Source organism: Sorex fumeus, unplaced genomic scaffold, assembly GCF_029834395.1.
Source record: "Sorex fumeus unplaced genomic scaffold, SorFum_2.1 ptg000063l, whole genome shotgun sequence".
Classification (NCBI taxonomy): domain Eukaryota; kingdom Metazoa; phylum Chordata; class Mammalia; order Eulipotyphla; family Soricidae; genus Sorex; species Sorex fumeus.
Window position 1 is genome coordinate 72,635,812 of NW_026606120.1, and position 234,824 is coordinate 72,870,635.

Genomic DNA, 234,824 nt, shown 5'->3' on the forward strand with positions numbered 1-234,824 from the left:
CTGTACTTAACAGAAGAGAGCCCAAGGGCTGGAGAGAGCCCAGCAAGTTGACGCATGTGCTTTGCACAAAGGAGGTCTTGGTTTGAGGCAGGGGGCAGGGAGGTACATATGGCACTCAGTCAGGAGTAGTCCTTGAAAATCACTGGGTGTGGCCTACAAAAGAACACATATGATGCCAATGTAGCAGCTTCATTGTATGAAGTCCTGGATTAGAATTCCAGCACCACACAAAAATAGTAAAGCAGAGTTCAGCTCAGCCCCCTTCTGTGCCTCTTGGGGTGGCAGGGCTCCTACCCTATCCCCCGAGAAACTTTAACCTATAGATAATGGTCCTGGGTTCATGGGGTTCGCCTGATATATGTTGGGAAAGAAAGATAAGGGGTGCAGAAGTAATGACTGAGTCTGCTTGGGAGGTTTAGAATGGGATAGGAGAATCCGGTAGCTGTGATCCTGTTGAAACTAAGGAAGCTGTTTCAGGGCCCCCAGTCCTAGATAGAAGCACCTGCCTTGCATGCACAAGGCCATGAGATCTATCCCCACCCACACAGGAGGCAAGTGCAGTCCCTGTAGCTCTGCTGTCTGGAGGGAGTGTGATCTCCAGCACACAGGTATACGAGCACCACGGAAGTGGGAAAGATCCAGCAAGTACCACAGCTACAGAGTGTGAGAGCCACAGTGACCCCAGGGGAACACCTGAACCAGAGTATGCATGAGCTAAAGTCTGTGGCAAGCAGGTAGCTAGAGGTGCAACCCTCGTGAAGCTAATGAAGATGACAATAAAGGGAAGCAGGGGTGAGGGAAATAAAGGTGAAGAGGGTGAAACAAAAATGAAAATATATATATGTATATATAGTACAGAGGTTAAGGCATTTTCCTTACATGTAGCCACGGCCTGTTTGATCCCCAGATGGTCCCCAGCAGATGTGTGGCTATTTCTTCCATTTGTAGAAGTGACTGTCGACCCACCTTTAGACATGCTACTAACTCATGGAGTGGCCTCTCAGCTGTCCCCCAGGTACAGTGATGTGCCAGCACCCCAAAATAGGCCCCAAGTGCATTGAAAAGGGTGGGTAGGTAAAAAACCGGCAGGCTAGGAGGAGAGTGACAATATTGGGTGCCGGGACCACACTGGGCCTGACCGAAGGGCAACTACGCTGAAGGAAAGTTCTATGAGCAATCTAAGTAAGGAAAGAACCTGGAGAGGCCAGAGCCGTAGTACAGCGGGCAGGGCAAGTGGCCAACAGGCTTTGATCCCTAGCGCCCACCTCAGAAGTGATCTCTGAGTACAAAGCCCTGAGCCCAGTGTGCCCTCTCCACCCCTCAAACCTCCCCCCCCCCAAAAAAAAGGGGAGAGAACCTAGAATGTCAGTTTGGAAGATTCTGGAGGAGACTCAGGTTTGTCAATCTGGGGGAGGGGCGGGGTTTGTTAGTATGGGGGCGTGGTTAGGGAGTGGGCGGGGTTGTGAGTTGGAGGAGGGGCGGGTATGTAAATCGTGGAGGAGGCGGGGTTTGTGGGCCTGGGGGAGGTCTGCCCAATTCTAGGTGGGGGTTCTCAGCCCCGCAGGGCTAGAGCGAGCCTCAAATCACTTGGGTAAACAGCCAGTTTCACACCGTGACACTAAGCCCCTGGTACTGAAAGGGCGGTAAGGACAGTGGACCAAACTTCTCAGCAGCACCTGTAGGTCCTTCCCCGCTCCGCGAGGATCCCCATCCAGCTTTGAGTCTGAGCACTCCTGAGTCTGAGCACTACTCCCCCGGGCTGTGTTCCTGAGCCAGCTCTTTCGGCTTGCTCGGTCTGTCTCCTCCAGAAAAGAAGGAGAATGTCTTTATCTACCTGGTGTGGGGGAGGTAAATAAGATCAGGCGTGCAGAGACCCGGCCTCGGCATTCAGCAGAGAGCCCGGCGAGAGCGCGTTATTATTAGCGGCATTTGGACGAAAACTGAGAGCCTTTTGTCTCCTCGAAGGCAGAAGGCAGAATGGAGAGGCTGGGAGAGCGCGATCAGCAGACTGCAGAGGAGTGAGCAGGGGCGGGGGAAGAGGGGCGCGGGCGGGAGGCTCCGGCTCTGCGCAGAAGCGGGCGAGGCGGGAGTTGCAGCCTTATCCTGCCACCTAGCGGCTCCCCAGAGCTCCGCCACCAGCTGGCCTCTCTGCGAGCCTGTCCAGAGCTTCTCTTGTCGGGAAGAGGCTGGGCTGAAATCCTTCGGAACCCCACCACCATTCCCCAACCCCCCAGTCTCTACCCCCCAGCCTCCCTCTATGGGTGGGAAATGTACACTGGTGGAGCGATGGGTGCTGGATCGTTGTATGACTGGAAACCCAATTATGAACAGCTTTGTAATGGTCTGTCTCATGGATATCCAACTAAAAAAAAGATTTTTTAAGTTACAAAAAAAAATCCTTCGGAACACAATCTTCCTCTATTCCCTTCTGCGGCTGCATGTGATGCCCTGGCCCCTGGGGTCCAGGTCCATAACTCACCATCTATGCGAGACCCCTTTTTCCTGCAGAAGGAGAAGGACCACACCTTGTTTCTCTTGGCTTCCAGGGTGGGGAATAGAGGCAGACACCCAGGAGCTGCCAAGGCACCCTCACACCCCACCCCTGCCCCCACAGGCTTATTTGTTTGTTTAATTTTACAGGGGGGGACCCTCCCCAGAGATGCTGGGGACCAGTAGGGCTACTCCCTCCAGTACCAGGAATGGAACCCAGTGCTTTGTCGACAGGCCCTGTACAGGGTCCTGTATATAACAGGCCTGTGCTTCAGCCCTGGAGCCATCACCCAAGCCCCCCACATTTTGGGGGGGTCCACACTCAGCGATGCTCAGGGGTTAGTCCTGGATTTGCCCTCAGGAATTACTCCCAGTGGTGCCCAGGGGACCACATGGGGTGCTGGGGATTGAACCCGGTCAGCACGTTCGAAGCAAGTGCCCTCCCCTGCTGCACTATCACTCCAGTCCCAAGCCTCCCACTTTCAATTTTTTAAAATTTTTTTAATTGAATTACAGTGAGATGGCTGGAGCAATAGCACAGCGGTAGGGCGTTCGCCTTACAAGCGGCCAAGATGGCCGACCTGAGTTCGATTCCTCCGCCCCTCTCGGAGAGCCCGGCAAGCTACCGAGAGTATCCGATATGCCAGACACAGTAACAACAAAGTCTCCAATGGAGACGTTACTGGGCCCGCTCGAGCAAATCGACGATCAACGGGAAGGCCTTTACCTTACCTTTTACCTTACAGTGAGATGCACAGTTACAAGGCTGTTCATGATTGGGTTTCAGTTATATAATATTCCAACACCCATCCCTTCACCAGTGTACAGTGTACATTTTCCACCATCAATGTCCCCCATTTCCCTCCCCACCCCCACCTGCCTGCCTCTGTGGCAGGCAGGCACTTTTTCTTCCTTCCTTTCCCTCTCTCTCTCTCTCTCTCTCTCTCTCTCTCTCTGTCTCTCTGGCATTTATATCTACCCATTTTCCTTTTAGGCTTGACAAGTTCCTATGTGAGCCCCTGAGCCTTCCCAACCTACCTTCTCTGGAACATTTTGCCTTTTGTCTTTGGGTTGAGAGGAAGCAGGACCAGAGCCCATGGGGAGGATGCCGGCGAGGGGCCTCTGAGTCCCTGCCTGGGTCTCTCATCATCTGCCCCCCTCCCCAGGAGGTGGTGCGTCCCCTAGAGGCTGCCGTTGGGAATGATGTCCTAGTTGCATCATGTCTGACTGGGGAAGGGTCCGTCCCTAAGGGAAGAGCTGCGTGAAGGTGTGGGAGGGGGGAGCACACAGAGCCACGTGTTGGGCTGGGAATCTGGGGTCAGATCTGCAGGTCCCTCAAGTCTGCTGCCCTTGGCCCCTGGCACCCCGCACCACTATCCTGCACTAGGCACTGCAACCTCAGCAAGGTTGCATCATACGTGGCTTCACAGGTGGGGGAGCGCCAGCTGCCACCCACTTCCTTCCTCTCCTCTCTCACCCACAGCTCCCTGGGCGCTGTCTGCCTTACCCCAGGCTGACTCCCCCAGGGAGCCCCAGAGGCTGCAGAGGCAGAGGGGCTGGAGCAGGTGCCAAGCTGCACTGCCCTTGATCACCTCTGCTCCCCACCCAGATAAACACACTTGCCCTCCAAAGGAAAATCTTATGGTGTCCTCCAAGGGAACAGCCCCCCGCCCCCCAAACTTGGGACAAAGTCAGAATTTGTCATCTGTTGAGCTAAAGCTAATTGTAGTCAACGTGAGATGAATAAATATAGCTCTTTGTAGAAACTTTAAAAGGGGGTGGAGGGGCTGGAGCGATAGCACAGCGGGTTGGGCATTTGCCTTGCACGTGGCCGACCCGGGTTCGATTCCCAGCATCCCATATGATTCCCCGAGCACCACCAGGAGTAATTCCGGAGTGCAGAGCCAGGAGTAACCCCTGAACATCGCCAGGTATGACCCAAAAAGCGAAAACATAAAATGAAATAAAAAATAAAGGGGGGTGGACCAAATCTGTAGGGGAGTTTGCTACCAACAGTGCTCAGGGGACCACACAGAGCCAGGGGTCAAAGCTGGGCGTCAAACTATAAAGCATGCTGTGTAGGGCATGCACTATGTCCTCTTGAGCTATCTTTCTGGCCCTGAACGGACTTGACTTTAGTCATGTGCCATTAGTGGGCCAAGCACTTTACACTCACATCTCTCAGCCTCTTCACACCAGCTGGTGAGGTAGCCCCTGTGTGCTCAGGGTTTGTGGGTCAGGAAGTGGGAGATTCAGAGGCACCAGGACACATGGCCAGGACAGCAGCCACTAAACGGCAGCACTGCCCTGGAATCTTGGTCTGCATTTCTCCAGTGCGAAGTGCACACAATCGTCTTGAAGAGATGGTTGGAAAATGTTGTGTTGATTTTCATTTGGTTTCTGTTTTTTTTTTTTTTTTCCTATGCCAGAGATCAAACCCAGGACCTCACATGTGCCAGTGCTCTTCTGCTGAGCTTCCTCTTGGCCATGGCTGGAAATGTGATACTGACCAGACTTGGACTTTTTGGTTTGGTTTGGTTTGAAACCATGCCCAGTGATGCTCAGGCTCTGCATTCAGGGATTACTTCCGGCAGGGCTAGGGGAACCATATGGGATGCAGGGGATGGAATTCGGACTAGCAGCATGCAAGGTAAGTGCCCTGCTTGCTGTACTAGTCTGAGATCTTTTATTTTTTAAACCCCTAAAAGGATGATTTTTTTTTTTGGTCCAACACATGCAACAATATATGAGAGTCTTGGAGCCAGAGCACTAGTACAGCAAGTAGAGCATTTGCCTTGCACGTGGCCAACCCAGGTTCAATCCCCGTCATCCCATATGGTCCCCCAGGCACCACCAGGAGTGATTCCAGAGTGCAGAGCCATAGTAACCCCTGAGTATCACTAGGTATGGCCCCCACAAAAGAGAGAGGGAGGAAGGGGCCGGAGAGATAGTATAGCAGGGAGGGCGTTTGCACGCGGCTGACCCAGGTTCGATCCCCGGCATCCCATATGGTCCCCTGAGCACCTCCAGGAGTAATTACTGAATGCAAAGCCAGGAGTAACCCCTGCGCTCTCTGGGTGTGATTCAAAAAGCAAAAATAAAATAAAATAAAATAGACAAAAAAGCCCACTCCATAAAGAGAGAAAGAGGAAAGAAGGGAGAGACAGAGAAAAGCGAGAGAGATATCTTCTTTTAGCCTTATGGAGGAGATCAAATATGGTAAACGTAGAAAAGCCCAAGTGGGGATCTGCCTCCCCACCCCCCAGCTGCTGTTGCTGACCATTCTGGCCCAAATAGGGAGTAGAAAGAGGAAACAGTGAGAACTTGTCAGGAATTTAAACCACCAGGAAAGAAGGATGACTCCAGGGAAGACGGAGCTTGAGGAAACCACACCCTAGTCTCCCCAAGCTGGGGCAGACAGCAGAAGCTTCCTGAAGTGCTCAGGGTTGCGGCTGAATGAAATTTGGGGTGACTAGAAATCCAGCCACTGTTCCAGGTCCACTGCTTCGGAGGAGTCAACTCAGCATCTGGGAACAGTTTTTGACCTTGCAAAAGCCATCCCCAAACAGGCCCAGCCATCCAGCAGCTGTTTGAGAAGCATGAGGCTTCCATCACTACGTGGGGTGGAGAGAACCCCCAGGGACGAATGGAGCATGGCCTCTGTCCCCCGGGGACCGAGATGATGGGTCAACATCGGGAACAGGCTTGCTTGCCAGCACTCCGGCTCCTGTCTCTTCAGCCCAGGAAAGATTCAGTCTGGACGGACAAAAGGCCCCATTGACCCCATAAGCCTTGTGACCCCACCCAAATCTGCCCCTCCCCTCCCTGGGGAAGCCAGCAGGGGCAGCAGCCTGGCCAGGAGGCCACTGAGAGGTCATGGCGGGGCAGCCAAGGGAGGCTGCAGCACAACACGGAAGACTGGGAGTGTGTGGGCAGTGCCTGTCGGGGCTCTGGGAGGTGGGACGCTGGGGACCAGGGCTCCTGGGACTGGTTTCTGCCTCTAGCGTCAGGCAAAGCAACAAGTACCCACAGGGCCAATGCTGGGAGGACTGGGGGAGTCCAGCCTCAGGCCCGAGCTAAGCCGTAGGGTTGCTGAGGGCCTTCCCAGCCCTCATTCCTGTCTGCTCCTCCCCTCCACCCCCAGGGCCCCCCACACAAGTCCATAAAGCCCCTTTTGTCTAGGTCCACTGAGGATCTTAACTTCCCATCTCAGCTTCCCACCCCCTGCGCCCTCACCCTCTGCTGCCTAACAGAGTTCAGGGCCCAGAGAGAAGTTTGCACCCGGCCTGGGCACAGCTTTAGGTTTGGGGTGTTGGGCAGCTAGTCAGTTTACACACCAGCTGCCTATGGGCTCCAGGATTCCACATCCCGCCCTGGGCAGGCTACCCTGCTCTCCCACATCTGCCCTTTGATGCCCCTCAGTTGGGCCCTGTCCAGGCGAAGGGGCTGGTCAGCCGTGGCCACTCAAGGTGTCCCGGAAGCTGTAGGTCTTCTCTAGGACAAGGACGGCACACGTGCCCCCCGCCAAGAGGTTCAGCCTGGTATTTGCGACTTCAGATGTGCCTTTCCTGACAGGGGACAAATGATTCGAATCCTCGCGCTTGGCACATGTGGGGGTGGGAGGCTTGGCACACAGTGGTCGGCAGGAAACTTCATCCCTGCTCCCCACACCTCCAAGCACTCCGCAGTGGAGGTCGAACCACAGCAAGAGGGGACCCCTCCTCACTAGCTCCTTTGCTCACCGTGGTCACTCACTGGGGTAGCGGGAACACAGCATCCAGGGAGGCCCGGCACATAGTGATCTGGACCTTGGGGGTCTCCCCTCGGCCACTCTGTGCTCGCCGCCGTCTGGTCCCTGTAAGACGAGGGTGGGATCCTCCCGACGGCCAAATCTCAGGTACCAGAGAGAGGGTCTAGGACTCACAGCGCCCACACGCCAAACAGGCCGAGGCGTGAGGAGTGAGGAGTGGGATGCGGAGCAGAGGGTGGGGCCGCCCACACAGGCGGGACGGATCTGGGGCGGGGCCTCTGGTGGGTGGGGCCGGTGCGTGGGTGGGGCCTCGGGCGGGAGGGGCGGGGCCGGGCGGGTGGGGCGGGGCTTTGGGCGGGAGGGGCGGGGTCTCGGGCGGGGCGGGGTCCGGGCGCGGACACCCGGCGCTGCTGCTGGCGCTCAGCTGCGGGTGGCCTGGGGTGCAGCTGCCGGGGACCCGGCAGGATGGGGCCGCCGCCCCTTGCGCCCCCCGGGGCGGCCGCGGCGAGGACGGCGTAGTGGGCAGCATGGAGCAGGTCAGTGGGCGCGGGGCGCGGCTCTGACGGCGGAGGGCGGGGGGCGCAGAGGGACCCGCGACCCCAGCAGGTAGGAGCTCCGAAAGAGAGGGGGCCCCGAATGCCCCCCGGGAGGGGTTGGGGTGCAGGGGCTCCGGGAGCGGCGGCGCGGGGGATGGGGCCGGGGTGACACGGAGCTGCGGTGTACTCACACACGCGCGTACGAGAGTACTCCCCTCCACTGCCCCGCGGGGAGGGGCGCACGGAGAGCACCCACAGGGCCGCGCGCCGCGGGAGGGCAGCGCCCACCTTTAGCAGCCCCCTCCCCACTGGGTGAGCGCCCAGCCCTGCTGGGATCCTGGGCCTGGGGAGGGGGCGCTGTGGGCTCTGCAGAATGAAGCAGTGACAGGAGGGGGGCTCTCTGGGGTGGGAAGGCTGATCCCAGATCCCCGTGGTGGGACCTCAAGATAGAGCCATCCCCCCTCCCCGCTTGCCATCAAGGGGCTTCTCCTATCACCGGGTCCCCTCCTCTCCCAGTTACAGCAGCTGCAGCAGCTGCCGCCACCATTTCACAGCAGTGAAAAGATGGGGTAGTCTGGGCAAGCTTGCCATATGCCCCCCAAACACAGCCCTCCCCCACATCGACCAGCAGGCCCCAGTAGCTTCCGCCTTTTACACTCCTTCGTGGGGGTGGGGAGCCCCTTCAGAACAGAATTCCTCACCCCCTCACAGATGTCAGCCAAAGCTGCAGGAGTGACCAGCCCCCCAATAAATAGAAGAGCGGGTCTGGACTGGGACCCCACCCCTGCTCTGGCCTGCTGAGGGGCAGCTTCCCTTGCTCCCTTCTTGACCCGCTCTGACCTGGGAGTGGGTTTGGAGCCCTGAGAGGGCTCTTCCGTGGTGGGGCTGCCTGTGGGGTCCAGGCTCTGAGACCCCTCTGCAGACTGGGCTCAGATCCCTGCTCTGGGTGAGGATTTGGGGTTGACTGTGAAGGTGACGAGCGGGGCCACAGGAAAGATGGAGTGTGACTTATTGCCATGGGTGAAGTCAAGGCAAGGGATGGGGTGACCCCAATTTCAGGGGTTTCTAGGGGGGCTCTGAGAAGGCCTGAAGTGCTCTGGGAGCCTTCCTTGGGCTGGGCCTGATGTTTGGGGTGTGGCTGTGGGCTGGGCCTGACTCTGAGCGCTGTGTGGCATCTTGGCTGTTAATCTAAATGGTCAGTGGCAGTTCTCTGGCACTGGGTGGGGAGGGGGGCAAGGCAAGGGGACTCCATCATCACCATCGACTGTCACCACCGACCCAGTGCAGAGAAATGTGTACTGTGGGGAATGGCCCTCCACACCACCAAATGAGACGGCTCAAAAGGCTGAGTGCCTGCTTTGCATGCGGGAGGCCTGGGTGCAGTCTCCTACATAGCATGGTCCCCCCCGGCATACTTGGGTGAGTCTCAAACATCTAACAGAGGAGCTGGAGCAATAGCACAGCGGGTAGGGCATTTGCCTTGCATGCAGCCAACCCGGGTTCAATTCCCAGCATTCCATATGGTCCCCTGACCACCGCCAGGGGTAATTCCTGAGCGCAGAGTCAGGAGTAACCCTTGTGCATTGCCAGGTGTGACCCCCCAAAAAGAAAAAAAACAAACAGAAAGTTGCAGCACCCCCATACCACTGGGTGTCCCCCAGTGCAAAAAAAAAATCAAATGGGCAGGGCAGAGACCACTTCTCCTCCTGGCCTGTCTCAGAGCCTGCAGCTCTGCCTGAGTCACACTCCTGAGTCCCCTGTGCTCTCTGCCACCAACCCAGGTCATGGGCAACACAACATGCCAGGCCCCCAACATCATCAGTGTGAGGGTGAGACCTCTGAAAACCATTTTTTTTTGAGGTTTTGAAGATGTTCAGGGTTTACCCCTGGTATTGTATTCAGGAATCACTCCAGACTTGGTGGATCATATGGGATGCCGGAGATTGACCCCGAGTCAGCAGCCTGCAAGGCAAACTCCTTCCCTGATGGACTATGGCTCCAGCCCCAGACCTCTGAAAACTCCTGAGTATTGTGTGTGTGTGTGTTGGTTTTTAGTTTCTGGATCACCCCTGGTGGTGCTCTGGGCTTACTTCTGGCTCTCTGCTCAGGGATCACTTCTGGAGGGGCTCAGGGAACCGTATGGGATGCTGGGGATCTAACCTGGATGGGCTGGAGCGATAGCACAGCGGTAGGGCGTTTGCCTTGCACGCAGCCAACATGGCCGACCCGAGTTCGATTCCTCCACCCCTCTCGGAGAGCCCGGCAAGCTACCGAGAGTATCTCGCCCGCACGGCAGAGCCTGGCAAGCTCCCCATGATGTATATTCAATATGCCAAACACAGTAACAACAGAATCTCCAATGGAGACGTTACTGGGCCTGCTCGAGCAAAACCTAGATTGGCCTCCTACAAGGCAAGTGCTCTACCTGCTGTACTATGACCCTGACCCCACCCTCTGGTTAGATTTTTATTTTTATTTACTTTTTGGCAGTGCCCTGCTGCTTCGCCATGTGCCCAGACCGGTCTTCTATACTTCTCTGGGGCTCACTGCTGCTCCTTTCCAGGCCATGGGCTGCTCTCTGTGGAACCTGCACCATGTGACAGGGGAGTGGTGGGGAAATCTGAACCTGTCCTCTGGGTTACTCTGACATCCCACCAGCTGTGCTCAGGAGGTTCTCTAGGTGTCTTGAGATACTGCTAAGGAGTGCGGTCACCAGCGTATCCCTCGGACTGTGAGAAAACCCGTCCCAGATACAGACTCTGGTGAACTTGTTCTTCAGACTGGGACCTTCCCCTCCAACCAGCTGGGAACCCACCATGTAGATTAGCACAGTCATGGAGATGCTCCCAAACTCATGACAAGACCTTTGACCAGGGCATAAGGCACTTCCCTTGTATGTGCCGGACCAGAGTTTAATCCCTGGCACCCATATGATCCCCCAAGCACCGCCAGGAATGATTCCTGAGTACAGAGCTAGGAGTAATCCCTGAGCACCCGCTAGGTGAAGCCCCCAAACAAAAAATAAAACAAGGCCTCAGGCCATGCCAGTCTTGCCAATTCCATGGGGGTCACCTGCTTTGGGGGTGTACCCCAAGGTCTGCCCCAGATGGAAACCGGAGCTCTCCCAGGGCACCGAGGGGAAGCACCTATTTTAAGATCCCATGTGCTGAGCCCTCTTGTAAAGCAAAGAATCCTTTTATAGTGCAGGGACCGCCCTGCTGCGTCTGGTTGGTATGTGTGGAGTTTGGCATGAGGGGTTTCCTTCAAGGGGAGCATGCCTGGAATCTCTCCCTGTGCGCTGGGGTGGGGGTGGGGGTGGGGGACAGAAGGGCTTACGCCCCTGCTGCTCTTTCCACCCCACCCTTCTCCCCGTGCTCCCGCCCAGGCTGGCTCAGGGCCAGACAGAGGAGAGGGAGGAGTTGTCCGGCATCTCCAGAGCCTCCAGGGGAGGTGGGGGCCCCTCCCTCCCCTCTCTCCCCCCCCCATCTTCTCCTTCTCCTCCTCTTTCTCTCCCAGAAGGGCCCAAGGGGGCCTGGGGGACATTGGTGTACGTCCCTCTTGGGTGCACCCGAACAGGCGGGGCGAGGAGAAATACAGAGGCCTCAAGCAGAAACCCAGAATTTGGCCTCCTGAAGCTGGAGGAAGCTACCTGGCCTCATGCCTCCTAGAGGGATTGTGCTTGGTAGAAAGTGCCAGGGCTTAGCATGGTTTGCACTAAACCACACAACCTCACTGAGCCTTCTGTGCTGTCTGAGGCGGGGCTAAGAGTACCTGCTTTATGCCCCGGGAGAGTGCATGAAACATTGCTGGCAAAGAGCTTGGCACATGTCAGATGTCCAATACGTTGTGTTTTGGGAGGGATTTGGGGGCACATCCAGCGAAGCTTACTCCTGGCTCTGTGCTCAGGGATCTCTCCTGGTGGAACTCAGGGACCCATGCGGTGCCGGGGGATTGGTGGCTGCATGCAAACCTTAGCCCCTGTCCTTTCTGCCTCTGTGTTAAGTTTTGTGGCGACCCCTTGCAGTGCTGAGGGCTATTCCCTGCTGTGTGCTCAGGGTCACTCCCATCAGTGCTCAGAGACCGCTCTCTGCTGGGGATCAATCCCAGGCTTCCTCCATGCGGACCCTTCACTCAGCGCTTCGGGCTGTCTCCCTGCTTCCCAGCACATTTCAATTCCTTTCTCTCCATCTTGGGTGTTCTCAGACCCTGCAGGGTGACAGGGTCCTTTAAGTCATCCTAGGCTCGCTCATGTGCATGCACGTGTGTGTGTGTGTGTGTGTGTGTGTGTGTGTGTGTGTGTGTGTATGCACATGTATGGGTACCTCACTGGGCCTTCAGTTGTTCAGGGTCCGCCAACTGAAGGGTCTTGAGGGCTGAGCCCCCTTTCCTCTCCTCCCTCCTCGAGCCTTCTCCCCAGGGGCTGCCGATGGTTGGGCAGGGCAGAGGCGTGGCCTCTGTCTTGGCTTCTGCTGGACCTCAGGGCTGCCTCCTGTCACAGCCCTGCCCGGTCCCCACCCTCAAGCTGACTGAACTGCGGGCCCCATCCTGGCCAGGCTTGGGGACCTTCTTCCAGCTGTGCGCAGGTGGGTTTCCTCCTACCCAGGATGACTCAGAGATCTGGCAAAGTCGCTCATCAGGAGTGGACCTTTGCCTACCCCATCCTGGAGGTCCACTCAATGGGATGCCTGGGACGTTGCCCAGAGCCTGGGCTCCACCCACTACCCAGGTCTCAGCCTTCAGGCCCTATTGTGCTGTAGGGCAGTGAAGAACCTTCAAGATTTGTCTCAGAAGAGGGCCAGAATGATAGTACAGCAGGTAAGGCCCTTGCACACAGCTGACCTAGGTTGGATCCCCAGCACCCCATATAGTTCCCAAGTCTGCCAGGAGTGATCAGAGCCAGGAGAAAGCCCTGAACACTGCAGGGTGAGGCAGAAAAATAACAACGAAAAGATTTGGAGAAGCAGATAAGGTGCTTGCCCAGCACATGGCTGATGGGGGTTCAATCTTCAGCATCCCATATGGTCCCTGAGCACTGCCAGTAGTAACTCCTGACTCAGGGTGTGACCCCATAACAAAACAAACAGAAAGATTTGGCTTGAGGGCAGAGAGGCAGTACCAGAGAGCTTTCCTTGCATGCAGCCCACCCCAGTTAGATCCCTGTCTGGTCCCTGAACACTGCCAGATGTGGCCCAAATATTTAAAAACAAGGGGACTATGAACAAGGGTAGTGTTCTCATCAGGAACTGAATAAACTTCCACTTTAATATTTGGACTTTACTGTCTAAGAACTAGAGTGAATACGTTTCTGTTGTTTAGCCCAGAAAGGCTGGAGTGATAGCACAGCGGGTAGGGCGTTTGCCTTGCACGCGGCAGACCCGGGTTCGAGTCCTCTATCCCTCTCGAAGAGCCCGCAAGCTACCGAGAGTATCCTGTCTGCACGGCAGAGCCTGGCAAGCTCCCAGTGGCATATTCTATATGCCAAAAACAGTAACAAGCCTCATGATGGAGATGTTACTGGTGCCTGCTCGAGCAAATCGATCAACAATGGGGAGGACAGTGCTATAGTGCTACCCCAAAAAGAGCTGGTCCGGCCTCCTTCAAGTTCTCCTGCCTTTCTGCCCCTGACCACCAGGGGGCGCTTCTTCCTCTCCAGAGGGAGGGCGAAGCTGGGGCCAGATTTCAGGCCCTGTAATCCACCTTCCACCCATTGTTTTTCTTTTTCAGCTCACACAGTGCTTTGAATCCATTATTAAATCCCAGCCCCACAGCCAAGGCAGACTCAGCAGGCCTTATTGTTTTCCTCTTACAGAGCATGAAACGGACCTAGAGATGGACCATCTTCAAAGACTGCTCTTAGCTGAGCAGGGTGGATAGCTGACCCCAGGCTTCGAGGCCACCTCCTCCAGGGCAGGCTCCTGGCCAGGCCAGATGCCCACCTTGGTAGTTTTGATCTTGTGGGGGGGTGTCCCTGTCTCAGTGTCATGCTTCCCTCCTCACCCAGTGTGACCCCAGGGAAGTGGCTTCTTTATCCTCCAGCACCTCAGATTATGGATTCTTCTCTTTTCTTTCTTTTTTTTTTCTTTTTGGGTAACCTGAGCGATGCACAGGAGTTATTCCTGGCTCTGCACTCAGGAATGACTCCTGGCGGTGCTGGGGGGACCATATGGGATGCCGGGGATTGAACCCCGGGTCGACTGCGTGCATGGCAAGTGCCCTACCCGCTGTACTATCGTTCCGGCCCTGGATTCTTTTCTCTCTGCTCACTCACCCCTCTCTGTGTGCCCACAGTCTCTCCCCTGGAGCTCAGTCCTCAAGCAAAACCTGATCTGCAGAGACAATACAGTGGGTAAGGCACTTGCCTTGCACGTGGTTGATCTGGACGCCATCCCTGGCACCACATTTCATTTCCCAACCCCTCCAGGAGTGATTCCTAAGCACAGAGCTAGGAGTAAGCCCTGATCTTGTTGTCACCCCAAACCCCAAAACCCAAAAGAGTAAAACACCCAAAAAGCCTAATTAAGGGGCTGGAGCGATAGCACAGCGGGTAGGGCGTTTGCCTTGCACACAGCCAACATGGCAGACCCAGGTTCGATTCCCAGCATCCCATATGGTCCCCCGAGCACCGCCAGGATTAATTCCTGAGTGCATGAGCCAGGAGTTACCCCTGAGCAACGCCGAGTGTGACCCAAAAAGCCAAAAAAAAAAAAAAGCCTAATTAAGCACCCCCCACGTCCCCACAGCCAATAGAAGTGCCTTGCTCTCAGCTCTGCCGAGCCATTCAGCCATCCCTCCTGCCCACCCTTTCAGGGGCCTCAATCCCACTTTCTCCCCCTGATGCTCTTCCTTGCTGCACAGGGCGTAGGCTGATCTCTGGCCGTCCCTGAGCACGCCCGCCAGTGCCATCTCTGCCCACCACTGTGCCTCTTCCACCAGCCTCCTGCTCCTTCTCAACCCTGTCTCCCTCACTGTCTCTGCCTCCTCCACCTGCCTTGAGAAGTGTATACTCACCGGATCCTGGTCTCTTCTGCCTTGGCACTGTCCCTGGAGAATCTGAACCACATTTCTGGTGCACCCAGGGCCTCCAAAGGCTCATTTCTGATGCCTCTGGGAAAGGGACCCAGGGCTTCAGTGCTATCATTGGTGTCACAGCCTGGAACTCAAATCTGCGGCTCTGGAACCCAAATACCTGGGTTCAAATCCTGTGTGACCTTGGGTGAGACACTCCAGAATGTTCCATCAGCTGTGAGCTAAGGATTATCACCTCCATCTCCTGGCTCCTTTGTCAAGAAGAACTGGAATAATATTTTCCTTTCTTGTTTTTTTTTGTTTGTTTGTTTTTTGAAGGGGTCATATCTGGTAGAGTTCAGGGGTCTCTTCTGATGGTGCTTGGGGGATCATACAGTGCCAAGGATAGAATCCAGGCTTCTGGCACACAAAGATGTACTTCAGTCCCTTGAGCCATCTCTCTGGCCCTAAAATTATAATTTTATTTTGTTGTGGGGGGAGTGCTCTGCAAACAGTGCTCAGGAGGCCCCAGGTTCCCACTGACAGTTCTTGACCCATCAGGCTGACGTTTCAAGCAGGGCCTGAGGATGCAGTGCTGCTTCGGTCCTGAAGTGCCAGGGGGTACCCAGACCACACCAAAGGTGCTTGGGGACCTCCAGGGCTAACCCCATTGGTACTCCGGGGAACAGGTAATGCCAGTGATCCAGCCCAGAGGGGGTATTTGCGCCCTAACCGCTGGACTATGTGGCCCCTGGAATAATGCTCCAAAGAGTTTACCACAGGGCTGAGGGCACTCGGGGCCACAAGTCCTTCCTGATTCTGAGCTGCAAATCTGGGCGTCCTTCTAAACTTGTCCCCTGACACCCTGTAGGCCACCACGCCACAGGGGCTGCTGTGGTTTGTGGCCCTGGCCATGGCCCAGGGCCCACTGTCTCCTTGTGGTCCGGGGCAGCCCACCTGCTTCGCTCTGGCCCCAGGCCAGCCTCAGGGCCAGTCACTCAGGGGCCAGCGCATCCCCCCAGTTTCCTTCCTTATCCCTCCTGCTTCCTGCCCTCCTGACTCAGCCCTGTTGCTGGTCAGCTCTCTCGTGCCTCTCTGCCTCAGGCCAGGACTCCTCCCCTCCCCGGGGTACCTTTCCCTCTCCTCAGTTCCCTCTTCCAGCCCCAAACAGCTCCTTCTGGAGCCACCCCTCCTCTCCTTTTGCTCTGTAGGGCTGCTTCCAGCCTGGTCTTACTTGGTTCGGCTCGGGGAGCACTGACCCTTGAGTGCTCCAGGGCCCTTGCGGTGCCATGGATAGAACTCAGTGCTCCCACTGCAAGGCATGTGCTCCAGTCCCCTGAGCTCGCTCTGGTCAGTCAAGACTCCATGGTGGGGCTCCCACACCAGAATCCTCAGGCCAGGACCCCTCATGGGAAGGAGCTGGTCTTACCTGTGTATCCCTCCGGGCCCCCAGCGAGTACTCCTGCTCCCTTTCACATCCCCATCCTCTCCTGCTTCCAGCAAGCATCCGAGAGTGCGGGGCGGTCAGGAGGCTTCTCGGGGAGGGGTGCATTCTCGCACTTTGGGGTGGTACTGCCTAAAGTGTCAGAGGAGAGAGAGAGGTGGGGGGAGAACTTTTGAGGGGCCGGAGGAGATGCGGAGAATGTGATGTGGAATCTAAAGGGGGAGGTGGAGGAAGAGGGGCAGCATGGGGGTGAGGGTCAAGGTGCAGGAAGAGGTGGGGAGGGCCGCAAGGTGGGGGGGCGCCTTTCTGGGAAGTAGGAGGGGCAGGCGGGTGCGGAGCATTGTGGAGGGAGGAATTCGCTGCTGGCCAGCGTGAGCTCATTTCCTCTCACGGCCTCCTGCGTCCGAGGGCATCAGGCTCTGGAAAAAGTGAGCCAGGGGCCAACACCCTGCTCCATCCGGGTCTCAGGACCTCCTGCTCCCTCTGCGGACCCCTGAGTCAGGGCAGCAGTTGGACTCAGCTCCCTGGAGTTCCTGGGCAGAGCCAGGGGCTGGGTATGGTGAGGTAGGGGAGAGCACGCGGGGTGGGGGCAGGGAGAAGCACCCCAGTTTAGGGGAGCCCTTCGCAGCACCTCACCTTTGAAGGACCATCCCTGACTATTGGCTTGGGGGTGGTGTTGAGGAAGGTAAACTCAAACAGTTTCTTTTATTACTATTATTTAATAATCATAGTAAGACAGCTACACCTGGCCTTACTCAGGACTGACTCCTGGCTCTGTGCTCAGGGCACTGTATGGGATGCCAGGGATCAAACTTGGATCAGGCATGTTCAAGCATCCAACCCCTTGTACTATCACTCTGGCCCCTCTCCGGCCCTTTTTAATTATTTTGCTTGTTGTTTTGTTTTGGGGGGCCACACTCATCAATGTTCAGGGTTACTCCTGGTTCTACATTCAGGAATTACTCCTGACAGTGCTGGGTGGGGAGCGGGGGGTGCATATGGATTGGCCACATGCAAGGCAAGCACCTTGCCTGCTGTTCTCTCGAGCCAGCCCCTGTTTAATTGTTCTAGTACAATGAAGTCCACAGCCCCTGGTCAGACACACAGGAGGAGAAGGACCCGGTTGACTATAACAACGCCCGCCCCCTAGAACCAATCCTCATCAGAGGTGCTGGGGCGGGGGACTTGAGGTGATGGATAAATTCTCGGGAGCCAGGAGTGGGATGGGGTTCAGAATTCCCCTGGCCTGAGTCATGGGGACCCTTTGAGGGACAGATCCCACCCAAATACCTTGCTCCTGCCTCTTTCCTTGTGTTCTGCACAGTTAAGGCAGTGGGCGGGATGGGGCGCAAGCCCAGCATGAGGGGTATGTTTGAGTTCCGTCAGAATATCCCTGTGGAAATGGAGGACAAGGAACAGTCCCTGACTGCCCAGAGGGACTGTGAGCTCAGGGCAGGGACTCTGTCTGGCTCCCAGCTGAGTGATACCCAAAGGGGAGTCTGGGACAGGCAGCCAGTGGGGGTTTCACGTAAACGTGTCTGTGGGCTGGTCCCGAGGCTGGCTGGGGTGAGTGGAGGCAGATGCCCTGCCCTCTGCACTGTGCTCTTTTCAGGAATACCTTGCTTTCTGGAGGGGGTCCCTGGCCCTTCTCTGGAGTTTCCACTTCCATCCCGGGTCCCTGGGGCTGTCTCTGTCATCTCTGCCCAGCTCCTCTCTCCATCTCTGTATCTCACCATCTCTAGGGCCCCGAGTTTCTCCGCTTCCCTTTCCCTCCTTCCCTCTCTCCCGGCCCATTTCGGCTTCGGTGCCTTTGGCCTGGTTCCTCGGGCACCTTTCTGGGCCGGCGGGGGACCCGGCTCTCTGCTGAGACCGCCCGCCCCCGCTCTCCCTGGGGCTCAGCTGGGGCCCACCCTGGCCTCGGCCCCCGCGCGGTGCGCCCCGTCGGGCGGAGGAGGAGCGCGGGGCTGGCCCCGGGGAGGGGCCCCACCCCCGGCCCGCCCCTCCCGGGTCGCTGCCCGCGCCCCCAGCCGTGGCCGGGCCACAGAGCCACCGCGGCCGCCCGATGAATGGAGTCGCCTTCTGCCTGGTCGGGATCCCGCCCCGCCCGGAGCCCCCGCAGGTGAGGGGCACCCCGGGCCAGGGGGCGGGCCGGGCCCGCGGCGCCCCCGCTCCGTGGGCATCGCGCCGGGGTCCCGCGCCGGTGGGGCAGGGGGCACCGGGACGCGCGCCGGGCAGGGCGGGGGCCGGGGAGGCGGGTCAGGACCCGAGCGGCGCGCAGGACGGGGGCCCCCCGGGCGGCGGTGCCAGGCCCCACGGGCCACAGCGGGGGCGCCAGGCCCGCGCCTTTTGTCCGCGATTTTCAGGCGGGGCGCCCGCCGCTGTTTCCTCTGCCCGAGTTTTCGTTTTCCGTTGGCGAGGCCCCGGCACAGCTGGAGGGAGAGGGCGTGGGGGAGGGGTTCCCGGAGCGGGAAGTCTTTGGCCACTGCGGCCGGACACCCCCCCTCCCGCCCCCCAACTTCCAGAGCCACACTCGCCCCCTGCCAGGCCCGACCACGAGCGACAGGCTGCCAGGCTGTGAGCTGGGGTCAGCAGCTCTCCCACCCCACAAATCCTGGGGAAGAGAAACGGGCCCCAGAACCCCCCACCCGGGACCCTAGCAGCTGTCCTGCCCTCCCCGAGGCCCCCAAGGGCTGGCTGTGGGTGGGTCTGGGCGCGGGGTGCCAGGGGCATTACTCAGCGCTGGGCTGCAGTGCTTGGGTTCTTTCATGTGCCAGCTGCTGCGGCTGGGGAGGGGCCAGCTGGGGGCCTCTGGCCTCCCCAGGGGCTAGAACCTCAGCTCAGACTCCCTCCGTCCCAACTGTGTGTAAGGCCAGTGTTTTTGGAACTTGGAAATGTGCCTGGGGGACCAGGCCAGGGTCAAGGCAGGAGCTGGTAAGGCCCCTTCCTCTCTGGATGGAGGGAGATGATTCAAAACACATACACACACACACACACACACACACACACACACACACACACTCAGACACACAGACACACATGCACACACACACACAACACACCCCTTCCAGACTATTCTCCACCACTCAGCTCTTCCTCAGTCTGCCTTTCTCGTCCCCCCCCCCACACACCCCCTCCACTTCTCAGTCAAAGCCTTTCCTAATTACAAACTTGAAATTCAGGATGGACAGGGGGTGGGAGCGGAGGTCATTAAAGCGTGAGTCCCCTGGGGTTCTCCCCCACCACTCATACACACCCCAACACTTATTTCATCTTCATCCCTGACTATCTCCTCTCCTCCTCCTCCTCCTCCTCCTCCTCCCCCTACTCCTCCTCCTCTTCCTCCTCCTCCTCCTACTCCTTGCCCTTGACCCCTCTGGGGCTGGACAGTGTTTGATCTCTCTGGGTTCTGCCTCTGCCAGCCAGGCTCCTCAAACTGGCCCATCTCCCCACAGATGTGCTCCTTTGCATGTGATTTCAATCTCAATTCCATAACCCCAGACACAGCCCCGAGGCCCCCAGCCCCAGCCTCCTTTCTGTCGCCTCCAGAGGGGTTGAGTCCAAACTTAAGTGGCTGAGAAAGCCTGAATCCCAGCCCCACCCTCCCCTTGGGACTGGGGAGAAGCTCCCTAAGTTTCAGGGCTGGTCCTGAGGCTGGAGGGTCTCAGGCTGGGTGCTGGGTCTGGTTGTGGGCAGGGGGGATTCAGCCCAGCCCTCCCAATGGACTTTGGCTGCTGGGGGACCCTTGGGGGAAGAGCGTGTTCAGCAGGTGGCTTTGTAGTACCAAGGACAATGGGGTGGGATTCTCCGGTTGCGACCAAGTAGCACTGGACACCGAGAACAGGCTTCATATCTGGGAATCTCGGATAGAGTCTCTGTGCCCTCAGCAGGCCTGCTCAGTGCTCCCAAGGGCAGAGGGGCACAGCAGCTGGGGCAGGGGAGAGGGGAAAGGAGCTCCCAAGCAGGATGGACTGGGGCCTGCCTGGCCTCCCCCGCCCCATCAGGACCCAAGGAAGGGCTTCATGATGAGGAGAACGGGACGAGTAAGGGGACGGGGCGGGGATACCATGATCTCCTCGGGAGAGCTCGGTGAAGTGCAAGCGTGGGCAGTGAAGTCTTCCGGGCTCTTGGTGAGGCAGATTCCAGGGCTGAAATCAGAGAGACTCAGAGGGATGCGAAAGCAAGTGCCCTACCCGCTGTACTGTCACTCCGGCTCTGCCGGTACATTAGTGCTTGGGAAAAACACATCAAGTTGCATTAAGGGTGTAGCTGATGAGAGAGACATAAACAGCAGTTGGCCATAGCCAGGAGTGTTATAAGTGACCTCATTTCCTCCTCAGTCCGTCATGACTTGGAAAGCATTCCTATCCCCATTTTCCAGTGGGGAACACTGAGGCACAGAGAGCTAAGAGCTCGAGCAGAGTCACAGTGAGAACAGGTGGTGAAACTGGTGTCAGAATCTGGCTGTATGGCTGCTGGCACCAACACTCGCCCTGGCTCCCGCCTCCCACGGCCACCCTGAGTCGGTCCATTCTGGACACAGCCATGGCCAAGGTCAAACTCGGGCCATTGGAACCTCACCTGCCCACCCACGGTGCCTATGGAGGTGGCATCAACTCACTGCCACTGCCTCCTGCCACCCCCTCCCAGGCCAGCCCCCAGAATGCAAAACAGTGGCCCGGTTCTTTGGGGTTCCCCTCCCAAACGGACAGCAGCCTGGCTCTGCAAGGCTTCCTGGGGGGGTCCGGAGGTCGGGGATTTGGACAAAGCCAGGTTTGAATTCGCCTGCTCACTCTGACCCCCTCCCCAGAGGACTGTGAATGGTGCCTGGGGGTGCCGGCCCTGCCTCTCCCCAGCACCCCGCCCCCTTCAAACAACCCGCCTGTAGATCCAGGCCCCCCTGTTGCATGTGAGATTGTGCCAGCTCATCAGCAGGGCAGTGTCAGGCAGTACCAGCCAGGCACCTCCTCCTGCCCGCTGCCTCAGTGGAACAGTAGGTCAGTGCGGCCATGGGGCTGGACTTTGGGATGGTGAGCCTGGAAGCACCTTCAGCATCCGTCCGAGGGCTTTAGGGCCAGAGAGCTTGTCTTGCCAGGTTCCCTTCTGTGACAGCAGGGAAAATGAGTCCAGAGTGCCAAGGTGTGAAGGCCACGAAGACCCCCGGGTTCTGCCTTCCCTCACTTGGCCCCGGCCCTTAGTGGCTGGTCCCGGGGACCGAGAGGGGCAGGACGAGGCATGGACAATGTGTCCCGTTCATCTGTGTCCCCGGCGGCAGCACAGTGCCTGGCACAGAGCAACTCTCCGTAAATGTTTGTGAAGAGCAGGCCAGGGAGCAGCCCCCACCCCCTCCAGGCCTGCCAGGGTGCCCGGGGCCAGCTCCAGCCCTGGCCTGCTGACAGGCAGTGTCTCGCGACTGGAGTTATCTGAGAGCAAAAAAAAAAAAAATAATAGCAGCCGCGCCTCTGGAATGTTCATGAGAGGTGGGCACGGGGCCGACACCCTGTCCGAGCCAGGAGGGCGCAGGCAGATACCATGGCTGCTGGAGGCCACAGCTAGGCTGGAAAGGCCCACTTGGGACTGGAGCCTGCACAGAACCTTGCACCACACGGCTCCAAAGGCTTGTCTCGGAATCCCCAGGCCCAGCTCCGGCCCGTAGGCAGAGTGTCTTGGTTGACTGATTCTGGACATTCAAGGCCCAGGCCGACATCTGGAAAGCCATGCCCTGGATCTCTCCTTGGCCAGCCTCCGGGTCAGGAGAGACAAGAGGAGCCATGGGTCGTCTGCCCCCAGAGTGCCCGCATCAAGCCTCGGACGGGCCAGCTCACTCACCTCTGTCTCGATGCCATGGCAGGCAGGCTGGGGGTGCCAAGGGCCCCGGGCTCTGGCTTCTTCCTTGCTCCGCTCTCCTTCTGCCCCTGTGTGCAGGGGTTCTGAGCACAGGCCCCAGGGCTGCATCTTGCAGTGGTCGGTGCAGGCTGTGTGGGACTGTGGCGGGAGCTTCTGTCCCCCTGGAGTTGGACAGCGGATATGGCGTCTGGCAGCTCTCAGCTCCCCATCTCCTGGGATGGGGGGATTCCCAGCCTCCTCGGGTGCTGTGCGGGGTCCTCCAGTCTCCTCAGGACCCTGGGACAGGTGACCCTCCCGAAGCACCGGCTGAATGGGCCGCATCAAACACTGTCTCACCACTGACTTCATCTCCCACGGAAGCTTCTGGGGTTCCCCCCCACCCCACTGTGACTCCGCAGGGGTCAGACCCTGAGTCCCATCCCCTGCAGAAGAACCAAAATAACTAAACTGAAGCAAAAAGCAACACAAACTAGGGGGGCTCCAGCTGGGATAAAAAGAGGTGCTCTTCCTTCTAAAATAGAGAGGCAGCCCCTGAGGGCCCGGAGGCTGGGGCCTGGGGCCCCCTCCATGCTTTTGGAGGCTGGGTGGGGGAGAGGGGGAGGGATCCCACTTTGCTTCCAGTTCATCTTTGTCCCTTATTCTCTGTGTGAACTTGCACAAAGTTCATTGTTTTTCAGCCTCCGTCTTCTGATCCCTAAACTAATCCCTCAAATGTGTTGAGCGGATCCAGTGAGGTAACACAGGTATAATGGCTGTCATTTGGCAGTGACCACTACTAGCACCACGATTGCTAAGCAAATGATAACCTCGGGATGGAAGTGAGAAAACTCTTTGTCTCTGTCTCTCTGTCTCTGTCTCTTTCTCTCTCTTTCTCTTTCTGGGCCACTCCCAGTCATGCTGAGGGTTCAGAGATCACTCCTGATGTGACTTTGGGACCATATGGGATGCCAGGGATCAAGCCCAGTTTGGTCACATGTAGGGCAAGTGCCCTTTGTGCTGTACTATTTCTCCAGCCCAAATTCTCTCTCTCTCTTCTCTCTCTCTCTCTCTCTCTCTCTCTCAGATTTTTGGGCCACATGTGGTTTGCAAGGGACTCCTGGCTTAGCGCTTGGGGTGCTTAGGAGACAAGAAGGGGACAAACCCAAGGTTTCTGCGAGCAAAGCATGTGCTCATCTCCCTGGTCCCAAGTACAACACAGAAAACTCAAGAAAGAAAGAAAACCCTTTGTCACCAGAGTTCTCTGCAAGCCAGAGCTGCCCTGGAGGCAATGAGACCCCCTCCCCGGGGGCAAGACAGCATGGCTGGGATGTAGAGAGTGCCAGCCTGAGGGAGGATGGAAGGCCCTGCACTGGGACAGCACTGGCTGGTAGAGAATGAAAGGAGCCGGTGACCCTGGGTTCCTGTGGGCACATATCTGCTGGGCATACGAGCGACTAGCTCCTGAGGTTCAGGCTGTGGTTTCCAGGGAGGCTGCCTGGAGGAAGTCTGACAGAATGAGGCTGGTTTGAACAGGTGGGAGAGGCAGGAGGTCTCAGAGAGCCTGTGCAGGCCTTGGTGACTGAGGGAGGGGCAGTGAGGCACTTGGACACAGGTCCTGAAGTTGGCCCCAAGACTCCCCTCCATCCTGCCTTCCCAGGGGAGTTGGGTGTATGCTACGTAGTTGTGGTGGTGGAGCTGTAGTGTCCCCTGTCCCTCACTTCTCAGCCTCACCCCCTGGAGAAGAGTCCGGGCCTAGGAGGAGCGGAACTGGGGAAGAAAGGCTTCTTATGTCCAGTGCATTTGGGGGCGTCTGAGGGTCGGCGGAACAGTGGGGCCTTTGTCCCCAGCCACCAGGAATCTGGCCCAGGAGCCGGCCCTGGGTCTGGCTGGGCCTCGGCAGGCCAGTGCTCTTTGAAGTGACCCTTTCAGAGCTCGCCTGAGTCCTCCAAGGAGCGCCCGGGGCGGGGCACCGGGATGACAGGCCTAGAACCGGGATGGAAATGCACAATCCCAGTGGCCCAGCCGGCTGGCGGGAGGTGCGTGGGCTGAGGAATGCGGTCAGGCTGCGGGGGCATGTGGGAGCCGCGTGGGAGGACACCCCTCTAGGGGTCTTGACACCCAAGTGGGCTCGGTGGAGGGAAGGGCAGAGTTCATTTTGGCCCCCTGCCTGGTTTCGACCAGCGCCCGGCTCCACTGTGGCCTGGCTTGGCACTCCTGAGCACTTATTAAGGACCTCAGAGGAACTCTTTGGGGACAGATGCAGACTAAGGCTCTTGGTTGGAGAGAGGGTGGTGTCTGGGCTGGTGGGCTGTCCTGCTCCTGCGATCCCCTTACGGCCCCCCGGAAGCCAGGAACCCGAGGACAGTCCCACCAGCCCTTCCCCTCATCCTCAGTGTGAGGGAACTCAGGACTGATCCCCAGAGAGAAGGCCCTGAGGAGAGAAGCAGCCTGAGAAGCAGCCTTGATGGAGGGTTATGGGGGCCCCTGCCCCTCCCCACCTCCCCATTTGGCTCAAGGGAAAACTGAAACCTGAAGAAAGCCCAGGGTCAGGGCGATGCCCAGAGGGGCTGGAGCACTTGCTCTGCGGATGGGAGCTGGGGCGCAATCCCTACCACCCCCTCTCCCCCCACCCCCGTCAAGGCCAGCCAGGTAGAGGCAGAGGGGGGAGGACAAGCCTTGGGTAAGAGGAGGGAGAGAATGCGCAGTGAGCACGGAATTCCATCTGAGGGTAGGGGATTGGGTTCTCTCCCGCACCCCCCACCAGGCTCCCTGGTGGAGGGTGAGCAAATTGGAGGGGTGTCTGTGGGTGGTTTGGGACAAAGCATTGGGCAGCACCAGTGTGGTCCTTAGCCCCCACCCCTCCGCCATGGTGTTCTCTAGTTCATGCCCCCCTCCCCCCCCCCACTTTCGCTAGGCATCCTGGCACTCTGCTTGGGAAGAGTCTCCTGCTCCCTTTCCTTCCCTGAGGGTGTGGCGCCGGGGCCACCGACCCAGGGACGGGGCTGCGGGCAGTCTGGTTCTCTCCTCTCTCTGCAGTGGCGTCTGCTGAGCTGAGCCCTCATTAGCTCTAATGACGACTGGCACGGTGCCTCCCTCCTCCCTCCGCTCCCTAATGGGGGTGAGGGGCAGCTGGGGCTAGGCCTGGGCACAGGTCAGGGGTGGCATGTCTGCAGGACGGGGGTGGGTGGGAATGGGGCCACCGGGCAAGGCAGGTGGGACAGAGAAACTGCCCCCCGGGTCTCCCCAGTCCCTCTTTCTCCCACAAGTCCCCCACGCTCGCTCGGTCCCCATGCTGCCAGAGAAAGTGTTATCTGAGAGACGGGTGTGGTTCAGGCCACTGAGGACATTCCCAGGCCTGGCTGGCAGAGACCGCCTCTCCTGCCCTGCTTCCTAATTTCAGCCCAGGGGGCAGGAGAAGGCCCTGTTCCAGAAACCAGAGGCTCCTCGGTGCTTGGGAAAGTGTGAGGGTAACAGAGCTTAGTGCCATCAGGCTGCGGGTGATGGGTGACATTCCCCCTGCACCCTCGTAGATCCTGGCTTCCAGGCTCTCTCCGAGATATGGGGACCTGGGGGATAAGATCTAGGCCTGCCCTTAAAGCGTTCCTCATCTGTTTCCTCCAGCCCCCAAATTCCCATTGAGGTTCTGAGATGTGCCTGTGCTATCTGCCTGTCTAGGATGAACCTCGCCATTTCCCCACCAATCCTAGCTCCACACTGCGGAGACAGGCCCATGGAGGCCAGAGCCAGTGTCTTGTCTTTACTGTGACATTTGAGTGTGATCACGGTCACAAAGGCGGTACCAAGGGTTTAGAGAGGGAAACGGGCTGGAGAGATATTCCAGTGGGTAGGGCACTTGCCTTGCACGCAGCCAATGGGGCTTCAATCCCTGGCACCACATACAGTCCCCCGAGAATTCCCAGGGGTGATTGCTGAGCTTAGAGTGAGGAGGAAACTCTGAGCACCTCCAGGGGTGGCCCCCCAAACCAAAATAAATCAGAGGATAACAGTGTCGACTGGGTAGACTTGCCATAAGGAACCAGTAAAAATCACAGGGTTCACCGGGTCCATCTCCCTTATCGCATATCTGGCTTCCAAGCTGAGAATTCTTTTCATTTTTGGTTCTTGCACCATACAGGCGAATGCTCGGGGGCTAATCCCAGAGATGCTCCAGAGATGTGTTGGGGGTCGAACCCTGGGCTCCCCCATACAAAGTATGTGTTCCCACCCTTTGAGCCATCTCTCCAGCCCCAGTTGAGACCCGGAACCCAAGTTGGGGTGGATGGCTTGGAGAAGTGGGGGGCTGGTGCTTCAGGGTTACTTAGAAAGCACGATTGGGTTCTGCTTCTGGATTTGCTTTTGTGGTTGGGGGCAGCCCAGGACTCCTTTGATAAATTAAGTCCAACTTTGGCTTCCTTTAAAGGTGTTCCTCTTAAACCTAATAAGGGTGGGGACTTCGTGGGTTTTTTTTTTTTTAATTTTGGTTTTGAGGCTACAACTGATGGTGCTCAGGGTTTACTCGTGGCTTTGCACTCAGGGATCTTGCTTGGGCCATATGGGCTGCATGGGATCAAACGCAGATCCCCCCATGCAAGGCAGATTCCCTACCCACTGCAATCTATCTCGAACTCCTAGGAACTTCTTTTTTCTTTCTTTTCTTTTTTTTTTTAATTTTCAATAAAATTAATATTCAGTAATCACCGTGAAATACTTACAAACCTTCATGTTTGGGTTACAGTCACACAATGATCAAACACCCATCCCTCCACCGGTGCACATTCCCCACCACCAATATCCCCGGTATACGCCCCCTCCCACCCCCCCTGCCTCCAGGAACTTTTTCTTGTTTACTGTGTGTGCTCAGTTTCTAGATCACCTTCTGTTGATTGAATATTATTGACTGATAGACTGAATATTCCCAAGGTTGGAAAGATAGCTAAGAGGGTTGGAGTGTAAAGACTGGAGTGTATACATTGTATCTGGTGACCTAGCTTTGACACAGTACCACATGTCCCCTGAATGGAGTAGCCCACAAACACTATCAGATGTGGCCCCCAAATTTAAAAAAATTATCTTAAATGAACTGAACAGGGGCCGGAGTGATAGTACAGTGGATAGGGCATTTGCTTGGCACATGGCCAATCCAGGTTTGATCCCCAGCATCCCGTACAGTCCCCTGAGCACCGCCAGGAGCAATTCCTGAGTGCAGAGCCAGGAGTAACTCCTGAGCATTGCCAGGTGTGACCCCCTAAAACTTACTAATTAATTAATTAATTAATTAACTGAACAGACCCATAGGACTAGGCACTGCAAGAGCCATAGGAATACTGATTGCAGTCAACACTTATTGGTCACTTCAGTGCCACTTTACACATACTATACTATCTCTTTATCCATACAACACCATGAGGAAAAATTCCAGATTGAACCTAGAACCTTCTGCATGTCACACCTGTGGTCTGTGCCTGAGCTGCATCCCTGGCCCCAGACCATCTCTACTTTATAAATGCAGAAGCAGGGATTTGGTGAGGCTAGGAATGAGCCCAAAGACAAAGGGCTCATTTGTGACCCAGCAGGGACCCAAAAGCAGGGCTCTCTGAATCCTGTGCCAGAACTTTTAAGTACTTCCCTGCTCCTGGGGCTGGAGCAATAGCACAGCAGGCAGGGCGTTTGCCTTGCACGTGGCTGACCTGGGTTCTATTCCCAGCATTCAATATGGTCCCCTGAGCACCCCAGGAGTAATTCCTGAGTGCATGAGCCAGGAGTAACCCCTGTGCATCGCCAGGAGTGACCCAAAAAGAAATTAAAATAAATTTTAAAAATAAATAAATACTTTGCTGCTCCTTTTTTTCCCCCTGATCCTTCTTTACTTGCTGCATATCTGCCTCTAAAAAAGTAGGGACTATTTTATTTTAACTTATTTTGGGGTGGGGGATTTTGGGTCACATCCAGAAGTGTTCAGGGGTCACTCTTGGCTCTGTGCTCTGGAGTCACTCCTGGAAGTGTTGGGGGGACCCATGTACGGTATTGAGATCAAATGGGTTAGCCATATTCAAAGCAAGTGCATTAACACCTGTGCTATCTCTCCAGCACCCTGTTCTAGTAATTTTTTTTTCTGTTCTAGTAATTTAAAAAACTCTTTTGGACCTGGGGCTATGGCTCCGTGATATACTATTTGCCTGCACGTGTGAGGCCCTGGATTTGATCCCACTACCACTGCTGGGAGGGACCCTTGAGCACTGAATCATGAGTAATCCCCAAGGCCTGTTGGGTGTGGCCTCATAACTAACCAAGCAAATAAATTATTTTCAGACAGCTGAGCTAGGTTTCACTGAGCACCTGCTATGACTCCGGCACAACCCTCTCCAGGACCCTGTGACTCCTCTTTCCTTCAGTGTTGTCAATCACAGACTAGTGACTCACCCTTATGACACCCACTCAACAGACCCCCTCAAAAAAATATATATATATATAAAGAACCTGAACTCTGAAGTTGAGGGTCCTTCTGATCAATTGTCAAGGGCCAACCATGCAATGCTGAGACCTGAGAGGGCAAGAAGTTCTCCCGGGCACAGGGTTGGGTGGAGGGCCTAGTCACCAGCTCCTAGCCCAGCGTGCTTCCCCTCAGAGATGAGAAAGGAGCTTGAGGTGGCAGAGCTGTTGCGATTTCTTGGAACGGGGGAGTTCCGAGGAGACTAAATGGATCTGACGCTTGGAGTGATCAGGGACAGTGTCCGACCGGCTGCATAGCTTCGACAGCAAAAAAAATAAATAAATAAATAAAGAGAGAGGCCTTGAGAGATGCACAGTATCAGTGGCATTTCAGCTGGCACTGGGCAGAACCCAGGACCACCAGACTTGGAAACTTCCCTGATGAAGGCGTGGTGGGAAGGCCCCGCCCACAGTCTCAGACCCACCAATCAGATAGCTCCACTTCATTTGCATGACCACGCCCCTGGCCGCGCCCCTCCCCCCTCCCCACCCTTTCGTGCCTGCCTGACCTCTGCGGGGTTGAGGGAGGGGGTACCCTGTGCTGCGCTAGGACTGTGCCGGGGGGCGCCTTAGGGGGCGACGCCGAGGGCCAGCCGAACCCGGCCGCACTATTCATAGCTCATGGACCAGCGTGGTTCGCATACTTGGCGTTTCTCACGTCTGGCTGGCGCGAGGCAGCCACCCCTCCCGGCTCCTCTCCCACCAAGTCCTTGCAACCGGTTTCTCTGCACCTTGAAGAGGGCCAAGCCCGCGGGAGGAAACTGAGGCCGAGAGCGGAGGCGTGCCCTCCGCGAGGCTGGAAGGGAAGAACTGGTAGTGATGAGGCGTGCAAGGCGGTGGCCAGGAGCCAGGCCGACTGGGCGACCTGGCTCGCCTGGGACCTGGAGGCTGACTTCTGTTTAGGGGCAAACGGTGGAGGGGGCCAGACTCATGCTCGATTCCAGGGAAAGGGAACTTTGGGTGTGGTGGGTTAGCACAGCTCGGGGGAGGAGACTAGGGACCTCTTAGGGAACTGAAACCCCCAACTCCTTTCTTATTTTTCCAGCATCCCCACTTTCTGGATTTGAGAAACAGGTAGGGGTGTAAAACAGTGGGCAAATCGAGAGGGCTGAGAGGCGGGCATTTTGGAAAAAAAAAAAAAGTGGACAAATTACTGAGAGATCCCCTGATCCAGGTGTGTCCCTCCTGGGTACCCCGGCCGGTCCTGGGTCGGGAAGGAGAGGCTTATTCATCCCTAGCCCTGGAGACTGCCGAGTCCCACCCCCAGCTGCCTGGCCTGGAGCTGGGATTTGATGCCCAGGGAGGCTTGGCTCCACTTTTCCAGCATTGCAGGGCTAGCGGGGAGATGGTCACATTAGAAACACAGACATGAACTCGGCAGTGCTGTGAACTGGCACTCAGGGCCTCCACCAGGGCTGGAGGTCAGAGCAGGCTTCTCCAAGGGAAGTGAGTTTTATGCTGAGAAGTGAGGGTTTTTTTTTGTGAGTTTTTTGCTGAGAACTACTGAACAGGTAGGAGTTGCTGGAGTGTGAGTCATGAAGCAGGGAAGGACTGGAGAAAGAGAGAACAGCGATTTAGAAACAGCTTGTGCAAAGGCCCTGTGGCTAGATGGAGACCAGAGAAAGGAGGGTGAGATCTAGAGGCACAGCCCCAGAGTCTGGTACTCAGGAGACTGGAACATGGAGTCTGAGCTAGATAAAGGAAGGCGTAGGGTAGCAAATGGGGACAAGAGGGTGAGCTCAGGAGACATTGGGGGACAAAGCATGTGGAGCATACCCAGCACCTCAGAAGCATTCACCAAATACTAATTACTGCTGGATCTGTTACCTTGTCCCCAGATATGGGGACAAGCAAACTAATGAGGGGCAGAATCTGGAAATGAAGGTGATGCTCTCTGCCTTGGTTTGACCACAGAGCTCACCCCAGAAGCAATGTCAGCTCCCTCATCGACAGCAGGGATGTCATTTGTTCCAGCACAGTCACTGTCCCCTCCACCTTTCCTCCCAGTCCCCCACCCCCACCCTTGGGGCTGGATTAGGGAGAGGTGGAATTTATAGGCCAGGCCAAGGGGAAGGGGAAAGTAGGGGTGACCTGGGATGGTTGTGCAGAACCTGGGATGAGGGGGAGGGTGGTTTCAGGGGTGGAGCAGAGTCTATCTGTACAAAGGTGCCCTGGGGGAGACTCCGACCTGCTGAGACCTGCCCAGCGAGGGGATATGGTCTCCGAGCTTCCGCCTCCCTCCCAAGGAAGCCAGGGAGTTACCCCAGATGGTGAGAGGGCAGAAAGAACTTCCATAGAGAGTGGGGCACAGGCTGTAGGGAAAGCCACAGTTTAACAGCCCCCCCCCCCCCCCAGGTGAGGTGCGTGGTGCAGGGGGGAGGAGGAGGAGGAGGAAGAGGATGGATGGATGGATGGATGGATGGATGGATGGATGGATGGATGGATGGATGGAGGAGAGTCCTTGAAGCCGTTCTCCGGCTTCCCTACCAGAGTCCGTAGGTGGCTCTGATCTCGCTCTCATGGTACCCGCTGGCCAAAAGGCAGCCCCTCCTTGAGGTCCTAGTACTCCGATTTTCTGTAGGAGCCTTGGAGGGGTGGTCCTGAGGCGTGGTCCCGCGGTGGAAGGGTCTGGAGAATGCAATCAAGGGAGTGGGGGAAGGCATCACGGTGGAATGAGGGCCAGCTGCGGCGCCCCCTCCAATGAGGTAAATGTAACGATGCCCCGGCAGGGGGCGCTATTGCGCGCGGGTCCTGCCGCCTGTCCCTGAGGATGCGCGCCCTGTCGGGTCTGGGCATGTCTTCCCGGGAGGGTGCCAGCACTGATCTGCTTCGGGTGCACCCCCTGGCGTGCGCGTGCCGGCAGTTGGGGGCTTGGAACAGATGCGTATGTGTGAGTGGGCACAGGCCAAAGGGACATTTTGAAGGACCTGCTATGGAGAGCATTCCAGGGCAGCCAGCCTGGGGGGCAAAGGAAGGGGGCTCTAGGTCAGTGCACAGGCCCTGCGTGTGACAAGCTCCCACTCCCGGCACCCCAGGGCTGGGACCTCCAGAGTCTTTAGCTGAGCATGCCTCGCAGCTCTGGACAACTTCTGTGGTGAGCTGCTTCTGGGTGTCAGTGAAAGACCCATTCCTTACCTTGTTCAACATATTTTGCGGAGGGTGGAGGGTGGGGAGGTGTCACATCCTATCATGCTCAGGGCCACTCCTGCTGTGTTCAGGGAAGCACCAATGCCTGGGATCAAACCTGGTGCTCCCCTAAGCAAAGCATGTGCTCCAGTTTTTTGAGCCAGCATGCCCCACCTCCCTGCACCCCTAACCCCCCCCCCCCGCATCCCTACAAACTTTTTAAAAATTCTGATTTGGGGGCTGGAGCGATAGCAGAGCGGGTAGGGCATTTGCCTTGCACGTGACTGACCCAAGTTTGATTCCCAGCATCCCATATGGTCCCCCAAGCACCGCCAGGGGTGATTCCTGAGTGTAGAGCCAGGAGTAACCCCTGTGCATCGCCGGGTGTGACCCAAAAAGGAAAAATATAAATAAATAAATTTAAAAAATAAAAAGGGGCTGGAGTGATAGCGCAGCAGATAGGACGTTTGCCTTGCACGCGGTCAACCCGGGTTCGATTCCCAGCATCCCATATGGTCCCCTGAGCACCACCAGGAGTAATTCCTGAGTGCAAAACCAGGAGTAACCCCTGAGCATCGCCGGGTGTGACCCAAAAAGCAAAAAAAAAAAATTCTGATTTTGCCATTTTGAGGGGTAGAATTATGATATAATTTTTGTGTGTAAAAGATAGATGATATAAAAATGTTGCCATTACTCTTGAAGGGGCTTCCCCAGCAGTGCTCAGGGGAGGGCCCGTCAAACGTGGACCTTCAACGCGATTCTGGAGTCAGAGGCAGCCCTCACTCATGCCCCCTCCCATGACCTCCTCTGGCCTTAAATGTTCCCATTTTCACTGTCCCACTCAGTGATGGGGAGGACATTCAGGCTGTCCCCTGGACTGGGCCGGGCTCAGTGGTCCCACACTTGCCTTCCTGAGTGAGGGGATGGGATTCACTCCTAGTACCACATATCATCTGTCTCCAGAACTTTGTACCTTCCCAAGTGAAACTGTCCCTGACACCGAACTAAGCAATAAGGCCCTTTAAATTTATTTTTATTGGAAGGGTCACACACACAGCAGTTCTGGGTGGGTCACTGCTGTCTTGACATTAGGGGTGGCACCCAATGGTGCTTGGCGGAGGGCGGACCGTGTAATGCCAAAGACTGAACCTGAGCCCCCTCATGCAAAGCACAATCCAGTCCCTTTGAGCCATCTTTCCCCCCCAACACACTCCCCCCTATTCCCAGCACACACACTGGCCAGAATCTCTTTTTTTGGTAGGAGGTTTGGGTCATACCCAGCGATTCTCAGGGTTTACTCCTGGCTCTACACTCGGGAATTACTCCTGGTGGTGCTCGGGGGACCGTATAGGATGCCAGGGATTGAACCCAGGTTGGCTGCATACAAGGCAAATACCCTACCTGCTGTACTATTGCTCTGGTCCCTAGAATTATTATTATTATTATTATTATTTTGGTGGAAGGAGCCAACCAAGTGGTGCTCAGGAAGTCCAGGGGTCTTGCCGGCAGTTCTTGGCCAATCAGGTCATAGGCTTTATTTAAGGGCCCAAGGATATGGTGCTGGCCAGCCCGGTGGTATTGGGCGGGGGGCGGCTCTAGGACCACAACTGGAGGTGCTTAGAGTCCTCCAGGACCACACCCAGTGATGCTCAGGGGACAAGCTGGTGGCAAGAATCCAATGCAGGTTACATGCTAAGTGTGTGTACTAACCACTGTACTCTCTCCTGGCCTCTAGTCTGGCTGCCTTATCTATAGTGGACTCCAACAATATCTGTTCCTTTGTGTCTGGCTTATTTTACTCACATAATATCTTCAAGGTTGGTCGGGGGTAGCCTGTGTGGGAATTTCCTCCCTTTTAAGAGGTGGAATAAAATTCCATTGTGTGAATCTACCACCTTTTGTCCGTCTGTTCACCCACTGGTGGACGTCTGGCTTGTTTGCTCCTCTGGTTCTCATGAATAGCGCTGCTCTGAACACGGGCCCTCAGATGTCTGTGAGATTCCCCGCCTTCAGTTCTTTGGAAAACAGCCCCAGAAGTGGCAATTCTGTCTGCCCTTTGGAGGGTCCACCCAGCCGCTGGGCCTCGCTGCGCATGCTCAGCCAGCATATCTGCGGTGGCCGCAGGCTCCGTTTCTCCATGTCCTGGCCACTGACAACCTATGTTTGAGAACCTGAATATTCCCAGACTCTCAGGCAGCGTGCCTTCTTTTTTTGAAAATCCCGTGGCGGTTATTTTGTTTTTGTTTTCATTATTTTTGGGCCACACCCAGAAGTGTTCTGGGCTTACTCCTGGCTCTGTGCCCAAGAATCACTCTGGCAGGCTCATTGGACCATATGGGATGCCGGGGATGGAGCCCGGGTCAGTCACCCACGAGGCAAGCGCCCGACCCGCTGTACTACCTTTCTGGACCAGTCCTGTAGCGGAATTTAGGACTCTAAGGCCCTTACTCTCAGGGAGCTACTAGTCTGATGGAGGCGGCCTCACTTCTTCTTTCTGTGGAGCCTCCCCCAGGCTCAGAGTCAGAAAGCGCAGAGCAGAAGGGAGTGGGGCGGGCAGGCTCAGGGGCCCTGGCTGCCTGGGCAGTGGCCTGGGTGTTTACTTTGTGGCCAGCGCTACACTCGCCGTTTTCTGCAAGTGCTCATTTCCCCCTGGGAGGAGAGAGCTGCTCCTTACTCTTCCCTCCCTCTGATGTCTCTGCTGTGGGCACCGGCTCTTCTGGGTGGATTCTCTGCCAGCCTGGCATCCTAGTCGTCTGGGTGCAGACCCTCCTGGGCGTTTCAGCTGCCAGCCTTACCCCGCAAAGGGCCTCCAGCATGAGGCTCTGGGTTGCCGGAGAGGAACCAGGGCCTGCAGGGGCAGTGCTGATACCCAGGAGAAGGGGTTCCCTGGGGCTGCGGAGACCCCAGAGTGATTCGCTGAGTCTTTGTGGTACCTGTAGCTGGGGGTTCTGCATGACCGAGTGTGAGCGTGTGCCAGGGATTCGAAGATCATCCACGCAGCTGCACCGGGCACCCCTCCTCAGTGTTGGGGACTGAGTCTTGTTGGGTTTTGGTTTTGGTTCTGAGCCTCACTCAGCAGTGCCCAGGGCTTACTCCTGGCCTTGCCTTCAGGGATCACTCCTGGCAATGCTCAAGGGACCCAGTGGGGTGCTGGGGATTGAACCTGAGTTAGTTGCGGGAATGCAAGTGCCTTAACCTGCTGTGCTCCCTCTCTGTGCCCTCCTCCTTCCCCAAGGCTGTCTTGAAAGCATTTCACACTCCCACAACCTTCAAGGGGAGGAGTGTCCTGTTTCTCCTTTCACTTGGCTCCTTTGGGTGCTGGCACTCGCCCCAGCTCTCAGCAGAAGGTGGGGACCCAGACCCAGAAGTCCTGGTCTCCAAGGACTTGGGTCTGTGTTAAGCTGGGGTGGGGTGAGGGTGGGGGGGGGGATCAGAAGATTGGAGACCTGCTCACAATTAGCTCCTCCCTGCAGCGGGAGGATGGGCTGGCAGGAATTCTGCCTCCCTCCCCGCCCTAGCCTGCTTTGGCTGGTGTCCAGTTTGAGGGTGGGAGAGGAGGGTCCCAACACTCAGAGCCCCGATGGGCCCAGGGACAGCAAGGTCTGGGTGCCAGAAAGGCCCTTTGAACCCATGCCCACTTCCCACCCGCCTTCACTCACTGGCCAGGCCGAGTGTAGGGTCCCCGGGCTCTTGGGTGCAGCCTGCCCGGCCGAGCTGGCTTCTCTGCACGGCCCGGGTTTGGAGGCACAGGCTGGCCGGGCCGGCTCATCAGCTTTGCCTGTCAGGGCATGTCGGCATGGCCCGCAGGGCGCTGGGAACCAGGTTGTGCCTGTGCGTGGGGCACTGGGTGGAGGAGCACTGAGGGGGTGGCCGGCCTTGCCGGGGTGGACTGGGCCAGGGGTCAGAGGCCCAGGCTGGGCAGGGTGGCCATGCCCGGGTGTCACATTGCCCATATGCCTGGGATGGATGGGTCTGGCACGGGGATGGGCTCCAATGGTGGTGGCTGAGGTTGGAGGGTGACTGGGGGTCTGAGTCTGGGGGTGTGTGATGGGGCACGGAACCAGTGGGAGCCTGGGGCCAGGCCAGAGGAGTCCCCAGGGGCAGGCATTGTTTGTCACTTCTGGTTTGAAGCTTAGGCTCTGACAGGAGGTGTGAAGTTGGGCAGAGGAAGGAAACGAAGCCCAGCTGACCCAGCTGACCCCGTCCCTCTTGGGCACTTCCTGGACCTCACACCCTGCTGCCTTATCGGTTTCCCTCCTTCTCACACCCCTGACCCCGGGCCCCAGGATGCTTCTCCTCCTCTTCCTCCGTTCCTGCTGGTCAGCCTGGCCCCCATCGCCTTCCGCCTTGCCAGACCACATCACCCCGCTTTTCCAAGGGTCCCTTGAACAGGGGAGACCCTCGACCCCCCCCCTCAGATTCAGCTTCTTGAGAAAAGGGGTGCAGAGTCCCTGACTAGGTGATCCTGGAGCAGGGAAGGCCCTCCCTATTAGGGAGGGCGAAGGCTTGGCCAGAGTCTTGGACTTAGGACCCCCTAACAGTTTTAGGAGTTGGGGACTCTACTAGAACTCTAAGTGCCCCCTCCCCAGGGGTAACACCTGCTCTTGTTCTGTTCTCCCAGCAGAGAAGGGCTTGCCAATGGGAACAGTGAGAGGTTTGCGCAAAGAGATTGGATCTCGGGGTGTCAGCCGGTGGGCTAAGCCCTGAGACCACCGCGGCCCCTCTTTGAACCTCCACTTCTTCCACCTCTGACATATGGTCATGGGACAGTCTCTGAAGGGGCCAGAGAGACAGCGCAGCCAGTAGGGTACTTTCTTGAACCCAGGTTCGATCCCCAGCCCTCCATAGGGCCCCCCAAACCCCACCAGGAACACCAGGAATAGGCCCCAAGCGCTTAGGCAGTGTGGCCCCAAAACAAAACAAAAAGCCAGTTCCTGGAGATTCAGTTTCGTGTGGTAAGGGTTAAACGAGGTCAAGTGAAAGTGTCTTCCAAAGGAAAGGATGTGGCGCTCCTCCGGGGGAAGACCCTCCTGGGGGTGGAGGGGTGGGGGGGTGCGCAGTGCAGGCCCCCAGCCCTGTGCCATGGACCTACCCAGGCAAGATCAGGCTGAATGGATTTTGCAAGCTGGTCAAACAGAGGATGGGAGGGCCTGCTCAGCGGGGTAATTCCTGATTTGGGGGGAGGAAGCGGGAGGGTGCAGGGAGGCTCGCTGGGCAGGAAGGCCTGGAATAGAATCTCAGCTACGCCTGGTATTTCCCAGCTCTTGCCCCCTCCCCCACTGCCCAGGGGCCCACCCCACATTCCTTTCCCAGAGGAAATGGGGGGGGGGGGGAGGCTCCCCAGGCTTGGAAGATCCCGGTCGCTCAGACCGTGACAGCCCTGAGTGCATACTGTGCATGAACGGGAGCTGGTATGGACCCAGGTGGGGAGCTCCGGGCCTACCCTGCCACTTTGAGGCCAAAAGGACAGCCCATGTGACCCGGGACCCAGGAACACCCCCACGCAGCACCTCCCACCCATAGCCCCAGAACCCTGAGCAGAGCCAAGTGGAGCTCATGACCAGGGTAGACAGCAGTGCGCTGGACAGGGAGGAGGAGAGCGGGTCACTCCATTTCCCCGGAACAGGGAAAATGGACAGCGAGCGGGTCAGACTAAACGGCCAGGCGGCTACTGGGAGATGGGGAGCTGCTGGACTGAGCCGGGCTCTCCTCCTCTCCTCCTCCGGCAGGCATTGACATGCCTCTGGGCATCCTGGTAGCACTTCCGGCCTGGCTGTTGGGGAGGGTGAGGGGGGACACAGGGCAGATATGGCTGGAGGGGTCTGGAGGGGTCGGGGCGCCAGGATCCCGTGCGGGTGGGTGCTGATGGAGTTACCGCGCTTCCTGCCCCACTGAGGTTCTTTCCCTTGCTCTGCCCGACCTCCTGACTCAGCGCTGGCGGCTGCCTAGCTCTTCCCGTCCGACTTCCGCCGGGGTGGGGGCCCGGGCAGGGTGGGGGTCCAGCTCCTGCTCAGGGGGCCTGGTTCAGCGGCAAACAGGAAACTGGAGAACAAAAACCACTCCCTGCCCAACTCCCCTCACCCCCCCTCCCTTCCTTCTCCCTCCCTCGCTCCTGCTCAGCCCCTCAGTTCTTGAGTTTTGCTGGGGTGGGGTGCATCCACTCCCTCCCCATCTCTAGCTTGACACCCGTGCTGAGGACAGGAAGGGGCTCTTCTGCCCCCTTTGTCCTTCTATATTGCTCCACAGGGACATCTAGATATGGGTGCAGGGCAGGGCGGGCTGTTCCCCACCACCCCAGCCGCCCTCCCTCCCCATGTCTGGCTGGGACATAAGATAGAAGTCAGGGGCCGGGCGGAGAGATAACTCAACAGGCTGAAGCACGGGCTTCACCTTCTGGAGCCTGGGTTTGATCCCTGACACTGAATGGTCCCTGTGAGCACTGAGGCGGAAGTAGCACCTGAGCACCAGGGGATACCCAGGGCCAGAGAGATGGCATGAAGGCTGGCACTTGCCTTGCATGAAGCGGACCTGGGTTTGATCTTCAGCATCCCATGTCGTCCTCCAGCATCGCCAGAAGCGATTTCTGAGTGTAGTCAAGAGGAAGCCTTGAGCACCACCCAAGCTCCCCTTCCCCTAGAAGTCAGCAAGCAAAGGCAAAACCCCAAAGTTGGAGTCAGGACTAGGGGGCCTCAATTTCCTTCTCTGAAAATTGGGCCAGCACAGTGGCCCCTGCTCCACACTGAGTGGCACTCCCCCAACCCCCCACCCCCATGTGAGTGAGCAGTCAGAAGGCAGGAAGGAGGAGGACATCTCACACCAGACCTCTCCTGGCCCCACCCGGGAAGGGGCTCCGGACAGAGTAAGCCAGGAAGGGGAGGAGGCCAGGAGCTGCCATCAACACAGGCTTCCGGTCCCACTGACTCCCGCCTGCGGAGCCCGTGGTCTGCCTGTGCTGGCAAGCCTGGGCGGTGTTCCTGGGCCCAGTGTGGGTTCCTGGGTTCTGTGTGGTAAGGGTTGGGTGGGGGTCCTGGGGAAGAGGGTAGTACTGGGGAATCCTGCAGCCCCAGGCAGGATCTAGTGTGACACTGGTGTGGAGTGGAAGGAGAGTGAGCGGAATGCAGGCGTGTGGATGCGAGCATGTGTGTGCACGCACATGCGGCTCTTGTGTGTGTGCACATGTGTGCAGTCTAAAGGATCCGGCAGGGAACATATCATGTACCCATCAGCTCTCTGCCTCCAGGGCTTGTGGGCAGCCTGGGGGAATGGGTGGGTAGTTGGGTGACTGGTGGGGGAGGGCTGCTGTACCGTTAGGGCACGCCTTTGCCTGCAGATGTGTCCGTAGGGAGAGACCCTGTATGCACGGGTGGGTGTCCCAAGTGTCTGGGCACAGGGGACTGGCGTCCCCACACGTGTGATGTGTGTGTGGTGCGTGGACAGAGGGGCGCGTGTGAGGGTCCCTCGGGAAAGGGGTGCGTTAGGTGTGTGCAGGGATTAGCGAGCTGCCTTGAAGGAGCATCTGGGACCAGGGCACTGGGGCTGTTTGCTGGGGCGGGGAGGAGAGGTGCGCACGTGTGCCCTGCGCAGGATGTGCGGTGGGGCTGCGGGGGCGCTGTGTGGGTGTGTAGGACCGGCCCCGCAGAGGGGCCGCCCCGGAGGGGGAGGCGTCTGCCCGGCCCGGCTCTCCGGCTAGTCCCGGCTCGGGCGCCTTCAGCCGGGAGGCGCCCGCGGCGCGGAGCCCCACCAGCCGTCCTGCCGCCGTCCGCGCGGGCCAGCCGTCCCCTCGGGGCCTCTGGGCCCCCGGCCCGCGGCTCCGGGGGACGATCGGGGACCCCAGGGGCCCCGCCGTCTCAGGGGGCGTCCAGGACGCCGCCCGTCGGGCGCCGAGGAGTGGCCGCGGTGCCCCTCGCGGCGCGCCCCGCTCCGGAAGCGGAGCCCTGGGCACGCCTGGGCCGGGGCGGTGGCCGCGCCCGGGGACCCCCGGCGGCCGCGGGGCCCGAGGGCTGGCGCTGGGAGCGCGCCGTCGGCGTGGACTGCAGCGCCCCGGAGCCGCGCTGTCTCTGGCTGCCCTGCCGGAGCCACCTCGACCATCGCCGCGACCGACGCGCGCCGGGACCCCGCCGGGCCAGGGTGAGCGCGCGCGCTGCCGGGGTGCGGGGCCCGCCTGGCCTCAGGGTGGGGGCGCCGGGACCACCCGAGCGGTCCGCGGACGCGGTGCCCGCCGCACGGGCACTGTCGGGGTGCTGCTGGACACCGCCGTCTGGGCGCGGGCGCTCGGCGCGCTCTGGGAGCGACGAGGGGTTCGTGACGTTTGGAGGTGCCAGGGGCAGCATCTGGGCTGGAGCGGACCTGCTAAAGGAGGGGTAGGCACCCGCATGCCCCCCTCTCCCCCACCCCAGCGATGTCAGGAGAGCTCAGAGGGGGTGGGGACAGAAGCCCGATGTCCGGGATCGACCCGGCTGGCAGGGCGTGAGTCACAGTGGGCACCGTGCCCAGCCAGAACGTTGTGCTCCCCGCGGTGACCTTCTGCTGGGGGAGGGGGGCGTGGGGAAGCTGACTCCCGGGTTCCAGGATGGGCTTTGCCAACCCCCCATGTGTACGTCCACTTCTAATTCCTCCACGGTCCTCTGTTCCCCTCCCCTCTTCTCTCGTGCTCAGGTCAGGCTCTGTCTCTCCCCCACTGAGGGCGGGAGCTTGGGGAATGGGGGCATCTGTGGCCCCTGTCCCCGTGGAGGGCCAGAGCTGGGCCCCACTGCCCAGGCGCTCCTCCTCCTCCTCCTCCCCCTCCTCCTCCTTCTCCACCTTCCCTGGTCCTAGGTCAGAGAAGGAGAGGCAAAGCAGCACACGCAGGATTGGGTTTGAACCCAAGCAGGAACTTTGCACAGGGGAGACCCAGATCTGGCCCTAGGTGGGGTTGTATGTGTGTGTGTGGGGGGGGGTGGGGGTAGGGCCACCACAGCTGTGACAGGGGCATTCCACAGGGACACTCCCAAGAGCCTGGTGGAAGGGAAGGAAGGAGACAGGGAAGGAGGGAGAGCAGAGATAAGGGAGGGACAGTGGGGCCTCGCGGTGGGCTGGGCCTGAGGAGGCCTGCTGGTGCCTTGAATCACAGACAGCGTCCCCCCCCCACCCGGAGTAGCACCCCCCTCCAGGCAGCTGGCAGCTCCAGGCAGGATGTCTAAGGGGGGAGGGACGGGGGGCGTGCGGGGACCTGTCCCAGTCACTTCTCATCACTGGGGCAGCTGGTGGCTTAAACCTAATCCAGGACACCAGCAAACAATGGTGCCTCAGCTGGGAGCTTGTGGGGTGGGGGGTGGGGGAGGTAATGGAGGGCCTGGAGGGGGGGGACAGGGGGGTCCCTCTGGCCCTCTCTCTCCTCTCCCTGATCAGTTCCTCGCTGGGCCAGCAGTGAAAGGAAATCCAGGGGATTTTAGATCCCAGAATTTCCAGAGAACTTTCTCCTGGGGATATCTTGGAACCCCACCAGGCTGGAGCTCGGAGGGAAAGTCCAGGGCACAGCCCAGGGGGAAGGAGCCCAGGGCCATCACTGGACCTCCCAGACTGGGGGCCGCGCAGGTTTTGCTTGACCCCCTCTTTGGACAGAGAGCTCCCTGCTGCCTCCGGGTACTCTCCAGATGGTTGTGATTACAACAGCCTTCCTTATCTGCAGACTGCCTCAGTGTCCTGATGTCCCACCTGACAGTGTCCTCTGGGACCAGGGGGAGCAAGCCAGCCCACTGCCGCTGTTCCCTTTAAAACATTCTTCTGAGAGTCAGAGAAATAGTACAGCGGTTAAGGCACTTTGCAAGCTCCAGCTTCTGTGTGACGCCCCCCGGCACTGCATATGGTCCCCTGATATATGGTCCCCAGAGGCCTGCCAGTAGCTCCGGAGCACAGAGCCAGGAGAAATCCTGAGCACCCCTGGGTGTGGCTCAACACCCTCTCAAAACACTTCTGTGGCTTGAGTTGGAGGTGTGGCCCCCCACAAGGGGCTCGGCTAGTATGCGCTCTGTCCTGTCCTCCTGACCAGACCCCCTTCTTAGTAGCAGGAGAGGCACACGTGGACACGCTCCAGCGCGGAGCTGGGGAGAAAGAACTAAGTGTGATGTGGCATCACTCCCTCACCTCAGACCTGGCAGGGTTCCCCTGCTTCCTGCGGGCTGAGAAGGTCAGGATGGAGGTGCTTCTTGTCCCCGAATGGTTTGGACTGGGGGCACCAGAGAGGCCAGATGTGATGTTGGGGCTGGAAGGGGCCGCCTGATGACAGCCTGCCCCTGGCCCTCTGCCCAGCCTCCCTGCACGCACCTCTCTGGCCCCCCCGCCCGCCCACTTTCCTCCTCTGTAACTGAACAGGAACCCCCAAAGGAGCCCCTCTTGGGCACTGCCCATCCTCTTCTCTCCCCAGAAGCAGCTCTTTGTCACCTCCTGCCCGATCATCTCCGGGAATCTGGAATAGTCCAGAAGGCGGTGGAGTCCCTCACCCTGCCTGGCTTCCCTCGTCTTCCCGTGAACCAGCCCTCTGCCTCAGAGAGTCCCTTCAGTTGTCTGTTGGCCTGCATGCTCCCCCGTGGTCCTGGGTGGCCCGGCTGTGCCTGCGTGTCAGTCTGTCTGTCTGTGTGTGCTGTGCATACGACCCTGGGCAGGGACGGCAGCCCATGGGAGTGCCACCACCACCAAAAATAAATAAATAACAGGGGCTGGAGCGATAGCACAGCAGGTAGGGCGTTTGCCTTGCACGTGGCCAACCTGGGTTTGACTCCCGGCATCCCATTTGGTCCCCCGAGCACCGCCAGGAATAATTTCTGAGTACAGAGCCAGGAGTAACCCCTGTGCAATGCTGGGTGTGACCCAAAAATAAAAAGAAATTACAATTTAAAAAAAATAACAAAAAAGAGACTGATGCTGGGCAATCCATGGACTCATGCATGCGTGCTGGATGGAGTGTGGGCGGTCGGGCGGGCCGCGTGACCATGTCCGTGAGCCTGTGGCACCTGACAGAGTTGGTCCTGGCAAGCCTGCTGTGGCCCAGTGCCCGGCCCATAGTAGGGCCTGTGTGAACGTGGAGACGCTCCAGCGCCTTCCTTCCCTGCAGGTGAGGACAGTCGGGAAGCTGGCGGCTGCGTGGCCACTCACCCACCCCCACCCCGGCCCTCTGTGCTTTCTCCTGCAGCTGCCACTGGGCCCACGAGATGGGTGCTCCCCCGGGCGCTCCCTCCCGTGGCAGGGGCCACGGACGCTGCTGCTGCACAAGAGCCCCGAGGACGGCTTCGGCTTTACCCTGCGCCACTTCATCGTGTACCCACCCGAGTCGGCCGTGCACTGCCGCCTGAAGGTAGGGCAGCCCTGGCTGCAACCCCACTCTCCGGTCTTCCTCCTGGGACCTTGGACAAGGGGCCCAGCCCTCGAGGAACGTTTGCACTGTGGGGTGGTGGAGCAGCCCCGCCAGGTTCTCCAGGCTCCGTCTCCTCAGGAGAAGGCTCGGGCCGTTCCAAGGCAAGAGACCGAGAGTTAGGGGGCGGCCACCCCCACCCCCAGATTTGGCCTCGGGAAAGTGAGTGACGTATTTTTGGAGACAGGGTGCCTGGGACACCTTGCCCACGGGCTACCCCAAACTGGGTCTGTCGTCCCTTCAGTCAGTTTTTTTTTTCTTTTTGGGTTACACCTGGCGATGCTCAGGGATTACTCCTGGCTCTGCACTCAGGAATTACTCCTGGTGGTGCTCGGGGGACCAAATGGGATGCTGGAAATCGAACTCAGGTCGGCCGTGTGCAAGGCAAATGTTCTGCCCGCTGTGCTATTGCTCCAGCCCACAGCCAAAGTTCTTGAGAGTCTGTGCTGCCTTGCTCTGGGTGCCCTCTGGGGTGCCTGGGCCACGACAGTGCTCTGTGCTCTGGGAGTGGGGAGAGCCCCAGGCTGGGCTGCAGGGACCTGTGTTCTGGCCCTGATGCCACGCTGGGGCTGCAGTACTAGGGTTGGGTTCTCTGAGCCCAGGAACCAGGGTGTGGGCTGGGGGCACAGGGGCTCCCCAAAGAGAAACAGACATGCAGGGACACGCGTAGGGGTCTGAGCAGCTAACAGCTGTTCTTGCTCATGGGGCTGGTGTGGACCGGAGCAGCTGCCCAGGGGGCTCCTGGGAGAGTTGGAGCCTTCAGCTTCTCTGTCCCTCTCTGTGTTGGGCACGGAGAGGCTCAGGTCCCTGTGCCCGTGCCATAAGGCAGCTCGAGCACCCTCTGCATTCGGGCACCCGAAGAAGCTGCCCTTGTGGCTGCAGCTGTGTTTCCGGGCATGGTCCAGAGGGGGACGGGAGGCGCTGCCGGGGGCCAGGGGCATGGCCCCATCACTCACTGACCTCGGGTTCCCTTGACATCCCCCTTCCTGGCCTCTGCCATCTTCTCTCAGGGGCTGCTGTGGCGGGGCAGGAGCGTGGGTGGGAGAGTGACCCCCGCCCACCAGAACCGTGGTCGGTGATGGCCCCTGCCCCCATCCCAGAGCCCACTGGGTGCTCCTCCCTGCAGCAGCCACAAGGGCAGCCCGTTCTCTCTGCTGGGTCCTGCTCCTGGCCCTGGACAGGCCCCTCGCTTAGCTACCAAATGGTTGATCCAGAAAAAAGGGCAAGAGACTCCCAAGGGCCTGAGCTGGCCCACAGGGCGGGATGTTCCTGTCTCCTACCCTCTCCTGGCCCTCCTTCCCGGGTTGCCTGTGGCCACTGTCCTTCCTGCTGTGTTCCAGGGTGATCCTAGAGGCCTCCCAGGGCATCTCCAAGTTCAGTTTCTTTTTTCTTGTTTTTGTTTGGTGGCTGGAGTGATAGCACAGCGGTAGGGCGTTCGCCTTACAAGCGGCCAACATGGCCGACCCGAGTTCGATTCCTCCGCCCCTCTCGGAGAGCCCGGCAAGCTACCGAGAGTATCTCGCCCGCACAGCAGAGCCTGGCAAGCTACCCGTGATGTATTCGATATGCCAAACACAGTAACAACAAAGTCTCCAATGGAGACGTTACTGGGCCCGCTCGAGCAAATCGACGATCAATGGGAGGGCCTTTACCTTTTTTACCTTTGTTTTTGGGCCATACCTGGTGGTGCTCACGGATACTCCTGGCTCCATGCTCAGGGATCATTCCTGGTGGGGTTGGATCAAAGGACCCTGGGGTGATGCCACGGATGGACCCAGGGTCTCCTAACTGAAAGCCTGCACTCAGCCCTTAGATCTATGACCTGGCCAGGGATTCAGTTTCTTTTTTCTTTACCTTTTCTTTTTTTTTCAATAGAACCCAATTTTATTTATTTTTTTCTTTAGCTTTTTGGGTCACACCCAGCAATGCTCAGGTATTACTCCTGGATCTACACTCAGGAATTACTCCTGGTGGTGCTCGGGGGTCCATATGGAATGCTGGGGATCGAACCCAGTTGGCCGCATGCAAGGCAAACCCGTTGTACTATCGCCCCGTTGTACTTTCTCCCCGGTCCTAGGGAGGTTCAATTTCTTAGCCCTGCGCCTCGAAGCCGGAATCTTCTCTCCTGGCTCGGTTTGCACATTCCCTCTCACTCACGCACTGTCCCGGGCTCTGCTCTACCTGACCGCCCAGGCCTCCCCAGGACCGGCATCCCTGACGCTCCTGACTTCTACAGCTGAGCAGGATCACTCTTACTTTCCTTTTTGTTTCTGGACTATTGTAATGTTTGGCCACACCCAGCTATGCTCAGGACTGACTCCTGGCTCTGCGCTTAGGCATCACTTGCAGTTCTGCTGCAGGGACCATGTGGGGTCCCAGGGATCAAAACCAGGCTGACCAAGTGGAAGGCAAGCATCCTACTTGCTTCACTCTTATTCCAGTCACATTATTATTACTATTATTATTATTATTATGTAGATGCATTGATTAGGCTGATTGAATTGGGCATGAACTCCACCTTACTTTTTTTCTTTTTTATAAATTTATTTATTTATTTTTTATTTTTTAATTTGGGGGTCACACCCAGCAATGCTCAGGGGTTACTCCTGGCTTTGCACTCAGGAATTACTCCTGGCAGTGCTTGGAGGACCATATGGGATGCCGGGGATTGAGTCCAGGTTGGCCACGTCCAAGGCAAACGCCCTACCTGCTGTGCTATTGCTCCGGCCCCATCTTTTTTATAAATTTATTTATTGAATCACCGTGAGAACAGTTACAAAGCTTTTGGGTTTAAGTCTTGGTCATACAATGATGAAACACCCGCCCCTTCACCAGTGCAGTCCCATTCTTACTTTTTTTTTTTTTTTGCCTTTTTGGGACACTCCTGGCAATGCTCAGGGGTTACTCCTGGCTCTGCACTCAGGAGTTACTCCTGGCAGTGCTCAGGGAGCATATGGGATGCTGGGAATCGAACCCGGGTCGGCAGCGTGCAAGGCAAATGCCCTACCCGCTGTGCTATCTCTCCAGCCCTCCATTATTACTTTTTAAAGTTTTTTAATCACCATGAATTACAGTTACAAAGAGATTCATTTATTTAGTTTCAGGCATATCATGTTCCAATACCAGACCCTTCCCCACCCTGTTTCCGTCAATGTCCCCAGTTTCCCTCCAGCCTTCCAGACCCTCATTCTTACATCTTGCCCCTACTCCTGCCTCCAAGCCCCTGTGAACTCCATTTCCTCCCCATACTGCCTCCTCCCAGCCCCCCTCGACTTGCCCCTCCACCCTCCAGGGATGCTAATCAGGCCTCCCCTGCCCTTCTCCAGCCAGATAGCTCCTGTCTGTCTCTCTGCTGCTTATCTGCGTCCCCAGGCTCCAGGCCCCTGGGCCTCCCGGGCTGCTGGGGGCCTCCTCCCTCCCTCCAGTTGCCAGGGAAGGGGTCACGGGTTCCCCCCAGAACCAGGGGCTTTCGGGTGTTGATGTGGGGGGGAACAGCCACCCTGGGGGAGGGCTCAGGGCACAGGCAGCTGAGGTTCCCATGACACCCCCCATCTAGGCCCCTCCTGCTGCTGTGCTCCTTGAAAGGAGATAAGAGGGGAGGCAGCGGGGTGGGGCGCCTTGGAGGGGCCACCCAGGAGGTGCGCTGGGGGCCACACCCAACTGTCTGTCTCCTGCAGGAGGAAGAGAATGGAGGCCGAGGAGGAGGTAAGGAGGGGGCCATGGTTGGGGATGGGGCCAACTTGTCTCCCCCTCTCCCTGCCCCCACCCCTGCACTACCCATCTTTGCTATTGTACATCCACCCTGGGCGTCTCTGTCGCCCCCCTCTTTTTTTTTTATCATTTCTCTCCCCTGCACTTGTCCCTTACATTCTGAGTGTGCAGCCGCCTGCAGGGGGCTGAGACCTGGCTGCTGCCTGGATCTGTACCTCAGCCTGGGCTGGGGGTTGGGGCTTGCTGCAGTACTGGGCTGTCACCCAAACAGCCCCTTGTGTGCACCCAGGCTCCCCAGGGATTCCAGGCCAATCCTTCCTGGTGGCCCTGAGTGGACACTGTCCTCTCAAGTGGCTGTCACAGTGGCCTAAGTGGGGAGAAGCACCCTGACCTAGTGCAGGCCCCCTTCCCTGTGGGGGTAACATACCGGGGCACCGATGTGGGGCTGCCCGTTCTGAGGGGCTCACGCTTCTGCTGGGGGTCCAGAGTCCTGGAAAGGTGTGTGTGTGTGTGTGTGTGTGTGTGTGTGTGTGTGTGCATGCGTGTGTGCACATTCATGTGCATCCTTGTTGGCATGTTGGTGTGTGCACATGTCCACCTGCCCTGCTGGACTGTGAGTTCCCCAGGTTCCTTTGGTCTCTCATGCAGCCCAGCACTGGGGGACAGATGTTTAAGGAGCCCCTATGAGTCCCCAGAGAGTTTCCCCTCATTGGGCAGCTGCACCCAGCTATACTTTGGGCTGACTCCTGGTTCTGTGCTCAGGAAATCCCTACTGGCGATGCTCAGGGGACCATATGGGGCGCCAGAGACTGACTCTAGGGTTGCTACGTGCAAGGCAAGCGTCCTGCTGGCTGTCCTGTCTCTCCAGCCTCCTCCCTGCAGGCTTTTATTTTACTCAGCAGCTCTGGGGGAGACTCCCTAGGGCTTCTCATGCTCTGTGCTCACATGCGTACCAGGTTTGCCACTTGTCCCTTCCTGGAGGTTTTTCTTTCTTTCTTTTTGGGTCACACCCAGCGATGCACAGGGGTTACTCCTGGCTCTGCACTCAGGAATTACTCTTGGCCATGCTCAGGGACCACATGGGATGCTGGGAATTGAACCCAGGTCAGCTGCGCGCAAGTCAAAATGCCCTCCCCGTTTTGTGCTATTGCTCCAGCCCCTTCCTGGAGGTTTTGTCCCAGAGTTTTTATTTCCCGCCCATATGGTGCCCTCCTATTGGGTTCTGGGCCTCTGGTATCCTGTGGACATTTGGGTCTGTGTCTGTGTGATTGTGGCCATCCTGAGTGTGAATCCCCATGTGTGGGGGTGCCCTTGCTCACCTGGCTCCTGCCCCCCAGGACCCTCCCCCCGGCACCGCTTGGAGCCCGTGGACACCATCTTTGTCAAGAATGTGAAGGAAGATGGGCCGGCCCATCGGGCTGGGCTGCGCACAGGTAAGCACGTGGTCCCAGGGACCTTCTTTCTCCCTGGGGATGCCGGATCCAGGTGTTGGGACACTCCTGCCCCCTCCATTGTCACCTACGTTTAGTGCAGGGGCTCCGGGGTGAGGCTCCGACCCCTGCCCTGCTCACACATGACCCCGTGTCGGCAGGAGACCGGCTGGTAAAGGTGAATGGGGAGCGTGTCATCGGGAAGACTTACTCCCAGGTCATCGCTCTGATCCAGAACAGGTGAGTGCCCCCCTTCCCTGAGCCCAACACCCCCCCCCAGGCCCTGTGGGGAGGAGACGGGTCATTGGGGGATGGGGGGAAAGGGGATTGGTGACTGGGATCCCCATTCTCCCTGGCCTTGTGGGTCTGTGCCGGAACTGACTGCTGCCCCGTCTCTCTCTGCAGCGATGACACCCTGGAGCTGTCCATCATGCCCAAGGATGAGGACATCCTCCAGCTGGTGAGTGCCCTGCGCTGCGGTGTATGGTGGGGAGGACAAGACCCAGGAGAGAGTGCAGGGGCCGTGCCAGCCTGGTGTTGCCCAATCAGGGAAACCAGGGGTGGGGACTGGCGCTTGCTTCATTCAGGGCTCTGGCCGGTGAGGGGAAGGTGCCACGCTGGGCTGGGCTGGGCTGGGCGGGCGGGATTCCTGCCTTCGAGCCTGTGAGGGTGACCCAGCGGGCCCAGCCAGACTGGCATGTTCGGGTGGGCTCCCCGGAGACACCTATTCCTACATCCCGTGCCTCGCTGGCCCGAGCACACTTCCTGCAGATGTGACCGCGCAGGCGCAGGCTGGCGCAGACGCACTCACTCAGAGGCCACTCTGTGCCCTCCGGTTCTCGAGGGGCGGGCGGGCCACCCTCGGCCCGCTCACATGGGCCCACCCTACACCCTTCACTGCAATCCGCGATCACACACACTCACGAGGGCACACACCAGCAGCACCGGGCACCAACCCAGACTCGGCCCACGCCCACCCCCCCCCGCCCCCGCCCCCGCCCCCGCCTGCCACCCACAGACCCCCAGCACCACAAAGCCCAGCTCATCCTGCACACAGCCCCGCACCTCAGCACCCGGCCCCAGCGTTTCCCAATGTCCTGCCCAACTGAGGCCACACATGCCCTCCCACCGCCCACCACAGATGCCCACAGCCCACAAGGGCAGCATCAGCTCCCACCCTGCTGGGCCATGCCCAGCGCACGTGCCTTTGGGGGCACGGTCCCACCCACGCAGGCACTCAGCACTGCCCCCCAACCCCCGGGGTACACAGCAAGCCCCGCGTGTGCCCGCCACACACCCACTCACATCTGCACACAGACTCTCTGAGCCCGGGCAGCCCCTGTGACCAGCACGCGGTCTCACTGTCCCGGCAGATGGCAGCAGCCCGGCCTGCCTGCAAGGTCACTGCCCCCCAGGGGAGGGCTGGGCGCCCGGCCCTCTGGCCCCGCCCCAGCCGGGCCTGGCTGCTGCCTGGATGCGCTCCCCTAATCACTGTAATCACCGCCGGGGAGCCGGGCCCTGCCCCAGAAACCTGACCTCAATCGTCCCCTCGCCGGGGCTGGGGAGGGGGAGGCGAGGAAAGGAGCGCAGGCGGAACAGTGCTCTGAGCCCTGCCCAGACCCCAGACCCCATCCGCCCCCTCTCCCCCAACCCCGTTGCTGGAGCCAAGCAACTTAAGGGAGGGGGCGGCCGGGCGGGACCTCGGGGATCCCCACCCTCCCCAGCGGAAGAGTTTTCGAGGAGTGGGAGGGGACAGTAGCCCCGAGCTCCGCTCTCCAGGCTGGGGTCCGCAGGTAGCCCCGAGGTCAGCGTGAGGGGGCCTCCTCCGGCTCCCCATCCCGGCGGCCAGAGGGTGGGGCCCAGGCATTCCTGTGGCTGGGAGCCGAGGCCGGAGGCCAATGGGGCCGCGGCAGCTGCTGACGCCACCGCCGACGCGGCGAGGCCCCTCCACACCCATCCTCCCCTCCCGCCTCCTCCCGCCAGCCAGAGCCGGCCTGTGGGGGCCCAGGCCACGGCGCCTCGCCTTGGGGAGGGCAGAGTGTGTGTGTGGGGGGGCAGAGACCCAGCCCGCGGGGGGCTGTGGCGGGCGGCTGGGGGCGGGGAGGGCGGGGCGGGCGGGATGCTGCTGATGCCCGGCCTGGGGAGCTGGCAGGATGACGGCAGGAGGGAGAGGTATGTGGGGGCTCTGGCCTCTGGGCGGGGGTCTGGAGGGGCTGAGCGAGTGGGGTGTGGTCCTACACACCACGGGGGCTCCCTCGAGGGAGGAGCGGTGACTGGTGCGCCCGTGTGCTTGGCTCATTGTGCTGGTCCGTGTGTCTCTGGGTGTGTATTTTCCCGGCTCTTGGAGGGATGGCGCGCGCGTGTGTGTTTGTGTGTGTGTGTGTGTGTGTGTTTGTGTGTGTGTGTTTGCTTTCACCCGCTCACCCTTTGAGACTGAGCTCTCTCTGAGACGGCCCCCCAGCTGGGGCCACCAGGCCACTCTCCCTGGGGCTGCCTCCTTTTTCGGCCAGGCCTGGGCACTGGCCCTGTCACCCCTCAGCAATGCAGCGTCAGCCTCAGCGCCCTGTGCCAAATTCCAGGCCCGGGTGGCAGAAGGCGGCCCGGGTCTCTGTCAGCCTGCCCCTCCCCCAGCGTGCTCACAGAGGCCAGGAGGGGCAAGTGCCTCCTCACCCCCAAGGCCCACGGCCAGGGGACCCCCTACCCCACTCCCTGTCCAGGGGATGGGGGGCAGCAAGGCTCTCCCTGCCTCTGCCCCCAGCCCACCCCTCCCTGGACACACCCCTCATTCTGCCTCCTCCCTGTTGCCTGCCAACCCAACTGTCCCTAGTGGGTGTCCCTGCTTGGCTGACTGGCTCTAGGCATGGAGGGGGACCAGGAGCTTATTGGCCCTTTGAGTAGTGGGGCCCCAGGAAGCAGATGTTGGCATGTTTGCAGCGCAAGGCAGTCCCTGTCACAAGACTCAGCAAAATTCTCACCCACCTCCCTGTGTGCATGTAAGTATACATGTGTGCACGAGTGTGTATGTGAGTGTGTGGGTCTGCGTGTGAGTTTGTGAGCGTCTGTGTGTGTAACTCTGTGTGTGGGTGTACGTGTGTGCCTGTGGGTATGAGTGTCCGTGTGTGTGTGCCTGTGTGAGTGAATGAGCGTGTGTGTTTCTGCGAGTGTACTGGATGTGTGTCTCTAGGTGTGTGTGTGCTGCTGTGTATGAGTCAGTGAATATGCACATCTCTGTGTGTGTGTGAGTGCATCTGTAGTTTGTCAGTGTTCGTGGGAGTGTGTCTGGATGTGTGTCTGTGTGTGTGTGAGTGCCCGAGTGTGCTTGTGTGTGCTCCTTGAGTATATGGGTGTGAGACTATACATGTGTGAGTATGTGCTTGAGCGTGGGCGTGTATCTGAGTGTGTGTTTGTGTTTATAACTCACAGGCCTCTCGTTTTTCCTTTGTCCCTCGCCCCCACCCCACTCCGGCTTCTCTTTGGAGCCTGCTTCCCCCCCACCAGCTTACAACTCCCCACTTTGACCTTCCACCTCCAGCGCCTCCTTCTGGGGTGCGGTCCCTGGCTGTGCCCCGTGGGACCCGCCTGGCCCGGCTCACTGCCTCTGTGTCCCCGCCAGGCCTACTCCCAGGATGCCTATCTGAAGGGGAACCAACCATACTCCGGAGAGGCCCGCAGCATCCCAGAGCCGCCCCCGCTCTGCTACCCCCGCAAGACCTACGCAGCGCCAGCCCGGGTCCCCACCTGGGCCACTATGGTGCCTGAGCCCCTCTCAGCACTGCCCAGCGACCCCCGGAGTCCTGCTGCCTGGAGCGACCCCGGAGCCTGTGCGGTGCCCGCCGCCCGCCCGCACTCGGGCATGAGCCAGCCCCGCCCCAGCCCTGGTGCCTTCCCCCGCCTCCCCGCCGAGCCCCGGACGCCCCGTGCCTTCCCGGAGCCTGGCAGCCGGCCGCCCCCCAGCAGACTGGAGTGCCAGCAGGCCTTGTCGCACTGGCTGTCGAACCAGGTCCCCCGCAGGGCGGGGGAGAGACGGTGCCCCTCCATGCCACCCCGGGCCCGCAGCGCCTCCCAGGACCGCCTGGAGGAGGTGGCAGCCCCCCGCCCGTGGCCCTGCTCCACCTCGCAGGGCGCCCTGAGCCAGCTGGGCCAGGAGGGCTGGCACCGAGCTCGCTCCGATGACTACCTGAGCCGGACCACCCGCTCGGCCGAGGCCCTGGGACCAGGAGCGCTGGTGTCCCCCCGCTTCGAGCGCTGTGGCTGGGCTTCCCAGCATCCGTCTGCCCGCGCCGCAGCCTGTCCACCCAGAGACCTGTCCGGGTCCCAGGCCCCCGCCCCAGCCGGACTGCAGGGCCTGGACGATATGGGGTACGTGGGCTACAGGAGCTACAGCCCCTCGTTCCAGCGCCGGACGGGCCTTCTGCACGCACTCTCCTTCCGGGACTCTCCCTTCGGGGGGCTGCCTACCTTCAACTTGACCCAGTCCTCAGCCGCATTCCCACCCGAGGCTGCCGAACCCCCCCGCGGGGGCCGGCCGGAGCCCAGCGTCACCCGGGCCCTGGAGCCGCCACCTGAAGAGCCCCGGGACGAGGTGGTGCTGAGGCAGAAGCCGCCCACAGGCCGCAAGGCCCCCGTGCCCCCCGCCAGGCGGATGCACCTTGGCCACGCAGATGAGGGCACCGAGCCAGAGGCCAGCGGGCGTGGGGAACGCCTGGGCAGGAAGGTGACGCCTTTGGCCACCACAGAAGATTCTCTGGCTTCCATCCCCTTCATCGGTGAGTGGCTCGCAGGGGACTCGGGTATCCTGTGGGCTCTGCCCTCCTGTCCACCCAGGGCGAAGCTCTGCATTGGGTGTTGACAGGCCCACCTGTTCCTCTGTTCATCTGTCCTTCCCTCCTTCCCTCCGTTCACTGACCCTCCCAGTCCTTCCTTTCCTCCTTCCTCCTCCCCTCCTTCCCTTGCTTCCTTCCTCTTTCTTTCTTTCTTTCTTTCTTTCTTTCTTTCTTTCGGTGGGGGCAGAGGGTGGGCACACCTGAGCTGTGCTCAGGGTTTACTCCTGGCTCTGTGCTCAGGGATCACTCCTGGTAGCACTTGGGGGACCATTTGGGGCACAGGGAATTGAACCCAGGTTGGCTGCATGCAAAGCAAGTGCCTAACCCGCTGTACTACCTCTCCAGCCCGCCCTCTTCCCTCTCTTTGTTTCTTTGGCCGCACCTGGTGGCGCTCAGGGACACAGTCGTGTGAGGGACTGAAGCTGGACCTGTGGCATGCAGCTGTCTCTGGACCCCTTCTATCTTTTTTATCCTTTCCTGAGACTTCCACTACTCCTTCCTTCCTTCCTTTCTTCCTCCCCATACTCCTCCCTCCCCCCTCCCTCCCCCTGCCATCCTGCTTTTCTTTTCATCACCCATCCTTTTGTTCTTCCCTCTCCTCTCCATCCCTTCTCATCCAGCAGATGTTTGCCTCGGGACCCTGCTGGGGCCACTCTCCTGGAGGGTGTGGTCCATGGGTGGGTGGGGCGGTGGGGGTGGCCAGAGCACCGGATGCTCTGGGAGAGGGGCCTGGCGAGCAGGAGAAGAATCTTGTAGCAGGGATGTGTCCACGGAGCCGTGGGAGCTGAGAAGGACTTAGAGGAGGAGCGTGAGAAGATGCAGGGGCAGAAGAGAACGTGCAGAGCCTGACGCCAGACAGGCAGGGGGCGCTTCCTACCCCAAGGGGACTGGTCGCCCCCAGAGCAGAGGGAAGACGAAGGACTGGACCCCTTTCCAGCAGACATAGGCGAGCAGGAGGGTGGAGAGGCTCCATGAGCCCAGGTCTCCTGTGTTGTTGGAGGGGGCGCCTCCCCGGCCCTTGGGCATGAGAGTCAGGCAGGAAAGGGGTCAGGGCCGGCCCAGGAGAATGACTGGGCAGCATCCTAGCACTAGAGAGAAAGTCAGTCCTGGGGGGCCGGAGTGATAGCACAGCGGGTAGGGCATTTGCCTTGCACGCGGCCGACCTGGGTTTGATTCCCAGCATCCCATATGGTTCCCCGAGCACCACCAGGAGTAATTCCTGAGTGCAGAGCCAGGAGTAACCCCTGTGCATCGCTGGGTGTGACCCAAAAAGGAAAAAAAAAGTCAGTTCTGGACCCAGAGTCATGAGCTGCAGTGACAGGAGTGAGTGTGAGCCCCAGGGTGCCTTGGAGAGGGTCCTGGCCACCTCCCCTCTCCATCTCTCCTGAGTGGGCATCCACCGCCCTGCATTGGGGGGGGCAGGGCCAGTCTGTGCCAGGAACTCTCCCCAGGAGCCCCTTGGGGATCCTTCCACTGATAGGGGGGGACAGACCATCCTCAGAGACTGGCCAGAGCGAGGGGTTCGCCCCCAGTGGGCGGATGGGGAGGCGGAGTTGAGTTCTGCTCCCGTGGCTCGGTGGTCAGTTACCCTGGGCTCTGCCACACAGGCAGAGGAATTAGGGGGTTACCAGCTGGGCACAGGGGCTGTTGCAACTGGGGATCCCCCGCTTTGCGCCGCCTTCAGCCCCGTCCCTCCCTCCGCTTGTGCAGACGAGCCCACCAGCCCCAGCATTGACCTGCAGGCCAAGCACGTCCCCGCCTCGGCTGTGGTGTCCAGCGCCATGAACTCGGCCCCCGCCCTGGGCACCAGCCCGTCCTCCCCGACCTTCACCTTTGCCCTCGGCCGCCATTACTCACAGGACTGCAGTGAGTGCCGCTGGACCGGGCGGGACGGGGCCGTTGCTTCTCTGCTTCTGCGCCTTCCTGGCTGCAGGGGAGGGCCTGGGCACCCCGCACCGTGGCCCTTACTGACCCGGGCCCCCCGCCGTGGCTTTGCAGGCAGCATCAAGGCAGGTCGTCGCTCCTCCTACCTGCTGGCCATCACCACGGAGCGCTCCAAGTCCTGTGATGATGGACTCAACACCTTCCGTGACGAGGGCCGCCCTCTGCGGTAAGGCCCAGCCCCCTCCACTCCTCGCCCCCCACCCTCCGTTTGTCATTTTGGGCCACACCCAGTGGTACTCAGGGCTTACTCCTGGCTCTGCACTCAGGAATCACTCCTGGGGGTCTGGGACCCTATGGGGTGCGGGGGATGGAACCTGGGTCGGCTGCCCTACCTCTGTACTATTGCTCTGGTTTCTCTCCTTCTCTTTCTCTCTCCCTTCCTCCCCTCTCTCGGTGGAGTTGGGAGTCTCCCAAGCAGCACTCAGAAAGTCTGGGTGCGTATCATGCCTGGCAATTCTCCACCAACTAGCCTGGACCCCGGCACTTTGATGCTGTCCAGACCAGCCAGGGCCACACTCGCAGTGCTCGGGGTTCAAACCCGGGGCCTCCCAGACCAGACATGCGCTCCTGCCCCTTAAACTGTCTCCCCACCCTCCAACTGCTCTCAGAAAGCCTCAGAGACAGTCCTGGGGTTCCGGCGCTCCCCTTGCATGCGGCCAACCTGGGTCCAACCCAGGCCCTGCACATGGCCCCCCGAGCCCCGTCAGGAGTGACCCTTGAGCACAGAGTAAACCCTGAGCACCACTGGGTGTGGCCCCAACTCCCTCTCACCCTGGAAAAAAGGAGGCTCCTGAGTGCGGGGGCCCAGCGGGGGCTGTTGGGGTAGAGACCACATGCAAGGCTCACCCCATGTCCCCTCTCCCAGGCGCCTCCCTAACCGAGTGCCCAGTCTGCGGATGCTTCGAAGCTTCTTCACAGACGGGGTAAGTGGCGAGTCTGCACAGCGGGCAGGAAGGGTGGGGGGGATCTACGGGTACTGCAGTCTTAGCACAGCAGCAGCGAGAGGCCAGGCTTCTGGCCGTCTACTCCTCCCTCTCACCATCACACGTGATGCTGGCACTGTCCCTCTGAGGCCCGAGCACTCCATGATCTCAGCGGCCGGTTCCCTTGGTCACCTCCCACCGCTTGGTTAGGCTTTCCTGGGTGCAGCCGCCTTCACTCCCGGCTCACGTCTTCGGCCACTTAGCCCTGTCCTCCTTGCCCCCACTGACCTCTCTCCTGCCTACCCGGGAGATGGGGCTGTCTCCCTGGCTTTGCTCAGGGCTTCACCCCCGGGGGTGCCTAGGCGGGGCCTGTGGCCATCAGTACCTTGGGGCTCAGTTGGGAAGGTGGGGTGCGGGGGCTGGTGTGAGAGCCCTGGAGTGCTGGGGTTTAGGGACAAGGGCTCCGATTCCAGCCCCTGCGGCCCTCCTTGTCCCCGACTTACCCCATCCACTGTTTCCTTGGCGGGCCTGTTGACGCTCTGGCTTCCTCTGTTTAACTCCTCGTGCGCCCGACTCCCTGCCACACTTGCTCGGGCTGTTGACGTCCCTTATCCCTGCTTCCCCTGTTTATTGAACTCCGTGTTGACACAAGCGCTTCCTCTGTTTCCTCAATTCCTCTGTGTCTATAAAGCTCAGGAAGGTTCCAGATTGACCTTCCTAGCGTTGGCGGGGCGTGTGGCCGGCAGGTCACAGCCTTTCCTCCGCTTGAGCTTCCCATGACCCAGCTCCGAGGGGTTCAGAGAGGGCCAGCCAGGCCCCTGAGGCCACACAGCAGAGACCCCGGCCAGACCCAAGCTGAGTGGGGGAGCAGCCCATGGGGTTCCCACGATGCTGGTGCTCCAGGCACCCCCTGCAGCTGCCCGGTGCTGTCTCGCTGCAGTCCCTGGACAGCTGGGGCACTTCAGAAGACGCCGAAGCTCCTGCCAAGCGGCACTCCACGTCGGACCTCTCGGATGCGGCCCTCAGCGATGTCAGGAGGGAAGGCTGGCTGTGCTATAAGCAGGTCCTCACCAAGAAGGGGAAGGTAAGCCAGCGGGAGGGGCAGCCGGAGGAGGACAGAGACTGGCCTGCGCCCACCCGCCGCCTCCGGAGGTCCAAGGGGCAGAGACTGGCTGCCAGGGAGAACTTTCCGGGGATCCAGAGGACTCAGGACAAGGAGACCGGCCAGAGCAGTGGTCTCTGCTGGCGACGGAACTGACCAAGTGGTACTTAGAATCGGGATGGAAGCGGCCAAAGGTGATCTGGAAGTCACTCCTCACCCTGTGCCCGCCCCCAATGGCCACTGGGACTCCTGGCCGTGAGGCCGAAGGACAGGCGGCTCCAATGGGGCGCAGTCAGCCCTTAGGGGCTGAATGGGCAGCGGAGCCTTCAGGTTTCATCTGGAGGGGGCCGGGAAGGCCCAGAGCCCTGACCCTCCAAGTGAATTCGAGGGTACCAGGGAAGAGCCTCGGCTAATCCAGGGGAGAGTTGAGGGAGGGAGCGCAGGCCCGGGCCGGAGGTGGGGGGTGGCAGGCCTGGGGGAGCCCAGCACCGATGACTCACTTGCCCGTGACTGGCTGTCCCTGCCTGTAAACGGAATTAATAATGACCCCAGCTGGTACTCCTGATGATGAAGCTAAGAGCTCATTGAGCCTAGCAGCCATGTTTCTGCTTGCTGCTCTTACTAGAACTTTCCATCCGGCCTTCTCAGGATCTTGTACCAGCAAAGAACCTCAACTTTTATTTTATTTTAATATTTGGGGGAGGGAGAGGTTACACCTAGAGATGTTCAGGCATCACTCCTGACTCTGCACTCAGGGATTCAGGGATTACTTGTGGTGGTGCTCAGGGGACCATATGGGATGCCAGGAATTGAACCCAGGTCAGCCACGTGTAAGGCAAACACCCTTCCCACTGTGCTATCTCTTCAATCCTAAGAACCTCAGCTTTGAAAGCACACAGGCTTGACCTTCTTTTTTTTTTGTTTTTTGGGTCACACCTGGCGATGCTCAGGGGTTACTTCTGGCTTTGCACTCAGGAATTACTCCTGGCTCAGGGGACCATATGGGATGCTGGGAACCCAACCAGGGTTGGCTGTGTGCAAGGCAAACGCCCTAACCGCTATACTATCGCTCTAGCCCCGGGCTTGACCTTGCCAGCCAACTTTCAGCGCCAGGCCCTAGGCAGCCCCTTTAACTCCCTAGTCTCACTTTTCAGACCCCTGAGATGGGGGCAACAATGTTCTTTCCCCACCAGTGTCTGCCTACACCCCAGCTCTTGGTGGAGCCTGGGTGGGTGGTGGGGGAGCCAGGCTAGACGGCCTTGTTCTGATGAGGAGAAAAATGACATTGCCTAAGAGTGACAAGTGCCTGACTGTGCCGGTGGGGGCGTCCGGGGGAGAAACTTCGGCAGGTCACCATAAACTCAGGTTGGGGAGGAGGTGCAGGAGCCAAGTTAAGAGGTGGGCACCTCCCAGGGCACATGGGACCTTTGAGAGGTCAGGATGGGGTGGAAGTGTGGCCTCGGTGACACACAGAGGCAAGGCCACCACTGCCATTGTCAAGGTGAGCAGAAGACACCAGGGAGCTGGGAGGGGACAGTTTGCAGTTCAGAGGGAGGTTCTAGGGGAAGGCTGACCTTGCTGCACACAGGGCGGGGAGGGAGGAGGGAGGAGGCAGCCCTGGTTTCTGGGTTCTCAGCGTGGGCTGTGGGTGGCGGTGGGGGCCCTCCCCTGAGCCACAGGCCACTGGAGCAGCAGGTTTGGGGAGAGGAGGCCCAAGGTTCCGCGGAACCTTATGAAACCAGCGGGCTCTGAGATACCCCAGTGGTGGTGTCCTGAAGATAGGGGACCCCCGAGGCCTGGCACTCGGGAAGGAGGTCTCAAGAGAAGGCACCTGGGGTGCATGGATGTGGGCATGCAGAGGGAGAAGACGAGGCATCACGGGGGGTGGGAAGACCACGGAGAAGAGGCTGCAAATGGCAGGAAAGCCTGGCAGTGGGTGCTGGGGTAGTGGGGCTTGGGGTGCAGCTGAGGAAGGGGAACCCCATATAGACAAACTTTGGAGCCCCTGGGACGCTCCAGCGAGCATTGCAGACCCCTGTCAACTACTGGCCTGTCCCCCACTTCCAGGACCCCAGAAGTTCTGGCACAGTGTTTCCTGGGCAGGGCGATGGGCTGGCCCCTCCTGCCCAGTGGCTATTCTGGAACCTTCCATGCCATCAGCCCAGGCCCCTTTCATTTGAGTACTCAGTGTTGGGGCGTGGATTGGGGACAGAGTTTTTCAGGTCAGCTTCATGCCCTGTCTGCCACTGGGACACCAGCCAGGGGACCGTTCCCATAAAGCCAGATGATCCTGCCAGCCAGGCTGGCGAGAAGGGGTATTAAACGTGCCTGCAGCTGTAAGTAAGATCCAGCATTGGGGACCCCCAAGGGGTGCTCAGGGGAACGCAAGGACTACTCCTGGTGGTACTGAGCCATCAATGCCTGGACCTGAGAAAGCAGCGCTGCTGTGCCCGGGGCCACCAGGGCCACATTTGGAGATGCTTGGGAGACCAGGCAGCACCAGGAACCCAACCCGGTCGGGCTCAGCATTGGAGCTGGCTGCCACCATGAAGACCAGTTTGCTCACCTCTCGGTTTACCATCAGGGACTTTGATGCCAGGGGAAGGGCCTTGACACGTCCTAGAATACCTAGTTGGCCAGGCTCAGAGAGGACCCTTGTCCTTGCCCTCCCACCCCACACATCAACATTCTCCCGGAAGGGCCCGGAAGTTGGGGGAGGTGGGCGTGGCCTGCGCTCTGGGCGTGGCCTATCCTCAAGGGCGTGGCCTTGGCCCAGGCTGACTGTGGAGCTGGGCTGTTCCCTCTCTGCCTGCATTAAGGGCAGAGGCTGGTGCTGGGTGCGTCATAGCAGTGGGCCACCAGCCAGAGGAAGGGAGCCTGTCTGGGTGCTCCGAGACAACCATTCATTTCTTCAGTAGCTAGTGGTGCATGCTCCGTCTGTCGGCGACGTGGAAGGACCGACGTCTCCCTGCGCAGGCGCAGGAGGGTACCATTGCATGGCACGTGCGTCGCTTCCAGCCTGCGACTCAGTGAGCTCCGGGGAGGATGCGCAGGGTAGTGACGTCTGATATCAGACCGGAGGGGTGAGGAGGCCAGAGATGGGGACTCCAGTAGAGGGTCCCCACCGCGTACGGGCTTGGCTTGCTCTTGGCCAGAAGCCCCTTTGGGAGGCAGGACGAGAAAGGAGGTGGGAGAAGAGATGGGTTTGGAGAGGCTGGGGACCAGGTGATGTGAAAGCTTAGACTGCTGGGCGGGAGAGATAGTACAGTGGGTAGGGCGCTTTCCTTGCCCGCGGCAGACCCAGGTTCCATCTCCAGCATCCTATGTGGTCCCCCGCGCGCCACGAGGAGTAAGTCCTGGATATCACTGGATATGTCCCCAAACAAAATAAAACAAAAAAAAATTGGATACCAAGGGGCTGTGCGAACCCAGAGAGGCTGCTGAGGGGCCCAGGGTCAGCCACACCCCCGCCTCGCCCCAAAGATGCCATCACACCTACAGGGTGTGACAGCCAAAACGTCTTAACCAGCTGGAACCATCTACAGAGGGTAGGGCACTTACCTTGCATGTGGCTGACGCAAGTTTGATCTCTGGTGGCATCCTGTATGTTCCCCCCAAGCCCTGCCACTAGTGATCTCTGAGTACAGAGATGTGGCCCCCAAACCAGTCCCCTCCCCCAAAGAAAACAATGTCCTCCCCTGTGGATAAGTTCACCCCAGCTGGCAGACGTTTGTGTAGAAGATGGGGTGGAGTGTTAGAGGGGAGAATGAGCAGGAACAGTGCCTTCTTTTTTTTTTTTTTTGCTTTTTGGGTCACACCCAGCGATGCAAAGGGGGTTACTCCTGGCTCTGCACTCAGGAATTACTCCTGCCGGGTGCTCAGGGGCCCATGTGGGATGCTGGGAATCGAACCCGAGTTGGCCGCGTGCAAGGCAAACGTCCTACCCGCTGTGCTGTCGCTCCCGCCCCAGATACAGTGGCTTTTTGAGAACCAAGAAAGGGTTTGGAGAGAGCAGGGGAGCCTGGCTGAGTCACAGAACTCTGAAGGCCTGAGAGAAGGAGCCCCGCTGATGGGTTCTGGAGGGAGAGACATTAAAGCGGCTGTCAGGTGTGTCAGCTGCTGTGTGGGGTGCCCAGGAATGGCCTGATGAAGACTTGGTCATGTTGGAGGGGACCTCGATTGCACTCTGAACCCTCCTGGGGCCTCTTGTGCATTGCCAAGACCAGATGGGGTTGCATGCTAGCATTTATCTTTATTTATTTATTTATTTATTGTACTTATTTATTTTTGCTTTTTAGGTCACACTCAGCAATGCTCATGGGTTACTCTTGGCTCTGCACTCAGAAATTACTCCTGGTGGTGCTCGGGGGACCATATGGGATGCCAGGGATCGAACCCTGGGTCATCCGCAGTCAAGGCAAATGCCCTGTCCTCTGTACTATTGCTCCGTCCCCAGATGCTAGCATTTATGGAGCGGGAGAGGGCTGGACATGGCTCCACAAACTCACGAGTTTTTGCACACAGGAACCCCTGCACCCCCCAGACCCTGGAACTGCATGTTCCCACTGGCCCCCAGCAGAAAGCCACAGCAGTTCCTGAGCACCAGCAGGTTTGGGCCAGAAAACAGAACAAGACATTAAAAACTGGACCTGAGCGATAGTCCAGCCGGGAGAGCGCTTGCCTGACACACATCAGACACAAATGCAATCCCCAGCACCCTATATGGTCCCCCGAGCACAGAGCCAGGAGTAAGTCCTGAGCACTGCTGGGACAAAAGAAAATGGAGTGAAAGGGAGCCGGGAGCTCTCAGGGTCAGCTTCCAGCCGGGAGAGAGGCTGAGCTTCGGGGGTCCTGAGGTCCTGAGCTCAGGGCCCCGCGGGGGCGGGACTGGGAAGCACCGGAAGCTTCTGGCGGGCCGGAGTCGCAGCCTCGCAGCCGAGAGAGCGAGCTGGGACCCAGGCCCGCCTCTCACGCGCGCCCCTTCCGTCTCTCCCTCGTGTCTCCTGCAGAAAGCGGGCGGCGGCCTGCGCCAGTGGAAGCGGGTGTACGCCGCGCTGCGGGCGCGCTCGCTCTCCCTGAGCAAGGAGCGGCGGGAGCCCGGGCCGGCGGCGGCGGGGGCGGCGGCGGCCGTCGCAGGTGAGGACGAGGCGGCGCCCGTCTGCATCGGCTCCTGCCTGGTGGACATCTCCTACAGCGAGACCAAGAGGAGGCACGTGTTCCGGCTGACCACCGCTGACTTCTGTGAATATCTCTTTCAGGCTGAGGACCGGGATGACATGCTGGGCTGGATCAGAGCTATCCGGGAGAACAGCAGGGCCGAGGGCGAGGTGAGGGCTCCGGCCGGCCCGGGGGGCCAGGGAGGGCAGGGGAGCCCCTCTCTCCGGCTGGGCACTCCTGGCGCCCTCCGAGCTTCAGTTTCCCCTTCATGCAAAAGGGACAGGCAGGAGCGCCCCTGGCCACTGTAGGCCCAAGGTTTTGGGGTGACATGGGAAGGTGTACACAGAGTCCAGCAGCCACAGTAGTTGCAGGAAGCACAGTCATGACCTGCCATGGCCTGCAAGATCTGGCTCTGCCGGGACTCCCCCCCCCCCCCCCACCTTTTTGCTGCAGGCTGCAGTTCAGAGGGTCTCCCTTGGTGGCTTTAGAGAATGAGGTGCCCCCCCTCCCGTGCCAGACAGGCCTGAACTTTCTGGCACGCGGTCCTGTCTGCAGGGCATGGACATGTTGACCCTGGGCACAGGCCAGGAGGCCAGACCTTTGGCAGTAGGCAGTGGGGCTTGGGCCAAGGGACTTTGGCAGGAATTTGGGGAGAAGGGTGCCGCTGGCGCCCCCTCCTGGGAAGCAGCAGTAGCTCAGGGAGGGACTGGCTCTGGGCTGCAGTTTCCACTCCAGCCCACCTGCTCTACCCACTGCTCATCTGCACGGATTTGTGCTGCAGGGCCTGGGCTGGGGGTGGCGAGTCTGTGACACAGGACAGCAGGCCTGCCCTGGTCCAGGTGCTGGGCCATGTGCTCTCCTGCTTGAGCCCCACTCCTAGGCCCCCAGAACACGGTTACTGCAGGGAGCAAAGGGGCTGGAACCAGGGTCCCTGGCCTGGAGAGGTCTGGCTGGGCTGTCACCGACACCGCTTGGGCAGGGCTTCTATGCCACCTGCATGATCACACGAGCAGTGCACATCAGCTCCTGCATAATTTTCTCCCCCAGCCCTGCGCGCACCATATTCCCTCCCTATGTAACTGCCGAGGGAACAGAGGCTGAGGGAGGCCAAGTGGGTTACCCTAGGTCCCCCAGCTAGTGAGGAGGGCTCAGGAGTCCTGCCCTGGTCTCACCCCAGGGCCTGGCGGGCATGTGCAGCAGAGGGGAGGCTGAGGCAGGCCAGGGTCAGCATAGTGGGCTGGCGTGGGCACTGAAAGCCTCTGTTCTCTCTTCCCTCCCTCTCCAGGACCCCGGCTGTGCCAACCAAGCTCTGATCAGCAAGAAGCTTAATGATTACCGCAAAGTGAGGTGAGTCTGTGCGCACGGCTGGCACCCCAGGCAGAGGTTCTTCCTGGCCCACCATGGGGGGAGGCCCCTATCTGCTGGGGTGGGGGCAGCAGGGTGACTGGGGCCACTGACCTCCAGTTCCCAGAAGGCAGGTTGGGATTGCAGCTGTCCGCAGTGCTGGCCCCCAGGTGAACAAACTTCCTTCCTTCCTTTTTCTGTGCAGCCATAGCTCTGGGCCTAAGGCCGATTCCTCCCCTAAAGGCTCTCGTGGCCTGGGGGGCCTCAAGTCTGAGTTCCTCAAGCAAAGTGCGGCCCGGGGCCTCAGGCCTCAAGACCAGTCTGCAGGGAATAAAGGTAGGAACAAGACTGCTGTGTGTGTGTGTGTGTGTGTGTGTGTGTGCGCGTGCGCACGCAGTGTGGATGCAATTCTGTACATGCATGTGCCTGTGTGTGTACATATGTATGTGCATAAGTTTGCGTGTGCTCACATATGCATGCTGGGGCATATGTGTTACATGCAGGTGTATGCATTTGTGTGCACATTTGTGCATGCATGCTTGTATGCCCATGTATGTGCTGTATGTGTGTGTATATGCGCATGCTTGGATGTGTGCTTGTGTGCCTGCTTGTGTGTGCACATACACGCCTCCCAGCGGGCGGTGTGTGTCTGTGCACATGTGTATGTGTGCACATGTGTTAGGCTTATCCCTAAGCCTCTTGTCCAGATGTGTGGGTCTGCGAGGGTTCGGGGACCCCCAAGGTCTCTGGTCTGGATGATGAAGGGCTGACCTCCCACCCCGGGGGAGGCAGAGCCTTGGTAGAGGATGCCTTTTCAGGGCCAGGGGGCTGCCTTTTTGTGGCCTGGGTGGCCTCGAATCTGAATACCTTAAGCAAAGTGCAGTCCAGGGCCTCGGTCTCAGGACCAATCTGGTTTGGGTTGCTAGAAAGTTCTACCTTTGCTTTTGCCACCACCTGGAGTCAGCTTTGAGGCCGCATGGACATCCTCAGGGTGCACTGAAGCTTTCCCAGGGATAAACTCCTGTCTGGACTTTCTCCCTCGGGCTGTGATGTGCCTACTCCAGCCTGGGATGCTCGGCGGCATCCCAGGTGTCCTCTCGTGTGTGCGTGTGGGGAGCTTGCTGCCTTTCCTGGCCGCTAGCTCACCCCCGCTCCGTCTTCTCCCCAGATGACGGTGCTGCCCCCCCCAGAACTCCATGGGGCATTAACATTATCAAGAAGAACAAGAAAGCAGCACCCCGGGCGTTTGGGGTCCGGCTGGAGGAGTGCCAGCCGGCCACGGAGAACCAGGTGGGTACCTGGCCCCGGGGCCGGGGTCGGAGGCTGGGGCCTATGGAACCAGTTCTTCACCAGGTCTCTATACAGACATGACTGGGAAGCCAGCCCAGGAGGGGACGTTCCCCCCAGATGCTGGTGAGGGCAGCAGAGCTGAGGTGGCGGCGGCATGCCCGGCCCTGCCTGCATCTGTCACACCCCAGCAAGACACCCACACTCACTCTTTCTAGAATGGTCCCTGCAGGGTTCTGCCTGGCTTGCAGTCCCCCACCCTACCCCTTGTGAGGGGCGCTCACCCACGCTCACGTCCTTCTGTGTCCACAGCGTGTCCCGCTGATCGTGGCTGCCTGCTGTCGCCTGGTTGAGGCTCGGGGGCTGGAGTCCACGGGCATTTACCGGGTGCCCGGGAACAACGCAGTGGTGTCCAGTCTGCAGGAGCAGCTCAACCGTGGGCCTGGGGACATTAACCTGCAGGACGAGGTGTGTGCGGGGTGGAGGGCCTGTGCCGGGCACGTGGGGGTGTTTGCTGACAGGAGACCAAGTTTGCAGACTTCTGGTTTGGGTAGCTGCGCCCTCCCTCTGGTCGGCTGTGTTGGCTCCATCGTCCCCAGGGGTGTACGGGTGCTGGGCGAGGCCTCCCAGTGGGCAGGACAGGGGCCACTGATGGGATGCCCACCACTGCTTATGGTTCAGGTTTAAGGGACCCGGGGACTGAGGGCAGCTCCCTGAGGCCCAGAAAGAGCTGCCCACATTGGCCATGTCCATGACCCAGAGCGAACAGGCTGGAAGCCTTGAACATTCGCCCCCTTTCTTTTTTCTTTATTTTTTTTTGCGGGAGGGAGAGGGCATCCACCCGGCGAGGCACAGGGGTTACTCCCGGCTCTGCACTCAGGAATTACTCCTGGTGGTGTTTGGGGGGCCATGTGGGATGCTGGGAATCGAACCTGGGTCGGCCGCATGCAAGGCAAACACCCTACCCACTATGCTATCGCTCCAGCCCCCTCTCCCCCTTTCTTTCACAGCCTTTTAAACAAGGGAAAACGGGGACCAGGTTCAGGGGTCAGGGACAAAGGCGTTGATCCCAGCATAACACTCTGCCCCTCCTCCCAGGCATCACCGGACATAGCAGCGCTGGCCTGAGGTTCGGTGGCTCCCAGTCCCTCTGGGGCATTGCTTCAGACCCCCTCCCTCCATAACTGAAAACAAGTGTGAAAAGTGTGAAGGCCCTGTGAAGCTGGGGGCTGGCTGGGCTTGACCTATGTACTCCTGGTGCAGAGGAAGGGGGTATCGGTGCTTCCGGTTTGGGGGGCTGTGCCCTCCCCCTGGATGCCGGCCCAGGCCAGGGGGTGTTTCCCAGGATCTTGGGGTCCCAGAGATACTGGGGGAGGCAGGGGGCGGGCACTTACTTTTTTGTTGTTTGTTTTATTTCTTGGACCACACCCAGTGGTGCCCAGAGTTTACTGCTCTTGGCTCTGTGCTCAGGGATCACTCTTGGCAGGCCCTGCCCACTGTACAGCCCTACCCACTGTATTGTTGCTCCAGCTCACCCTCACTTACTTCTCTGAGAGCAACCCCACCTTGATCTGTTACTTGTTGGGCTGTTTTTGGTTCTGGGGCCACACGTGGTGGTGCTCAAGAGTCTCTGTGCTCTGTCCTGGGGGCCCCTGCGGTGCCAGGGGTTGTTCCGGGCCTCCAGCATGCCCGGCCTGTACTCGGCCCCTCAGGCTTTCTCTGGCCCCTGTGTGTCATTCTGGGTTCATGTTCAGTTTTACTTAACACAAGCTGAGAAAGATACTTGGAAAACCGCCAGTGTGGGCAGGAGGTCCCGTGAGTCACGTCCCTTGGGTATAGGGGGTGGCAAGAGGACCATGACACTCAGCCCAGGGCCTGAGTGTGGCCAGGCACCCTGGGACAGAGACAGGATGCTGTGAGGGGGGGGGGGTCAGGGCAGCGCTTCGAAGCAAGCACTGGAGGCGCAGGAAGGGGTGAGGCTGTGATGGCTCTCTGGAACCCCAGAAAAGGCTCTGAGCATTACATGGAGCAGAGCAGGGCCCCTGGGCTCATGGCCACAGGGCCGGGAGCCAGGCTGTGGACAGATCTGCTGGGGAGGCATGAGGGAGGGGTAGGGAAAGAGGCTCCTGGTGGTTCTGGGTCAGGTGTGGGGAGAGTGGCTCGGAGGGCGCACAGGCCTTCATGTGCAGGCCCTGGGGTCCGTCCCCAGCACTGTGGGAACCTTCCAAGCTCCACTGGGTGCGGCTCTGGGGGCTCCCAAGCACCTCCAGGTGTCCAGGGAGGAGGTTAGGGATCTAGACTGAGTGTCTGGGGACTGGAGCTATAGCACAGCGGGTAGGGCGTTTACCTTGCACGCGGCTGACCCAGGTTTGATTCCCAGCATCCCATATGGTCCCCTGAGCACCGCCAGGAGTAATTCCTGAGTACATGAGCCAGAGTAGCCAGAGTAACCCCTGTTCATCGCCAGGTGTGACCCAAAAAGCAAAAAAAAAAAAAAAATAGACTGAGTGTTTGGATTTAGAGCTCGGCCCCTGAAGTGTGGGGAGAGGAGGGGGAGGAAGAGGAGGAAGAGCTGTGTGGGAGGGAGGTGGGAGGGCCAGGGAAAAGCCAGAAGTTTGAGCTGGAGGCGGCAGAGACTCTGGTTCAAGTCCTGACACTGCCCCATCCCCTGAGCATCACTGGGGGCACTGGGTGCAGCCCCCGAAGTCAGAAGGGAGTGGGGGAGGACAGGAGGGGGAGGATATGTCAGGTGATGCCCTCCCCCCGCCCCCCAGGATCTGGGGTGATGGTTAGTCACCCATACAGGCATGACCATGACGCCACAGCCAGAGACCAGACCAAGAGTGGGCTGGAGAGGGCACGGGGTCAGTGCTGGGTGGGAGGCGAGTGCAGTGCCTGCCCCCTGAGGGGCGGAGGAGGTTTGCTCTCTGTGTTGTGTTGGGGCTCTGGAAGTGAGTTGCTGCCTGACCATGCCTGCTGGGAGGGCACTGCCTTGCAGCTGGGTCTGTGCGCCCTGTGTTTGCTGGAGGGGATTGTGTGGCCTCCGGGTCCAGTGCCTTGGTTACTTAGTTACCTTAGTTATTCCCTCTGCTCCCAGCTTGCTGGGGCCTAGGACTTTGTGGGCGGATGGTGCCCCCTGGTGGTCAGACAGGATAATGACCGGCATTCTCCAGGCCAGTGCCCGTTTAGTTAGCTCAGGGTTTCCTCCCTCCGACCCAGGTGGGAGGGCTGCAGCCACCCGCCCCCTAGAAGCCAGTGAGCACCCAGCCTCCCGCTGTAAAAACCTGAGTGTTTCCTCCTTGGGGGGACAGTTTAGCTGCAGTTGACCAAGTGAGGCCCCCACCCCCCCGAGCCTGGTGCCAGGGACATGGGTCCTGCCCCTTCCAGGTCAGGGGCAAAGGGGAGTCTAAGGAAACCAGGGGACACCCCAGTCCTGCAATGTGGCAGGGGCCAGGGGCCAGACCCTCAGGCTGGGGACTGGACCTGGCCACTTTGCCTGTGGCGCGCAGTCCCAGAAGGCCTCCCTGAGGAGGTGATGTTTAGGCAGGTTGAAGAGTGGGGGGCTTATGCAGAGGAAACAGAGACTTCACAGGCAACGGGCCTGAGACAGGAAGATATAGAGCTGGAACAAATGTGACATTGCCGATATTTAGGCATGGGGGGCAATTTGGGTTGGAGCTGGGCGCCAGGCCTGGTGCCCGGGGGTCCAGCGGGCAGGCTGGCTTGGTAGGAGTCCAGCAGGCAGGCAGACACCCCACACAGTGTCTGTCTGCTCCAAGAGGCCATCAGTGCCTGCTGGGTTGTGAATGCTGGTAGCAAGGCCCGCAGTGGTGAGGGGGCTAGGACCACCACACCGGGGCACTCAGCTCTGCGTCCCCTGACTCCACAGGCTCGACTGACCCCCGGTCTCTGGGCCTGACTGTGGGGTTGGGTCTGCAGCAATGTGGGGTGCCTTGGAAAGGGGGCCTGGGCACAATGGGTTGGGACGGCCTGTGTGACGCTGTGCCCCTGTCCCCAGCGCTGGCAGGACCTCAATGTCATCAGCAGCCTGCTCAAGTCCTTCTTCCGGAAGCTGCCAGAGCCACTGTTCACCGACGGTGAGTGGGACAAGACGGGACTGTGAGGCGGGAGATGATGGGATGGTGAGGGGGGCCGTGAGTGGGGGGACACGCTGATGGCCACCTCCAGAGCCTGTGATGGCTCACGGGACACTGTGGGCTCTGTATGGGGTCCCAGGCTCCATCTCCTGCACAGTGCTCCCTTGAGCACTGCCACAAGTGGCCCTCAAACTCCGAGCTGAGGGCAGCCTCCAAGCATTTGCCAAGTGTGGCCCCAACACATTCTCCCACCCAATTTTATTCTGGTTTGTCTGGTTCACTTTAGGGATTTTTGTTTTATTACCAAATAAATCCCTGGGGAGGGGGGGTAGTGGAGAAAGAGCACAACAGGTGGAGCACTTGCCTTGCACACAGCTGACCCAGGTTCAGTCCCCAGCACCGAGTATGGTCCCCTGAGCCCCGCCAGGAGTGATCCCGGAGTACAGAGCCAGGGGTAGCCCACAACATATCTGGGTATGGCCCCGAAACCTAAATAAATGAATGAAAATAATTTTTAAAGCAGTAGATGATTAACCTGGTGACTTCAAGGACATTCATTGAAAAACATCAAAATTGGGACTGGAGAGATAAGTACAGCAAGTAAGGCGCTTGCCTTGCATAAAGCCCAGTCCCTGTACGGCCCCCAGCACCACCAGGAGTGACCCCTGGGGGCCGAGCCAGGAGGAAGTCCTGAGCACTGCCGGGTGTGGTCCCAAACCCAAACCAACAGCAACCAAAAAAATCCCAAAAGTAAAATGAAAATAAATCAAGCATAGTCAAAGCTGTCAAGGTAAAGGGTAAAAGGTAAAGGCCCTCCCGTTGATCGTGATTTGCTTGAGCGGGCCCAGTAACGTCTCATTGGAAAGCTGTCAATCTTCCTTTAATGCATTCTGCAATAAAGACAGGCCCAATGATGATAAAATGTTTTTCCTGATTCTCCCCCCAGTGTTTTAACAGCTTCCCTCCTGACGGTAATGCCCTTCATCCCGCCTGTGCTTTGTGAGCAGGGAGTGATTTCCCTCCTCGGGATGTGGATGCCTCCAGATCCCCAGCACTTGGGCCCCTCTCCCCACCCCACCCCCCACCCCCGGGAAACTGTAGCGTTGGCCCTCCTGCCTTCCTCAGCCTGGCCCAGCCTTTCCCCGGTTCCTGCAGCCCTGTCCGTGCTTGCTCTGCTTTGCCTGGCTTTTCTTTCCTCTCCCTTTCTTTTGGTTTGGGGGCCACAGCCCTTGGTCCTTGGAGGTGGCGCCCAGCAGTGCTCACTGCGCCATGTGGTGACAGGAATGAAACACGGGTCGCCAGCATGCCAAGCCTGTGCCTGGCCCGCTGAGCTCTGTCTCAGCCCTCGCTCTGCTGGTTTTGACCAGGAAAACACTGGTGTTTCCAGGTCGGAGGGAAAACTCAAGGGCAAAGGCTCTTGCCCTGCACACTGCCCACCCTGGCTGTATCCTTGGCACCACATAGGGTCCACCAAGCCTGACCAAGAGTGACCCCTTAGTACAGAGCCAGGAGTGAACCCTGAGCACCACAAGGGATGGTCTCCACCGAACAACCGCCCCCCCCCCCCCCGCCCCAGGAAAATGCTGGTCTGGTCAGGCAAATCTGGTCAGTATCCTCTCGCCAAGGAATATTCTTTACTATCCTGATGCTGAGATTCAACCAGATGGATTTTCAGGGTAAATATCACATTCCAGACCAGGCCTCACATGTGAGAGACCAACTGACCCACCCCCCCACCAACCACCACCAAATACCATCTTCCTGTGTATGCTTGTCTATGTGCGTGTCTGTATATGTATGCATATATGGTGTATGTATGTGTCTATCTATCGCTGTGTATCTGTCTATTTGTGTGTGCATGTATGTGTGTTTGTGTATGTGTCTACGTATCTGTGTCTGTGTGTGTGTGTGTGTTTATGTGTGCTTGTATGGGTGTGTAGTGCCGGGAACTGCACCAGCTCACACACACACAGCCTGAGCACTGTGACTAAACTGCACCCCAGCCCACGTTCCACTGGCTAAAGTCCCCCCCTTGAACTTTATCTGTGGGGGTCTCTGGGGAATGATGATGCAGGCAGGGAAGTATGTCTGGAGACTGGAAGGCCTGTGTCTTTCTTTTTTCTTTAGGCTTTTTGGGTCACACCTGGCGATTCTCAGGGGTTACTTCTAACTCTGCACTCAGGAATTTCCTAGCGTGCTTGGGGAACCATATGGGATGCTGGGGATTGAATCCAGGTCATCATCATACAAGGCAAACTCCCTCCCTGCTGTGCTCTTTCTCTGGCCCCCACATCTATCTTTCTGAGTCTCCTTCTCTCCCAACCTTGGGATGCCGTTGTCCTGGAGACAGGCAGGGCCCCTGTGCCCATCAGCGGGCAGCTCAGGACTCTTCTGAGCAGATGAGCCCAGGCTGCATGGCTGTGGGTGTCCACACACACGCGGCCACAGAGCCCCCATAAGGAGCAGCCGGGGTGCAAAGCACTGACCGGGCGGGCCAGACCCCGCAGCCGAGAGCAGGACGAGGCCTCCGCCCCCCTCTAAACCCTGGCGTTCCTGTCTCTAGACAAGTACAACGACTTCATCGAGGCCAATCGCCTTGAGGACTCCCGGGAGCGGATGAAGACGCTGCGGAAGCTGGTGAGCGAAGAGAGGTGGTAGGGGCCCTCTGGCCTGAGGAAGACCCCCCCAACTCTGGGCTTCCGTTTCTGCACCTGTGCAGGGGGTGGTGATAAGGGGGTTTGGACACCCTGAGGTGTGGAAATAGGGGCCCACCCGTCTCCCTCTCTGCCCAGATCCGGGATCTCCCAGGCCACTACTACGAGACCCTCAAATTCCTTGTGAGCCACCTGAAGACCATCGCCGACCACTCGGAGAAGAACAAGGTGGGTCTTGGTGTGGACAGAGGCCAGGGAAGGGACACGGATGGGAGGACTCAGCTTGTTTCCACTCCTTGGGGTCAGACAGCAGGCCTGGCATTGACAGATAGGGCCCCTGCCCCAGCATTTTTTTTTTGCCATGCCTGGCAATGCTCAGGGCCGAGTCCTGGCTCTGTACTCAGGGATCACTCTTGGCAGGGCTCAGGGGACCTTATGGGGTCCCAGGGATCAAATCCAGGTCGGCCACATGCAACGCAAGCTCCCTACCCACTGTGCTCTGTCTCAAGTTTTCTCTCCCAATTTTTCTTTAAAAAGTCATTCTAGGGCTGGAGCGATAGCACAGCAGGTAGGGTGTTTGCCTTGCATGCGGCCATGCGGCCGACGACCTGAGTTCGATTCCTTTGCCACTCTTGGAAAGCCCGGCAAGCTGCCGAGAGTATTTCACTCTCATGGCAAAGCCTATAAGCTACCCTTGATGTATTCAACATACCAAACACGGTAACAAGTCTCACAATGGAGATGTTACTGGGCCCGCTCGAACAAATCGATGAACAACGGGAGGACAGTGCTACAGTGCTACATGCTAAATGAAATGAGTCAAAAAAACAAAAGTCATTCTAGGGAAAAAAAAAAAGAAGTCATTCTAGGGCTGGAGAGAGATGACAGTGGGTAAGACACTTGCTTTGCATGGGAGCCAACCTGGGTTTGCTCCCAGTACCCCCTAGGGTCCCCCAAGCCCCTTCAGCAGTGATTCCTGAGTGCAGAGCCAGGAGTAAGCTCTGAACACTGCTAGATGTGACCCTCAAATCAGAAAAATAAAAGTCCAGAAGTCACTATCCGGGCTGGAGCAATACCACAGCGGGTAGGGCGTTTGCCTTGCATGCGGCCAACTGGGTTCAATTCCCAGCATCGCATATCATCCCCCGAGGACCGCCAGAGGTAATTCCTGAGTGCAGAGCCAGGAGTAACCCCTGTACATCGCCGGGTGTGACCCAGAAAGAAAAAAAAAAAGTCACTATCCCACAACACCCCCCCATGCCAGCCAGTGAGCTGCCCTGGTGCTGCCCCCACCATCCTGCCCTGGGATGGGGGAAATGGCTCTGCTGGACCAGCCCCCTCCCTCACACTTTTCAGTCAGTCCTCATCCGCACCCCTTTGCTTCGGAAGTGGACGGGGTGGACATTACCTCACCTACTGTGGTTCCCTCTCCAGACCTGTCCAGTCTGGCACAGGGTGGGCGTTGGGGCTGGGCACTGGCCCCTGGCCATTAGGCTTGTGGGTGAAATGGGACCTGTGCTGAAGTTCCCAGGATTCCCCTGGCTTAGGCAAGGGCAGCTGCCCCCTGAGCCAGGAGCCGGAGGGGCACGCAGTGAGGGAGGCCAGGGGCCTGGGTGTGTCCACACTGACCGGGCCCCCTCCCCACCCAGATGGAGCCCCGGAACCTGGCCCTGGTGTTCGGGCCCACACTGGTGAGGACGTCCGAGGATAACATGGCCGACATGGTGACGCACATGCCCGACCGCTACAAGATCGTGGAGACGCTGATCCAGCACGTAAGCAGGTGGCGCCCGCCCGGGCAGGCTCCTGGCCGCAGGGGTGCTGCACTGGGAAAGGGAAAGGCGCCTTGGAAATTGGCTCTTGGACAACCCCTGCCCCTGAGAATCAGGAGGCCCCTGACCTTCCACGAAGCCTGTGGGAGCTCAGGCAGGGAAGGCGAGAGACCGCAGGACTGCAGGCAGAAGGGGTGGGTGCAGGGGTAGGTGCAGGGGTGGGTGCAGGGGTGAGTGCAGGGATGAGTGCAAGGGTGAATACAGCGGTAAGTGCAGGGTTAAATGTGGGGTGAAGGCAGGGATGAGTCCAGGGATGAATGCAGGGGTGAATGAAGGGGTGGTTTCAAGGGTGAGTGCAGGGGGAAGTGCAGGGGTGAATGCAGGGGTAAGTGCAGAGGTGAATGTGGGGTGAGTACAGGAGGTAAATGCGGGGCACCTCTGGAAGCCGGCACAGACAAGTGTGGAGCGGGGCGGGGGGGGGGGACAGTTTTCTGGAAGGAGATGGTGGTGCTCAAGGTCGCGCGAGCGGGGCCTGGGGCCAGGGCTTGCACTAAGCCCCTGTGTCTGCTGCAGACCACATCCCTTTGGTACTTTGGCGTGGCCAAGCTGGGGTGTGAGGAATCTCCGTTTTCCCCCTGACTAAAGAGAATGTAGAACGGCCAGCAGAGGGCGCAGTGCCCCAAACCTGAGGCTGCACCGCCCCCTCCTGGGCATTCAGGGATTTAAGTTTTGTTTTTTTTTATACTCAAGATTTTCTATTCCTGACCTGGTAGAATCACAAAACACCAGAGACAGGCCCAGGGTAGGAAAGATGCTCAACAGTGGCACACGCGTACCTCATAGGGGCAGGTCCCTGAGATCTGTCCTTGGCATGCCCCCCTCTCCCCAGTACCTTCCAGATTGGTGGTCTTGGGACCCCATGCACCCCCTTAATAATTTAAAATAATTTTTAAAAATATTTTGAAAAGACAGAACAAGAGTGCCTCTGTCAGGAGAAGTTGGCTTGGTGGAAGCAAAGGGACTGGTTGAAGAGTCACAGCCCAGAGTTTAGACCACAGCCGTGTAGCCAGCCGGTACCTTCGTCCTCCCCTGGGGGTTTGGGGGAGAGGAAGGACAGCACAGTGAGGCGATGAGAGGACTCGGTCACACTGCCTGTGTCTGGGGCTTGTCAGTCACTGTCAGCCTGACTGTGGGGTCCCAGCCCTGGGCACCTCCAGCAGGTCAGGGGAATGCAGGGGTGAGGGTAGGGGTGAGGGCAGGTTAGGGAGCCCACCCCCGACTGCAGCTCCTTTGGAAATATTTAGTTCCCCAAAACGTTGGGGGACCCCTGGGGCCCCCATGGTATGTGTTTGGGACAGCTGGGAAGAGGCAAGCTGATCCTGCAGCTCCAGCTCTAGCCCTGGAGAAGCCCCCAAGGATGCAGGTGTGTGGTCAGCTGAGGAGTCAGAACAGCAGTGAGCAGGGCGAGGAGCCCTGAGGGCGTCCCCACTTTGGGGGTGGGGGGGCCATCTGTGCCTTCTTCCTGGGCTGAGCCATGTGCCTGGCACTGAGTAAGCCTGTACTGTGGAATGAATGAATGAATGAATGAATGAATGGCTATTGAGGTGATGCCAGGCTGGGCGTTCCCACTCAGGGCTTCATTCCTGGGCAGACTGACTGATGAGTGACAGAAGCTGGCATGAGGTCTTCTGGAAAGTAACAGTCAGGTGACAGGCAGGAAAAAAGCCTTTTATCCTGGGCACCCCTGAAGCCTTCCATAGACTTTTTCTTGGGTGGGGGGGGGTCACACCGGACAGTGCTCAGGGCTTACTCCTGGCTCTGCACTCAGGAATTACTCCTGGCGGTGCTTCGGGGACCATATGAAGGTAAAAATCATATGAAATATTTCATTTTTCATCTCTTTCCATTCCTATTTTTGTTTTTCCAAAAACTTAGAATTTTTACCTTAAGGAATTTCAAATTTCACATCACAGATCTGAACGGGGCTTTCAGAAAGCCCAGCCTGCCTGCCCCTCAGGACCCTCTAAAGACCAGGGGCGGGGCAAGCTCTGAGTTGTCAGTATGGGGCCCTCAGCAGGACTGGGAGAGCAGCATTGGGGGGCGTACTACAGCTTGTGAGCTGAAGTCATGTTTATGTGTATGTACATGTGTGTGCAAACGTGCACATGTGTGTACACATGTGCACATGTGCATACATGTTTGAACATGCATACATGTATGAGTGTTTTATGTGTGGGCATGTGCATGTGTGAGAACAAGTGTATGTGTGAGCATTGTGTACATGTGTGTGCAAGCATGTATACATGTGTGAGCATGCGTGTACGTGTGGGCATGTGTGCATGTGTGTGGAAGCATGCATACATGTATGTGTGCAGGACTGTGGAAACAAGGAGCATTTCTTCTTGGGGGCGCCTGTCTGCACTCTCCAGGCCCCCAGTGGCTGCACTGTCCTTCCACACTGGGGGTCCCACCCTTTCTCTCCCTCAAGGCCTCTTATCACTATGGGGGCTCCTTTCAAGGCTCCACCCCTTCCCTCAGAGCCTTCCCTGCCGGCCAGTCTAGGCCTGGCTTTGCTAAGCAGAAGGGGGACTTTCTTCCCTGCGGGCGCTCGCCCAGCCCCACTCTCTCCCGGGCTAGGTCCACTGGACCGAGACAGTTGTGGACGTGTCCCCGTCTTCTCTCAGTCCTTTCCCCGCTAATGTTGTCTCTCCTGTCTCCTCCGCAGTCAGACTGGTTCTTCAGTGACGACGAGGACAAGGGAGAGCGAGTGAGTGACGTGGGGGGCAGCGGGGTGAGGAAGGTCCTCGTCCTGGGGGGCCCAGGCTGGTGGCGGAAACACCAAGTCCCCTTTCCTCAGGCAAGTCCAGCTTGAGGCGGGGGTGGGGGGGCGTCAGGAGCTGGCGGCCTGGTGCCCAGAAGGGCCCGTCTGAGGGGACGTGCAGCCCCTCCCCGCCAAGGGAGCAGCTTGGCCTCTGGGCTCCAGGCAGCAGGTGGAAGCTGCCCGCCGCAGGCTCCCCAGCCCTCTGCAGACACGCTGGCTGACTGCCCCTCTGTCCGTAGACCCCCGTGGATGACAAGGAGCCTCAGTCGGTGCCCAACATCGAGTACCTTCTACCCAACATTGGCAGGACAGTGCCCCCTGGTGACCCGGGATCAGGTGAGGCCCGGGCCAGGGGGTGGGGGGCTCTGCATTCCTGGGGGTCCAGAGGCTTCCCGCCCTACCCCCTGAGACTGGGCTGTGGCTCGCTCTGAGGAGGGCCTGCTGGGAAGGTCCAGTCAGTGGGGTGCCCATAGGGGCTGGCCCCTCCCCACCCCGGGTGGCGGGACTGGCTCCCCTCCTTCCCATCTCTCCCACAGCTTCTCCCCCCCCTCGGGCTGTGTTTTTCTGGGCATGTTCCTCTTTTTAATTTTTCTTCCTTTTCTCCTTCTGCCTCTCTCTCCTCCCCTGTGCGCTCCTCCCTCCTCACCCCTCCCCGCCTCCAGCGGACCTGGTGGAGATTTAAAGGGTACAGTGCAGTGTCGTGCCTCGGTCACTAACAGTGGCGGGTGATTATAAGAAGGTTGGGCAGCCCCCCGGGAGGGGCTGTAGCTCGTGACCCCTCCCGCCAGCTCCCCCTGTTCCCCTAAGCCAATGCTAGAACTTTTGGCCATCTCCAGTTATCCAGGCTGGACTGGGACAGGCACCAACCTTTCCAGACACCTCTAGAAATACTCTTTCTGCCTCAGTCACCCCTGATGGCAGGACCCCTCAGCCATTTCCAAGGCTCTGCCCCCTCCAGTCACAGCAGTGAGGACACATAAAAGGTCACCTGTCCTGGATCAGAATCATAGTACAGCCGGGAAGGCAGCAGCCTTGCACACAGCAGACCTGGTTTCAACCCCCAGCATCCCATATGGTTCCCTGAGCACTGCCAGGAGTGATCCCGAGAAATAAGACCTGAGTACTGCTAGGTGTGACCCCCCTATAAAGGGGGTGTTGGAGCAATAATGTAGTTGGTGGATTGCAGGACGCTTGCCTTCCTCTATCCCCAGCACCCTACATGACCCCCTGAACCCCACCAGGAGTAATCCCTGAGCACAGAATCAGGAGAAAGCCCAGAGAACCACCAGGTGTAGCCCAAAGGCTTAAAAAAAAAAAAAAGAAAAAAGAAAGAAAACAGAACATGGCCACGGTCCTTCTGGGCTCCAGCATAGCCCCCACCCCTGGCCCAGCTGCCCCGTGGTTCTTGAGTTCCAGCCTCTGCAGAGATGCCCATTGGCTGCTTACATAGGGGTAGGGCTGGCGAGGGGCACCCATCTCTTCTGATCACCCGCCGCAGTCCCCTGCCCTGTGTGTCTTTTGTGTGGTGCCCCCATCTGCTCTCTCACCTGGGGGTGCGGGGAGGTGGGGCGTCTAACTGCTTACCAGAGTGTGTGGGTTAACCGCCCCAGCTCACCCCAGCCTGGGAGATGAGGTCACCGCCACTGTTTGCTGGTTCCTTCTCCCCACCCCCACTCCTGTGATTTCATGATTCCGGTCCCCAAGAAGAAGAGAGGTCCCTGCTAATCAATAGGGTCATTGCCCCAAAGGCAGTAGACCTCTGGAGGTGTTTCCTGTGGCTAACTCCACCTCCTGCACCCGCCCTGCTCTGATCAGCCCCCCGCCCCATCATCCTCATCATGTCCCAGTGTGGATATGGGGGTTCATCTCCATGCCCATGTGGTCTTCATGTGTCCCACGCATCCGTGACGTGCTGTGTGTCACTGCCGTGGTGTGTGGTCTGCATCTGTATTTGACATTTTCTCTCTGGCACTTCAGTTTCAGGGCCAGGAGGGTGCGGGGAGGGGCTGGGCCCTGGACAGAGGCGGTGTGATGTCACTTCCTGCCCCCAGAGGGACAGTAATTGACGTCACTGTCTGTCCCATCCTTCCCCACGTTGGGGCCGGGAGGGGCAGGTCTCTGAACCCCTCTCTGAACCCTTTGAGGGAATTGGGCTCACGGCTCCAGCTTCCTCTGCCCTGATCCAGCCCTCATTTTCCTTTGTTTATCGCCAACAGATTCCACCACCTGCAGCTCAGCCAAGTCCAAGGTGAGTGCCAAGGCCGTAGTGGAGGCTTCCTCCCGACTAGACTGCTTTGCTCTGTGGCCAAAGAAGGCCGTTCGATGGTCATTAGAGGCCCAGTGGGCACAGCCAAGTGTCCACGGTCAGCTGAGAGGTCATTCCTGGGTAGCACATGATGAGATAGAAGATTCTGGATGTGAGTTGGGTGACCAGGAGGCAGCCTTGCCCGGGGAATGGAGCCTGAGGTCTGGGCATCCCTGGCAAGTTCCCTTCCTCCTCTGGCCCTCCTCTCTCATCTTCCTCACTCCCTGGAGGATGCCCCGATCCCCGTAAGGGGCTGACAACCCATGGTCGGATTTAACAGTCCTTGGGAGCCCTGAGCCAGCAGAAGGAAAAAAAAACAAAATCACGAATGCACCAAGGAGAGAGTTCAAAGGGTTGGGCCGTGTGGTTCCTAAAACAGGTCCCATGAGTGCTGCCACAAGTAATCTCTGAGCACTTTACAGGGAGGAGCTTCCCCAGCCTTGCCCCCGCCCCCAGTGATGAGGGGTGAGGCCTTGAGCTATCTTGCAGGCCCCATCTCCACGGTATCTAATGACAAGCTAAGGAAGCGTGTGCTGCCTATAGCCTCAGTGTAGGGGGCTCCTGGGGAGGCCAGGAGTGGGGCACCGGCTGCTAGGCATGGGGCATCTTCTCTTGGTGCCCAGGGCTTGGCCCCTCACAAGGCTGAATCCTGAACACCCCTGCTTTGTTATCCCCTAGTTTGAAATAGGAAGTGATGGCCGGGGGTGGGGGGTACAGTGATTACAGCGCAGCAGGGGCAGCTGGCAGCGTGGGGTTGCCCAAGGCTTCCTGGGTTGAGGGGACTCCCCTCATCCCTTTTTTATTCTCTGAACATGGATGGAACAGCTGGTACATGCCAGGCGCTAACCCACATTCAACTCACCCTCTCAAGGAAGCCAGCTGGGCACAGCTGGTGCAGGGAACAAGTGTACAAGCACATGTACATGTAGAGGTGGGCACAGGGTGGGGTCCCTCTCCCCAGGCTCAGCCCCTGGTGGCTGAGGGGTTGCCCTGGGGAGCAAGATTCATCTCACAGATAGTGAGAGGGCACTGGGGCTGCTGGGAAGGTGCCCGCAGGTCCTAGAGAGGGAAGGGCGGGGGGCTGCCCGACCCCCAGTGCAAACCAGGGAGGGCCAAGTGGCTCTGCAGGAGTCATACAGTCATACAATATTCCGACACCGTCCCTTCACCAGTGGAACCTCATGTCTTAAAATGTGGGCCGTGACCCCATTTTAAGAGGTACTTAAATATCAGGAGGGTCCCTAAAACGTCCACAGGTTTCTGAGTGAGCAGCGACCAAAAATGAATTCAAATCAAACACATAATGAATCGAGGTGTTTCTGGCAGCGCTAGCCCATGTTGCATTTCTCAGGTGAAAAGGGATCCTGAGTGGATAAAGGTGAAGCAACCCCATCCTGGAGAAGGGGATTTCCCAGGGCCGAGGACAGAGGCGAGAGAGAAGCTGAGAACAGAGTCCTGGGAGTGACTGATTCGGTGCTCAGGGATCACTCCTGATAGTGCTCAGGGGACCATATGTAGTCCCAGAGATGGAATCCGGATCAGCCTCGTGCAAGCAAGTGCCTTAAAGCCTGTACTGTTTCTCCAGCCCAGAGCACACTTATACTCCCACTCACAGTGGGATGAGAGGAGGAAGCGCCTCCTGAAAGGCTGAAGAGAGAGAAGACAGGCAGAGAAAGGGGAGTGGAAAACCAGGCTGAGGTGGCAGGTGGCCATGTGGCCTCTGCTGGGGTGTGGGAAAAGGCCAGGTCCCAAATCTCCCAGGGGCCAGCCTGAGAGCAGTAGCAGGGAGACACCAGTTTCAGCTTGGTCATGAGGGATTCTCAGGCAGCAGAGGGTGGCGGGATGGATGGGCTGTGGGGGACTGTCATTGTGGGGTTTTGGCTGAGGGTGGAGTTTGGGGGAAGTCAACTTGGTCCACTGTCTAGAGCAAGCTATGGTGATTCCAAGGTCGGGGGGTGGGCGCAGCGGAAGTTCTGGAGTGGATACTGCAACTGCAGCTGCACAGGGATGGGGAGGCTTCACTGAAGCTAATGGGGTTGCGTGGCTGCTCTTGGGCCTAGGGAGAATGGGTGTGGATGTGCGTGTGTGTACTTACGGACCATGAGTGCACGATGTGTGAGTGTGTGTATGTGAGTGAATGTGTGTGTATATGTATTACAACATGTGAATATGTGAGTACAAGAGTTTGTGTGTATGTGTGAGTACTGGTGAATGTGATTGTTTATGAGTATATGTATGTATATGTGTGAGTGTAAGTATGTGTATGCATGTATGAGCATGTGTGAGTATATGTGTATGAACATGTGTATGTGTACAAGTTGAGTGTATGTGTATATATGTAAGAGTGAATGTGTATATGTAAGAGTGAATGTGTGTTTGAATGTGCATATATGTATGTATAAGAGGGTGTGCTTGTGAGTCTGTCTGTGAGTGTGTGTTTGAGTCCATGTCAGTATGAGTTTGTGAATGTGTCTGTGAGTGGGTGTGTGTGAGTATATGTGTCCGAGTGGGAGTGTATGTGTCTCTGAGTGTGTCTGTGATTATGTGTGTTTGTGTCTGAGTGGGAATGTGTGTATCGGTATCTGTGAGTGGGAGTGTATGTGAATGTCTGAGTGGGAGTATGTGTATGGGTGTCTGTGAGTGGGAGTGTGTGTGTAGGTGTCTGTGAGTGGGAGTGTGTGTGTATGTGTGCGGGTATGTGAGTGGGAGTGTATGGGTGTCTGTGTGAGTGGGAGTGTTTGGGTGTCTTTGTGAGTGGGAGTGTGTGTGTAGGTGTCTGAGTGGGAGTGTGTGTGTGGGTATGTGTGAGTGGAAGTGTGTGGGTGTCTGTGTGTGTCTGGGAGTGTGTGTGTCATTGTGTGAGTGGGAGTGTGTGTGTAGGTGTCTGTGAGTGGGAGTGTGTGTGTGGGAATGTGTGTGTGTGGGTGTCTGAGTGGGAGTGTGTGTGTGGGTATGTGTGAGTGGAAGTGTGTGGGTGTCTGTGTGTGTCTGGGAGTGTGTGTCATTGTGTGAGTGGGAGTGTGTGTGTAGGTGTCTGTGAGTGGGAGTGTGTGTGGGAATGTGTGGGTGTGGGTGTCTGAGTGGGAGTGTGTGTGTGGGTATGTGTGTGTGTGGGTGGCTGAGTGGGAGTGTGTGTGGGTATCTGGGAGTGTGTGGGTGGCTGAGTGGGAGTGTGTGTGGGTGTCTGGGAGTGTGTTTGGGTGTGAGTGGGAGTGTGTGTGGGTGTCTGTGTGAGTGGGAGTGTGTGTGGGTATGTGTGTGAGTGGAAGTGTGTGTGTGGGTGTCTGAGTGGGAGTGTGTGTGGGTGTCTGTGTGAGTGGGAGTGTGTGTGGGTATGTGTGTGAGTGGAAGTGTGTGTGTGGGTGTCTGAGCGGGAGTGTGTGTGGGTGTCTGTGTGAGTGGGAGTGTGTGTGGGTATGTGTGTGAGTGGAAGTGTGTGTGTGGGTGTCTGAGTGGGAGTGTGTGTGGGTGTCTGTGTGAGTGGGAGTGTGTGTGGGTATGTGTGTGAGTGGAATTTGTATGTGTGGGGGTGTCTGAGTGGGAGTGTGTGTATGGGCGTCTGTGTCTGGGAGTGGGAGTGTGTGTGTGTGTGTTAGTGTGTGGGAGTGTGTGTGGGTATGTGTGTGAGTGGAAGTGTGTGTGTGGGTGCCTGAGTGGGAGTGTGTGGGTGTCTGTGTGAGTGGGAGTGTGTGTGGGTATGTGTGTGAGTGGAAGTTGTATGTGTGGGGGTGGCTGAGTGGGAGTGTGTGTATGGGCGTCTGTGTCTGGGAGTGGGAGTGTGTGTGAATGTCTGAGTGGGATTGTGTGTGTGTGTGTGTGTCGGTGTGTGAGTGGGAGTGTGAATGCCTGTGTGTGGGTGTCTGTGTGTCTGGGAGTGGGCGTGTCCCTGTGTCCCGGGGGCCGCGTCTCCCCTTCCCGGGCCCTCCGTCGGGGTGCCCGGGGCTGACGTGCCGTGTCCCCGCAGGGCTCGTGGGCGCCCAAGAAGGAGCCGTACACCCGGGAGATGCTGGCGATCTCCTTCATCTCGGCCGTCAACCGCAAGCGCAAGAAGCGGCGGGAGGCGCGCGGCCTGGGCAGCAGCACGGACGACGACTCGGAGCAGGAGGCGCTCAAGGCGGGCCCGGGCGGCGCGGAACCGGCGCCGGCGCCGCTGGCGGGCGCGGCGGCACCCGAGGCGCGCGGGGCGGCGGCGGCGGCGGCGGACACGCGCTCCATCGTGTCGGGCTACTCCACCCTGTCCACCATGGACCGCAGCGTGTGCTCGGGCGCCGGGGGCCGGCGGGCGGGCGCGGGCGACGAGGCGGACGACGAGCGCAGCGAGCTGAGCCACGTGGAGACGGACACGGAAGGCGGCGGCGCGGGGCCCGCGGGCCGCCTGGGGCGCCGGCCCTCCTTCAGCTCGCACCGCCTCATCCCCTGCGACACGCTGGCGCGCCGCCGCCTGGCGCGCGGCCGCCCGGACACCGAGGGCGCGGGCGCGGGCGCGGGCCGCGGCGGGCCGCGCGCCGTCGAGGGCCCGGGCTCGGCGTCGTCCAGCAGCCAGGAGTCGCTGCGCCCCCTGGCGGCCGCGGCGGCGGCGGCGCTGGGCGCGCGACCCTCGCGCCTGGAGGCGCTGCGCCTGCGCCTGCGCGGCACCGCCGACGACATGCTGGCCGTGCGGCTGCGGCGCCCGCTGTCCCCCGAGACGCGGCGGCGCCGCAGCAGCTGGCGGCGCCACACGGTGGTGGTGCAGAGCCCGCTCACCGACCTCAACTTCAACGAGTGGAAGGAGCTGGGCGGCGGGGGCGCCCCGGAGCCCGCGGGGCCCCGCGCGCACAGCGACAACAAGGACTCGGGCCTCAGCAGCCTGGAGTCCACCAAGGCGCGCGCCGCGCCCGCGCCCGCACCCGCGGACCCCGGGGCCCCGCACGGCCAGCCCCCGCGCCGCTCGGCCGCCGCCCGCCTCCACCAGTGTCTGTGACGGGGCTCCCCGGGCGCGCCCCCTTCCCGTGCCCGGCGCCCCCCCTCTCCCCAAGGTCATCTCTGTTCCCCGCACCGAATTGGGGCCGCTGGGGTCGGTGGCCGAGAAAAGGGGGTGCCTCTCTGTGCCTGCACTTAGGGACCCCCGTCGGCCGGGGCGGGGCGGTGGAGAGCCGAGACCCCCAAGTCTCGGGCTGAGAGACTGGGTGTCGCTGGCTTTTCACTTTTCCTTCTACCCCACCACCAGCTCCTGCTCCTACCGGGGGGGGGGGGGATGTGGGGATGGGGGGGTGGAGAGGGCACCTGCCTTAGGTGCGCACTGGTCTGCCCCACCCCCTTGCTGCTCTTCAGACCGGAGAAGGGGTGGTGACAGCGAGTGTCACCAGGGTTACCCCCCCATACCCACCTTTTCCCAGCCTCTAAGTCCTGGACACCCTCCCCCCGCCAAGAAAAATAAACAACAAAACCCGGCAAGCGCGTTGACTATGGGGAGTTGCTATTCCCCAGTTTGGGGAAGGCTCAGAGTCCCCCTGACTAGACTGCCCTGTTCTGTCTTGCAGGGGTGTCTGCTGCACACTCGGGCACACAGACGCCCCGCCCCCCAGTTTATCCACCTTAGGATGGCCCCAGTCAAATGCCCCTGTCTGTCTGTCTGTCTGTCTGACTCACGCACACAGCACACACCGACTCGCTGCCTGACTTGGGGTCTGAGCTGGTTCCTTTAGGATGGGCGGGACCCAGCCCCCTCCGCACCCCCCCATGTTGTAAATAGATCACGAGCCTCCCCCACACACACATACACACACCCTCACTCATTCCAGGGAAGCCCCATGGGTTGTGAACCCTGCTGCCCCCCCACAGCCCCCTCTCTCAGTACCCCTCGTTTTATGCAAAGACTTGCTGTAGATTTCTCCCTCCCCTCCCTCTTGTAAATATTGTCTCAATGTGTAACATATTATAAAGAATTTATAAGGATTTTTAAAGCTGTTTTGCTCATTTAAAAGAAGTGTTGTAACAGTGTTGGAGCCGCATGTCCCCTTCTACCGTGTGCTTTGACACACCTCTCCAGGCGACAACTAAGATTTCCCGCTTCTGAAAAGTTGTGTCTTAAAGTATAGTCTATATCTTGGAAATAAATGGCCTTCCTGGAGGCTGGAGTCTGCCTTCTTCTTGCTTGTTTTGGAGGGTGGGGTGGAGCGGGAGGGGGGTGACTGAAGGGAAGGTTGAGGCAAACTTAAACCTCCTGGCAGCTTTGTGGGGTTTCCCATCTGAGCAAGGACTTGGGCACAGAGAACCTGCTAGAAGACCCATGATCCCTGGGTTCACTCCCTAGCATTGCAGGAACACTGATGCAGCCACACAGCAATACATAGATGATTCTATTTTAGATGATTTGATTTGATTTGTATTGCTTGGGGGCCGCATCTAGCTTTGTTCAGGTGTTACTCCTGGCTCTGTGCTCAGGGATTACTCCTGGCGGTGCTGGGGGACCATACAGGATGCCGGGGATTGAACCTGGTTCAGCTGCGTACAAGACAAATGCCCCACCTGCTGTACTATTGCTCCACACCCAAATTATTTAATTTTAAAAAGAAAAGAACTACTAAGATGACCAGGCTAGCTAAAATGCAAGGGCACTAGATGGTAGTTTGAGTTCACACAAAGAAACAGTAGGATGATGATAGGGATCAGGAAAGACATTATAAAGACTTTTTTGGGGGGGGGGGGTAAATCGTTTTTGTCTTTAAAGGGCAGCTGTATAAAGAATTACTGCAAAACTGTTGACAGGCTTATGCGTAAAGATGAAGTTTGTATGACAATCATGAAGGAACAGGGAGGGAATGGGGTTACAATGAAACAAAGATTTTGTATACTAACAAGATAAATTAAAGGGGTCAGAGGGATTGTACAGCAGGTAGGATGTTTGCCTTACACATGGTTGACCCAAGTTTGATCCCTGACATCCCGTTTGGCTTCCTGAGCACTGCCAGGAGTAATTCCTGAGTGCAGAGTCAGGAGTAGCACCTGAGCATTTTGCTGGGTGTGACCCAAAAAGACACACACAAAAAAAGATTAAATTAGAGTCAGGGGCTGGAGTGATAGTACAGCTGGAGGGTGTTTGCCTTGCATGTACAGATCCGGGTTTGATCCTCAGTGCTACATATGGTTTCACAAGCCCCACCTAGAGTGATCCCTGAGTGGAGAGCCTGGAGTAGACCCTGACACCACCAGTTGTGGTCCCCCCAAAACAAGAAGATTAAGTTTGAATCCGTCTATTATATTTGGGGGCGTGGGATACCTCCAGAAGTACTCAGGGTCATTGCTCAGGAATTCATCACCTCCTATGCTCAGGGGACCATATGCAGTGTTGGGGATTGAACCCATGTAGGCCGAGTGCAAAGTGCCTCAGCCCCCATACTATCTCTCTGGCCCTATTTATAGTGTGTGTTTTGGTTTTGGGGGCCACACTGGAGGTGCTAGGGGTAACTCATGACTTTGCACTCAGAGATCACTCCTGGCGCGGCTTGGGGAACCTCAGGTGCTGAGGATAGAATCCAGGTCAGCGACATGCAAGTCAAGTGCCTTACCTGTAGTACTGCCACTCTGGCTCCATCCACTTGTCAGTTAAAGACCCCCCCCCCCACACACACACTTAAATGTGCCATGCTTCCAGAGTTGGTCCTGCTTCCTAGTGGCACTTTTCATCATGGCTCTAGATTTCACTCAGTCATTGCCTTTGCTTTCTCAAAGTGAGAATGGGGGCCTCCCTGCTAGACACTGAACCTCATCCCATGAGCAGCGGTGGGGAGGGGACATCCTCTGACTCTGGCAGGATGAACTGACTGCCAGCCCAGCACAGTTCCTGGTACTTGATCTCGACCTGTCCACAAGTGAACGTTTGTGGCTCGGTGGCAGAGCACAGGCTTCGTATGTGAGAGGCTCTGGCTTTCACCTTTGGCACCACCAAATTTTTTTTGGGGGGGGGGGGCTGAAAAAGCACATGAGGTTTGGCCAGAGGGCTGCTTGGCAAGGAGCTCAGAGATATGGCTCAGTGATAGAGTGCCAGCCTGGCCAGCAGGAGGACACTGAGTTCAATCTCCCCTACTCTGCACTTGAGGAATCCCTGGGACCAGACAAAAGTGCTATTTCTTTTGTTTTTGTTTATGGCCCACACCTGGGGTTACTCAGGGCTTACCCCTGGCTCTTAGCCCAGGAACCACTCCTGGTGGGCTTGGAGGACCAGAGGGGGTGCCGGGAATCAAACCCGGGTCAGCTGCCTGTGAAGGAAGCACCCTCCTGGGCACACTTCCACTTCGACCCCTTAAGGGCTATTTCTGGTGTACCAGGATCAGATTATGTGAGCTCTGATCAAATAAATGACGACAAAGAGAAGGGAGTGGTGGGAGCAACTAGTACAGCAGGTAAGGAACTTGCCTTGCACGCAGCTGACCTGGGTTCAAGCTTCTTCATCCCCTGAGCACCACCAGGACTGATTCCAGAGTGCAGTTAGGAGTAACCCCTGAGCACTGCCCAGTCTGTCCCCCAAACTAAAAAATTGAAAAAGAATTTTAAAGAAGTAAACTAAAAGTCTCTTTCTCAGTCACCTAGATGCACACGATGCTGGCAGCTCCTCACCGGCAGAGGGGAGGCGCTGAGCACTGTTAGTCCACCTTGGCGTGGACTTGCACCTTAGAAGAGGCTCTGACTTTCACCTTTGGCACCACCATTTTTTTTTGGGGGGGGGTGAAAAAGCACATCCAGGATTCCCTCCTAGCCCTGGTGGGCAGTAGCGCCCCCCACACTCCTCCTGGGCCCGGGATATACGTAGGGCTAATCGCTGCTTGGGGTTCCCTAACTTTCATCCCACCCAGTCCAGCCCTTTCCAGGGTGAAGGGGGAAATAACGAGACAGCAGGTAGGAGATCCAGGAGAGGAAAAAGAAACCAGTTTTATTGAAGCCCCAAACACTCGGCTAGAAAAACCGAAAAGGAAAGAGAGCAGGGAAGTGGGGAGAAGAAAAAGGACATTAAAAAAGAGACAGAAAACACAGCAACCCTTTCCATTTAGAAATTGTCAAGTTACACCGACAGAGGTCACAGAATATCCACAGAAGCTGCCACTGCTACACCAACACGGGCCCTACAGGGGTGACAGGGTGAGGTGCGGGGTCAGGCCCGCGGGACCCCACTGGGAGCCCCTGTCCGAGCCTCGGGCCTGAGGCTCCCGGGGAAACAGCATATTGTGGCAGGGGTGGGAGAGAAACCCCCCATGCGAGTAACACAGCACAGTGGGTGGGGGCTGGGGGGCCAGGTACAGGGGTCCCCCCAGATGTCTTAGTTTTCTCTTGGTCAAGCACACACTGATGGACGGAGTAGCGAGGCGCATGCAGCTGGGGAGGCACGTGCTGTGGGCTTGGAGAGGACCTGAGGGGTGCTGGGGAGGGCAGCCGGGGCAGGTGGGGCAGGGAGATGGTGCACACGCACACACGTAGGCTCGCGCACACGCACACGCGCACACACACGTGCACGCTCACAGCCTCCACGCACAGCCATTCACACATGATAATACGTTACGTATATTATCATCTGCACACCTGACGCGGTCCCAGGCAGGCTGCACGCACTGAGTGCACACACGAGTGGGTGGGAGTGGTCACGCGCGCGCACACACACACTCACACGCGCGCGCATGCACACGTACCGCGCGAGCACACACGCACGCACACGGAGGCGGCACGCTCCTTGCAAAGCCTCTCAGCCAGAAAATGTGCAGGAACCAGAGTGAAAGATGCGAATCCCACGGGGCTCCACGTGGGGGGCGGGGCGGCAGGGCGGGCCGGGCACGTGGCTCCCTCCCCCCGCCCCTCGTGGGTGGAAACCTCCTCCCCACCTCTCCCCCACAAAGGGACAGTCAACTCAGGACAGTGACAGTGGGGGGCACACATTCAGATCACTGGGCTGGGGGCAAGCGAAAAGTAGCAAGCAAAGAGTAAAGGGGCGGAGGGGGACGGGGACATCACTCCCCCTTCCCCGCCCAAGCCAGGGTGGGTGGGGTCTCTGTACAGCCAATCAGGTCAAAGCGCGTCACCGCCCCACCCAAGCCAGGCCCGTGTGCCCGCCCTCCTGCCCCTCCCCCGCCCTAACAGCGGCCAGGAGGGAGCCGTGCTTCCTTTTTTTTTTCCTTTTTTAAATATTTATATATATTTATATTACGTATATTATATATATAATATGTAAATATATTTTTAAAACAATATAAAATGTTAAGACACTTCACTTAAATGTAAAGAGTTGCCTGCAATTAAAAGTAATTGCATCATTTATGAGGTCCTTTTTTTTTTTCCAGGATTTTTTTTTTTCAGGAGGGGCTTTTTTTCCCCCTCTTTTGTTATTTTTCAAAAAGGCTTGCTTGCCTTTGTACAAAAATGATCCAAAGCTAGGAAACAAGGATGAATCAACCAAAAAAAAAGAAAGAAAAAAAGAAATGAAGAAACCCAACCCAGTTTCCCCCTCCCCAGAGTCGACAGCTCCCCCGGCCCTCCCCAAGCACCACTTCCGGCAGGCCCCGGATGGAGGCGGCTCCCCCATCCATCTCCTTTCTGTGCTTACTAGGGGAAACTGACTCCTACAACTCCACTGTGCTTCCCCACACTTTGTGCTGCAACCAGCAACCCTGCTGCCTGGGGGAACGCCCCATCTCCTCTGGACCCCTCTCCTCCCCCTGCTAGGCTTCACTGTCCTCTCTGGGTGGGTGCTGCAGGGCTGGGTCCAAAATCAGCCTCTCCTCCCCCTCGGGGCCCAGTGGGAAGCCTCACAGCCCAGGGCCTGGGGGGATCACCAGCTCCCCACTTAAAAGCACCCCTTCCCTGAAAGATCTGAGATAGGAGGGTGAGAGGCCAGATCCCCCGACTGTAGGATTGATGCTGTCCTGGCTACCCTCCACCCTAGCCCCTTTCCTTTTGTCCCATTTCCCTCACTGCCAGACCCTTCCCACCGGCCAGGCCTCAAAATCTAATTCTCTAGGCCCCGCCTTCAATAAATAAGGTAAAGTCCGTGTAAGTGCTAAATCAGGGAACTAAACGTACAGAACACCTCTCCCGGGGCTGCCCTCTCCCAAGTCAGGATGGCGGCTCCCCAACAGTCCCAAGGGCCTCTTTTCCTTGCCCTCCATCCCAAGCAGTTCCTCCCCTTGGGGAGCCCCATGAAGCCCACACCCTTCCCCCAGGCCCAAATTCAGGAACCTCCCGCCCAGCCAGGGGCCCCTCAGGCAGGGAGCCCAGAGTTCCATCACTTCCAGGCTCCAGGCGGGAGGGCTGGGGCACCTCCAGGGCCAGTCTCCCAGCAATGCACCCCATTTTGCAGCCAATCCATTGTCCGGGGAGTCCTGTGGGTAGGTTTCCGAGGAAGGGGAGAGGGTGTCTCTGCGCTCCAAGGCTCCGTGGCTCAGTTGTTTGAAGAGCTCTTGGGAAGGTCAGGGAAGGCGGGTGGGAAGGAGGGCGGGGACTTGGGGATGGACATGGAGGAAGAGTGGGGGAGAGAAAGGCAGGGATAAGGACCGGAAGAGGGCCCTTCCGGAACAGGAAGTCAAGGGAAGGTGGTGTGTTTTGGCTTTTAGTTTGACTGTTTTGTCTTTTACTTTTTTATTAAAAAAAAAAAAAAGATAATTGAAAGAGAATGCTTTCAAAAAAACCAAAAACACCCCCAGGGGATGGTATATAGGGGGGGGCCATGCCTGTGGCCCACCCTAAGGAGGGTCCTGGAGAATGGGGTGGGGTGTGGGGAGATGAGGGGACAAAGTGCAGGGGGAGAGATGGCAGGGGTGAGGGGGGACAGGCTGGGGTGGGAGTGTGAGGGGCCTTCTAGAAGGAGATGGAAGAATTCCTCGCCCCAAAGGAAGTCAATACGGGAATGGAGGTTCTGGAAGCCGAGGGCTTTTCTGAGACTGGGCTCGAGGTCTCATTCGACCCGCTCATTTCTTTAGATGGTTTAGTGGCCTGGAACAAAAACAGGGGTCAGGGGTCAGAGAGAGGAGGGAGAGCCTTCGTGCTGGCCCCCCGGAAGTGTTAAAAAGGAGAAGCAACCCGAGGGGTCACCAGAGAGAGTGGCCCCGGAGACAGGGGAGGGGGGCCAGACAAGGGCAGAAAGGGGGGACACGAAGGGGGTGGGGCGAAGGAGCCGGGACCTGGGTGCGAGGCCCGCGGTCACTGGGCGGGGAGTGAGAAGGCGGAAGAGGCCAGAGGCGCACGCACAGGGGGACCAGCCCGGGGCGGGCAGACAGGGTGATGGGGGAGAGGCAGGGGAGGAGAAGGGGGGGGAAAGAAGAAGGGAAAAGTTAGCTGCCATGGGGTGCCGGGGAGCTGGGGAGGGCCCCCCCCACTGCCAGCAGCCCAGCCAGGCCTCCTCTCCACGCTGGCATGTTCTGCTGCGGGCACTTTCCTAAGGAGAAAAGGCCACGCCCTGGCCTCAGTGGCCACCAAGGAGCTATGCTGGGGTGAGCAGGAGCCCCCTGTAAGCAGAAGGCACTTGAAGGACACAGGGTCCCTAACAAGGGAGCCAGGCATTCCTTGGCCTTGCTGAAGGAGGGACACGGCCTGGAGACTCATGGATGGGGTGCTGGAGGGGGGCTCCCGCCACCTCCCTCCAACCTGGGTCCCACAAAGCCCTCTTGGGGTCAATGGGGAGCCCTGACATCTCTGCTTTGCTCCCCACACCGTACCCGCTGCCTGTGTGTCCCCCTTAGGAGAAATCAAGGTGAGCCCCAGGGACCCCTTCATCACTGCGTCCTCTGCCCAGTGCCACCCTGTGCTGGACTGGCCCTGCTTGGGGCCTCCAGCCCCCGGCCCGGAGCTGAATTCCTTTCCTCACCAGCAGAAATGAGTCAGCGGCAGAACCTGGTCCAGGATGCCCAGGGCCGTGGCAACGCACGCAACACATGCAGAAGCTGCCAGTGTGCGCGGCCCCGACTGACTCCCCGAGTCTCCCGGCCAGGAGAGGCGCCCCCTCCCAGAGCCCCAGCAAAGATTCCCGGGGTGCACTGTGAGTGTCTGCGCTGAAAATTTCTTTCGGGCAGCCCTTGCTCTGAAAGCCTCACCACAAAGACAGCCAAGACCCATGTCTCTGAGGCTGGGAAGCCCAGCAGTACCCTGTGTCACCTCTGCCTGGGACACAATCCCAGAGTGCCCTGTGTCCCCTCAGGCTGGACAGCATCCCACAGTGTCCAGTGTCCCCTCAGGCCAGAACAGCGTCCCACAGTGCCCTGTGTCCCGGGGGGGGGGGGGGGGGAGGAGGGGTGTCTGGCTCTGACACCTGCTCCAAGCCCTTCCCCAAGACTCTCCCCCTGAGAATCTGACTCCCAATTTGGGTCTTGGGGGCCATACCCTGCAGTGCTCAGAGCTGATCTACTTTTTGGTTTTTTTGGGCCACACCCAGGAGTGCTTAGGACTTACTCCTGACTCTGCTATGGGGCCATATGTGGTGCCAGGATCAAACCCGGGTCACCTAGTGCAAGGTAAGCACCACGCCCCACCCCCGTACTGAGTCTCTGGCGCTCTTCACTCAGGCTCACTCAGGGCAGGTTAAGGGGACAGGTTGAGTGCAGAGAGAGCGTGGAGTCAGCATGCAACTTCCCTGCTCTTCTCGCGCTGGCTCCAGCCCTGGGCCTCCTCTCACCTCGCATGACAGCTCTGCGGCAGCCAGCATGGAGCACCCCTGGCTCAGAACTTCGGCTCCCACCCAGAATTTCCCGGTGGCGCTTCTGCCCCTCCCGTCACTCAGGTACAGGAGAGGCAGGTCCCTGGGGTTCAGTGAGCCCCTTCCAGAGGACAGTGCTCTGTCCCTCACAGGCTCCGCCCATGGAGGAGCCTTGGCCAAGCTCACACACTGAGCGGGAGGGGCACGGGAGCTGGAACCTGCAGCGCAATGGGCAGCTCTCAGGAGGGCACCGGGCACCCTCTAACCAGAGCTGAGGGGCCCTGTGGATTTGGGAATACAGGGGACAGGGGAGGGGATGAGGGAGAGGGAAGGTGAGGGGATGAGGGAGAGGGACAGGGGAGAGGGATGGGGAGGGGACAGGAGAGAAGGAGGGGGAGGGAACAGGGGAGGGGGGAAGGGGAGAGGGACAGGGGAGAAGGATGGGGAGGAGACAGGGAGGGAACAGGGAGGAGGGGGAGGGGACAGGGGAGGGGACAGGGGAGAGGGAGAGAAAGGGGAGAGGGATGGGGAGGAGCAGGGAAGGAGAGGGGGAGGGGCAGGGGAGAGGGAGGGGGAGGGGGAAGGGGGGAGGGAAGGGGAGAGGAAGGGGAGGAGAGAGGAGGGAGGTGGAGGGACAGGGGACAGGGAGGGGAAAGGGGAGGAAAGGGAAGGGAAGGGGGAGTGACAGGAAGGGGGAGGGACAGGGGAGAGGGAGGGGGAGGGACAGGGGAGGGGACAGGAAGCCCAGGAAGAAGTCGGAAGGAGGTGCAGGAGCGAGCGGTTAAGACCCTCTTTTCTACTCACTTCTAAATTAATTACCAAGAACATGAAGATGCCTTGTTAAATGAAGAGAGAATGAAAGATAAGAGAAAGTAAGAAAGACGAGAGTGAGAGAGGGGCCACAGACAGTACAGCAGGGAGGGCACTTGCCTTACATGCAGGCAACCCAGGTTTGGTTTGTGGCATCCCCCTAGCACCGCCAGGAGTGATTCCTGAGTGCAGGGCCAGGAGCAACCCCCGAGCACTGTCAGGTGTGCCTCCCACCAAAAAAAAAGAAAAATGAGAGAGTGAGAGAATGAGAGACACAGAGACAGAGAGGAGAGACAAATGCGATCCCCTGAAACCTTCGGGAGCAGTCCTTGAGCACAGAGCCAGGAGTATACCCTGAGCACTGCCAGGTGTGGCCTCAAAGCCAAAAACAGAGAGAGCGAGAGAAGAGAGAGGAGAGAAGGCCAGAGCCGCAGCACAGCAGGCAGGGTGCCTGCTTTGGTCCCCAGCACCCCGCATGGCCTCCCCAGCCCCGCCAGGAGGGGTCCCTGAGCACAGAGCTACAGAGCTACAGAAGCAAGCCCTGAGCACTGCTGGGTATGGCCAAAAAAACAGGGAGGGAGGGAAGGAGAGAGGGAGCGTGCGGGAGAAGGGGAGCAAGAAGGGAAATGGACATGCGCTGACCTGGTTGCAGGGAAGGTTCCAGGGCTGAGGCAGGACAGGAGAGAGAAGGAGGGGAGGGGAGAGGTGAGAAGGATGAGTGGAGGGGAGAGAGGAGAGGGGGGAGGAGAGGGAAGGGGAGGGGAGGCTCGGGGAGGCTCCTGCGCGGGTGGGCCCCTGGGCGGGTGACATTTCCTGAGTGGAAGCAGCTGGGATGAGGCAGGGACAGATGGCGCTCGGCACCAGAGGCTGTGGTGTGAGGGGCGGAGCGGCCGGGAGAGAGGAGTGAAGAGGGAGGCTGAGGAGGACAGGGAGCAGGGCCCACTCAGCAGGGCGGGGCCTGGGAGTGGGGGGTGCGGGGTGGTGGGGGGCAGGTGAGAGAAGGGGAGGAGCCCCCTGACAGTGCTGGAGCCCGAGGAGGGGCTGGTGGGATACTCTGGAGGGACGCCCCAAGCCCCCACCTCAGGACCCGGCCTTAGCATCCCACCTGTCAAGTGGGCGCAGGGGTGCCACGAGCCCACCGCAGTCCCCAGCAAGGACACCCCACCGCTTGAGGCACCTCTTGGGCTGCAAGGAGAGACCTGGGGAGCTTATCCCCCACCATGGGGGCATGTCTGGGGGGGTCCTTGGGAGGGGACAGGCCAGCAGCAAACCCATGAGGCGAGGGTGTCAAGCGTGTGCGTGGATCTCACACACAAGGCTGAGCGCGGGCTGGTGTGGGGGGTCTTCCCTCCCCCCAAAGCCATGGGGCCCGGGCAGCCTGGCTCCTTTGAGCAGCGCCCCCCTCTGTACCGGAGGTCCCAGACCTCCCATCTGCGCCCAGAACCTTCTTCGGCGCACAGACAGTCGCTTCCCTGGCCCGCCACGGGAGTTGTGCAGAAACACAACCCCCGCGCCTCTGGGTTCGCAGAAACACGAAGAGGCGGCTCCACACACCTCCCCCAAGTCCCGGCAAGACCTGAGAGGGCACCGTGCCTGGCCTCCCTGAGTCCCGGGGCCCACTCAGCACCCCAGCCTGGAGGAGGACACCTCAGAACTTCTCCCTTTGCCAGGGAGTCCTGGGTGCTCTGAGAGGGGCGGGGGGAGCAGAGTCGAGGGCCACCGGGGCCTCCCACACTCAGGGATCCTGGGCGGCCACTGGCTGCCCGCACCCCCTGGCACAGCTAGGAGAGGGCCCTCTCGGCCCGCAAGGGGCCTTCCAGAGGCAGGAGAGAGAAGATGGTCCAAGCCTGGAGAGATGGCACAGTAGGTAAGGCGCTGCCTGCACCCCACATGGCCCCCCAAAACCTGCCAGGGTCACTCCTGAGCACACTGGGTAGCCCCCCAACCCCTTCCTACTGAAAGATGGGGGTGGCCAGGAGCTCCCGGGCAGCAGAGGAGGAGGCAGGACTCAGGGCTGGGCCTGGAGGTGACCAGGAGCCCCGGCAGGGCGGGCACGCGCGGGGCCTCACCTGCTGCTGGATCCGCATGTACTCGGCCGCCCGCTGCTTGCTGTGTTTGCCTTTGTCGGGGCTGCCCGCCGGACCCTGTGCCGCCTTCAGCCGCGAGGCCCCCGGAGTCACCACCTTCATGGGGGGCACGCTGCCACCGCCGCTCTGCAGGACAGGAAGAAGGATCGGGGTTGGAGGCGCCCGGAGAGGCCTGGCCTCAGGGGAGGGTCTCCAGGGATGGGGCCTCCTGGGGAGGATGAGGGGCTCGAGGCTCGAGGAGCTGAGTCTGGCTCCCAGCCTGGTCCAGGACCCGAGCCCCCTGCTCTGATGCCACAGGTGAGAGCACAGGACAGGGCTCCCCACAGACTCACAGCGTCCCTAAGGGCATCTCTGTGGGGTCCTGGGGGAGCCCTGGAGCCGCTGAGCCCCAGGGAGGACCGGAGGCAGCACCCTGGGCACAGAGCGCTCACTGGAGACTGGGGGGGGGGGGGGGGGAGTGGCAGCCACTAAAGAGAGAGTGGCAGAATGGGAGGAGGAGGGCAGTCCCCAGAGGCGGGCAAGGCTGGCCCCAGAACCACCCCAGCCCCCAGGTCAGTCCAGAAAGGCTGTGGGAACAGAGACGCAGCAGAGAAAAGACAGCGACAGAGTCAGACCCGAGAGGCGAGGGGCGTGGGACCGGGAGAGGGAGAGAACTTTATTCGTGGGGTGACAGGTACAGAGCAGAGGGGAGGCCTGAGCCCCGGGGAGACCAGCTTCCCAGCCTCCCACAGGCCCTGCCTGCAAAGGCCGCCAGAGCCGGGCTGGCGGGGTGCGGGGCAGGAGCGGAGCAAAGGCTGCCCGGAGCAGGGTCGTCCCTGCGGGGGCTCCCACAGCCCCCCACTCCCCGCAGCGCTGAAGGCAGAGACTGAGATTCACAGGCAGGAGCAGGCGCAGGAGAGAAGCAGCCACCTGCGGGCCGGGGGTCGGGGGTGGGGGGCTGCCAGGGGAGCCCGTGGTGGGCGCCAGGCCCATCTGACTCAGGGTGGCCTCGAGCTCCAGGAGCGTCTCCTCCAGGCTGTCCATCCGCGGGGCGGCCGGGCCCCTCACTGCACAGCCTCGGCCCTGGGCAGGCCCGTCCTGCTGCTCCCCACGGCGGTGCTGGGGGGGCGTCCTGGGGGTCTCCCCCTGCGGGGTGACAGCCATGGAGGGCTCCTGAGGACACGAGGCTGGGGGTCCTCTCTCCTCTGGGAGGCAGCCTCTAAGTCGGGGTCTCTTCACCGCCACCCCTGCCTCCTCGGCGGGCACTGAGCTGTCCCCGAGCCACATGGCCTTGGTCACTGCCCCCAGGGGCACTGGAGGGGCATCCCCGGCCCTCCCGCTGCCAGCCAGGTTCCGGGGCCTCGGGGTGGGGGGTGTCCCGGGACGGGCTTCCTCGAGTCTGGCCTCTGCTGGGGAGGCAGAGTGGGGGGCGCATTCCGTCAAGACGATCCGGGGAACGCAGAAGGCCCCAGTGCTGGGGGCAGCCTGGGGGAGGAGAAGACAGATGAGAATGGGACCCCCTCCCCACTGAAACTGCTGTGCTCACCCCAACATTCCCAGGGGCAGTCGGGCAGTGAGGAGAGTCTGGACAGACAAACTGACCTGCCCAGTGGGAGCAGAGCTGGGACTAGAACTCAGGGTTCTCCCCGGCCCCCCCGCCTCCCACCCTGGGCAGAGATGCCCGCTCCCCCCAGCACAGCGCCCACGGCCAACGCGGGGAGCAGGTGTCTTGGGCACGCACTTCCAGGCTGCCCATCTGTGCGTGGGACCACAGCCCCGCCCACTATGTAGGCACAGGCTGGGAAGGGGGCCCAGGGAGGGCCCCATAGCTGCAAACTTGCTGAGGCCTGGACTGTGGAACCTGAGGGGGGTCACAGCCCCACCTCAGGTCAGGGGTCCCTTGCCTGGCAGGACATGAGGAGTCACTTTCCAAGCTCTCTCTAGGGCTTCACAGCCGCACCGGGCCCCCATGGCTGGGCAAAGTCAGACCCTCTGTTCTAGGAACCTTTCGGGCTCTCTGGCCTTGGAGGGGACTGGGCAGGGGACCTCCACCTCCCACCCCTCAACCTGAGTGACCCGGGTCTAGGCTTGAGCATCCTTCTCCTGCCAGTGTCTGCCCTGGACATCCTCATCCTTCCCAGGACCCACAGAATCAGAAGGTACCTCATCTTACAGATGCTGAGGGTGACAGGGACCCGGGAGTCATCCCAGGTCGCTGACCCACAGCCAGTGTGGTTGAACGAGGACCTGAACCCAGGACTCTAACCCCAAGTGTTCTTGCAACTAAAAAAGGCTGTGGGGAGATTCACGGGGGGCGGAGGGGGGGGAAGCAGAGACCCCAAGCCCCCTCCCGAGGTGACCCACCAGCCCTACCACCTGCTTACCTGGAGTTGGGGGTGCAGGCTGGGGGGGCAGACAGGGCGCCCCTAGCCTGCCCGGTTCCGCTGCCCGACGGCGCCTCAGGATGCAGAGGGTCAGCCAGGCCCAAGTGGCCAGTAGAGGGGCTTTGCCCACGGGTCCCCCGGGGCCAGAAAGGGGCAAGGGCTGGGTGCCACAGCCCCAGCGTGAGTGGAGACCCTGTGTCCCTACCCCCAGGCGGCTCTTCAGGACACTCTGGGCCTAGCCTCTGCCCGGCAGATGGCACCATCCATCTGCCTGGTGCCCATCTGCTCTCCCTGGCAGAGAAGACAAGGCACCACCCCAATCACGCCAGGCCAGAGACCAGGGGGCGGCAGCAGGAAGTCCTGGGGGGCACTAGAGGCTGCTGCCCCAGCTGAGGGGGCAGAGGGACCCCCACTCAGACCTCCTCCCCACACACAGTTCCCAGGGTGGGAGGAGCAGCCACCCCCTCCCCCATTCCCAAGGCAGAGGAGAGAGAAGTGCAGCAGAGAGCAGGGCGGAAGTGAGCGCACGGAGAGAAGCCCTGAGCCCGAGTGTCCATGTGGAGGCCCCAGAGTGGCGAAAGGTGGCCCCAGGGCAGGCGAGCAGAGAGCAGTCCAGGAGGTGTCCCCAGCTCACCCCTGGTCCGTGAGACCCCACTTGGCACAGGCAGCAGAGCAGAGGATGGAGAGGGGGTGGGGACGAGGCACAGTCAGAGTCTGAGCTGGCCCTAAAGTCAATGTGGGCACGAGATCCGAATTCCAATCAAGGCAGGACCCAAGACCGAGCCACGGCTGGGCGGGCTGAGCGCAGGCTTTGCACGCTGAGCCCTGGAGTGCCCGTAGGAGCGAAACACAAGCACAGCGCTGGGATTGGTCTGAGCTCCGCCAGATGTGGTCCCCAAAGAAAAACAAAACAGCCCAGTGAGAACACAGGGGTCGGGCGCTTGCCATAGCTGTAAGCAGCCACCATCAGACACGAGCATCACCAGGGGGTCAGTCTGGAGCACAGAGTCAGAGTAGCTCCTGAAATAGATGGGAATGGACCCCCGTACCCCCAAACAGAACAAAACCCAGGCTTTGGCCCAACCTGAACTCTGACCAAAGATGAGAATCAAGTGTCTGGGCCAGTGGCCCGAGAGGAAGCAAGTCTGGCCGAGAGCACGGCCCCCGGGGCTGCAGGAGGAAGGAAGGGTTAGAGGCTGCTGCTGGTGGATGCAGTTGTGGCGGGTCTGAGCAGGCCAGCGTGACAGGTGAGAGAGGAAGCTGGGGGGCACAGGCAGAGAGAGAGAGCCCTGAGCGGGGGGCAGCCCGTTACCTTCCATGCGGGGCCCGGGCCTAAGCCCCCAGGGGGCCCTGAGTCCTGGGGGGACAGCAAAGTGGGGATCTGCTGGCGACGGGGCGTGGGGGGGAGGGAGGACACTGAGCTTCTCTCAAACACCTGGGGAGCAGAAGGCGGAGGAAGGTTTGGAGGAGGGGGCACAGTGAGGACCAGCCAGGGGGTGCTTGCTTAAGGCGGAGGCACCCGCGGGGAGGCGTGGCATGGGCATGGGCGGCCACGAGACTCTGCCCCCCTCAGCCCTCACCGCACCAGGGGCCACTCCACTGGCCACTCCGCCCTCTGCTTTGTCTCCTGTTAAAGGGCCTCAGCGGGGAGCCCAAGGCACCTGGGTGAGGGAGTGTTCCAGTACCCTGCTTAGAACATCAGAAAATGGTTTCCCAGGCCAGGCTCTGAGATGCCAATAAAAATCTCAAACAAGGGACCAGAGTGATAGCACAGCAGGTAAGGCACCTGCCTTGCACATGGCTGACCTGGGCTTGATCTCCAGCATCCCATAGCACCACTAGGAGTCATCCCTGAGCGCAGAGCCAGGAATATGCTCCGAGCACCACCGGGTGTGGCCAAAAAATAAAGTCAAGCAAGGATGCAGAGTGACAGTACACTGGATCGGGCTCTTGCCTTGCACGCAGTCAACTTGGATTCCACCTCCAGCACTCCATTTGGTTCCTTGGGCCCTGCCAGGATTGATCACTGAGTGCAGAACCAGGAGTAAAGCCCTGAGCATCACTAAGTGTGCCCCAAAAGCCAGAAGGAAAAAAAAAACACCTCAAGCAGAGAAGGAAAGATGCTCCACGGACTTTGCATACAGGAGGCCTCCAGGTTTCGGCTCTGAGCATGCCCAGTGTGGCCGCCCAAAACTAAAGCAACAAGAAACTCCCGATTCAAGTCTCTGCAGGCAGAGGTGTGGGAGCCCCTGCCCCCATCTTACAGGGGGCAAGCAGGCACTGGCCGGGAACCACACAGTCCACCTTCCTGGCCACCTGCCCCGGGCTCAGCCTGGAGGGGAGAGGGATCAGGGGGTGCCCCAGTCACCCACCTCCAGCTCGGCGATGATGCGGTCCTCGTCGTCCTCGTCCTTGATGGCTGAGGCCATGATGGGTGGCGTGGAGGCGGGGCGAGCCACCTCCGACACGGCTCGACGCAGCTTCACTTGTGGCTTCTGCACCTCCAGCTCCTCCGATTCGGCCTTCTGCAAGGCGCCGGCCCCGTTACCTCCAGCACCCGCTCCCCTGCTCGGCCACGCCCCACCACCACCCCAACTCATGTGCCACTTCCCAGTCCCTGGGCCAGCAGTGTCCCGGGCAGGGTGCTACCTTGATGAAGTTCGAGTCCTTCTTGCTGGTGACCACCACCTCGCCGGTGCGCGTGGTCGTCAGTCCGTGGGAGGAGGGGAAGCTCCGGCGGGGTGGGGGCGGCGGGGGGGACTTGGAGGGCTTCTCTGTGCGGTATCGGGGTACTGTGAGCTCGTCTGCGGGCAGTCGAGGGGCAGGGGGATCAGTGGGCACCTGATTCTGGGGAGAAACCCGGCTCCTCTCCAGGAAAGGGACAAGGCTCTGGGAAGGACCTTCTTTGGGTGCCTCGGCCACTGGTTCCCTCACTGGGAGCGAATGAGTGATGCAGAAGCTCATGGGCCCCCAGAGCTGCCTCACTGGAATCCACAATTTAACAACCCCCCAGTGTGGAACCCCCAAGCTTCCCTGCCTCTTCTCTAATCTCCTGGCTACCTGCCCCCTCGCCCCTGGCCCGGCACAGACCTTCTGCTGCATCCTGTTTTATTTGTTTAGTTTTGGGGCCACTCCTGGCTGTTCTCGGGGCTTACTCCTGGCTCTGTGCTCAGGGATCACTCCTGGTGGGGCTCAGGGGACCAAAGAGGGATCAAACCTGGGTGGGCCATGTGCAAGGCAAGCACCCTCCCAAGCTGTGAGGCCCCCCTTTCTGCCTCTCCCCCTTGGCCCCGGATGACCCTGCCCACCACCTTCTGCCTTCTTCCACCAGGCTTGGGGGCTATTTCCAAACAACCTGCAGGAAGGTCAGTAGAAGCTGAGGCTCCTCCGCCTCTGATCCCCCATGGCTCCCGTCACCCCCAGACACACCACAGCTCTGGGTCCTACACCATCCACTCCCGCCCATCTTCCAGCCTTGCTCAGCTGGCCACATCCCCCGGGGCCCTGCTTGGCAGTATCCCAAAGCTCTCCCCTGCTACAACCTCACCAGCCCCCTAGACTCCGGCTCATGCCCTCCCTGGGAAGCCTGGGGAACACCTGCTTGGTCCCAAGACTCCACTAGAAAGTTCTTCCTTTAGGAAGCCCCCTGCTCTTAGGGCCCCCAGTCCCCCTGCACCTACTGCCACACTAGCCCTTGTTCTAGCTCAGGTTTATACATGAAGCACATGACTTAAGCCTTAACCTTAGCATCCCCATCTGTAAATTGGGAATAACGACCGCATCTGCCTCCTAGGGCCTGTATGAAACTAAAGGGATGAAACCCCGGGAAGCACGCAGCATTGGTATCACAGGGAAAGTACTTGGGAAACGGAAACGCGCGTCGTGATCCAGTTCACCGCTAGCCCCCCCCCCCCCCCGCCCCGCACGGGAAGCAGTGTCTGCCCCCTACCCCACCACTTTCGGCCCACCATATGGGCCTGCTGGCCGCCACAGTGGGCAGGGGAGAAGCAGGAGAGCAGCTGTAGCCCATACTTCTGGGTCTCCCTGGGTGTCTGGGAGAGGTCCCAGCACCCCGAGCGCAGGCTGCCCTGTCCCAAAGCCGTCCCTCCCCAGCATCCTCTCCCCTAGAGTGGGGATGGGCTCCCCCCCACTCCTACCTGAGCCCCTCCTCCCGCTGGGCTCCGTTCGGGGCGCTGCTTTCTGGCCATGGGGGACCTTGGGGGGCTTGTGGTCAGGGGTGGGGGCCGCGCCCGGGTGGGCCTTGCCGGCGCAGTCCAGGTCAGGGATGGCCTTCAGCAGCTCGGCCTGTGTCTCTTCCAGCAGGCGGTTGATGTCCTTGGCGCTGTACTGACTCAGGGCCGCTCGCTTCTCCTCCCAGTCGCGCTCGGCAGCCTGCAGGGGAGGGACGGGGGCTCAGGCCAACGCTGCCCCCTTCGGTTGTGTTTTGGGCCCTCTCAGGTGTCTCCCTGAGTGTCCCCGGAACTCTAGAAGGCCACCTCCACTATCTACTGCATTCCAGATCCACCCGTGCCTGACTCCAGACATTCTCGGTGGCTGGTTAGATTGGGGTGGGGTGGGAGCCCAGCTCCATGCTAGGGGACCGCGTGGTGCTGGGGACGGAGCCTGGGGCTCCGGCACACAGAGCTGGAGTGCCAGCCCTCTGTGCATGCTCAGCTCAAGCCTGGGACTGTCTGTTCTGTCCCAGCAGCCGCCGGCACAGCTTTAGAATATGCTTATCCTGGCCTGCGATGGAGCTCAGAGAACTTGTCTCGTCTGAGTGAGGCTCTGGGCTCAAATCCCAGTACCAAAAAGGAGAAAAAAGAATTGGCTTTTTCATCTAACAGACCCTTTGTCACCTTTAATAAATTCCCAGACTTCCTGGGGGAAAAGACCACCCCCGCCCCCACACTAAATGGGCAGGCCAGTAGCCGGCGGCACCTGTCGCCTTGGATGGCCATGGCAGCGGGAATGTGGGTCCCCTTGCCCTCCCCAATCAGCACCTCCACAGATACTGCCTTGTCCACGCTTCTCTTGCCAGGAGCGTCGAGGCCTTTGCCGGGGTTGCCTCCCTTGGGGAGAACCGGGGGTCCCTCGGCCGGCCCGCTCAGCTCATGGAGGTGCACTGGGGGACTGGGCGGAGGCATCTCAAAGTCCAAGCTCTTGCCAAAGTCGCTCTCAGCCGCCACCTTCTTGGGGGACTGACTCAGGAGGTTGTTGGGGGGTGGCCACACTCCCTCATCCACTTGCCTGTTGGGACGAGAGTTAGGACAGCTGTGAGGCCAGCAGGGTTGGGAGGGGAGCCCCGTGGGAGGCGAGCTCTGGGATCTGGGTGGGAGAAAGCGGCACCCGGCACCCAGGGGAGGCATGTGGATGGCAGCTAAGGGTGCCTGGGTCAGGACAGAGGGCCCAGCCCGGGGAATCAGGACCAGGCGTGAGGCTCGTCTATGGCCCAATGCGGGGAGGGAAGCACCTGCGGATCTGTTCTTTTTTTTTTTTTTCTTTTTGGGTCACACCGGCATTGCACAGGGGTTACTCCTGGCTCTGCACTCAGGAATTACTCCTGGCGGTGCTCGGGGGACGATATGGGATGCTGGGAATCGAACCCGGGTCGGCCGCATGCAAGGCAAACGCCCTACCCGCTGTGCTATTGCGCCAGCCCCGGACCTGCGGATCTGGGCCAGCGTGTCCGTGACCCCGCGGCAGCGCTTGAGCAGCCCGTCCAGGCGCTGTGGCTCCTCCTTCAGGAACTTCACGGCCTCCACCTCCACGCGCAGCACCACCCGCATCTTGCTCTGCAGGCCCGGGAAGTGAGCTGCGGGCACACAGAGAGGACGGCGCTGGGTAGGGGGCAGCACGCAGGCCCAGGGAGGCTGGGAGTAGGGGTGGGGGCAACGGGGAGAGCCCCCAGCCTGGCGCCAGGCTCACCCTTGAGCTCGGTCAGCGTCTCCCCCGAGCTGCTTCAGCACCAGCGCCTTCTCCTCCAGCTCGGGCCCGGGCACCAGCCGGTGGTTATGGGACACGTCCCTCTGGATCTTTTCCACCGACTTCTCCAGGTCACTGCAGCCACAGAGAGACCCACTCAGCCCCTCCGGTCCCAGCCCAGCCCCCTGCAATTGGGAAGCTGGAAAGAAATCAGACCCACAGTCAGAGCAGAATGAAAAGCCTGTGACCAGAGAGATAGTACAGCAGGCACGGCACTTGCCTTGCTCGTGGCCAACCAGTTGGACGTGGTCAACCCAAGTTCAACACACCATATGGTCCCCTAAACACAGCCAGGAGTGATCCCTGAGCACAGAGTCAGGAGTAAGCCTTGAGCACCACCAGGGGTGAGAAAACAAAAACAAACACACAAAAAAAGACAAAACAAAAAAATAGAAGAATGAAAATCCTCTTACTCGGTCACATGCCCAAGTGAGAACAGAAACACAGAAGCTCTGGGGCAGGTTCAAAAGGGCTCTGGGCCCTGTGGAAGCCCCCACAAAGATGGGTGCTACAGCAGGAAGCTCCCTCCCTGTAACCTGCACCCTCAGACCAGGGGAGCAACAGAGAACTGGAGGAGAATGGGAGGCCAGGCCGGAGCATCTCTCCTCTCACCAGGTGGCATGGTCACACCCTTCCAGTGATGCTCAGTCTCTTTCCTTGACAACAAAAGTACATAATACAGATCCTGCCAGATCCCAGAGTTCGCCTCCCACAAAGCGATGACACAGCAGACAGAGCACTTGCTTGCATGCAGTCGACCAAGGTTGCATCCCCAGCACAACATATGGTCCCCTGAGCTCTTCCAGGAGTGATCCCTGAGCACTGCTGGGTGTGACCCCCATTCCAAACCAAAAAGGCAAAGGAAAAAAAAAAGCGCTTGAAATTTTCAACTGGTTTAAGCTGAGCAACGTGTGTTTAAAAGCCCACCTTTCTAAAATGTACATCACACCAAGTCACCAGTCTCTGTGTGGGACCTGGGATGGTTTCTGCATTCTCAGCCAAAAACCAAAGTCTAAACTCTTCAATGCAGCCAGGAAGGACATGAGGGCAAGGAGCTGCAACACAGCCAGACTCAAGACATCTGCAAATTCCAATCCCAACTCTGCCTCTGCCGTCCCTAAGGGGAGAACTACTCTCTCTGGGACTTGACCTCTTCTTCTCCAGATAGGGGTGCTGAGAGTCTCACCCTCCTGTGTAAGGATGAAATGGGCTACTGCAGAGGCCAGAGAGAGAGAGCGAGAGAGAGAGAGAGCGAGAGAGAGAGAGAAAGAGAAAGAGAGAGAGAAAGAGAGAGAGAGAGAGAGAGAGAGAAAGAGAAAGAGAGAGAAAGAGAAAGAGAGAGAGAAAGAGAGAGAGAGAAAGAGAGAGAGCGGAGAGAGAGAGAAAGAGAAAGAGAGAGAGAAAGAGAGAGAGAAAGAGAAAGAGAGAGAGAAAGAGAGAGAGAGAAAGAGAAAGAGAGAGAGAAAGAGAGAGAGAGAAAGAGAAAGAGAGAGAGAAAGAGAGAGAGAAAGAGAGAGAGAAAGAGAGAGAGAGAGAAAGAGAGAGAAAGAGAGAGAGAGAAAGAGAGAGAGAGAAAGAGAGAGAGAAAGAGAGAGAGAAAGAGAGAGAGAAAGAGAAAGAGAGAGAGAGAAAGAGAGAGAGAGAAAGAGAGAGAGAGAAAGAGAGAGAGCGAGAGAGAAAGAGAGAGAGAGAAAGAGAGAGAGAAAGAGAGAGAGAGCGAGAGAGAAAGAGAGAGAGAGAAAGAGAGAGAGAAAGAGAGAAAGAGAGAGAGAGAAAGAGAAAGAGAGAGAGAAAGAGAGAGAGAGAAAGAGAGAGAGAGAAAGAGAGAGAGAGCACTCAATGGGCTGGTGCACATGTTTTGCATACAAGAAACCTGGGTTCATCCCCAGGCAGCATTCTCCCCCAACAGTGAGCTCCTGAGCATCATCAGGTGTGGCTCAAAATCCAAACTGGATTTGGATTGGAGCTGGAGAGAGAATACAGGGGCTAAGGCATCGGGAGTGATCCCTGAGCACAGAGCCAGGAGTGAGTTCTGAGCACAGCTAGGCATGACCCAAAAACGTCAACAACAAACTAGATAAATTGACCAGAGGGTAAGGCACCTTGCCTTGCATGCGGCCTGCCCTGGTTCGATCCTTGGTACCACATATGGTCTCTAGAATATTGCCAGGAATGATTCCCAAGCTCCGCTGGGTGTCTAACCCGCCTCTCCCAAAGGACTGGGCACCCAGCAAGGGCTCCTGAAGATGCGAAAGCAAGAGGCAAGAGGGGATGATTTTTAAAATTTATTTTGGTTTGGGGTCACACCTGACAGTACTGAGGGTTTACTCCTGGTCGTGCTCAGGGGACAATATATGCTAACAGAGATCGAACTGGGTAAGGCAAGCACCTTAAACTGTACTATCTCTCTGGCCTCAGATGCTCTTGTTTTTGTCTAACAATGCTCCCTGTGCTTGAATGTCTTGTTTCTGTTTCGCATCCTCCAGAGCTTCTGAAGTCTGTGCTTCTCACTCAGGACCATCACAATGCCATTTCTGCAGCCGAGGAGACTCCATTTACCTGCACAAACATGCACACACACAACTATTCCTCATCTCTCTGACTCTCTCAAGGGGAGCCTCTCCCCCACGCTCAACACTCGGGAGTTGAGGTCTGGTTGCCTGTCCCCAAAGACCCTACAGCTCCTGTGAGCTGGCTGGGCACCCCCAGGGTCACCAGCCACAGAGACCATCTATATCTTCCGGATTCATCTCTGTCTGAAGCAGAGAAGTCTGAGAAATAACCGCAGCATGAATGACAGGCAGGGCTCCTGCCCAGGTAGGTCACCCCAGTTCTGTCACACCAGCTCCGCTCACCCACATTCCCGACAAAGCCCATCTGGTGCATATCAGCCCCATGATCCAGGTGGGAACAACTTCTGAGTCTCAGTGCTAGCAGCCAACAGACTGGCTTTCACCCAGAGCTCTGTGTCATCAACCATCTCCGCCTGCCTCATACATCTCCATCCAACTGGCAGATGAAAAGAGGGACCATGTGGTGCTGAGGACAAAGTCCTGTGACTCAGCGCTTCTGGCTGAAGAGCCAGCTTATGCTCAGCGCCTACCCAGGTCAGCCTTCACGTTCATTCCTTATTTAATCCTCACCACAAAGCTCCCAAGTGGGAACCTTGATCAGCCCTGGTGTGCACACACAGACACAGACACAGACACAGACACAGACACAGACACACAGACACACAGACACACACACACACACACACAGAGTAAGTAGCCCACACACTAGACTACATTTCCCAGCCTCCTTTGCACTTTCAAGGGACCATGCCATTGGGATGGAGCCAATAAAATATGTGCTAAAGGGCAGGCTCTACTTCTGTGAAACGCTCCCCCAGAAGCTCTTCCATGTCCTTTCCCCCTTCCCAGTGGCTGAAGGGCAATGGCCTTCTGGGTGATCTGGGAAGGCACATCCTCAAATTCAGAACGGCAAGTCTTTCATCAGCCTGGGCTGCTGGATCCCACCCACCCAATACGCAGGAGCAAGAAAGAGACACCTGTTACTTCTAAACTAGGGCATAGCATGCTCCCAAAATTAATACAAGCGGTTTGGCATTGAGAAACAAAGCACATGGGGCCAGGGGCAGAACTCAGTGAACGAGCATTTGCTTGGCATGTACAAGGACCTGGGTTTGATTCCCAGCACTGCAAACAAAGCAAAATCTACCTCAAGCAGTGCCCAGTGTAGCCCTGGAGGCTCCAGCACCCTGGGCCTGAGCAACATCCCCAGGCACCAGCACTGGGTGCTCTGACCATCGAGTCAGCCAGATACCACTAGGAACGGCCCCCGGGACCCTGAGAACCACTTGGGAGGTCCCCAAAATAAGACAAAAATTGAAAAACACAGAGCTGGGAGCTGGAGTGACAGTACAGCAGATAGGATGCTTGCCTTGCAAGTGGCCAACTCGGGTTTGAACCCTGGCACCCCATATATGGTCCCCTAAGTATTATGAGAAATGATCACCGAGCACAGAACCAAGAGTAAACCCTGAGCACACGGGGTGTGGCCTCAAATATAAACAATAATAACAAAAGAAAGAAGGAAAGAAAGAAAGAAAGAAAGAAAGAAAGAAAGGAAGGAAGGAAGGAAAAGAGGCACGTGCCTTGCTTGTAGACCCCAGTTCAACCCTGGGCAGGCAGCATCTTTGATCTCCCCAAGCCCCACCAGGTATGAGCCATGAGCCCAGAGCCAGATGTCAGCTCTGAAGACCTCAGGGCTGCCCAGTGTAGCTCAAAGACCAAAATCTAAATTAAATTTTGAGAGGGCTGGAGTGATAGCACAGCGGGTAGGGCATTTGCCTTGCACATGGCCGACCCAGGTTCGATTCCCAACATCCCACATGGTCCCCTGAGCACTGCCAGGAGTAATTCCTGAGTGCAAAGCCAGGAGTAACCCCTGAGCATCACCGGTTGTGACCCAAAAAAGCAAAAATAATAAATAATAATAATAATTAGTTGAATTTTGAAAAAGAGGGTTAGTCGTCACAGGCCACACAGTGCCCTCTTCTGAATTAGCTCTGTTCTCCTGAGGCTCATGTCAACCAGGACTAATGTTCCTCACACCCACCCACTGCCTGCCACAGGGGTGGGGGCAGAATAACCTTCCTCTGCTGTGTGTGACTCCTGACCTGCTCAGGATGGGCCAGTCCTAAACATGTGTGTGTGTGAGTGTGCTTTTGCATGTGTGTGTGTGTGTGTGTGTGTGTGGTGGCAGAGAAAGTCTCCCATTTAAAGTGGACCCAGACATGCCTGCAGGAGGTAACAACACATCAACCCACAGGTGGGAAGAATGAAGATCCCCTTAGATTCAATCAGCACCTCCATTTTCTGATCATCCACTCTACCCAAGTTGGGGGACCCCATTCAGAGCTGCTCTGCAAAGGAGTCCCAGACTGACTAAGTCTAGTTGCATTAACAGCTTATTTGTTTTGATACTGTAAGTGCTGGGGAGGACCCGGTGGTGCCGGGAATGGAACCCAGCATCCCCACGTACCCTACAAAGCCCAAGGTTAGGGGAGGGAAGGCTGCAGAGGTCTCAGTCAGAAAAACTCTCCCCAAGGACAATGTCTAGACAGCTCAGGGACAAGCTAGCAAGATGGATAGTACGACAGAGTGAAGCATCAAATCAGCCTCAACTTGTAGTAAGATGTGGGGCAAGAGGAAGGGGTGACAGTAAGAGCACAGGAGGGATGGGCCTTCTGATATACCTCAAGCCGGGCAGCAGGGATGTCATGGTTTGGGTGTGGTCCAGCCCACGGCCCATCTATAGGAAGGCAGGAGCACCCTTCAGAGAGGATGGGGAATCTGTCCAAAGCTACTATTTCAGCCCCCAAGTTCTCTCAAGTGGATCATCAGTCGGAGCAATGGGTTTCATAACAGGGTGAGAGGGGGGGAGTCTGTATGTTCTTGGAGAACTGAGGCCCCCCAGCAGCCGGGAACCAGACACTCAGAGGACATGAAGCCCTCCTTTCATCTCCCCTGCCGCTGTGTTTTATAGATCTCCTTTCATTTTCCTTTCATGGGTCTCAGTAAAGTCCCTTTGAAAATTCCAGTCCAGCTCTGCTGTGAAAAGGGGCCAGGAGAGGACACAAAGCTTGAGTAAGTGCTATTCTCCAGGTGAGCAGGGACAGAAGCTGCCAGTCTACTTGGAGAAATGACTGGACCTGACCACTAAGCTCTCACACCTGGTTCGATGGAGAGACCCCCCTTACTACATCCCAGCCAGCCCACAAGAGGTGGTGGGGGCCTTTGTTTGTGCCTCACTCTCAACCACCTGTGGCTGTGGGCCTGAGGCTGATGAGCAGGGCCTTCCCAGGGTGCCCCTTGTAAGAGATGGGCCTTGGTGACTTGGTGGGGGCAAAGGCATATTACAGCAGGTAGGGCACTTGTCTTGCATGTGGCCAACCTAGGTTCAATTCCTGGCACCCCACTGAGCCCTGCCAGGAGTGACCCCTGAGTTCAGAGTTAGGAGTAAGCCCTGAGCACTGTTGGGTGTGGCCCCCCAACCAGGACACACAAACAAAAACCAAGACAACTTGGAGAGGACGCTGGGTCCCTCTGAGCAGACTCTCCTGACTCCCCGAGTCATTGGCCAGTGGAACCCCAGTCCTCTCTGAAAGAAACTGCAAATATCTCGGAGCCGGTGCAGAAGCAGCGGAAGCACGGAAAAGGGCAGAAGGTTCTGGACAATGCAGCCTCCCGGGGCTGGAGCTGCAGCTCACTTTTCGGGGACCTTGGACACAGGCCCTCAGACACCAACAGTTCACAGGGAAAGCTGTGGGGGGCTGCGGGCACTCACTCAGCGGATGGACAGCAAAAGGTAGTGTCCCTTCAGTGGTGCTAGACAATCGAATCTTGGCCAGACAGCCATTTGCTAAATTTGGATCAGAGGACTATCTCCTGTTAACCCTCCCATGCCCAACAAAGCATTCTCTACTCCTCGCTCCTCCTGAAAAATGTGCGGGCCTGCTTCAAAGGAGGAGGAAGGCCTGAGATCAGGTGTGGTGGCAACTGGCCAGCGGGCATCCAGCAGAGGCGGCTGACCCAGCACGTGCCACTCCAGGGCTCATTTGCACGGGTCAGGATGAAAGGAGGTAAGAGGATGGAGTGAAATCTGGAGGCCGCAGGAAGCCAGCCAGGGGGCCATTAGGCAGCAAGACCAGAGCAAAAGCAGGCGAAGAGCCAGGTGGGGAATTCAGGAATGGTGCCAAATGATAGTCAGAGGCTTGTGGTTCACAGAGAAATTTGGCCAGAGAGAGGAAGTTGGCTGCAAAATAGACCAGTGTCACCTGTGACTCAAAAGGAAGGGAGCTGCGCCCCGCAGTGAAGCCAGGTTGTGGGGCATCCCGGACACGCACACCCCCACCCCTCCTCCCACCGGGACCCGCCTCACTTGAGCTGCTGAGTGATGAGCTCCTCGTCGTTGAGGTAGCGCAGCCGCTCCTCCTCCACCAGGGTGCGCTGTCGCTGCAGCGGGTCCTCCTGCCGCCGCGCCGCCTCCGACACGCGCATGCTCAGCTCCGCCTCCGTGCCCTTCAGCAGCGCGCGCAGCGACTCCTGGTTCTGGAGCTGCGGGACGCGGAGGGACGCAGATGGGCCGCCGGAGCCCGGGCGGGCGGGGATGGAGGCGCGCGGCAGGGCGAGGGCCGCGAGAAGCAGCGAAGGGTGGGATGGAGCGGGGCAGAACCTAGTTCTGGGACCGATGGAGGCAGGACGAGGAACAATGGGAGCCGAGGAGGGAAGGGGCCAAGTTAGACGGCGCCTGGCTGTGGTCGTGAGCAGCAGCAGCGGTAGCCGCAGCGCAGGGGTGAGGCGGTGGGGGTGCAGGAGGACAAGGAGGTTCTGAGGAAATGGCGAGGCAAGGAGGGCAGGATAGGCATCGTGGGGACAAGAAGTGGCCGGATATCAGGCCCTGAGGCTACAGGGCTGTGACCTACCCACCAGGACGGAACAGTTTTTTTGGGGGGGAGGGGGGCGGATGCTGGGAGGGGGAAGGGAACTGACCGCTGCAGCCCAGTTCTAAGGCCGAGTTGGGGCAATGGGGGGGGTAGATCTCACCCGTGGCCCAGATGGCAACTCCCTGCCCACTCTCCAGCCTGTCTCTGCTCATTATTCTCACCTGTCTGGAGCGGGCACGGCTATGCCAGGCTCCTCACTGGTGGAACCATCTGCCAGGCGGGGCAGGACGGGAAAACTCAGGAAGGGGGAAGCTGAGGGGTCAAAACAGCGGGCTTGTGCCCCAGGAATGGAGGCTGCTGGACAGGAAGGAGCGGAGCTGCTTTAAGGGATACTGAGCGGGGGACTAGGGCTGCAGGAATGAGGAAGAGCATTCAGAGAAGGGGCAGGAGGGCTCAGGAGAGGGGGTGCCCTAAGGCTCAGTACAGGAGCAGAGACTCATGAGTGTCCCACTTAAGGGAGAGGAAGAGGCCAAAGGATTGAGAGAGAGATCCAGTGAGTGTCTCTGGGCTGGAATGAGGGGGTGGGGGTGGGGCAGGACGGCTGGGGAGGGGCATTTGGGTGGGGTGGTACCTGAAGCTTGCGCAGTTGCTGGAGTTGGCTGCGCAGGTCGCTGGTGCTGTTCTGCAGGCCACGCAGGTAGAGCTGCAGCTGCAAACGGCTGATGGGTGTGGGCTGCCCAGCAGAGGCACTGCCCGCGGAGGGCTGGGGTGGCCCCGACACTGGGGTGGCCCCGCTGCTTCGCCCACCGGAGCCACAGGCTGGAGAGAAGGGAACACAAGGATGGGAGGGAGGGTCACCTCGTGAACCCAGACAGGCAGGGGCAAGGGCAAGCTCCTGCCCCAGCACAGTGGTCATAGAGGCCGCAGTCTCTGACTTCCTACCCCACTGAGGTGGGCATCATTGGGTGGTGCAAAGAGTCAGGGTGAAGCACAAGGCAAGGGAACTCCCAGCATATCTATGGGAGCCGGCCAAGGGAGCTAGAGTTTTATCAACCTCTTTACAGAGTCAGAACCTTGAAGCTCCGTGGAGGGGGCCCCTGTCGGGGGCAGGGGCAGAGAAGGGAGACTCACGTGCTGAGGGGGTGGCCGCTCCATTGGAGCCTTCAATCTTCTCACTGTGGCACAGGGAAGAGATGTCATCGGGGGGGCCAGCCTGGCCCCAGACTGTCAGAGCTGGGGTGACTTCAACATAACCTCAACATAACCTCCTCCAGCCCCTTGTTCTCAGACTGGAGTCCCAAGGAGGGCAAGGATTGCATCCAGGGTCATGTGGGCAGAAATGGACCCAGGAGTCAGGACCTGGGCTCCTGTTATCCACGTGCTCTCCCCGGGCCCACTGCAGCCCTGGGTAGGGGGTGTGTAACATAGAGCCTCACCTGGGTGTCTCGGGCTCCGAGCCTCGAAGCAGGGCACTCTGCACCAGGCCTGTGAGGCTCGCAATCTGCTTCTCCATGGCCTCCATGCGCTCCCTGGGGATGACGGGGGTGCTGAGAGCACCTCAGGGGCTCGGGGTCCCTCCCACCCATTACCCTCCCCCCAATTCCTAGGAGTAGACTATAGAATGGAAGATGGCTAGGGAGATAGCTCAGTGGACTGGGCAGGTGCTTTCCATGCAGGAGGCCCTCGTTCGACCCCCGGCTCTGCACCCAGTTGGGAGTAGAACCTGAACATCACCAAGTGTGGCCCATGAAACCAAGAAAAAGTAAAAATAGAGATGATATCATTCTATCCTCAGCTGCCTGAACAGACAGTCCAGAGGGTCCCAGTGCTCATCAGTCCAGCCGCAGTCTCCACCCAGTGGGGTACAGCCTTCCTTAGAGTCAACCTCCCCCTTCCCCGCCTCGCCCCTCAGCCCAGCATCCTGAATGCTCCCAGGCTCTGTGTCCGCCTGTTTCCCCCACCTGATATGCCGACCTCTCTACCTCGTCTCAGAAGTCACCCCAGAATCCCCAGCAGCCTTTAGGAGTCTCTCCTCCTACCCCAAAAGTACCCCCTCCAAAGGGTACAACTGTTTGTGTCTCCCCCAAGAGGCAGGTGGGAATGGGGCTCGCCCCACGTGGTATGGAAGGTGCCAGAGCAGGGTGGACAGCAGAACTGGGCCAGTGGGACTTGCTGTCAGCTCTCAGCAATGCTGCCAGGGGCAGAGGGCCCAGATCAGTGCCCGGGCACCTCCTCTGGCCCTGCACCCTTAGGAGCTGGAAGATGGGCCAGGGATCCCAGCACAGCAGCTATGGGCCAGATGTGCTCTCTTCCCCACTGTGTTCCCCAGCACCTAGTGGATGGACTTCAGCCGGCCCCGTGCTGGACAGCTCTCGCCTGCCTGGTCTCCTCGAAGGAAGCGCACCAAAGGAGTCCGGCGCTTCAGCTTCAATTTTATTTTGGGCCACATTCAGTTCCACCATGCTTAGTGCTTGAGGATTGCTCCCTGCAACCCTCAGGGGACTGTAGGGGTGAGGGACGGTACCCAGGGCTCCAACCCTTTAAGCTATTTCCAACCCCCACCTCCCAGCTCAGCCTCAATATTAGTTGGGAAAACTGAAGCTAAGGGAACAGATGCAAACCCAGGTTTCTGCCCCTCTCACCCCTCAGATCTCGCTGAAGCAAGGAAAACGCCCTGTCTCTCCCACGCCTTCCCATGCATTTTCAAGATGCTGACAATCCCTCCAGCCCATCCTGAGTGTGAGTCCCGGATGCGCAGTCCTCGGTGTGCCCCTTCCCATGTCATGCCATGCGGCACACCACCCCCTTACCCCGAAAGCCGGCCCCCCTTACCTGGTCTCGGTGTCCTTGGCTGGCACCGGAGGCCCGAACCCGAGGAGGGGGCGTTCCCCGGGGCCGGGGAAGAGCTCAGGAGGAGGAGCTCCGGCCGTGGAGGAAGCCCCTGCGCTGCGGGTCTTGCCCCCTGGACTCTCGGCAAAGACCGACGAGGACCCCGAGTCCTTGCGGAAAGACTGACGCACCGGCGAGCCGCGGCTGGGCGGCCCGGAGTAGGGGCTGTGCGGCGGCGGGGGTCCCCCGGGGGGCGCCGCCACGTCGGCCAGCTTCTGCGGCGACGACGGCGGCAGGCGGAAGCCGTAGCCGTCGCCGTAGAGCGGGCCGCCGCCCGCCGCCTTGTAGAGCGAGTCCTCCAGGTCCGACTGCAGCGCCGCGGCCGAGTAGGTGCTGAGCGAGCGCACCGAGCCGCGCTTGTACAGGCCGCCGGCGCCGGGGTAGGCGAACGGGTCCCCGGCGGCCGCGGCCAGGCTCAGGCGGCCCTCGTGCAGTAGCCCGTAGGGGTCGGCGTAGAGCCCCTCGCCCTTCACCAGCACCATGCCGCCCGCCTTGCCCGCCAGGTCCTCGTCCGGCTTCACGTCGCGCCGCTCCAGGATGGCGCTGGGGCTGGGGCTGACGCCCTGGGCGGCCGGGGCGCCTCCCAGCCGCTCAGCCGCGTGGTGCACCGGGCTGCCGGCATACGAGGGCGGCCGGCCGCCAGCGTAGGAGAGGCGCGAGCGCGAGGGCGAGCCCGACGGCAGCCCCGACGGCAGCCCCGACGGCAGCCCCGACGGCAGTCCCGGCGGCGGCGAGCCCGAGGTCAGGTGCGGCGCCGGCGACAGGTTGTTAAGGCGCCGTGTGGGTGACGACTCCCGCGATGCATACACCATCTCTCTCTGGGCAGAGGACAGACAACCCCCCCACCCGCAGGATCTGGTCACAAGGGGGATCCCTCTCTCCTCTCCGAGGGGCGAACAGCTCACTCTCCATTCTTGGAAAGTCCCTGCTGGGTCTGCCTGCCCCTCTCCCTCCAGTGGGGTCTCTGGGACCCTTTTTCCATCCGGGCTCCTCCCAGCATGGAATACAAAGTGACCGGTGGAGAAGCACCACACAGACCACACTCAGCCTGACCTGCAGAGAAGGGTGGCCTGCAAAAGGGGAAGGGGCCGCTCCTGGAATAGGGAGGTGCAGACAGCTAGGGAAAGTGGACCATGGGACAAGAGAATCCCCATATGGTCCCACTATTAATGGTGGCCAACCTCTGCTTCAGCGCCTCTGACGTCTCCCCCAAGGCTAGCTCTGGGCCCTGGTGACAGGTGACCAGATCCCATTTTCCCAGCCACCCCTATGCTCTGCACCCCCTCAGCCATACCCGGAGATCCCCGTTGGTGAGGTGTGAGCCAGGGAAAGCAGCGTAGAGAGGCTCCTTCCTGTAGATCTTGATAATACTGCGGTCCTGGATGTCCCTGGAAAAAGGGGTACAGGCAGTTACCATCCCGTGGCCTCGCGACGCCACTGCCCAGTTAGGATGGGTGGTACCCAGGGAGGGGGCGGGGCGACGGGCTCCGCGAGGGGCAGGCTAGGATTGGTTATAAGGGTGGGGCAGCCCGCCCCGCCCCCTGGGACCACGCCCACCGGACGTCCTCCAGTTCGTAGAAGACGTTGCGCGCTTCATCTTTGATGAGGATGGCGGTGTTGGGCGACTTGAGCATGCCCATGGTGAGCTTCTGCGGGAACATGTGCGCGATCAGTGCGTGCAGCGTGTCCAGGCTGCTGACCTCGTGCGTGATGTGCACGCGCCGAGTCTCCTCTCCGAACTGGAGGAACAGCACCCCTGCGAAAGACACCCGGTCCTGGATCTCAGTGCCGCCGCCGCCGCCACGCCGCCGGCCCGGGGAGCGCGGGCGACCTTTGGGGGCCCCGCTGGGCTCGCTGGACCCTCCGGGCCCGCAGAGGCACGGTCTGAGGCCCGATGCCGCCCCGGCGGCGTGCAGATGTACCCAGGCACTCATGCGGCCGGCCTTCCGGGCACCTTGCGACCCAGCCCTGGCTGCAACCGAGAAATGGTTTGGGCTGGTGCAGGCAGGGCCGAAAGAAAGTCGGGAAGGGCGGAAAGCTGAAGAAGGGGAGTCAGGGGGGAGGAGGGGAAGGAAACAGAGGTCGCGGATGGGGATGAGAGGGAAAAAGAGGGTCGAGGAGTCTGGAGAGGGGGGTCGAGGAGCCGCGGAGGTGAAAAAGAAGGCAGAGGATAGGCAGGGAGCATTGAGGAGCATTGAGGGAATGGGAAAGGGGACGGAGGGATCGCGCGGAGAGCAGAGCGGAGGGAGGAGCTAGCGGCCGGCAGGCGGGCGGGCGGGAGGTACCTGGCGAGCGCAGCTTGGTCTGGCTGGCGGAGCGGGAGAGGGGCAGGCTCTGTCGGAAGCGGTTCATCCTACTGAAGCCCAGGGGCAGCTCAGCCTCAGACATGGTCTCCAGCGACTCAGCCGAGGCGTAAGACAGCTTGGCTGCCTGATCTGCCAGCCCGGGCTGGGCTCCCTGAGTGTGGCGTGAGCTGCGGGTCTGCGGAGAGGAGAGGGGAGAAGGGGAAGGGAACAGGACAGGGCCAGAGGAACCAAGCATGAACCCCTTCACTGGGTGGCTGGCACTGTCCCCGTCCAGGCCCTGGAAGCCTCCTTCAGCCGGAACACAGCCAGGAGGGTCTCTTGGATTCCAGACTCGCCACAGGGCTTGCAGGAGAGTACCCCAACCTCATGTGCCCGTGGCACCCCCTGAAGATTAGGACTCAGAAGCCCCAGGAAGCCGGAGCTGAAACCAACTGAGCAGGAGCCATGGGCACGCCTGCTATTTTAAGCTTCCCAAGAACAACAACAACACAAATTTGTCACCGAGGTGAGCAGCGGAATCGTTGAGCAAATTGGGGCATTAGTTCCAGACATTAATTAAGCGGCGGGTTTGTGCGCTACTGCGATTTCTCCTTCCTGGGTTGGAGAGGGTGGGCTGGGGGAGAGAGGTAGGGCCCGGGAGAACGCAAAGAGAACCACGTACCCCAGCTCTGGAGGTCTGCAGCCCCCTCCTGGGATCATGGTGATTTGGAGACCCAACCTAACCCCCAAAGCCAGAGGGAGCCCGGCTTGACTCTCCCCACCTGGTGCATGCAGTGCACATGCTGAGCCCCAGGGGAACCGCAGGGTGGAAGTGCCAGGCCGTGGCCCCTCTCACAAGGAACATGCTGCCTGAGTTCCTGCAAGGCCCCCAATACCCACTGGGCAGCCCCTGACCTACAAGCCACGCTGAAGGGGGATCGCTGCGGGAGGGAGGGAAGGTTGCCACCCAGTTAGGCAGGGCAGCAGGAGTAGTGTTGGGGGGGATCCCCATTTCTCTATTGCTCCTTAAGAGCCTGGCTCTGGAGCCCAAGAGACAGCTCCACAGATTGATCGCATGTAGGAAGCCTGGGTTCAATTTCCAGCACCACATGGTCCCTGGGGAACGACCAAGAGTGACCGCCCAAGCAACAAGCTGGAAGTAACTCCTGATCATCATTGGGTATGGCCCCCAAACCAAAAAAAAAAAAAAACTGCTAGTCTGGTTGCCTGGCTGAAGTGGGGGCCTGTCACCCCAAACCACAGGCCCATTGTGCCCTAGCCTCTCTCCCTAGTCACTGTATGGAAACTTGTTTAGTCCAGGGAGAGAAAGGAGGATCCATACACATGTTGGGTACATTCTACCTTTTTTTTTTTTTGGTGGGGGGAGGTCACACCCAGTGGTGTTCAGGGCTTCCTCCTGGCCCTGTGTGCAGGATCATTCATGGCAGTGCTCAGGGGACCAAATGTGGTGCCAGGGATCAAACTGGGATCAGCTGTGTGCAAAGTAAGTGCCTTAACCTCTGTGCTATCTCTTGGGCTCAATATTGGGTACATTCTATATACAGGGTATATGTATCCTTAGATACATATCACCATGAGGAAAACATGTTGCCTAATTATGCTTTTCAAACCAACTGCCAATTTTTAATGAATGACTCAACTCCATGAATGTTAGTTATCCCCAGGTTGGAACACTGTTTTCTCTTTTCATTTGATGCTTTTCTTTGCCAGGCGAGTTTTGCACAACCAGAATATATTACTTTTGTAATGAAAAGAAAAAGTAAAAGTATTTTTTAAAAAGAAATCACTTAGGGCCAGAGGGTAATACAGTATGTAGGGCACTTGCCTTGCATGCAGCTGATCTGGGTTCAATACCTGGCACCTCATATGATCCCCTGAGCCCTGCCAGGAGTGATCCCTGAGTGCAATGTCAGGAGTAAGCCCTGTGCGCTGTGCACTGCCAGGTGTGCCCCCCTAAAAGAACCACTTACTCTCCTCAGCACCCTCCTTCCTCAAATCCTAATTAGCCCTAATTAATCTCTTAAGTATTAACTCAATTTATGGTTCCAATCGGATTAGCACTCTTGAAAGGAAGAAGTATCTTCCTAAATGGGCACTGGGCCTGGCCATCTCCAAGGTGGCCTCAAGGACTGGGGGACATGGAAGGTCAAACTTGGGTGCCTTGTGGCATGCAGCCTGAAGTAGCCACAGCGAGTGCACAGCTGGGCACATGTGGCAGAGGCAGTGTAGGAACTGGGTATATTTGGGGGGGCTGCCTGTGCTTAGACCTGGGCCCCATGGCTGATAAGTGCCAGCTCTTGCCACAACCAGGCCTGGTCTAGTGGCTGTGGGATGGTCAGGTCTGTGTTGCAAACAGAATGAGGCAGCCAGTAGCCAGTGACCACAGTGGCCTTGCAGGGCCCAAGAGAGGTGAGCCCATAAAAAGATGGAACAAGAGCCAGGATGAAGGGGGCAGGGATGCAGGGGATGCTGCCTGCTGAAAAGGGAATGGGAGGAGAGGAGAGGCCCACGTCTCCTGCCAGCCACTTCCTATCTCTGTTCTGGCACATGGCCCCTCTCAAAGCTCACTCCAGGCTCTGTATAAACTCTTCCGAGAAGGGGGAAATCCTGATAGTCCTTTGCTGCACCCTGGGAGCCCCGAAAGCCCTCCAGCCCTTGGCTCTATCCCTGATCTGGATCCAGGTAGAGAAGAGATGGAAAAGGTCAGACTTCTTGAAGGTGGTGTGAGGGGGAATTCCATTCATGCAGAGCCCACAGGTAGAGAATAGGGGCTGGAGCACGGACACCAATCCAGGGAGAAGCCGGCAGAAGGCAAGTGGGCAGCAGACGGTCTGTCTTTCCCAAAGGTTGCCCACAGACCAAACCAGAATCTCCAGGGGAGGGGCCTGGAATGCAAAATTTTGGTCACACACCCAAGTGCCTCCCAACTCCAGGCATGGGAAACGAGTCAGCATCTCGGATTCTATTGGCCACAGAGGACCCCGTGGAAGGCTTGCTGGAAGCCACGCCTGTGCTCATTCTTCTGTCTTGACAGCATCTGGTGGAGGCACTGCTGACCTGTCTGAGAGGCACAACCAAGGCCTTGGGACCAGTGGAATCTGCACTGGGCAGCGAGCTAGTTTGCAGAGACTAGAATTCAGACTAGAATTCACCATCAGGCCACCGGGTTCTGGGCTCCGTACAGTGCATTAGGCTTTTGGTTCAGCCTCCCAAAAGGAGTGCTCAGTTATACCACCAGCTCTCTGGGGGTGGAGGGGATCAGGCAAGATGACACTGGCAGAGTCTGGGGTGAAATACCCTCAAGCTCTGTCACTGAGCCTGGGATTTGGGGGCCAGAGTCTTAGAATGCTAGCAGCAGTGGATCTTGGTTTAGCTCTGGGTCTGGATGCCAAGGAAGGTGGGGGAGGTGCTCCCCTGGGGATCAGTAAGATGCTCTAGGTGGGGCAGACAGCTCTCCCAATGCAGGGGCGGGAGCTCCCCAAACTCTCCAGAGGAGGCAGGAAATCACCCACCTCTGTGCTGAACTCTTCACTTGGGTAACAGGTTTGGGGGGAAAGGCTGTGAGTCTCAGGAAATGAAAAAGGGAATGAGGGCCCCATCATATCCCCAGGATCACCCTGCAAGGTTCAGTCTGACTGCCGAGAACAGGCCACTCCCAGCAAGAGGAAACAGCCGACGCATCTCTCATTCCCCAATGACCCTGAAGGCTGGGGACAGGGGTGTCCCTAGCCCAGATCCCCAGCAGAGAAGCCCCAAATGCCCACACTAGAGCCTCAAGCCCCTGGCAGACGAACCCAGACACTTAAAGCAGCATCCCCCAGGCCCCTGTGCCAAGCGGGTGCAGGGAGGGGGCAGGGCGGGAGAGCACATGCAATTGCCACGGAAACAGAAGACCACCACTGACCTTAAAACTCCAGTAGTTTGGCTGCTGATGGGAATAAGAGAAGAGATGGTTATGTGGGGGCCAGGGTGGGGACGCAGGCCAGGGGAGAGGCCTGTGGAGCTCAGCACTCTGCCGGGGCACTTGGACCCTTCACCCTGCAGGACCAGGAAGGGGATGGCACCCCTTCCATTCAGGCCTTCTGCTGCTCCAGGCTGGCAGGGATCAGGGGGACCAGTCCAGATGTTTACAAGTCCCTTGTCACAGTAACTGCTCTGAAGGAGAAGGCACAGCTGATCATAAGAGACGCTGAGATGTATCAGAGCTGCGGGGTGCGAGCAATGATGTCTGGAAGGCCAGGAAGATGCCTGGAAGAGGTAGCCCTGTGGTCAGCTCTTGAAACAATGAGCACCTAAGGGCTGGGAGGAATGGCTTGTGGGCAAGAGCCAGGGCAGGCCCGCTAGGAGTGCTTTGAGGAAAAAGACAATAGTCCCATTTTGCTGGGGTGGGAGACCTGAGGAAATAGGATATTGGACTCGGAAGAGGGAGCCCCAGAAGTGGGCCCCTAAATACCATGTGACAGCCAACTGGCCAGACAAGCAGGAAGTGCATGAGGAGAGCAGAGTGCAGTGGAAACTGAACCTCAGAAGGATGACCAGGCAGGGGACTGAAAATGAGGCTGGGCATGGGGGTCTGGGGGGGCCAGGTGGGAGAGGGTATGTGACACGATGGGCCAGAGTGCACAGACACCACCTCAAAGCCCTGGGCCATGGACAGGGAGCCCAGGACAACAAGGGGAGTCTTGTGCCCATCCACAATAAACTAGGGTCACCCTGTTTTCCCTGGAAACCAGAAGGCCCTTCCAGATGGCTTGGGATGAGGCAGGCGTGGCCTGGAGGCTGAGCTGGTTCTTGGCAAAGCCAAGGGCACCCTGCTGACCGGTGCCAGCCTCAGCAGGAAGACAGAGGCTGCAGATGGCCTGCCCCTGAGTGCCTGGCACCAGCAGATGAGTTTCCCAAGGCCTTAGAGCCCCTGGCAGAGAGAAGGCCTCCCGAGAGTCTCCATGGGGGAGGCCAGCACCCCCTTGGATGAGTTGATGGTTGAGAGGGAGGGAGCCTAGACCCAAGTTCATTGGGTGAGAGCTGGGATGAAAAGGTTCACTCGCCACGCCCATCTCTCCCCCTGGCATCAGCTCCAAGAGATATAAAAGAGTCTCAAATTGGCAGCCGTGTCTGTGCCCAGAGACTCAGGGCCCCTGTGCCCTGGAGATGCCCACAGGCTGGAGAGACAAGTTCCAGCCACAGATGCCTGTGCCTTGGGAGGGCCTGAGGGAGTGCACCCTTGGGGGCAGGCAGAGGGCATGAAAGGTTGAGATGGGAAACCAAGGTGTGTCTGTAACCAGGGCAGGGATATGGGGGTGTAAGCCACCCCGAGTCCATGTTGGGTCACACACAAACTCAACACCATCTATGGAGGATAACCCCACCCATTCTCTGAATTCTGAACCCCAGAAACACCCACAAAGGGACTTGAGCCAGTGGAGAGCAGACCACTCCGTCTAAAGTTGTCCCAGAAATAAACTCAGGGGGGCAGAGATACTCCTAGCAAGACTCCCCCCCCTTGCACCCCCCCCCCACACAAATACACATAGGAAGCAGTTCCCACAGGGTTCCGACAGCGCCACCCCAGTCACACCCCACATTCCCCCAGAGACTGGAACACCTACGCTTGGACCCTCACCTATCCTCACACTCTCAGGCTCCACCCTCTCCCCCACTGGCCTCCAGCCACCCCACTGGCCACGGAGCCAAGCATCCTGTCAGCAGGGGAATCCCAATTCTAGAGGCAGCTGGTGTCCCAGCCACCCCCAAAGCCACCACGTGGAACTCAGCACTGCAGATGGTTTTGGCCCTCCCCGCCTTGAGAAGGACGATGAAACCCGGCTCAGCCCTGCTTGTGCCCGAGGTGCTGATGGGCACCACCATGGCACAATCAGACTGGAAGGAAGTGGGGACTGAATGACAGGTGAGGCAGCCACACCCCTCTGGAGGCAAAGTCCCCCCACTGCCTGAGCTGGGGGAGCATGGGGTGGAGCTGAGGTCAGCATCCTGGGCACCAGCATCCCCCTCCTCCATGCAGCCCCCAGGAATGAGAGGCACAGTGTCCTGCGAGGGCACAGGGATGGGAAGGCTGTCATCCCTGTCACTTTCCAAGGTGTGATACCCAAGGCACAACCCTGGTAGTGCTAAGCAGGGGCTCATAAGGGGAGCTTCTCCAGCCCCAGAGTTTTCCGGGTTCTCCCTCCAGAGCCCACTATGACAGTGGGCACTGGGTTTGTCCTCCCAGACTCCCAACATGAATGAAAGAATGCACCGAGAGGCCCAGCTCCTGGAGAGGGGGTGTCTGGCCGCTGCTCCTCCATCTTCTGCCTCCCCCCTCCCACACACACACCCCTCTCAGCCTTCTGGACCTTTCCTCTGGGAATGTCCCTGCACCAGAAACCCCCTGGCAGGAAGGGCCCAAAGGAGGTGTGCCCTCACTTCCCAGAAAAACTCCCTTCCCCCTCCTCAGGGAGAGGACCCTAAGAAGGGCTGATCTGGAGGGACCTGGTGGGGACTCACGGCAGGGGCCAGCACTCAGGAGCGGGGTGCTAAGCAGGAGAAGGTGGCAGCTTCCCTAAAGGGATGAGACCGGTGGGGGTGGGGTTCCTCCCCGCCAGGATAGCCGGGCGGAGGACTGCCCCACTTCAAGCCCAGCGTGAATACTGGCCTCTGTCCTCCAGCCCCGCAGGGCTGCGGTCTCCCCACTCCCCGAACCCTGAAGGAGCAGAGCCCTGCCTGCTGAGAGCCCCCCCCACCACCCGGACGGCTAAGGGGCTGAATGACCTCGCCTTGACCCCAAGCTCCGCCAGGCAACTGCAGGGAAGGCGACCCCGCGCGGGGCGCAACCCGCTCCTGCACCCCTGCCTCGGGTGCGTGCACGAGCGCAGACACCCACCTCTCAACTCCTGCCTACACGCGGCCCGTCAACACCCGCCCCCCACCCCCAGCCTTAGGCTACGTAAGGCGCCCCCAGAGCGCCGGCCTCCCACCGCGACGCACACGCCCGCCCCGACCCCCGGGGGTGCTTCCCCAGTGCAGATGGCAGAGTCGGGGTGCGGTGCGGTGGGGCTGGGGGTGGTGGCTGCGGGACCTGCACCGCGCCGGGGGCTCGGGCGCACCCCAGGAAGGTCATGACTTTCCGCGCCTGGGAGAGGGGGCCGCCCCCCACCCCCGCCGCATTTGAGTGCGGGTGGGGGTGCACGGAGACTCCGCCGCGGCCGCGGGCGGCCGCGGTGGGGGAGGGGAGGGGGCGTTTCTCCGGGATCGGGAACCGCAGCGGCCCGCGCACCCCCCGCGGGCGCCGCGCAGCGAGCCCCGCATCTCCGTGCCCGCCGCGGAATCCCAGGAGGTGCCCCCGGCCCCGCAGCCGCTCCCCCTTACCTGCGGCCACAGGTGTATGCACGGCGCCCCCGGGCCCGGGTCCCGCGTCGGGCGGGGGAGGGAGGGCGGCCCCCCGACTCCCACCCGCCCCGGCGCTCCCCTCCCCCGACCGCCTCCGCAGCCACCGCCGCCGCCGCCGCCGCCGGTGCCCTTTGCTGCAATGCGAGAGCCGCCGCCGCCGCCGCCGCCGCCGCCGCGCCGGCCCGGGCCCCGGTCGCCCCGGTAACCGCGACTCCACCTGGCGCGGCGCGGCGCGCGGCCGAGCTCATCCTCTCGCCGCCCCTCCCGGCGCGGCCCCGCCGGCGCAGCCCCGCCACGAGCGGCGGAGGCTGGTGGCTGCGTCGCCGCCGCGGTCACCCGATCCGCTGGCCCCCGACTCGGGTTGCAGGACGAGGGAGGGAGGTCACCGGGCGGGGGATTGGGGGGTCCGGGGGAGGGGCAGCCTGGGAGTGTGGCCTCTGCTCTCCCCGCCTAACCAACCCCGGCCCCCAGGGCCATCTCAGACCGTCACCCACAAAGGTCTGACCAAGCCGGGAGGGAAGAGGAGGAGGGGGAGGTGGTCCTGCCTGTCACTCCCTGTTGGGTGGCAGCTGGGTGACTGTCCCTAGGATCTCCCAAGACTCCATTCCCAGGGAGTCCAGGATGCCTGGGCAGTCTCCGCTTGCTTTTCGGCCTCTGCTGTGTGACTCCGGCCTTTGCTGACCGTCTCTGGCCCTGCCCTTGAAAGGAGCCTGGTACTCAGCCACTGGTGTGGGAAGAATAAGCAGCCCCACCAAGGAATGCGGGGACTGCTGCAAAGCCCCCTTTCTCAGGAGTGACCAGGCGCCAGCCAGGGTCCCCTCATGCCCTCCCCTCCTCCAGACCAGACCCCATATGACAGTCGGGTCTCACTCCTGTCCATCACCTCAGCCCCGTCTAGACCCCTGTCACCGTGCACCTGCCCCTGCCCGTGTCTGCCCCGTTCTGGCCTCCACAAGCACCTCCTAGCAGCTCCAATAGGCCCTTCCACTCGCAGACCCATCTTTGTTCTGAAGTTCTGTCAAAACGCGGGAGGAAGTGGGCTGAATGCCCCACAAGCAGAGCCAACTGTGCCAACTGTGCCAATCGGGTGCTAGACTTGCCTTCCACTAGGCTAAAAGGTCCCCGGAACTGGAGACCCGTGTCCTGGACAGGCCCCTCTTACTCTTCCTTCTCCAAATCCCTTCCAAAATAAGGAAGCCCGCTACCCCTCTGCAGGGGAGTAGGGCACCAGAGACCACTTGGCACCCTGCCCCTATACCTCCTTCTCCCTCCAATAGCTGAGTGCCCACAGCTAAGACCCCGAAATGTGCCCTTCCCTACTGCTTCTCACTCCCCGCTGGCCTGGCGGGCCTGGTATGCTCCCAAGCCAGTGTCCAGACCTGAGCTGGCAGACAAGCCCTGTCTACGAGTACCCTTGGCTGACAGCCACCTAACCCGCCAGGGAAGCAGGGAGCAGACTCAAAAGAAATGACAGAGGCCCAAGACCTCTGAGAAGGCTGAAACTGAGCCTTCGAGAGCACGAGAAGGTGGCGAGAGAGATTCGGTGAAGAACTTGCTGAAGACCAGACGAGGGAGGGTGGGGTCTTCCAGGAGATGGAAAGGTCAGGTGAAATGAGGGGAGAGGATGAAATGACCTGTGGTGGGGGGCACTAGGTCTGGAATATCAGAGACTCCAGAAAACAAACGTGGGGGTGTACTCCTATTGAAAGGTGAAAAGAATTGAAAAAAAAAATCCTGGCTTCTGTGCCACACCCCGAGGGGCTCAGGACTTACTCCTCCTGCTCAGAGATCACTTGGAATGAACTGAGGGACCATATGGGGTACCGGGGATTGGACCTGGTTTGGCTGCATACAAAGCAAGATCTCTACCCACTGTACTATGTCTCTGGCCCCAAGAATGGGGGAAAAAAATTGTTTTTTGCTATTGGCCATACCCAGCAGTGCTCCGTGCTCTGCCCTCAGGAATTACTCCTGGAGGTTCAGCGGACCAGATGGGGTGCCAGAGACCAAACCCGGGTTGGCTGCATGCAAAGCAAATGCCCTACCCGCTGTACTATCGCTCCAGCACCAAGAAAAATTTTTTTCTTTCTGAGTCCAGAAATCTCCCTCTTCAAAAACATTTTCCCCAAAGCTTAACCTTGATGCAGGTTTGGGGGGGATGGGTAGTAGCGGGAATGGGAATCAGACAATTGGCGGGGGTTGGAGTCTCCAGAAAATGGGGGTTGGGGGCTCCTCCATGCGATAAAGGGATGCAGAATAAAAATCCTGGTTATCCCCCTCCAAAAAAACTCCTCCCCAAAGCCAAAGTCCGCCATGGACTTGTGGGAGGCAGTGGAGGTGGGAGACTCACCTGGGCGGGCTGGCTGGCCCCGGAAGGGGTGGAGTCGCCGTGGAGGTGGGAGCAGAGGGAGCTGAGGAGGCACACGGGGTCCACGGTCCAGCCGCCAACCTGTGTGTGTGAAGCGGGGGACACCCCATTAGGGGGAGCGGGCAGGAGCCGCTGGAGGAGTGGCCTGGGCAGGGCGGGCACAGAGCTCACGGGCACAGAGGCGGCCCCTCTGACGGGGCCCGCAAGGGGCAAGGGTCTCTCATCTCCGGCCCTACTTCTGTGTCTGGATGTCTCTCTCCTGTCAGGCTCAGGTGCTCCCCTGGAGCCATGCAAGGGGCCTTCCGCTTTGGCTGCAGCTCGTCCTGAGGTCCTCTGCCATGCTGGACCCTCTCCCTGCACCCCTCACCGCTCCCTCCTGTGTCCTCACCAGACAGGCGGATCATCTGCTGGGGCCTCAGCATCGCCGCCTCTATTCCCAGCACCCCAGCCTCTGTCCCCAGCACCCCTGCCTTGTTCCCCAGCACCCTTGCGTCTGTCCCCAGCACCCCGTCTCTGTCCCCAGTCCCCTTGTCCGTCTCCAGCACCCCCGCCTCTGTCCCCAGTATCCACACCTCGGTCCCCAGCACCCCTGCCTTGTTCCCCAGCACCCTTGCCTCTGTCCCCAGCACTCCGTCTCTGTCCCCAGTACCCTTGTCTGTCTCTAGCACCCCCGCCTCTGTCCCCAGCACCCCCGCCTCTGTCCCCAGCACCTGTCTCTGTCCCCAGCACCCTTTCTTCTCTGCTCTCTCAAAAGGAAGCAACTCCTCCTCCTCTCCCACCCCGAGCCTCTGCCCCTCCGCCCTCTGCCATCCAAGCATCTTCACTCATAACACTCATCCCCTAAGGCCGCACCCCCACACTCGGGCAGTGAGCAGAGTGCCCAAGGCCAAGACAGGTGCAAAGTGGGTGCTGGGCTTTGGTTCTCTTCCTGAAGTGTTTCCAGGCACCCTCCGCCTGCCAGGGAGTGCTTGGTATAGAAAGGGCTCTCAAGCACACCCCTGCCTGCAGCCCCTAGAGGACCACACCCTGACTTCCTCTTTTCCAGGCCAAACCTCCACACACGGGTCTGTGACCTGTTCTCTCACCGTCCACTGACCCTTCCCTCTCTGCACCTCAGGACACGAATTCCAAGGTTCTCCAGACCAGTCCTGCTGTTTCTCTCATCCCTCCTCTCCTTCAACTCTGGATCCTGGAACGCCTTCTCCCCTCTGGCCGACTTCTCTTCCTCGACACCCCCCACCCCCAGTTCAGTCCTCCACCGGAAGCAGAGGTCACTCATCTCCTGGATCCCAGCCCCACTCCTCAGGCCCCAGCTTTCTCCCCACACACCATCTCCCATGTGCCAGAGCCAGCTGCTCCTCTCAGACTCCCCCCACCCCACCTGTCCCTTCCCCCTCCAGCCCGCTATCTTCTTCCTCTTTCCCTTCCTTTCCCCAGACCCCCACGGTCCCCTCCCACTTGCCATCTCAAAACAACTAGGCCCCCACCAGCTGGCCCCACTGTTTCAGTCTCCCCTCTCCCCTTGATCCTTCAGCATTGCCGGGGGACCCAGAGCCCAGAGCAGCCCCAGCCTGCACTCGTCTCCCACCTCCCACCACATCTTCTCTTCATGCTACCTCTTCAGACCCTTTTCCTCCTTCTAAGACAAATAGAGAGAGCACTTCCTCCAGGAAGCCTTCCCAACTGCCCAAGGCCCCTCGTCCGCAAGGGGAATGAACTGTCCTTTTCTAAGCTCCATCCAGATCACAAATACCCTGGCCCCTCCTTTCAAACCAGAGCACACAGATGGGCTTCCCCGATGGAAAGGCTCCCCGATTCAGATCCAACTCAGCTCCCAGGAGAAAGCAGAGCACAGGCAACACCCCCACCCCACAGGCAGCCAGGGGAGGGGGGTGGCGATAAGGGGGGCTGTAGGAGCCAGAGTGAGGAAGCAAACCTCCTCAATGCCCCCCTCCCCATTCTCTGCGAGGAGACGGGCATGAGGACATAGCTCCTCCTTCCTAGCCATCCTGAGGAGTACCTGGGAAGGGGAACAGAGCGAGACATGTGTGGAAGCAGGGTGCAACGCCCCGAAGCCCAAGCAAAATGACGCTGATGGAATCGTGCCACCCTCCCATCAGCCCCTGACTGGGGGAACTGTGCCTGCGTCTGCAGCCCTGACAGTGCCTCACCGACTGACACCTGGAAGCAGAGGGCTGACTGGGGGCTCAATTCCCCACAAACCTGGAGACCTTACTCGGACGGAGAGAGGTGTCTGGGCTCCCAAGGGTCTGGGGAGCTTGATGAAGGCAGGTCCCGCTCCACCAGCTCACATGGGAGTCCAGGGAATCCCCCTGCTCCCTGTGGTTGGGGAGAAACCAGACACAGAGAGGGATGTCCTCTAGCTCAGAGTCACACAGCGAGGCTTGGGAGGCAGGCCCAGGGCATGGGGTGCAGCTGCCAACAGCCTCCCATGTTCAAATCAGTCAGTGCTCACAGCTGTCCCTCTTGTCCCTCTGCTTGGCCCCGGAGCAAATTCACAGGCCGCTACCCTTCAAGTTCCAGCCTGGCAAAAAGCTGCATGCCCCCATCCGTCGTCCCCCAGTCTCTCCGAGGGCGCCAGAAAGGCAACCCCGGGCATCCACACAACCCCCCAACTCCGCCGCTGGAATCATGAGAATGAGTCTGGCGACGCCCACTCACCTGCTCCCGCATCCTGTCCTGCTGACCCCGCAGCGCCAGGGCGTGCTGCGGGTACTTGCTCTTCAGGTGGTCCATGAAGGCATCGCGCTTGCGCTCGGCGTCGGCCTTCTGCAGCCCGCTGAGCGCCTCGAGGCTCTGCGCCGCAATCACCGTGTGGCGCCGCTCCGACGTGTGCACCAGCCCCACGTTGGAGAAGCGCCGGCCCCCGCCGCTCCCGCCCCCACCCCCCAGGGTCCGGTACTCCCGCGGGTACTCCGCATCGTCAGCAGACAGCATGGGGGGGCTGCTCCGCTCCGGATCTGCGAGAGGGGAGAGGGGAGCAGAGCGGGGTCACTGGGAGCACGGGGCCTGTGGGGGGGGTGCCCGCTGCCCACAGGGGGCAGAGGCAGGAACTGGGGGGTCGGTCGGGGAGCAGGGTGGACAGTCTAGAGCTTCAGGGATGGTGGGGACCAGGGTAGGTCCAGGCTTCTGGCCCTTCTGCCCTAGGTTTAGAGGGACAATGCCCACCGGTGGGAAGGATTTGGTAGAAGGGGTCTTGGGCACTCTGGATAAGCAGAGTCCGCCTCCCTAATGCTGGTGTGACCAGATGAGGGACGAGGAGTCTCCTTCCAGAAGCTTCCAGAAGGATGTGGAAAGGAGCCTGCATAGTCTTCCTCTCTAGTATTCTCTAGGGAGAAAAGTCTAGCCTCTTCCCTCAGACTAGCATGTCCAGGGCACACTGCAAGCCCGGGGGTTGGAGAGTGGGGGTGGAAAAGGGCAAAGATCAGACCTGGGACTTCCCAAGGCGCTGGAGGCTCCGGGTTGGGACACAGGGGACCTCCCCTCCCTCCCCACCCAGAGACAGACAGACGGACACACAGGAGAGGCAGGGCACAGAGAAGACAGTGGGAGATGGGCTGGGGATAAACTCAAAGGAGGAGAAGCAGACAGAGCAGTTCAGGCCCTCACCTCGCTGCCCCCCCCCCCCATCCACACGCCCAGGGCCACAGGAAGCACAGGGACGAAGGACAGCACAGAAGCAGCAACAGAAAAGGCCGGGGGCTGAGGTTACCCCCAGAATCAGAATCCCCTCCCCTCAGGGCCCAACCCAAAGCCCTGCCCCCCACCTGACTGACTTCAGCCTAAATGCAGACCCCCCTATAGCAGGAAGAGGGGTCCTACAGTGTCCCCCCTTGCCCTGGAGGCATGCCCCAGCCATCGTGCTGGGCACTGAACAGATGTGCCCACCCTCACCTGAGAGGTCATCTCCCCAACACACCGCACTCCATAATCCGTCTCAGAGTTAACCTCAAAGCCACCCCGCTAAGCGGAGTCTCCAGCAGGCACTGCCATGGACCACTGGACCCCCCAGGGGGCTCCTTACAGGCCAAGTGGGGTGAAGGGGGAGGTTGTGGATTCTGGAATCCAGTCAGGGCACCTCCTTCCGGTCCCGTCTCACCCCCTCCCTGCACACAGCCACTGGCTGTCAGGCCTCAGGCTTGCAGGCTTGGACACCCCTACCCAAGTAGCGAGTGAGATCAGCCACAATTCAGGGGAAAGCACTGCTCTACTGCACTGCAAATGCACAAGCATACACGTGTACACACACATGCACGTACACGCACACACACCAGATATACATACACACCACATGCATGCATACACATGCATATACACACACACACACACACACACACACACTCTTCCCTCTGCTATGACCGAGGTGTGAGTAGTGCCCAAGAGATCCCAGCCCACCAAAACCAAGGGAGGGACAGCTCCCCTGTCACATAGCTTCCAAGGGCCTGACCTCATCATCACAGCCTGTGGGAGTGGCCCACGACTGTCGGAGGGTTACTGTGGTTCTATTGCTAAGACAGGTTACCAAGGCCAGAACCGTACACTGACATACTTAAAAGCCTCAGTGTGCTGGGCCGGACCAACAGTATAATGGGCCTTGCACAGGACTAAATCGGGTTCAGTCCCCAGTACTACACATGGTCCTTCAAGCACACCAAGACTGACTGATGAACACTGACAGGTGTGATCCCAAAACCAAAAACACAAAAAAGGCCAGAGCAATAGTACAGCAGGTAGGGCTGCCTTGCACGTGGCTGACCAGGGTTCAATCCCCAGCATCCCATATGGTCCCCTGAGCACTGCCAGGAGTAATTCCTGAGTGCAGAGCCAGGAGTAACCCCTAAGTTTAACTAGGTTTGATCCCCCCACTCCCCCCCCCAAAAAAAAACACTAAATGAACCCAGTGTGTGCAGCTGAGTAGAGACATTCAAACAAACCGAGCGTGGGAGTCCCAGGGTTCCTCTCCAGGCCTGGGGCCTGGGGTTCTCCCTCTGTGCTCACTGCCTCCCCACCCTGACCTGGACCTGGGGGCCTCAAAACCAGAACCAACAAACAAAGACCTGGAGAACAGCAGTGCTGCAGGTGTGATGGCTCCACTTTATTTCGATGGGGAATAATAGGAAGCCCAGAAGGGCCCAGAACTCTGTGGGGTGAGTTCCCAGGAATAATCAGGCGAGTCAGCAGCATCCATGGTCAAACTCAAGCGTGTGGATGAGCCGCCCTGAGCTCTCACCATGCCGGCCTGTGTCCCTGGGAGGGAGGGCCTTTGTGAGCTGGCCCTGACCCTTCCTAGGAAGCTAGACACCGGGGGCCTCTGCCCAGGGCAGGGGGCCAGTGAAGGTGGCTGAAAGGGAGGAGGCAGCACAGGTGTGCTCTGAGCACCAGAGAATCAGCCCAAGCTGGTGGAGGCAGCGTCCTGTGTCCTGTGACTCTTGCCCCCACCCCCCACTCGGATTTGCAACTGTCCCCAAGCAGCCACTCTCTAGGACATGGGTTTGGGGCACTCCTGACCCCTCTCTGCCCTGGGGTGGCGTGGAGGATTCTGTTATAATCTTGTGGCTAGAACCCCAGCTCTGGAGTCCAGCCCCAGCCCAGCCTGAGTCTGAGGGACCTTCCCCTGTGCCAGCCAGCCATGCCCACTGCGCTCTCCTGGCACTGCAGATGGCCATGGGGGAAGCCTCCAATTCTCTCCTCCCCTCCTGGCCCCTGCTTCCTTTCTTGCCTCCTACGGGGGTTTCAGCTCACCTGAGACGGGCAGAGGCTGTGGGGAGGTCCAGGGTCAGCCAGGCCTTTCCACCTGGACTAAAGGGGCCACTACTCCATTTCACTGTGGCTGTGGGGAACCCCACACTAAAGATCAGCTCCAACCCCCTACCAGGCCTGGGCAGAGGGAGCAGTAGAGCTAGTGGCAGAGAGGGGTTACAGGGCAGGAGGGACAAGCTGCTCTGGGGTTTGGGGGTAGAGTTTGCTTGTGAAAAGGCTCCAAATCAGCAGAGAACCTTGGGATCCTGGGATGGGCTGGGGTGGGGTAGGTGAGGTGGGGTGGGAGCACGCCAGGGTCAAGGGGTCCCAGCACTCCCCCCATTGATGCATATTGCTCTCCTTTCTGAGGGGCTCCAGGGCCTGGGAGGACTGATGCAGCTTCTGAGTTGGGGGTCCATCTATGGGCCTTCAAAGAAGGTGTTTGGGGTGAGGTTGTGGCTCAGGCATGAATTTCTCTCCAGAACCATACTACACCAGGTAGGGTGCTTGCCTTGCACGAAGCTGAGCTGGGTTGATCCCCAGCATCCCATATGGTCCCCGAGCAGCATCAGGACTAACTCCAGGAGTAAGCCGGAGTACCACTGGATGCAGTCAAACATCCCCCCTCCCCTCCCCCCACTGTCCCCCCAGCCGCTAAATAAAACAAACAAAAAACAATCTTGCAAGGCAGAGCAGAGCACAGGGAGGCTGTGGCAGGCCGGAGACACCCTGGATCAGAGTCAGCTGCTCCCTGGGCCCCGTGACTCCCACTTAGTCATTGGGTCCCATTCCACCGGGAGCTCCAGGCACGGAGCTGTAAAGTGGGTGTGACCCTGCCCGGGCGGGCGGAAAGGAGGGCAGGGCTAGACAAAGTCATCCATCCGAGTGGTGGCCTGGGCAGCGGCTGGCCCTGCCTCAGGCCCCTCTGGGAGGACAAGGAGCCCAGGAAAAGGTCTGGGGATACATGCTAGCAAGCGGCAGGGGGCCCAGAACCCCTGCAGACCAGTACTTCCTGACCAGGCTGGGCTCCTGCGCTGGCAGCCAGAGTTTCCCAAACAGTTTGGCCTAAAGCGATGCACAGGGGTTACTCCAGGCTCTGCACTCAGGAATCACTCCTGGCAGTGCTCGGGGGACTATGTGGGATGCTGGGGATCAAACCTGGGTTAACTGCGTGCCAGGCAAACGCCCTACCGCTGTACTATCGCTCCAGTCCCCCTGAAGTCCCTTTTCCAAAAGCAATATCCCTTAGCTGTCCACTCCCCCTGAGAAATCTACCTTCCTTAAGCGGACAAACAGAAAGCACCCCCAACTGCACCCTAAAACTATTGCCTGCTGGATCATTCCAGCATTCTCTGGGAGAGAGTACTGCCCACTTGGGGAAGCTGGCAGGGGTCATGGGGGACAGGAGGACAAAGGGGCCAGCAGGGCTGGACTCTCCTGGGGCAGGTACTTGGGGACCGAGGACTACAAGGTCAGGAGCCATGGTGGGATGGGGGGACAGGGAGGGGCAGAGCTGGGGCAGGGGTGCGGGGCTGCAGGACCGAGAGACAACCCTCCACGTATGGACATTTGCCGGGTCTCTGGGTATGCGAGGTGGTCAAAAGTTCTGAGTCAGGGACTGAAGCCACAGGGAAGGGGCCTGGGTGACTCCTTGGGGTTTGCAGGGCGAGAAAGGACAGGGCAGGGGAAGGAGCCGTTAGGGTGTGGGGGGCGGAGAACAGGGGGAGGCACCCCCGGTGACTGGCTTCACCAGGCACTTGGCTCCACTCCCTGCGCCCCATGCAGGTTCAGGACCCTGATTCATGGCTGTCCGGAAACTGCCCCTTCTTCCCCGTGAGGTCACGTCACTCATGATGAGACTGAAGATGCCCAAGTGACAGTGACACCATCTCACAAGCCACTGAGCCCTTCCTTCCCTTTCAGATCTAGCCTCTCCCCGGGCTGCTGCCAGTGACATGTGGCATGACGTCACACATGATGTGTCACCTTCCACGGGAGAGGGGTGAGGAGCGGGAGGCTTGGGGGAAGGGGAAGCCAAAACCAGGGAGCACCAAGACTCAGCTGTAGACAAGAGGAAGGAGGCAGCGGCAGAGCGTGGGCACAGTGGGCGGGATGCTTGTCTTATATGCCGCCAGCCTGGGTTCGATCCCCGGCATTCCATTTGGTCCCCCGACACCGCTAGGAATGAATACCTAAGCTCAGAGCCAGGACTAAGCCCTGAGCACCGCCAGATGTGACCTTTCCACCCCAAAAGGGAGAAGGCAACTTGTGGGAACCCCCTCATACGTGTTCAGGACCCAGAATTCTGAAGGATACAAAGCACTGGGGTGGCTCTGTGAGCCCTAGTCACTTCAGGGGCGGAGGTGGGGGTTGGGCGTTAGCTCTGGAACACCAGGGCGGTCATACGGGGAAGACCATGGACACTGCTGGGAGGCCAGCCTGGCGGGGACCCCAGGGTGCCCCCACACCCAGGAACACAAAGCCAGGGGTACCCATCCATTCTCCTGGAGAAGCCCACAGCTACCACCACCACCAAATGTACCCCAGGACCCCTCCCTGCAGGCTGCAGCTGCCACAGTGGGAAGGACACTGTGGAAGGTCAGAGGCTAGAGGCCAAAGGGTATCCAGGGGCCAGCCACATCTCAGGCTTGGCAGAAGACCCAGAACCTGCCCCTCCCCCTCCCTTGGCCCCCCCACCCCATGAGGGAACTGGTCCTCTGTCCTAGGGCACCCCCTGTGTACCCAACCCCCCAGGCCCTGCTGCCTGTGGGGGCCTAGAACAGAAGCCCATCTGTGTCTGTTTCCTAAACCATCTTTTCCGCCCCATACCACAGCAACCAAAGTCATTTTCCGGGCAATTGCCTTTCTGTAAACATTCTTGTGTAATAGCCCCCCAAATTGCTAATGCCCAGCGCCCTGGTGAGTGGCCCTGTCACTCCAGAGAGGCGAGCTGGGGGGTGGCAGCGGGAGGAAGGGCGAGGAGAGGAGAGGCGGGCAGCTGGAGGGAGGAGAAGGGCCAGGCCAGCACCCCCACACCAGCCCCTGCTAGCCAGGCACCACAGGAGGGAAGAGAGGTTGGGGGAGCCGAGCAGGAAAGAGCTCAGCCTGGAAGCACGGAGAGGGCTGGGCAAGACAGGGGGCTCTGGTGATGGGGGGCAGATGCTCGGGGATAGAGCGAGGCCAGGTGAGCTCCTCATGAGGAGAGGACTCCCCAAAACCACGCACTGCAGAAGCACTGAGAGGGTGCCCTGCCCGATGTCACCTCCACGACCCAGCACTAGGCTGCAGGAAGGGCCTCAGAGGGAAACTGAGGTTCAGGGGCCTCAGGACATCGCTCACCGGGGGCCCTCCTGCCCTCTCCCATCCCGGTGGGGGGAGGTGGATGAGGCGGGCTGGGGGGCAAAGAGGACAGTGCTCCGGGAGGCAGAGGAGGGCACTGCCAGCCACAGCCTCGAGCAGGCAGAAAAACAGGCACCAATTTGTGCAGATTTAAAACCCACGGAAGGCCACTTAGTCGGTAAACGAGTCAGAATCTAATTAAAGGCCTCGTAGGGCGGGGAGGGCGCGCTCACCTGCGGCGGCCTCTGGGGAGCCTCTGGCCCCTGGGGGGTGGGAGAGAGGGTGCACTCCTCTGCATGGCTCCTGCTGCCCGGCCTGAGGGCCCCCTGGTCTGGTCATGCTCCCCATTATGGGGATGGGGTGGGGATTGGAGGGAGGCGCGTTCATCTCCCACGGGTCCCCATCAAGGCTCAAGGCTCACCTAGGACCAAGCCTGGCCCCCAGCAGACCGGGTTCTCCCCAGGGACTTGGCCTCCTCTCTAAGAGGCTCTGGGGGGTGGGGGGGGCTGTTTACTCATGGAACTGAAAGCTCAGTCAGATGATGGCTCCCCCTCCTCTCTCAGACTAGACACCTGCTCCGATAGCAGAGGCACTCCTCCACCCAGAATGCTGGGACAGAACTGGACAAGGACAGGATGCCCCTCAGCCACCAGGGCCAGGCTGGGCCTCCGTGCTCACCGGCCAGTCTGCACACTGTGTGGTCCTCAGGACCTCCACCCAGCTCCCACGGAGGAAGGGGGGAACAACCCCACTGTGCTGTTGCTCCTGCCCGCCCTGCACCCCACAGTGCTCTCCCCAGCACGCCCCTTCTGCAGGAAGGACACCCCGGCCCGAGCGGAGCAGGTCACACAGGAGCTGGAGCAGAGCCAGGAATGAATCCCACCGCCAGCCCCTTGCACAGAGATTTTTCCACCCCACTATGCCACTTCCCAGAAAGCAATCGCCAGGGGAGCCCCCTCCGCAGGCCCCACGTCCCAGGGGGCCCCCAAGATGAACAAAGTCTTAGGAGGCATCTGTGGGGGTGGAAACCTGCCAGAGTGCCCAGCCCAGCCCCACTCTGAGGCCCCAAAGACAGCTGCGGGTCCCAGCCTAGCCGCACCCTGACACTCACCACCTGAATGAGGCCCCCTCGAGGTATCCTGAGCTCAATCCTGAGACAAGACACCTCACTTTGGGCTGGAGTGAGAGCACAGCGGGGATAGCTCTTGCCTTATATGCAGCCGACCCGGGTTCCATCCCCGGCACCACATATGAACCCCCCGAGGCAAGAGTGATCCCTGAGCACTGCCAGGTGTGGCCCCCAAACAAACAGAAACGAAGAGATACCCCTCCTTCTGCAGGGGACCCAACACGCTGGTCCCTGGCCCAGAATTTCAGTCAAATACAATCCCCTTCATCCTGCCCCCGATCCAGCAGGCAAAGTGATGGCATTAACCCCCCTCCCTCCAAATAGCACCGCACAGGGGCTTAATAAAAGCTCTATTCGCGCCCAGTTGACATACCGATGGGCCTCTCTGTGAGCCAGCGAGGACTGTGTCAAAAAGAAGAGCAGCAGACGGTTGTGCAGGTTGTGCACTGAGCACAGCCAAGCCCTGCCTCGGCGGCCCACTGCCCCCACCCAAGCTTTGATCGGACCCAGGGCTGTGGCGTGATTTTTCGCTCCTAATGAAGATCTGGCTAATTGGCTTCCCTGGGAAGGGAGGGGGCGGCAACGCGGAGGAAGTGTGTCACCCCAGTCTGAAGCTGCTGGTGGGAAAGCCGGGAACAGCCCTGGCGGGCACCCGACAGCAGCCTGTTAACAAGCCGCGCCGGCGTGGCATTCCCCCCCACCGTCACGCAGCCAGAGGTGTCCTGTCAGCGCCCCGTCTTGAGAGGCGAGAGGCGGTGGTGAGAGGAAGGAAGGGGCGGCGGAGGAACCAGGCACCCCTGCCCCCCACTCCGCCACCTCGCGGAGACTCTAGTCTCTTTCCCAAGGGCACAAGAGGGCCAGAAGGACCAGTGCCAACCTCCACAGCTGCGAGGAGCCAAGAGCATGCTTGGAGGGGGGCATCCCATTCCAGGGTAGACGAGACCCCGATCTGTGAAGTGAAGGAGAAGCTCCTCCACTCCCATCACAGCCCTTTCATCAGGGCCTCGAAATGCTGGCAGGGGCCGGGGAGACAGCACAGTGGGTAGCGCGCTTGCCTGACATGTAGCTGACCTGGGTTCTACCCCTGTCACCCAGTCTGGACCTCCCTGAGTGCCCCCAGGAGTGATCCCTGAGCATAGAGCCAGAGGTAAGCCCTGAGCACAGCCAGGTGTGGCCCCAAACAGACAAAAAATAATAATAATAATAAAGGTTGGGCCAAAGCTCCAGTCCTCCCACCCCACCATTTGCTCCTCGGATTTCTGAGGCCTTTCCTGGGACCTCCATCCCCAGACAGTCCCTCCAGGGACCTCCAATTCCAAGCACATTTGCTTCTCCAGTCACCTGGCTTGGTGGCACCCACCTCACCATGCCCTACACGCATCTCCATGCAGAGGGCAACCTTAGGAGGGCAGGCTCGCCCGACACCATTCACCCCTATGGCGACCACCCGCAGACTGGGCACTGCGGCCACAGGCAGAGCAGAGCCATTTAAGCCAGTTTCAGATTGGGGCACATTCGAGCACTAGGTTGGTCCCTCTCTTGCCTGGGGTGTAAGGTAGCGGGGACCCCATTTGTCCTTCCTGAGTCCAGCTTCCACCTCCTCCCTCTCTCTCCTACTCTGCCAAGTTCAGGAGGTCCTTGCTGAGGCATTTCTTTAAAATCCCTTATTTGGAGGCTAGAGCGCTAATACAGCAAGCAGGCAGGACATTTGCCTTGCACACAGCCAACCCAGGTTCAATCCCCTAAATCCCAAGCCTGCCAGACGTGATCCCTGAGTGATGCCTTGAGCATCGCCAGGTGTGCCCCCCCCCCAAAAAAAAAAACCTCTTATTTTTATTTTGAAATAGAGGGATACGGTTAAGGATCTCCACTGGCCAATAATTTTAGTTCTTTTTGTTTGTTTTTGGGGCAGTGCTCCAGGGCTACTCTCAGCTCAGTGCTCAAAAGCCTGTCTTGGCAGTGCTCAGGGACCTGGTGGGGCCAGAGATGGAGCCTAGGCCTCCCGCCTGGGTCTCCCGCACACAGAGCCCACATTGCAGTCCCCATCCTGGCCACGTCCAGCCATCTCCTTCCAGACCCGGGCGCCTGGGCGCCTCCCACTCTCATTCCGGCTCTAAAGGCACTGGGGAAGGGCGGGAATGGCAAACCTCTGACCCACTTCCACCTGCTGCTGAGCGTGGCGGGGCAGCAGCTGGGCACCCGGGCTCCGCCCTCACGGGTTAATTACTCCTCTGCCCTACAAGCCAGCCGAGCACAAACAGCCAATCTGCATCCCATTATTTTCTCTCTCTGGGGACACCAAGGTTAGTACCCGGAGAAGCTTGGGGGTGTATGGGGCGGGGGGGTGGGTAGCAGCACTGAGAGGAGGAGGAGACTCAGCAATTTCCTGCCTGCACTGTGCTGGGTCTGCGCCAACCGGGAAGGCCTGGTAGGGTGCCAAGAGCATCTCCTGGAAGCTCTCCCCAGAGTCCGCCCGCAGTGGGGTATAGGCTGGATGGTGGGGGAGGAATCAACGATCTCTTTCTGCCCCCCCTTCCCCCCACTCGAGGCCACCCTCCTATCTCTCGTGCTGAGTTTTTTTTTTTTCTTTTTGGGTCACACCCGGCGATGCTCAGGGGTTACTCCTGGCTCTGCACTCAGAAATTACTCCTGGCGGTGTTCAGGGGACCAGATGGGATGCTGGGAATTGAACCCGGGTCAGCCGCATGCAAGGCAAACGCCCTACCCGCTGTGCTATTGCTCCAGCCCTCATGTGCCGAGTTTTAAAGCCAGCACCTGCCTCACTGGGACCAGCCACGAATGAAGCCGACCCCCTAACACCACAGTCTCCAGGGCCTCCGACGGTTGCTGCCCTTTCAGATCTGAGCCCCCTTGGGAGAGTCCCTTCCCCACCTGCTGGAGGTCAGGGTGGCTAATGGCAGGGGCAGCTTCTGGGCTCTGGTCCCCACTGGGGACTGCCCCTGTGGATTCCACAGGACCCCCGAGTCTTGTCTCAGCTGGGGGTTCTTCGTGTTGCCAAGCTCTCTAATGAACCCCTTCTCCAGGGAGGCACAGAGACCTGCCACCCTCCTCTCCGCGGGGAGGGGGGAGCGGGCCTGGGGACAGTGCCAAGTGGGGCTGCGGGAGCTGGAGATGGCCAGGGGGCAGCTGGGAGGAGGGTCCCACGGTCCTTTCTGGGACTCTACTCCACACGTCCCAGAAGAGGAAGCACAGGTTCCCTCAGAAGTGCCATCTGGAGAGATAGTACAATGGGTTGGACTCTTGCTTGCATGCCTTGTGTGTGACTGATCTGGGCTCGATCCCCGGCACCCCATATGGTCTCCCTGAGCACCGCTAGAAGTGATCCCTGAGCACAGAGCCAGGAGTAAGCCCTGAGCACTGCAGGTGTGGCCCAGGAACCAAAAAAGAAAAAAAAAAAAAGAAAGAAGGCTAGAGTGAAAGTACAGTGGGGAGAGCATTTACCTTGCACGTGGCAGACCTGGGTTCAATCCCTGGCATCCCATATTGTCCCCTGAGCACCGCCAGGAGTAATTCCTGAGTGCAGAGTCAGGAGTAATCCCTGAGCATCGCAGAGTGTGACCCAAAATAGCCAAAAAGAAAAGAAAAGAAAAAATATAAGTGCCATCAGCCATGTCAGCCACAAGGCCCTTCCTGTGGGGCAGGGGAGGCCCCAGACCAGCATTTCAGGTCATGCTTGGAGGAGCCTGTCCAGTGCCCCGGCCCCATCCGTGCTGCCCATGCTGGGTCAGGGGCCCGTGTTCTCACCACGACTCTGAGCTGCGGCCTTCAGAGGTGCCTCTGGGTGGATCCGTGTCGAAGCCCAAAGGTCGCTGCCTCTTTCTGATACTATGCCAGGGAGGACCAGCATTGGAGGGGACTCAGGCCTCTCCCCCTGCCCCCAGGTAGGCCAGCTGAACCCACCTGCTCCTCCAGAAACTTCCATCTGGCCTTGCTCTGTGTCCCAGCCCCTTTCCCAGCAGCTGTGCCACTCGTGGCCCCAGCAAGGCAATCCCAGCTCCAAGCCTCAGTGGGCATAGCCCGGGAGTCTGAGTGGGCAGCCTGGAAGTGCCCTGAGGCCTCTGCACCGCAGCCAGGGTTTGGGAGTCCAGGCATGGCCAACCACAGTCCAACGCTATGGGCATCCGATTAACTGCATGAGGCTTCCTCCCGCCTACTTCTTCCTCCCCAGCTCAGACCAGCCCCAGGCGAGGAGGCTGGGTGCCCCCCCCCTCAGCTGCACCATGCCCCATCCCGTGCCTGCCCCCTGATGCTACGCAGTGGCTAATTCTGGCGTCTCATCAGACAGTAATTATGGGGGAATCAGCACTGTCATCGCAGTGGCTCAGCACCTGTCACCACACCACCATCCATCTCCAGGCTGAGGGATGGAGCCGGAAGTGGGGGGGAGGGGGCGCCCAAGGAGGGGAAGGGGCACCCGTTCCCTTCCTGTCTCAGCCTCCCCACAGAGGCGCCCCCTGTTCTCCAGGGCACATGGCAGGTCACACCAGTTTGTGTGGCAGAGACCAACCAGAAGGAAAAAGCGTGGCATGCTATGGTTGCACACATGTCATCTGGAACAGTCACTTCACTTCACCACACGGCAAAATGGGGAGGGGGGAGAGGGGGAGGGGATGAGTGTCCAGCAAGGGGCGATGGAAGAACTAAGTATGGAAATTGCCCCTCACGGAGCCTGGCCCACGTGAATCCCACATTCACACAACCAGCAGCCAAGACAAGGCCAGGGGGAAGGCCAGGATGCGCGGGCAGGGTCTGGGCAGACTCACACCGGGGCCGGCAGCAGCTTTGTTTGTCTCGGGCAGGCGGAGTATCTGGAGTTGCTGAACGTTAAGGCCTTCGAGGGCACGTGCCCTCTTTCTGCTCACCACAGTCCCCACCGCTCCCTATTGCCCTGATCCAGTGCTGCCCTCCTGTCCTGCTCGGTAAGACCTGAGATCGCTGCCTTGGTTACACCCACCCAGAGGAGCATGGACATGCTACAGACATCCCACAGCAGGAGCAGAAACGGGAGGAAACAGAGGGACAGGTCCCTGGAAGGGCAGAGACAGGGCCTGAGGCTCCCCAGGGTGGGAGGGGGAATGCTTGGGCCGCTGAGGAGACGCCTCGGTTCCTTCCTGGGCTGAGGTCTCAGGCCCTGTGGGCAGGGCCTCTCCCATTCTGCAGAACGTTTTCCTCACCATCTTGTCAATAGCTCTGCCGTAAAGGACCGCCCCCCCCCCCAAATAAGGAGTCATGTCCCCATGTCCTCTCCCCAGTCTTCCCCCAGTCGAGATTCTGGGAGCCCCCAGAAAACAAGAGCGGGGGCTGGAGTGATAGTACAGTGGGTAGGGCATTTGCCTTGCACTCAGCTTACCAGAGTTCAATCCCCAGCATCCCATTTGATCCCCGAGCACTGCCAGTTGTAATTCCTGAGTGCAGAGCCAGGAGTAACCCCTGAGCATAGTTGGGTGTGACCCAAAAAGCAAAAAGAAAAAAAAAAGAAAACAAGAGCAGAGGGCACAGATAGGGTGAACCTCAGGGTGAAGTCTGAGTAAAAGGAGCTATAAGAAGTGAAGTTAGGGGGGACCCCAACAGCAGGAAGTGAGGCACAGGGGAGACCCCAGGAACAGGAAATGAAGCAGAGGGGACCCGCTACCCTGAGCCCCCCCGAACTAGACCAAAGGAAGACTTCAGGCTAAGGTTGTGGAAGGAGGGGAGGGGTGCTGCACCCCCCAGGATGGGGGCTGGGGTGATATGGGCACCACCTCTGCCCCAGCTGCCCCCCTGAAACTCAGACAACAGCCTGGGGCTCACCCAGTGGTGAGGAGAGGAACGGGCTAGTATGCCTGGACTGGTGTGTTTCCAGTTGTGCCAGGCTGGACACTGCCCCAAACGCAGCCCAGGAACAAGCGCCCCCCGACCTGGCCAGCCTGTCCAATGGGCCCATGGCGAGGAACTGACCCACAGGACCAGCTCCACGCACACACAGTATACCTCCATACACATGTCCACTTTCTGGCTCACGCACGTTCACACACGTGCACATGATCACACATAGCACAGTACATGCAAGCGTGCTCGCACACGCTCGTTCACGCACACATATTCGTGGGTGCACACTTACACATGCTCACAGTCATACAGACATGGTTACACACACACACATCCATGTTTGTACACATGCTCACACACATGGACCACCAGGACTTTTTCAAAACCCACCCCAGTCTCATTCCCCTCTGGTAAGGCATGAATGGTGGGGACACCCCCGCATCTCTGCTGCTAGAAATAGGGTCGGGATGTGGCTCAGGGGTAAAGCAATTGTCTCACACACGTGAGGCCCTAGTTTGATTCCTGATACCATATGGTTGCCCCAAGCATTGTCAGGGGTGACCTTTGAGAACTGAGCCAAGAGTAACTCCAACCTGTTGTGTAGCCCCAAACAACATTGAAAATGTAGGACTAGGGGGCTGGAGAGAGAAAACAGCAAGTAGGGCGCTTTCCTTGCACCCTGGGTTCGATCCCCAGCATTCTATGTGGTCCCCCAAGCCCTACAGGAGTGACCCCTGAGCGCAGAGCCAGGAGCAAGCCCTCAGCACCGCTTTGGTGTGCCCCCACCCTCACCCCCAAAAACAACAACAAAAACGCAGCACCAGGGTTGGGAAGGCTCTGGGCTCCCTGCCTCTGGGTGGCTCCCGAAGGGAGTGGGCGAGAGGGGCCACGGGGCCCCTGCCTGGTGCCTGCCCCGTAAGCCTCAGGCCACTGATGCTGGGGGGAATCATGTGACCAGGACCTGGGGGTGCAGCAGCCACAAACTCCGGGCCCCTCCTGACAGCAGCAGGGATGGGGAGAGAGGCGAACGTTGCTCTTTTAGGAAAACGGTAATTTTAATTAAGAGGCAGACAAACGAGCGCTCTGCAGATTGTCTCCGAGCAAAGTTATTAAAAAGCCATCAAGGCGGAGGGCCGCCTCCACCAGCTGCCTGCCGGGACTGGCACTGTGGCACCTCTCTGAGCCGGATGCACGGAGCCTGCAAACAACCGGAATGGGGGTTCTGCAGCCCCTCTCTCTCCCAGCAGGCCCAGCCCAGGGGGAGCGGGCAGGGGGTTCAGGGAAACCAGCTAGCGGGCAGCCCTGATACAGGCTCAGAGAGGGAAAGAGGTTTATCCAAGGTCACACAGCTGGGACATGGCTTACGCGCTGCTGTGAAGCCAGGCCAGACTGAGTCAAGTTCAGAGCTGGAGGCAATTGGTCTGGGTGCAGCGGGCAGTGCTGCTAATTGGGGTGGAGGCCTTGTGGGCTGCTCTGACCCGACAGTGCCCCTGCAGTCCCAGGGGTGCCCAGGGCCTCACTCAGTTCTGAGGGGAGGTCTGGGGTCAAGTGACACTCTAGGGGATGCAAAGTACAGGACGGGGGGGGGGGGGGGGGGGGGGACGACAAGGTGGCCAGTATGGACAGAGAAACGCCCTCCAGGCCCACAGCTCCTGCAGCCTGGCGCCCCCCCCCCACCCCCCACCCCCGGGCCTCTGCCGGCTCATGCAGCAACGAAAGGATTTTGTTGAATTGGTCACTGCTGGGCTGGGCCCAGCCCAGCCTGGTCCCAGAAGGGCTCCGAAAGTTCTCGCTGAAGCAACGAACGAGTCAAGGGAGGAAGTGGGCGAAGCACAGCGCCCCATCCCACCCCCGACCCACACAGTCCTCAGCCCCCCCCCACCCCGCAGGCCATCGCTGGAACATGGGACTCCCCCCGTCCCCCCCCACCCCATTGCCCCCACTGTAGGGCGCCCTGGGCCAGCACACACATGGACATGCACACGTGCACACAGACACACACCGTAGTCAGACAAGGTGCCCCGAGGCCACGCTCTGCTGCCCCACCCTGGGGCACAGACCCCAGGACAACCCCCGCCCCGGGCTGAGAGGAGCAGCCGGCTAAGGAGCACGGAGGGGGCGCGGAGGGACCACCCTCCTGGCTTACTAACCTGGAGACTTTAAACAGAGGGAACACAGTCCAGCAGGCTTCCCTCCCGCCGCACGCTGCAGCCCTGAGTGAGGGACAGGAAAGGCGAGAGTGAATGAATGCGCGCGCAGCCCCGCTGGGGAGAGGAGCTGCAGAGAGGAAGGGGCCGGGCAGGGGTGGGGGCGCGGGGACAGAGCAAGACAGAGTCTCAGGACCGTCCCTTTGCAGGTTAGGGGTCCCAGGGGGCCGGTGGGGGCAGCCCGGATAGATGGCTCGGGTGGTGGAAGATGAGCAGGGGAGGATGGAGGAACAGAGAAAGACAGGCGGAAGACAGACAGGAGGACAGACAGCAGGACAGGACAGCAAACATGGGGTCCCCAGAGGGGGTTCCCGAGGAAAGACAGACAACAAGCCAGGCCTGATTCTCCCGCAAACGTAATCAGATTCTTCTCTGGGGTGCCGCCATGTCAGATCTTAAATGACAGTACTCCGGAGGGCCCATCGGCCCCTCCCCATTCCGGAATCTGAGATTCAGTGGTGCCATCACTGCCCTCCCAGCCCACCATGGGCTCCACTTGCCCCCTAGCCTGGAGGAAGCCCCCTCCTGTCTGCAGAGGTTACAGAGGCGCTGGGCACGCACAAGCGCGCGCACACACACACACACACACACGCACACACATACGCACACACACACACTCACCAGGGGGTTCTACGGGAAATGGGGGTCCCTGCCCCAAATCGCCCAAAGGCCTGCACTCATTTCCTGCTCCACACCCCCATCGCTACTCACCCAGACACCAGCCCCACAGCGGCAGTGGCTCACCTCTACCCTCACAAAGCCTCTGAGCACCCCCTTGCTGAGATCCCTGTCCCCGGGGCGGTGAGGGGGCAGGCACAGCCAGGACCCTTCCCGCTTGCAGACGTTGTGGCCCAGAGCCCCCACCCCTATACTGGGCTCAGCCCTCACTCGCGGGTTCCCTTCCATCCGCACCCACATCACGTCTGGCTGCAACCATTCCCAGAGCCCACTGCTATCTCGAGGTTCCAATTTTCCCACTGATTACCCAAAACGAAGGCCTCCCAGGGAGAAACAGCTGCTGGGTCCAGCTGTTGGGGCAGGGAGGACAGGGATGAAATAAGAATACTCTGTAACACATCCAGCCCTGAGGGCTTCCTGGAGGAGGCAGGGGTGTGGGGTGTGGAAGGGAAGCAGGGACAAGACACAAGGCCAGCTGTGGGGAGGGGCTGAGTTGCAGGAAAGATGTTTTCTCCTGCCCCTGCCTCCAGGGAGAGCTGTCCCCCATTCTGTCATTCCAAGGGACAAAGAGGAAGAAGACCAAGGAAGGAGGGGTTCTACCAGGAACTCTGCACGCTCACCCAGAGGGTCCCCCCATACAAACCTGCAGCCACGCACCCCAAGCCCCACAGAGAGAGGCATCACTCCCCAGTCTGGTGCAAGATCAGCATTCCAGAGCATCCTAACCCCGTTCTCTCTACTGTCTTTGGGTTCCGGAGCTCCTGTCCCCCCCCCCAGTCCCCCACAGCTCGACTGCTCCTGGGGTCCTGGCTGCCTCCCTTCAGAGGGGAGTGAAAGCCTCACAGGGCCCCCTTCAAACACCTGGGGGAAAGGCAGAGGCTGGGCCCCCAGAACCAGGGTGGAGCGGGCGGGTGCTGTGAGGGGCTGAAAGCCCGGAGCTTCTGAGCTTCATTCATCTTTACAAGGCTGGGATCTCCCAGGGCCCCTTCCCACTGTCCCTCCTCAGCACATTAGAGTCTGCAGAACCTTCCCCCAGGGGAGGCGGGGGAGAGAAAGACAGAGAGAGAGAGAGAGAGAGAGAGAGAGAGAGAGAGAAAGAGAGAGGAGAGAGAGAATGAGAGAGGAGAGAGAGAACGAGAGAGGAGAGAGAGAGCAAGTGAGCACAGGGATATGGTGCTGACCTGGGTTTGAGCCCCGCAACCACATTGGTAGCTATAATTATCGAATCCCCTGAGCCTGCCCGGTGTGATCCCTGGACACAAAGTCAGGAATAAGCCCTGAGCACAGCCAGGCACGAACCTCTCAAAACAAAATGAAAAGCAAAACAACCTAGAGAGCCCAGGGAGGGAAAGTCAACAGTCGGAGGATGGTGGGCAGCAAAGTGAGAATCTGTGTCCCTCTGGGGCCCTCCCTGGTCTAACTTTCACCCTAGGAGTCGGGGACATAAGGGAAGTCCAGAGGTCTCCCTGGCCCCCAGGTGGGCATTGAGAAGATGGAACAGATGGCCCAGGGGACAGGCAGAGAGGACCCGGCAGCCGTGGACACTTCCAGTGAGATGCGTCACTCATTCCCCCTCAAGGCAGACACTGGTGCCCGGGTTACAGGGCTGTCTGCTGTGTCTGTAATTATCAAAGATGCCCTTGGGAGGATCAAGGGACACATAAATTCACACAGTCCACTCTCTCTCACACACACTCACACATGCCACAGTCTCTCACACACTCACACACTCCACTCTCTCACACACACACGCCACACTCTCTCACACATGCCACGCTCTCACACTCTTACACACTCCACTCTCACACACACACGCCACACTCTCTCACACATGCCACGCTCTCACACACTCACACACTCATATTTCTCATTTCTCTCTTATACACAGACACACTCACCCATCACACAAACCCTCACACTCTCACACATACTCAGTCAGGCACACACACACTGTCACACTATCACACAGTCTCACACAAGTCTCACACACTCTGCACACACCCTTGTGCACAAAATGCCACATAGTGTCACTCTCACATAACACTCTTTTCATACACTATCAGACTCAGACTCTTGCACACAGTTTCATAGTCTCACAGTTACACACTGTCACAGTCTCACTGTCACAACACCCTTGCTCACACTCACTATCACAGTCTCAGACTCATATTCAGTCACATAAACTCACACATTCTCATGCACACACTCTCACATACTCCCACAAGTGTCACATAGTCTGTCTCACACATTCTCACACACAATGTCACAGTCTCACACTCTCACACACATATTCATACAGTCTCACACACACTGTCACAATCTCACACATTGTGCACACATTGTTAGTCTCACACACTCACATGCATTGTCAGTCTTTCCCAGTTTCACACACTGTCACAGACAAAGTCTCACACACGCTGTTAGTTTCTCACACACCTACACACAGTCTCACACATACACACAGTCTCACACAGTCTCTCACAGTCTCATACACACACTGTCACAGTCTTACATACACACTGTCACAGTCTCACACATTCATACAGTCACAGTCTCTCACACACACACTGTCACGGTATCTCATACACACACTGTCATGATCTCACACACTCACATACACACTGTCATGATCTCACACCCTCTCACATAGTCACTGTCTCACACACTCTCATGCACACTGTCATGATCTCACACCCTCTCACACACTGTCACTGTCTCACACACTCTCACACTGTCATGGTCTCACACACACTGTCACTGTCTCACACATTGTCACACACACTGTCACAATCTCACACACTGTCACGATCTCACACCCTCTCACACTGTCACGGTCTCACACACACACACACAGTCACTGTCTCATACTCTCTTTCACATATACTGTCACTGTCTCCCAATCTCTCTCTCACTACCTGCCTCCGGTTTGCACAAACACCTCTAACTCGAACTAAATGGAGTCTTCTCTGTGTACCTGGACCTGGGTCTCCAGCTCACTCAGGGTTTGCAGGGCTGAGAAATCCCAACGCCTTCCCAGGTTTTGGGTGTCCAACGTGACCAGGACATGTTGCTTCCAGGGGCCCGGCAAGATGAAGGGGTAAGGGCAGGGGCGGCCAACCCTGCAGTGGGACAGCCAGGGAGAGAGGGAGCAGGGCGCCTGTGCTCCTGCCCCTTCACCTGTCCTCAGGCTGATGGGGCAGCGCTAGGAGCAGGAGGGACAGTCTGGCCCCCAAGCCCGTGCACATGTGCACTGCAAGCACCACACTCTCCCGGGCCAAGTCCCCACTCCCCCCGTCTAGCTGGCACCAGAGACATTCTTCCCAACTTCCAGGCGGAGAAGCTCCCATTCTCTCAGGGCAGAGGAGGGAAGGCGAGCCTGTGGCTTCTTGTTCCACAGAGTAAAGACACTGAAAACCAGAGGGGGCAACTAACTTGCCCAGGGTCACACGGCAGAGGGCAAGGGAGCTGTCTTGGCTCCAGTTCTGCTTTTGCCCCAACCCTCTGCTTGGGAAGCCCTAAGTCCAGGGCAGGCATGAGACAAGAGCTTGGGAATGGCAAACTGAGTCCTTCTAGGACCGTCCCTCCAGCTCTTCATGCTGGGACTTTAGAGAGGACACACCTCTGGTCTGAAGACCAGGCACAGATTGAGAAGTTAACATGTGTCGGATTCCACGCAGGAAATTTTCACTTTATTTCCTCCTTGCCCTTCCAGGCAGGCAATGAGCCCGCCCCTGGGATCCTTGGTCTGGAGGATGAAATGGACCCTGGCCACGCTAGCTTCACTTCCTCTGCTCTGGCTCTCCTGGGCAGGACAGGGGCTGGGCTCAGAGGCACTGCAGAGCCAGCTAGGAGGCACAGCCCTTGAGGTCAGGCTGGGCTGGCCAAGGAAGGCAGTGCCGATTTTCTCTCCAGGGAGATGACGTTTGGGACCCAGCAGCAGGCATCACCTGGGGCCTCTCACCTTTGGGATGTGTCTTTGGTAGTGATGAGACAGACCTAGGCCTACATGCTTGCTTGCTTGCTTGCTTGCTTGCTTCCTTCCTCCTTCCTTCCTTCTTCTCTCCCTTCCCTCCTTCCCCCTCCCTTCCATCCCCTTCTCTCCTCCTCTCCCCCCTCCTCCCTCCCCCTCCCTTCTTCCCTGTGCTATACCCAGTGATGCTCAGGGCTTACCCGTGACTTTGTGTTTAAGGATCACTTCCACAGGCCTCAGGGGATCATATGTGGTCGAACCTGAACCAGTCTCTACTGCGAGCAAGGCAAGCACCTTAATCCCTGCTCTCTCTCTCTCTCTCTCTCTCTCTCTCTCTCTCTGGCACTCTCTCTCTCCTCTCTCTGCCCCCACCCCCGGCTCTCAGTCTTTCTAGTGACCATCTCTCAGCTACAAGTTCCAGCTCACACATACCCAGAGCACAGGGGCTCAGGCCAGCAGGCTGTGGGGCAGAGGCGGAGTTCCTCTGGGATCCCAGACCCAAGCCCGCCACTCAACCTCAAGGGGTTTCCATAGGCCATGCAGCCACAGGCAAATTTAGCAAATTCATACTCCACTTGGCTTCTCTGTTTGGACCTTTAAAAAAAATAACTGGTGGGGGGTGGGGGGTGAGGCACTCCCAAGCAGTTCTCAGGGGACCCAGGGGCCACTCCTGGTCATACTCAGTCACCCAAATTGGACCTTTCCTTTTATGCTCCTGGGCTGCCTCTCACGATGCTCAGGGATTATTCCTGGCTCTGCACTCAGGAATCACTTCTGGCGGTACTCAGGGGACTATATGGGGTGTTGGGGATGGAAGCCGGGTCAGCCCAGCACAAGCACCTCACACGCTGCACTATCGCTCTGCCTGGGCCTCTCAATGCTAGAGCCTGGCAGTGCTGAAGGCCATCAGAGCCACATTCAGAGGTGCTCAGGGGACCTGCACGGCCAGAGAAAGAACCTGGGATCTTGTGCAGGCAAAGCACATATTCGTGACCCCTAGACTCTGCCTGGGCTCCCTTTGGAGGACGTGGATGCCCCCTCCCAACTCCAGCACAGCAGGAAGGGAAGGGGCAGCAGAAGCGAGGGCCGGGCTAGGGTAGTAGGGTAGCTGAATGCGGGGAGTGGCTCTCGGTCCCTGTAGATGGCAAGCTGCCCCTTCCAGCAGACACTGATAACATATGCAAAGTAGATGCAGATGGCCCCCAGCGAGATACAGCACAGTCCGGACAGACTGGAGAGGATCCAGCCCACGGTTCCTTCCTTCCGCAGGTGAGGAAGGGGAAGGCGCCAACTCAAGGTCATGCAGATGCCACCCAAGGAGGAAGCAGTCCATCTCCTAGGGTCCTTGCGAAGAGTCAAAGGGGACAGAAGAGCCACGTGGGGTTCCAGAAGCCCTCTAGGACGGCGGTAGGGGGGCAGGGTATGGGGCCTAGGGGCTCCTCAGACCCCTCCCTGTACCCGTGTGTGTGGGAGGGGGGAACCATGGGCAAGGGTGACCTGGGTGTCTGGGTCAGTGGGTGATCGGAGGCGGGTGTGGACAAGGCTGGGCTTTCATTTCCCAGCTACCCGCTGTGGGATGGGGCGCAGGGGCTCCCCCACACAGAGACATCCCCGAGTGCCATTCCTAAGTGCCCTTCCGCCAGACTCTGCGGACTATAGCCTGGCAGACCACAATAGCCCCCTGGGCCGGCCCCTTCCCCGGGCACCCCCTTCCAGACAGTCCTAGAAAGCAGGCGCAGAGCTGGAGAGGGCGGCAGGTGGGAGGGGCAGACGGGGGGGGGGTTGGGGAGAGAAGAGGAAAGTGGGGGAGAGCAGCGGGGCAGAAAGGGGGGCCCAGGGAGCCTCGGGGCAGAGAAGGGAAACCTCCTGGCCACGGGCCCTGAAGGTCAAAGCAAGAGCGAGGGAAGGGGCATAGGGCCCTGGCCTCAGAGCCCGCCGGCGGGGCAGGAGCTGGGGTCTATGCCCTGGTCCCTCTACCCATCCCCCCCATGCCGCTGCCAGGAACTCAGCCCTCCCTGCTCTGCCTGCCTCCCCCCTCGGGCAGGCAAGCTTCCCAGCCAAATCCAAAGCCTTCAGCTCAGCTTTTCAGCGCAGGGATGAAAGAAGGGGAAGGCAAACCCGCTGACGGCCAGATTTTCATTATCTCTGCGCACGAATGGGCCCTCGGCAGCCAAGCAGGGGCTCTTCAAAGAGTGTCTGAGTGGCTCATTGAATCCCGCACCTGCCAGGCCCCCCCAAAGCAGGCAGTGGAGGCTGGGGGGCACAGCCTGCCCCCTCTGGTCCGTAGGGCCAGAGACCAGCTCTGAGGCAGCCCAGAGCCTCCCGTTCAGCGCCTCACACTTGGGCAGGGCCCAGCGGCGGGCGTTCAGGTAGAGCCAGGCTCAAAGGCCAGGGCCGGGCCTGCTGCCCCCCACCCCCACCCGTGCCCCCAGCAGCCCTGTCCAGCTCTGGGTCTGGAGGCCCGGAAGGGAGGAACAGGAAGGAAGGCGCATCTTCTTGCGGGGTTCCAAAGAGATAAGCGCTTGGGATTCCTCGAAAGAGGAGCCTGATCACCAGCCCGAGATCCTTCCCCCATGTCGCACTGGGCCTCCCCCCAGGCGGGCACTGTGCCCTCAAGGGCTCTCTATGCCCTGCCACACCCCTCCCACCGCAGCTACCCCTCCATTCCTGAGCCCCAGACCCGCTCCTGGGGACGGCGGGGGGGTGAGGTGGGGTGGGAGACACCTCCAACACTGGGTTCAACTCCTGCCCCCACCCATCTCTCTCCTGCTCCCGTCCCAGACGACGCAGGGGGGCAAAGACAGAGCTGGGCTGGCCCCAGAGCCCAGCCCAGCCCCCTCTCCCATTTCTGCCAAGGATGCCAAGGCAGGCCCTGGGCAGAGGCAGTGATGCCACCTGCCCCCGCACCCCGCCTCCACCCAGGTCTGACCACACAGTTGAGATCAATGCCCGCAGCCAGAGCGGGAATCAATGGTGCTAATTAAACCCTTTCCCAGGCTGGGTCCCTGGCCAGAGACTGTGCATCCGAGGGCATCTCTAACAAACCCAGAACCCTGCAGAGCTCAAACCAGGAAGCCCCCAGCCCCACATACCCCTGGGGCAGAGACTGATGGGGTGAAAGCCTGGGGTGGGGCTCGTTCCTGGGTTCTCTGCTCCCGAGGAGGCCCCCTGGCTGCAGAGCACTACCTGAAGACCCCAGGATTCTTCCAGATTCTCCCTCACACACTCAGGGAACCACTGCGGACCCCATGTCCATTCCAGCGCGAGGGTCGCCGGAGAGAGCGACATTGGGGTAAGGGCAGAGGGAGCAGGGGCCAGGCACCGGACAAAGACCCTCTTATACCCAAGGCAGGGTGGCAGGAAGCCAGGGCCAAGCCTTTGCATTGGCTGCCAACATAGCAGGGTGCCAGGCAGTCTGGGTGGAGGGGACTCTTCTTATTCTTGGGACCCCTTCCCCTTAACCCCAAACCCGTGATTCTGCACCAGACAGCTCAGGCGGCATCTGCTCCTAAGACTCAGGAGCCTCCCTTCCCGTGCACTTGTGGGGTCTGACCCTTGTAGCAGCCCCCCTGACACCAGCCAGACCCGACAAAATCCCTCACTTAAGCCCCCCCCCCATTCATGCACAAACACTGCCAGGAACCGCCACCCTCGCCGGTGCCACACTGTGACAGTGACAGGAACCATGGAATACAGCATCCAGTCTTTGAGAACAGCAAGAGGGGCGGGGAAGGGAGGGAGAGAAACTGAGGCAGGAAGGTAGAGCCACGCAGCTGGCTCAAGGTCACCGGGACCAAGCTACCCAGAAGGGAAGAAGGTCTCCTACTCTCCGGCAACAGTGCTCCAAGCCTGGCCGGGAGCCTTCAGCCCCGCGGCGCAGCCCTGGGATCGGGTCCAGTCTGCACCCCCGCCCCGTCTCCCCGCGCTGGTCTGCTCCCGTCGCCCCAAAAGCATCAGTAGCTGCACGTCTCCCGAGCGGCTTCCTTCAAAGTTGGGGCTTCACGACCTCCTGGCTGCACAGAACTGGGCGCGAGGCGAGGGAGGCCGGGCTCCCCAGCTTGCACTGACTCACCTGGCTCCCCACGGGCCCCGGGCTCCCGCGGTCCGGCCTCCTCCCGGGGCGATCGGGCGCGGCCCTCGGCGGTCCTCTCCCACCAGGCCAGGGCAAAACGCCGGAGGCACTGCCAGGGCTGCATGGGGAGGCGGGGGCGGGGGGCCTCGCGCTCGCAGCCGCACGCGTCCCGCGGGGCCCTGCCAGCCGAGCTGCGGAGGCACCCGGCCGGCCCCCTCTGCTTCCACCAGCATCCTGCTGCCCCCACCGACAGGACTCGGAGCCGGCCCGCGAGCTTCTGACGTAGCAGGGGGGTGCGTGGGAGGGGAGGGGGGGCCACGGCGCGTCCCCTCCCCAGCCCCGCCCTCTGCCCCGCGGCGGCGCGCGGTCCCCACCTCCTCCCTCACCCGAGATGCTCTTCCCAGCTGGGGGCGCCCTCCCCTGCCCTCTGGCCTCTGCGGGGGGAGGGCTTCCGAGCAAACGGCCCCTCCCCCAGCCCCTCCTCCCCGCGGGCCCTCCCGCCGCCGCCGGCCGAGTGGGGAGCGGGTCCCCAGTTTCTGAACTGCTGCCTAGGCTGCGCGGTCTCCAGGGCTAGGGGCGCGAGGTGAAGCGCGAGGGGGGAGGGGCGGGCAACGCAGACTTGTATCCAGGCAACGCAGCCAACCCCAGATGCCTCGTCCCCGGCCATCCCTGGGGGGGCCGGCGCAAAGGGCCTGCCACCGTCCAAGTGCCTTTCGGGGACCTGAGGGACTCACAGGCCCTGGCAGCTCCCGGGCTTCTCCATCCCCGTCCGCCTCCCCTCCCCCTCCTCCTCCTCTTCCCCCGTCTCGGAGGGACCACTCCCCTCCCCCACTCGGCTCACCAGCCGTCCCCGGTCCCTCGTCCCCCTGCACCCCCCCCCGGCCATACACCCCATTTACAATTTAACACCCCCACCCCCGCCTACGCGAGGCCCTCCCCGCCCGGTTTTCAGCCCCATCTATCCCGGATCCCCCCCACCCCCCACCCCGCGGCTGCCAGCACTCCTGTCGCCTGGGTCCTTCTCTCCAGCCCAGCGCGCGCCGGTCCCCTGCCCCCCACACCACCTGCGCCCCGAGCATCCCTCGCCCCGCCGGCCGCCGCCTCCCCGGCCCGGCCGCCGCCCCCGCCCCCGGCCGAGGGGAAAACACACAAAGAAAACAGAAATACCTTCCACTTAAGCATGGAGGCACATTAGGGAGGAGAGAGACAGGGACATGCCTTGGGACGGAGCGTTCCCCATCGGGCGGGGGCGCGGGGGGCGGGGGCCCCGGCCGGCCGGCCTGGCGCTCGCCCTCTCGCCGCCTCGCGGGCTCCTCGCTCGGCCCCGGCCCCGGGGCGCGGTGCCAGGCGGGCGGGCCGGGGGCTCGGGCCCCGCCGGGGTGGACCAGCTGGGAGGGCGCCGGCGAGCGGGCGTGTGGGTGCGTGCGCGCGCGGGCGTGTCACCGAGTGTGCGAGAGCGAGTGTGAGTGTGTGTGTGCGTGTGAGCGCGCGCGCGTGCGGGCCGGCGCGGGTGTGTCACTGCGGGCGGGAGCGCGCGCGGCGCGGGCACGCGCGGGTGGCCGGAACGTACAAAGGGCCGCCGGGGTGGCGGGCGCGGGGGGCGGGAGGGGATGGGCTCGGCGGGGTCCCGCGGCGCGCGGCCGGGGCAGGGGGACGGGCGCGCACACGCTCCCCGCCCCGCGGCACCTGCTTCGCGCGCCGCGGACAATCCACGCCCCGGGGGGAGGCAGATGCCGAAGGCGGGGGCCGGACTCGGGGGACCGGGCACAGCGGGACTAGGGGTGGGGGACGCGAGTGGACCTCTCGGTCTCCAAGCCCCCGCGCGCCTGGGGATGGAGAAGCCTTAGGGGCAGGCCGGGCAGCGCGACTGGGGATGGAGAAGCCTTAGGGGGGGCCGGGCGGCGCGACTCGGGGGCGACTGTTCTGCCAAGGTGACCTCGGAACGGCACAGCCGCCCCAGGCGCCCCCGGCGGAGAGTCGGGGCCCTCCTCTGCCTCGGTCCCCCTCCCCGGGCTCCTTAGACCCGGACCCAGCCCCCCGGCGCCCCCTGCTGGGCCGTGTCCCGGCTCCTGGCTCTGGCCGTGGCGCCTCCTGCAGGCATCTGCTGAAACTGCAGGGCCGCGTGCGGGGAGTGAAGGGCCCGGGGACTCCTGTCCACTGGGACCCCGAGGGGGGCTCGCTCCGGCCACGGGCGCTGTCCCCCGCGCTCCGCCTCGCCCTTTCGTGGGCACACTTGGGGTGGGGTCTGCGCAGCTTGGCCCCTCTCCCGCCCTACTGCCACCCCCTCTCTGCCGCACCTGAACCTACCTGTGGGCTGCTTCGGCTTCTGTGGCCGGGACCGGCCCTTCCACCCGTCCAGGCTGCTCCGTCCGTCCCTCTTTCCGCCTCGCGGTCCCGTCCCTTCTGTCCCAAGCTTCTCTTGCGGTGGGCCGAGCACTCGGCCCTGTTTATTTACTGCCGGCATTGTCAGGACCAGCTTATAGGAGCAGGAGAGGGGTTAGGGACATCTCTTCTCCAGAGGCCACCAGGGAGAGTGGCGGGCTGGCAGAGAAGCAGGCGGGCAGACCCCACCCCAAGTGGCCCAAATGTCAAACCGGTTTCCCCGCTTCCTGGTCTACCTAGTGGCAGCCTTAATCTGGGGTGTTCCTGGTTTCCTGCCCGCCCCTCGGCCTGAGCCAGCCGCTTGCAGGGCTGGGGACAAGGGCTCAGATGCCCTTCGGAGATTAATCTCCAGTTGCAGAAACTTGGGCGGCAGAGCCAGGGCAAGAGAAGGAAGGGACCCTTCCCAGCTGCAGCCAAGGGCCAGGCACACGCGCCCAGCGGTCGGCACCCTGACTTCTACCCTCCAGGGCCAGCTGCCTCTCCCTCTGCCAACTGGACGGTGCCCATCTTTCGGCCTCAGAGCAAGCAGTGGGCACAGGGCCAGCTCCTTGCTGGCTGCCTGCCCGGGATGGGCCTGGGAAGCAGCAGGCCCAGTGTAGGGGAGGGGTTCGCCAGTATTGGGTTGACTTTCCTTTGCTTCATGGACACTGCCCCCCTAGCGCTCTCAGGGCCCCCCCCACGCTGGGCAGTCCTGCTGCTGCTCCTCCTTGCCAGCCCCCCAATCAGTCCCCAGGACTGCACCCTTCACCTCCGCATGAGACAAGGCCTTGTCTCTGCCCTCACTGGGCCACCTAAGGAGAAAGGTATCCGGGGTGCTGTGTTTCCTCTCTCTCTCTCTCTCTCTCTCTCACACACACACACACACACACACACACTTGCCAACACAGACCTCTCCACATCCCCAGGAAAGCAGCTTCTGTCCACCCCGGTTGAGAGAATGACGCAAGGTCCAGAGGATTTAGCTACCCGTCCAGCTGAAATCAGACCCAGGCCTGCCCTAGGGCTCCCAGCCTGCCCTAGGGCTCGCCACCAAGTGCGTCCCAACCCAGGGGCGGCTGCAGCCCTGTGCACCGAGGCTGCTTCACACCGTTGCCATGAACTTCAAGAAACTGGGCATGGAGCCCTGGAGGTGATTGGAAGGAGGCTCATGCCATCGCAGGGAGAGCTTCCCACTCTAGTGCTGATGCCAAGAGGCTCAGGGATGGGTGGGGGAGGGAGGGGATGAACCAGCCTCAGAATGTGGGATAGTCCCCAGGGGGTCAGCAGCCTCCCTTCCCCACCCTGTGATGACCACCTCAGGGAGAGCCTCGCCCCCATGAGGAATCAGATGTGGGTCATTTTTAGGGGGTTCGCGCAGCCAGCCTGGCCGAACCGGGTTGGATTCCTCCGCCCCTCTCAGAAAGCCCAGCAAGCTACCAAGAGTATCTCGTCTGCACAGCAAAGCCTGGCTGGCAGGCTACCAGTGATGTATTCAATATGCCAAACACAGTAACGACAAGTCTCAAAATTGAGACGTTACTGGGCCCGCTCGAGCAAATCGACGAACAATGGGAGAACAGTGATACAGTGATACAGTGGCACCATATCTGGCAGGGTCTCTGCCTCTCTGTTCTTTGGGGGTCAATGGCTCCCGTGCTCCTGTAGGCTTGTAGGGTGACCCCGTGGTGGTGCACATAGAACAGGCTCCCCAGCTCTCTGAGATCTCCCAGATGCCAGGATATTCCAAATGTCAAATCACCTTCCTGGTTGGGTGATTCCCGGCTGGCCTCCCAGGAGACCCCAGGAGAGAGCCCTGGCACTGACCCCACTGGATGGCAAAAGCAGAGGCTGGGGAAACTGACCTGCCCCCACCCCCCATCGGGCAAAACGAACCCAGGTCCTTCCCTGCGTGAGGCTCCTGTAACTCCTGTAAGCTGGCATGGTGCCCAACACAACCATCATGCCAGCTGCCTCCACCTGAGATGCCTCAGGTGCCACCCAGCCCCCACTCTCATGCCTCCACAGGTGACTTCCGGCCCCCCCTTTGCTCCCAGGCATGTTGTAGGGACTGCAGAGCCTGACACACACACCCCACCCCTCTCTCTTGGGAGCCTGCATAGGGAGGTGGGGGCAGATATGAGTCCCCCTCTTAGAGGAGCAGGAATAGGGCCCCTGGGGCGGGATGGTAGAGAGGGTCACCTAGGAGAAATTGTGTGGGGGCACCCTGAAGTGCTCACTATGACACCTTGGAGCCCCACACCCCAGATCCCCGTGGTGGGTAGGGGGAAGACCCCAGAGCACCTCAAGCTGGGGTCTCCCTGGGATCACCCCAACTACTCCGGATGGTGGGCAGGCAGTGTGGGGCCCTATTCTGGGGAGCGGGACCAGGACAGTGACCTGGCTCTGGGGTCAAAGCTGGGGTGTGTGTGTGAGAAAGAGAGTTGGGGAGATCGTCCTGTGCTGCCCTCCCGGCCAGCACCCTCTGACCATCCTCCAAGGGATGCTAAAGGTGTCATTGGCTTCTTCCTCTCCCACATCCCCCCACTCTTGGGCGGAGGCCCCTCCCTCCATGTTATTGTAATGAGGCTGAGGAGACTCAATTATTGATGCCTCATTAGCACATCAAACCCACTTTCCCAAGAAAGAGGAGGGAATGTGAAGGGGGTTCTCTGGGGTCCCTCTTTCCCTCCCAGGAAACTCATCTAGGTACCTCCAGCAGAGAAGGAGCCTGCTAGAGGGACCCCCCTACCCCCACAACCCCCTCCAATGCAGACAGCAGGCTCCTACCTCTTCCATCAGACTAGGTGCCCCTCATTTATGAGGGCTTCCCCTTAGGGTAGGGCCAGGGTTCTTTGAGGGCTGGAGCTTTGGGGGCACACCCAGTTGTGCTGGGAGCTGTCTCCCCCCAGTTCCAGGATGTCAGTTCCAGCAGGGCTGGGGTGAGGGGACAGATGGGTGGGGCACCTCACCCGGGCTCCTGAATGACCTCCAGACCTGCAAAGTCTTTCTGTTTATTGGAGTGTTGGTTTGGGGCCACATCTATGGGTGCTGAGGGGCTGTTCCTGGCTCTGTGCTACAGGGCTGGGGGCTTGGGGGTGGGGTGGGGTGTCTCCTGGCTGTGCTCAGGGGATCTAGCAGTGCCAGGTGCCAGGATCTGGGCACTGGTCCCAGAGGTAGAGCCAGGCCCTGGGGTCAGGGTTCTTGACTAAAGGTTCAGAATGCCCTGGTGCTTTCCAAAGCTTCCCTTCTGAAGCGTTCTGAAGGCCCAGGTGCTGTTCTTTGCGGCCACACTGAGAACCAGCCAGGAGGCCCCGTCTCCACTGCACCCCTCATACCCCCCCTCACCCCTAGCTTACAGCTTGGCCTCCTGCTAAGGCAGCTTCCCTGGCAAGTTCCTGTGGGCCTAGCCACACCCTGGAGCGTGCACAGATGCTCTGAGCCTCTCAAACCCCCATGTGCCTCTGCCACCCCAGTGCCCCTTCCCAGAGAGGACCTGAGAAAGACCACAGTCACGTCCCCTGAGCTGAATCCCCGATGCCCAGGGAGGAGGAGCAAAGAGGGAGGTGAGGAAGGACAGGAGCGATAGCACAGCAGGGAGGGCGTTTGCCTTGCACATGGCCAACCTGGGTTCAATCCCCGGCATCCCATGTGGTCCCCTGAGCACTGCCAGGAGTAATTCCTGAGTGCAGAACCAGGAGTAACCCCTGAGCATTGCTGAGTGTGACCCAAAAAGCAAAAAAAAAAAAAAAAAAAAAAAAAGAGGTGAGGGAACTTCCCAACAGCTCCCTCCCTATGAGCTGGCCTCCTGGTGTCTGAGTTGGGAGAAGACTGGTGGGTACAGCCCAGAGGTGGCCATGCCACTCCCACCCACTGCCTTTCCCCTCAATCCCACGGGCATAAGAATTGGCCTGGCTGGGCCCAGGGGTTGCACCGTGACTAACAGCGTCCATTCACAGAGACTCTGAGTTCAATCCCTGCTTCTGCCCATGTGAGCACAGCTGGGTCCCTGACATCCTGCTGCAAAGGGGTGTGTGATCTCTGCTGCCCAGACAAGTGTATGCGAGTGCCTTAACTGAACTGGCCCCTGCCACCTCAGCAGGCTCTGTGAGAACACCCCAACCTTGAGTGTGGGGACCCCAGGTCATCCCAAGAGCAGCAAGGGGAAGAAAAAAGAAGCAAAGCAGAGAACAGCAGCGTGGGCCTGGGGGAGGGAGGAGGGGCTCCAGTCTTCCTTCTTATTTGTTTTATTTGGGGGGCCACGCCCAGGGGTGCCAGGGCTTATTCCTGGCTCTGCACTCAGGGGTCACAGAAGCACAAGGTCAGCACCTTATCTCTGTTACCTCTCCAGCCCCTCCATCTTCCTTCTTTACAGCTGGGACCGTTCTTTCTGAGGTGGAAGTGGTGAATGGACCAGGAATGAAGAGATGGAAGGGAGGGGGAGTGGAGGACAAATAGAAATGGAGGAGGGGAGAGAGATAGAGAGAAGGAGAGAGAGAATAAGAGAGAAGAAGAAAGAAGAAGGAGAAGGAGGAGGAGGAGGAGAAGGGGGGAAGAGGAGGAGGAGGAGGGGGGGGAGGAGGAGGAGAAGAAGAAGAAGAAGAAGAAGAAGAAGAAGAAGAAGAAGAAGAAGAAGAAGAGGAGGAAGAGGAGGAAGAGGAGGAAGAGGAGGAAGAAGAAGAAGAAGAAGAAGAAGAAGAAGAAGAAGAAGAAGAAGAAGAAGAAGAAGAAGAAGAAGAAGAAGAAGAAGAAGAACTGCCACGGAGGCAGGTGGTGGGGGTGGGGGTGGGGGGGTGGGGGATGGAGGGAAACTGGGGACATTGGTGCTGGGAAAAGTAAAGGGAGGGGTGTTGGAACATTGTACAACTGAAACCCAATCATGAACAACCTTGTAACTGTCATCTCACTGTGATTCAATTTTTAAAAATCTTGTTTCAAGTAAAATTCAAGCAACAACAAAAATAAAATAAATGTCCATTGATGGGTGAATAAAAAAATAGAGGAGAGCAAAGGTGGCAGGTGAGGAAAGCAGGAGAGGAGAAAAGAGGGGATGCTGAAGGAGGGGCAGGGTGCGGGAGGTGAAACTAAGAGAACTGGGGGATAGAGAGATAGGGTGGGTAGGGTGCTTCCTTGTATGCAGCTGACCCCAGTGACTCAGGTTTGATCCCCAGCATCCCATATTATTCCCTGAGCACTGCTATGAGTAATTCCTGAGTGCAGAGCCAGGAATAACCCCTGAGCATCACTGGGTGTGATCCCAAAACCAAAAAATATTTATAAAAGAGAAATGGAGAGAGAAAGATGATGAGAGGGGCCCTGATCAATAAGGAGAAGGAAATTCATCTGGCTCTATCTTTGGGAGGACTTTTTTTTTCTTTTTGGGTCACACTGGGCAATACACAGAGGTCACTCCTGGCTCATGCACTCAGGAATTACTCCTGGCGGTGCTCAGGGGACCATAAGGGATGCCAGGGATTGAACCCGGTTTGGCCGCGTGCAAGGCAAATGCCCTACCCACTGTGCTATCGCTCTGGCCCCTTTGGGAGTACATATTGCCAGCCTCGAGGGCCCAGGTGGACCACAGCCGAACCCCATCAGAACCACACCCAGATGGGGTTGGGCCTCTGGCTCCATCATCTCATTCATATTTTGAAGAACAGGAAAGATACTTCCCTGGGCAGCAGCCTTCTTGGTTCAAGCCATTGTGGTTTCTTGGGAAACTGGTGAATGGGGCCAGGATCATCACCTGATCTGTCGGACCCTCTCCAGCACCTAACCGCCATCTCCCTGCCACCCAAGGGGTAAGTGATCAGCTGAGGACTAGGAAATCAGGGAGGATCCTTATACAGTAGCACTGCATTGTAGCATTCTCCTCCCATTGTTCATCAATTTGCTCCAGGCACCAGTAACATCTCACAACAAATCCTGAGACATGTTGTTACTGTCTTTGTCATTTTGAATATGTCAGGGGAGCTTGCCAGGCTTTGCCTTGCGGGCGAGATAATCTCGGTAACTTGCCGGACTCTCTGAGAGGGGGAGAGGAATCGAACCCGGGTTGACCATGTCAGCCGCGTGCAAGGCAAATGCCTTACCAGCTGTGCTATCGCTCCAGTTTCCTTATACAGTACTGGTGGGAATGAAAAGTGGCTCCACAGCCATGAGAAACAGTTTGATAGTTCCCCCCAAAAAGTTAAACATGGAATTCCTCCTTGGCCCGGAATCCAGGTAAATGACCAAGTGTCAGAAGTAGCAAGTTTATACCCAGACAATGAGATGCGCCTTGTTTATTAAAAGGGGCCGAGGCTCACACATGCTCCAATGTGGGTAAATCCTGAAGACGTGATGCTGGTGGTGTCAAAGGGTACCATTGCGTGTGATTCCATTGAAGTAGGTAAATACAAAGAGATTTGCAGGAGGTGCAAAAGGGTCCATGTTTGTGGGGTACAAGTTTCCTTTCGAGGTAATGAAAATGTTTCTGGACTAGGTTGTTATACAACATGGGGCATGGGTCCCTAAGGTTTTCACTTTATTTGGGTTTGCTATTGTTTTGCTTGAGGTCACACCCGGCAATGCTCAGGACTTATTTTTGGCTCTGTACTCAGTAATCACTCCTGGCAGTGCTCAGGGGACCATATGGGATGCTGGGGATCGAACCGATGTTGGCTGCTGTGCAAGTCAAGCACCTTAGCTGCTTGTACTATTGCTCCGGTCCCAATTGTTCACTTTATAACTGTCAGTTTCATGTTATATGACTTCACCCCAATGAAACAAAGGGAACTGTGTCAGCTGCAGGCCCGGCTTCAGATCTGAATGACCTTTACCTTCTTTGCAAATGGATGCTCATGCCCACAGGGACCCCAGTCTTTCCCCATGTGCCAGGGCCCCTCTTGTGTGCTCTCAGACCCAGGAGGCTGTTTTCTGAGCCTGGGCTGCACCCCCACAGCCTTCTCTGCTTGACTCCCACCCCCCAGGAGTCCCCTATTTGGGTTCTAACTTCCCATCCTCAGTTCCCCTCCTGCCATCTGCCCCAATGGTAGACCCACCCCTCCTGCTCCTCTTGTTCCAAATATAGCTTGCAAAAGTCTTCCAGTTCTCTTTCCCACAGATGATTTTCAACGCCCCCTTTTGGGCCCCTGCTCTCTACAATCTCACACTCCCCGCCTTCCAGTCTTCTCTCTCTGCCTGAGCTTGGGGCTCCAGAGGCAAGGGGACCGGGATCCCAAATGAATCAGACATATTTTTTTTTTGTTTCTGTTTTTGGGCCACCACACCTGGCAATGCTCAAGGCTTATTCCTGGCTCTGCACTCAGGAATCACTCCTAATGGAGTCGGGGGACCGCATGGGGTACCAGGGATTAAATCTGGGTAGGCAAGCATCTTAGCTGCTGTACTAGTTCTCCTGCCCTGGAATCAGGCATATTTACTATCCCACTGCCCCAGTTCTAAAACTTTTCTAGGCAAAGAGAGAGAGAAAGTGTACACTGGTGAAAGGGGGATGGGTATTAGAACATTATATGACTGAGAGGCTGGAGTGATAGTACAGCAGGTAGGGTGTTTGCCTTGCACGTGACTAACCTGGGTTCAATCCCCAGTACTCCATATGGTATCCTGAGCATCGCCATGAGTAATTCCTGAGTGCAGAGCCAGGAGTAACTCCTGGGCATGCCAGGTGTGACCCAAAAAGGAAAAAAGAGAAAAAGAACATTATATGACTGAAACCCAATCATAAACAACTTTGTAACTGTGTATCTCAACAGTGTAACTATGTATCTCACTGTGGTCCAATTAAAATAAATAAATAAATAAACAGTAACAACAAGTCTCACAATTTGTTGTGAGATGTTACTGGTGCCTGCTCGAGCAAATGGATGAAAATAAATAAAAACACAATAAAATGCCTTTAGGACCAGAGCAATAGTATAGCAGGAAGGGTGCTTGCCTTGCATGTGTCAGGCCCAGGTTAGATCCCCGGCATCTCATATGGTCCCTCGAGCCCTCTAGGGATGATTCCTGAGTTCAGAGCCAAGAGTAACCCTGAGCACCACTGGGTGTAGCCCAAAAACAAAAAAAACAAAAATAATTAAAACGTTTCGGGGGCAGAAATATAGTACAGTGGGCAGGGTACTTCCTTGTATCCCGCCAACCTGTGTTCAATTCCTGGCAGCCCATTTGGCTCCTTGAGTACTGCTAGGAGTGATTCCCTAAGCACAGAGTCAAGAGTAAGCACTAAGTACTTTCTGGGGTATAGTAGAAAACAAAATCAAAAATAAAAATAAATAAAACTAAAATTTAGTGGGGCTAGGGATATGGCAGAACAGTAAAGCACCTTTCTTGCACATAGGAGACCTAGATTGAAACTCTGATACTGCAAAATAAATATATAAATAATAGCTGGGGCCAATGTGATCGTATAGCGAGGAGGGTGCTTGCCTTGCATATGGCTGACCCAGGTTCAATCCCTGGCATCACATATGATCCCCTGAGCACTGCCAAGAGCATCCCTGAGTGCAGAGCCAGGAGAAACCCCTGAGCATTACTGGATGTGGCCAAAACCCAAAAATAAATAAATAAATAAAATAATAACACCAGAAAGTTTGAGAAGCACTACCCTAAGGATCCCTATCCCTCAGGGGAGAAGTCCTCAGCTGTTCAGTAAATATCTTCGTGGGGCAGCGGAGGCCCTCCAGGTGCTGTTCTTAGAGCAGATGTGAGGTGTGCATATGCATACTAACGTAACCCCGTCTTGCCTTCCCTCCCCACTTCCTGCCTTTCTCTCCACTAAGGGGATGGCCTTTCATTTCTCTGCTCCTGTGGACGCTGACCCCTCTTCCAGGCTCTGTTTGATTCCATTTCCTTCTGGAAACCCTCCCAGGCCTCTCCTGTTCTCCTGCACACCTTCTAGGAGAGACGCCCTCTCCCTTTAGGCCTTCATGACACCAACTTAACTCAAGGGACACAGCTTTGGTCCTGGAGCTGTTCCTCACCTGTCCACAGGATCCATGGTGCCCGGGGCTGATCTTTACCTGCATGTCCACCTCTTCTTTGCTGGGTCTCCTTCTCCTTCTCTTCCTCCTCCTCCTCCTCTTCCTCTTCCTCCTTCTCCTTCTTTCTCCTCCTTCTACTTCTCCTCCTCTGTCTTCCTGCCTTTGGGCCACACCTGGCAAAGCTCAGGGCTTATTCCTGGCTCTGTGCTCAGGGATCACTCCTGGAAGGGTTTAGAGGACCACATACAGTGCTGGGGATCAAACCTGGGTTGACTGCCTGCAAGGCAAGCCCCTTGTCTGCTGTACCATCTCTGTCCACTGTACCATCTCTGCGTGCTGGACCACCTCTGCATGCTGGACTATGTCTGCGTGCTGGACCATCTTTCTGCATGCTGGCCCTTCTGAGCTCCCAGCTCCTTCCCGCTACAGAACCTGGGTCTGTGTCTTGAACAGGGAGGCGGGGACGTTCTGCCTGGAGAGGGAGACAGGAAAGCCGTGACTGCCTGGTGTAGGAAGGGAGGTGCCGTGGCTCCATGGCCTTTGGATACGGGATGGTCCTCCCCGTGAGAGTCAGAGGGCTGAAGTGGTCTGGCACCCAGGAGGCCTGTGGGCATCTCCCAGAGCAGCACTGTTAAACCAGGATTAAGGGTGGAGGCCCAGGTCAGCCCACAGGGCAGCAGGGACTGGAGCAGGCACCCACAAAGCCACCATAAGATGGGGAAGGTGGCACTGGATCCCCAATGCCCAGTTGGGAGCTGTCAGCTTCAAGGTGACCCCCTCCCCAGATCTTTCAAGCAGAAAAGCCAGAAAGAGGAGTGGCTTCTAGTGAGGATTTGAAAGTCACGATGGGGGTGGGGGGTGGGGGGGGGAGAAAGATGGTTTCAGGTAAGTCTGAACCTGACCCCATCCTGCAGCCCCAGGGTCTGGTGGGATGCCTCCAAGGGATCCCAGGTCTCCCACCTGGGCTCTCCACCCACGTGTCTTCGCCCCCTTTTCCTCCATGCTGCCCTCCCCTCAGCAGCACCAGAACGGCTGGGAGAGCCTGCAGGGAGGGAGAGGGAGGGAGGTGGGAAGAGGCCCCAGACTCCAGCACAGGCTTCGGCTCTGCGCGAGCAAAGTAGGCCAGTTGGGAATATGTCACGGATATTTTCGACATCCCCATCTGTACTTGAGCTTGGTGACGGCCAAGTGGGGCGGAGCCAGGGCCGTCCCTGCCGGAGGAGGGGACACCTGCCACCACCTCCGGGACTCAGAGCCCACACAGGGGCTGAGCATACACCCGGGGGGGGGGGGGCTGGTGGGTATAGCCGAGGGTTCAGCAGCTGGAATGGGCATGCCTGGAGGCCAGCGCGGCCTGAAGTCTCCCCCAGGGAGTGGAAGCTGCCAAGCTGGGACTGTGGGTGTCATCTCCTGCCTCCCTGCAGCCTGCTCACTGCAGGGGGTATATGAGCACTGAGGAAGGAGCAGTTGGTCCTGATGGCAGAGGCAATTTGGGAAAGCTTCTAGGAGAGGCAACAGGTATTTGAGGAGCATGCACAACGCCAACTTTCAATCCCTGGGACCCCCGCATCCAGTACCGCAGGGTCAAGGTGGGTTGAACTGTCAGACCTGAAGGCCTCCCCCTTAAAAGCAAGTAGGATTTTCTGGGAGGAGAAGATAAAGAGGGTGCTCCAGCCACAGGGTGTGCTTGCACCTTGGGGTGGGGTAGAGGGTTGAGGAGGGGATAGCAGGAGAAATTGGGGGCAGAGCTGGAGAAGGAGCTGCTCACGGTGACTGTCAGCTAAGAAGCAGGTGGGGTACATCCAGCAGCGCCCCCCCATGCTTGCTTCTGGGGGATGTGATTCAGGAGGAAGGTGGGGCTGGGGGCAGGGAGGAGCCTCCCCGGTGTGTGGACGGGGTGCAGCCGGGGCCGGGGGGGGGCGAGTAAAATTACCTCAAGGCCACCAGCCACCTCGCCTTGTCCTCTCCTCACAGGACACTCCAATTTTCAGGTACTTAGAGCTTATGGGGGTCTAAGTAAGGGTGGGGTGCACCTGAGACTGTCCGGCTCTGTGGCTGAGAGCAGCAGCTGTCCTTGAGGTGCCCCCTTCGACATCCTCCGTCCCTTTCAGCCGACTCCACCCATCAGACCCCCTCAACTCCAGCCCTCTGGCTTCTATGCTTCACTTGCTTGGAAAACCCTGATGCCGGCCTCCTGACTCCTGATGCCGGTGCTCACCATGGCATACTTAATGACGCAAGCCTGGGTTAGATCCCCAGCTCCCCTGAACACTGCCAGAGGTGACCCCTGAGTACGAGCCAAAAATAACCCCTGAGTATTGCTGGGTTTGTCCCCAAAACAGAAGTTAAAAGTTACTTTTTCAATTCTTGAAATGACACGAAGGAGAACTGGAGAGATAGTAGGGCGGGGAGGTTGTTTGCCTTCCACACAGCCAATCCATCCGAATTCTATCATCAGCACCCCATGTAGTTCCCCTGAGAGATCCCTAGTGCAGAGCCAGGAGTAAGCCCTGAGCTCCTCTGGGTGTGGCCCCCAAAACAAAAACCAAATGACACAGGAGAGGGCCAAAGGCGGGCTCAGTGACCCAGAGCACCTGCCTCAGGGGCACGAGGCTGAGTTGTCCCCAGTGTCGCCTGGATTGTGACCGATAGGTCTGTGGCTGTGATGCCCTGAGCTGCAGGTGGTATTTAGCCGCACCCCCCAGGGTGTGCAAGCACAGAACCCAAAGGGTGGGACTCCAGCGAGCACCGCAGCCCAGATGTGCAAAAACCACAGGGCATGCTGAGTGCCTATGTGAGCACTATCGTGACCCTGAGGAGTACCATGGCCCAGCCTGCAAGCCCCAGGCATTGCAACAACAGCAATGAAGAGAAAGGGAGAAGAGAAATTAAAATCTGACGGGCCAGAGAGATAGTGCCAGGGTTAAAGCTCATGCAATGCAGCTGACCCCAGTTCAATTTTGCCAACACGTAGACACGTAGGTAATACAAAAATGCCAGGTGTGGTCCCAAATAAAAAAATGAAAATAAGAAGACTGGGACCAGAGTGATAGTACAGTGGGTAGGGCATTTGCCTTGCCAGCGGCTGACCTGAGTTCGATCCCTGGAACACCATATGGTCCCCTGAGCCTGCCAGGAGTCATCCCTGAGCACAGAGCCAGAAATAAGCCCTGAGCATAGACAGCTATGACACAAAAAAACAGAGAGAGGGAGTGAGAGAGAGAGAACAAGAGAGAGAGAAAGAATAAGGATAAATAAAACAATACTCAAAAATATTGGATGTTGGGGGGCTGGAGCAATAGCACAGCAGATAGGGCATTTGCCTTGCACGCGGCCGACCCAGGTTCGATTCCCAGCATCCCATATGGTCCCCTGAGCACTGCCAGGAATAATTTCTGAGTGCAAAGCCAGGAATAACCCCTGTGTATTGCCAGGTGTGACTCAAAAAAAAAGAAAAAAAAATGGATTTTTTCTGTTGTTGGTACTTTAGTTTTGGGGTCACATCAGGCAGTTCTTAGGGATTACTCCAGGCAGTACTCAGGGGACCATAAGCAGTGACAAGGATCAAAACACGGTGAGCTTCATGCAAGGTAAATTTCTCATTTGTTATACAATTTCTCCAGCCATCAAACAGAACTTGCATACTCTTATGCACTGCTGATAGAGACATAAAATGGTGTAATCATTTTGGAAATCAACTTACCAGTGACTTCAAATGTTAAACTGACACCTGCTTCAGCAATTATTATTTATTTATTTATTTATTGGATTTAGGGTCACATCTGAGCAATGCTCAGGGGTTACTCCTGGTTCTGCGCTCAGGAATTACTCCTAGTATGCTCAGGGCACCATATAGGATGCTGGGGATCGAACCCAGGTTGGTTGCATGTGCAAAGCAAGTGCCCTACCCACTGTCCTATCTCACCAGTCCCTGATCAATAATTCTACCCATAAGTAGAGTAGAATTTATGCAAGAGTAATGAAAACATAGCATCATACAAATTACCTGTATATGAATATCCAAAGCCACTTTATTTGGAATGGCCAAGAACTTGAAACCCAAATGTTCATCAATAGTAAATGAATAAACAAATTATAAGACAGCCATAGAACAGAATATTATCAGCAATAAAAAGCAATCAGCCATTGATACACACAAGAACACACATAAATCTAAAAATGATTATGCTACACTAAAGAAGGCAGACAGAAAGAGTGTATACTGTGAGGCTGGAGAGATACAGCAGGTAGAGAGTTTGCCTTGCACACAGCTGACCCGGGCTCAATCCCCGGCATCCTATATGATCCTCTGAGTACTAAGCACAGGAGTAGTTTTTGAATGCAGAGCCTGGAAAAAGCCCTGACCATCGCCAATTGTGGCCCCCCAAATCAAACAAACAAAAGTATATGCTCTATGATTTCAAAGATGTATGAAATTCACACAACGTAAAGTAATCTACAATGATAAAATGTCAGTGTTGCTTACAGACAAAGGGAGGGGGCGGGAACAAGAGATTAAAAGATGAAAAAGGGAGTCAAAGAATTTGGGGGAGGGTGACAGATATGGAGGTATGGCGGTTATGTTTAGTATCTTGAGTTGGTGATGGGTTCATTCATGTGCTCAGGTGAAAATGTATCAGGTTGTACATTTTATTTATTTTAGTTTGCTGTTGTTTGGTTTAGGGCCACACGCAACTGTTCTTTAGTCTTATTCTTGGCTCTGTGCTCAGGGGCTATTCCTAGCGGTGTAGGGGATCAAACCTGGGTTCCCCTTACCCACTATCTCTCCAGTCCTTAATTTATTTTATTCCACTTTGGGGAAGCCAGGGGTCCTTGGGAGACAGGGCAGTGCCGGGTATCAAGCCCCAGGCTACCACATGCCAAACATGTTGCTCTAGTCTTTAAAGTTGTCTCCCCGATCATGATCACGATCATCCTGTTGTTCATCGATTGCCTCGAGCAGGCACCAGTAACGTCTCCTTCTTCCTAACCCTGAGATTTTAGAAGAGCCATTTCAATGCTCTTTCAGGGTTAGGAGAATGGGACCCATCATTGTTACTGGTATTTGGCATATTGAGTACGACATGGGAAGTTTGCCAGATCCTGCCATGCGGGCAGGATACTTTTGGTAGCTTGCCAGGTTCTGCAAAGGGAAAAAAAAAAGATAATAAGATGTCACGTGGCTGCAAATGCCGGGAGCTGGGTTTTATAGTCTCTGGGTCTTGGCCATTGATGGGACCAACCTGGCACTGGCGGCAGCTGGTGGGTGTGATGCCTACCTACTGGAAGATTGTGGATCTGGGTGGAGAAGGTCCAGTCCCAATCCAAGCAGGCTTCGAGATCTCAGCCCTGGGACCTGCATGCCTGCCAGTTCTTTCATGCATGAGGCTTGTCCAGACGTGTGGAGAGTGGTCCCAGCATGGCCGTGGCTGGCTCCGGAGGTCCTCAGCTGCTGGAGCTCTACTGGGGGGGGGGGAAGGGAAACTCGACCCACCCCCCAGTCAGGCACGGGAGCAGGAGACTCTCCCAGTCATATCCCCAGTGCTCTTATTTCTTTTATTTTATTTGGTTTGAGGGCCACATCCAGTAATGCTCATGGCTTAATTCTGGCTCTGCACTCAGGGATGGATTATTCTTGGTGGACTCAGGGGACTATATGGGGTTCTAGGGACTGAACATGGGTCAGTCAAGTGCAAGGCAAGTGTCCTACCTGATGTACTATCTCTACAGCCCTGATGTTTTGCCATTGTTATTATTGTTATTGTGGGGGCCATACCAGGCATGATAGGAGTCTTCTGTGGGGGGGGGGAACACAGTACTGGGGTGTTATTCTTAGAGCCTGTTGCCGATCGGTATGTGCTTTACTGTATGAGTTGTGTCTCAGCCCCAGAATTTGTGTTTTATTTATTGTTTTATTTATTTATTTTGGCTTTTTGGACCACACCCAGTGATGCTCAGGGGTTACTCCTGGCTCTGCACTCAGGAATTATTCCTGGCTTTGCATGGAGGGACTGTATGAGATGCTGGGGATCAAACCCGGGTCGGCCATGTGCAAGACAAATGCCCTACCCACTGTACTATAACTCTAGCCCCAGAGAGTTTGTGTTTAGACATGTATCGTTTACTGAATGTCCATTCAACTATTAATTTCATGAAGCTATGAAAAGGTAAATAAAAAGAAGCAATAATAACATAAAACAGTTAATCTGGAAAAAATAAGATCTAGATATTAGATAAAACAGCAAAATTATCACATAACATGCAGGTTATATTATTACAGGTTGTATTTAGAAAAGTTAGAGATCCGGCTGGGCTGGAGCGATAGCACAGCGAGTAAAGTGTTTGCCTTGCACGTGGCCGACCTGGTCGGCCCAGGTTCGATTCCTCCGCCCCTCTCAGAGAGTCTGGCAAGCTACTGAGAGTATCTCACCCCCATGGCAAAGCCTGGCAAGTGGCCCGTGACGTATTCGATATGCCAAACACAGTAACAAGTCTCCCAATGTTACTGGGCCCGCTCAAGGAAATCGATGAACAATGGGAGGACAGTGCTACAGTGCTACAGAAATTCGGTTTATATAGTCTTGTAGATTTTATCAGCAAGTTCAACAAAAGGGCTAGAAAAAAGAAAAATAAATAACTGGGGTCAGAGTGACAATGCAGGGAGTAGGGCACTTGCCTTACTTATGATTAACCCAGGTTCAATCCCTGGTATCCCATCCCATAAGGTCCCCTGAGCACTGCTAGTAGTGATTACTGAGTACAGAGCCAGGAGCAACTCCTGAGCGTTGCCATATGTGACCCAAAAACCAGAAGAAGAAAAAGAAAAAAAATAAAAATCAATAACTTTCCTTAAGTTCTGAACCTTAAGGCTATTTAAAAAATGACATAACTCATAACAGCAATTAAAAGTTTTGAACTCCAGTCATAACTTTATCCAAAGACAGATAAGAAGGCTTGAAGAAATGGAAAGAGATGTGACATTTCTCACACTAGGATAATACTCTGGTAAAGTAGCTGATTCTCTCCAACAGATTCCAAATCCAAAGCAACACCAGTTTAAAATTCTAGTGGGAGGCCTGAAAATACAGGAGTTAGTGCATTTGCATTGTATGCAGTTCCTTAGCCAAAGCTCTGGTTCAATCCCCAGCACCACCAAGTGTCACTCCTGAGCACAGGCCAAGACTAGCCCCTAAGCACCACTGAGTGTGGCCCCAAAAATCAACTGGAATAATAAACGTGTACCAAGAGAAAAAAAAAAGTCTTTAAAAGAAAATAAGGGACTGGAGAGATAGCACAGCGGGTAAGGCGTTTGCCTTGAATGCGGCCAACCCGGGTTCAATTCCCAGCATCCCATATGGTCCCCCGAGACTGCCAGGAGTAATTCCTGAATGTGTGTGTGCCAGGAGTAACCCCTGTGCATCACCGGGTATGACCCAAAAAGCAAAAAAAAAAAAAAAGAAAAAAAAAGGAGAGGCCAGAGCGAGAGTACAGTGGAGCGCACGTGCTTTGCACATGGCTGACTTGGGTTTGATCCCTGGCACTCCATTTAGTCACTGGAGCCCATCAGGAGAGATCCCTGAGCACAAATCCAGGAGAAAGCCCTGAACACCACTGTACGATCGTGCTGCTCAAAAACAAAACAAAACAAAAAAATGAGAATAGGCATCTAGGAAACAATATTTTCATAAGAAATAGGGGCTCTAGGTCTGCCTTGCATATAGGCAACTCTGGACACCTGAACACCACATAAGGTCCAAGCACTACCAACTGTGGTACAAAATGGAAGGAAGGAAGGAAGGAAGGAAGGAAGGAAGGAAGGAAGGAAGGAAGGAAGGAGGAGAGTGGGCATCACTGGGATTAAATTTTCTGCTCTTGAAATTAAATCCTTATACAATGAAAAAGTGAGTAAAAACATAGTATGAAAATAATCATACTCCCTCTATCTGACCTAGAATTCACATACAAAATAAATCAATAACTTCCAGAAGTGAATAAGAGAAAGTCAACGATGCAAGTTTTTAAATAGATAAAAAAAAAATGCTTCGAGAGACACAGCACAGGAGGTAATGGAAAGGCTAAAAAAAGAAGGAAGCAGCAGCCATGCATCACCAGCCACCGGGGAAATTCTAACACGACCACAAGCATGAGTGCAATTAAATTCTAAATGCGGGGGGCTTCGTGCTAAGCGCCATGAGCGGAGACTGGACACATCCTGGATGGCCTCGCTCCTGTGCGGTGTGGAGAGGGACAAGAGGATGAACAGCCTGGAACCACGACACGCCCTGACCTTGTATCCTTGTATTACAAACTGAGGTCACCAAGTGTGTGTGGGTGGGGGGGCAGTGAGAGGGGTCAGAGTGACTTGAGGACAGCAGAGGACGCTCTTGGGCACTTTGGTGGTGAAAGTGCAGAAACCTTGCACAGTCATTGAAACTATTGCAACCATGTGGCCTAAATGATGAAAAAAGTTTTGTTTTGTTTTGTTTTGTTTTTAAAAATCTCAAGTTAGGGGCTGGAGCAATAGCACAGCCAGTAGGGTATTTGCCTTGCACATGGCCGACCCGGGTTCAATTTCCAGCATCCCATATAGTCCCCTGAGCACCGCCAGGGGTGATTCCTGAGTGCAGAGCCAGGAGTAACCCCTGTGCATTGCTGGGTGTGACCCAAAAAGCAAAAAAAGCAAAAGAAAATTAGAAATTGAGCTCCCATTTGATGCAGCAATACCACTCCGGGGAATATATCCCAGAGAGACAAAAAAAAGTACCGTCTAAATGACATCTGCACTTTTATTTTCATTGCTGCACTGTTTACAATAGCCAAAATCTGGAAAAAACCCAAGTGCCTACGAACAGATGACTGGTTCAAGAAACTTTGGTACATCTACACAATGGAGTACTATGTATCTGTTAGAAAAGATGAAGTCATGGGCTGGAGCAATAGCACAGCGGGTAGGGCTTTTGCCTTGCACATGGCCGACCCGGGTTCGATTCCCAGCATCCCATGTGGTCCCCCGAGCACCGCCAGAAGTAATTCCTGAGTGCAGAGCCAGGAGTAACCCCTATGCATCGCCGGGTGTGACCCAAAAAGAAAAAAAATCCTCAAGTTAGAAAGATCATACATGGATTTAGGCCCTTGACTGCCACACAGCTGGCTCTAGTTTTATCCCCAGCAGGCTGGAGCGATAGCACAGCGGGTAGGGCGTTCACCTTACAAGCGGCCAACATGGCGGACCCGAGTTCGATTCCTCCGCCCCTCTCGGAGAGCCCGGCAAGCTACCGAGAGTATTCGATATGCCAGACACAGTAACAACAAAGTCTCCAATGGAGATGTTACTGGACCCGCTCGAGCAAATCGACGATCAACGGGAGGGCCTTTACCTTTACCTTTACCATATATGGTTCCCTGAGCACAGAGCAAGGACTCAGCTCTGAGCATTGCTGGGTGTGTCCCCGAAGAGCTTCCCAAACAAAAAAGGAAAAGTGCTGGATTAGAGCGATAGTACAATGGGGAGGGCATTTTCTTTTCTTTTTTTTTTTTTTTTAATTTATTTATTTATTGAATCACTGTGGGAAAAGTTACAGAGCTTTCGGGTTTAGGTCTCAGTCATGTAGATACCGAACACATTTCCCTTTACCAATACTCATTTTTAACCCCGAACCCCAATAGACCCCCACCTCCCACCCCTCCCAATTCTTGTGAGGCAGATGAGTTCTAGTTAATACTCTATCTACTTTGACTAGATAGATTATTTCGATAGAAGATGCACAATTATTGTTTAGAGTTTACGACCCACCCCCCACAATCAGACATGCTGAAACAGCGTTGTGAAATGATTTGCTTTCTACAACTTGGTTTAAGAATAAAATGATGTCGCGCGGCCGCAATAGCGGCCACGCGGTTTTGAATTTCTGCTATTTTACTTATTGACCCTGGAAGAATTTCTATTAAAAGTTAGCTAGTTAAGAGATTGGTTTCTGTGCCCTGGAGTCGTGGCCGTTCTGGAGAGCCGCTCGTGGGGGGCAGCTGGCGACCTCGCTGGGGCGTGGGGGACAGCCCACAAAGCCCCCCTTCCCATGAGGTCCCCGGGGGAGGGCATTTTCCTTGCACGTGGTCAACCCAGGCTCGATCCCCAGCATCCCATAGGATCCCCTGAGCACTGAAAGGAGTAATTCCTGAGTACAGTGCCAGGAGTAATCCCTGAGCAGCACCCCCCACCCCAAAGAAGCCAAAACCAAAAAGAAAAAGTGCTAAAATCAGTAGGCAACAAGAAAATGCAAACTATAACCACAGGGAGTGACCAATGCATATTTTGTGTGTTTGTTTTGTTTTTTGGGCCAACCCAGCAGTGCTCAGGTCTTACTCCTGGCCCTGCACTCAGGGATCCCTCCTGGCAGGGATTGGAGGACCATGTGAAATGCTGCAAATTAAACCCAGTCGTCCACGTGCAAGTCAGGGGCCCTGCCTGCTGAACTATGGCCCCAGCCCCTCAGTGCACATTTTAGAGACTGAAATTTTCTTTTGGTACCATCATTCTGAAAAACTGTTTGACAACTTCTGTGAAAAATAAATATAGGCTGCCCTGTGGTCTAGCAACTTTGCTACTAGGTAAATACACAAGAAATCTGAGGGGTGGAGCAATGGTACAGTGGGTAGGGCGTTTGCCTTACACGCGGCTAACCGAGGTTCGATTCCCAGCATCCCATATGGTCCCCCAAGCACTGCCAGGAGTAATTCCTGAGTGCAGAGCCAGGAGTAACCCCTGAGCATCACTGAGTGTGACCCAAAAAGAAAAATTAAAAAAAAAAAAAAGAAATCTGAAAGTATTGAGCCTGGGAGATAGTAAAGGGTGCAGGGCACAGACCCAAAACAAAACAAGCTAAACAATATGGATGAATTTTAAAGACAACAATGTTGACTGCAAGAAATCAGATACAAAAGAATATGAACCATGGAGGGTGGAGTGACAGTACAGTGGGGAGGGCATTTGCTTTGCATACGGCTAAACCATATTCAATCCCTGGGGTTCCACATGGTCCCCCAAGCACTGCCAGAAGTAATTTCTGAGTACAGAACCAGGAGTAACCCCTGAGCATCGCTGGGTGTGACTGAACACCACTCCCAATTGTAAAGCATATGGACCATATAATTCCATTAATATTAAGTTCAGTAAGAGAAAGATGAAGGAAGAAAAGAAGAATATGATAAAAATCCAGAACATGATTACCCTGAACCAGTCTTTTGATTTGGGGCTTGGGGGAGTCTCATATTCAGTCAGGAATTCAACCCAGAGCCTCCAAACGTCAGACATGCTCTAGTCCCCTGAGCTAGCGCTCTCCAAAAAAGATTATTAGTGGGAGGGGACAGGGCTTCCAGCAATTGGAAATGTCTGGTTTTGGTTTTTTGATTTTGTTTTTGGGCCACACACAGCAGTGCTCAGGGCTTATTCCTGGTTCTGCATTTGGGAATTATTCCTGGTGCTGTTCCGGGGATGATATGGATGTCAGGGTCAACCTCGTGCAAGACAAAAGCCCTACCCACGGTGCTATCACTCCAGCCACTGTATCTTGATTTCTGAGTGCTTGTACTATAAGCTTACGGACAATTTTACTATGCTATAAAACTTCTAGGGGCTGGAGTGACAGCACCGTAGGTAGGGCTTTTGCCTTGCACACGGCTGACCCAGGTTCAATTCCCAGTATCCCATATGGCCCTCAAACACTGCCAGAAGTAATTCCTGAGTGCAGAGCCAGGAGTAACCCCTGTGCATCGCTGGGTGTGACCCAAAAAGAAAAAAAAAAAGTACACTTTTGGTGGAGAGCCACGTCTGGGAGTGCTCAGGGCTTACCCCTGGCTCTGTGCTCAAGGAATCACTCCTGGCAGTTTTGAGAGACCAAATGGAATGTCGGGGATAGAACCTGGCTTGGCTGCATGCAAGGCAAACACTCTACACACTGCACTATTGCTCCAGCCCCAGGTTTGTACACTTATTAATAATATTCCACCCCATTAGAAAAGTTTTTAATAAAAAGATGTTGTTAATTATGGTATGCTAATTTTTAACTTAAATTTAAGCTTAAAAGTAGAAAAAATTATTTTATTTTAAAAGTACAACTTACCATATCGGGGTGGTAAGTCTCATGCCTTACATGTGCAAAAATCTCTTGGTTTAATCTCTTGTACCACAAAAGGAAAATACACACACATACACACCTTAAAAAGAAAAAAAACACTTTACATTGCATTGCAGAAATCATTTTAATCTCAATATTGAACCATGATAATGGTGTTAGAAGGAAAATAAAATTATAAGCCAATCTCTACTGTTGAACAGAAATGGAAGCAAATCTAAACAACATGCTGTTTAGCAGGTATAATGCAATGTATAAAAAGTTAATACTTAGCTTCCAGATTTGATTTATCCCAAAACTAGAAGATTGATTTAACATTATGAAATCAAAAAAAAAACATCAAACAATATTGTTAATCTCTTTACTAGAATAAAGTACAAAATCCCTGTGATTATCACACATACTTAGAATAATTTGATAAAATTAAACACCATGGATATTATAAGGGAGAAACTCTTAGCAAAGGAGAATAAGAACATTCCCTTAATCCAATAAAAGCCAAAATATCAGAAGCCTTCCTCCTTTTTTTCCCTTAAAAAACAAGACAAGATGTTTCTATCACCACTATGTGAATTGTACTAAAAGTCCCAGACAATGCAATAAAGAAAGAAAATTATATAATGGGTGCAGGATTGAAAGAAAGAAAGAAGAGGGAGATAGCTCAAAGGGCTGGTGTGCTTGCTCTGCATGTAGGATGCTCAGGTTCAATCTCTTGCACCACATTATCCCCCACACACTGCTGATTAAAACTAAAATTTTTGTCTCCCGAAACTCAGCAGTCATACCCATAAGCCACCTCTGGTTTGCACCAGATAATCTCGTCATCAGCCACCATCCAGACCTCATGTCCTTCTCTCCGGAAAGGGAGCATAACACTACACTTGCTATAACCATGCCGGTGGTTTATACATACAGCGACTTTATTGCAAAGCTCATTGACTTTTATCGTATGCAGTAGACAATTCGTGGGAAAGCCAAGGGTTACAAGTTGAGTGAGCTATGCTATCTGTTATTCTGTTTTGCAGCTGCGTATGCAGGCAGTCCCTTGAACTTTCTCAGCAAAACAGGACAGGAATGAGAATGTGGCTTCTGGCCCAACCAAGACAGATCCAGTGCAGCCTTCCCTTCAGCCCCCCTTAACATGGTCAACAGCCAGGGCATGGTGCTCCCACACTCCAAGTTTTTCCCCTGCTTACTCCCATCACAGGGAAAGCAAGCAGGGGCTACCAAGGCCAGTCCCCAACGCCCGGCAGCCAAAAACCTCTAAAACTCAACTGCTGCCATGCTTACAGCCGCTCTCCACACAATAATCAGGCCAAGCTTCACCCAGGAGTGAAGAACCTATTACTAAACCACGCAGCTGCATTTGTGGCTGCGTGACACTTCACACCACATACCCTACCCATACTCCAAGAGTACCGCACCACATTTGATGCGGTAACCAAAATAGGAGGCAACCAATCTTAAAGAGAAATATTTTTTTACAAATATATGTGTATATATATATATATATATATATATAAAAGCACACAAAGCTCAACTTCTAACAACATGTTAGTGATTGCTTATAGGAGGGCTTAATGGCCCCTGGGTGAAATACAACAATCCTCACCCTCTTTTCTCTAAGGATACATTTTTGTAGTATTTTCAGTGGTTTTTCATAACAAACAATACAAAATTATTATTTTGGTATGCTTTGGGGCAGGAATTGGGGTTCGGGATGGGAACACCCAAAATATGATGGTGGAAAGGTGTAATGCTGGTGGGACTGGTGTTTGAATATTAAATGTAATGAAATATTGTGAACTACTTTATAAAATTTAAAAAATTTTAAAAACTCTAAATCTTTTTTCACTCTGTAAAAGCCCATATTGAACATGTAAACATGTATCTCTCTTTTTCCCTCCTCTTAGTTCCTGTTTTGAAAAAAATGTATACATACACAGATGTATGCGCGCGCGCGCGCATGTGTGTGTGTGTGTGTGTGTGTGTGTGTGTGTGTGTGTGTGTTGACAATATAGGCTGGGAATATGGCTCAAGTGGCAGAGTAGCACATGCCTTACTTCTGCGAGGCCCTGGCTTAATCTCCAATGAGATTGGAGTTTGATTCCCAGCACCACATTCTGCTTACCCAGTACCTTACCTTGGTGATTCCTAAGCATCCCAAAATATTTCTGCCTATACTTGCAAACGTGTCCTTTTCTCCTTGCTGTTCTATCAATTTTTGTTTTATGAATTTTTGTTTTGTGTTCAGTTTGGTTTGGGTTTTGGGCCATATCCACAATGCTCAGAGCTTCCTCCTGGCTCTGAACTTGGGAGTCATTCCTGGCAGTTGATGGGGACCATATGCAGTGATGGGGATCGAATCCAACTCAGGTGCATGCAAGGCGAATGCCCTATCTGGACCTGTCTTATGGATTTTTAAGAGTTGTTGTTAGGGGGGGATGACAAATCCTGCCCTTTTTACTGTTAAGAACAGCTCTCTTGAGCCTTTGTCATAATGTTTGCTCTGGAATCTATTTTGCCTGATATTAATAATAGTCTTCTGATTAGTGTTCATATGACATATCCTCAGTAGTAAAACAGGCCTCCAGTAGTCTTTGATTAGCATTTGCATATCTTTTCATTTTTGACCTTCTGTGTCTTTATATTTATTTATTACTTGGGGGGTGGGGGAGTGCATTGGAGATTAAGGCCTCAATCCAGTGAGGCTTGCCTTCTGTCTCTGAGCACATCTAGGCCGGTGTGTTTTCTTTTTTTCTTTTTTTTTGTTTTTGGCTTTTTGGGTCATACCTGGCAATGCTCAGGGGTTACTCCTGCTGGCTTTGCACTCAGGAATTACTCCTGGTGGTGCTTGGGGGACTATATGGAATGCTGGGAATCGAACCCAGCTCGGCCGCATGCAAGACAAATGCTCTACCTGCTGTACTATCACTCCAGCCCCTGGGCCGGTGTGTTTTCAAAGTGGGTTTGTGGAGGGAAGGTAGACAGAAGGTATTGGGGTCTGCCTCTCGGCTGTCCTTCCCAAGGTCATCCAGAGAGCAGGTATACGGACTATGACCATTGGTGCCATTGAGTTTAAATCCACCATCTTAGTTTAAATTCACAACTTCATATATTTACTAAAAAGTATTAAATCATTGAGTTGGGTTTTTAAAACTTTTTATTTATTGATTTGTTGCGGGGTGAGGGGGGGTCACACCTGGCAATGCTCAGGGGTTACTTCTGGTTCTGCACTCAGGAATTACTCCTGGCAGTGCTAGGGAGACCATACGGGATGCCGGGGATTGAACCCTGGTCAGTCGCATGCAAGGCAAACACCCTACCTGCTGTACTCTGGCTCCAGCCCCGGACCTGTTTTTTTTTTTCAGTACTCCACCTTGCTGTATTTTATTTGTCCCCTTCTAAGTCTTTAGGTTTTCTTTTTCTACCTTCTTTTAGATTGAATGTTCTTCTTTGGCGGAAGGGTTGGGCCACACGGGGAAGTGCTAGAGGCTGTTCCTGGCTGTGTGCTCGACAGTTGGGGACCCAGGTGGTGCTGGGGATCAAATGGGATCAGCAGTATGCAGGGTAAGTGCTTTACCTGATACTGTCACTCAGGCCCCCTCGCTGGAGTATTCTCTCCAATTTTTTATTCTAAAATAACTTGTGGGTTACAAAAAACATTACCCAACAAATAAGGAGCTCATCTAAATCTCTTATTCAGTTTCCCCTAATGCTCCCTGACATAATCACAGCGCCCTGAGCAAACTGGATGATTCATGTCACAATCCTAGGAACAAAATCCAATGTCTATTCAGATCCCACACCTCCCCTGCATCATGTCTTACTCTGTTCACTGCATCTAAAGGAATGTCCAGATAACTTGTCAGACATCGACTGGGGGTGGGAGTGGGGGAGCTGACTCAAAGGGCTAAAAGGGCTACAGCACATACTTTGCATTCAAGGATCCCAGGTTTGATTCCCTAACACCACATAGTCCCAAGAGCACTGCTGGGAGTGACCCTGAGCACCAAACTGGGAGTCAATCCTGAGCACCACCGGGTGTGGTCCCCAAACAACACAAAACATTAATTCTAGAGACACCAGGAAGATGGCTCAAAGGGCTGAGCACAGGCGTTGCATGAAGCGCCCCAGGTTTGACTTGGGCACTGTATGGGACCCCAGAGGATTCCCAGGAGAGACTCCCCCTGAGCATAGAGCTGGATGTGCTTTAACCCAACGGTTAAAACAAACAGAAAACATCTTTTCTCAGGTGTGTCTGTGAAAGAGCTTCTGGAAGAAATGAGTACCTGGTTCAGGAACTGAGTAAAGACCTGCCCTTACCCTCGTGGGTGGAGACACCCACCAGTCTGGCCTCAGATAAACAGAAATCTGAAGGCTTGCTCCCTGCTGCTCATACGTCATTCTGCTCCTACCCTGGGTTGTTGGTGCTTCTGGTTCAGAAAAGTTTGCAGTGATAATCCAGCACTTAAGGCACTTCCTTGCATGCAACCAACCTGGGTTTGATCCTCAGCACCCCATATGGTCCCCTGAGCACTACCGGGAGTGACTCTGAAGTGGTTGTTTTTTTTATTTGTTTTTTTACTTTTGGGGGGGGGTCACACCCAGTGATACTCAGGTATTTCTCCTGATGGTGCTGGGGGACCATATGGGATGCCTGGGATCACATCTGGGTTGGCTGAGTGCAAGGCAAACGTCTTACCCGCTTACTCTGGCTCCATGACGCCTAAGTGTAAAGTCAGGAGTAATCCCTGAGCATAATCAGGTGTGGCTCAACCCCACCCATAAAAAGTGCCTGCAGAATCTGGGTCTAATGCAGGCAGCTCCTCATTGCCCCCACCCAACCTTTGATCTTCTCAGGTTATCCTCTGAGCGGCCCCCTTTCCCAGAGAGCCCAGCCCAAGAGAACAGCGAGTGGGACTTCTAGACCCCTGCCACCATGAAGGCCCACACCTAAACTACGTTTCCTCTTCTCTGGAATCTCTGGGATCCAATTCCGTTCCATTGGAGGGCGTGATTTCCACTGAGGGCCACGCCCACAGTGCTCAGGGCTTACTCCTGAGCCCTGTGCTCTGAGATCATTCCTGGCAGGGCTCAGAAGACCGTATACAGTGCTGGGGATTGAACTAGGCTCAGACACGTACAGGTAAGCACCCCACACTCTGTACTAACCAGCCCCGTTCTACTCCCCAGAGAAGCCTGAGTCTTTTGTTTTGTTTTGTTTGGGGGTCATACCCAGCAATGCTCAGGGGATTACTGGCTTATTCCTGGCTCTGTACTTAGGAATTACTCCTCGCGGTGCTTGGGGGACCATCTGGGATGCTGGGGATCACAGCTGCATGCAAGGCAAACACGCCACCCATTCTTCTATCACCCTGACCCCAGAAGCCTGAGTCTTAAGAGCAAAGACTGTGCGACCTCTGATATCAGCAGAGACTAAAGCACCCTTGGCTCTTAATAAAGTTGTAATTCCTGCTTTGGAGCCCCTCCCTAAGCGATTTTCTTATACCTTTTGGAGCCTCTTACTATTCATTTCATTTCTTTCTGCCTCTTTTGCTCCCTGCCGACGATTCTTCTTTATATAGAACTCTTCAAGGATGTTAATCACGGGAGGAGTGTGTTTCAGTTGGACTTTCATGTCTGTTTCCCCGGCTCTCCACTTTTCTTTTTCTATTTTGTCGTCTCTTGTGCGTCGGGACGGTAATAACCATGGAAAGTTACCGCCCAGCTCTCCCTTGGAGAGGGAATTTGCTGTCAGCTGACAACCTTCAGCTGCAAAATTTCCCCACACCTTCGACAAGAAGAGCAGCCTCTGAGCTGAGGCTAAGCTTTTCCAGAAAACTCAGACCAATTATAGGGCATGCGGATGGCGGGGGGGAGCAGAGTCCCGCAGCGTCTGCTGCGGGTGCTCTGTGCCGACACTAGCTGTGACTCTCGGGGCGCACACCTCAGCCTGAAGCCTGTCTTGTTCTCCACTGGGTGGGGGTCAATCCCCTGGTGCGCAGGGGACCAGGCGGTGTGGGCAGACCCAGAGGCCCCAGCGCACGGAGCTGGGCTGAGTTCTCCTGGCCCCGAAGATGGAAAGTCCTTCTCCCCCATCCCCTTCCTCCCTCTTCCTCCCTCTTCCTCCCTCTTCCTCCCTCTTCCTCCCTCTTCCTCCCTCTTCCTCCCTCTTCCTCCTCACTCATCAGTCCTGCCGTGTGCCCTCTGGACTCCTCCCTTTCTCCCTCTCCGTGGCTCCCTTGCATTGCTCTTGGCTGCCCCCGGGCGGGACCTCCTGCCTTCTGACTTCACGGGGCCTCTCTCACCAGCACCCGACTGACACCCAACAGCTGCTCTCCTCCCTGTCAGGTGATCTTGGCTCCGCCACTCGTCTGTAAAGCAGAAGCATCTCAACAGCAGATGCGAAGTTCTGTGGGCACCATTGAGGCTTTTTCCTTTTTTAACCAGTGGATCGTGTTTTTAGGGATTGGGTAAAAGGCCAGCTCTGTCGTTGGGAGCCCTCCAAATGCTAGGATGTGGGATTTTTTTCTCTTGGGAGCTTTTCAATTTCTTCCAATAAGAAACTTCTGGTTGGCACTGAGCAAATGTCCCCCCAAAAAGAAATTTCTGGTTGGGGTCCAAGGAGAGCTAGAATAGGACACCTGCTCTGCAAGGGTAAGGCAGGGAGGCCCCAAGTTCAAGCCCGAGCACTACACTACTGAGTGTGGTCCCAAGGATCCCCACCCCCACAGTTAAGCATGCTAACAACAGTCAGTGTGTGAATAACTGGAGGGCCCCACACCTGGGCGCCACAGAAACAACTACTCAGAAGTCAGGGGAGGGGTGGGAAGGGGAGTGAAGGGAAGGGAAAAAAAATTTTTGGAGGGGCCACACCAGGAAATGCTCAGGGGTCATTCCTGGCTGTGCACTCAGGAATTATTCCTGACAGTGCACAAGGGGACCGTATGGGATGGCAGGGATGGAACCCAGGTAGGCAAGAGCCTCACCCACTGTCCTGTTTCTCCAGCCCCACAATAAAGGAAATTTAAAAGTCAAAGAAAGAGGGTCCGCTTGCCTTGCACATAGTTGACCTGGGTTCAGTCCCTGATGTTTATCCCTTATGGTCCCCTGAGCAGCACCAGGAGTGATTGCTGAGTAGGGGCCAGGAGTGAAACTTGAGCATTGCTGGGTGTGGCCCCCAAACAAAACAAAACAAAACAAAACAAATGAAGGAGTAAAAGAAAGAGGATCAGAGAGAATTCTCAGTGGGCAGGGCACACGCTTTGCATTGGAGGTTGGAAGGGGGGGGGATCCTGGTTCAATCTCTGGCACCACAAAGTCCCCTCAGCACTGCCCGGAGCAATCCCTGAGCTGGGTTAGCCCCTTTTCTCTCCTCCTTATGTCCTTACCACTGCTGGGTAAGGCCCCCAGATCGACAACAAATAAAAATATAAGAAATACTACAAGAGGGGCCGAAGCGATAGCACAGCGGGTAGGGCATTTGCTTTGCACGCGGCCGACCTGGGTTCAATCCCTGGCAACCCATATGGTCCGCCAAGCACCGCCAGGAGTAATTTCTGAGTGCAGAGCCAGGAGTAACCCTTGAGCATCGCTGGGTATGACCCAAAAAAGCTAAAAAGAAAAAAAAAGAAATACTAAAAGAAAGAAAGAGAAGCCTGATTTTCTGCCGGTGACAGGAGGACTGTTCCGGCCCGTCTGTGCTTCTACCCCATCCATGCCTGGCCATGGCCCAGTCTGGTGCCTCCTGATCCCCTCCCCACTTTGCACCCACCCTGGTTATTAAAACTGACCTTCCTAAGTCTGCTCCGACCTCCCTGCACAGCGCCAAGCCTGTTTCTCTGTCCCAACAGAGGTGGCTATTCTCCAGCAGGGCCCTGAGAAAGGATGTGCCTGTCAGCACAGCCAACTCGGAGCCCTGCCTCTGAGCCAGGCCTGCGGGCTCCGCCTGGCCGAGGGCTGGAGAAAGTGTCCTGTGTAGGATAACTTTGGTTTGTTCTTCCTCCCTAGCCACAGGGAGTTTAGGTTTACTGAGTTACACCCATCACAGTGCTCCCGAGACACTCCCATTTCTCTGTGTTTACCTGTAACCTCTTTCTTTGCGCTCTGCTTCCCCAACTGGTCAATCACCTATGTCCCCTAATCAGACTCTGTTAACTTGTAAATTTTACTTTTCTCTTCTCCTTATGTCCTTTGCATAGTTACTTCAGAGCAATATCCTTTTCTATATAGACACAGGAAGACAGTTAATGCTATCCTTTTGTAACATGGGAGTTAAGTGACTCTGAATAATATTCATTCTGGGGCATCTGTTTTCTCGACTTAAGCCTCAGTTGCCCTTACTTCCTAGTACCCCAAAAGCAGGATCCCGACAAGAGACAAGGGTGGACCCAGGGCAAGCTTTGAGCTACCCTGGCAGTTCAGGGGGCCAGAGAAGTTGTGCTGAGGCCTGGCCCTAGCAGAGGATGAAGGCACTGGCAGTGCAGACAAGAAAGTGGATTATTCAAATCTTCTTTACATGTTACTCATTCTTGTCTTCTGGTTTGCTTTTGTTGGTGGTGTTTTGGGGCCATACTTGACTCTGCTCAGGGCTCACTCCTGGCTCTGTGCTCAGAGATCATTCCTGGCGGGGCTCAGGGATCCATGTCTGGTGCCAGAGATTCAAATGGGGTTTTTTTTATGGCTAGTAAATGTCATATAAGAGCCAGGAGTAACCCCTGAGCACTGTTGGGTGTGGCCCAAAAGGGCAAAAAATGAAACAAAGAAGAAAATAGAAAAACCGGAGAGACAGTTTAGAGGCTAAGGTGCTTCTCTTGCACGTGGTAGGCCCCAGCCCAAACCCTCAGACCACCAGGGGTCACTGCTGAGCACGTAGACCTAGAAATAGCCCCTGGGCACCACGAGGTGTGGCCCAACTCCCCTCCCAGCTTTCCCCTCAAAAAAGAGTGGAGGGGCTGACAGAAGCCCTTGAAGAAAAGGGAAAATCAGGACAGGGGCCAGGAGATCCGTGCCTTTTGACTTTAAAGGAGCAGTATGCAAATTACATCCCAAATAATATGCAAATGACATGCAGATTGCACGGAGGATGAGCATCTGTTCTTTTTGAGTCAACAGCTCAGGCACTTTTGGGTGAGCCCTCCCCAGCTCTCTCCCAGGGTCGCCAGGGGTCAGGTCTCTGGCAGGGCCTAGCAACTAAATGGTACAAATCCCGCGTGCCTCCCAGGGCAAACTGGGCTCTGGGCCAGTGCGAAGGAGCTGCCCCCTGTGTCCAGGTGAGGAGTCTGCTCCTGTGCACACCTGACCAACGCCTACATATACTTGGAAAGTCCCCAGTCGGGGTGGATGCAGAGCAGATGCCATAGGCAAACAAGGGACATAAATAGATTCAGTAGACACTGGAATCTTCTAGAGCAGAGGTTCCCAAAATTAGCTGGCCTGCCACCCACAATGCCCCACTGGACATCTACCATCTTTTTTTGGGGGTGAGGGGGTGTCACACCCAGCAATGCTCAGGGTTACTCTCAGCTCTGCATTCAGGAATTTTACTCCTGGTGGTGCTCAGGGGACCCTATGGGATGCTGAGATCAAATTTGGGTTGGCCATGTGCAAAGTAAATGCCCTCCCCACTGTACTCTCACTCAGGCCCCCCTAACATCTACCATCTTAAAACGATCCAACAGTACCAGAGAGATAATACAGCAGGTAGAATGCTTGCCTTGCATGGGACCAACCTACTATGGGCTTGATCCCCGGCATCCCGTACAGTGCCTGAACCGTCATCAGGATAAACATAGAGCCAGAGATAACCCCTGAGCATTGATGGACGTGGCCCCTCAACAACAAAACCAAACCAAAAACATGGTCCAGTAGAGACCACCACTAGGGCACCCGAGGCTTCGGCTGCTCCACATCACTGTAGCTCCCTCAGGATGGCAGTGCTGGGTGGTGGAAAGGGCTGAGTTACAGACTACACCAGGGTTTCCCATGCCGGCCACTCTGCCGCGGGGACAGTCCCCACCTTATTGGCCTCAGCCACCTCCAGGTCTCTCTGCAATCAGTAGGTCCCAGCAGAAAACTGCGCCCTGATCACAGCACCAAAAGTGTCCCTAGACATTGCTCAAGTCACCCCAGCTGACAGCCACTGCTCCAGACCCTACAAGAGGAGATTTGGGGGTGCAAACAGAGTAAGTGAATAAAGCGCACAACCTCAAGAATGCTTCTTGGAGGGGGACCCCAAGACAACAGTGGAAGGAAATGGACACATGTGGGGTGTGGGGTTGCAATGCTGAAACCCTGTCATTGACAACCTCGTAAAATACTACAACACCATGACTAAAATAAAATCTTTTAAAAAATTATTTAAAGGATCCATAGACGTAGGAAAGGTGCTTGCCTAGCATGAAGCTGGCCTGACTTTGGTCCCTGGCATCCCAGATGGTTCCCTAAGCCCCGCCAGGAGTGATCCCTGAGCAAAGAACCAGGAGTAAGCCCTGAGCACTGCCAGGTGTGACCCACCAAAACAATTGTTTTATGTTGTTTTGGGACAACACCCAGCAATGGTCAAGGGTTTCTCCTGGCTCTGCACTCAGGAATCACTCCTGGTGATGCTCAGGAGATCATAGGGGATGCTGGAGATCTAACCTGGGGTGGTCACATGCAAGGCAAACACCCTATCCGCTGTACTATTACTCTGGCCACCAAAACAATTCTTAAAACAAAGAACCCTTGTGGGCTGGTTTTCCAGATTTTTTTCTTTCCATCATTGGCAGTCTTTCAAATGTCTCACCCAACTTCTATCTGCCAGGCACGACCTTCCCTTGATGCCCAGGCCCCCACCCTGCGCACCCGCTATTACTCAGTCCTGCCCCTGAGGTTACTGGGGGGTCATCAGGATCACCCCAAATTAAAATAGCTCCAGTCTGCAGCCCTTCAGCTCTGTGTGTCTGCTCCTGAGCGCCAGACTACCTCTTCTTCCTTTGTCATTGAGCTGTCAGCTGAGGGACTGTCTCTTCCATTCCCATCTGCCCGCCCCCATTTCCTTTGATTGGCAGCTTCCAGGAGGGAAGAAAGCAGTTCCGCTGCTCCGTATCTCACTGGGCCCCTCCAGGCACAGGGAGACCTGGGGCGCTCATAGGAGCCCAAAGGGGAGGCGGGGAGTGGGAGGCGGGACCTGAGGGGCAGCAGGAAGACAGACAGAACCCGAGAGCCTGCCCTGGCTTCCGTCACAGATGCTGGGCTTTTTCAGTCTGGTTTCTCTCTGCTCCTGTGTGTGATCCTTCCTGGAAGACTCCAGATGATGGGGCTGGAGCTATAGCACAGTGGGTAGGATGTTTGCCTTGCACACGGATGACCCGGGTTCGATTCCCAGCATACCATATGGTCCCCCGAGCACCTGGCATGCAGCCAACCCAAGTCTGATCCCCAGCATCCCATCTCGTCCTCTGAGCCTGTCAGAAGATATCTCTGAGTGCAGAGCCGGAAGTAATCCCTGAGCACTGTCAGGTGTGTGTGATCTCAAAACAAAACAAACACAAAAACCTGAAATGTCTTGCAAAGCCCTGACCACAAATGGTGGGCTACTGTGAGGAGCAGGGGGGACCCCACACTTTAAAGGCCTCTAGGGGGTCATGCCCAACCTAGGTTTAATCCGTGGTACCCTATGGCCTCCTGGACATGACAGGCAATCCCCCAAGATCCCCTTGGTGCCAGTTCGGGAAGGCCCAACAACACTGCATCAGGCTTTTGCTTAACTTGCTGGTTGACTGAGAATCCCTGGGAGTGCTCCCAAAACAGATCAAATAAAACATCTCAAATAAAAGATCTCGTCCTCTGAGCCTGTCACCGCACACGGCTGAGAGATGCATCCAACAGCAGATCAGTCCTCAGGCGTCCACAGGAGCCCACTTCGTGGAGAGGAAACAGCAAACCCCAGGAAAGAGAAGTCCTACACCCCACCCTCACCTGACCCCAGGAAAAAATCCGCTAGGTGGTCATGGAGGCCACTCGACGGACCATACAGTAGGATGTCCCTCCCACATTGTCCCACCCCATCCCAGCACTAGAAACCTGGCAGGAGCCTGGGGGGGGGCAGGCTGGGGGCCCCCTGTCATGTTGACTCTAAGTAGCTCTTTCTGCGGGAACCTGGCCTCGCTGCAGCAGAATGTGTGGGGATCTTGTTCCTGGGGCACTGGGGGGACGGCGCAGCCTTTCCCTCCCCCCCAACCCCCTCCCTCCCGACCTCCAGGCCTCACAGAGCCCTCTGGACCCATTAGCACAATCAGGCATTTCATGGCACGCTGCGGAATGAAAGGCCTGTGTCTGTCTGCCTCCCTGCCCCCACTCCCATCTTCAGATTTTCCATCTGCCCGGGGCTGAGAGCCTCATCTCGCCCTGCTTTTCTCCCTTTGTGAACAAAGACACCCCCCACCCCTGCTTCTGGACCCCTGGGAACTCGAGAGATGGCCAGCGCTGCTCCCCAGAACTCCAACTCATCAGGAACAGAGGCAAGAGATTCTGTTCTCTCTGAGGAGCCCAGAGCTCAAGGATGCTCCCAGGCCACGCAGCCACCTCTCCCCTCCCACTCTCATCCCCAGTGTGTCCCCCGCCCCAGTCCCCGCTCCCCCCGCCCCGGCTCCCACCAGAAACTCCCAGACATACAAGTGCCCAAGATGTGGGACTGGAGCGACAGTGCAGCAGGTAGGGTCCTTGCATTGCATGCGGCCCACCTGGTTTCCATCCCCAGCACCTGACATGATCCCCAGGAGTGACCCCTGCACACAGAGCCTGAAGTCAGCCCTGAGCACTTTTGGGGTGCCCCAGGCCCTTAAAAGAAAAAAAATAAAGTACCCAAGAGGTGGAAATGCTGCCGCAACTGAAAAGGCAAATTCAGGGCCTCGCAAGCGAGCACTGGGGTTGGATCCCCAGCACGGCATAGAGGGGAGCCTCAACGCCTCCCGCAGAGAAGGAAAGAGGGGCCTGCAAAGAAGGGTTCAGCCTGCAGGTGTGCGATGGGGGGTACCTCTCCCGCTCACCCTCCCCACCCCACCCCCACGCCCATGCCCAGGCAGCAGCCAGGAGCTGGCGTCACCATTCTGCAGCGCCCAGACGCCTGTCCTCCGCCAGCACCCGTGCGCAGCCGTTCCGGGCCCTGACATTTTGCCGGCTTCACACCACCTAGCAGGGCCCCAGCCAGGAGCGCTTCCTGGAGGAAATATTAAACATGCAAATCCGAGCCAGCGCAAGCAAGCGAGCGACAGACTGCACGGCCACAGCCCGCGAACCAGCCGCACGCACCGCCCGGGGTGGGGGCGAGAAGAGATATACATAGAGACTTTGGCTCTCTCTGGGCAAGGCGTGCTGGAGCAGAGAACAGCAGGGATGGAAAATTACCGCGGCCGCCTCCCGCTGGGGTGGCCTGAGGTCGGCAGGAGGCCCAGGGGGTGGGGGACCCCCAGAGGATCAGGAGGATCCCCAAAGCCAGTTCCGAGTAGGAATACGGGATGACAAAGGCCCTTTGTGCACGAATTCCAGGCAGGGGGGGGCAGGGGAACCAGAGGAAGCTGGTAAGAGGCTTTGGCGGAGGAAGGGAAGGTGAGGCCCCGAGCTGCAGCCTGCAGAGCATCCCAGGTTGGGGGCAAGGGGCTCGGGGCTCTTTTATCTGGTGTCCCCGGGGTCTTAGGTCAGTGTGAAGCTGACAAATGGGCATGTCAAATGGCCACACCCACACCCACATTCACACCTACGCTCACACCCACATCCACACCCACACCTACACCCACATTCATACCCACATCTACACTCACAGGACATCTACACCAATATTCACACCTACACCCACACCCACATTCACACCTACACTCACATTCACTTCCACACCCACACCTACACCCACATTCACACCCAAATCTATACTACACGACTACATCTACACCAATATTCACACCTACACCCACACCTAAACCCACACCCACTACATCCATACCCACACCCACACCCACATCTACACTCACATGACTACATCTACACCAATATTCATACCTACACACACATCCATACCTACACCCACACCTACACAGACACAAACTTTCACCCCCACATCCACACACACACCAACACCCACCCACCCACCCACACACACACACACCCACACCCACATCCATACCCACACCACACCTCTGTCTATACCCACACCCAGAGATGGCCTGAGGACCCTCACAAACCCCATGGGCCTGGGATTCTGGCCAAGATGGTGAAAGAGGAAGCCTCAGTTTCCCCTTGCCAGCTGCAGCGAGAAGCTCTGTCTAGGCTGTCTCTACCCCACACTTTAAACATTTCTACAAACTCCTGGGCTCTTTCTGAGAACGGGAAGTGAACAGTTTTCCAAGATTCGAGATTCTGCACCAGATCTTAGGCTCACAGGAAACTAAAAGATAATGGGCAATACCTAGGCAAATGGTCGAGTAGATAACTCCAAAGACCCAAACTCGCCAGGCTGCTCTGTAAAACCCTCGCATTCTCTGCAACATTCTTGTCACTTGACAAGTAACACAAAGACCCAGTTTTCCTGTTAAAAAAAAATACATGAAAAATGAGCCATATTTAACAGTCCTATACTAAATTCCTCCCCAGCTGGGGAGTTTCTTTCTCTTCTACTTTCCAGTAAATTTGGTTTTCTAACTCTGAGTCTAAGCATTGTTATTACACAATATTTTCTTTAAAGTATTGAAGAGCCAGGTCTGGAGCAATAGCACAGCAGGTAGGGTGTTTGCCTTGCTGTGGCTAACCTGGGTTCGATTCCCAGCATCCCATATGGTCCCCTGAGCACCGCCAGGGGTAATTCCTGAGTGCAGAGCCAGAAGTAACCCCTGTGCATCACCAGGTGTGACCCAAAAAGAATAAATAAATAAGTAAATAAATAAAGTATTGAAGAGCCTGGGAACGGTGGGTGAATAGAGACCCGCCATCACTGCTCCAGCACCAATGGCAGGGACTGGAGGGGCTGGGGGGTGCCCTTCTGGTGCCCACTGAGATTCTCAGTATCCACAGCTAATGGTGATCAGATCCCCGGACTGCTGCGGTAGCCACTGGGATCTGGTCAAAACTGGAATCCATGAAGACCGAGATGACACCCACACTAAAAAGGTAAAGGCCCTCCCGTTGATCGTCGATTTGCTCGAGCGGGCCCAGTAACGTCTCCATTGGAGACTTTGTTGTTACTGTGTCTGGCATATCGAATACTCTCGGTAGCTTGCCGGGCTCTCCGAGAGGGGCGGAGGAATCGAACTCGGGTCGGCCATGTTGGCCGCTTGTAAGGCGAACGCCCTACCCGCTGTGCTATCGCTCCAGCCCCGGAAAAATGAAGTTCACAAGGGTGTGGACACCTGAGCCCCCAATAAAGCCCGACAGAGAGGCCTGCGGCAGGACCCAGGGGAAGGGGCGGGGAGGCCACCCAGCAAGGGCCCTCCGGGGTGCAGATGGGGGAGGGGAGGGATTGGGTTCGGGCAAAAGCCAGGGCGCCAGCTGGGGGATGGGGCGTGTTGTGAATTGGGTGGGTGGGACTTGACTGGGCGATGGAGGAACCAGGATGCGGAGTGGGGGACTCATGCTTTGAGGGTCCTCCTGGGAGGGGGCTCATGTCAGGCGCTGCGCTCCAGATTCCTGCTCCCATCACACACCAGGGCTCTGTGGGCGTTGTGGGGAAGCAGATGCCAGAAAGTTCAGCTCTGGGGGAGTAAATGGTTATCACCCCAGATGGCCAACGCCGGGGTGGGGAGTCAGGACTGACTTCTGGGGATCCGGCCTTTCCCCTGCAGGGGTCCCTAAATGTTGCTGACCCACCACACTGTCTCCCAAGGGAAGAGAGAACCCTGAATTCTCCCCTCACCAGGCTCCCTGGCATCGGGATCTGAGAATAGCAGAGAAGCCCCCCTATTTTTTTCCTCAGTGAAATCTGGCCTGGCTTCCTGAGCACCGTGGCCAGGAGCCCTCTCTGCCCCTTCCCCCCCGCAGGTGAGAAGCTTCTGACTCCCCCTTCTCTCCAAGCAGGAGAGCCCCCACAGGAGTCTTCCTGCCCCGGAATTTCAGGCATCAGAGGGGAAAGTCGCCCCTTCTTTTCAGGTTTTGGAGTCATGCTCAGTGGTGCTGGGGGTCTACTCCCACTTGGGGGTGCCCTGGTGGTGTTCAGGGCACCAGGAGATGCTGGGAATTGAGCCCAAGACCTCACACATGCTGTTCACAGGGTGCACCATTGAGCACTAGGCCAAGCCCCCCACATCAGTCCTTTATTTTGAGGTGGGGGATCACTCCTGATGGTGCTCAGTGTACCATCTGTGATGCCAGGGAACTGAACCCAGTCTGCTGCAGGTAAAGCAAGCGCCTTCACCCTGTACTCTCTCCCACCAGCCTATTCTGTAAGGGAAGAGATTTTATTTTTTCTTGATCAAACACTTGGCCACTATTCCCTGTGACATCTGGTCCCAACCCCAGCCTCTGCCCCACGTCCCTCCCACCTCCCTCCCCCATTCCTGGTCTCCAGGGTAAGGTTGTCTCCACTCCCCCTCTCTTCTGTGGGTGAAAGTCCTTCCCAGTCAGGAAGACCTCTCCTGGCCCCTCTGCCTCCCACCGATGCTGCCCGCCTCCAACCACCCACTACCCACCACAGTCTTCCCCCTCGCCCCTCCCCCTGCCACCCCCACCACTGCCGTCATTCCCTGTTCGGCCACCTGCTGGAGAATCCATCGCCACCCAGCGCTGACCTAGTTTCTGCCTGGCTGCGGAGGGGACATGTCCTCACACGCTCTAGACACGGAGGCGTGTTTAGACGGGGCGGCTCTCAGAGCTCTGAGTCGCCATGCACGGGGTTCCGGACATGCAGACAGGGGCCACCCTTAAACACGGATGACTCAGGAACACACCAGGATTGGGACAGCCACCCATACTCCTGGTTCTCAGGATGGACAGAGGGACAATCACGTGAGAATGGACACACAGGCCCTTGATGTCCGCCCCTCAGTTCCCCACAGGACTCCATGGGAGGGACCAGGGCTGGGGAGGAGTCCTCTGTTTTCTCTTTCTGTTTTGTTTTGGGGGCCACACACAGCTGTGTTCAGGGCTAACTTCTGGCTCTGAGCCCCCAGGATCCTCCTATGGGGGCTCAGGGAACCATATGGGGTGCCGGGGGTCGAACCCAGGTCAGCTGCATGCAAGGCAAGCATCCCCCTCCCACTGTACTATCGCTCGGGCTCACGTCCACTGTTTTCATGGCAAGAGCTGGGCTGTGGGTAAGGCCCCCTGGGATGCAGAGGGCCAAGAGCACATGGTCCAGATCGGGTGCCCCGGTAAACAGACTGGGCAAGCCAGGTACAAGCTTGCACAGGGGCGGGCACAGCTCCCCTCACCCCACACCGTCAGCTTCTGCACCCCCACAGCACACTCAGAGCCGTGGAAAAACAACCCTCCTGGTGGGGGGGGGGCACAGAGACGCGTGGAGTGAAGTGAAGGCTTACAAGCCCACCACCCTGCTTGTCCTGGGGCCCAGCCCTGCCCATACCCCAGATTCAAACGGAGAAGGTAGGCGGCCAACCGCGCACCCCTCGTCCACACCCTCGTCTCTAGCCCTCCCGGCATCGCCCTTTCCAAACATTGGACTCTGTTTTCGTGTGTTCTGTTTGGGGGCCGTACCCAGCAATGCTCAGGGCAGCATGCTGTGGAGCAGGGGAATCTACCCTCAAACCTGGGCTCCTGCCCTCTGGGCTTGACCCCGGCCCTCCACACCCCTGACCTTCCGTCCGCTCAGGGCTCCCTCTCTGGGGGCCCCGCTGGGTCAGCAGCAGAGAGAAGAAGCCTACTGTGGGCCCACGGCCTCTGGGACCCCAGAAACAAAGTTCAGGGGAAACAAAGCCCCCCAGGATACAGGTGCCAATTCCCTTTCCCTCATGATCCCTGTGCTGTTAGCAGACCCCTGCCTCAGAGCCACCCAGCCCCCCTCCAACTCTCCCCTCCCCTCCATCTCTGCCCTGGCAAGAAAAGCCCCCTGCCTCCACGCAGCCCCTCTGCACACCTGCCCGCTCTCCTTGTCAGGTCTGGGGCGGGGCATGTGCATGCATAGCACTTGTACATACATGTGTGTAACTGAGTGGTGTTCATGTATGTGGCATGTGCAGGTGTTGGAATTATACAGTGTATCACATGGCAGGTGACATGTGCACTATGCATATGTGCACACACATGCCTATGGCATATGCATGAGTGAAGGTGTGTCTGGAGGACAGATCACCTTCCCTGTCCCCGTGTCCCTGTCCTGCTCCCATCGCGCTCTCACCACCCACTCTTCCTCCTCCCAGTGTCTCTGACCCCCTCACTCTGTGAGACCCATGCCTGATCCCTCCCTGTCTCTTTCCTCCCCTTCCATCAACCTCCTCAGAGAACGCAGCCCGCAGAGGCACTTGCTGTGTCATCTCCTGTCCCCTGCAGCTTGCCCTGACCCCCTGGAACCACAGGTGACCAAGGTGACCACAGCCCTTCCCCTCCTGCATGCTCTCACCTGCGTCTCACAGTGCCCTGTTTCTGTTTTCCTACTGTTTGGGATGGTGGTTTAGGGGCCACACTGCGTGGTCGTGGCCACGTGGTGCCTGCGATGGAAGGCAGAGCCCCACACAGACAAAGCCAGAGCCCTATAACCTGAGCAGCTTCCCCAGCCCTCTCTCATATTTTTGTTCTCTGTCCCTGCCCTTTCTGCTGTGCTGCTGTGATGACAAGGACACACACACACACACACACACACACACACACACACACGTCATAGCCCGGCTCTGCTCCCACACTCGCTCGTGGTGCTCACCAGGAGTGACGCACACCCGCTGCAATGCCCTGGAGATTTTCAGGCTCTCAGGTGGCTCCCGGGGCCCCACACGGCAGCGTTGCCAAGACAGCACTAGGCCACGGAGACATCACCAGGAATCAAACTCACGGCTTCACACCTGCCAAGGAGAGCCTTGCCCCCGAGCATCTTCGGGCCCAGATCTCTTCTCTCTTCACTTACTCCCCTCCCCTGGTTCTTGTATCAGAATAAGTCACAGTAATTAAGTTAATTTTTATTATGTTTTAACCTTCGACTGCTTAGGCTGATAATTTTTATTAGGATAATTAGTTGCATGCCAAATAGTTTTGGTTAGACTAATAATCTACAACAAAGAGATCCGGGGCCAGAAAGCACAGGGGTTACAGTGCTTTCCTTGTATATTGACCAGGTTCCATCCCCAGCATCACATATGGTCCCCTGAGCCCTGCCAGGAGTGATCCCTGAGTGCAGGACTAGGAGTGAGCCCTGAGCACCACCAGGTGTAGCTCCAAAACAAACAAAAAGAAGGACAGTGGTTTAAAGACTGTGCTTCCTGGCCAGAAAGAGGGCTCAATATATTTTTTTCTTTCTTGGGTCATACCCGGAGATCACAGGGGTTACTCCTAGCGGATGCACTCAGGAATCACTCCTGGCGGTGCTCAGGGGACAATATGGGATGCCGGGAATCAAACCCAGGTCGGCCATGTGCAGGGCAAACGCCCTACCCACTGTGCTATCACTCAGCCAAATACCAGTTGACTCCACAAATACCTCCAATAAACCACTAAAGTCAACCTCTCAGATGCTGAGCGTGACCTCCAAGCAAACAACCAACGGAAGGGTGTCTCCCGAATCCATCCATCCCCGGGCTATCCGGTGTCTCTGCACTCCAGGATGCTCACTCAACCCAGTCCTTGATCTGGGCCTCTAATGGTCACTATAATTTCCTCTGGAAATTTGCTTTCCTAGAAACCTCTCGGTGCTCCCTGACGAGCACCCCCATTCCTCCTCCTTCACAGCCCTCCTCTCAGCAGCAGTGACTACTAACAGATAATCAGGATTCCCAACCCCCACTCCCCACCAGGACCCAGTTCCTGCCACACCTCCTAGAGGGGAGCTAGGTACAGAGGAGGTGCTGTGAGGGACTCAGTTTCCACTGGACAAAGCATAAGGAGAGGAAAGTTCATGGCCACCCCAGTCCAATTGAGTGGGCTCTCAGGGACTTCAAAATAAACTCCCGCCCTGATGTATAAGACCTTTTATGATCTTCCCTCTGTCTGTCTCATCTCCAGTGCTCTGCACCCTGTGCTCCAGGCACTCTGATCCAAGAATCCCACTTGCTCCAGCCCCAGTGCCTTTGCTTTGTGCACCTGTGTTCTGCTCTCAGCACACTCCAGCCTTCTTCACTTGAAATTCCTTCCTATCCTTTCCAGTGCCAATCAAGTGCCAAGCTTCTCCTCCAGGAAGTCCTTCCAACACCCAAGGTCCTCCCCCGTGTTCCATTGTTCCCTCAGCCTCACCTGCCTCTATCAGCAGTCTCCCTGCCGCACAGCGTTTGCTGTTTATTCGGCTGCAGAGCAGGGGAGAGAAATATGAAAATATAATTATTTATTTTTTGTTGTTTGAGGGGGCCACGCCCAGCAGTGCTCTGGGGCTACACCCCACCCCCTGGGCAGGTGGGGGTGGGAGAACCATGCAATGTGTGTGTGGGGGGGTGGGGATCAGACCCGTTGGGGTTATCTTTCTGGCCCGGAGTCACTGCTTATCTCCTGCCTTTAGCCTGTTGCCAGGGACAGTTAATGCCGAGTAAATGTTAGCTCCCCTCATCTCTCTCCACTGCCCCTCCGAATTCCTTTCATGAAAAGAAGGGCTAGTGCTGCACACAGCAGCAGGATACTCCACACAGGCAACCACTGGACAAAAGAAACCAGGCCCTAGAGTCCCTTCCTAGTCTGTGAAGGACAAAAGTGAGCAGAATGACGGGCAGGGGGAGAGCAGAAGTGGAGATACTTGTGGTTTGCAAGTGCAAGTCCCACATCAGGTGTGGCCCTGGTGGCCTCCAGCACTGCTGGCCAGAACGCAGCGTTGTCAGTCCCACAATGCTGGGAGTTATCCCAGACCCCCCCCCCCAAATACTGCTAAGTGTGGCCCTAGCCCCCAAACAAAACCCAGCTGAAATAGGGACTCAGAGAACTAGCCCAGGGCTCAGAACACCGGCCGGTGAACACACAGTCATCAGTTCAAGTCCCCCAAGTCTCATGCTCACGGAGCACCTGGGGGCTCTGCCGTCTGCAACCCCCAACACAGCAAGCCAGATCTGTGAGCACCACACGAAGGGGTGCAGCCCCACACAAGCCCCACAACTGAAAAGTCTTAGTGTCAGGACCAGGGGAATCACCCCTAAAAGACACAGCCAGAGGGCTGGAAACATCGCTCAGGCGGAAGTGGATGGAGGCCACTCAGGTGGGGACATGTGGAATGTTAACCAAATGTGCCAGGATAAGGGGTGCCCAGTTTTGAGTGGGTGATTTCACATCTATTTAGGGGGGGTCCCACACCTGGATATCCTCAGGGTTTCCTCCTGGCTCTATGTTCAGGGATTACTCCTGGTGGTGCTTGCAGGGACCATATGGGGTGCCCCGAATCAAGCCAAGGTCAGGCACATGCAAAGCCAGTGCCTTAACCGTATCTGTCCAGCTCCAACTCTCCTGTTTCTGAGAATCACTTGCACCGTACCCATAGATTCTGAAGCCCTGTCCTCTCTGACTCCTCCACCCCACTCCTGGGGGTGGGGGGGAGGGGGGAGAAGGCTCAGAGGACTAAGGCAGGCTCTGATTACTGGTGTTGCCCAGTCTCCAGAGTACTACCAGGAATGATCCCCAAGAATCAAATTAGGAGTATCCCCCAGTATTGAAGGATGTGGCCACAAAAAAAGACATATCTATATACCCACCTATATATGTATATATGTGTGTGTAGCACAGCTGTAGCACAGCAGGTAGGGCGTTCGCCTTGCAAGCGGCCAACATGGCCGACTCGAGTTCGATTCCTCCGCCCCTCTCGGAGAGCCCAGCAAGCTACCGAGAGTATTCGATATGCCAGACACAGTAACAACAAAGTCTCCAATGGAGACGTTACTGGGCCCGCTCGAGCAAATCGACGATCAACGGGAGGGCCTTTACCTTTACCTTTTACCCCCAGTATTGAAGGATGTGGCCACAAAAAAGACATATCTATATACCCACCTATATATGTATATATGTGTGTGTTTATGTGTGTGTATATAGATAAATAAACGGGCTGGAGGGATAGCACAGCGGTAGGGCATTTGCCTTGTGCGCAGCGAGCTTGGCTGAGCCAGGTTCGATTCCTCCGCCCCTCTCAGAGAGTCTGGCAAGCTACCGAGAGTATTCAGTATGCCAAACACAGTAACAAGAAGTCTCACAATGGAGACGTTACTGGGTCCGCTCGAGCAAATCGATGAACAACGGGAGGACAGCAACAGCGATACAGATAAATATTAAAAAGACAACTTCGGGGCTGGAGCAATAGCACAGCGGGTAGGGCGTTTGCCTTGCACGCGGCCGACCTGAGTTCAATTCCCAGCATCCCATATGGTCCCCTGAGCGCCACCAGGAGTGATTCTTGAGTGCAGAGCCAGGAATAACCCCTGTGCATTGCCGGGTGTGACCCAAAAAGCAAAAAAAAAAAAAAAAAGACAACTTCATGAGCCAGAGCAATAATACAGCAGATAGAGTGTTTACCTTGCACATGGCTGACCCGGGTTCAATCCCTGGCATCCCATATGGTTCCCTGAGCACCACCAGAAGTAATCCCTGAACACAGAGCCAGGATTAACCCCTGAGCAATGCTGCATATAACCCAAAAGAAAAAAAAAAAGGACAGCTTCAGGGGCCAGAGAGATAGTGCAGCAGGTAGGGCACTTACCCTGCAAATGACTGACATGGGCTCAATCCCTGGCACCACATAACACCTGAGAAGTTCAAATCCCCTGAGTACCACCAAGAATGATCCCTGAGAACAGAGCCATAAGTGAGCTCTGAGTAGTCTGAGTGGCTCCCAAACCACTCAGGTATATAAAACTATATTTCTGCCTTTTTACGTTTTTTTTAAACAGTTATAAAGCTTCCATGTTTGAGTTTCAGCCATACAATGATAGAACACCCAACCCTCCACCAGTACACATCTTCCACCACCAATGTTCCCATTATCTTCCCCCCATCCCATCCCTCCCTCTGCCTCTATGGCAGACAATCTCCCCCATACCTTTATAAAACTATTGTTACAAAAATAAAACAGTAACATAAATCATTTAAAGCCCGACACTTACTCCAAGCATGCAGAAACCGTGTCTTACACATCCCTTTCTCAAAGGCCAGCACCGGGTGGCGCTCACACAGAATCCATCCCTTCCCATCCACCTTCTCCCGCGTGCCGCGCTTCTCTGAGCCTAGCAGACAGCAGCATCTAGTGGACATCTCTGGAACTGCATGCTGATCAAGCGTCCCTCACCACGCTGCACATCCAGAGCCCTTTGAGACGGAGAGAGATGGCTCAAAGGGCGGAGCCCTGCGGACCCTGAGAGTGTAGCAAGCCCCGCACTTGCCTTGAGGTGGACCGACTTTGATTCCCCAGCACCCTCTATGGTCCCCAAATACTGTCAAGAAGAGACAGCACAAAGCACAGTCAGGTGTGTTCCCTCCCCGAGTAAATAAATAACTAAAGCTTAAGTGCATGCTTTGCATGTGGGAGACCTGGGTTCCACGCCAGCACCTATTGCTGGAAGCACTTCACAGGGGCTAGAGCTGGTTCCTGCCTTCCATGCGCTGATCTAGGCTGATCTGTGTTTGATTCCTCAGCACCAAAGAGCCCGAGCCCTTTCAGGAGTGATTCCTGAGTGCAGAACCAGGAGAAAGACCTGACCACTGCCGGGCATGGCCCCAAAACAAACAAAGCAAAAAAAGTATTTAGCACATGTGCCCTGCATTGGACAAGTTATTCATTAGGCACCTGCTGTGAACAGGACATGAATCAAAGCTCTAGAGAAAATTAATCATGGGTTGGAGATACAGCTCAGCAGCAGAACTAAGCCTTGCAGGGGAGTAAAGCCTTGAGCTCAATCCCTGGCCCCTCAAAAATAAAAAATTAAAAAAAAAACGGAGGGAAGGGGACCGTGGTGGGGGATTGGTAATGCCTGTAACAAATCATCATGAACAACTTTGCAAACCAGAGTGTCTGAACAAAGGGGAGGAAGAATCGATAAAAATTTTGAAAAGAAGAAGAAAAAGAAAGAAGAAGAAGAAAATAAGCAAAAGAGATACATGAAGTTGATGGAACCAGGGAGGAGCCTGTGCTGGGCACAGTCCTTGCAAGCAAGAGGCCCAGGTTTGATCCCCAGCACCTCATGGTCCCTGAACCCAGAAATAGAGCCCAGAAATAGAGTAGTGGCCCCCTAGCATCACTGGGAGTGGTTCAGAAACAGGAGAGAGGGGGGGACGATGGAGAAAGACAAGAGAAAAACCATCACCAATCTTGTCATTAACACCCTCATTCGTCTTTCTTTCTTTCTTTCTTTCTTCTTTCTTCCTTTCTTTTTTTTGGGGGGGTCAGACACAGCGATGCTCAGGGGTTATTCCTGGCTCTGCACTCAGGAATTACTCCTGAGGGTGCTTGGAACCTGGATCAGTGATGCAAAGCAAATACCCTATCCCGCCGTTCCATGGCTTCCCTCCCCACCCCCCCAATAATCTCACTTTTCATCTTCAAAGATATAAACACTCCGGAAAATGTTTTCTCGGGAAGTTGTCGCAGTTGCAGGAGTGACACTGGAAAAGGGCGTTTGTGTCCATGAAAACTATGCAGTGCAAGCTGGGATCCCAGAGGGAATCCCAACCGCACCGGACTTAGCTTCCAGGTGCCGCCTGGGAGAAGGGGCTGGAGCACCGCCCCCAAACCCCATTCGATTCTCCTCCTACGCACCGCGGCCCCTCCCCCGGTTTAGGAGAATGTTGGGGGGCAGGGGTTAGAGAGGGAGGAAGGAAGGGCCTCCAGTGGATGGAGCCCGTGCACAGTACAAGCACAGGAAGTTCCCGCACTGGTGGGAGAGTGAGGGCCGGTGGGCGGGGCCTAGAGGACCAGCCCGGGAGGGAGTGACCGAGCCCGCGGAAAGCCAGCTAAGGGCCCAGGGGCCCCGCCTCTGACCGAGGGAGGCGAGCGGCGGGGTGGGAAGGGGGTCAGGCACAGAGAGCACCTTCGAGGACAAACGGAGCCTCCAAGCCAGAGTGACTGGGGCTGTGTGGGGGGGTCTGGCCGAGAGGCAGAGCCCAGAGCTGGACTTGACCCAAAGCTGGGCTGCGAACCGTGAGCTTGGTCACCCACCGGGAGCATCTGTGCTCCCCACTCTCCTCCACGTGGCCACACGGGGCCAGAGCCCAGGAGAGGGGTGGGCAGAGGGAGCTCCCGCATTTTGGGGGGAGTCATTCCCCCCCGCACACACATTGGCAGAAACTGCAGCCTGAAATAGGAAAGGCGGACGTTGTGGAGGAGGTAGGGAAGTGCAGACTCCCCAACATCATTGTGTCCCTCAGGAAAGATTCCTGGGGAAGGGAGGGGAGAGCCCGAGGCAGGAGAGACAGGGAGGGGAAGATGCGGCTGTGTAAGAGCTCAGGGAAGGATGGGAGCATCCGGGGTACACTTGGACCTGTGGTTGGGGTTTCTCCCCGAGCAGCCCTGGCAAAGGCCGGTTCAGGGGGCAGAGTCAAGTCACAAAGATTTAGGAGACAAGATGCAGAGGGCGTGGATGAGGCTCCCAGCGGGGGGGGGGCATGTGGGGGTGCTGCAGGGAACCCGAGTGGGCAAAGCAAAGAAGCCATGGAGAGCTGGCCCCTCCCTGGGCACAGCTAAGGGGAGGACAAGCCGCAGGACCCCGCATGGCCTGGAGAGTCCCCTTCCCTCCTGGGGGAATTAACTACCCTTCCTGAATCCCACTGGGACTCCAGGAGGTGAGGGGCACCAGCTGAACAGCTGACTTATTGAGGAAGGGGGGTTGCTGCCACTGTAACCGGCACACGCCCCTGAGCTGACGCAGGCTTCCTGCCTCTGAAGGTCAAGAAAGCTTCCTTATATTCCCTAGATATGGGCTGAGTGGTGGCACCCCCCCCCAAAAAAATTAAAAAGATAAACCCAGTTCTTCATCCCCATCCTCTCCTTCTCCTCCCTAACCGGCACTGCCTGGGGGGCACTAAGGTCTTGGCAAGTATCACTAAAGTTTTTCAAGATGGGACAACCGGAAGAGCATCTAGAGCTTAAGACTCACAAGGGCCAGAGGGGGAGGCCTGGTGAAGGGGAGCAGAGGGCGGAGGGAGGTGCCGGGGCCTGGAGAAGAAGAGGTTCTCCCCACCACACTCCCCTGCAGACCCGCTGCCCCCGTCTTGGAGGGAAGATTTCTCCATTGCTCAGAGCACCCTTTGTGGGCATATGTAAGGGCTGCCCTGGAAACTGAGTCAGTCTGTCCAGTGAGAGGCTTCAGGGTGGCTTCCAGCCCTGAGCGCCTTCAAACGGAAGCACCAGGTCTGTGTGGAGGAGGGGAGCTGGAAGATTTGGCGCCCATGCTCCTGCCCGCGCTGCCCAGACCCCTAACCACCCCTCACTCTCATCCTCGGCCTTCCCCGTTCCTGGGGGGCTACGAGAGATGCATCTCCCACAGCCCAGGAGTTAGTGCTCCTCCCATCCCCTCTGCCCTCCTCCCCACCACACAGCTGGAGGGGGGAGGGGAGGTCAGCAGGGTTCAGAAGGGCCAGCTGTGGAGGGAACAGGGGACCAAGCCCATCCACCCGGCCCCCACCTTCAACCCCAGCGAAAGAAAAAAACAGAGAGCCGGCTTCTAAAACAAACAAATCTTTTGGGGTCCAAAACAGTTTTTTCTCCAGAATCTGCCCTATGCAAACAATAACAACTTTTTACAAAACATTTTCACGGAAAAGGAGACCAGTCCCTTCCTAGCATCGTCCGTGGGAATTGTTCCTCCCTTGCCCGGTATTGGGGGGGGGAGAAAAGGGTGCTCTTCACCAACGTGGGGCTAAGAACCACGGGGACCCCTGGTGCTCGTGCAGATCCCCAACTTCCAGCGCTCCCCCCTCCCTTGCACCTAAACCAGTAATCTCCCCCCAGAGCCCTCTCCCGGACCTCACCTGCGGGGTGTTGGGGGGAGGGAGTGGGAGGGCGCAGGCCTCGCTCCTACCCCAGGGGTTCCGAGGGCGTGGCCTGGGCCGATCTCTCCCCTCCCCCCTGGAAAACAGAACCTCTGACCTCCGAACTAATCCCCTGGCCCTGCCCCCTGCGGATCCATCAGGTCCCTGACAACTCCCGAAATGCCTGCTTGGAGGTGGGGGGCGCTGAAGGTATCTGGGCCCGGCCCCAGCCCCGCGCCAGCTCCCCTTCCCGCCTCCTGGCCCCTCCGTTAACCGCCCCACAAATCGCGGCCGTTCCTGGGGGCTGTCTCTGGGTGCCGGGACAGGGCCCCCAGGCCTGTCCTCTACGCTCCCCGCTCCGCCCCCCAGGTCCGTGGAGAGGCCCCCGAAAGGCAACTTGTTTGGTCTAACGTTGCTGCTCTCTTCCACCTTCCTTTACTTTCCCTGGAAAGCTCTCGGGGCCGTCTGTAGGCCCGGGGTGCCTTTGGGGAGGGGAGGCGGACCCTCAACCCCGCCCCTCACGCTGAGAGCTGTAAACTGGGGGGAGGGGGCTAACTTGGGGGGGGGGGTTCGCTTTTACCTCCCCAGGCCTTAGAAACTGAAAGCAAACAGAGAAAACTGAAGAAACTCTGAAACTCAACAAAAGGGAAAGGCTGATGGGGGAAGACTTAAAAGATCTCACCAACCGAGGGTGCCCGCCTGGGGGGCCTCGGAGCAGCAGAGGGAGCGGGCTCTTCCCCCGCCCCAAGCCGCCCCCAGTCCCCAAACAGCTCTGGGGGCGGCAGAGGGGAGTGAAGGGTTAACGGCGGGAGGACGGTGGTGGGGGACACCCCCCAGGGAGCTGTCAATCACCTCCCCACCCCCACCACTGCCCCCACACCCCCCTTCGCCCCCGGCTGGCCCTGGAAACAAGCAGTTTGTCCATCACCAAGCTCGGTCCCTCTGTTTTTCTCGGAGCGGTACCCTCCTCCTCCTCCTGGGCTCCCTCTGGGGTGCAGGCCTGGCCCCCACTCCGGACCCCCAGGTGGGGAGAGGGAGGGTTGGAATCTCTTAAGCCTTTCTCCGGATTCCAGCGCTCGTCCCTCTCCCACGAAGAAGGGGGCGAGGGTGTCACTGCAGCCAGTGAGGTGCTGGGCCAGCACTGTCACTCGGGGGCCCTCCAACCACAGCCCGTAACACAGGCCAGAGGTAAGACACGAGGCGGCCGCGGGCTCCGCGCACCCCACTTTGCCCCACGTGGTACTGGCGCGCTCCTGCTCAGCGTTCTTCCCAGTTGATGCCCCAGAATTTGAGGCCGGGGGGCTCAGGGACCGCGGGGCCCCCCATCTGCCACCTCCAGAGCGGGTGGGCGGGCGGCGGCTTGGCGTCTCCCTGGAGGCGCAGCGAAGAGGCGGGCCCCAGGTCTCCGTCCTCGGCCACCACCAGCGCCGCGGGGCAGGGGAAGCAGTCGAGGAGGCAGAAGGTGCTGGACGTGGGCAGCGTCGGGACGGGCCGGCGGGGCTGCGCGCTGCGGCGCGGGGGCGTGGGCGGCCGCCGCCGTTTCTTCGGGGCTCCGCGAGCAGGCCCCTTGGCGGCGGGGGGCCGCTCGGATCCCCGGCGCAGAGTCGGGGTGTCGAGAGCGAAGCCCTTGGCGTAACACCAGAGTTTCGAGCGGCGGATCAGACGGTCGAAGTGTTCCTGGCGGAGGTGGCCGGGCGCGGCCGGGGCGGCGGCGGCCGTCGAGGGCTGGGCGGCCGCGGCGGCGCTGCCCTGCGCGGCGGCGGCCGGGCCCGGCGGGGACGCCTCCGGCGCGGCCCCGGCGCGGCCCGCAGGTGGCGGCGGCGGCGGCCGGGCGCTGGGCTCCCGCGGCGGACTCGCGGCGGGGTCGGGCGCCGAGTCGAGAGCCGGGGCGGAGCCGCTCGGAGAGTCCCGAGGGCGCCGGGGCGCTGCCGGGCAGCGGCCGGGAGGTTCGCCCGAGCGAGCGCCCCAGCGCGGGCAGCCGCCTCCGCCCTCTTCCTCCTCGTCGCGGCTCGGGCACACTGCGGCGTCCGCATCCTGGTGGGCCGCCGGGTCGGGATCGCTGGACCGCGCGGCCGGTCCCGCGGGCGGCTTCGGGCCATCTGGGGCCCAGGCGCCGGTGCACAGGGGGGCGCGAGGGCCTAGCAGCAGCGGGGGCCGCGGCGCCGGCTCCCCGGGGCCCGGGCCCAGAGAGGACGCCCGGGGTTTGGCAAGGGCGCAGAAGGCAAGGGCACGCAGGCACAGCGGAGAGAACTCCTGGGTCCCCCGACGCGGCTTCCGGGGAGCGGGGGAGCAGGGCGACCCTCGCGGGGACGCCGGCACCGCGAGAGGGGGCGCGGGGCACAGAGTCTCCATGGAACCGCCTGCAGAGGTGCCCCCGGCGGGGGCCCGGGTCCCAGCGGCGGGGGGATGCCCGGGTTGCCCGAAGGACCCACGGGCGAGGGGAACATCGCCCCCCCTCGACGGGGAGGTCTCCGCTCACGGGCGCCCCCGGCCCGCGGAGCTCGGGGCTCCGTCCTGGATCTCGTCGCGCGGCCCTCCGGGGCGGCCGGACTCCTGGGTCCCTGCGAGTCGCGGCGCGGTCCGTCGCCCTCCGCTGCCGCCGCGTTCCTGGAGCAGCCCCCGGCGGGCGCCCCCCACCACCAAGTCTCGAGGAGCCCGGAGCGGCCGAGGCCGGGGAAACAAAGCGGCCGGCAGCCGCGGGAGGCGGGAAGGACCCCGGGCCCGGCACCCGGTGCCCGGGCCCAGGCGGCGGGGAGGGCGCCTTCCGCCCGCTCGGCTTCTTTCTTCCCCGCTGGCTCCCGGAGACCGCGTTATAGAGAACTGCCCCCTCGCTGCCCCAATACCAGCGCCGGGGCCGCGAGCCCGCCGCTGATTGGGCCTCCCGGGCCGTGACGCGGCCCGGACCCCACCCCTCGGGCGGCACCGCCCCCGTCCCCATTCCGCACACAGACACACACACGTGGACCCGGCGCGGCGGCGGCGGCGGCGGCGGGGAGGCAGCGGCGTGCGCGCGTGGGAGCGCGAGGGCCCCGGAGCGCCCCTGCACGTGGCCGGGCGGCGGCCGGGCCTCGAGGCGGCGCCCCGCGCGGCCCTCTCCCCCTGCAGCGGCCACGCTGTCCGCGTCCGCAGGACGGGAGTGGTCGCGTCTCGCTCCTCGTGGAACTTCGCGGATCCGTGTAGCGAACCGCGGAAAGGTGCCGGGCGCCGGGGACGGGGTGCCCAGGGCTGCGGCCGCGCGCGGTGCTGGCGGGAAGCCGGGCTTTGGGTCCCCTGCGGCACCGGCACCGAGCGATGCCCCAAGTACCAGCAGGAGCGACATCCAAGCTCCCAGAGTAGCCCCTGAGCACCACCGGGTATGCCCCTCGTCCCGACAGAAAAAAAAAGAAAGAAAAGAAAAGAAGAAACAGAAAAAAACCGCCCGTGGTAGTTTATAAGCTTTGATTGGGCAGGGAATCCTTAAGGGCAAAGAATGCTCCTGACCTCTTTGTCCTGGTGCCCCAGAACAGTGCCCGGCATGCAAACCGAGCTAGAAAGAATAATGTGGATCCACTTGGTCTCCGATGACAAAACTAAGCGTAGGAAAAAGTGAAAAAAGCCCGGGTGGGAATGAAAAGAATAACAGCTTTAACACTACTGCAGGTAGGGTGAGGGATATTATTTTTTCAAGTGTGAGTTGATTGAGGAGGAATTCCATGTTATTGCAAGACAAACCCAGGAAAGAACTAATTTGAAGGTGGAAGTAGTATGACATCCATGTGGATTAAAAAGGCTTTTTTCAGTAGCTGCTTCAGTGTCTAATTGGCCTCTTTACCAAATTCCCAGGTGCTGACTCTGTAACCTCTCAAATCCTGGGAAGGTTGCAAGGTTGAGCTGCCAAAATGGCTTGAGGCCAGAGAAATAAAGTCAGACCCTCACTCCTGTCTCCTGCAGTGAGCATAAAAGCAAACATGAAATCCTAATAAGCTTGAACACGGAGGACATGCCCAGCTCCCTTGTCTCTCCTTATCGCCGTGTCTCACTTATAGTTACATGGAACCAGCGAATATATTTTTATAAAAATATATATTTATTCTCTCTCTCTCATTGCTCTAACCATGAATTGATGAAGACCTCACGTTTAACACCATGGCATCCCTGCTGGCCAGAACAGTGCCCAGAATGATACCTATCATTACTAAACACTTGTAAGTGAATGAGTAAGTCCCTGAAATATTTCCTTCTTGATAAGAATCAATTTACTGGAACATGGCTGCCTCCCATCCCCAGAAATATAAAAAGCAGCTCGCATCCTGGTGAAGAAGCAGAACCATTCTTCTCCTTCATGTGGGCCAGTGACTTTTGGGGGAAGAGACATAGGAAGGTTCCCTTACTTTTCTTTTGCAAAACTCAGAGGTAAAGTCCCCGAGGTTTGAGGCATGAGGTATACGCTGTTCTGTTGCTCAAAACTCATCTCCTGGGGCCCAAGACATATTATAGGGGTTAAGGTGTTTGCCTTGCACATGGCAGAACCAGGTTTGATTGCCATCGCGGGCTACATATATGGTCTCCTGAGTCCTGTCAGGACTGATCCCTGAGCACAGAGCTGGGGGTATGTCCTGAGCACCGCCAATGTGGCTGAAAAGCAAACAAAAAAGTAAAACTGAATTCAAAACAAAACCAAAAATCTCGCCTCCTAACATCTTCTGCAGAAGTCTTAGGAGCAGTTGTCATGAAATCCTGGGATCCTGCCAGGTCTAGAAGCGCCCACACACACACACACACACACACACACACACACACACCCTGGGAAAGCCCTGGGAGGATGATGATCTTCCCAGCTGCGCTTTCTGGGGGCAGTGCTGGGCCTCTCACCCTGAGTGGGCAGTGCCCGGTTTCCTCTGCATGTGGGCCACAGGGCTAAGTTCTTCCGCCCTCTCTACTCCAGCCTCTTTGCAGCTGTGACACCTAGGCAGGGGGCTGGGGCCCAGCTTAGGGAACCTGGTCTGAGAAACTCCTTTCTCCCCTGCAATCTTGATCACATTTGCATTCCTATGTTTAGTACAGTATTGACACAGAGAAGGAACATAGAGAAATACTTCTTATGAATTAATGAACAAGTCTTATATAACAACACAGATGAATGGTCCTTCCTTCCAGTATACAAAAGCTGGGCCAGGGAGATCGCTCACTCAGCAGAGCACATGGAGAACCCACAGCCCTGGGTTCCAGCCCTCTGCCACCTGGTGCTCAGAGCCCCGGCCAGGAGAGAGTCCCCTTACCAAGTACAGAGCCCGGAGTATCCCCCAAGTATTACAACAAAAACAGTCGAGGGCTGGAGCGATGGTCCAATGGGTAGGATGCTTGCCTTGCAGGTGGCCAACCCTAGTTCGATCCTCAATATACCATATAGTCCCCCAAGCCTGCCAGGAGTGATTTGCTCTTTTTTTTTTCTTTTTGGGTCACACCTGGCGATGCACAGGGGTTACTCCTGGCTCTTCACTCAAGAATTACTCCTGGCAGTGCTCAGGGGACCATATGGGATGCTGGGAATCGAACCTGGGTTGGCAGTGTGCAAGGCAAACACCCTACCCGCTGTACTATTACTCAAGCCCCAGGAGTGATTCTTGAGTGCAGAGTCTGTAGTAAGCCCTGAGTACTGCCGGGTGTGGCCCAAAAACAAATAAGGAACAAATATGTAGACACAGACACACATGTGCGCATGCACACACACACACACACAAGCTACCCGTCCCCCAAATCTGAGTTTAGGGGCGTTATTCAGAATTCAATACTATCTTCCCAATAGGAAGAATTTCTTCCCTTCAGTTTTTCCTTCCTCCCCTTCCTTGAATCAGGTACTGAGGAATATAAGCTAAGTGGAAAAGTCTTTTGTGAGCGGCGAACCCCCTTGCCTTGCACGCGGCCCACCTGAGCACCCCATACCACTAAGGGTCCTTCTGAGCTTTTCCAGGAGTGACCCCTGAGCACCATTGATCCCCAAGCCAACACCAAAACAAACCAGTGTCAGTTAGTGCAACTCTCCAGCTGTGGGGATCTGGAGTCACTGAGCTTCCTTTATTTATTTATTTATTTATTTTTAAATTTTTTTATTAGTGAAACACCCCGAGGTACAGTTGTAGACTTACAAACTTTCGTGCTTGGGTTTAGTTATACAATGATTGAGTACCCATCCCTCCACCAGTGCCCATTCTCCACCACCAATGATCCCAGTAGCCCTCCCACCCCCACCCCATCCCCCCCACCCTATTCCACCTCTGCGACAGGGCATTCCCTTTGCTCACTCTTTCCTTCAGGGTGTTGTAGTTTGCAATAGAGGTATTGAGTGGCCACCGTGTTAGGTTTATAGTCTACTTTCAGCACGCATACTGAGCTTCCTTTTTGAGAGGTCTTGGACTGGGAATGTGCCAGCTCTCATCCCTGGAGGATCACCTACACATCCTGGATTTCAAAGTTCTTATCAGTGAAAAAACAGAATCTTCTCCCAACAGTGTCAGCGACTCGGACGCGCCCTCCCGCCCAGCCGTTGCAATTCCTATTATCCACAGTAGAGGGCGTGCGACGCTGTGCTCCACCTGCTGCTGCTCCTATTCCCCCAAGGAGAAAAAGGGAGGAGTAGGGTGGATGCTGGCTCTTCTTTCTCTGGAATGAGGCATAAGCAAACCCCTGAGTGGGCTTGGAGTGATAACACAGCAATGTGGGCATTTGCCTTGCATGTAGCCCACTTCAGTTTGACTCCCCAGTATGATATATGATCCCCAGAGACCCAGCAGGAGTTTCCTGAGCACCACCAGGTGTGGCCCAAATTGCCCCAAGAATGAAATAGAATAAAATAATCTCAAGCGGACTTGAGAGATAGTACAGTGGATAGGGCATTTGCCTTGCACGTGACCAACTTGGGTTCGATCCCTGGCACCCCAAATGGTCTCGGAAGCATCACCAGGAGTGACTCCTGAGTGTAGAGCCAAGAGTTAGCACCAAATGTTGCTGGTTATACGGTCCCAAAACAAATTAATTAATTAACCTCTAGGTCCAGGGAAGTATCTTGAAGAGCTGAGGACAGAAAGTAACAGTAACTTTTATGATACTTACTGTGCTGCTCTTTTGTGGAATATAAAGTTACAGAATGGGAGACTAACACCCAAGAATAGTAGAGATAAGTACCAGAAGGATCACTCCACAGCTTCGAAGCCAGTCTCACATGCTGGGGGAAAAGGCACCTCAGATAGAGAAGGGACCGCCAAGTATAGGGTGCCAGGAGGACCCGCTCGAGATGGGAGATGCGGGCTGAAAGTAGACTATAGACCAAACATGATGTCCACTTAATACCTCTATTGCAAACCACAACACCCAAAAAGAGAGAGAGAGAGAGCAAGAGGGAATGCCCTGCCACAGAGGCAGGGTAGGGTGGGGGGATGGGGGGGATGCTGGGACCATTGGTGGTGGGAAATGGGCACTGGTGGAGGGATGGGTGCTCGATCATTGTATGACTGAAACGCAAGCACAGAAGTTTGTAAGCCTGTAACTGTACTTCACGGTGATTCACTAATAAAAAAAAAATACTGTGCTGCTCTGTTTATTCAATCCCCATAACCAAAAAACAATTGTTTTGTCTTGTTTGGGGATCATGTCTGGCTCTATGTTCAGGTACTATGACTGGTTGTTTCTGGGGCCCATATGTGGTGTCAGGATTCAAACCAGGGTCACAGCTACAGCCACATACTAAATAAGCACCTTAACCTTTTTACTACCACTCCTACTCCAAGACATATATTTTTTTAATCTTTTTGGTTTGGGGGGCCACACCCAGCGGCGCTCCAGGCTTACTCCATGCTCTGCACTCAGGAATTACTCCTGGTGGTGCTCAGGGGACCATATGGGATGCTGGGGATCGAACCCGGGTCGGCCGCATGCAAGGCAAAACGTCCTACCCGCTGTACTACCGCTCCAGCCCCTCTCTAGACTCTTCTTACATTTTCTTTCTTTCTTTCTTTCTTTCTTTCTTTCTTTCTTTCTTTCTGTTTTTGAGCTACATCCGGCCATGCTCAGGGGACCACACAGTGCTGAGGTTTAAATCTGAGTCTCCAACCTGCAAAGATTTTCATGATGTCCCTATTATATCTGACTTCTTCCACAAAGGAGGAAAAAAAGAAAGAAAGAAAGAAAGAAAGAAAGAAAGAAAGAAAGAAAGAAAGAAAGGTGGTTTTGTTTGGGGGCCACCACTGGTTGTGCTTTGGGACTGCTCTCAGCTCTGTGCTGGGGCCATGCAGTGCGAATCAAATCTGAGGCAAGGCAAGTGTTCTGTCATTCAGCCACATCCCCAGTCCCCAGAATAATTCTTTGAGGTTTATCACATTGTCACAGGATTAGCAAATGGCTCCTTCTCATTGTTGAGTAATGTCCCATGATGAGATTATCCCATTATACCACATTTTGGTTAGCCAATCACATTTGGGTCTTTTCGCCTTTCCAGCTCTTATGAATAATGTTATAAATTCATACATATATAACCATATGCTATAAACATTTGCATAGGAATCTTTATATGTACATAGTTTCATTTGCCCTGAATACAGTTCTTTTTTTGGGGGGGGAAGATGGGGGTTGGGGTCACACTCAGCAATGCTCAGGGCTTTCTCCTGGATCCGTGCTCAGGGATCACTTCTGGCAGGCTTGGGAGATCACATGGTGCCAGGGATCAAATCCAGGTTGGCCGTGTTCAAGGCAAGCAGATTAGTCCCTGGACTATTTCTTTGCCCCCAGACTTTTTTTTTTTTTTTTTTTTTTTTGCTTTTTGGGTCACACCCAGCGATGCACAGAGATTACTCCTGGCTCATGTACTCAGGAATTACTCCTGGCGGTGCTTGGGGGACCATGTGGGATGCTGGAAATCGAACCCGGGTCGGCTGCATGCAAGGCAAAATGTCCTGCCCACTGTGCTATCACTCCAGCCCCCCAAACTTTATTTTAATCTGTAAATTCCTCCTTAGTTCCTTTTTGTCTTCTCCTTGCAGGATATTCTTTGAGGGACCTGGACACTTACTTGGCTTTCTCAGAGTGTGGGATTTACAGATAGATGCCCCCACTCCCAGCCCAGTACCAGTCAACCCAGCAAAAATATATATTAAGTATCCACTAGGTATAGAATTATGGGTTTTTTTTTCTTTTTGGGTCACAACTGGTGATGCACAGGGATTACTCCTGGCTCTGCACTCAGGAACTACTCCTGGTGGTGCTCAGGAGACCATATGGGATGCTGGGAATCGAACCTGGGTTGACTGGGTGCAAAGCAAACGCCCTACCCACTGTGCTATCACTCCAGTCCCCTAGGTTTAGGATTTAACTAGGTATATTTAATGCAATATATGCCTTTACCTATAGATCTTCATACTTTAAAATGCTTTCCTTTATGGGGACACAGCTATAGTTTAATGAGTAGGATGCTTGCCATGCACATGGCTGAACAAGATTTAATCCTAGGCACTGCCAGGAGTAATTCCTGAGTGCAGAGCCAGGAGTAATCCCGGAGTACCTCAGGTGTGCCCCTCTGCTCCCCTCCAAATAAAACTGATCCCGGAGTACCTCAGGTGTGCCCCTCTGCTCCCCTCCAAATAAAACTGTTTTAATGATTTTTTGGGCCACACCCAGCAGTGCTCAGAGGTTATCCTGGCTCTGTACTCAGGAATTCCTCCTGGCATTGCTCAGGGGACCATAAGAGGTGCCAGGGATCAAACCAGGGCCAGCCACACACAAGGTAAGCACCCTACACCTGTATTACAAATCTGGCCCCTAAAAATGGTTATGTTGGGGCTGGAGGGACGGTACAGTGGGAGAAGCACTTGCCTTGGGCATGGCCAAACTTTGCTTGATCCCCAGCACTCCATATGGTCCCCAGAGCTCAGCTCAGCCCAGAAGTGAACCCTGAGCACAGTGCTGGGGTTGGGGGGGGGGGGGGGGTAAGCCCTGAGCGTTGTTGGGTGTGGCCCAAAAACAGAGGGAGGGAGGGGGAGGGGAGAGGGAGAGAGGGAGAGAAGGTAAAGTGGTAGCCTTGCATGTAGCCCCTGCCAGAAGTGATCCCTGAGGAACAGTGCCAGGTGTTACTTTTGAGCATCGCCATGTAAAACGAACTCAAACCAAAAAAAGGATTATCGTTTCTCTGTAATTCAAATATAACTGACAACCAGTGTTTTTGTTTGTTTGGTTGGTTGGTTGGTTTTTTGCTTTTTGGGTCACATCTGGCGATGCACAGGGGTTACTCCTGGCTCTGCACTCAGGAATTATCCCTGGCGGTGCTCAGGGAACCATATGGGATGCTGGGAATCGAACCCAAGTCAGCCGTGTGCAAGGCAAACATCCTACCCACTGTGCCATTGCTGCAGCCCCAACAACCAGTGTTTTATCTAGCGACTAAGCACCTTTCTACTAAGCACCCTCCTCGGGCCAGACACACACAACCCGGCACCTGAGGGGGACCCCAGAGTGCTCAGAGGCCCCAGTTCTTCTGGGGCTCCCCGGAGGGGTGGAGGAGAGGGAAGTGGGGCTGACCTGTGTCTGCCGTGCTCCCTTCAGCTCCTCCCTTTCCTTCCTCTGCGCACCCCCCAGCTCTCCCTCCTTCCATTCACCCCACAGTCCTCGAGAACCCCCTTGTAGCAAGTCCCAGGTCTGGCCCTGGGGACTCAGAAATGGGGGGCTCGTGGTTTGGTGGCAGCAAAGGATGGGATGGGACAGGCAGCTTTGAATAGGATGAGAGGAACCACATTGGAGGGGGAGGGGGAGGAATGTTTCTTTATTTTGTGTGTCTGATGCTTTCAGTTTGGGGTGGTTCTGGGAAGGAACCCCAGGGCCTCACACGTACAAGGCAAGTGTGTGCCGGCACTGAGCCACCTCCCGGCCTTTGCACGGCCCTTGGAGGGGTGAGAAAAGGTGGGGTTTGGTTCAGAGGAGGCGAGCACCCAGGCCCCACCACCACGGTTTTGCCTCCTTTTACTTTTGACCCACACCGGGCAGTGCTCAGGGCCTACTCCTGGCTCTGTGCTCAGGGATCACTCCTGGCGGGGCTCAGGGGTCCGTGTGTAGTGTTTGGGACGGAGTCTGGGTCAGCTGCGTGCAAAGTGAGAGTCCTACCCACTGTGCTCTCTCTTTGGCCCCATTTTCCTCCTGGGCCCCCGAGTTCTGAGTCCTCCCTGGCTCTCCTGTTGGTCTTCCCCAGCCTCCCATTGACCTGCAGGCCCTTCCCTCCCTCCCTCCTCCCCAAGCTGTCTACACCCTGTCTTGCTTTCCTCACTTCCCACCTTCTCCTCACCCACTTCCATCTGCTCCCACCCCCTCCCAGCCCAAAATAGCTCTGGCTGAGGCCCCCTGAGGCCCCATCTCCTCCTCAGCGCTAGAAACTTCCCTGACCTCTCCACGCGGCCACGAACTGGCCACGTCCTCTTTCTAGGAATCCTCTGGGCCAGTGGAAGAGACTGGCCACTCACCCGCTGCTCACTGGGCCTTTAGTCCAAACACCATAGCTCCGCAAGGCGCCCCAGGCCCGAGTCCTCTCTCCCCGTGCTGCTCCCCATGCCTGCTCCTCCCCCGGGACCACCCTGTGCTCACACCTGTCTCCTCAGCTCTGATCCAGTCGCCCACATTTCAAAACCTGCTCCTCGTCCTCCTGCCCCGGTGATACCCTGGCCCACTGAGTGGGGAATGTCCCAGGGAATATGGCTTCCTGGCCACCGGCTTCCCGGCCACATGACCCCAGGTGTCTCCTGGACAGAGACCCAGCGAGACTCCAGGGCCTTCACTGCCCATGTCTGCCTCTCCTGCCTCCATTCTTTTTGTTTTGTTTTTTTATTTGGTTTTTGATTTTGGGTCACACTTGACAATACTCAAGGGGTACTTCTGGCCCTGTGCTCAAGAATTACTCTTGGCGGTGCTTGGGGGGAACCAAATGAGTTGCCGGGGATCGAACCAGGGTCAGTGGAGTGCAAGGCAAGTGTCCTACCCTCTGCACTCTCTTCCCAGGCCCCTGCCTCCATTCTGACACCCCTTATTCTGCTGGGTCCTGAGCACTGCAGAATGGGGGCCTGCAGGTCCTGTTCTGGGAGTGAATGGTGCCCCCAGAATGCAGCTCACAAGTCCAGGTCAAGGGGACCCTCCTCAGGGGCCTCCGTGTGCTGCCTCCTCTCTTCAACTGAGTCTCCTTTGTCACCACCTCCCTTCCCTTCCCTCCCCTTCCTCTCCTCATCCTTCCTCCCCTCTCCCCTCCCCTCCTTTTCCACCCCTTTACCGCCCTGTCCTCCTGGGTCAGCTCAGAGCAAGGCAAGAGCGCCCTACCTGCTGTTGTATGTGTCCTGCAGCTCTAGCGGGCACCTATCTTTCTCCAACTCTCCCTCTTTACTTTCCTTCTGCTCCTGGTTCACCCGTTTCTGTCAAACCCCATGAATAAGAACTAACTAGCGGTTAGTTATAAGAACTAACCGCTCCTAGCGCTGCAGGCTGACAAGGTCAGCTTCCATCAAATTTCCCCCAAAACTGTGCTCCGGCCAGAAAGCTCCATGACTCTTTGGCCATACCACCCTGAATGCGCCTGATCTCATCAGTTCAATGAGCCGAACACACACTTTGCATGCAAGGAGGCCTGGGCTCCATGCCCTGAACCACAAGGTTCACTGAGCATCACCAGGATGACACCTCCCGCCCCCATGAACAAAGCTGGGTCCCAGAGGCAGCACAGCACGTGAAATGCTTGCCTTATATGCAGCCAACCTGGGTTTGATCTATGGAACTGCCAGGAGTGGTCCCTGAGTTATAGACCTGGAGTAAGCCTTAGGCACAGCCCAGTGTGGCCCCCTCAAAAAAAAAAAGTGTCAGAGTAATCCAAACACAAAACCAAGAGCAGCTTTGAGAGCTTTCAGGTGTGACACAAAAGAAAAAGAGAAAAAGGAAGCTGTTGGGGCTGGAGTAATAGCACAGCAGGGGGGGCGCTTGCCTTGAGCATGGCCAACTTGGGTTCAATCTCTGACATCCTATATGGTCCCCTGAGAACCTCCAGGAGTGATCCTTGAGCACCAAGAGGTATTGACCACAAACAAAAAAAAAAGAACTGTGCCTTTCAGCCTTGTCACCCACTTGTCATCACTCATTTGTTAGTGTGTCAGGCTGATCATTTGTCTCCTCTACCATCTGTACTAGGAGACAGGAACCGTGAATGCTTACCTTAGCTCAGAGTTCAACGAGGAGCTGGGGGGACCAGAGAGCTAATTCAGTGAGTGAGTGTGTGTTTTGCAATGTTGGAGCCCTGGGTTTGATTGCTGGCAATGACTGGTTCCCCAAGTAGAGTCAGGAGCGACCCCAAAACACAGAGCACCTCTGTCAGGGCTAGAGCGATAGTACAGCAGGGAGGGTGTTTGCCTTGCACACGGCCAACCTGGGTTCGATCACCGGTATCTCATATGGTCCTCTGAGTACTTCCAGGAGTGACTCCTGATTGTAGAGCCAGGAGTAACTCCTGAGCATTGCTGGGTGTTACTCAAGAAAAAAAAGAGTACCTCTGTACCCCTGAATACCTTCCAGTGTAGCCCCCAAAACAAACTAAAATAAATACCCCACATACCCCACATAGTTGGTGCTTAAGTACATTTCAAAAAATATTTTTAAATTTGGAAGAGCAATTGGATTACATCCAATGGAACTCAGGGGCTGCTTTGGCTCTATGCTCAGGGGTCATTCCTGGTGGTGTTTTGGGGCCATATGCAGTACTGGGAATCAAACTGGAGTTGACAGCATGCATGGCAAGCACCTTCATCTTGTAGTTGTTCTCTGCCCGCAATCCTTTTTTTCATTATGTAAATTTTTTTGTTTTTTGGTCACACCCAGTGATGCTCCGGGATTACTCCTGGCTCTACACTCAGGAATTACTCCTGGTGGTGCTTGGGGGACCATATGGGATGCTGGGAATTGAACCCGGGTCAGCTGCTTGTAAGGCAGTGCTACCCGCTGTGCTCCAACCCCCTTATATAAATTTTAAGCCAAAGGAAAAGCATAAAATAGAGGACCCCTCCACGCCGCTTACCTGGATAGGTAATGATGGTCATTATTATTAAAGTTTTAATTTACCATTTTTACTGAAAAGTTTTATTGATTTTTGTTTCCATTCTGTCTCCCCCTGTTACAGTTTTTTTTTTTGTTTTTGTTTTTGTTATGGAGAGGCCACAGCTGGAGATGCTCAGGTCTTACTCCTGGCTCTGCACCCAGGAATCACTCCTGGGGGTCCTCAGAGGACCATATGAGATTCTGGGGATTGAACCTGGATTGGCTGCATACAAAGTAAACAACCTACCTCTTTCCCCAGTCCCAATGTTACAGTGGTTAGCTTGTTGGCTGTCTTTGGGGCCACACCCAGTGATGATCACTACTGGTGGGGCTCAAGGGATGGACTTTACGGGGTGCCAGGGATCAAACCTGGGTGAGATACATGCAAGGCAAGCACCTGCCCACTGTACTACGGCACCACCCCGTATTGTAGTTATTATTGATGTGGCAGTGACTGGAAGTGGCAAGTGGCACATACACCTCTCTGTAGTGATTCCACTTTTTCTGGGAGGGCCACACTCAATGGTGCCCAAAGGGTACTCCTGGTTCTGTGCTCAGGGGTGGTGCTTATGTGATACTGGATATCAAACCCAGGCCTCCTGCATTCAAAGCATGCCCTTAGCCCATTGAGTTTTCTCTATAATCCCCCCTTTTTTAAAAAAATTTTTGGGGCCATACCCGATAGTGCTCAGGACTTACTCCTGGTGGTGTTCAGGCGATCCTATGTGATGCCAGGGAGCAAGCTGGGGTCAGCTGCATGCAAGGCAAGTCCCCTTTTCTATTATTTCCCTGACGCTGAAATATTTTTAAATGAATTAGAGTTTGCATAATAGTTTACTCCTAAATATTTGAGGGTGTTTTCTTACTTTTTTTTTGGAGGGGGCACACCCAGTGGTGCCCAAGACTTACTTCTGGCTCTGTGCTCAGGGATCATTCCTGGCAGGCCTTGAGGGGACCATATGAGGTGCTGGGAATTGAACCCAAGATCGAATCCAGCCACATGCAAAGAAAGAGCCCTACCAGCTGTACTATTGCTCTAGCCCATGTTTTCTTACTGTTACTATAATATTATGATAGTGGCATACAAAATTAGCAATTCCTTAATATCCCCTAAATTCCAATCCATATTAAATGTCCCTAATTGTCCCCCAACAAAAATGATTTCTTTGCATTTGGTCTGTTCCAAGTAGGACATGGAACATGGAACAGTCACAGCTTTGCATGTGGCTGACCCAGGTTTGGTCCCCGGCAGGCATCCTAGATGGTTCCCCAATAAGCTTCACATGTTTGTTTAGTTAAATCTCTAAAGCCACATTTAAATCTAGATTAACTTTTCTCCCTGTGCCATTGAGTTGTTGAGTTGCTCAAGTATCTTAAGTAAATTATAGACATCATGTTCCACCTTCTAGATTTCTCTGATTGCTTCCTCATGGTGGTATTTATCTTCAACTTCCTGTGAAGTGGAAATCAGATCTACAGACTTGATTAGATTCCGGTTGACTCTTGACTCTACAAGTAGGAAGACTTCCTGGTAGCACTTCTGTCCATAGCTGGCCCTGTGGGGGATCCTCAGGGCCTGACCCCCAATCTTAGGGATGGCTCTCATGGGTCCCATTGAAGCTGGCCAACCCCTTAATCAAGAAGTGGTATTTTCAGGGCTTGAGCGATAGCACAGCAGGTAGGGCGTTTACCTTGCACACGGCCAACCCAGGTTCGATTCCCAACATCCCATATGGTCCCCTGAGCACCGCCAGGAGTGATTCCTCAGTGCAGAACTAGGAGTAACCCCTGTGCATCACCAGGTGTGACCCGAAAAAAAAAAGTGATATTTTCTCTTGTAGGGTCAGTCAGTACCTGCATGGTGTAAAGACTGTGGGGGTTTTATTATTTGGGGGCCACATCTTACTGTGCTTAGGGAAACATGTAGTGCTGGGGATTAAACCCTGGGATCCCACATGCGAGACATTTCAATCTTTTGAGCTGTTTTCCAGACCCTAGTCATTGTGTTTTTTTAAAATTTTTTATAATTTTGTTTATTGAATCACTGTGAGAGCAGTTACAAAGATTTTGGGTCTAAGTCTCAGTCATACAATGAAACACCCGTACCTTCACCAGTGCCCATTCTTCACCCCCCAAAACCCCAGTATACCCCCATCCCATACCCTCCCCCTACCCGTGGGGCAGATGATTTCCACATTATTCTCTCTCTACTTTGATCACATTCGGTATTTTGACACCAGACCCACCATTATTATTTGAGATTTTATCCCGACACTCAGATCTGCTGAAAAGGCAACAGTAGACAATTTGTTTTCTATTGCTGGTTATGAATAACATATGATGTCGCGTGGCTGCAGTAGTGGCCGTGCAATTTTGAAATTCCGAAATTTTAACACTTAAATCTGGAGGGATTTCTGCCAAAAGCCACTGGGTTTTGAGATTTGTTTCTGAATCTCTTGGATCATGGCCATTAAGCAGCTTGATCAGGAGAGGCCGTTCATGGGTGATGACTTGGGGTCTCGTTGGGGTTGGGAGGAAAAGACCAGCTCCACCCCCATCCCATGAGGCCCAACATGTCTCATCACTGCGGGCCCAAATCTGACTGTCCAGTGGCCTCTGGAGGATGGCAGCCACCGGGGTGCCAGGGGGAATAGGCCAAGGCACAAAACCTATTTCCACCTGGGTTGGCCCAGCACGGTAACCTACTGCAGGGACCGGACGCATTTCTGCCAAAAGCCGCTGGATTTTGAGATTTGTTTCTGAGTCTCTGGGATCATGGCCATTAAGCAGTTCAATCAGGAGCCAAAGAGGCCATGCCTCCAATTATATAGCTGAGCTGGAGGTGGTTTGTGGGTGTGTCTCCCACATACATAACTTTTGGCCGTTTACTTTCTTGGTAAACTTTGCCCCAAGTTTTTGGGGTCTGGCCAAAGGCACAGCAGCAATTTTGGGGTATCTGGAAGTCTGAAGGCACCATCAGGCTGCTGATGCACTCGCCTCACAGGTACAGATTGACCTGTTGGTGGCACCATACCCCCATAGTCATTGTGTTTTTAACTTCACTTTCTTTTTTAGTTTTTGGGTCATACCCAGCAGTGCTCAGGGCTTACTCCAGGCTATGCACTCTTGGTGGTGGGGGGAACCATATGGGGTGCTGGGGATTGAATCTGTGGCTGCTGTGTGTAAGGCAAACACCTTATCCACTGTACTACTGCTCCCCCAAAACTGTGTTTTAAAATAATGAATGAACAGGGGCTAGAGCAATAGTACAGCTGGTAGGCACTTGCCTTGCATGCAGCTGACCCAGGTTCGATCCCCAGCATCCCATCAAGCACCACCAGGAGTAATTCTTAGTCACAGAGAAGAATAAACCCTGAGTATCACTGAGTGTAGCCCCCAAAAAACAAAAGAATGAAGTATGGGTATGTGGCTGAACCTGCTGAGGACAGTGGCCAGAGCTCAGAGGGCTGGACACCTGACAGAGTGACCCGGGCTGCAGGATGGAGCATGGTGGCCACTTTCAATCAAAAGAAGACACAAGATCAGACTTAGCAGGGAGGAGGATGAGAGGCGTGATGGGAAGAGGGGAAAGGCATTTCCTGATGCTCAGCCTCAACCCAGATCCATTCTACATGTTTAAGCTACTTGAATTAAGAGAAAAATTCAGAGGCTACCATATGGTCCCCTAAGCACCGCCAGGAGTAATTCCTGAGGGCAAAGCCAGGAATAATCGCTGTGCATCGCTGAGTGTGACCCAAAAATAAAAAAAAAAAGAATAAAGAAAGAACGAAAGAAAGAAAAATTCAGGGGCTAGAGCGATAATACAGTGGGTAGAGTGCTTGCCTTGCATGTGGCTGGCCCGGGTTCGATAACCGGCAGACATCCCATGTGGTTTCCCGAGCAATGCCAATAATTCCTGAGCTCAGAGCTGGGGATTTGAACTCAGTAATTTCTGAGCATCACCAGGTGTGGCCCAAAAACGAGAGAGAGAGAGAGAGAGAGAGAGAGAGAGAGAGAGAGAGAGAGAGAGAAAGAGAGAGAGAAAGAAAGAAAGAAAGAAAGAAAGAAAGAAAGAAAGAAAGATAGACTCAAGGCCACAGGGATAGTAGAGGAACTAAGGTACAGCCAAACACCAGCTAGATCCTGGCATCACACGGTTCCCAGCACCATCAGCTGTGACCCTGGAGCACAGCATCAGGAACAGCCCCAGAGCACTGCTGGTCGTGACCCAAAAAGGCATGTGCAAGGAAGGTGAATAAAAAGGAAGCCCCTTTTCTTCCCCCTGCTTTTTGGTGGTCTTTGTGTTGTTTTGTGTTTTTTCGGGGTTGAAGTTGGCCACACCAGCTGTACTTGGGCTTTCTCCTGACCCTGTTGTCAGGGAACCCCAGGGAGTGCCAGGGATCCGACTGGCATCAACGCATGCAAAGTGAGCACCCCAACCCCAGTACCATTTCTCCAACCCTCCCTTTTGTTGTTCTTGTCTGGGCTGGCTCTCTGGGGTCATACACTGGTTGTAGCACTCACTAGGGGGCGCACACTTCCCGGCTGCACCCTGGATCACAGAGTGCAGTGTCCCTGGGAGGGCGCTCCAGGCCTCACGCCTGCAGACCAGCATCTGACCCTTCACCCTCAATTCCTTGCAGAAATGTCTCTGTTATTCCAAAGAAAGATCCTTTCATTTGTTTGTTCTTGTTTTGGAGCCGTACCTGATGATGCTCAAAGGTTACTCCTGGCTCTGTGCTCAGGGATCACTCCTGGTGGTGCTTGGAGGACCATGTGGGATGCCGAGGATCGAACCCAGGTTGGCTGTGTAAAAAGGAAAGCACCCTACCCGCGGTGCTATCTCTCTGGCCCCAAGAATCCTATTTTGCGGAAGAGAACAATGGAGGGGTGATGCCCTCAGTCACTCACCAGAGTTGCAGCCAGAGATGGTGACTCCGGAAAGGAAGGCAGCAGGCACGGCCAGGGGCCCAGGCCATGGAGCAGAGGGGCTCTCAGTAACCCTGGAATGTGCTGGCTGCAGGAGGGGGGGACCCTGCAGCCTGGCAGAGGCTGAAGGGGCAGAGGGGGCAGGTTGGAGGGGAGATGATGAGCTCAGGCCACAACTGCCCAGATGTTTCCCAGCCAGCCGCTCTCTGGGGAAACGGTGTTTGCAACATGACAGTGTATAGACAATGTGGCTTCCGGGCACCACTGCATAATTAGCTTCAGTTTCCCTCGCTGGCATTCCATTCAAAGAAAGAGCAGGCTGCCATTCATCAGATGAGGCCTGTTTGCCAGGAGGGTTCTGGGCACGGTGAGAGCCTGAAGCGGAGTGTGCTCAGGACTCCGGCATCTGCCCATCATCTCAGAAAGAGTCTGGCCATCTCCGTGGACTCCCCCTGTGGTGGGACCCAGGACCTGGAGACCACAAGCAGGTGTGTGTGTGCGGGGGTGGGGGTGTGGGGGGGAATTCGAACAATGGGGAATGATTTATCAGTGGGAGCTCTACCCCCCACCCCCGAGGGCTTCAGGCCAGAGGGTGCTTCAGGCCAGAAGAGGGCGCTGTTTCTGGGAAATGGGAACTTTTCCATGGAGAAGTGTTAAGGGTAGGGATGTGCCTCAGTGCCTGATAAGCTGCCAGCCTTGCAGATAGAAAAGCTGGGTTTGCAATGCCCCAGCATTGCCAAAACAAAAAAGGGGCAAAGGGGCCGGAGAGATACTTCAGGGGTAAAGTACTTGCCTTGCATACGGCCAACCCCAGTTGGATCTCTCGTACCCCATATGGTTCTCAAGTAGTGCCAGGAGTAATCACTGAGCACAGAGCCAGAAATAAGTCCTTAGTACTGCCGGGTGTGAAAAGGAAAGGAAGGGGCTGGTGCGAAATTAGTATAGTGGGTAGGGCACTTGTCTTGCATGCAACCGATCCACATTCAATCCCCAGCACTCCAAGGAAGGAAGGTGTTGAGGACAGGGAATTTCTGGTTGGCAGTCACACCCAAGGCAAGCGTCTCACCAACTGTACTATGGGACTTGGCTGACTCAGAAGATGTGCGGGGAGCTAGGGATTTGGGGGAAGCCAAGGGAAGGGCTCAAGGTGCTGGGGCGCGTGCTTTAAATGTGGAAGCCCCAGATTCAATCCTCAGTGCTGAGGTTCTGCCAGGAGTGACCCCACCCTACCTCCACCCCCAGCACTGAGTCGAGTGGCCCCTGAGCACTGCCAGGTATGGCCCAAGAACAAAAAAGAAAAAGAAAAAAGAAAAGAAAGGAAAGAAAAAGAATTGAGGAGGGCACTAGGGAGATGGCTACTTAGCATGCAGGAGCCCTGGGATCAATCCCTGCTGGTACCACTTGGTTCCCTGAAGTGAACCAAAAGTGATCGCCAAGCAATAAGCATGGCAACCAAAAATTAACTGAGAGGGACCCCAGCAAAGACAGGGCAGGCCCAGGACTGAGATGCTGCAGGGAGATTAAGGAGGGCTCTGACCCCCAAGATACAGGCCTGAGTGACTAGGGACACTGGGCTGGCAGGGGGATGCCGGCGTCTTAGCAGAAACCAGCACAGAGAGGGCTCCCCTGAGGAGGAGGGCCTGGGGGCAGTTCAAATTGAGGCGTCCAGGCCAGAGCAATAGCACAGTGGGTAGAGAGTTCGCCTTGCATGAGACTGACCTTGATTCCATCCCCAGCATCCCTATATGGCCCCCTGAGGACCGCCAGAGTGATCCCTGAATGCAGAGCCAGGAGTAAGCCCTGAGCACTGCCAGGTATGGCCCCAAAACAAAGCAAAACAAAACAAAACAAAGCCAAAAACAAGTAAGGGCCCAGGACAGCAAGCAGGCAGACAGGGAAGGAGTGAGTCGAGCGCACAGGCACACAGGAAGCTGCAAGGAAGTGATGCTTCTGAGGCATGTGATGGAGGGAGGAGGTCATGGGTGTAGGGTGCAGTGCAGGGGGTGGAGCAGGCAGCAGCTGTCTAGGACTTTGTGGGGCACACCCAGTCCATCCGCCACAGAGCACTTGGGGAACCCTCTGAATACAAGGGCGACTTCTGCAACCGCCCTGATGTGCCCTGGTCTCCTAGGGACTGGCTGGCAGGGGGCAGAGTGGAGGCAGGAAGGGAGAGACAGGGGTTGACCACAAAAAATCCAGGGGGGCAGCAAGCCTGGAGGTAGGGGAGGGGTGAGCCAGAACTGGGAAGCCAGAGGCCATCAGCAGAGTCAGAGAAGGGTCTAGGGGAATCGCAGGCAGGTGGGAGGGCAGAGGTGCCTTGTAGGGTCTCACAAATGGGGCATTCCCCGGAAATGGCACACGGGAATGTCACAACCTGCAGAGAATGTCCATGATGACAATTACTGGTCTCCATTGGCAGAGACATTACGTGTGTGTGTGTGTGTGTGTGTGTGTGTGTGTGTGTGTGTCACACCTGGAGATGCTCAAGGGTTACTCAGTGCTCGGGGGACCATGTGGGATGCCGGTGATCGAATCTGGGTCGGCCGCATGCAAGACAAATGCCCTATCCGCTGTGCTATCGCTCTCGTCCCCAAGTCATTACTTTTTAAATCTTTCTTTGTTGTGGGGACCATACCCCAAAAGCAATGCTCAAGGCTTACTCAGCTCTGCACTCAGGGATCACTCCTGGTGACCACAAAAGTCCAGGGGTGAGGACAAGCCCACAGCACTTGCTGAGGTACTGGGGGGGCCATATGTGGGGCTGGAGGCAGACCCCAGGTTGGCTACTACAAGGCAAGCACCTTACCCGCCAGATTATGGCTGGACTATGGCTCCAACCCATTTTCTCTATTTTTGTTGGGCTACTATACTATATGCATTTATCATGAATCATCGCTTATGTATGTATTTTATTATAGAAATTACTGACTCGGGTTCCATCCCCGGCACCCCATCTGGTTCCCCTGTGCCCTGCCAGGAGAAATCCCTGAGAGCAAAGCCAATAATGAGCCTTGCACACAATCAGGCGTGACCCACAAATAAATTATGTATATGTGTGTGTACAGGAAATCATATATATATTTATATTTGCTCGAGCGGGCCCAGTAACGTTTCCATTGGAGACTTTGTTGTTACTGTGTTTGGCATATCGAATACGTCACGGGGAGCTTGCCAGGCTCTGCTGTGCGGGCGAGATAGTCTCGGTAGCTTGCCGGGCTCTCCGAGAGGGGCGAAGGAATCGAACTCGGGTCGGCCATGTTGGTTGCGTGCAAGGCAAACGCCCTACCGCTGTGCTATCGCTCCTATTCTTAATATATTTTATATATACCATATATATACTTAATCATATATATAATCCTTTCTTTATATATATATAAAGAAAAAATATTTGGGGTACTAGGGTTCCCACCCAGGGCCTCATACACACACAGGATGTCCTCTACTGCTGAGCTACATACACAGGCTAAAAAATCAAAAGGTACTTTCTTTGGTTTGGGGGTCACTCCTGATAGTGCTCAGGGACTACTCCTGGCTGAGTTCTTGGGTCACTCTCAGTGGTGCTATGGAGCCATGCAATGCTGGGGCTTGAACCCAGGCCCCCTGTGTGCAAAGCATGTGCTCCAGCCTTTGAGTTATCTCCCCAGCCCTTAAACACTTTTTTATGGGGCTGGTGAGATAGTAGAACATGTAGGGCACTTGCCTCGAACACAGCTGACCCAAGTTCAATCCCTGGCGTCCTATACGGTCCTCCGAGCCCCTCCAGGAATAATCCCTGAACTCAGAGCCAGGATTAAGTCCTGAGCATTCTTGGCTATGACCCCACAACAAAACAACAACAACAATAAATAAATAAATCACTGTCACTGTCCTCCCATTGTTCATCAATTTGCTTGAGCGGGCCAAGTAACATTGTGAGATTTGTTACTGTGTTTGGCATATCAAATATGTCACGGGGAGCTTGCCAGGCTTTGCCGTGCGAGCGAGATACTCTCGGTAGCTTGCCGGGTTCTCTGAGAGGGGCAGAGGAATAGAACTCGGGTCGGCTATGTTGGCTGCGTGCAAGGCAAACGCCCTACCCGCTATGCTATCACTCCGGCCCAAATAAGTAAATAAAGAGAAAATATGTGCTAACTGGCAGAGGGACAAAGCCACGCGGGTTCCGGGGCCGAGACCTCCAAGCCTACTCGGATTGGAGTTGAGCATCTTCCATCCAGATCCTCCAAATTCCAGTAGGCGGGGTCACACCCACCACCTGGCCCCCTGGTGCCGTGTAATCCCATCAGCAGCCAAGACTCAGAGACTATAAAATCCAGATCCCGGAACCGGCCTCTTGACATCTTATCAGGACATCTTTTTTATGACATCTTATTATCTCATTCCTACTTTGGACAAATTTGCAGGCTATTGAATGTAGCCTGCCCACAGGGCAGAGTCTGGCAAACTCCCCATGGCGTACCAAATATGCCAAATACCAGTAACAATGATGGGTCTCATTCTCCTAAAGAGCCGTGAATATAATCTCAGGGCTAGGATGAAAGAGACGTTACTGGGGCCTGCTCGAGGCAATCGACGAATAACAGGATGATGAAATGAAAAAATGAAAATGTGCTAACAAACAGAAAAGTCCTTCACAGAAAAGTCCCCATTGTTGGCATCGACAAAGATCTTCTGGGGAAAGCAATGTGACTGGTGTCTACCACTATCCCAACCCTCTCCAAACACAGCCTCTTTCTCTGCTGCTCCCCCAACACCTCCAGCCTCTGGGAAGTCATCTGTACCCACAGCAGCTCCCTCATCACCCGCCCCTGCACTGAGAGTGAACATTCCCTCATCACCGCCCCTGCAATGGGAGTGAACACTCCCTCCATCCTCTCCGTCTTCCAGGACACCCTTTCTCTGGGTGCCGCTGCTTTCCCTGCTCCCTGCTCGTCCCCTTCTCCCCCTCTGATACAGTTCCATCCTCTTCCCTTAGCCTGCTCTCCGCAATGCACCTGTGCAGGCGCCACTGGGAGATTCCCCGACTTGGCCCTGGTGACCCTCTATTGCCCTGCCTCGAGGCTAGCTGTGGTACCAGGGCAAAGAGTGTCTCTGAGCTTTCTTTGCAAGTGTTGTACAGTTTTTATTGTTGTTGCAGTTTTTGGGGTTTGTTTTTGTTTGGGGGCCACACTTAGCGGTGCTCAGAGTTGCTCCTGGCTTTGCACCCTGGGAGTCACTCCTCTTGGGCTCCAAGGACCATATGGGGTGCCAGATTCAAACCCCAGGCAGCCGTGTGCAGGGCAAGTGCCCTACCTGCTGTACCATAAACTCTGGCCCTGTTGCTGACCTTTTTTGAAGCGACCCTCATCTGATCCTTTTTTGGAAGTCCACTGTTCCTCAAATTCAGCAAGCCCCCAACTGAACTCATCACCTGTCTCCCCACCTCCCCACTCGCCTTCTTTGCAAGTCCAGTTGAGACAGAAACCGAGGGGTCACACTTCCACTCCATGAGCATCAACAGTTTAGCCCTGGCCCCATTCCAGCCGCTCCCACACCGTATCCCATCCACACTCCAGCCCGGGCTCCCTTCCCGCCTCCCGGAGACTTCATTCACGTCTTGTTGGGGCCACCCCTGGCCCTGCTCAGGGCTTACTCCTGATTCTACACTCAGGGGTCATTCCTAGCAGTGCCCAGGGGTTCATATAGGATGCTGGGGGTGGAACCTGGGTCAGCGGTGTTCAAGGTGAACACCTTACCCCATATACTATCTCTTGACCCAAGCAGGCATCTCTGCACCACATGGGAGGTATCCCCATCCCTTTTCTCCTCTCCCAGACTTTTTCCTCTTCTTTCACTGAACAAGGGTGCACCCCACCCACACACAGAGGCACCCTCAGACAAGTTTGCACATTTCCTCGTTCTTGTTCTTCCATGCCTTCCTTTGCCTGGTCCACCAAGCAAACTCCAGGTCACCTTCAAGTTGCAGCTCACACTCTCGCTCTGCTGGGGAGCCCTGCTGTTCAAGCAGACTGGATGGGGGGTGTCCTCCAGGCCCCTGTCCATAATCCATCTGATGTTGGTGGGCCCCACGGGTGACTTATATGAAGCGGGAAGGAGAAAGATGGCCATTTTTCCCCATCCGGGACCCAGAGTGGCTGGGTTCTTGTCTCGCCTCACAGAAAGGAATTTCAGTAGAGAAGCAGTGAAATAAATAGATTTTATTTGCAGGGTTTTTAAAGGTGTGGTGGGGGACAGAGAGAAAGAGAGAGAGAGAAACGTGCTCAAGAGAGAACAGGAGCTCCTCCAAGGGTGGAGAGAGTCCCTACATACATCCTAGCATTAGACACGAAAGCATGAAAGCACACATCTCAGGAGGGGAGAAGCAGGTGACACGTGTGCCCAGGCACCATGTGCTCGGTCATGTGGGTGCAAAATCACATGGGCTCGGGCAGCATATGCGTGCCCTTCCTTTGTTCAAGGTGACCTTTATAGGGTTTCTCCAACCCGCCCCCATGTGGGGCTTCTTCCTAGGTAAAAGTCTGTTGCTAAGGAGGTTACCAGGGAGGTTGGGAGTGGTGATGGTCTTGTCTGGGCTGACTCACTGAAGTTAAATAGATTAAGGAGAGGGCTGAGGATATTCGAGTAATTTCCTTCATAGGAAGGGGCCCAATCTCCTCAGGGTCCACTGCTCAAGGTCTTAATCGTATCTACAAAGTGGATCAGCTTGGAATTTTCCTCCCAGTTTTGCTGACCTGTTTCATTGTCCAGGGCCTTTCCCTGTCTACCTGCCTACATACATCACATCTGCCCTTCCTATCCTGCCCTGGGTTGGGCACTTACCTTGCACAAGGCTGACCTGGGTTCAACCCCTGGCACCACATATGGTCCCCCAGCCCACCAGACACTCCCTGAGTATTCCAGAACACGGCCAGGTATGACCCTGAAACAAAAATTCAGGGCCAGAGAGATATTACAGATAAGGTCATTGACTTGCATGCCACCAACCCAGGTCCCCTGAGCCCCTCAGCAATGATCCCTGAGTGCAGAACCAGGAGTAGGCCCAGAGCACGGCTAGATGTGCCTCCCTCCTCCCCCCAAAAAAACCCCCACCACAGTCTGTCCCCGTGTGGAGGTCTTCCGCTCTGTGCCAGCATCAGAGTATCCAGCCCAGAGCCTGAGAGATGAGACAGCACGGAGGTGCAGGGACTGGTCTTGCACAGGGACAACCCAGGTTCCATCCCCAGCACCACTGGTGTCCCCGGAGCCAAGAGTGACCCCTGAGTACCACCCCTAGGTGTGGCCCAACCACTCCAAAAAGAGAGCCTGGCCCAGTGCCTGGTGTGTCTGGCACGTCAGAGGGGCTGCAAACGACAAAGGATTCAAGAAATGACTAAGTGACCAGGATGCCATTTGCCCTGGAGCCAGGAGAGAAGGGAGGGTGAGCTCTGGCCAGCCACAGAAGCATCCCTTTACCCTGGACAGTAGTGTGGATGGAGTGCTGGTCTTCACGGTGTCCCAGGACCACTTTTGCCCTTGCAGTCCGGACTGCTGAACCAGGGCCCAAGGATCCACTGCCTAGTGAGCGCCCCCATCCCAGGTATCACCGACACCTGAACCCCACATCAGAGCATCTTGGTGGGCCTCCATCGCTCCACTCTCACCCCCACTCGGTTCCACTCCAAGTGGCCATATGTGCCCCTCCGTGGGACCCCTGAGCCCTCCTGCTGAGCACAATTCCTTACTCTGGCTGGCCAAGCTGTCCCATACCTGGTTTTCCCAGACCTCCCCTTCCCAACATCCCTTCCCTGCTCTCTACTCGGCTGCCCTGCTTTCTCCTGAATTAGTCCTCCTCTCTCAGCCGGGCCCTGACTGCTTAGTCTTCAAGTGAGCCGTTTATTTTCTGAGTTTTTTTTAGTTTGTTTTTGTTTGGGGGTAACACCTGGCTGTGCTCAGGACTTACCCCTAACTCCACACTTAGGAATCACTCCTGGCTAATTCGGTGGACCCTATGGGGGTGCTGGGGATCAAACCTGGGTTGGCTGCGTGCAAGGCAAGCATCCTAGCCACTGTTCTGTCCCTCCAGTCCCTTACATGCACTTCAACTCTGTCCAGACCCATCTCCCCACCTCCAGCCTCTCTCCCGCCACAACCAATCCCAGACTTGACAAGCCATGTGCAAATAGGGCCCAGCAGCCCTTACTTAAGCCCTTAGCGGCTTGGCTTCCCGCTGCCCCCAGGATTAAGTCCAAGTAGTTTAGCAAGATATCCAATGTCCCTTCTTGTGGTTCCTGTCTTCAGCTGGCCTTGTCTCCCACTCTCCCACCACAAGCTGCCTTGTGGTCACCTCGCTACCCAGTTCCACTGTCCAAGCTCTTGGCAGATTCCTGCCTCTGTGCCTCTGAACATGCCCCTTCTGGCCCCTGGAGTCTTCTTGTCCCTATCTGGCCGCCAAGCCTCCTTCACCCACTTGGTCCAGCACAGGCCTTCTTCGACTCCAAGCACACAGTTCCTTCCTTCCTGGCGGGTGCCTGTGTCAGCACGGTTGTATCAGGACCCTTATCACCCCAAATTAAAACTATTTCTGTGCGTGTCTGTCTCTCCCACCAGCCCTGGTGCTAGCTGCCTCTCCCCTCTGGCCCACTCCCGTGGTTCAGTGAAGAGTCTGCTGAAACCGTGTACCGCGCCATCCTGAGGATGGTAGGAGGGATGAAGCTCAGCCTCCAGGAGGAACTGGTGGGAAAGAGGAAGAGAGCAGAGCAAGTGCTGCTCATCGGTCACCCCCCTGCCCCAGTCAGGAAACCCCCACCCACCCCCCAGAAGCAGAGTCATCAACCACAAAATGTTAACTCCTGAGGGGGGGATTTTTTAAGATACCGCCACCCAACTGAACACCAGGGAGGGAGACCCCAAGGTCAAACAGCTGCTTAGGGGGCAGGGCTGGGACAGACTTCCAGTACCCTCGGGAAAAGTTTGATCAGATGGTGACCTCATACTGACCCTCTTCCAACTATCCTCAAGGACGGTCCTGGTGACCTCACATGATGGAAAGGATTGCCTGGATCCACTTCTAGCCCTCAAAGCACCTGCGGGACCTGGAGGTGTCCATGGCCTTCGGGTTAGGGAAGAGGGACCCAAGTGCACCCCATTTTTCAGATTGGCAAACTGAGATGACGCTGTGTCCCGTAAAAAGTGAATGATGGAGACAGGATTTGACACAAAATACTCTACTCTTCCAGTAAAGCCATCTGAAAAGCAGAGTCACTCTACAATCATCGTGACTCTTGGCCCAATGCTTGGGAATTCCCCTCCCTCCCACCAGTTCCTCTTCCCTTGCGTCTCTCTCTCCCTCCGATCTGGCTGAGGAAAACCCTGTTCACGCACACTCGCACCCCAACCCGGGTGGAATCCTAACCTTTGGTGGGGAAATCACCCAGCGGGGTGCGGCGGCGGAACCTGACCGTGTCCCTGCTGACGTCGAGCCCAGGCCGGTGCCGCCGTCGCCAGGCTGGGCGGCCGAAACCGAGAGTCTCTCGGCAGGGCCGGGTCTCCAGCCGGCCAGCTGGGATGCTGGCGCCCCCCACTCTCTACCTAGCCGGCCGCTAAAGAGCCTCCGGGTGGCTGGGTCACCTGGGCAGAGTATCTTAACCTCTCTGAACGCCCCCAAGGTCAGCAGCGGCTGGGCTTCCGCGAGAGCAAGCGGCAGCGCCAACCAGACGCCGAGCCGGGGGCGCCGGCGCACTCCCTCCCCGCCGGCGCCCGGGGTTCGCGCAGGACCGGGGCGAGGCGGCTGCGCTCCGGCTCCCGGCGAGCAGGGAGCGGAGGGTCCACGCGCTCGCAGCCTCCCCGGCGCGCGGCGAGGAGCCGGCGGGGCCCGCTGCAGCCCCCAGCAGCCCGGCAGCCGCGCGCGCGCCGCCCGGTGCGCCCCGCTCGCCGGGCCGGGAGGCGCGGGCGCCGGCGCGGTCGGGCCCGAGCAGCAGCGCGACGCGCGCTTCCGCCCCGCTCGGCTCCCGCGGCGGCCGCGGCGGCCCCACAATCCCCTTCTGGCTCCGGGGACGGGCGGGGCGGGGCGGGGCGGGGCGGGCCGAGCGGGCGGAAATAATTTTCTGTTTGGTCCTGGCGGCCCCCGTCCCTTCGCCGCTGGACGCGCTGCCCGGGCGAGGACGCCAGAGGCGGGAAGCGGGAGCGGGAACGCGCCGCCCGGGCACGCTCGGCGGCGCCGAGACGGGGCTTGCGGGCCCCGGGTGCCGACGGTGCACCCGGGTGTTTCGTTAGCGCCTCGCCGGAGGGTGCTCGCCAGGGGGGCGTCCGCCCGCGGAGCCGGTGAGGTTGAGTCACTCGCCGAAAATGGCACGGCTGAGCATCGGTGGACACCCCGTCACCTCCAGGAGAGCGCGATGAACTTGAACCATCGCTGCTTCTCGTTTTGAGTGAGCATGTAGTAGGTGCTCAGGAAAAACACGCGGAGAGGGCAAGAGCGCTTAACCGAGCTCCGGGGGTGTCGTCTCCACCCCTCTCCCCTGCCCGCACATCCAGCCCCGCTCCACGAGGCCCCGTGCCCGCTGTCCTGGACGGGACGTCCCGGGTGAGGGGCTGATTTCCCAGGTCGCCGCCTGGCAGAGCTCCAGTTTCGCGGAGGACGAACTGGGTTCGAATCCCGGCTTGGCCGTCTTCAGGCTGTGATTTCGGGCAAATCTCACCGTCCACCGGAGCCTCTCTTGTTCCGCCCATCAAGTGGGAGTAACTAGGGGGCCAATAAGATGATGCGGGGGGAAGGCACTGGTCTTGCTTGCAGGCGACCAGGGTTCACTCCCCAGGATGGTCCCTGGAGCGCCTCCCCAGGAGTGATCCTGAGCTCCGAGCCCCCAAACCGACAGCCACCCAGAGAGCTGTAGGAAGTTAGATTAAACGAAACGCGGTTCCGAATGCACTTGGTCAACTCACAAGCGTCGCTTGGGTTTAGCTGTGACACCCGTGAGCCGGTGCATCCGAAACAAAAGGCTCTGCAGGGCACGCCCCAGGTGGTCCCACCCTCTAAGCAAGGACTTGACTCGGAGTGACCCTTGTCCAACGAAACCCGAACTAGCGGCTCCTTGGTCGTGGCGGGTCCCAGCAGCAATTATGCAACTTTTCCCAAACTGGTGCCCCCGCTAAAGGGACTGGCATTTGTGTTTGTGTGTGTGTGTGTGTGTGCCCCCGCTAAAGGGACTGGCATGTGTGTGTGTGTGTGTGTGTGTGTGTGTGTGTGTGTGTGTGTGTGTGCCCCCGCTAAAGGGACTGGCATGTGTGTGTGTGTGTGTGTGTGTGTGTGTGTGTGTGTGTGTGTAATTTCCTTGAAAATGTATTCTTCCCAGTAAGGGAAAACGTTGGAAACTCGTGAGACGTCGCATCTGGGTCCTGTTTAACTTTTCGTAGGAACGGATGTCTCGCGGTATCCTCGCAGGGATTCTGGCCCTGGGACCAGCGGGCGACAATCCCCCCTTTGGCTCTTAGCCCCCACTCCCAGACAAGGAAGCATCACAGACAGCCCCCCACCCCCACCCCACCCATGCAGACGGAGCCCCTCATCCTGGCAGCCCTCCCAGGTGCCGGCGGGAGAGGGGCGACCCGGCGGGGGCTGCAGCCCAGAATGCAGTTCCTCTCGACCTCCCCAAACTGCAGCCTCGCGGGGATTAAGGGAGTAAATCCCTGACGCCACAGACCAGGTCAAGGACAAGTTCTCCCCCGCCTCACTCCCCCCTCCAGGGCGGGGACTCACCCCCCCCTTCCCGGATGAAAGGTACTAAATAGAGGCGGAGGGAGGGGTGGCGGCGGCCCCGGCCCCTTGATGTTCCGGTTGAACAGGTGCTGGTGAAAAGGAGGCGGTGTCGGCGGAAGAGTCGGCCAAGGGGGCAGTGAGCGAAGGGGGGCAGGCTGGCCTCCCCCTCCCCCCGTCCCCCTGCGGGTCTTCCCCCTCGGCTCCGCCGCCCCTCCCCCGCAGGAAGCGTCCCCAGCCCCGAGGTCTTTGAAGTGTCGCGGGTGCCCGGAGCGCTGCCTTCTCCCCACCTCTCGCCTCCTGAATGTAACCTTTGGTCCTGGAGGGCGTCCATCCCCCACCCCTCTGGCAAGTAGCGGGGTGTGACCGTGTCCCCCCGGCCCACACAGGTCCTGGGGTGAAATAATTTCTTCCCCAAATCCCCCACTTCAGGGACTTGCATCCTACAGGGTGCTGTGTGTGTGTGAGTTAACGTTCGGGGTACGGGTGCGCCCCGGCGCCGACCTGTGCTTGGTGAGCATCTGCGCATCCGCAGTCGCGGGTCTGTAACTCCCAGGTTCTCTAAGTGCGCCTGTAGGGCTGGACCTGGGGTTAGTGTCTCCCGGAGGGAGGCTCGGGAGGTGTGGCCGGGAGGGAATTGGGGGGCCGTGTCAGTGCCTCCAAGCCACGGAGTGGCAGAGCGAGCCGGCGCGCCCGTGAGCGGGACTGGAGGCGCCCCGAGGGCCGGGGTGCCCGTTTGTTCACTCTGCCCGCGCCGCGCCTCGCCGTCAATAAATATTTGCGGAAAGAACAAACGCCTGCCTTCCAGAGGGGCCTCCGAGCAAAGAGCCCTGCGGCCATCCCCAGAGCGCCCCCCACCCCGGCCCAATCGGGAGAGGACT

General features: G+C 57.3%; 3 protein-coding genes across 8 annotated transcripts; 1 reads left to right on the forward strand and 2 right to left on the reverse strand.

The window, feature by feature from the left end:
* Positions 1 to 7,638: 7,638 nt before the first annotated feature.
* Positions 7,639 to 83,402, forward strand: ARHGAP23 (Rho GTPase activating protein 23). 6 transcript variants are annotated; one of them, XM_056126790.1, is made up of 24 exons: positions 7,639 to 7,776; positions 42,831 to 42,992; positions 46,727 to 46,754; positions 48,098 to 48,193; positions 48,352 to 48,430; positions 48,596 to 48,650; positions 51,804 to 52,956; positions 54,724 to 54,879; positions 55,012 to 55,123; positions 55,823 to 55,880; positions 56,821 to 56,964; positions 61,992 to 62,309; positions 63,425 to 63,486; positions 63,689 to 63,819; positions 64,652 to 64,773; positions 65,083 to 65,238; positions 68,789 to 68,867; positions 71,431 to 71,504; positions 71,660 to 71,749; positions 73,171 to 73,296; positions 76,019 to 76,060; positions 76,354 to 76,450; positions 78,331 to 78,362; positions 82,384 to 83,402. In XM_056126790.1, the coding sequence occupies exons 1-24, from the start codon at positions 7,768 to 7,770 to the stop codon at positions 83,377 to 83,379; spliced, it is 4,377 nt and encodes a 1,458-aa protein (XP_055982765.1). In that variant the 5' UTR covers positions 7,639 to 7,767; the 3' UTR covers positions 83,380 to 83,402. The 6 variants fall into 6 exon arrangements, with proteins under 6 accessions (XP_055982765.1, XP_055982764.1, XP_055982768.1 ...); XM_056126789.1 differs by lacking the exon at positions 7,639 to 7,776 and adding an exon at positions 18,215 to 18,344; XM_056126793.1 differs by lacking the exon at positions 7,639 to 7,776 and adding an exon at positions 18,215 to 18,344 and having other exon boundaries at positions 62,241 to 62,309.
* Positions 83,403 to 89,627: 6,225 nt separating this feature from the next.
* Positions 89,628 to 153,069, reverse strand: SRCIN1 (SRC kinase signaling inhibitor 1). The gene is given in 21 exon segments (XM_056126795.1): positions 89,628 to 90,371; positions 94,947 to 95,090; positions 99,700 to 99,852; positions 99,977 to 100,131; positions 101,485 to 101,719; positions 102,328 to 102,574; positions 102,992 to 103,139; positions 103,253 to 103,277; positions 103,279 to 103,384; positions 110,255 to 110,430; positions 111,391 to 111,578; positions 111,891 to 111,934; positions 112,196 to 112,288; positions 113,592 to 114,466; positions 114,943 to 115,036; positions 115,206 to 115,404; positions 115,934 to 116,129; positions 119,859 to 119,879; positions 128,388 to 128,686; positions 143,913 to 143,975; positions 152,690 to 153,069. Coding segments are annotated over 21 exon segments (3,720 nt in total). The 5' UTR covers positions 152,814 to 153,069; the 3' UTR covers positions 89,628 to 90,236.
* Positions 153,070 to 204,188: 51,119 nt separating this feature from the next.
* On the reverse strand, positions 204,189 to 206,032 carry EPOP (elongin BC and polycomb repressive complex 2 associated protein). The gene has a single exon (XM_056126803.1). It carries the CDS (start codon positions 205,560 to 205,562, stop codon positions 204,468 to 204,470), a length of 1,095 nt encoding a protein of 364 aa, XP_055982778.1. The 5' UTR covers positions 205,563 to 206,032; the 3' UTR covers positions 204,189 to 204,467.
* Positions 206,033 to 234,824: the final 28,792 nt, after the last annotated feature.

Excerpts from the sequence above, each read along its gene's own strand:
- ARHGAP23 (XM_056126789.1), top strand. The coding sequence starts at position 18,288 with ATGAATGGAGTCGCCTTCTGCCTGGTCGGGATCCCGCCCCGCCCGGAG. Across the intron at positions 48,431-48,595 it reads ATCGCTCTGATCCAGAACAG|CGATGACACCCTGGAGCTGT; the intron begins GTGAGTGCCCCC and ends CTCTCTCTGCAG. Across the intron at positions 65,239-68,788 it reads ACATTAACCTGCAGGACGAG|CGCTGGCAGGACCTCAATGT; the intron begins GTGTGTGCGGGG and ends CCCTGTCCCCAG.
- EPOP (XM_056126803.1), bottom strand. The coding sequence starts at position 205,562 with ATGGAGACTCTGTGCCCCGCGCCCCCTCTCGCGGTGCCGGCGTCCCCG.